At 34.4% G+C, this 288,358-nt stretch overlaps 6 protein-coding genes across 7 annotated transcripts; 4 read left to right on the plus strand and 2 right to left on the minus strand.

Moving 5' to 3' along the window:
* Positions 1 to 8,580: 8,580 nt before the first annotated feature.
* LOC125073557 lies at positions 8,581 to 11,890 on the plus strand. Its single transcript, XM_047684418.1, has 4 exons — positions 8,581 to 8,680; positions 8,841 to 10,713; positions 10,900 to 11,174; positions 11,733 to 11,890. The coding sequence occupies exons 1-4, from the start codon at positions 8,581 to 8,583 to the stop codon at positions 11,888 to 11,890; spliced, it is 2,406 nt and encodes an 801-aa protein (XP_047540374.1).
* An 893-nt stretch (positions 11,891 to 12,783) lies between these two features.
* On the minus strand, positions 12,784 to 21,987 carry LOC125073558. Its single transcript, XM_047684419.1, has 6 exons — positions 21,948 to 21,987; positions 20,955 to 21,170; positions 20,297 to 20,359; positions 19,668 to 19,811; positions 16,510 to 17,848; positions 12,784 to 12,802 (listed from the first exon to the last, which is right to left on the minus strand). Exons 1-6 carry the CDS (start codon positions 21,985 to 21,987, stop codon positions 12,784 to 12,786), a joined length of 1,821 nt encoding a protein of 606 aa, XP_047540375.1.
* Positions 21,988 to 23,045: 1,058 nt separating this feature from the next.
* On the plus strand, positions 23,046 to 31,464 carry LOC125073559. Its single transcript, XM_047684421.1, has 8 exons — positions 23,046 to 23,088; positions 23,809 to 24,013; positions 24,700 to 24,764; positions 27,060 to 27,128; positions 28,125 to 28,208; positions 28,479 to 29,471; positions 29,907 to 30,497; positions 30,572 to 31,464. Exons 1-8 carry the CDS (start codon positions 23,046 to 23,048, stop codon positions 31,462 to 31,464), a joined length of 2,943 nt encoding a protein of 980 aa, XP_047540377.1.
* A 4,595-nt stretch (positions 31,465 to 36,059) lies between these two features.
* Positions 36,060 to 68,258, plus strand: LOC125073405. Its single transcript, XM_047684223.1, has 6 exons — positions 36,060 to 36,218; positions 58,878 to 59,984; positions 60,910 to 61,116; positions 61,732 to 61,894; positions 66,955 to 67,107; positions 67,690 to 68,258. Exons 2-6 carry the CDS (start codon positions 58,916 to 58,918, stop codon positions 67,772 to 67,774), a joined length of 1,677 nt encoding a protein of 558 aa, XP_047540179.1. The 5' UTR covers positions 36,060 to 36,218; positions 58,878 to 58,915; the 3' UTR covers positions 67,775 to 68,258.
* Positions 68,259 to 72,693: 4,435 nt separating this feature from the next.
* On the minus strand, positions 72,694 to 197,535 carry LOC125073583. 2 transcript variants are annotated; one of them, XM_047684460.1, is made up of 12 exons: positions 197,478 to 197,535; positions 195,085 to 195,221; positions 102,565 to 103,246; positions 101,672 to 101,909; positions 93,737 to 93,903; positions 92,373 to 92,505; positions 91,415 to 91,539; positions 87,139 to 87,230; positions 85,751 to 85,928; positions 74,872 to 75,007; positions 73,928 to 74,060; positions 72,694 to 73,516 (listed from the first exon to the last, which is right to left on the minus strand). In XM_047684460.1, the coding sequence occupies exons 2-12, from the start codon at positions 195,205 to 195,207 to the stop codon at positions 73,442 to 73,444; spliced, it is 2,082 nt and encodes a 693-aa protein (XP_047540416.1). In that variant the 5' UTR covers positions 195,208 to 195,221; positions 197,478 to 197,535; the 3' UTR covers positions 72,694 to 73,441. The 2 variants fall into 2 exon arrangements, with proteins under 2 accessions (XP_047540416.1, XP_047540415.1); XM_047684459.1 differs by having other exon boundaries at positions 101,672 to 101,912.
* LOC125073584 (lipase 1-like) lies at positions 154,539 to 156,579 on the plus strand. Its single transcript, XM_047684461.1, has one exon. It carries the CDS (start codon positions 154,539 to 154,541, stop codon positions 155,802 to 155,804), a length of 1,266 nt encoding a protein of 421 aa, XP_047540417.1. The 3' UTR covers positions 155,805 to 156,579.
* Positions 197,536 to 288,358: the final 90,823 nt, after the last annotated feature.

Below are 288,358 nucleotides of genomic sequence, written 5' to 3' on the forward strand. Positions count from 1 at the left end.
TTTCTCGTTTTTAAAAAAAAGAAGTACGTAAATGTATTTGTGATAGTCTTTTTTTTTTTACATTAGCAGCACGTAAATTTCCCACTGCTGGGATAAGGGCCTTCTCTCCCTTTGAGGAGAAGGTTTGGAGCATATTCCACCACGCTGCTCCAATGCGGGTCGGCGGAATACACATGTGGCTGAATTTCGTTGAAATTAGACACATGCAGGTTTCCTCGCGATGTTTTCCTTCACCGCCGAGCACGAGATGAATTATAAACACAAATTAAGCACATGAAATTTCAGTGGTGCCTGCCTGGGTTTGAGCCCGAAATCATCGGTTAAGATGCACGCGTTCTAACCACGGGGCCATCTCGGCTCTCGATAGTCTTAAACAGTGTGTCAAATAAAAAGTTTAACAGATTATTAAAAAACTAATTACAGCAATAATTTTACAAGTACATAATAATGTAAAATAAATAGTTCCGATTATGATCATTATATATAATAATGTGATATAACTAATTATGACATCATATGACGTAACACCGTATTGGAGGCTAGGGCTAGTCGCTAACACTACTCAACTATTACGCTCAGCCGATGATCATGAAATTCCATACAATCTGCCAGCGAGTCATTAAAGATCATAGAGCACCCAACACCCGCCCACGCGGACGAAAACTATTACGTAATATTCGTAATTAAAATATTTTAAATTCTTGAAGTCAGGTTATGTCACAAATACCGTCCGGAAGAGATTGCTTCTCATAGTCTAATTATAAAACTTGAACTGTTATGGTTATAAATATGGGTCTTTCAGCATGCCTTTATTAAGGTAGGTATGTTTATTTGTTCCCTATTTGTATAATAGAAGTTAAACTGAACAACTTATCACAATTTTACAAATAAGTAATCGTTACAAGTGTTTTGTTTGTAAATTAGTTAGAGGTTAAATTAAAAAAAAAAAAAATGTTTACTGAATCAGTATATTTCAATTATATATCTATATGTAGATCGTGTTCGTTGATTTGCTTAAATTAAAAAGATAAATTCATAAATCGCAGTCACACTTCGGAACGCAATTTTTAAAACAGATCCCGCTAATAAATCTTGGCGCACGTAACTATTTGTTATTGTTTGTTCAGTTTTTTCGTTTTCTGCTATTTTAGCACATTACTTACAAATAAAAATACTGCTCCACGGACAAGAAAAACATTGTGAGGAAATGTTTAACTTCCAAGGCATGTGTTTAACTTCCAAGAAATACTGCCACACGTGTACCGACTGGCATTGGAGCAGCATGGTGAAATAAGGTCCAAAACTTCTACTGAAATGGAAACCCCTAGCCTGGCACTGAAATATTACTGTTACTTTTTTTAATAAATAAAGTTCTCTTCTTAATAACTAATAGTTTTAATAAAAATAACGCTACAATTAACCTTTGTAAATAATTTATCGGTTAGACTATACGATACACCGTGGGGCTGAGCTGTTGTATTTCATTTCGATTTGTAAAGCGCTTTTATAAACATATTGAATGTTCACACACATATCACATTTTTTAAAATACATTAAACTTTCTCACAATTATCAAGTTATGATATTGTTTTATGTTAAAATGAATTATTTAAAATTCTCTTTGGTGGCTTTGTGTGAGCCTGTTTGGGTAAGTACTACCCACTCGTCATATGGTCTACCGCCGAACAACAATACTTAGATTTTTTGTGTTTCAGTTTGAAGGATTAGTACAACAACAGGCCCAAGGATCATATCCAAGGTTGGTTTGCCAATGCCGATGTGAGGGTAATTAAAATTATTATATATGTCCATTACCGTTTTTACCATAATGGCACGTGCCCAGGGCCCTTATCCAGAGGCGGCCCCGAAGAATAAACAATTTCTCTCACACGTTGACTGTTAAGTATATATTTTTACCACGAATCAGATACCTGAGAATTTACGAAAATTACTGCACCGTTTATTTGAAACTAAACTTAATGCCTGGCTGTAACCAAATTATTTCTAAATGGTAGATGAAAAATTAAAAATAAATTGTTTCAATGTTATCTTGTTAAATATTTTTCTAGATATTTAATTTTAGTATATATTTAGCAAAGGGGCCTCGAATTCATCTGCGCCCAAGGGCCCCAGCGAAGCTTGAGATGGCTCCGTACATATCCATATATACAATACTTATTTGCCTCCATCCTAAACTCGTTTTCGGGGGCGGTGGTAGGGTTTAGGTATAAGGCCTATGGCCTTGGGGTTCAAATTTGCTTGCAAATTTCATCAAATTCGGTTCTGTGGTTTAACCGTGAAGGCGTAACAGACAGAGTTACTGTCGCATTTATAATATTAGTATTTCAAATCAAATAAAATATATTTTATGAAACTTTACAATAAAGCATTTTTGAATCGTCATTATTTCAACTTTACCACCGTTTCGAAAAAGCCTCCAGCGAAAAGAAGACCTCTAACGGAAAGCAGGTGTTAAAATTTTCATTTTTTGTATTAATAGTATGTATATCAGCTTTTATGGATTATTTTTATATTCTTCCATATAAACACATTATAGACCTATTTCTTTAAAATTTATCGTCATTATGTCCTAGAACGAATATTACTTTTTCCGAACCGGTGGTAGTGTTTAACTTGACAATCAATAAGAAAGTGTAATACTTCTATATTGAATAAAGGAATTTGAGTTTGAGTTTGAGTTTATAAATAGTTCGGAGAGTTATTTTTAAAGAATAAATATAATTTCAATATTTGCGGTACTACCCCATAACAAACATACGTTATGTAGTCACACTATCATGTGGCACTGTTGCCAGGCTAAATAACTATTTTAAATCAAAACATAAACTTATTTTCAACGGATTGTAATACATTTAACAAGATATCAAATTTGTCAAACGATCGTTTTTTATTGCTGATGGGTATATTTATAATGTAAACGCACTTAGCTTTTAGCTGAGTGCGAGATTGTCACATAAATACTGGTGCGTTTACTTGATGGCAGGGCTTTGTGCAAGCCCGTCTGGGTAGGTACCACCCTACTCATCAGATATTCTACCGCCAAATAACAATACTCGGTATTGTTGTGTTCCGGCTAGAAGGGTGAGTTAGCCAGTGTAATCATAGGCACAAAGGATAACATAACATCTTAGTTCCCGAGGTTGGTGGCGCATAGGTGATGTAAGGAATGGTTAATATTTCTTACAGCGCCTTTGTCTATGGGCGGTGGTGACCACTTACCATCAGGTGGCCCATATGCTCGTCCGCCAACCAATGCCATAAAAAAAACATTCTGTTAATCGATCCATTGGTTACGTATTAGATATTAGTATTAGGAAGTTTAAAAAACGACATCTTACAATCTAGACTCAGATGGACGAAGCAGGTGTTTGCGATAAACTTTATTGTTTGCTCGTTTTGTTGGAAATTCTCATTTTGATAAGACTCATTCATCAAGCGCAGGGGCGTATCGTTGAAAACTATTATACGAGTATTTTAATTTATTACTCTCTCAGGTCCAGTGTGTAAAGATTGGGGATCTTGATCGATGGTTCCAAGTCATATCTAGCAAGCATTACTGAATCTTCGTTTTTCATTTAAATATATTTGGGTAAAAGTAGGACCAGTGCCGTACCGTTGCCCTAAAGGGGGGCACTTTATATTTCTACAATAAATTTAAAAATTATATCTTTTTAATGGATGTTTGTTATTCAATTAACCGAAAACAGCTTAATCGGGTTTAATTATTGCCAGATTCAAAGAAGAAAGAGAGAAAAGTATATTCGAAGCAGACATTGCAGATGACATAAATAAATAATTGACATAAGCTTATACTTAAAAATATTAAATAAATTAATATACATCTTTTTAAAATAAATACAAATACATTCATAGATAGGTAGGAGACACATCATGGCCTGTAGGACAGGACGTGGAATCCTATTTTTACTTAGGTTAATTTATGAAAATAAAACAAAAAATTACTACAATTGTATTCACGTTTCGACGAGTAAGCCAGTTCCAAAATAATATCAGTCAACTTGAATACATATCTGTCCTAAAATTCATGAACAATGGCAGTCAAGCGAAAACTCATATAAAAGTCATTCGTACAACCATCTGATACAAGTGGTACCCAGACCTCACGATAGCCATGGAGGTGAAAATTGCGTTGCTGATCTTTGCATTCATCTCCCTTCAGATCGTGGATGCGGGTAAGTGGATGAAAGTTAGATAATTAAAACTTCTTTATTTTCAGATAAAATTCTGTGCCCAAGTTAGTAAGATCATGTTATACCAAAAGTATTAAGATTAAGTACACACAATCAAGTGCACATTATGTACCTACTAATATTTATGTAGATCAACTTAACCGATTGTCCAGAACAGATGCATCTTCAAAGTTCGCGGGTTCAAACCCACTAAGCACTGAATTTGCAACTGAATAATTTATGTAGATAATTTTGTGCTCATCGTCGAAGGAAAACATCGCGAGGAATGTATGCTGCGTATTTAACAACTCAAATTAGATCAGAGTGGTGGAAAAATCCCAACACCGTAGACCAAACAATGGCAGTAAAGTTAGCCAGGTAGTTAGCTGTAACCTCAGTACCATAAACGTTTTAGAACTATTTTACAATCCAATGCAAATGACGGACGCACAGCTTGAAGAGAGCGGCTTAAAATGCTATCCTGGTCATACTGTTATAAAAATCGAAGAGAAAAAAGTAATAGACAATGACGAGATCTCTGAAGAAGAAATACGAAGATCTCATATGAACTTCGAAGCGAAAGAAGAAAGCTGCAAGATTTGTGTGTGTTCTGTTGATGGAAAAGACGAATATTGTAGTCGAAGACCAGCTATGAATGTTAATGAATGCCTTAGGATGGGCATTTTGAAGAAGAATATGGAGAGGAATTTGCCTTTTGCGCACGAAAGGTCTTTGGCGTTTAGGATTAGGCGAGGTTGGTGGGTTTGGGCTTAATATGGGACGAATCAGTGCAGCTGAAATGTGGGACCGGAAAATTGATATATAAGTTATATTTGATCGACATAATTGTTTAAAGGTTTATATTATAGTCTTAAAAAGTTGTAAAGTTATCTGTAACAGTAGTAGGTACAAGTAGTATTAGTAGAAGAAGTTTGCTGGAAACAATTTCTATGGTTGTAATTATCACCCTTATGTAGCTTAATACATCATCCATCTACTATCCGGTCATAAAGTTAATTTACTTTTAATACAGATTATATTTGGCATAACGACGAGATACCCTATGAAGCTAAAGCTAGCTGCAAACGAGGTACTTCCTACTACAGCAACAATGTCAACGCTAACAACACTGACATCGATATCCCAAGTGACATTGACTCCCTCTTAGATTACTCCAACAAGGAAATATGTTACTATTGCGTCTGCGCAACTCATGGTAGACACGCTGGCTGTATTAGCAGAGATCCATGGTACTGTGAATATTACAGAATTATCAGAGAACCTGATGCGCCAAGAAACAGATACCGTAATTTATTCCAACAAGACAGACCAGCTTATTTCCGACAACTGTCCCATAGGTTGAGAAGGACGATGGATGAAGGGGTCGTAGCATTTATGGATGTTGGTACGGCATGTCTGAGTGTTTGTTCTTCTATGATTTATTTGAGCACGGCACACCCTTAGCTGTTAAGTTTATGAACAGATTTTTTTTTGTGTTGTGAAGTGTTTTAGGCTGTCGTTACGCCGTGTTGGTGTCAAATAGTTTGAATTTTGCAAAAAACCTGCAACCAATCTTTAGTTATTTAACCAAATTGTTATTTCGTTTTAAGATTAAGTTCTCATTGTGTTTTGAAATGATTGTAAATGAAAGGTTGGTTGCAGGTGGTGATACGTTGTGCTGCAACCATCCGGACGGTCACCGACGTCACTTACACGAGCAAGTCCGAAATAAAATAAGGCTGATGAGAAGGAAGGTTCCGAAGGAGAACATCTTGGCTGGCAGCCCACGAGAAGATTATGTGGACTTTATTGTCAATAATGATTAATATATTTCAAAAAGCAATAAAAGTGACTACAGCTGTAGTCAAACTAATGTTTCGAGAATGTTTAATGAAATTGAAATTAAGAAAAATATTACGTGTACAAGAAAGTTTTTAAAGGCGGCAATATTGTTTTGATTGTGATAAAATTTTGCTTCAAATAATTAATGCAGTGATCCTTGCCCTTTATCTCAACTGTAGTTAAACTAATCTCAATTAATATTTGATTTGATTCTTTTGTAAAAGCGTTGATTTCAGAAGTGTTTCTGCAGTGAAGTGGTTGTATTATTATTTTTTATTTTTATAAAAGTTTTGTATTGTGACTGTGATGATTAAAGTGTTTTCAAAGTGATTTCAACGTTATGTGTCATTTATTATTCGCACACGTTTGCTTGCAACATTTTTTTCTTTTGGCGCACCAATATTTCTTCGGCACCATTTACGTTTCAGCTGCACTGATTTTGATCTTCTTTTTTTTCATTTTTAATACATAAGTAATTTTTAATAATTATAAAAAAATTATTTGACTGAAGGCAGATATTTTGTATCCGATTCCTTTATTAACGAATTGTTATTAAGCTTCATTAACCGATTGTTTTTGAGCTACAAACCAACAAGCCCAAAACGTTTATGATTGGTTATAATTAGGCAATGTAGAAAATTCAACCAACCGATATATAACCAATAAATAATTAATAATGGAAAACAATCAAATATCCTGTTACTTTATATAGTTTCTTGAATATAACAAGACATTATTTTTTTACAAGTATAACTTGATTTTAACAAATATTTTTCTAAGAAGGTTTTTCTAAAACTTTATACTGTATGACGCTTAATATGTAATCATTTTAACAATAATTAATCCACAGTTGGAGATGATATCGATAATGCAAAGTGCATACCATTTGTATCCGAATATTCCGACTGTTCTGAAGGTAAGACTACTGTTTTATCATTACTTGTATTGTATACGAGTTACCGGCCTTCCCCTGGCTTTGAACATAAACAGTGTTATGACTATTAGTTGGGGTAAAGCACAATATTCTAATAAGGAAAAGGAAATCTCATCCTATCTTAAAATAGTATCCGTGACGGTGGTAATGGTAAGGGAATAAAAAAAATCAGAATATACAATTGGGCTTTAAAGGCATTCGCGTCGCCGTTATTTGAAAAGACCCCGGCTTGTATTGTACATTCTACCGAGGGAAACTGCAAGGAAAATTACACCAATTAAGTTACTTGTATATTATCAATGAGAGCCGAGATGGCAGTGGTTGGAACGCGTGCATCTTAATCGATGGTTTCGGGTTCAAAGCCAAGCAGGCACTGAATTTTCATGTGAGAGAGAGAGGAGGCCTTGGCCCAGCAGTGGGAATTTTACAGGCTGCTAATGCTAAAATGCTAATGCTAAATATTATCAACATTATTTTGTTAATTTCCATTTTAAAGTCCACATTCATATAAATAGATTTAGATAGAAATGTAAAATCAACTCAAATTTTCATGACATTTATCGTTCCACAGCTAATGAATGTTCGGGCTGCAATCGATGTTCTTGTTCAGCGGAGGGCGAGTGGCAATGTGAGGCTGTTTTCGACTGTTCAGTCGATGAAAACGACGTTTTAGCAGATAAGCAAAGGTTCAGCACTGCCGTTGATGTTATGTATACAGGTATATGTTCTTTATTCCTTTGAATATTGAATTCTGTTTGATTAAGTATATAATTCTGTTCCTACTTTACCCTATTCCGGGTTTTTACCGGGTTCAAAACAAAAAATCCATCAAGGAAATATCGGCAAAAATTCTGTCAAATATTCTCGCAGCGTTGCCTTTTTAGTGGTAAATACGTGAAACTGTTCGATTTCGTAAAACTTTCATTTGTTTCGTTCTGAAAACGTTCTGTCGATTGCCTTTCAATCAGATCAGAATAAAGTGAATAGAGAGTTAATCTTTACGTACTACAAATGTGCATTATGATTTCTAATTTGAGAATAGGCTAGTTATACGCTTGTATGATCACCGTAGTCCGCTGGTTAGATAGCCATCTTTTCAACGAAACACAGCCATTTCACACAAACGTGTGAAATGGCTGTGTTTCGTTTTAATTTATACGTATTACATTCGTAATCATAGATATTCTTGAATTAAATGCTAATATTGTATATTGTTGCAGGATTAAAAAAGAAGGCTAAGAAAAAACCTGAAAGCCTTGTGCCAGGTCCTCCAAAACCTGAAGACGAACTATTAGGTAACCAAATACAATAAATCTGTTAACTTTTAATTATTTTTCTCAACACTACTTCCTGACAAAATTTGTTGTATTAATCTGAATATTGTTTTCAGGTTATTTAATCGCTATACGTTGAAGAAAGCTCTTATTATTTTTTTCTAATAAACTTTAAACAAGCACCTTTCTTTTATTTCTGAGCACAATTCTAAATAGTTATGGTAAGTCTTAATAACTTTTCTACACGTAAAATTGTTGTTTATTTTTAAAAACTTTAGTTCCAGACTATAGTCGTTATGATGAAAGTTTTGCGACATACATGTCTCGACAAAAACGATCTGTTAAAGAGCAACAAGATGAAAACAAGAATAATAATCATACCATAACATTTTATCATACAGGAGATGATATAAATGAAGGTGAGTCAGAAACACAATTCATTATAACATTTAATTCTAGATAAAAAAATATAATATTTAATAACATTCACAGACACATTAAGAGGTACAAATCATACAGGAACAATTTCAGCTAATAAAGTAGATATGAAAACTGTACCCAAAATATCACGTCGTACAGACCTTATAGATAATTTCAATAAATCTGACATAAGTCCGCTGCAAATTGAATATAATCCACAGGACTATGATCATCACATTACTGAAAACAAGATTGAATCGACACCTCAAGCTCAAGATTTGGAACATTTAACTAATGGAGAACTTCATAAAATAATTGGTAATTATTCACAAAGTACAAAGAACAAGGACTTGTCAAAGCTTGTTGTAACTGAACTAAAACAAGGCACGGAAGTAATAGGTGATAAGAATGTCCCGCCAATGTCTAACATTACTTTTACACCTGAAAATGATACTTTAACTGCAATGACTTACATTGCTGGAAATCTTCTCACTAAACTATGGGACATCGAAAAAGAATCTTCTGATGCGTCGATCGAAGTGGAATCAATGAAACACAATAAAATAAACGATTTACTTGAACTATTTAAAGAACCACTTAGTATTCGACAGGAAAATTTTCTTAAAAATGCTCTTATAAAGTTATCAGATACCCTTAATAAAAATAAAAACGTCAAGAATGTTTCGCTTTGTGAAACAATTACAGAAACAGATATTTCTGACGATGAAAATTCAAATAAAAAAGGACAACACAACATCAATATGACAAATTGCAGGAAAGCAAAAATGGAAAAAATGCAAAAAGATAAAGTTAAGCAGAAAGACACTGCTACCGACGTTATATCTAAGTTGAATAACGTTATAAGTTTAATGAAGAAGTTTGAAAAAGTTCAAAATAGTATAAAAGACTTAAAGTATCATACCTTGAATGTACAACCGGGTGAAACAGATTTGCGGAGTGGTACCGTGAGTATTGAGATGAAGAATGATGAAAATTCATCCCTTAACTTGTTTGGTAATTTATTAGAGAAAATAACAAAGCTCCTCATTCCCAACAATGCGAGTAAAAAAGTCACAAGTAAACTCAGAAATCTTAATCAGTTTAACAGAAATGATCATGTGAAAAGAGTCGTTGAAGATAAATTTAAAATGGATTTGAAAAGTTCTAATCTAACTATCAAAGATAAATTAATTTTCGATTATTTAAATCACATCAAAAATAATCCTAACTGCCTTCTCAGCCAAGTACATGAAAAAAAGGATGAAAGGAATATTGAAGGAGATATTCTGTATAATTTATCAGATTTCTTTAAAATAAAATCTCTTATTGATTTAATTGAATTAACAAAACCTGAGACTAAAACCTCCCAGGCTGTATCCGCCACCGAAACATATAAAGAAGCACCCGCATTGAAAGATGTTTTGCGAGATACTCCAAGTAAAGCGACGAGCAACATTTCTCAAAAATTAAATATCACTAAAGAAAAACTCAAAGGTCATTTAAAAGCAATTATTGATGATCTCCTTGAATTGCAAAATGAAAACGACCCAAAAGCAAAAAGTAATATAAATATACTAGATGCGTTACCTTGTATTTATAATATATTAAATGCTGACAAACTAAATAATGATCAAAAATCAAAGAAACAAATAGATCTTGATCCTTTGAGTAAAATCAAGAAATTGATAGATTCATTAAAATTAGAATTTACATCAAATACACTTACGCGTAGAAATAACTTAGTTTCTATTGAAAGACCTCGTTCGGCGAAGGTCTTTGAGAGAATATTAAAAAATATAAATAAAAACTTAAAACTAACACGAAGAAGTTTCAGTTACAAGAAACCAAAAACCTATGAAGAGTTAAAAAATATTATGGAAAAGGTAGAGTTGGGCAGCAACAGTTACAAAAATTTCGCTTTACTCTCAGTCATACCGCCTCAAAAACGACTTATGTTACTAAAGACTTTAGAAGCAGATACTAAACAAAATATACTTGCATTGAAAAATATTCAAGATTCTTTTGATACTCTGTATAAACTACCCTTGGAGAAGCAAAATGAGTTCCAAGAGTTTATTGCTAATGCTGAAAACAATATAAATTTGAGTGTGAAAGTATTAAATAATTTATTCAAACCAAAACCAACAAATGCAAAAGATATGGTAGAGGTGTTTGCACCTGATAAATTTGATGCTATTAATAGACAAACATTTAAAAGGCCGGAATCAAACCTCGAACATGTTTCTAATTATAAAAGTGAAGACGTTAAACTGACTAGAGATCAAATCATAAGTCTACTAATAGAAAATCGCATTAAACTTTATTTAGCAACAAAGGAAGCAACAAATGCAGATCTTAGTGATGATATTAATTATAATATTGGTAAAAGAATTATAACTTTATTAAAACAGGGCAATGTGATCGTCGCCAAAGAGCTCTTTAAAGTTTTTATAGCTAACAAGCGTGGAGGATTCAAAAAGAATGACGACCCAGGTGAGAATGGTTTTCATGATTTAGAGTTTAATGCAGGCCCATATTTCTTCAGCTTTTATAGAGTCATAACTACTTCGAAATTAACATTGTGAAACTGAAATGGAATATTTAAACGTAACATTTCTATAGAATACTTTTGATCCAAAAATGCATTTGACATAAGTATCAACGCGTCGACTGAGAAACAGAATTAGTTTTTATAATTACATTAGCATTAGCAGCCTGTAAATTTTCCCACTGCTGGGCTAAAGGCCTCCTCTCCCTTTGAGGAGAAGGTTTGGAGCATATTCCACCACGCTGCTCCAATGCGGGTTGGCGGAATACACATGTGGCAGAATTTCGTTGAAATTAGACACATGCAGGTTTCCTCACGATGTTTTTCTTCACCGCCGAGCACGAGATGAATTATAAAGACAAATTAAGCACATGAAAATTCAGTGGTGCCTACCTGGGTTTGAACCCGAAATCATCGGTTAAGATGCACGCGTTCTAACCACTGGGCCATCTCGGCTCATAAAGTAGCACTAAATACATTATATAAAGAATTGTTATTTTCAGCTGCTACAATCACAGCGAATACTGCGAAAGAAAAGGGTCCTCTATTGCTGGCGCTCAAAGAACCACTCATAAGATTTGATAATGATGCCAAGAAAATGCAAATGAAAACGCCGGAGTTACTATTTACACAATTACTAAATCTTAAAAAGATAAAATAAAATCTCTTTTTTTTTTTGTAAATTATATTTCGTACTTTTGTAATATTTTTATAAATAAATATTTAATCAAACATCCATCTTTATTTTACCTATTACAATTTCAAATGTCGCACAGACATAACTTAAAGTTAAAATGGTTACATTTATGTTCCGGACCGGTTATAGCTTTATATTTAACATATATATGTAAAATGGCGGTTCAAACGTGATTATTGGTAATTACATCATCATAGAGCTCTCCTGTCACATGAGGAGGCAATGAGATGAATTGTTATAATTTTAATAAAGGTTTTTGTACTATTACTCTAAGGCCCAAGTGTTGTAACTAAACTTATTTTGTCTTCAAGTTTTACTTGATGGTAGGGCCATGAGCAAGCCCGTTTGGGTAGATAGTTAGGTACCACTAACTCATCAGATTTTCTACCCTCAAACGGCAATACTTGTACTTGTACATATTGTTGTGTTCTGGTTTGCCTGGTAAGAGACCCCTGTGTAATTACAGGCACTAGGGATATAACATCTTAGTTCCCAAGGTTGGTGGCGTATTGAAGATTATGGAATAATTAACATTTCTTACGCCGCCGATGTCTATGGGCGGTGGTGACCACTTACCAAAAGTTCAATTTCGTCCACCTTCCAATAACATAAAAAATGCTTTGTAGTAACTGTTAATTTAGACACATCGCTTATCGTAGGTCAACTTTTTATTATTTCTCCTGAAAAGTTCAGATTAAGACTTTAACAACATTCCCAATTGTAAAAAAATAAACGCTTTACAGTGCAATAATAATGTTAATAGCATACAATTGACCACAATAAAAGTAACTAATGTTTATCCTTAAATATGTTTTATTTTTTTAAACAAAACAGTTTTTGATGTCGTTGATACTTCTTTACTCTTCTTGCCACGACCTAAAACAAGACAATTTAAGAATATTTTTTTAGGCAGAGGATCAGGTATTTGATTACTGATTTTGTCACACTAAAAGTAAATGATAAAAAAATATGAACACGACGTTTAAGAAATAAAGTTATGGCTGTTAAGTGCTCAATTATTTATAAATAAGTTGCTTTTAAAAAGACTATTGTCTTACCTAACCAAATCTTCTATATATATAAAAATTAATTGCTGTTCGTTAGTCTCGCTAAAACTCGAGACCTGCTGGACCGATTTGGCTAATTTTGGTCTTGAATTATTTGTGGAAGTCCAGGGAAGGTTTAGAAGGTGAGTAAGTATGATAATAATGCTAGGAATTTAATAAAAACAGCTTTGTTCTTCCTTAGAAAGAGGGATGGTCGATTATCATTGATTTTCGATGATCCTCGATGTTAGACAATAAAACGTAGATGTTTTAAAATTGATTTTGGTTTATTTAAAACATCGTTACATCTATTTCTCAAATTTAATAATTTCTTCCCTTTAGGGCGACGTAAAGTTTACAAAAAAACACCGATGTCATCAATTAACATCGATGTTTAGTGCGTTTAGTTTATGTCATAACATAGTAGTTTAGTTTATGTCATTATCGACGCCGTAATCATATTTTTGCAACATGGTAACCAACAAACCAACCAACAAATAGATCGAACCTTTACTGTCGATTGATTCCTGTTATGACAAAGAGTGCATTCTGCATCCTTCTATCCCCCTATATATTATTATACTCTTTGCTTCTATCTTTGTGAGTGACGGTTACTACTACGTGCGCGAGAACTTTTTTTTACTTCGGTGATCCTTTGCGATGTGCTCTTTTTTAACTTTTGTGATAATGACACTTTACCGCAAAGTGTGCGAGAATTTTTCTTACTTTGTTTACGATGCTGAGGAGAACATGAGCTGACTTAGGTCGTCGCAGTCAATCAAATATGCGAAGAGCTACTTCACGTGTTAACCGTACTAATGACCAGAAAGAAACAGATCGAGAAAATAGTCGTATAAACTTAAATGTTAGTAACATAATTAAATTTAAAGATATCGCAGACTCAGTGCTTCTGTGATTTTAAAACGATCCTGCATTCCACTGTGATCCAGCAATAGATTATTGTGCCGAAAAATCGGTAAAAATTGGGGAACATTAATTGGTAAATATTGTAAGATGTTACAATACAATATAATTTATTATTATATTTTATTTTTGGACTACTGTATTTGTCTTTCATGGATCACAAATGAAAAGATACGCCAAATTGCTTCGTTGTTACTTACATAGCAACCCATCTGGTACTGTGATACTTCATAATTTGCATCGGTTATAGCGAAGACGGCCATATCGCTACCTTTGCTAACATATTTACATATGTACTTTAGACTTCACAGAGTTACAATGTTCTACGTTAATGTGAGTTTTAAAAGCTTTGGACAATATTGGCGAGTATGGCACAATCCAACGATTGTCTACATCAACATTTTGTCCTTTTACCCTCACAACTACCAATCGACCATTATCCGCAACTGATCGCCGACGACACAATGAGTATCCATCATTTTCCGTGATGGTTTCAGCAATCAGGTCTATTGGGAATCGCTTGGAACACTTGCCGTCGACCATACAGTTGAAAACTCTGCAAGGTATAGACCTTGCAGAGTTTAGATACAGATAGATACATGGGTATCATGTTTTTGGTAACTACTGCATGCAATTTTGGGTCAACTGTTTCATAGCATTTATAATTAATGTATTTTTCTGATCGAAACTGTCTTTTGTTCAAATGGATGTATGTCAATCGTTCAGTCTCAATTTTGACATGAATGTCAACTGCAAACTGATGGAAAAGCACCTCAGAATATGATAGTAATAAGATTTACTTCACCTTCACGGATCATGAGTCTTTATAGCATAATATTATAGCATAACTATTATAGCATAATAACTTGAAAGTGGGCATGATGTCATCTGGAAACTGCTGTTATATTTTTGAATGTTGGCCAAGAAGAGTTTAGAATCATTTCTCATTCCAGAAACTAAAGAGCGTAAGGGATCTGGTGGTGCGACCAATTGTGGCAATTTTACTTTGCCTCCAGCACAACATAACCCAGCAGATTCACCACTGTATTGTAACATCTTACAATATTTACCAATTAATGTTCCCCAATTTTTACCGATTTTTCGGCACAATAATCTATTGCTGGATCACAGTGGAATGCAGGATCGTTTTAAAATCACAGAAGCACTGAGTCTGCGATATCTTTAAATTTAATTATGTTACTAACATTTAAGTTTATACGACTATTTTCTCGATCTGTTTCTTTCTGGTCATTAGTACGGTTAACACGTGAAGTAGCTCTTCGCATATTTGATTGACTGCGACGACCTAAGTCAGCTCATGTTCTCCTCAGCATCGTAAACAAAGTAAGAAAAATTCTCGCACACTTTGCGGTAAAGTGTCATTATCACAAAAGTTAAAAAAGAGCACATCGCAAAGGATCACCGAAGTAAAAAAAAGTTCTCGCGCACGTAGTAGTAACCGTCACTCACAAAGATAGAAGCAAAGAGTATAATAATATATAGGGGGATAGAAGGATGCAGAATGCACTCTTTGTCATAACAGGAATCAATCGACAGTAAAGGTTCGATCTATTTGTTGGTTGGTTTGTTGGTTACCATGTTGCAAAAATATGATTACGGCGTCGATAATGACATAAACTAAACTACTATGTTATGACATAAACTAAACGCACTAAACATCGATGTTAATTGATGACATCGGTGTTTTTTTGTAAACTTTACGTCGCCCTAAAGGGAAGAAATTATTAAATTTGAGAAATAGATGTAACGATGTTTTAAATAAACCAAAATCAATTTTAAAACATCTACGTTTTATTGTCTAACATCGAGGATCATCGAAAATCAATGATAATCGACCATCCCTCTTTCTAAGGAAGAACAAAGCTGTTTTTATTAAATTCCTAGCATTATTATCATACTTACTCACCTTCTAAACCTTCCCTGGACTTCCACAAATAATTCAAGACCAAAATTAGCCAAATCGGTCCAGCAGGTCTCGAGTTTTAGCGAGACTAACGAACAGCAATTAATTTTTATATATATAGAAGATTATGGCAGTACGAAGTCTGCCGGGTCAGCTAGTAAATAATAAAATAATAATAAAGAAAGAAAAAATCTAAGAAGTAAAAAAGTGTCGGTACATTTATATGCACCATCAGTGATAGCATGTATATAAACCCCACTGCTGGGCTAAGGTTATTTTAGGGAAGTAGACTTAATTACTCGGTGCTCCAATGTAAATTAGCAGATACATGTAATAGATTTTCATCTACTATTTAGCGGTTTACTCAGCATATCTTTACTGACAAGCACGAGATGAGTACAAGTACAATTCATACGTCAAAAATCATGCACATAAAAATTCAGTGGCGTTTGTCCGGATTTCAACTCTTCAGTCAAGAATTACTTGTTATAAAGCCTGGGAGACCTTGACTCATTTCATGAATTGATTAATAACTATTAAGATACTCACCGTGATATTTTATGTTCTTGGTAGTTATTTTGGATCCGATTTTGTTGTTTTTAAGTTTGGTCGATTTGTAAGATCTTGAATGGCGTGGGGAAAAAAGGTGTTTAATTTTATACATAAAATTTTGAAATCCTCCAGGTGACCTTTTATTTCTTACGGACATTATGTTCAAATTGTTCTGCCATCTTTGCATAATTTCCTCGTATTCCGACATTTTTTTCTTATTTATTTCGTCCATTTTTTTCCTTGCCATCTGTCGTACTATTTCAGACTTGGTAACATTTTTGTGAAATAATTTTCGAAATTGCTTCTTGGAACTTTTCAACATTTTTTTAATTTTTTGAAAAAATGATTCCTTTTTTACAGCGTTATTGTTTTTATTTTTAAAACGTTGATAAGGTTTTAATTTTATTGTATGCTTTAATCGACTTTTCATTTGATACAAATCGTTAGCTAGTTTAAAAACTTTTTCTTCTAAAACTTCACTGTTCGGTGCCATTCTTCGATTATTTGCAAATTCCATTAACTTTAGAGCATTATTCATCTTTAGAATGTCTTTTGATAACGCGATATTTAAAGATTTAAGACTGTAAAGACGTTCATGTATCGAACATTTCTCAATTTCTCGTATGGAATTTTGCCATTTATTTCCTATAGTCGTTAGGTAAATCAGAATGTTATTAGGATTAAACGCTTCTGAATCAACGTCAAAAATATCTCGATAAAATGTTCTAATTATTCTTTTTAATATTTTCCTTAAGTCTGAAGAGACAGTGACTAATACATCACTAGCGGGTGCATCTTTATCTAGAACTTCTAGAATATTAATTATAACATCTACAAGCTGATTGTTGTTTTCTTTTGTATCATGTGAGTTCAAATGTTTCCGATAACTATCATCTGTATGCGGTTTTATTTTATTTAGCTTTTTTTTTTCTTTATTAACGTAGTATTTCATAGCTCGTATTAGAACGATTAGATCGCGAGGAATGGAAGTATTTGGCATTCTTTGTATTCCTGCGATGTCTCGTGTTACTTCATGTATATCGTTTTTTAATTTTTTCAAATGTTTCTCTAAAGTATTTGTATCATATTTTCTTAAATCCTCTTGTGGCTGTTTCGCTTCAAATTGATACAAATTTATGATGGAGTTTTCATCGTATTTCGAATCATTTGATACGTCATTCGGAATACTTATGTTTCCAATCGATTTGAGATACAAAATGAGCTTTTCTTTGATATTAGTCAATTTTTCAAGCTCCTTTTGTTTTTCATTTACAATTTTATTTAATGAAAGTACTACATTTTTCTGTAACTCTTCGATTGTATCAATAGTATTATTATAATTTGTTGGTAATAGAACATTTGTATCATTTGCATCTAAAGATAGTTCACGTTTCTTTATATTTAGAATATTTTCTTTCACATCATTTGAAGAAAATATAGCAATATCATTCTCTCCGGTATTCGTTTCTGTAAATGCTGAAAAAAATCGAAAGTGACTGTTATTCACGTTTTTATATATTACGGCTTACCTGGATATCATTTATAGAACTACCCATAGCGCTCGAACCATCACCTCAGTTTTACCCCCTTAAGAGGTGAAATAAATAAAGTAGCCTATGTCCTTCCCCGGGACCAAATTATTTTCTTACCAAATTGCATCCTAATTAGTTCAACGATTTAGAGTTACATCCACATTTACAATATTAGTAGTACAGAAAATATAAATGATATATAAAAAATATATAATTTTGACAGCTAATTTGTGCTTACCGGTATTCATAGAAATGGTTGTTTTATTTTCGTTTTTTTCAGCGGGTATATTTAATTGGTTTGCCCCAGTGTCATCATAAACACCAACTTCTTTGAGTAGATCAAAGGAGACGGAATCGTTATTTTTATAAAATATTGCTTCATGCTGATTAGTATTTGTATCATGACTGTCGTCTCTCATTACGCTTTTTAATAAATCATTAAAATCTAACAAATCTGATTCGGAATTGGTATCATTGGATTGATTTATAGGTACTGCTGTAAAAATAAAGGCATTATTTGTTTCACTATTTCATCTTTCAATAATTAAAAGTTTAAGTGAAAGACAGATATTTGTAATTATTAATTTACCAATTTTATTGTTTGTTTTATTAATAGCTATTTCTGTTTTATTCTTGACTTCGTTTTCAAAACCTTCAACTCCATAAATCCATTTCAATAAATCTTCGTAACTTATTTTATTACTGTCATTTATTTCATTGATTGATCTTTTAAATCTTTCATTTGAATGTTGATGTTTATCTACGACAAAAATACATATTGTGACAATAATACATATTGTGACAATAGATACAAGTTGTGGGGTTCGTATTGAAAAAAAAATCAAAACTCTTGATTGACATGTTATGGTTTTTAAGGCTAAGTGCATCAGTGTAATTACAGACTATGGAAAAAAATATCAGACTTCATGAGCTAGTAGCACAAAGCTAAGGACTATGGAAAAGGTTAACATTCACCATAAGAGGGCCAATATAATTCGCCTTTTTAAAATTTGAACCCAATGTAATGTTTCTTTATTTTTAAAAATGTAACTATTGATATATCTAAAGTTTATTCATTAAATAATATAAGTATTGTTATCATATTAGCAGTTATAGTAGATTTTATGATTAAATATTAAAAATAATAAGTAATTTGCAATCATCTATTTTAATATTTGGTTGCTATTTTATGGAGTCAAGTGAAGAAGTGCTTTTGACCGATTATTAGCCATGGTGACAACCCTAAATACTTTTAATCGACTCGACCCAGAGTTATTACCTGCAGTCCTATAAGTGGTGGATATACCATAAATATCCTCGCGTAAATCTAACAAAGGAGGTGCTCTGTAATGGTAGAAAATTGTCACAGATTCGTTACGCACAACCTCTTATCCCTCACTGATTTATAAGGTGAGAGACGGTAAGTATCGTGAGTTACACATATCAATTACGTAGAAAAATATTAAAAAAATATTCTGCAAAATTAGGCTCCCGGACTTGACCATTATCGGCGAGGGCTCCAACGCAAGGCGCTCGGATTTTTTGGCATCCTCAGCAAAGCGAATTAAGACGGACCTGTTTGTATTCGTATTCTATTAGTTCATCCATTGTTCATACGATCGATTTTTGACATAGTTTTTTACGTACAATAAGTACCACGTAAGTCATTTCGGATAAATGTTTACAAGCATATTTAAGGCATCACTGTACCGCATACGGGGCACTGGTAATATGCTATAAATTTTAATAATTCCAAAGCTTACATCTCCGGACTTTCTCCAACACCACAGCCAACGTTCTGTGGTCAGCAACCAGACGATCATCCGTCACACAATGCTGAACTGAGCTACAATTCCATCTTCCATATGTATCACAGTCACATATTTTGCACTCTACACAAATGTTCTCTGAAATATAAAGAAATAGTGAATGTCTCACTGTTGGGCAACCATGTCTTCTTATGGAGAGGGTTTGGAGTTTATTCTATCACGCGATTCTATTACACGTACCTTTTTATGGGTGGTAGGTTCATCTGACACAATTATACTCTCAATGTTTTCCTTCTCAAATTACGATATCAATGTTATTAATACCCAGTAGTTTTTTTCGGTTTAAAATCAACGGGTTTTATCACACTTAAATTTTTATTTTATTTATTTTAATAAACGGATGAAGGATTACAATACCCTTATATCTCTAAGGGTAGATAATACGTCAAATTAAATAAACACATAGTAAAGTAATAAAAGGCTCTTATTTTACAATGTTGTTTTTTTATATACACCGAGTAATGGATTGGAAATTTATAGCAAACGAGGCGTGGCTCGTATGATGTGCAAAAATTTCCATTAATATTTGATGTATTGAACATGAATGTTGGAGTTTTATTTACCTTTATTGCAGTTGGTGTACTGTGATACGAGGGGAAGACAATCTTCATGCGGACCCTGTGATGCTGTAACGTGAGATGTAGATGTTATCTATCATTACGAACTATTACGACTTTACTTACGATTTTTATCGAGAAATGTTCGATATTTTATGCATCGAATCAGTTTTATTGATAATGTTGTTGACGTTGAGCTAAATTTTATAAGACCAAAAAATTTTTTTAAGTAGCCGCGATTATTTGTCTTATTAATGAAGATGAAGAAGCGAGCCTGATCATAAGTGGTAAAATCACTAATGAGCAGATCTGCTCTCCTCTTAAAGAATTGACTTAGAGCTTATTAAACCACGCTTTACTTAAGCGGGTTATATTCATGTGGCAGAATTTTCTGAGACAAATGTAAGTTTCTTTACGATGTTTTCCTTACGGCTCATTGAAATGTAAACTCAAACCATAAGTATGTCGGCTCTTAGTTTCAACAGTTAAACTACTCTTGTTGTTTTGCGCTGAATGGTAAGTCCGTTTACACAGTTACACTGGCTCACTCACTTCTCAAACCGGAACACAACCATACTATTTCTAGCTGCTTGGCGGTAAAATTTATTACAGATAAACTTATTTTGATAATCGCCTTATTTGTAATTGCATTGATGAAGTATACCTTTTTCAACATATTGCAGAATCATGTTCCCAACTTCTTCGTTCAAATCATTATCTTCTGTTTCATAATCATCTGTATTCGCAAAATTGTTATAAACTTCACCATAATACGCGCATCTCGGTTCAATTAAAGCGGTGCAGTCAAATCCGTAGCAAATTTTACAGTCGTCTTCATTGCTATCTCTTACAATAGTAAACTCGTCTTCATCCAGCATCGCTGAAATAAAATGTCTATATTAATTTTATAAATGTGAAAGTCTCTATCTATCTGTTACGTTTTTATGGTTAGACCACTGAAGCGAATTTTATGGAATTTTGTACGAGGCAAGCTCCAATCTCAAGGAAGTACATAGGCGACTTTTTATATCTAAAGCCCTATACCCTAAAAACACAGGCGGATACTAGTATCAAATATTTGAAACCGCTATTTAGTAGTTTACCTTCTTTATAAGTTAAGACCTTATTTCTTTCATAAAAATTCACATGACTGATAATGATTTTCTTCAGCCTAAGTTCAGCCAGTACCGTCTTAACTTATCGTAACACTTATTAACACTTATCGCAGTCTAGCCGATTGCATAATAATTATTATTATCATTCTCATAATCGTTTTTTTATTTATACTTAGCAAGTCCTCGATATTAGGTGCCATAGCTGCGTGAAAATATAACTACGTGTAATAATTTGAATTTCGAATTAAACAATTTAGATTTTGAACATCGAATTTCATCGCGTGAAATTATTATGTACGTGTATTAGGTATGGGAGTGACGTTTGTGCTTACAAGGTGTCTTAGTGTGCGTGACACGACTAAGAGTAGAGATAGCATAAAAATTTAAATAAGGAATTAATTTTAAAGTTTATTTTATTATAACGTCGATAATTTAACGTGAAGAGCTTTCAGCTGAATAGATGTATATAATTATACTCGTATGTGTAATTAAGTCTGTCTGAAGAGCGTTATGTTACGTAATAAAAATATAAACATACTTACCGGAGATGACGGGAATGCTTAAAAATATCCACACGAACATCGTAAGAACAATGCAATAAATTTCGTAATATGAGTAAGTGTACTTTAAAGCCGGACAGGGTTGGATTTTGGAAATTTACTGTGGAGTTACATAAGTACTGCGACTTTAGCGCTTCAGCGAATAGATTTTGTTTTATGGCAGTGTTAGGCGGACCAAATTTGTCATACAAATGGGCCACCAGATGGCTCCATGGTCAATAATTTAAATCATTTCTGAATCGGTACCAAAACCAATACAACAACAATTTTGCGAACTACGATGTAATATCCCTTTAGCCCGTAGTTACACCGGCTCACTAACCATTCAAACTGGAAAACTAATTATTGCTGTTTGGAAGTACAAAATATGTTGATTGGGTGAAACCTACCCAATATATACATCACTTGTATCTTATTATCAGTTATATGAAAACTATATAGAACTAGCTCCCTGGCTCACAAGTGTAGGATAAAGATCTATACAGAACATGAATATTTAAAGACAAACATACAAAAAAAACCTTATTATTTTAGAATAGGTAGTCACCCGGACGTGCGCAGAACAACTCATCAAAGTTTCATCACAATCAAATTATTGAGGAATGCATAGCAGACAAACATTCAAATAGACATTTTTGTATATATAGATGACGAGCGATCCACCCCGTCTTCGCACGGGTACAATTTATACGGTAAAAAGCACTGTACGTTAGATAAGCACTCAAGAATAATGAAGCTTTCTACTAGAGAAAAAAAAAAAAATAGTTCCGGAGATTACCCCCTACACATTCTTGGCGAGGAGTTTTAGAAATGTTATTTATAAGGAACTAGTTTTCGCTCGCGGTCTCGTTCGCGTGTTTGACTGGTCGTTGGTTTTAAGTCTAAAGTAGCCCATGTCTTTTCTTGGAGCTCAAGCTAGCTCTTTTCTCATGTAAGTATAGTTTAAGGTCGTATTGATTAACAAATCAATTATTTTGTCGCGGATACAATCCATCTCTGTCTGTAAAATGCGTTAATTTACCATGTTTACAAATATGACGACCGTTTCTGAGCGCGAGGTACCACCGCCAGTTGACGAGTATGCTCGCTTTGTTCCTCTTGGCTCAACATGTTCTTGCTAAGGGTAAGTTTTGCAAATTTTTCATTGAATTATTTCTTTATTTAATTATCTTATTTCTTTTTCTGTATAATTTTTCTTGGTTAGGGATGTAAGGTTAGGAATATGTTACGTGATTAGTGATTACGTAATGTGCGTCGGTACAGCCCTTATTTGTTATTAAAATTTAATCAAAACAAAATAGGGTTTGTTCAAGTAGGCTTATTGTGTCAATTGGCGTCATCAGGATGCAATATAACCCATATCGTTGCTAGATGAAGATGCCACGGTAGTGTATCGCGTCGGACATTTTTGCTCAAGCCAGAGTATCGGACTTTTTGGGATCAGAGTATAGCGTAATTTTGGAGTTAATAATGTGTTTCCAGAAATGAGAGACATTGGCCAGTATATTCCATATTTAAACATAAGCACTTAGTGCATCAGGAAATTTAGTTTTAACGTTTTAACTAAACTTTTGAACAACTTTAATTGACTTTTTGATTCAGTTGGGATTAAATTTATTGGGTTGATGTTTGGCAACAATTTTGTTGCTAATAACACAACAATTATTTAGTTTTTCGTCAATAATTTGTTTACATAATATGTTCTACTTTTTTGGATTATACCATAAAACTTTTTATAGCACCGTGATGAACTTTAAACTTCACCCTATATTTTCAGTACTGAGGATATCTTTAGGAAGTCCTTTGTCTGCCATCTCTTTGAATATATTTCTTATGTTTGCAGATACATCAAACGATTCTTATATTGTCAAGAAAATCGAATCTTGTCCGGACGAGGGTTATTTCTTTAAACGGGACATAAACTTCAACATCATAGAACCGAACTGCTATCTTTGCTTCTGTCAGGATAACGGAACAGCTGTCTGCTGGCTCAGGCAGAATAATAGATGTGATACTAAGTATTATTACCATGCTGGGAGGAAAAAGAGGTATACTTAATGTTAGTTTTTAAATAATAGGTATTACTTGTTGATATATTTATTTATAGGATTTTTGGATTTATATATTGAAATTCCGTTAGGTGGACATAACTTTTCCCTACTATTCTAACAAAGAAATATGACATTGGGGTAATATATAGCATAAACATAGTCTCAGAACATTATAAATTCGAAAGTGAGTTTATTTATGTGTTTGTTTGTTACCCTTTCACTACTTATCTTCTAAAGCGATCATTAGTAACTTCAGCAAAGAAAAGAAAATTTAATACCACCTGATCTTGCACGGGTTCGAAGCCACTGGCTGAATCTAGTCTATACTAATATTATTACTGTGGAATTAGCTCTTTCGAAAGTAGCTGTCTGTCTGCCAGTCTGTTGCTCTTTCAAGCCCAAATAACTGTACCGTATTTGGTGAAATTTACTATAAGGCAGGTTTAAACTCCAAGGAAGGACATAGTTTTTAATGCCTTACACCTACCGACCAACTCTAAAACACGAGCAAAGCCGAGACCAACAACTAGTTTTTTTAATATTATGCTGAGTATGAGTAGAGACAGAAGAAGATAGAGATTAATATAAACATAAAGACATGACTTCACACACCAGTAGGTCGTCCGTTGTGTTTGTCACTTAGAATATAATGTATTAACTTTTATATTTGATTTTCGTTTTAGAGAAATCAGATCACGGCGTTCTCCTGGACTCAGCGACATATTCTTTCGTGATGCATCTCGGGATTGTATGTATCAGCTTTATCTCTATTTTAAGAATGATTTGTATGATAACTCCATCACTTTCCATTTGATCTTGAGAGAGAACGTTTTTGTGGACATATTTTGCACTATAAACTGGCTGGCCTGCACAGCTAGACAGATTCTTATTGTTATGAACGCCGTGGTCGAAAACCAGGATAACCAACAGTTTAGCGTGGTCTCAGAGGCACGCTTTCCAAGACTTATTTATTTGTCTTGGTTAGTTTTGAGTCATAGTACCACACCATACCATACCATAGATCACTTTGATCAGAGAATCAGAGATAATTATTGTATGTACACGAGACGTAAGGATAAGCTTATGACGCCAAGTTTCCGACTCCGCAATGTCAATAAATATTTTTTGGGGCAAGGTATCCGTTTCCATGATTACGCAGATGTTTTTAACTTTGCCGATTTATAAATTGTAATCATTTGTAAAAAATAAATTAGTGAAAAAAAGCATATTATTTAACACGTGTTTATATACATATAATAATAAAAAGCGTGGATCTAATACTTGTTGGGTTCCAAGCAGGATATCTTATATATGTACATATATAATTGTATTTAACTAACATAGATTTGTGTTTTAAATGTTTTAGTTCTTCTCAGTAGATTCCGTACCGGTGATAGCTTCACCTTATATAGTTCTGTAAAATGACTATCAAAAGTGCTTGTGCCTACTTGAATAAAGAATATTTTTTTTATTTTGATCTTGACCTGAGGAGTGTAGGCAGTAGACCAATGGCGCTGGTAGATTTATACAAAACACGTAACACGCACAGACAAGAAACTGCTACAGTTTTCTTACAGGATGTGGATAACGGACGCCCTAACGCCGGCGCGTCGCTTCGGTAACATCCTGTAATGAACGTAATTATTATTGTTTTAATAACGATGCAATGCGGAGAATGTTCGTGTTATGAATATTATTACGACTGTCGATTGCGATTTGACAGTTTTAATTGGAAATTATCGGAAAACTTTTACGAAATTTTGTATATATTTTACATAGAGTTTGTCCGTTTGGAATGTTTCTATCATCGATTGCGTTCGGTTATTTAAAAGCCGAATATGTATGTGTGCGAACCAGCTGCGTATACACATGTCTGGAGGAAGATGCGCTGGCGCAGAACCAACGGTTTTTGATGTTTTCCGATGAAGGGATGTGTAACTCTTTCAAGAGCTCAGAGCTTCTTCGAACGGGATGTTCTCTAGATCAACGAGTTAATATTGTCTATATTCACAGTTTGGAAGGTAGTGTCGATTATAATGTTAAGTCTCATTTTGATGGTGTATACATTTGTATACACCATCAAAATGACTTAACGAAGTCCTGGGTTTAAAAGCCAGGTTGTTTATAAAATGTTATTGGATATTTCTGTCGAAAAGTTCTCAGTGTGTACACTGTGCCTCGGAATGTACGTAGAACCATTCCTTCTGCTCCTGTACTTATTCCTGTAATAAAAAAAACCGAATTGAAAATTACAATTAAAAAACTGTACAGTTTAAAACTCATTTTTTTATCGTACACAATCATCTTTAAAAATGTCGTTTTTGTAAAATTGATACACATATTGGTCTTTCAAGTTTTCGAATTCAACTCTTCATGAGACACAATTCTTTTTAATTTTAAAAATAAACAACAAGATACTATATTAATATATATATATATATATATATATATATATATATATTTATTGGACAACATCACATACATTACTCTGAACCCAATGTAAGTAGCTAAAGCACTTGTGTTATGGAAAATCAGAAGTAACGACGGTACCACATACACCCAGACCCAAGACAACATAGAAATCTACTGAATTTTTTCTACATCGACTCGGCCAGGAATCGAACCCGGGACCTCGGAGTGGCGTACCCATGAAAACCGGGGTTACACACTACTCGACCACGGAGGCCGTCGGATTAATACATCTTATGTTGTCACATCCCATCCGATTATAAGAGCAAAGGAGAGTGCACCTGTGTTTGCGCACAGAATTTTGCACTGTTAATATGTTTTGCACAGTTTACTAGTCTCCTTTTGTCGTAGCCATTGGTTAGGACGACATTTTTATCATGATCTTAATGTCATTTGAGAAAAAGAATAATTATTGAGTTCCTCGCCAATTATTATCTTTGGAATCTACATTCCAAAGATAATAACTCGGTGGTAACTCTATATCCAATAAAAGCATCCATCCATCTCCCAGATGATATCATTTTAAAATATTTTTCTGTTAAATATTGACTTGATTTCTATTTCTTATATTCAGTTTTCAACAAACGAATGCCGGAACAATGTAAGCCACACGAATCGAGTTTCAGCAAGGGATGCCCGCCTGGTAAATTATTTAGATTATATTTCAAATTGACATATAATCATTACATAGTATAAATATAGATCTTTAAATTTACGCAACAGATATTGATGCGTTTTTTTTTAATAGATAGATTGATTCATGACGAAGGTTTATAAGTATGTGTTTTTCAAACATACATGCATGTATGTATCTAATGTTTGGAAAACTGTGAAAGTTATAAGACATTTTGTAGTATATGTAATATCAGCAAGGGCGCTACCCTTGCTAGCATTTTTTTAGCATTAGCAGCCCGTAAATGTCCCACTGCTGGGATAAAGGCCTCCTCTCCCTTTGAGGAGAAGGTTTGGAGCATATTCCACCACGCTGCTCCAATGCGGGTTGGCGGAATACACATGTGGCTGAATTTCGTTGAAATTAGACACATGCAGGTTTCCTCACGATGTTTTTCTTCACCGCCGAGCACGAGATGAATTATAAACACAAATTAAGCACATGAAATTTCAGTGGTGCCTGCCTGGTTTTGAACCCGAAATCATCGGTTAAGATGCACGCGTTCTAACCACTGGGCCATCTCGGCTCTTGCTAGGAATATATATATATTCTTATAATGTACGCACATAACAACAATAACAGTTTTTAATAACCAGTGATAAATATAGAGACAAAGGACTCTTCTGTAGAAATTAACTCCTCATTCCATGATTTCCATGTAATAAAAAGTTACTCACATATATTTTTTTCACAACGTGCCGATAAAATAGATCTTAAAACCGGTAGAATATTTTTTATGTGGCTCAAGTCAAATGTAATTTTTATAATTATTCATTTTGTGATTGACGGTAATGGAAAATATAGTGAGGTAGCTTATATGACTTGAAAGATTACTGAGACATGTATCATATCAATCATCAACACCACCTACTAGCTCTATCACAACTCAGCTCAAAGCGAAGAGACCTATGATCATTAAAAATACCTATTAACGGAAAAATAATTTAATCATTGTCGTTGTTTCAGCCGATTGGTGCATTGGTTGTACTGTGTGTGATTGTGACGCAAACGGGCGATGGGATTGTCATGTTCTAAGTTTTTGTCCTGATGGTAAATAAAATCGTAATTATAATTATGTGAAATAGTTTACGACTTCTGGTTGCCAGTAAGGCTGAAGAGGTAACCCTCCGGCCAAATCAATATAAATAATAGTTTAGTTTAGCAAAGGGGTATCCTCTGAACATGAGGACCTCTATTATTTGAAGGTTCTTCATAATGTGCAATGTCTTTATGTTTTTGTTTTTTATGTGCGATTGTGTTATTGCGGACAATAAAACGTTATTAATTATATGAGTAGTAAATATAATTTCAATTCAACAGGTACAGGTAAAAAGCAAATGAAAAAACGACGTGGTGCAGCTCGCAGTAAAATTATGAAAAGGCAACTAGCAACCAATAAAGAAATAGATAAAAAGAGAACAACTACAAAAATTATGAAAAAGCCAACAAGAAAAAGTGCTAGGAAAAATAATAGAGGGAGCAAACCACAAATAAAGCAAAACAAGGTAGAACGAATTAATGGAAAACAAAGAAAGCAACAAAAGAAGCCAATCAGACGTACGCAACCAAAGAAGCCGAAACCACCGTGCCTTATGCAAAATTCAAGTAAAGGAAAATCAAAGAAGCCAATACTTAAATCTAGCAAAAGCAAGGATCTCAAAATCAATAAAAATGATGTGACTGCTAAATTTGCTGAAAGTATTCTTAAGAAGGTTATGGCTTCAGTTGAAAAATTCATTAACGAAAGTCAAAAGAATTCGAGTAAGTCGAACCAATCTAAAAATATGAAGAAACGACCCATGTCTAAACATAAAAAAGGAAATCATAAAAACAGTGTGAATACAGATAGCAACAAAATTAAATCGAAAATTTTAAATGATAAAATATGGTCAAGTGTTTCTTCAAGGAAAGCAAATGAAAAAATAAGAGCTAATTGGAGGAGAAAGAGAGATGTAGCAACCCAGGAAATTAGTAACAAATTAGTATTGCCGCTAACAGTAACAAATTCAACAACGACGGCAGCATTTTATAATATTATGAAAGATGAAAACAAAACGACAGAGAATGACCATATAGCAACCGCAACAACTGATGTGTTATCAACCTTAGATCAAACGACGGGGTATGTCAGCGAAGGGATAACTAACCATATTAACGAAGAAATGATTACGCAAACAAATGAAATCATTTTAAATAAATCACAGAAACCTTCAAAAACATTTTTAAATACTCACAAAGAGAGAAATAGCAGTGAAATTAATCTTCGTTTTAATAAAACAAGTTACAATTTATCTGAATCGTGTGGAAAAATATGTGAACTAAAGAAAACTATTAGACAAGTTATCGTTAGTTTCAATAAAATAAATACGACAAGAAACAAAACTAACAAAGTAAAAGCCAATCATTATAATATTTTAACAAGTTTAAAAAAGGTGTTTAGAAAGATATTCTTGAAGAAAACAAATTTTAAAAATGTAACTATCGATAGAAGAGTGCCTTTTCGTAAGCGCAAAATAATTAAAGTATTATGTAAAAATATTGATTCTTGTAAAATAAATCATAATAATACAGAATTACAATTCAAACTTGATAAGTTAAGAGTCGAAAGTTTGAAAATTTTAAAATCTGTAAGAGTCATAAAAGGTCTTTTGAAATTACTTGATATTCATGAAAATAATGCAAATACTGTTTTGAATTACAAGCAATTTAATGATAATGATGTTAATAAATTAAACGTAATACTAAAAGACGAATATGCTACAAAATACGGAATAACAAATCTAACAGAAACACAACAAACGCAAATTAATTATATCAAGGAAAATACTTTAATTTTTATTGAGTCAATAGAAAAGTTTTCTAAAATTTTGATTGATGTTATAAATATTCTTAAAATTGGAGATAAACGAAACGAAACACATTTTTATCATAATTATGCAAGAGAGCAAGAATATATTAAAACAAATAATAGTAAGACGATTAATGACAAATTGAAAAAACTAATTACTTTATTAGTCAAAAATAATTTGGTCCAGAATAAATTTATGAAGAAAATGTACGACATACTAGTAACGTTAGAAGATAAGGCAAATACAACATTTAACGACAAATTAAAAGAGGTGAGTGTTGAGAATAAAAAGAGTGATTATACTAATACACTAGAAAATTATATCAAAAACATGTTTAAAAACCTTAGGAAATTAAAAGCTCTACCAGAAAGATTGAATTCTAAAATCAGAAAGAAAAGGGCAGCTATATACAACGATGATGCTGTAGAATATCTTTTAATGCTTATGGAATATTTATTTAAGCAAAACAAGCCATCGAATCTTTCTCCAGGTAAGCCAGTTTAATATTTCGTAGTCATTGTCATTTATTTAAGATCAGTAATTAACAAAGTAATTATATTTCAGTTCATGATGGTATTGATCTTTTAATCGAAGCCATTAAGAATGCACCAGATATTAAGCCAATTCAAAAGGAAGTGCTTTACAATGATAACTCACAAACAAAGCATAGCGATGATTCTATAAATTTCCATGGAAAAAATGTAATTGCGGAAGAATATAAAGATACAATAAATATATTCAACAACAAATTTAAACCTTATGAACCACCTGATAATGAACACGAATATTTTACTGATTATAAAGATTTTAATAAAGAGATACAAACGAGCACGCAACCTAACTCTACACCAGAAGAAGTTAAAATACAGGATATAGTCACCAAAAAAACAGTCAGAGTCCACGTTGATGAAAATGCCAAATTGGATAAATTTAATGAAGATATGTTGAATAAAGAAAAAGAAGTTAAGAGATATGAAGTATTCGTCGATGATACTGCTGAAGATGACACGCCTCTCGATACTACAACTATTGTAATAGACACTTCTACAGTTACAGTTCCTAATACAGAATCATTACATACACGACCTACAGATAATAAAACAATGAACAATTACGAAGCGAGCGATTCAGACAATAAAGTTAAGCTAGAATGGATTGAAGAAACCTACGATAATGGACCAGAACGTGAAAATACTACAAAAGTAAAAGAAACTACAACAGAAGCAAATGAAAAAGTAACAAAAAAGAAAATCAAGAAAATTTATGATAAATATGCAGATCCTGTGAGCAGTATGTCACATGAAGATGGGGAACGAAAATTATATACAGATAGTGAGTCGTATCACAAGCAGACAAGTCTTCTAAATACATTAGATTATGGACCTGATAGAGAATTGGACTCAGATTCGAGGGAAGAAAAGGATAACGTCGATTCATCTCCGCTGTATTTTGTTTAGCCATAAGTATATATATGTAATTGTATGATTAGAAATAAAACATTATCATAGTTGATAAATAAATTTTATTACAAGTATATGGCGTTTAGTAATCAGCTATCTGTTTCGACTTTATTCGGGTTGAATAAGGGTTAATATAGTTTTTATTTTAAAGAATATTAGCAATACCCCAAATTAATTAAGGAATTGTTAATTTAGGCTTATCACTTGTGTCAGGAATAGGGAGAACAATAGCCCAAAGGGTCAGCGATTCCGCGACTTTTGACATCGCGAGGCGGCACGTAAACTGTTATTGACGGTTCATAATACATGTAACTGTTAGTTTACGAGGCACATGTTAATCGACATGAATTTTTTTCCAACATCTTTTACAGTCATTGACAATTTTCACCGAATTTACAAAAAATCCTGATGAATTATAAACTCTTACCTTTCTCATGGACAATTCCGCCGTCAATAAAATCGTAAATCCGTTTGGTAGTTTAGGTTGATTTTTTTTTACGTAGGGGAACTTTGTTTTAATTGATATCGTTTTTTGTGTAAATTTTGTATTCCATTTGAAAGAATTGATTTAGTTATACGATAGTTTTTATAAATTAAAGTGTACAAAAAGGTAACACGTTAGAAAATTACAAATGATTATTAAATATAATAGGCGTGTTTATTCTTCATATCCTATACATAAAAAGGAAAAAAAATGTCAGATAATTAAGATATAGTACACGACCACGACACAACAATGCTAAGTTTTTACATTACATTAGCAGCCTGTAAATTTCCCACTGCTGGGCTAATGCCTTCTCTCACTTTGAGGAGAAGGTTTGGATCATATTCCACCTCGTTGCTCCAATACACATGTGGCAGAATTTCGTTGTGAAATTAGACGCAGGTTTCCTCACGATGTTTTCCTTCACCGCCGAGCACGAGATGAATTAAGCACATGAAAATTATATATATATAAGCTCAATGTATGCAATTATTATAACTAAGTATTGCTGTTTAACGGAAGAATATAAGACGTTTGAATGAAGTAAAGTAACTCTATTATAAAATAAATAAATCTCAGAAATCTAATTTGTTTAATCACATTTAATTCAAAGTGTTTAATGATTGTCAAAAATGTACGACAATTCCAGAAGACATTTATTCAATCAGGCCACGGCTGAACTGATCTAAATGAAAATTTGGCACAGAGATAATATTCAAGAATGGAACATAGGTTACTTTTCTTCCTAACTCACCCTCTCACACGTGGGCGTAACCGAGGGCGGGAACTAATTATTAATATTTTTGGATTTTTTTTGGAACCCTGTCCAAAAACAATGTCCTACAAAATGTATTAATCCCGTGTAATCAGGTCATTGTTGTTACAAAATTATGCATTTCCTAGTTTTAGCAATATTCGACACAAATTCTGGTTAAATCTTTATATTTTTGTACGTGCATTATCAAATATGTATTGACATTTAAATAAATTTATTTTTTTATAAATAAACTAATGCAAAAATGATTGCAAATAATCAATTTTGATCGATGTTTTATTGCGTGGATATTGGAATTTAATGAACGATATCCTTGCTATTTGCCGTTCAGTTAAGTTAGATTACTATCAACAAGGTAAGTTAATAATTAGCGATATTTTGTAACCTTTTAAGGAATGTAATGCTGCGCCCCCACAAGATGACAATTTTTAAGCACGCGGTCCAGATTTATACTGTAACTTTTTTAATTCATATTTCTAAATATCTAAGGACTTTATGTTAATAATTCTTATGTAAATAGATTATCACTTTCTATTTGAAACATATATATTTTATTTAATGTATGTATGTATGTATGTGTGTATGTGTGTGTGCGTGTGTGCGTGAGTGCGTGCGTGCGTGCGTGCGTGCGTGCGTGCGTGCGTGCGTATGTATGTATGTATGTATGGTTATGGTGACCACTTACCATCAGCACATTTGACCGTCCTAACTATTTCATTAAAAAAAAGACTGTTGAAATTGCATTGTATTTCTATATAATACTGATATTTGAACTCCTATAACACGTCTTGTCAATCGTTGTCTCTGGTAACATAAGAGTAATAATTATTGTGGTACAAGTTATAAGCTTCTGCATACATGTATATCTTTCTATGAAACTTTTTTTTTAATCTATTTCAGCCTTAAGATGTTATCTGCCTTAAATATTTAAGTTTAATTAGGGAAAAGACGGAAAGGGTTTCTTAGTGATGACTGCTGGTCTTTTAGTGGGTATTCCGGTGTGTTAGGGCGTAATAGTGTCGTTCTGGGCACCGGCGAGTCCCACATACCCCACTTCACATGGGGGAAACGAGTAATGAGATTTCCAGCGAGAAAAAAAAGGTATAACGGTCATATAACGATTCGAAAGTAGCTATTTAATCTGGACCTAACGATTTTTTGATTTTGACTTCCTTTATTCAATAGATAATTATTAGACTCATTCGGTAATGGTCAAAATAAAAACCACTATCGGTTAAGAAAAGAGAGTATCTCTGAGCAGAGGAGAACAGGTGTAATAATTATTGTGTATTTTACTAATAACGTTCATTACAATAAATAACTAGGACGCGATCGTTTTATTTCCAAAGTGATCTATTATTGATGGACTTACTATTTGCGTCATTAAATTTTGCACACAAACGTAACTTTACATCTATTCCTAAATCAACAGAGGTACGTTGATTTCTTTTGTCGTGTCCACTTTAAGCCGTAAGATATTCTAAAGAGAAAAATGGAAAGATTTGACTCTTATTTTACCACGTCGCGCCAATGAGGCAGATTTTTAGCCCACAGAAATAAGGTTTAATCATAATGATCAACTACAGAGTATTTACACAAGCAATCCTCGGTTACAAAAAACACGTTTTAAACAGGAGATCTATAGTGCGATTCTATAAGAAATCACTTAGATTTATTTTACTCGTTAAATGTTGACAACTGATTTTCAGTGATACGCCATTTTGTTACGTATATCCTATGAATTTTATAATTATTTTAGCTAATGACGTATGTCGCATTTTGACATTATATCAGATAGACCTGTAATAACAATAAGATTCCATTTTTATATAACGAAAATATTTGCTATCCATTAAAACGCTGTCGCCAATAGCTTGGTCGCGATAAGTGCATTTAATACCGGTGTGTCGCAAGCGGGCCCGCCGTTCCGCGCCGCCGCCGGTTCGCTTCCGCTAGCAATTGCACCACGCAATTAATGCGTATATTAAGAGGCGAAAAATTAAATTGCTAATTAATTCATCGTTCTAGAACCTTTCGTGACGCTATGAACATTGTTTATTACACCATCAAATAGTTTATACACGAATTTAGTATGGTAAATGTTTTATATAATTATTTGTCTGTTATACAGCAGGAAAACTATCCGTGAGGTGATAAGTAGCCACACCTTCCAAAGACATTGGCGCTGTATTCAAAACTAACTATTCTTTACATCGCCAATGCGTTACTAATATTGGGAACTAAAATGTTACGTCCTTCGTTCCTGAACATTGGGTTTACACACAGCCCTAGACAATGGCGCTGTAAGAAATATTAACCTTGCGGACTAAGATGTTACGTCCCTTGTGCCTGTAGTTACACTGGCTCACTTACCCTTCAGACCGGAACACAATGATATACATCTATGCTGTTTGGTAGAATATCGGATGATTGGGTAGTACCAAACAGGCCTGCAAACTTTAGTGATTAATAGTACTTCTTATTAATTCAAAAACACTGACCGTATAGAATTCGTAACGAAATATAATAAGGTTAGTTATTGACCAAGTGATATTATATCACAATCAGAAATTATATATTTGTTATTAAAACATAATTATAGTTGCTTACGTAATAAAATTATCATTTTAGATAGTAATGTCGGAGTTTAGGTAATATTATGCTGGTTTTTTAATAATTTAAGGTGGGTTGTTGTGATTTGAATAAAATATACAAATCTAGTTTATAATAAAAGTGTTCATTATTATATAATGTGAGCCGCGAATTTACTCGCGTCGTGTCAATGGAATACAGATATTTTTAAACGGAAAATGTTCTGTCTGTTCCAGTTACCCCAGTAGAGCTTGATAAGCAGTTCACACCCGATGTTATGTTGTTAAAAAATTTTCGATAGTTACTTGATGGAGACCATAAAAATGTGTTTATAGTTCATCTCGTGCTCGGCGGTGAAGGAAAACATCGTGAGGAAACCTGCATGTGTCTAATTTCAACGAAATTCTGCCACATGTGTATTCCGCCAACCCGCATTGGAGCAGCGTGGTGGAATATGCTCCAAACCTTCTCCTCAAAGGGAGAGGAGGCCTTTATCCCAGCAGTGGGACATTTACGGGCTGCTAATGCTTATGCTAATATACAAAGTTGTATAAGATTAAATAAGACACTATATATTTTTAAGCTTTTTTATCACATATATAATAATAAGCTTATTCTGTAGTGAATTTGAGTTAAACCTCATTGCTCGAATGTTATGTCAGCGACTACCTCCCCGCCAAACATTACTTGACCTTAGAGTTCCCGCTCGAATTTGACATTTCACTTGGTTCGCGCCAAACGCAGACGTCACCGCCATCTTGGATTACTTTTTTAAATCGCGCGATGTGCTTTTTATTGAAGGAGTTATTGTAAAAAGTTCGAATATCAAATAAGTGTTCGTGATAAAATTGTGGTTTATGATTTGTGATAAGTGAAGACGAACAACGGCTTTAAAGTTAGGTATGTCATATATGTATTGTAATATATTATAATTTATAAATTATTAATTTAAGTATATTGGAAATTTAACTTTAAATTTTATAATGTGCGCGCGCATTGAAGTTTTTTCTAAGGTTTAAAAAAATACCTGGGTTTATGAACTCCGTTAAATTCCTTTTCAAAGCCTATGTGTTCATAGAATATAATTACTATGGAAAAAATAAAGTTGATACTGCCATTCTTCTAATACAACAAGCTTTTAGATTTTCAAGCCATTTAAAATTTAAGAAAACCTTTAATTTAAAATTTCTCGTATAAAATAGTAATGTTAAATTAAATTCTTGTCAATCAAGTCTTGCATAAAACCCTTCAAGTACATGTCTCGTGTTAAAACATTTTAAGGATTATTTGCATAATGGACTAGTCTTGATAGATGTGACGCTCTTTAAAGATAAAAGCTATAACTCATCAAGAGTCTCCAGCTCTGCATCTCAATAAACGTACCTGAATTAACGCATTTTAAAAAACACTATTTAATATGAACTTTAATTGCGCTACCAATATGAATAATAAAAAATAAAAAACATTAAAAAAAATCACACTGCGTTTCTTTCGCCGGTTGTTCTCCGGTCCAAGGTGTTAATTTCCGAACCGGTGGTAGATCTTTGACTATATTTTGATTAGCAAATGTAATACTTCTATATTGAATAAATATTTTTTACTATGAATTTGAATCGGATAAAATAATAGCTATTTTGTTCCATTCGTTTCAATATTTTTATTATTAAAATATTCCGATAAATACAGATTAAAAAGCACGTTTTAAGTAAAATAAATTGTTCAATGTAAAATTCAATTTTTAAGGTAATTAACAAACAATTATTATAAGCGAGCCAAGATGGTCCAGTTGTTAGAACGCGTACACTTAACCGATGATTTCGAGATCAAACTCAGGCATCACTGAACATAACATAAATTAAGAACATGAAATGTTCTTAATTTATGTTTATAATTCATCTCGTGCTCGGCGGTGAAGGAAAACATCGTGAGGAAACCTGCATGTGTCTATTTTCAACGAAATGCCACACGTGTATTCTACCAACTCGCGGGAGAGGAGGCCTTAGCCCAGCAGTGGGAAATTAACAGGCTCCTAATATATTATAAAACCCGAATCAACCGGGTATGAACCCGCAAGTACTTAAGATTCACATATTCCAACTGTTAGGACACCTCGGTAAGTAAATATCTAGAATAATCTTGAACCGTATCAAAAGGTTTTGAAACAACGAGTTTGTTTCATCAATGTTTACAAAAGTCTGACCGTGGCATTATGATTATTCTCTTGATTACAAAATTGTATATTTAACGGATGATTTATTCATTCGGTATTGTATTATCGATTGTCTCGTTGGTCTAGTGGTAAGGTTGCGAATCTCTAGGTCCTGGGTTCAAATCTCTGATCGGGTTTTTATATGGCAAAATTCTTAACACGGAGTCTGGAAGTGGGAAATGTGTACACTCTCGCGCCTCGGAAATCACGGTTTCTGGTTGGTTCAATTTGCTGTCTTATCGGATTATGGGAGTAATATGGGAGGGAGGAATAGAGAGCACCTGTGTGTGCGCACATACTTGTGCCCTATAACATGACCTGCGTGGTTCGCTAGTCTCCATTGGGCACCGTGGCCAAATCGTTCAGGACAAAATCATCATTTTATTCTTAATTAAGTAATTCGTAATTCTTTGACTACTAACCGGCTTGTCCGATTTTGATGGAATATTTGTTGGTACTCATGAAATCACTTGAGTTATTTGGACGGTTCTTAGCTATTGCTATAGTTAGTGTGTTCGGTAGATGGCGCTGTTGTCGATATCCCCGACAATTTTTAATATTCTTTTTACTCATTTAAAAATACTAACACATCGATATCTAAATAATTTAAAAAATATATTCTTAAATCTCAAACGTCAATTTAACCAATCATACTCACGCAGAAAATACACACACATGCACACACAAAAACCATTGTATCTAATAGTAATATCATACACACCTAAAACAAAGGCTGCGATGCCATAATTATTATAGATTTTTTTTACATATATATGTACATAATTTTTTATAATTATAATTTACTTTTTGATTACAAATGATATATATTAAGATTATTTCCACGTTCTTTAACGTTAGTACTAAATAATTACTAGCGTTAAAGAACGTGGAAACAATATTTTTAGGATTTAGAGGGATGGAAAAGAGCGTGAACTGACAGGAAAAGTAAATGTATATCTTACATTCTTGCTTCTCTTTCTAAGAACTTATTTAAAAAAAAAAAACATTTATTTTTGCTTTCGGTAAGACGGTACTTTTCAAAGTGCGTTTCGACTTTACTACTCGTAACGATTGGTAACCGATGTACAATAACGATTCGTTAAATAAAGGAACTTGTTGTCAGTGTTCTGCAATGTTAAGAAACATCACACGTGAAATTCTCAAACAGAAATATTTACATAACGAATATAATACACGGGCCGGTTCAATACTTTACTAAAGATATATTCAAACGTTTCCTACTTCGTTAAGTGGCTTGTTTAAAACGCTTTAGATTTCGAGGTCTGTTTGGGATCTTGGATTTGTATGTATACATCATTTGTATGTAACAGCAGTAAATGTCCCATTAGTGGGTTAAGAAGAAGGCTTGGAGCTTATTCCACACGCGTCAATGTTGGTTGGGGCACCGCCAAGCACGAGAAGAACTCTTTACACAAATTAAGCACATGTAAATTCAGTGGTGCTAGCTTGGCATTAAACCCGCAATAATCGTTAAGATGCACGTTCTAATTCGTCCATTTGCTTCCTCTCATAATGGATGCTGGATGCTGAATACTTGGTAGTAGGATAGTAGGGTCTTTCCAAAGCCTAGGGCTGTAAGCACTACTAACTCACAGGCTGCGCTCTACTTATGAGTATTTAAATTAAAACTCCGGGGTATGATCTCAGGGCTTCAGGATCTGTGCCTGTGGCTTTATATAGTAGCTAGAACATCGGGACAGTCTGAGTATCAGTCTTATTTACTCATAACAAGGTGTGTTATAATTTCACAGTCCACACTTGAATTTACTCATAACAAGTTGGCCGAGATGGCCCAGTGGTTAGAACGCGTGCATCTTAACCGATGATTTCGGGTTCAAACCCAGGCAGACACCCCTGAATTTTCATGTGCTTAATTTGTGCTTATAATTCATCTCGTGCTCGGCGGTGAAGGAAAACTTCGTGAAGAAACCTGCATGTGTCTAATTTCAACGAAATTCTGCCACATGTGTATTCCGCCAACCCGCATTGGAGCAGCGTGGTGGAATAAAGGAATTTTAGCCTAGCAGTGGGAAAATTTACAGGCTGCTAAAGCTAAAAAAAATGCTAAAAAGTTGTGTTATAAATTCACAGTCCACACTTGAAACAATGAATTATGCTATCTCGAACGATCACACACACACACATGCTTACATATATTTGTTTAAATACATCTCGTTTATGACTGGTTTAATATTATTTATTAAACATAATTTCGTGGCATGAGAAACCGCACTTCGGGTAAAAAAAAAGTTGGCAATTTTTTGTCTGTATCTGTGACATCGTTTGTGGTATAAAGTTTTATTTCTCAGTAATAAAAAATACAAATACCGATGTTTAAATTTCATAATAAATGGTTCTTTATCAGCTTAAAGAAAAAGTTTTTAAAAATATTCCTAAAATATTACATTTAAGAGATTTTAAATATAAAATCAATCCGGGATAAAATAACACCACATATTAAGCAGTAGATATTTTTATTAAAAAAAAATGCATCTATATAATAAAAACTAAGAACATATAAAAACATAGAAATAATACTTTCAATCTTAGTTAATCTTATAATAGTATTACACAAAAGCGAAGATAATAAAGATTCGGTTAAACTTGTACCAAGCTGCTAACTAGCGGATCGGTACCAGTTCCTTCACGATGTTTGTCTAAACCGCAGAGCATAAACACCAGCAAAACAACTGACTAATAATACTCCAATCAAATCACTTAAAAATAAAATTCGAATCCCTACAAAATTGCACCTATTGCACGCTGAACCTCTAGTTTTTTTTTTAATCCTATTAACGACTTGAAAACTTATCGGTACGTGCCCTTGTTTGAACCCGCAAGCGTTGGCTATGTGTTCTAGGCACTAAGCCAGTTCTTAAATAATATATAACAAGATACAATATGAGATAACTTATTAACATCCATTTACTATACTTCCTCTACATTACTTATGTAAACTTCGTCACGCAAGAGGCTTTTTCACTTCTGAGCACTTTCACTGGTGACCTTGATCACTCATCACCGAAGTTACGTACGAACTTCAGTTAACACAGTACTGCTATCTTTTATGGTACAAATAACACGATAAAACGTCGACAACAATAATAAAACATACATATTTTATTATTGAATCGAATCGTATGCATCAATGTTGTCTCATGTCAAAAATACAATAAATAAGGCATATTACTAAATACAAAATGCTTTGTGCAAGGCCTTTGTGCAAGCCAGTCTGGGTAGGTACCACCCACTCATCAGATATTCTACCGCTAAACGGCAGTACTCAGTATTGTTGTGTTCCGGTTTGAAGGGTGAGTGAGCCAGTGTAACTACAGGCACAAGGGACATAACATCTTAGTTCCCGAGGTTGGTGGTGCATTGGTGATGTAAGGAATGGTTAATATTTTTTACAGCGCCATTGTCTTTATGGTAGTGACCACTTACCATCAGATGACCTATTTGCTTAGTATTTGTCATATTCTAGGCAGATTATATATGAATTTTATTGTACTTTATTGGCATACTCTGTGATTAAAATTGTAGAAAAGAGTTATCAAGTTCATCGTTGGTAAATTTACATTATAATAATGTAAATTTACCAACGAGAATAATGATCACCTAATCAATAGTTAGCCTCTTCCGACAATTAAGTTACACAGGTAAGTAAATACAATAGAATTATTATCTCAAGAAATTTTTAAGTTGACAACGAAGAGTTTAAGAGTTTAATCGATAAGTTAAATATTACTTTTTAGAATGAATCATATCGCACGATACACTTCAGAAACTTGGACATCATACATTTATATTCGTATATGCGATTTTCTTTAACAGGCTAACTTAATTTAACTTACTCCACTTCTCGTTATTTTTCTTTCCACGCAGAAGATATCTCTCGAATATACTTGACCACTAAAATCCCTGCAATATAACCTTCATTGATATTTATCTGCAATATATTCAGAATGTATGATGGTCGTTGTGTCTTTCATAATTAAAAAAAAAAAAAGAACAAAATTTCTCGAACATTCCTCAATAAAATTTCGCGTGTGATTGAACACGCTATTCTCATCTTAATGGTAGTTCCCTTTTTTTTTCCTTTGTTTATTTAGTTCCTTATAGTATTAGCAGCCTGTAAATTTTCCCACTGCTGGGCTAAAGGCCTCCTCTCCCTTTGAGGAGAAGGTTTGGAGCATATTCCACCACGCTGCTCCAATGCGGGTTGGCGGAATACACATGTGGCAGAATTTCGTTGAAATTAGATACATGCAGGTTTCCTCACGATGTTTTCCTTCACCGCCGAGCACGAGATGAATTATAAACACAAATTAAGCACATGATAATTCAGAGGTGCCTGCCTGGGTTTTAACCCGAAATCATCGGTTAAGATGCACGCGTTCTATCCACTGGGCCATCTCTGCATTTTAGTTCCTTATGTATATGTATAATTATGTGCTAAATAGTTTTTGAGAATAATTAAAATATGAGTTACAGTTTCCGCGCTTAAACAATCGCCATTAGCGTCAAACAATACGACAAATTTTATGAAACAAGTACTTGAACTCATCTGTATAATGTAATCAAATTGAAGGGGTTTGATTGTTTGTAAGTGCTAAACTCTGTAACTACCAGTTGCATTTGACAGCTCGATTCTCGAAGGTTATCACGACCCATAGGTACAGTAACGCTTAACGGTTAAAACCATATGGAGCAACTATTCAGTACATAAAATAACTAGGCAGAGTTTGCGTATTAGAGTTTAGAAAACTTAAAAATTCGCCACAAGCCATTAAAACAATTGTAATCTTAGTTATTGAAGTATTTTCTAACAGTTAAACATAAAAAGTAAAAGTGTATCAATCAGAAGGCTATCTTGTCACGCCAGTTAAGGAGACACGGACGTTCATCACGATAAAAATCGATGCGTTCTTAAAGCAAGGTTGAAATTTATTTAAATCCGACATTAATCGAAAAAACTGTTTTATGCTTCCTTTTTCCGTTATCGGTAACTTTCGAAATAATCGTTATTTAAAATTTAATTAATTCAATTTTATTCAAGTATCCTTCGTAAGAATGATATTAGGTTTTCGTTACCGTTTACAGAAATGAATACTTGGTGCAGATTAAGCACATAAGTTTGATTATATTAGTATCTTTCGCAATCGAACTCGCTAGTAAAGTTAAAATTTAATTGTTTCATCTACCCGGTCATGTTGGCTCTTGTAGTAATATGTGACGAAATATCAGCATATAAGCATTGTAATTACTTATTTAAGGTTAAAAAAAAATTAACAAGAAATATAGGTATGTCGGAGGAGCAGGATGCCGAACAGTTGGGTTCGGGGATTGATCCGACATTTGGAAGACTATTTGGGCGTGCAATGGAGACAGTCACAAAATAAAACGTATTCAATAACGTTTAATCACTGTATTAATTGATTCAATAATTGTACACCACAATAATATTAAAGGATTACAATAATTCATCTCGATTAAGAGCAAATGGATTGAGAGCATAACGACTCGCGTTGCCATGACACTTACAACTCCATTCGGGGTAACCCGCTATTAAAAGTAAATCAGCCATCAAACATTGTCAATTATTTATTAATTATCCAAATCAACAATCAAAGTAATCTCGTCCCGTTAGATATATATAAACATATAACAAAGAAATATTTTAGACTTTTGTGTTTTACAAAAAGAGTATATACATTATTACTATTATCATGTTTCGTCTTTAGAATGTAACGTTTTCAGTCGCAAAAAAATCCCGTATGTTTTCACGCGCCGCCAGCTGTGTCCAGTAACATTGCAATAAGTATTGATTGACAGTGTAATAGCTGCTGTTTCTATTATAATATTAACAATATAACGATGGAAATAATACCTTAGGTCTGTCGTTTAATAAAATTATATTAAGCACAGAATTATTTAATTCTTTAAACCTAGAATATTCTATGAATACTACAAGTACAGGGAACGTTGTCGTCGAGGCTAGGTCTCTGTACCTTGAGAACCCCCTAGGATTACGATTTAGGAGCCCCGCAGAGGTGGGCCTATCGTCGAGACGTCACAGTAGTAGCACGCGATCCCGTGACGTCCCCCAAAAGACGAAGTACCCACTCCGTCTTTTGGGGGACCGCTGGTTTTTAGTGGAAATTCCGAAAACATATAATGTATATTGATGATAAAAAAGCGTGGAGTTAATGCTTGTTGACTACCAGGCAGGAGACATAACATACATATATAATTGTATTTAACTAACATGACTGTATTTTTAGATGTTGAAAATGAGTAACTACTGATTTTCTTGCCGGTTCTTCGCGGTAGAATATACATTCCGAACCGGTGGTAGCTTCACTTAATATAGTTTGTTAAATGACAATTCAAAAGTGCTTGTAAAAGCCTACTTGAATAAAGTATATTTAGATTTGATTTAACAGGGGACGTAACATCTTCGTTCCTAAAATTGGTCGCATTCATAATTTAGGGTTGGTTGAAAATAACATTTAGCAGATATTAATCCGTCATTAAAATATTATATTAAAACACATCGAATCCGTGAATCTGTCCTCCATTAAAGTCCAAATATTTTGGAAGATTGTAATAAAACGCGATTATCACTAACGTATAGAATTACGTTTTAAACGTTGCGTTTCATTTCAAAACCCACTCATTATAGTAATAAGAATCGATACAAATGTCAAGGTTCCCGTTGTTACGGAATGGCTCCTCTGAATGCCCTGCACTCCGATCTCAGTTTCACCATACGAAGGTTACTAGTTTCTATAATAACTTATATCCTTGAAGTTTATTGATTTTGTAAGTGGATTTCATTACCACACATTTTTGGTTGGGTGACAGTTTTTTTTTTTACTGGATAAACGGTTATGTGAGACTCGCCGGTGCCCTACCGGAATACCTACTAAAAAAAGGTACCCCCTCCGTTTTTTCAGCTGGCGCTACAGGATTTCGCGTGCTACCGTGACATTTTGATATGGGTGACATAATCTATTGACAAAATATTTATCTATTTTAAAATTGATTTGAATGGATACATAAGAATAACTAACATTAGGCCTTAATTATATAAAAAAATAATTAAAAAATGTTAATCTATGCATCCGCAGTCGAACAAGACCTGTGCGTCAACTGACAACGCCTCACCCACTCGGTCTTTAATCAGACTTAATTACACGTTCATGTATAAAGGTTAAGTTTAATACAGAATAAAGAATTAAAAAAGAGTTACTAACCTAACTGTATACGTATTAGCCATATTGCACGTGTCACCCATTTGTGTGTTTTGTCGTGCGGTCATCCTCAACCATATTGAGCACTTCTGTAAAACTCAATTCTTCCCATATGTTTAATAAAAATACTTACCTATTAAACATTTCGAAAAAACTTTGTATAACAAATATATTGTGATGGAAGGCGTTATATCGGTGATCCTAAAATAAATAAATAAACAGTTTTGATTTCAATTTATTTACGGTTGCTTGTCTGCAAAATCTGACAACGAGGACGTGACCTACAGACAATTTATACATCCGTAACATGATACTAGTAATTACATTTGTGACCTTTAATAGATTCAATTTATTTGTATTTAATTTATATATTTTTTTATAAACAAGCTTTTGTTACACAGAGGTAAAACATAAACAGTCTAAAACATCAATTTTAAGATCATTTTATCGGCCATTCATAGAGAAAATTTATCTAGTGCGCACTGAGGCCGATTAACCTTAAGGGCGTTTACGATGATCACAATTATGCTTCTCTCATGAGAATCAAACTACTACGCAAGACGTATGTACAAATAAGTCCGTAAACTCAAGTGCGTTCTCATAGCCAGATGGGGCGATAAGTAACATCATCTACGTCCGAATTGAGATTAGGTGTAGAACGAACCTATCACCTTCGAACAAGGAGGTACTGATGAGAATATTTTGACGGACAAATCTGACTCATTCCGTTAGCTCTTCTTTAAACCTAAGGGCAAGCCGCTTTGAGTCGATATTTAACATCGTAGGAAAACCAAAATCGTCCTCACGCACGTATTCTTCAACCGAAGCGGATCCTTAAGAAGATTGGATTGGGACATGAGGGATAGATGATCTTACTCATAGTGAAACTTAAATTTACTTTATACAATAAACAGACTTTAGTGAAATCATGACCTTACATTTTATCACTAGAAATATTTCAGCTAATATTTATTCTAAATAAACTTTACTAAGAACTGCGAAGGCTTTCTGAAGCAATATTTGTTTCTTAATCTGTTCTTGAAGTTATATTTGATATTGAATAGAACGATGAATTATATTTGGGTTCTGTGTCATATTTAAATAATTTGTGGGCTTATAGCAGAATGTGGCTTGTGGCAAAATTTTTGTCAGGTTCCAAAGTTACGGGCTTTGGTTTTGAATTGAAGTGGGTTTAATTCTATATATTTAGGGGCTTGATGTTGCTAATTTTGAAGAATACATCGTTCTGTAGATTTTATCTACCAGATTGCAAGGTAACAGGAATAAAATTAAACTGTTTAAATAAATGGCTTTAGTTGAAAGTACCTTTGAAACCGTTTCCGGTTGAAATGAATACTGATATAGTCGTATTTGTTGCTGTAATTATATATATATAAACTCTTATACCTATAGCTTATTTTTAAATTAATCCATTAAAATAGTAAAAAATATATAACGATTTTATTTATAAGATTAAAAACAAGAGTTGTACAATTTGTTTTTATCTTATTTTTGACAATAATTTAACATCAAGTTTTCTGTTATTTTTATCGAATGTTCAGGAAATTGATATGTTTAACCAGATTTAACATTTGTATTTTTATATATAATCTTTATTTATAATTGACAGTTGGCATATCTGTTTGGGATTAAAAGACTTCGACATCATTTGACATGTTACCATGATGGGTGTCATATATATGATATAATTTTCCATCGATTGTCAAAAATTTTACAACGATACGCAAAAAGACATGTCAGATGTGAGAAGAATCGTTGAAAGGAAATTAGCGGGTGAAATATATATATTTGATAAAAATACCAGTACAAACCGGATTACGTTGCCAACAGTAACAGCAATGGTGCGATTTCAAGGTCTTTTCGCCCGTATAGCCACTCCATAGAATCAGCATATAGCATACCATCATAAGGGATTTAACCTTGGACCAAACTCTTATCTTAAATGCCAGCAACGCACCGGAAGCCTTCCAGTGTTGCAGATGTTAATGAGAGGTGTCATTCACTTCCCATCAGATGACGGTTCCCCATGGCATAAAAAATAGAAAAACGTCTATATCTCCATATTTAATCGAATTTATGTTATATTCACAAAGTATACATTTTTTATCGAGGCAGATTTCATAACCATTTCATTATAATCCTTTGATTGGTCATTCTATCATTGTACTTATAACATTTAAAATATAATCATACTTGGTAGTAGGGCTTTGTGCAAGCCCGCCTGGGTAGGTACCACACACTCATCAGATATTCTACCGCCATATAACTGTACTCTGTATTGTTGTGTTCCGGTTAGAATCCAGCCAGTGTAATCACAGGCACACGGGATATAACATCTTAGTTCCCAAGGTTGGTGGCGCATAGGTGATGTAAGGAATGGTTAATACTTCTTACACCGCCATTGTCTATGGGCGGTGGTGACCACTTACCATCAGGTGCCCCATATGCTCGTCCGCCATCCAACGCCATAAAAAAAAACATACATAAAAAAGCATAATTTGTATTTTCACGCCTTAAATACTTACCCGATCATTATAACATTTTGGCACAAAAGTTATTAGAGGTACAGAAGTTGACATTCAGCTTCCTACCTAACACCACACAACCTGCCATGTGTGCGAAGATACATATCATTCAATTTCAACTTACGAAAAGTGCACCTTCTTTTTTTGTTATGATTTTTTTTAATTATTAAATTAAGTAAACCTTACTCCATACATGCGAAACCGTGAGAACAGGTAGCCTCACACATGCGTTGTTAATTATAAGTAACACGACACACATGTTGATTTCAACTCTGCAATGTGGCCCGCTTACATAACACTTGCGTCACACGCCACGCCTGTGTCTGAATAGGGCTTTATAAGGCCCTTTTGCTTTAAATATCATTCGTTACTTAAGGTAATATATTAGTTAAGATTAGATGATTATAAAAAGGAATTCTGTACCATTTATAGCACATCACGGTACACTTCTGGCCTAATACCTCCTGTTCTTTTTTTAAGACCTATTTTACTCTGTGTGCAGCCGCTAGAGTATCTGCGTGTCCATTTCACGCCAGGTGTGCGCTCGCCTTTAAGTGACTTGGGTTAAATAAACAGTTCATAACTATGCATTCACAAGTGCATTACATTTTAACGAATCGTATTTTATTCAATAATTTAGTCAAAATATCGTTGAAAAATGATCTTTATGATATAAGATTCGATTTAAAGCAGTCGAGTTACTTGTTTTTAAAATGTCAAACAAATTACAGGTTGCTCACTGGAATACTCAGTTTTCACCTACTTACGTAATGCTCGAATCTAAACTGTTACAATACAGGCGAATTTTCTCGGTTAGGGACCGCCTTTACTATACAGAAAGTAAATAAACAAACTGTAGTTTTCCCACTGCTGTGAGTATTCAAGACTTCTTAAACTCAATTTCGCTAAAATATAAGATGCAATTATCAATCAAGCGAGTTATAAAAAGAGAAATTGCGATCTTAATTATACGTTAGTCACACCAACGATAATAATGACAGTTATACAAATGAAACAGTTTAAACCCTTCTCTTCCTTTGAGGAGAAGGTTTGGAGCCTATAATAATAATCTTTATTTGAAAAATATAAGCATTACAGTTATCACACCAAGTTGCTTATATCTACACTAATTACTTAACAATTATTTAAATATTCTTACTAATTTGACTAAAACGTAAGGACGAATGAAATAAAATTTAGTAAAAATAAAAAAGTAAACAAAATAAGCTTAAATCTATTTAGGAACTACAAAACATCTTTAAAATTCTGGAATATATAGAATTGTTTGAATATAATATAAAAGGGATCACAAAATATGTCTACATCTCGACAACAAAGTAGGAACTACACCACCACCAACAATATTCCACCACGATGCTCCAATGCGTGTTGGTTGGATACACATTTGGCAGAACTTCGTTGAAATTAGACATTTCAACGAAGATATATTTTTGTCAATCAATTTTTTTTTATTAATATGATTTATTTAATTTTCTAAATAAACACAAGCTTTATTTACATAAGAGTTATTAACATTAAAGCCTTAAGTAAGAAACTATTGTTATTGTCTTGTTTAACTAGTAATTACACTATATTACTTACAGAATAATTGTATTAATTTGGTAACATTTTATGAAATTTTAATTAATCAAACTCAATTGTTATTTTTTATTAATTGTAATAATAATATTTAATTTTAATTTTTTTATATAATTTTTATTAATATTTATATCAATCTGCTATGTAATGATTTTGATCTAGTTTATTGTGAAGACTTGATTGGTTTTTTTTTCTGTAATGTGATATTTTTGTGTGTATTTTATAACTGTTTGTCTTCCTTAAAATAAATAAATATATTTATATATATAATAAATATGCTAACGGTTATAACAGCCTCCACCAACCTCCATAGATACTCCGACATCTTTGCGGCTTACTGTCAAATACTTTATATACTAATCAAACATAACATGATTTAAACATAGATAATATTACTACTTTTTACTAATTTATATACAGGTAGGTGGACCAGCTGATGGTAAGTGGTCACCACAACCTATAGACAAAGGCATTGTTAAAAATATTACCCATTCCTCACCAAGTCGCCAAGGTTAGTGGCGTTGTTCCCAAGTTTAGTGGCGCATTGGCGACCACTGGGCGAACAGTACTAGTAAATATATAATTAACAAAACATTACAATAAATAGTTAAGTAAGAAATTACGTAATGCTCTATATAAATTTATTTACAAAATTTCAATAGCGCGTTTCAGGTTTCGATCTAATTTGAAGTGTCATTGAACTCGTATCTGGTTGCGGTGTACACTTTCGCTGCGGTCGTCTGTAACCACAACGCTTTAAACTGTTTCATTTGTATAACTGTCATTATTATCGTTGGTGTGACTAAAACGTATAATTAAGATCGCAATTTCTCTTTTTATAGCTCGCTTGATTGGTAATTGCATCTTATATTTTAGCGAAAATGAGTTCAATAAGTCTTGAATACGCAGGTACAGGAGTTTCAGTAAAAAAAATCTGTATATGAGAAACAGTTCTTATCGAGAAGACTAATTACTAAAAAAAATATCATCAAATTGGATCGAGCTCTTTAGAAGGAATGAGTACAATTGTGTGTTCGTAATTCTTGACACAAACATCGGCTTTCGTGCAGACGAGCAAATGTGAATCGCACTTTGACAAATATCAATAACTTCGTCGAATATTGAAGACGTTGTTTCCCTTAAATTGCACTGACTCCCCCTTAGAACCCGAACATAAAAATACAAAGAATTACTGTTTAGTGTTAGAAAAATCTGTGATTTGTAATGTTGAGAAAATATTTCGATAAGCTACTTTAATGCGTGTGTCCTTTGCACTTAAATGAATTAAAAAAAAAAAAAAAACAAAACAAACGTCAATTAATTTGCCACAAATTTAATGACACAAATACAATAATTGTAGTCAACTAACGTCTGAACGTCATAACTTTTTATGACACAATTACGAACTTAGATCGACGAAACTTTGAATACTATAATACCTTAAAAGCTATGGCAACGTTAAATATATCTAATTAACATACATATATCATTGTATTTAACTAACATGGCTGTATTTTTAGATGTTGAAAAAGAGTAACTACTGAGTTTCTTGTCGGCAGAATCTTCATTCTGAACCTGTGGTTTACTTTAAATAGTTTGTTAAATGACGATTCAAAAGTGCTTGTATAAGTCTACTTGAATAAAATAAATTTAGATATTTTTCGATTGAACATAAGGATTAATTATATTTTGATAAAATCTCACAATATTTGAGCGTGATAAGTCTACCTTAGAAATATAAAAGGTGCAATATAAAAGGCGCAAATCTTCTAGTGGTTATTTTGGAGGAAAATTAAAATTAATTTATGATTACTGAGATTACTGAAGTCAATGTTGTATCCCTTTTTGTGGATTGACATTTTAGTATTCATGAAATTTGGGTCAAGTCGTACTGTTCTTAACCTCAAAAAAGAAAACATTTTTCCTAATGATTAACAAATATTTGAATTGAATCATTTGACAACATCAGGTACAAATCAGGATCTGACTGATGGTTCTGTTTATGGTGAATAAAAGGTCTTATACATATAATATCATCAACCGAAGATTACGGATCCAAATCCCAGCACTAACTACAAAATTTCACGTACTTAATTTTTGTTTATAATTCATCACGTGCTCAGCGTGAGAAACGTGAATAAGTTGGATGAAAGTCAGCCACATGTGGAACCAAGTGTATTGGAGCACCGTGGTGGAATGTACCCCAAAAATTCTCCTCAAAAGGAGACCTCAACTGTGGCACATTTAAAGGTTGTTTCTTTAAACACCAATAACTTATTTGCATTTGTGTGAATCGTGTTATTTGTGCGTCTAACTTCGTTTAATTGAAAGTCGATTTAAAGCGTTTCACGTGTAGACTCGGCCGTTTATTAATGTTACAATCTATATGGGTTATATCATGGTTACTGGAATAGTACTTTGCCGTTCACTTCGCATTCCGAGCTTCGTGGTCAACTAGTTTTTGTAAACAAATAATTATTTCCAATAAATGCTGACAAAAATTTTATCTTTCCTTGTTTTGGATGCGTTAATTACTAATGTATATTAGTCGCAATAAAATGTGTGTTTAATTCAAATAATTAAAAACATTTTTACAAAAAATCAGTTGACAAGCCTGTCTTGCGGTGTTTAATTTGTGTTTACTTCTCATCGCTCACGTGTCGAATGGTATACTGCTGTGCGTACCGACCGGATTGGAGCAGCGTCAATTTTATTGCATAAAATCAAAATATACATCATTCAAGTAGGCTTAGAAGAACTTTTGAATAGTCATTTTGCAAGGTCGTAACGTAGATTCTAGCGAGAGGATTGAATGAGCTTGAATCTTTAGAAGATGTTTGTTCCGCAGTAAGCAAGCAAGAATGCAATTTGGAAAAAATCCATCATATCGAGGTTAACATTGTCACCATTTGTGATCAAGTAAAAGATTTAGACATATGTCACGATAGCCCTCAATTCAATCGAAAAATAAAGAATTTTATATGTGCTCATTTCTTATTATGGTATATTTTATTGGTTTTATTATTATTTATTATATAATAATTTAAAAAAAAAGTATTATAATTCTTATATATAATCATTGATTATTTGTTTAATTTATATTTTTATTACATATTGTAGCATATTACGTTTGCTAAACGTAAAAATAAATTAAAAGTAAATAGTGGAACATTTGCCGAGATAATTTTAAAGTGTATTTTTTTATTTTTATGTTTTTTTATTGTTATTGTATCTACTGTTGGTGGTCCTATTGAAAATAAAATATATTAGTTATAAATGGCCGCTTCTAATACCAATTTCATAATTATTTTAAAACTATGGTTGGTTGTCAGGTTTTAGGTATAAAAATAGCTTATGTCCTTCCTGAGAGTTCCACCTTGCTTCACACTAAATTGATACAGTGGTTAGAACGCGAACCGATAATTGCGGGTTCAAACCCAGGCAGGCACCACTGTATTTTCATGTGCTTTATTTGTGTTTATAATTCATCTCGTGCTCGGCGGCGAAGAAAAACATCTTGAGGAAACCTTAAAGAAAATTTAAAAGAAATTCTGTCACATGTGTGTTCACCACTTCTCCTCAAAGGGAGAGGAGGCTTTAGCCCAGCAGTGGGAAATTTATGGGCTTTTAATGTATGTATGTATCGCACTCAATTTCATCAAATTCGTTTGAGCCATTTAGCTATGGAAGAGTAACCGACAGACAGAGTTATTTTCGCATTTATAATATTAGTATCGATAACACTGCACTTACACTAAGTTCGTGTGCTTGCGTAATTTATTTGTTAGACTTGAATTTATCAATGTGTTTACTTAAAATAATTTCGGAACCATCTTATACCCGCGGTCATTTTTGTTAATGACAAAATGTTTGCTGTGAATTCTTGAGGCAGATTGTAAAACTTCTTATAAGTGATTGTAAATAGACGACTTTGTTTACCGAATAACACCGCTTGTAATTTAATATTTCTTTTAACTGGGGCTTACTAAAAGCTTCCTTATGCATTTTCTTGTTTAAAAAGAATTTAAAGAAAGACAAACCAAAAAGAAATCCGTATTTATAATATTAACTGGGATAAACAATATTTGAACTTGTATGATATTTATATAAAATAGCTCAGTGGTCGATATTCGATTGCGGATTCAAACCGAGGAAGCATCTCTGAACTTTCATGTGCTTATTTTGAGTGAATTATATTCATCACGCGATCGATTGGTGTAGGAAAACATCGTGATGGGTCATGAGAAGAGCACAGTTCTGGAGTATTAATTTGGTAACATTTTATGAAATTTTAATTAATCAAACTCAATTGTTATTTTTTATTAATTGTAATAATAATATTTAATTTTAATTTTTTTATATAATTTTTATTAATATTTATATCAATCTGCTATGTAATGATTTTGATCTAGTTTATTGTGAAGACTTGATTGGTTTTTTTTTCTGTAATGTGATATTTTTGTGTGTATTTTATAACTGTTTGTCTTCCTTAAAATAAATAAATATATTTATATATATAATAAATATGCTAACGGTTATAACAGCCTCCACCAACCTCCATAGATACTCCGACATCTTTGCGGCTTACTGTCAAATACTTTATATACTAATCAAACATAACATGATTTAAACATAGATAATATTACTACTTTTTACTAATTTATATACAGGTAGGTGGACCAGCTGATGGTAAGTGGTCACCACAACCTATAGACAAAGGCATTGTTAAAAATATTACCCATTCCTCACCAAGTCGCCAAGGTTAGTGGCGTTGTTCCCAAGTTTAGTGGCGCATTGGCGACCACTGGGCGAACAGTACTAGTAAATATATAATTAACAAAACATTACAATAAATAGTTAAGTAAGAAATTACGTAATGCTCTATATAAATTTATTTACAAAATTTCAATAGCGCGTTTCAGGTTTCGATCTAATTTGAAGTGTCATTGAACTCGTATCTGGTTGCGGTGTACACTTTCGCTGCGGTCGTCTGTAACCACAACGCTTTAAACTGTTTCATTTGTATAACTGTCATTATTATCGTTGGTGTGACTAAAACGTATAATTAAGATCGCAATTTCTCTTTTTATAACTCGCTTGATTGGTAATTGCATCTTATATTTTAGCGAAAATGAGTTCAATAAGTCTTGAATACGCAGGTACAAGAGTTTCAGTAAAAAAAATCTGTATATGAGAAACAGTTCTTATCGAGAAGATAAATTACTAAAAAAAATATCATCAAATTGGATCAAGCTCTTTAGGAGGAATGAGTACAATTGTGTGTTCGTAATTCTTGACACAAACATCGGCTTTCGTGCAGACGAGCAAATGTGAATCGCACTGTGACAAATATCAATAACTTCGTCGAATATTGAAGACGTTGTTTCCCTTAAATTGCACTGACTCCCCCTTAGAACCCGAACAAAAAAATACAAAGAATTACTGTTTAGTGTTAGAAAAATCTGTGATTTGTTATGTTGAGAAAATATTTCGATAAGCTACTTTAATGCGTGTGTCCTTTGAACTTAAATAAATTAAAAAAAAAAACAACACAAACGTCAATTAATTTACCACTAATTTAATGACACAAATACAATAATTGTAGTCAACTAACGTCTGAACGTCATAACTTTTTATGACACAATTACGAACTTAGATCGACGAAACTTTGAATACTATAATACCTTAAAAGCTATGGCAACGTTAAATATATCTAATTAACATACATATATCATTGTATTTAACTAACATGGCTGTATTTTTAGATGTTGAAAAAGAGTAACTACTGAGTTTCTTGTCGGCAGAATCTTCATTCTGAACCTGTGGTTTACTTTAAATAGTTTGTTAAATGACGATTCAAAAGTGCTTGTATAAGTCTACTTGAATAAAATAAATTTAGATATTTTTCGATTGAACATAAGGATTCATTATATTTTGATAAAATCTCACAATATTTGAGCGTGAGAAGTCTACCTTAGAAATATAAAAGGTGCAATATAAAAGGCGCAAATCTTCTAGTGGTTATTTTGGAGGAAAATTAAAATTAATTTATGATTACTGAGATTATTGAAGTCAATGTTGTATCCCTTTTTGTGGATTGTCATTTTAGTATTCATGAAATTTTGGTCAAGTCGTACTGTTCTTAACCTCAAAAAAGAAAACATTTTTGCTAATGATTAACAAATATTTGAATTGAATCATTTGACAACATCAGGTACAAATCAGGATCTGACTGATGGTTCTGTTTATGGTGAATAAAAGGTCTTATACATATAATATCATCAACCGAAGATTACGGATCCAAATCCCAGCACTAACTACAAAATTTCACGTACTTAATTTTTGTTTATAATTCATCACGTGCTCAGCGTGAGAAACGTGAATAAGTTGGATGAAAGTCAGCCACATGTGGAACTAAGTGTATTGGAGCACCGTGGTGGAATGTACCCCAAAAATTCTCCTCAAAAGGAGACCTCAACTGTGGCACATTTAAAGGTTGTTTCTTTAAACACCAATAACTTATTTGCATTTGTGTGAATCGTGTTATTTGTGCGTCTAACTTCGTTTAATTGAAAGTCGATTTAAAGCGTTTCACGTGTAGACTCGGCCGTTTATTAATGTTACAATCTATATGGGTTATATCATGGTTACTGGAATAGTACTTTGCCGTTCACTTCGCATTCCGAGCTTCGTGGTCAACTAGTTTTTGTAAACAAATAATTATTTCCAATAAATGTTGACAAAAATTTTATCTTTACTTGTTTTGGATGCGTTTATTACTAATGTATATTAGTCGCAATAAAATGTGTGTTTAATTCAAATAATAAAAAACATTTTTACAAAAATTCAGTAGACAAGCCTGTCTTACGGGTACCAACTACCGGTAACAATTTTGCACGTTTAAACAATAGCTCGGACGATATACAAACACAAAGAAATAAATAATAATATTTCTTTATAGAAAATACAGCCATAAATAGTATATATATGTATATATGAAAAATATAATCAATATAATTGATAAGAGATTGTTATATGTATGTGCTAATTGAGTGAGTAATTCAAAGTCAAAGTAAATTAAAATCAAAATGGCTCAGTGGCAAATCTACAAAGAGCACTTGACTTTTCACGTGTTTAATTTGTGTTTACTACTCATCATTAAGAGCCGAGATGGCCCAGTGGTTAGAGCGCGTGCATCTTAACCGATTATTTCGAGTTTAATCCCAGGCAGGCACCACTGAATTTTCATGTGCTTAATATGTGTTTATAATTCATCTCGTGCTCGGCGGTGAAGGAAAACATCGTGAGGAAACCTGCATGTGTCAAATTTCAACGAAATTCCGTCACATGTGTATTCCACCAACCCGCTTTGGAGAAGCGTGGTGGAATATGCTCCAAAACTTCTCTTCAAAGGGAGAGAAGGCCTTAGCCTAGCAGTGGGAAATTTACAGGCTGCTAATGTAATGTAAATAAAATTGCTATGCGTACCGGCCGGATTGGAGCAGCGTGATGCAATCAAAATATACTTCATTCAAGTAGGCCCAAGTGTTTACAAGAACTTTTGAATAGTCATTTTGCAAGGTCGTAACGTAGATTCTAGAGAGGATTGAATGAGCTTGAAACAATCTTTAGAAGATGTTGGTCAGCAGTAAGCAAGCAAGAATGCAATTAGGAAAAAATTCCATCATATCGAGGTTAACATTGTCACCATTTGTGATCAAGTAAAAGATTAAGACATATGTCACGATAGCCCTCAATTCAATCGAAAAATAAAGAATTTTATATGTGCTCATTTCTTATTATGGTATATTTTATTGGTTTTATTATTATTTATTATATAATAATTTAAAAAAAAAAGTATTAAATATATATATTTTTATTACATATTCTGCAATGTGATTGTGCACGGTGAGACTATAAAGTAACTAAAAGTAAAGTAAAAGTAAATAGTGGAACATTAGCCGAGATAATTTTGAAGTGTATATTATTTTGATGTGATATTGTATCTACTGTTGGTGGTCCTATTGAAAATAAAATATCGATTTATCGATGTGTTTACTTAAAATAATTTCGGAACCATCTTATACCCGCGGTCATTTTTGTTAATGACAAAATGTTTGCTGTGAATTCTTGAGGCAGATTGTAAAACTTCTTATAAGTGATTGTAAATAGACGACTTTGTTTACCGAATAACACCGCTCGTAATTTAATATTTCTTTTAACTGGGGCTTACTAAAAGCTTCCTTATGCATTTTCTGTCCGTATTATAAATCCGTAAATTTAATATTAATTGGGATAAACAATATAGGTATATTTGAACTTGTATGATATTTATATAAAATAGCTCAGTGGTCGATATCCGATTGCGGATTCAAACCGAGGAAGAATCTTTGAACTTTCATGTGCGTAATTTGAGTGAATTATATTCATCACGCGATCGATTGGTGTAGGAAAACATCGGGATGGGTCATGAGTAGAGCACAGTTCTGGAGGATGCATTTTTATATCGACACCATCCCTCTGATCTGGGCATTCGTTTTATAGGGTAGGAATCCCATATACTCCCTCTAAATCCCTAGAGGCTCGAGAACTTTTCTGAAGATTTCCACTGCATGAAAAACAGGAAATAATCGTGAACAAACCCGCATGTTACAAATAAAAATTGTAGAAAAAATAAGATTTAGAATGTAAGCATTAAAAACGGTTTATTAAAAACAAGTGCAAGTGACATAACATATTGACAGACACCAGAAAAAGTTAAGAGATGACAAAAAAGTATTTAAGCTATTAGGCGTTGTTTAACTTCTTCCAACAAAAATCATTAAAGTATCATAGTCGAATAAACTCCAAAACTTTTTGCCCGTAAAGGAAATTTTATGGGTTGTTACTAAACTTATTTTTTTTCTATGCGAACAAAGCCGAGGACAAAGTTTGTTCGAGACTAAATTTTGTAATTTATTCTCACGTTCCACTTCATATGGGAATATTATGAAACGTGCTTTTGTTAAAAACATATGTTTTGATATTCAACAATGGAATTAACATTATAATATATTCTCGTTATGAGTTCTAACTTTCCATGATTTATATAATGTAAGTCGGAAGTTTAAAAGACGGAACTTTGATTGTTCCGGTCGTAATTGTAAAGAGTCTAATAAGAATCTTTTACCACGCTGTTCATTACGCAGGCTTGTAGACAAATTGAGATGAGATATGTGATGGCAGTTGTTCATATATATAGTTATATATAGTTTTACACAGAATGTTTTCCCTGTGCTGGAGATGAATTATAGACATAACAAAACCTTATGATAATTTAATGGATGCTTGACGGAACATATAGTCTTCGGTTAAATCAATTCGTTTTCTTCGGTTAAATCAATTTTTTTACAAATAATTGTTTTCATAAATAAATTTAGATTTTTTAAATATATTGGCTTAATAATTTTTACTTTTTATTTTATTAAAGATTTATATATAATTAAACAAAGACATTATTAAAATTACAATTACAATAAAAATCTTTACTTAAAAATAGACATTACGTACAATTTTTATGTAATTATGTTAATATTAGATTACGGTAATTATTCATTTCTGTCGTATTTCTGGTACAAATGTTAACCAATTATTTAAATGAACTATATTTTCGGTACCTGACATTGAACAAATATTGCAACAATACAGTTTGTTTAACGATGCGTTATTAATGCGATAACAGATGAAAAAAAAACGTTAAGTGCTAATTAAAAAAAAATCAAAAAATTACGAGAATCATTTCGTTATTATCGCTGATAATTTGAAAATAATTGCAGATATTCAAGATTAAAGTGATGAAACACCACAGTCTACTACACATTTAGCTCAATGACATACCTTTTTCTTTTTTTTTTTTTTTTTCGTTCATCAGCTGATATTGTTGTTTCAGATGGGACAATTAAAATGTACCACAGCGCGCGGTGAAAAATGAAGCTTGAAATTAGTGCCATAATATTATTAAGTTATTTTACTGTTGTGTTGTCTAAGTCTTTTGATATTCGAAAATTTAATGATAAAAATGAAAACGATATTGATAATGACATAATAGACTTCGATGATGAATATTCTGTCAAATATGATAAGAAATATCAAGTGCTTCCGTGGGATTCGAGTGATTTCAACAAAGATTCATACAAATACACCATCGCGAGAGATGAAGACACACATACACAAAACAAAGATGAAGATGGAAAAGACAGAGAAACAAAAAAACAAACTACTAAAAGTCCATACAATGACACCACCGAAGTAACGACAGAACCCAGTGCAATACCTATAGAATTACTAAGTACAACTGAAAATTCTTTAATAACAATCGCAGAGAGTACATCGGAACCTGATTTAACTGTAATTCCTCTAGCATCTACAGAAAAAGTACCATTTGTTATTGTAATTAACCAAACAGTCACTTTACCAGTTTCAACAGAAACACCCGAAGATGTGAATTCAACTACAGTATTCTATGAAATGACAACAAGATCAACGAATTTCAATGAAACAACACCGGAAACTAATACAAATAAAATAATAACTAATGAATCACAATTGAATTATACATTTGAATCATTTACAGAAAATCCAGACATAAAATCTATAGACGAGGATTCAACAGAAGCTTTTATAGTTATTAAAAATTTAACAAATAAAGTACTAAATAAAACTGATAGTGTTCAAGATACAAAAGTAAATCGAAAAGGTAATAAAAGGGATAGTAATGAAGAAGTCCCGATATTTACAGAATTAGATGTTGAAGATTTAACAGAGGTGCCTGAAGATTACTACGACACTAAAGACATCGTTCCTACACCTGCTCCCAAGACAGATGCTCTCTCAGTAATATTCGGGTTCGCTGGCAGTGTTGTTGAAAGTGTTGTGGAAAGTGTAGCTGAAAGAGTCGTTCCCAAGGGTTTATACGATTTATTTAAACGAATGCAAAGACAAAGTGAGTTATTAGAAGCTGAGAAGTTGAGGAGTCGAGAAGAAAATGGAGGAATCGGTATGATGATTTAAACATGCTATTTATCGTTTTATTGCCACCGAGCAAATGGGCCATGTGATGGTAAGATGTCACCACTGTTCTTAAGAAACTAAACATATTAAGTATTGCTGCTTGGCGATACAATAAATTTTCATGGGGTTGTACCTAGAGTGTAGAGCTACGCATAGTTAGGATACGAGTATTAAATCTAAGTGCCATGATGATGACAGGGTCACCAGCTGAGAAATAAGGAATCCCGTGTCTTCCTGTTTTAAATTAAACGTACAACAAGTAAAAAAATATTATTGTACATCCATAAAGTCACATAGTATTCGACAATATTATATATTTTTCATAGCAGTTGAATAGGGTTTTATGATTAATTTTGTTCTTAAAAGCAAATTACAGCAGACCTTGGTTCGACAGTTCCTGGTTTGAGCTTTGCGTACATTTGAATATGTTATGAATATAAATTTTGAACAATTTTTTTATCTCAATTAAATTTTGATATTCCACACGGTCGTTTTGTTTTGAGGTTGTTTTTTTACAATAATGCATGCATATCCTTAATGTAGTTAATTTTTTTATCTAGTTTAATGGTGTTATTAGGTGATTCATGTTTTTTTTCTAAATGGAGAAAAGCCTTTTGGTTAAAAAGTATCGTCAATATAGACAATTTTCTGAAGATGAACATTTATTTGTTTCATTGCAATCATTTTCTTATCCGTTTGTATTAAATTATCTCTAAAGAAATGTAAAAGTAATTTAACATTTTGTAAAATCAGCGTATTTTATTACTGAAAAATTTTAGATTTAGGTTTTAATAAGGATTTAATTCGGGTAAAATGATAGATGTACTTTTATCAGATTCATAATGAACTTGCTATTATTTCATTTATTTTACTTATAGTTGTGAGATTTAAATTCTGATCTGTTTTTTCAGGTCAATTTACTCGTGGAGTAATCAAAACTATTTCCTCGGGCTTGAGTAGGCCCCTCAGCCAGCTAATGGCTGGCGCCAGGGACATTGGTTCTTTGGACAGCGATCATGGCTTCATCGGTAGCTTGGCTTCTGGCGTGACCAGTGTTGCAAATGTTGCAAATTCGATGGTCGATGTTTTTAAGGACAGAGTTCAAGCGATTTATCCTGGTAAGTAATTTTTTGTCTTGGTAGATACAACTAACTGATTAGTTCTTTAGTACCAGAAATAAATAAATCTCGTAGTTCCTAGATGTACAGATTAAAGAGAAAGTGAACCAGAACGATCACAGATACAAGACACGTAACATCTTAAATCAAATGATTAGAAATAAACTGTCAATTTTAACATTATACCTTCTAATACATAAAAATATACAAATTACCAATCGTTCAGTTCAGTTCAACGCTTGTTTAACATGTTGACACTATATTATATTATGAATAAGCCATGTATGTATCTTTTTTTTTCTGAATATATCCTTGTATTTTATTGTGAATTATTTCCGGGTTTTCAGTGAAGGTTAGAGAACGTAACATTTTATTTATTTAATTATATGACAGTAAATATATTTTCCTCTTTAATTTTAAAAACTTGTTGCAGATTAATATGCCATGTCCAAAATATATGAAATTTGGATTTCATAATATTGATTTATTTACACATAATCTATATTTATTTATAAATGGTGATTATGTAGAACTTCCATTAGTTTTATCTTCCTTGTCTTTCGTGTGTCTTGCAATTTTTTTGGAACTACTTCAACATTTTTTAACTTGTCACAGGCACGATCTGGTGTGGTGATGGCCATTCACCCCAAGCACGTTCTGGAGATCTAGGTCTCTTCTTCTTCACCGACACATGCTGTAGACAGCATGACGCCTGCAAGATGTACATCTCAGCTGGTGAAACAAAGTTCGGTCTCACTAACACCGGACTTTTCACACGGTAAGTTCCTTTATTTATGTTAGTTTGCAAATTCAGGAGAACTTCTCGAAATCATTTTTCAGTAAAGTCCACAGTCTGACCGGTGGAACTTTATTTCTATTATAGACTTTAAAAATTACGCTTCTTAAGTGTATTCATATTTAAGCAACCTTTTTTTTACGCCTAAAAGCCTGTTCTAATGAACAAATATTCTTATGAGGAGATTTATTAGAATAGAGATTATTTACTTACTATAATAGAGATTATTGCTGTGGCCAACAGTAACACGCTGTAATTATGAACTTCTAGAAGAACCTAGCGGACGTTTACCTCCTTATATATACTGATTGGCATGGCGATTGGTATGGTGGTTGTTCCAAAATTTAGCGAAATATCTTCTATCTTCAGAATATTTATTTACTACGAGAACTGATTCGTCTTAACGCATCTGAAATATTTTTTATAAAATTAACTTGTAGAATAACAAGTTTATTTGTAAGGTCATTGACACAGGTTTTAACGAATTCATAGTCAAGGTCATTAGGATTGTAGACTTATTAATTATTATACTCGAAAATGTTATATTTGAGTTTGGTGACGGGGACAGTGCCTGCTATAAAAACCACCATGATGTCATAAGTTGTATAAATGACCATTAAAGTATGGTGGCGGGAAATTACCAAAACATTCTCAAAGAGAGTTAGTTATCATGGCGTGATTGTGGGTCAAATATTTTAGTCACACAGAGGGCCACACAATTGGATAATCGAAATATGGTGATAAGATTTCATTCATTTCATTTCATACAGTCACAAACACTTACAAGCGGTTAAATATAGCTAAAAAAAAACAAATTTGTGGTTACTAGCAAAATTCTTTGCTGTAAGTAGTTCGACTCATGTCTATAGTATATGCTAATTTTGCACCAGCGAGGTATATTTCTATATGGTATTAAACAAAGTCGTCTGTACGCTTAGATCCTTTATTACTATTTACTACTAGATACTACCCAAGGGATTTTTAATGCGGTTTTTATAAACTGAAAGAGAAAAGCCGATAATTGAAATTTTTCTACCCATGTTATTTAACAAGAATTTTTATTTTTATATTTTAAACTAAATTTTATACATAGAACTTTATCGGACTTGTGGTTGAAATTACTGGACGTCAATTTTATCTTTCAATTTCGGAAAAATTCTTACTGAAATATTATTTTTGTCTGTTTTATTACTTTTAGAACTATTTTATTATTCTATATTTATGTAAAACATTTCGCAGGTCGTCAAAAACAGTTATTATATCTTTAAATAGTAATATTTCAAATATAAACGCTTGCGTAATCTCTATTATGTCATCGATAAAGATTGCCTTCAAATATTACCGGTATCAACGCCTTATTGCTTCTAAACGGGTCGAATAACACTTTCGTATTTGATAGACGACAAACAGCTTCATCAAATTTGAGTTAGTTCTTTGTTAAGATAAGAAAAATATGGGAAAAGGCACACATAGGCATTTTGATCCATGATTATGCCCAATTTGTCGTGAACGAGATGTTCATAAGGATAATATTAGTGAATTCACTTTCTCTTTGAACGAAACTTCAATTCGTATGAAATTATATGTCGAGGTGGACGAGAAAATTGGTCACTGATGGTAAGTGGTAAGTGGTGGCGACCCTTATAGACATTGCCGCTGCAAGAAATATTAACCATTCTTTACATACTAATTATTGCTGTTTGGGAAGAATATGTAATAATAATGTACCACCCACTCGTCAGATATTCTACCGCCAAATAACTGTACTCTGTATTGTTGTGTTCCGGTTAGAAGGGTGATTGAGCCAGTGTAATCACAGGCACAAGGACATAACATCTTAGTTCCCAAGGTTGGTGGCGCATAGATGATGCAAGGAATGATTAATAATTCTTACAGCGCCTTTGGCTATGGGTGGTGGTGACCACTTACCATCAGGTGGCCCATATGCTCCTCCGCCAACCAATGCCATAAAAAAAATGAGGCTACACAAAGTCCTACCACCAAGTAATACATTTTGCTTAAATAGTATATATGGTCATTAGTCAAGCTACCTGACAACCTGCTTATTCTGGTGACAAGTCTCTTGTTTATAACCATATATTATATTTAATGATTAACTCATTACCCTCTTTGTCAACGCGTATCAGTTAAGAATGTGATGCAAAAACATTTCTGTATATGAAAAATTTCGACATTTAAAATATGGGGTTATTTTGTAATAACAGTAAGTTCTTGCTAATTTTATGTTGGTTACGTTTTATTGTGATTTTATCGTTTACGATCTCCTATTAGAGTTCTGTGGGTAAACGAGAAAACCGTACGTAACAAAGCTCACGTACGCGAGGCCTAGTTAGAGAACTATAGAACACGTGACATACTAGTAGTGATCAACTACTTACTAGATATATTAAACTTACATACTCTGGAACGTTCTTTTATTGACATAAAAATGTCTGGTTGTCGTCGGTAGAAAAGCGAGAACTAAAAAATAGTTTAAATACGTTTATGTTACAGAAAATATTAACTGGGATGCTCGAGATTTTATGTGAGGAGTAAATTTATGAAGGTTTATTTTTATAACTTGACCATCACAGAACTAATTTTATTGCTTACACATAATTCATTGAAAAGAATATCGTGCACAATATTTTTTAAACCAAATGTTTAAGGAATCAGTTTTAGTTGCTCCCTAAAATAACAGAGAAAACAAAAATTAAACATTATTAGCTCATAGTCAGCTATCCCAGAAGCCCAGGTCAGTTGGCAGACGCCTTGTCAACGTCAGACCTTACCTTAAAAAACGATCTTAGTTTTTACAAAACTAATAACATGTTCAAAGAAAAAACAAATCTTAGTGACAATTTACTGAAAGGAAAAATCACACCATCTATTAAAATTAAATATATTGGACAGCGTTTCTACCAGGTGCGAAAGGGGGAAAACGGATTTAGTTTTTTAAAAATTACATAGGTATCTGCTTTGGAAAATTATCGTAAATATTTTATCTAAACCATTTCGTTTAACATTTCCACACATCTCCGGCAGTTTATGAAGATCACGTCAAAAAATCTTCATTTAAAGCGAACCCGTTAACAGAACTAACTTGTTAGGGTATGCAAGCCCTTCTGGATAGCACACCCAGCACATTTTCTACCGGCAAGTTTATGAACGTCTAGGCAGTACTTATTATATTTGAATTCCAGCCAGTGTAACCGCAGGCTATTCGTATACATGGTGGTTAATGTGCTCTCTGGGTAAATTTCTTGGCTTAAACGGAAAACTCAATAACTTTTTTTTGCCTTAACTGCCTTACCAGACGAACGATGCACTCTCAGACGGACATAATATATGAATTAAAATTGATTAAGAACATCTGGGGAAACAGAGAATCGTTTTATTTCAATCGCTTATGTAATAGTCTTATTCGCTTAAAATTTGAGGTGAAAGTTTAGTCGAAGCCCGTGAAAAATAATGAAATCGAATTACTTCGATAAAGAACCGGTGATTTGTTATAAGAGCCGAGATGGCCCAGTGGTTAGAACGCGTGCATATTAACCGATGATTTCGGGTTCAAACCCAGGCAAACACCACTGAATTTTCATGTGCTTAATTTGTGTTTAAAGTTTATCTCGTACTCGGTGGTGAAGGAAACTACGTGAGGAAACCTGCATGTGTCTAATTTCAATGAAATTCTGTCACATATGTACCACAAGTACTAAGTAGAATAAAGTACAAAGTCACAACTTAATCGTACGGACAATACAAACACAAGTAAACGTTATTTTTTATCTATACCATCAAAGTACGGCGGAAACAAACTTGTTATTTGACAAAGGGTTACACAACACTGTGAAAGTGACATTGCTCCGAAATTATCTCTCGTTTAAATAATACTTGGTTTATTATTTTAATTATATAATTACACGGGTCATTAGTGCCATAATGGCGTTGTATTGATTTAACCACTTACCTGATACAATGTTGTTTATAGAAGTATATTATTTAAAGGATCGTTAATATTATGAAAGAGAAGGAAAATTGTAAGATATTCGATCCTCAAGGACTTTTACATTTCAAATTTCAATTATAAAATATGAATTCTGAGAACCGAGATGGCCTAGTGGTTGGAACGCGTGCATCTTAACCGATGATTTCGGGTTCAAATAAAATAATCTAAACTTCACGATCCTAAAAATCAATTTGATATTATAATTCTTTTACAATGTAATTTAAACGACGGCATAGTATATGTATAAGATAGCAGGCTGTTCCTCGCGTTAACATAATCAGATCGTACAATAATAATATAGTCTACAAATATCCTAAATAAACAGCCTTTTGAACAAAGAGAATTGTAAATTGTTTTATTAATGCATTCAAATACAAATTCTTAAGCTTTAACTAGTATAAACAATAATAGCTCATTCAAAAATAAAAGCAATACGCACATCATATAATTGCTATTATAAAAGTAGTAGGCGCTTGAATATTACAATACGAATATTACCCGTGTAAACGGGTCAAATAAATAATAATGTCAAGACACACAAAACAACACTATCACATAAGGTCCTACGTATATTTTTTTTATTAAATATCAAAGTTTATTGATTTAATCAAATGATTGATTGATTTTGATTTGATTTTCTTTTGACCTTTTCGTGATGTAGAAATCTGCCTAGATTATAAAGAGAACATTATTTATATTTAATAGTTATAATGGCCTGTAAATATCCCACTGTTGGAAGTCTTCTGTTACGAAGGCTTGGAGCTAATTACAGCTCGCTTCTCCTAATCATATAGATGGGTACACATTTGGCAGTATTACATATCAGATTGTAAGGAACCCTGCCTGGGTTCCTCACAACATTTTGCCACCGAGACGAATTATATACACAAATTAAGCACATGAAAATTGAGATTCTTCTCGTCCTGATCTGAACCTGCAATCTTCAGCTGTGATATATACCTATTCTAACGACTAGGCCATCTTGTCATTGTAATTAACTTTTTCTTTAAAATTTCAATATATATTGTTATAGGTCTCACTGCAGTTGCGACGCAAAGTTCCGCGAGTGCCTCCGAAAGACTAACTCACTCGTGTCAGCGCAGATCGGTCTCACCTACTTCAATGTCTTGGGTCCGCAGTGCTTCAGGAAAACCCACCCTATCGTCCGCTGTGTGAGACGTACGAGGTTAGTACTTTAATATTAAGAAGTTAATAAGTCGTCTAGGATGACATTTGTAGAAAGAAGACCACTACAGCAAAATACATGCCAAAACTCCAAGTAAGAACTCATACTACATAGTATTGAGATTCTTCGATAGGTTATTTCTAAGAAAGAAAAAAAAAATATGAGACTTACAAAACAGGAAGATCGGTATAATGTTAAGTCAATGTCAAATGATATTCCGTTTAAATTGGAAATACTTTAGTTCAAATCTCATCCTTGCCAAAATATTACTATGAATGGCTGTGTTAAGGTTTTTTCTGAGCCTTATATGTTCTCAAACGTACAATATATGTTTACTCGGCCCATCTTACAAGCAAAAATTTCAAAACACTAAATGGTAGCGTCTAAAATACTAAGATTAAAATAATAATAAAATATTTATAAAGATTCGAGAAGACGAAAATCAATTTTATCATTATAATGATATAAAACAGAAATGATTCTGTATTGCATAATTTTTCAAACTAAAATTTCATGTTCGTAGACGATTGTGATATATATGTCTCAATTATAATTTAATTCGATATTTATTATTGTCTACAGAATAACAGGCCTCAAGTGTGAAGAATACGAATTGGATTACACGAAACCGAAAATGTGGCAATGGTTTGACAACGAAACTTATTAATAACAAAATCCCACGTGAAAAAGACGTAATTAATGATATTCAAAATGGCTTAACATGCGAAATTTGACCTTATTCTTTAAAGATTAAGAACCATTATAAGTTCAATCTTAAGCCTTTTTAACTTATGCATGTTGTGTAAGAAATAAGAATAATTTCGCATCGACTGTGTATAATTGACACAGCCATAATTGTTTGGGTATAATTGTGTTAAGTTGGTATGTTTCTCAAAAATGTGTTTTCGTGATAAAAAGTATGGCCTATGACCAATGATTGTAAATATAAAATATTCCAGATTTTCCTCTATTTCTTCTTCATTTTGTTACGAAAAATCCTGTTTTACCGACGTTTCATTTAATCGGTAAAACAGACTTCTTGATACGTAAATGTCGTAGCAATATTTAAACTATTAAGGGTACGTATAGGGCAATAAATCAAACACAACTTACGTTTATTTTTTTTTATATAAGAAACATCAGAATATATATAGAAACGTCACATTTAACAAATAAATAATACTATGTAATTCGAATATAAAGTAAAATATTTATATAAATTATATAAGTAACAAAAACATTCCAAAAATCGTTTGAAATTGGGACAGGATGATATTTGAAAATTCGTAATTTAAAAATGGAACGCTACCTTTTTAAAATGTAAAACAGAATCAATAATATTATTTATTATTAAAAAAAAACTATTTAGGGTTTTTCAATTTGTAGAATTAAAAACGAAACAAGTGAATTGGCAAAAATCATCCATTAACGTCCCGTTCTACGCTGAATCTACAAGTGTGATATCTATAATGTTGTGCGCAAAAATTTATCAGAAATCTGTGTATAATAGATATGTTTCCTTTATCATATTACATTATGGTATAATGTGCAGTCCAGTCGAATACTAAATTTAACATGAATATTAGAAATGGCAGAAAATACTATTTGTGGAATACCGCAAAGCTAACATGACAAATTTAAATGTACCGAGTCAATTTTATATAATATACAACCATTTTTAATTACATACTATAAGTTTGTGGTTATATTTTTGGTCTTAAAATTTTCTGACATAGTTATGTTAGCTATGCAAATGTTCCATGAATATTGAATTAATTAAATATGTTTTGATATTATGTAATACAATATTTACTAAGTGAATGTTCTATAAAATTGCAACAAAATATTGATAATGTTTGCCATCTAGAATTTTATTGTAGTTTATAATGTCGTTATACAAATTAATCTCACATGTAAATTTGTACAAATTGTAAATTTACAATATAAATAGATTATTTTTACAAAGTAATTCTTTGATTATTATTTGAATATATAATTTATATATAAATAAACGATAAGCTAAAAGTACTGAGTGTTCGAATTATACGTAACTATTACTGGTTATTTAAGTAAAAGCTGTATAAATCTTTCGTAATTCATCATTATTATTAAATATTAATGACATCTAATGAATAACACATACTAAGTTTCGAAAGATCAAAATACGGGTGAAATATTTATAAGGACACAACGATGATACAGGGGAGTCATTAAATTTATTTTATCATTATAATGATATAAAAATCTAAGGTAAGCTACGCCTACGAAAAACTATGAAAACTTTATTTAGATATATATTGCTTAATGTGGTCCAATGAATAATTAGGTTTGGACTTAGTATTAAGTTCAGACTTTGGGACCTGATGCCGAGAGGAGCGAAAGAGGGATAAAAGTGGTTGCAAGAGGCTTTTCTCATAGTTTATCATTTGAAAATATAAGAACTCCATATATTTGAATTGGATATAATACCCATTGGATACCCATTGGATTAAACATTTGTATCTTAATCGAATGTCACTGAGTCAACTTTAGACAATCTTCACTGGGTTTTCAGCTGCATAATTTGTGTTCGTGAAAAGAAAAACTTTGCGAGAAAATCTGAATGGGTACAGATAAATACTGTGTGTGGTTTTCCACTGAAGTAAAGCTGTGGAACAACCTCAAGCTCCCATTTAGGAGCGCTCTGACTGTTACTGCTTAGGCTGTTACTCTGATATTTTTGCATAAATTCAAATAATGATATGATGATTATTTGTAAACGGAAAGCATTGCGTACATTTAATGCCAGAAGTAGTTTAAGCTTGAAATATATCTAAGATACCCTTATTGTCAATTCCCTGGTTTTTTCTTTCTACCTTCATTTTTATAATTGATCATCCGATCATTGAATATCAATATAATATAATATCATTAATAAATATTCACTTTGTAATAAAATTCTAACTAAATCAAAAGTTTACATTTTGTCTTGACATCATATTTAAATTTGTTTACGTTAAAGTAATTAATTTAATTTAATTTTCGGTTACTATTTTTATATTTATATTTATAATAATATAAATAATAAAACGTCGAAATAAATTATATTATAATAATGAAAAAGTACGAAATAATGATTATTATATAATAATGATAATCAATGATCAAACTCGTCTACAATAGCTAAGCCTCTAATTTGACTAATGACTCCTGATGGACTAGATCACTTCTAGGATAGTCCAGGATTGTCCAAGGGTGAGGTGAAATTGGTGTTTTTATTTGGACCCTGGGATATAATAAAGCGTTATATTATACTGTCATAATTAAATGCTTTCAGGATTTAGCTTCCACGCTTTAATAACTACGATATATTTTAATCTACGTTAGGAGGCGTTTCATTTATTCCTCTTGTTTATATAATCATTTATAAATGAAACAACTCAGACACACTCGAATGACAGAAACATCGAAACATTTACAAATACGTATAATAAATGAACTACGATCTTATCATTATAATCAGTAATTCAGATATTTCTAAATACAATTAAAAATATTAGTATAATTGTATTTTATCCTAGCGTCTAAATACACGCGTCAGCTACGAAACAAATACTAATAAAATAAGGCAAATTGGGTACATATTACGGAGGGATTAAAATATTTACTCAATATCAGGCACTCAAATTGAAATTATGTCGTAAAGGATCGCTTATAGGTCTAGGGCATTAATCCTATGAAAAAACAGAACGCTATACTTGGTTACTAATAAATTAAACGTCTATTTGCTTTGAGGCATATAAAACGGACTGTACTTTGCAATTGTAAAATGAATGTTGAATCTTACATGATTTTAAGCAAACGTTATTATATCGAAATACATCTGTCTGTTGTAAATATATAAACAAGCAATATTTATAAAAAAAAATAAATAGCAAAAATGAGAAGGCGTTGAGTATAATATTGTAGAACGGAATTATTATAACATAAATGGTGCATGGTTTCAGTTGCACCATATTTGCACCGTGACGAATGGATGCATGTCAAATTATTAATTCGAAGATGTCAATTAATCTCCTGCAGGCGGTTCCTGTAGACAGTAGATTATTTGTGACTCCTGAGACAGACTGGCAAAATCTATCTAGCATACTCTTTATTAAATCAACTTTCAGTCTTGATATTATCAAATATATTGACGGATTAACGGTTTTGGATGTCTTAAGTGTTATGTTAAGTTATGTAATTACTAGTATTGGTTCATTTGTCTATTTGTCTTCGGTGGTGATCAACATGGCGAAGGTGGCGAAGTTTTGCTCGTTGTTATTTAATTTATTTAATACAGAGTTTATATAAAAAGTATTTCCGTTTGTTTTATTTTCAATAAACTAAAACTACATATAAATAAAATTACAATTTTGCATATTACACGATTTGCTTTTACATTGTAGAGTCCGGTTTATATGTCCAGCTAAAGTTTATATAAAACACAATACTATACGGGTCACTAAATCACTCTACGCTACGCAAACGTCAGAGATTTTAATTTTATTTTGGCAAATAAAATCATTTGGATGGATTCAATTTTGTTATTTAATTCATAAAATGTCCGCGCCGTTCCGCCGAAAACTTTTACCAATGATGATCTATTTTCTACATCTCACGTTACTTAAAATAGCTCTGTCTCTTTCAGATGCCCGATCGCTCTACGATGCTCTATAAACTTTACACTATAACATGGACTGGACAAATGTATCCACCAATTTCCAATAACTTGCTATTTCTATCATATTTCAATGAATTAACAGTCCATGTTACCGCGCAAAACGTGTACGCTGTTACAATCTCTTTCGTACGACTATACGTCAATAAGTCCTTATATTTCTACCTCTAATTCGTTAGCTTACATTTTGAAGCCGTGGACCCGTTTGGTTATTTTTTAACAGCTCAAGAAGGATTCGGAAGATCTATAAAATTAATTATAAAGTTAACAAAGAATAGAATCGAAATTTCTAGAAGAATCTCTCTAATAAATGAACTATTAAAGTATAAATTGGAAGAATAGATGATTTACTTCATTATAATATAATTATATATATAATCTAAATTTTTACAATACTGTATGCAATCACTAATATGTCTGACCTTTCAATCAATGTACAATGTTTCTTATATTAGTTAAATGTATTGATAATAATTCATTGATAATAAAATGCCATAATACGTAATAAATGCATATACAAAACTTTATAACCTGTAAGATAATTTATTTTCGAATACATTCTAATTTTAAATGTGCTGACATATTATAATGATACACGTTTCATTAATGTATAATTTTATATAATAATAATGATTTATTTTTTAATGTCATTAATAATAATAGTTTATAATGAACGTGTTATTTTTTATTATATAATCTAACATCTACTTGAAATATAAATTAAGGAGACACGATAGGATCACATATATTTATTATAATAACTACACTCTCGAATACTTCTATTAATACTTTTTTAATGACTTAAAACACTTTCAGAATAATTTTCTCAAAAAGCTAAGTAAATAATATTAAAACTTAAAAGACTAGTCGTCCAAAAGATGGCGTTGCTTGTAACATTTATAAAAATTGCGTTTATATTTAAATTCCAAAATATTTCTTACGGAACAAATACCGTAATATATGACATACAAGTTAATTTCTCTTAATATTTATTAATGTCAATATGACAATGTCGCCGGCCCGTCAATTTGCCGCAAGCGTTTTTTTTAGCGAAAAGCGTTTTTTGATCCTGACCGTACATCAAAATAATATAATTAATAGTACAAGTTTGATACGCCAATTATATAAAGAAAATACTTTTTTAAATGTAATTAATCTGTTTTTTTTTTATTTTAGTTTTAAATTAATTCAGTTTTTTTTCACAATATCAAATTACTTGGAATAACTATTTCTGATATCAATCTACGAACTTTTAAAACTCAATATTTCTGATACGCATTGAGAGGAACCAAATGATTTTCGTAGACAGGGAAAAGCTACGGCTAGAAAAACTGCCGGTACTGGGGTAGAGCGAAATGAGAAGTCGCCTAAGGCGGGTGGCACAGTATCAAACAGATGTTATGAACTTTGAATACACAGGAATTCAGAGCGAATGAGTTCTATTGAATATGACGTAGGTATATTTGTTTTTAAGGTATTTTGCTACGATTATGATGCCAATACCGAGTGACTGGAGACTCGCTCTACCCCAGAGTTGGGCTAACGCTAAATGATGTAGGGATCAAGGATACTCTAGGCGTAGTTTGCGGCACAGTCGAAGAATGGAAAGCAGGCGACGGGCTCGGCGACTGAGTGCTAGAGCACGTGGAGATTCTCACAAGACTTAGACTTGGAGTCACGTGCCCAGACTCGCCCGAGAAGACCACGGACCTGAGGAGAGAATTTTCATAATTACACATTAAAACGTTATGGTTGACATTCGCTTTCCGCTAAAACGTCATATGAGTACATTAATATTATATACTTATAACTTAATTTATAATAAATCAATTTAACTACTTATTAATACAGAAAATGCAACGGTTTAAATAATTACGAGATAGAGTCGCTCGTTAAATAATTAAAATATTAGCTCTGTCAATAATGCTGTTTGACACTTATTTTTAGTGGTCTCGAAATAGATCTTTCGTAGGTAACGTCGCTAACAGCATCACAGTGCACAGAAATAAAATGACTTACGAGTTACTTTACATCTAACTTTTAATCGTAATAAACAAGTTTTTAATCAATAATATAATCGTAATAAAAATTGTATTGTAAACAGTACTCCTATCAAGGTACCTTCACACTGGCTGACAGTCGCGTGCGTTTTCTGGGCGTGCTGGCCGCGGAGGCAGGTGCGGGCGCCGGCGTCACCTCCGCTTCCAAAGGCGAGCGCGCACGACTGCGGTTCTTACGAGACCCGCTACGTTTTCTGAAACATTTGACAATACATACATATTACCACTTCACAATTACTCACTCTTCAAGCATTAGCTAGAACACATGTATTTTAACTGAAGATTTATTTCTTTTTGTTATAAATTGACACAGTACAAATAAAAAAGATAAGTCACACCAAAGGCACGGACAACATGTCAGAGGAGATACATAAATAAAAAAACGAAGATTGTAGGTTCAAGTAGGTTCGAGCGAACACTGAGATTTCATGTGCTTAATTTATGTTTTTAATTCATCCCTTAATTAGAAAACTTGCCAAGAACGCATCAAAATCTGCCACATGTATGTCTAAGCGGTCCTTGGAGCAGAGTAATGACTGTTCGCAATGCTCTGAAATTTATTCTCAATAAGCCAGGACTTTTGACATGAGCAGTAAGACATCTGTTTTTTTATGCAATCAATAGGTGGACCGGCAAATGAGCCCCCTGATGTTAAGTGGTCACCACCGCCCAAAGACATTGGCGCTGTTAGAAATATTAACCATTCCTTACTTCGCCAATGCGCCACCAACCTTCGGAACTAAGATGTTATGTCCCTTGTGTCTGTAGTTACACTGACTCACTTACCCTTCAAACCGGACCACAACAATACCAAGTATTGCTGCTTAGCGGCAGAATATCTGATGAGTGGATTGTTCCTACCCAGACAAACGGGTTTGCACAAAGCCCTACCGCCAACTAAATTGTATTATAAAAAATTGTAACTGACGTTTTTTGGCTTTTTGTGGAATATTTAACTAGTCATGAAGTCGATTGTAAAAACATAACTGAGTTATATATTCGTACCTGACTCGCTCAGCGTGCTGCTGTTTCAGCCTGATTTGCGTGAGTAGTCCAACAAGCAGCTCGTCCACGTTGTGGTTGATGCCGACTGACGTTTCAATGAACTTGCATTCGTACGACGTCGCGAGCGCTTTTCCTTCTGTAACCAGGAAATGTTCCGTCTGTTAATACCTTAATATTTATTAAATTCATGTTTGTTTATTTAGATAAAATTTCGAGGATAAATTCAGTGCATCGTTTCAAAAATATACGTTTTAAGTTGTTTTCGCTTCGTAACATGACACACAAGACATAGACACTGATTGTGAATCCCAGGCTTATTTTTTGGTGTCGGATTTTAATGAAGTATATTTTATGTATGAGTAATATATAATAAAAATCATACTGTTAAAATCTATCTCAATTAAATAATAGTACATATTTTTTCATTCAAAGTTGGCAGACTGACAAAGGTACCACCGGCTAAACGCACTGACACCGATTAGGTTAGTTTACCTCGGAAACTAAGATGTTAACTCCCTTGTGCCTTTATTAAACTCTCACACCAGATCACCTCAAATCAAAACACAATGATATTATGTATTGCTGTTTGGTGGTAAAATATGTTGGGTGGTGCCTACCCAGGTGGGCTCGCACGAAGGCCTATATATCCATTCGGAACGTGAATTCCATAAAACGTTACGATACAATATCGCTAAAAGCAATGTTGTTTCCATCCAACGAAGCACTAAATTCGCTACAAAACGTATTAAAATATCTACAAAGCTGTGACCCGTATACATTAAATTGTATTCAAATTGTATTATAATTAAAATACATTCTCGTTAAGCCATAGTGATAAAAATGCTATCTGGAACATTAATATGAAAATAGCCTTTTCATTTATCAAATGTAAAAAGCGCTTTACAGCGCTAAAATAATATTCAATAACATTATTTCAGCTATTCTTTTCTGATGTCTATAAGTGTCAATGACCTTGAAAACTTACCATCAGACAACGCATTTTGTGGTTTCTACTTTTCGAAAGAAATACAATGTCTTGTTTTTTTTTTTAAACTAGTACCTGTCCAAAATTCTAAGCTTTAGTAAAACTTGAGCCAGGTTGGTTGTACGGTACGGTGCTTGTAAGTACGCGTGCATCTTAACCGAAACTTAGGTAAGCACCACTGAATTTTCATGAGCCTAATTCGTGTTTATAATAAATTCATCTCGTGCTTGGTGGTGACGGAAGACATCGTGAGCAAACATGAGTCTAGTTTCAAAGAAATTCTGCCACATGTGTATCCACCAACCAGCATGGGAGCCGCGTGGGGGAAATAAGCTCTAAACATTCTCCTTAAAGGGAGAGAAGACATTTGGCCAGTAGTAAACGTTTATAGGCTGTTATTTTTATTTAGATTAACAAACTTATGATATAAAACAATATCAACTTATTTAAAAGTCTACTTCAACCAAGCACCAAGTACCAAGTACCAATAAATATCCACTCAATACCAAACTCGTAGTTTAGCAATGGAGTGATGAAGCTCTTAGATCACGTTCCCATTATGTTACGAAAACATGTTAGGTTCCATGTGTGTGGTCGCAGGTTATCCGAATTTAAGATGGTAAGATTACAAAAATTGACAATATATCTAGCCATCCTTATCTAATTACGTGGACTAATCTGTTCTCTCTTTCTCTAGCATACTCGTTTTTTTTTATTTAATAGGTTGGCGGACCGGCAGACGGACAACCTGATGTTAAGAGGTTACCACCGCCCATAGACATTGGCGCTGTTAGAAATAATAACTATTCCCTACATTACACCAATCTTGAGAGCTATGATGTTATTTTCCTTGTGCCTGTAGTTACACCGGCTCACTCACGCTTCAAACCGGAACACAACAATACTAAGTACTGCTGTTTGGCGGTAGAATACCTGATGAGTGGGTTGTACTTACCCAGATGGGTTTGCAAAAGCCCTTCCACCAATTAAACATATCATTCGTCTTTGTCGAGTGACGGAAAATTTAGGGAGCTACGTACTCAAATCATAATATTTACAATGAAAGATTTTAAGTGTTCTTCAGCTCGGCATAGCAATGTATGTTCAATGAATATTTAGACTAAATTGGTTTCAAATGGACGTCCCGAACTTAGGCCCTTTCCGCACATTTACAATGTCCCTTGTGGAAAAAATTAGGACCGGCAATTATGGAGTTCATTCTTATTTGCTTAAGCTTTGGAACTGCGATGCAATCAGATATTCTAATACGAAAGATAGATGACTATAGAAGATAGATATTATTTATCAAGATATTTTTTATTAAGGGTCTTTCAAATTAACTTATCTTGGTTATTTCTTTTTATGATTCAAATCTTTTACTAAAACGATTATAATTACCGGTGGTTACATTAAGTCTCTAAATGTCCAACTACCAGGCAAAGAAAAAAGGTCTCTTCTTGACAAGCGGATTTGAAGTATTTCACCTCGCTGCTCCAATGTGTATCAGTACGCAAGTGGCAGAATTTCATCCAATACATGGTTAAGTAATAAACTAGCATTAGTGAACAAATATTACCAAACTCAATAATGGAGGCGACTAAATAACCAATTTAGTAGACGGTACGAGTTTGTAAGTATTGTATAGTCACATCAATACCAATCCAATGTGCGCTGGTCCCTTCTCTTATCTCGCTGTGATTGTTAGCTTAGATACTTGGAGATGCCCTTCACTAGCAATTCGTTCGATCAAATATTTATAAAGAAACAGATAAAAGATAAGACGGCCTTTCTATTTGAATAAATAAATGAAATCAGCATTACGTTTCAGAAATAAAAACTCACGGAAATCTACTTCGAGTAAAATCCATATTTGTAAGTAGAAATAGGTGACAGAACGTAGGTATTAGGTATTAGATATAAAAAAGACTGCTTCGTTAGCCTAGTGGCTTAAAATAAAACGACTGTTTTCGAGGTTCTGGGTTCTGACCCAGGTCGGGCAAGCCTTTGGTTCTATGCCTGAACTCTTTCGGGTCGTGTCGGACTTGTCATCTCATCGGATTATGGGAGTGCACCTGTGTTTGCGTAAACATTTGTGCACTATAATATGTCCTGCGTATTTGCTTGGTCTCACATGAGGTTGGCTGTCGTGATACAAATAGGCCGGGTGACATAATCAAATAAAAAAGTAGCTTATCCTTGGGAGTTCGAGCTTGATTCATACAAAATGTTATCGAATTCGGTACAGAGGTTTGGCCGTGTACGCGTAATAGACACACATACATATTTTCATATTGATAATACTGGTATAGATGATCTACTGAATGTAAACAAGAATAAAAAGCAGTTATATTTAACGATAAAATAACTTATAAGAGTGTGCCCCAATATGGACTTACACTAAAGCTTACTTTTTTATGGCATGGGTTGGCAGACGAGCATATGGGCCACCTGATGGTAAGTGGTCACCACCGCCCATAGACAAAGGCGCTGAAGAAGAATTAACCATTGCTTAAATCACCACCAACCTTGGGAACTAAGATGTTATGTCCCTTGTGCCCGTGATTACACTGGCTCACTCACCCTTCTAACCGGAACACAACAAAATTATCATTAGTGAAAATAGACGATTTGTCTAACGTCTGATACGAAACGATTTTGTTATAAAATTTAGCATTTTCTCAGTTTTCATTGTAGAGAGAAAACGTTATTGCCAAGTTAACAGTCCGAAGTTTGTAAGTTAGCGGTGAGCTTTGGAAGGTGAAGTTGGTCTTGCGCCTGATTTCGATGGGTGTCCCATTGCCCTCCTTCTGGATTCTGAGACTAAACGAATAGGGAGTGCTCCTGTGAGTTTTAAGTTTGACCGCTATAACGTCTTCTGAGCAGTTGGCTCAGTTCTCCTTTTTCAATTGTCACAATGACCGATTTTTTTAAATAATTTCATTCTTATGTAGATTCTGTTAAATATACAGCAATATTTTAATTACTTTAATATATATATAATTCAAGTAACTGGTAAGTAAAAGCTTGCAATAAAAACCATTTAATCGTAACCACTTTGTTTGCAACCGAAATGGCATTTTGTTCTATAAACGGTTTGAATTGTAAATTTTTGTAACAGCTGGCGAAAGTATTACATTAAAATTAAGATACCCAAGCCTCACGGAATAAATACATACAAATCAACTTAAAATACAGTTGCTCGGTTATATACCTACAATAATAAAGACATGAGACGTCTGCAAAGGAAATTATCTTAAAAAGATTTATCGTAACATAATATTATACTAATATTCGAGTATATTAAACTCTGTGGTAAAGCATTGTTAAGTTCAACAAGTTTGTTTAATAGAGTTTTATGAATCTGTGCTAATAAGGAGTGCCACATGGTTCAATTTTAGGTCCTCCTCTATTTTTAGTTTAAAGAAATGATCATCATTCCTATGTTAGAGGCATTTGTGGTACTGTATAGATTAGTGATGATCCATTTAATATTGACAGAAATTGTAACTAATTATAAAAGGAGTATATTATCACTGGTATACAATTGGAGATAGTAAATCTTTCCTTGACTAAGGTGTCAAAACGTCTAGGTCTCGTCTTGTTACCTAATAACGTCTCTGTGCCCCAGGCTCCCCTAGAAATGGATGCTCACATAGGCCGGTCCACCATTGGGGCGTAATGGCAGTATGCGTAAGCGATTCTGTGTTGTCCAACGAACAGACGGTGTAGAGACCGCTAGTCTTTAGTGGATATTCGAAAGAACGCTCTAGCGAGTTTAAAAAAGTCGGTCACTCAGTGTTTTTTATTTAAAATTACCTCCCATTAAATCGTCGTTTTAACGCTACTACCGTTTCGGAAAGCAGCCTCCAGCTAGAAGAAACCGCAAGGCAAGGCAATTATTACATGCGGTTGATTTAAAAGAGTAACCACTGAGTTTTTTGGCATTTCTTCTCAGTAGAATCTGCATTTTGAACTGGTGGTAGTTTAATATTAAATTTGTTCGTATAAAATAACGAAACGACATAAAACTCGCTCGAGTTGCTTGCAAAATTGAAAATAAATGAATATCAAATAAAAAAACTATAACTATAGCGGTAGTTGTGGCAAAATTTAATTTTACTAAACCGTTATTGATTTTACATGAATATAAAAAAGGTTCAAACCGATCAGATACAAATCGCTTTCCAATAAACAACAGATCGATTTAGACCTTTAATACGACATAATAATAAATAGTTTTTGATATATTTACTTACACTTCTACGTTTAATACCGCGAAAAAAACAATAACATTTCGTTATATAACCTTCAATCTAATGTAAATCTTATAACAATATCAATAGAGTCTAAATTGTTAGAACCAATTAAACCAATTAAGCCTTATAGTTACAGCATTAATCACTTTCAAAGCTTATAAATGAAAATCAATAAATTGCTTTCAGAACTGAATTTACGAATTTGCGTATGAAAATTGGGTCACGAGTTAACGATGTATCATGTAGCATGCGCAAATAACGTCAGTTTTCTCACCGCTGGGCAAAGTCTCCGCTATCGAGGAGATGACTCGGAGTTTAGGGGAACTACTGTGGCGGAGTTCCATCCAAAACGTGCGGATTTATTTTAAATAGATCGATAGATTGCCAAACTTGATGATAAGTGGAAACCACCTATATTTACAATGCTTTAGTGGGAACTAAGATATTACGTCCCCTGCGTCTGTAGTTACTGGGTCACTCACATTTAAATTAAATTTTTCGATCAGTGGATATTATTTATCCAGAGGTGTTTGCACAAAACCACCGACATAAGTTTCCGATGTTATTATTCACCACAATGACGACTTGCTTAGATATGAACTAGCGTCCTTTGGTTACGGTTCGGTATACAAAACCATTGGGCTACCTCGGACTCTTTCAAGAGAGACTAACTGCACAGGTTAGATTCGATTTAGACAAAAATTCACTATTTATTACTTGGCTCTTATAATCTGATTTGACGTCAAATCTAACACGACCAAGAAAAGTTCAAGAACTACAGGCTTTACGTGTTTTCCAAGGTATAAAAAGATGCGATCTTTCAAATTCTGGTGTGCTACTGAATTTTTACTGGCAGTAAAACAATATAACATTTCAATGCCCCGAGGAATTAGACTCTCGGAATCTGCAGCGCTATAATTTATCTAGGAGAATCTAGATCAACAAGTAATCTAAGATGATTTCATAAAAAAACTCTACAATCGAATCTGACTAATTTTTTTGCAAATAACGAAAGTCCCTGATGATTTCGTACCCAGTGACTTGCCTTAATATTTCAAAGGAAATCGTCGAAGCCTTGTGACAGTAGTAGAGTAAAATTTGGAAGTCATTTACACAGACTCACAAATGAGTATAATGTAAATTTTAATCCAATAGCAGTCAAACAATAATTATAAACAAGTTTTTAAGCCATAAAGACTGAAATACTTTCAGGATAAAGGAATAACGCGCGTTCTTACTTAGCAAGTTTTTAATTAGAAAGTTCTAATTTACGAGTTAACGCTTTGTTAAAGTTTAACACTCTGACAGTTGCTCGTTAATTGCTTAAAACTGTATTTAATGGCGCGGGGTGGCCGTCGTCAAAACTCATCATAGCAAGTGTATGAATCTAAGAAAACGAATATTTCTTCTTAAAACAAAATCAGGCTGCCTCACTACCATAGTTGCGATCCTCTATAATCTCAGTAAAAAGGCCCATTCTAAAGATGTCCATAAGGTTCAGTGGATAAATTCTAAAATGAACCATTGAGGTTTATATTTACTTAACTTTGCCGATTCATAATTTTAAAACATTAAAAAAAATACATTAATAAAAAAGGCATGTTATTCAATATAGGATTATAAAGTTGAGAGAAAGGAAAGGAGCGAATACTTGTTGACAATTATATATGTATGTACGTAATACGTCCTACCTGGAAGTCAACAAGTATTAGCTCAACGCTTTTTTTATCATCTATATAATCATGTATTGAATTATGCCTTCTTCGCCAATGATTTTTTTTACGAATAATTTGAATTTATGAATCGGCAAAGTTAAAAATATCTGCGGATTTTTATTATAGAAACAGATACCTTGCCCTAAAAGAATTTATTGACTTCGCGGAGTCGGAAACTTGACGTTATAAACTTATCCTTACGTCTCGTATACATACAATGATTATCACTGATTCTATCAGTACAATTAAATAAAGAGATGTATTTTTACAAATTAATATTAGATATTGTTCCATTTATAACGATATATTCCCGTTAAATTGAACTTATGATATTAAAAATTAATTGCCTTTTAATTAATCACACACAGTGAATGATACAATACAGTATAAAATTCAGATTTAATTATAACAACGCGTTGTCAGTTGTCACGACGTTTAGAGCTTCAAATTAAAATAAGTTAACAATTTAAAGCCATTACTGACAAGATAATTGAATTAAACAAGGTTAAAAAATGAGAAGTGTTAAATTTAATGGAATATTTATAATGATGATTTGCGACTATTTTTAAATCAATTATTTTTTAATAAAATAAACTTAACAAATGTAATCTTACTAGCTGAACCTGCGGCTTTGCCCGCGCCAAATTTATTAAACAAAAACTTTCAACACCGTGTTACTACCCCCTTAGGGTTGGAGTTTCGTAAATTGTTTTCTTAGTGTCTACATCCTATAAAGAACTTATCTGTAAAATTTCACGTTTGTAGGTATTGTAGTTTTTGAGTTTTCGTGATACTTGGTGATAGGGCTTTGTGCAAGCCCGTCTGGGTAGGTACCATCCACTCATCAGATATTCTACCGCCAAGCAGCAGTACTCAGTATTGGTGTGTTCTGGTTTGAAGGGTGAGTGAGCCAGTGTAACTACAGGTACAAGGGATATAACATCTTAGTTCCCGAGGTTGGTGACGCATTGGTGATGTAAGGAATGGTTAATATTTCTTACAGTGCCATTGTCTATGGGCGGTGGTGACCACTTACCATTAGGCCCATTTGCTCGTCCGCCTACCGATACCCAGGTATTCATTCTGTCCAAAACGGTCTACCAACGACGCAGTTACTGAGATTATAACTCTATAATGGAAAATATCTAAAACAGAAATTAACAATTATTTTGTTTGAAATGTTTAAAGTGTCTATTTACTGAATCTAGGCTGTCAATATTAAACGAAGCTTCAATGCCCTAACCTAGTTAATCATGGTTATAACAATATTATCAGCGTACACTGGCCACACGGTTCCAATATAATTTGATAACGCTAGCCGGACGTGTCACCCACTAACTCTGGTACATTATCATTACACTTTGTAACAGATTTTGATGGGATTTAATATAAACTGAATTTAAATTAGGATCCATGTGTAATGGGGGTTTAAATTGGTGTTGATGTCGTTCGGCCACGACGTCCGGACATATTAAAGTGTACAGTGAGAGTGCAAACACAGGTTCTCTATTCCGTCGCTCTAATAATCCGATGGGGCAAATCTGACCGGGAGGAGTTGAAGCGCAGGATCAATGGCTTTACGCGCTGTCCGAGGCACGCTAGTGTACAAACCTCCAACTTCCCGACTTCGGGCTTTAATTGAGAATTTTTTGATATTGAAACCCGGTCCGATTTGGAGTTTGAACCCAATTTCTGGATTTGCGGCCTTATGTGGAGTCATTACACCAATAAGGAGTTAGAAATACTTTCAAACGTTTGTCTCGCGTAAGATTAAAAATATGGATACACGCAGGATACGTAAGATATTTGTTATTGTTATCGGTTATTAGCTAGCCCACAGCTTTGCCTGCATGTTTGTTGCGTTGATAGATGTTAGATTAGCCTACGTATTAAGCCAGGCTATAGGAAAACGCTCAATCAAATCAAATCCAAATATACTTAAAGTAATTCTTAAAGTATTTTCAAGTAGGCAGTTTACAAGTAATTTTGAATCGTCATTTAACAAACTATATTAAGTGAAGCTACCACCTGTTCGGAATGTAGATTCTACCGAGAAGAACCGGCAAAAAACACAGTAGTTATATTTCAAAATTGATATAATTTGAGACATTTTATACCGAATATATAAGATAAGTTCTATGCATCTGGATTCCAATAATATAGTTGTATTAATGCATGGAGACAGCTTGTCTCTGAACAAAAATAATCTAATTAAGGATATAAAATTATTATGTGAAATTCAAAATCAAAAGAAATGCAAATTTATAATTAGTACATTTCCATATTCACATACCTTGACAGATGCACAGAATTTACATATTTATGACTTAAATGTGTCTTTATACAATTTGACCCGACATTGTAGCAATGATTTTATGTTATTTGACATTAATAAATTCATATATAGATTTAAGCTGACAGAGGGTACTATGTACCTACCAATAAAATCGAGAAGACAAATTGGTAACCTAATTGCTTACAATATCAATAATTATTTTATGCCTAATGTTACCAAGGATCATATGCATAATAAAAATAACAATTTAATTTATATTAACACTGATAAAAGTAATTTAAATTGAATTTTAAGACAAAAGAGGTAGTCTCTGGCTCAAGTATTATTAATACTAATATTAATTTACCCAATAGTAATTTAACCTTGGATAAATTCCTAAATTTTAAAATTAGAAATAATCAAAACAATAATAATAGTAAACTTGTAAACCTGGTGCAACAAAACATTCAACTAACTAAAATATAATTATCATTGTACATGGAAAATGGTTAAAAAATATATATATATATATATCCCGCTGAGTTTCTTTCGCCGGTTCTTCTTAGGTCCGAGGTGCTAAATTCCGAACCGGTGGTAGATTTTTGACAATCAATAAGCAAGTGTAAACACTTCTATATTGAATAAAGATTTTTGACTTTGACTTTGATTCAGTAACAAACATTCAAACTTTCACATTTATAGTCATAATCTTGTGACTAAATTTCTATACGACTTTTTTTTATGGCATTGGTTGGCGGACGAGCATATTGGCCACCTGATGGTAAGTGGTCACCACCGCCCATAGACAAAGGCGCTGTAAGAAGTATTAACCATTACTTACATCACCTATGCGCCACCAATTTTGGGTACTAAGATATTATGTACTTTGTGCCTGTGATTAGACCGGTTCATTTATCCGACTAATGAAGCTTGCTATTTAAATAAGCATGCTCTTTACTCACCAACAGTCACATTTACTAGTTGGATAAACTGTTTCGTTTATACGTTGTTAATTTACTTTAGAAAGGCAGACGAGCAAATGGTTCAACCGATGGCGTGAGGTCACATTTGCCTGAAGACATTTGTACTATAAGAAATTTAAATCATTGCGCCGCCAATCACGAGATTTTAGATGCTATGTCATTTGTACCTGTAAGTACAACGGTTCTTTCACCATTTAAGCCCCAGGTTTTGTTTAGTGGTAGAATAGTTGGTGATTAGTGATTGGTGATTGGTGAGTACTCCCCAGAATACTGACGACAAACAAAACAAAGTCGCAAAGTACGCAAAATTTTAACATAATATTAACAAAACACGTGAAGACATTAAATCAATGTTATATTTCTTCAAATTCTTATTTAGAAAAGGCAGTTTGTCCGAATATCATTCGGAACTAGCTAAGCAATTTAATTTTCACCAAAGATATATTTAATACAAAAAAATATCGCAAAAAAATTACACTGAACACTGCAGCCAAAATTGTAATCCTAAAGTTTCGATTGCAATACTGTCTGGATATGCCAAATGCACAAACAACACAGATCAGTGTTGAGTGTGAAGAAAAAAGTTGCGCATGCAGCACCTTACATAGAAGAAGGTTAAGCCTCCCAAGAAGTTCCCAGTATACTTAAATTAAAAGTATACTTACCATCTGTAGGTACCACCCTAGATCTTGCCAGGTCAGCCTTGTTTCCGACAAGGATGACAGCTCTTCTCGCCGTGTGTCCCGCTGCCCATAATATTTGTAATCGTCTTTCAGCTTCAGCAAAGCTTGTCCGGTCTGCTGTTGAGTAGACCACGCAATAGCCGTGTGCTGTTCCTTCCGACTGCAGGAATGGGACAATGTTATAAATTATTACAGACCCTGTTAAAGTACACACGATTGCAACCACAGTGACGTAGCAATAAGCACATCAAACTCAGTGGACAAGACATAACCTACAGCTGTATCATTTTATTTGATATCGTCAAACTGACTATTTTATGAGAATACTTCCTTTATTAAAAGTCTCTTCTAAATACCTTTCTCTAGATTGGAATTTTTGAAACCAGTTAGGGCTTGACAAAGTCGGAAACAATAATATTATTATTACATCAAATCTGCCTAAAAGACAAGTCAACATTGGAAGTTTGCTTTTATTTTAAAAAACTGTCAACGGCTTAAAAAGAAAATGTCGTGAACCTTGAGAATACCTAATCAAGCTCATCGGTTTAATGAGAATTTTTAAATTGAAAACGTGTAGATGTTTATTTTTCGAAGGCCTATTGTACAAATATATTTTTTTCGTTAAATTTTTCCAATGAATATTATATAATGCATTTTCGTCGAGTTGTTATAAAAATATATTTGTGTTGTCGCTCTGACGACGCTATAATATTTTATCAAAATTTCACGGTTAAAATCTTAGTGGTTGTTTGTAGTATTCATTAAAAATACAATAGTTTGTAGTAGGGTTTTGTATAAGCATGTCTGCATAGGTACCACCCAATCATCGTATATTTCTGTCAAACAGCAATAATAAGTAAATTTTAAATTAACATGGTTATTTTTATTACTAACAGTATTTAAAACGGGATATTTACCATGTTTTTTATTTTTATTTGTTGGAGCTCGATATTTCGACATTATCTACGAATGTCTTGTTCACGAGACTGACAAGACATTCGTAGATAATGTCGAAATCTACGAATCCCGTACGTATCCCGTTTTAAATACTGTTAGTAATAAGTAAATTGTTGTGTTATGATTTGAAGGGTGAGTGAACCAGTCTAACTACAGGCACAAAGGACATAACATCTTAGTTACCAAGGTTGACGGCGCTTTTTTACGAGAAATACTTAATCTTTCTTAAAGTACCAATGTCTTTGATGAGTCCGATTTGTCAGTCCATTTACCTATATGGCACGACAAAAAATATCATAGCTTCTGACTCTACGATGTTCAGTTTCTTTATAATTCAAACATATAATTTTCCGTATAATCGTTGTGTGAGATGGTGCCACTATAAGGACTTGGTTAAGTGAGAATTAGCTTACAATTGCATTATCAGGTGGTGAATCCAGGAATGTGATCTCTGATTCTTCTCCAGCGAGCAGCACGCATACAGACTTCTCTCCCGATTCGTCATCTGAGAATAATACTATTGTTAGAGCTCATAGTATATTTATTATTAAACATTAAGTATTTAGGCGAAATATGGAAATTGTTTTTCTTTTTGACGTTAGAGGGTTATTCTATGGTACCTACACATATCTGATGAAATGATCCCGACTACAGATGATAATGTCGTTTTGACCGATTTTGGCCATGCCTATCTCAAGGGAGGCTAATCAACTACTCAGGACATATTTGAACACCTTATTCCGTCTCTCTCATAATTCGATTGGACGGCAAATTCGACACGATCTGCGGCTTCAAGTGCCTTACGAGGCACGGGAGTGTACACATTTCCAGAGGCTGTTATTGAGAATTTTTCTGAAAACTCTTAATAAATTTTTCGATAGATAAATCTAATAACTTTTTCTCAGCCCGACTTGGGGTTTGAATCAAGGACCTCGGGATCTGCGGCCATATAACGAGCCACTAAACAGTGGCAGTAAACGACATTTTTTCTGCGATATATTATTGGGAATTCCCTAGTGCTTTTATTTACCCTTTTTTTTCGTCTCGTCTTTATAACTACATATACTTTACTAAACATCAACTTTTTAAAAAAAATATATTCAGTGATTTAACCCAGAACAGCTAGCAAATATACCAAGGGGTTAGCTACACAGGTGGTCCATACCATCTGAGATCGTACTAACTATAACTATTTCCTACCCTTTTTATGAAACTGTCAACGTTTATTCGTATAACATTAATAATATTCCACTAACCCCTTTAGTCAACAAAGTTGTGCGTATTGGGTACAATATTTCAAGGGGACTGGACTTGAAACTTTTAGATTACACGGCTTCTAAAACCGTATAAACCACAAGTTGGACCCTGGTTGCTATAATCATATAACTATCCAACAATATCAAAGCTTATAAAAAAACTTACGTGAACATATCCATTTTCTTCTTTGTCTTTCAAAACCAAATAATCTTTATTCAAGTAGGCTCATAAAAGCACTTTTGAATTAGTGTCTTTTATTATTTATATTAATAATAAATAAATAATTATTGGACAACATCAAATACATTACTCTGATCCCAATGTGAGTAGCTATAGGACTTGTGTTATTGAAAATCATAAGTAACGGCGGTACCACATACACCCAGACCCAAGACAACATAGAAAACTAATGACCTTTTTGTGAATTGGAGTGGCGTACCCATGAAAACCTGTGTACACACTACTCGACCACGGAGGTTACTTTTGAGATGACGTCCGACAGAGAAGTATGGAAGAGAAGACATGCTGCGCCCTCCCCAAATAAAATTGGGATAAGGGCAGGAGGATGATGATGAGAACTTAGCGCAAGCAACCAAACATCATTGCTCTTAAGTTGTGTTTGAATGAAAGTATTCAGTGTTGCTGTCCTTTTACAAAGTATAATTTCGCATGCACGAAGAATCGTTGTTCTAAATTGTCACCATTAACGTAATTGAGTTCGTAATCATTTCAAATTTAATCTGCTTTAAATTGAACTAAATAGATTTTTTGCACAGGGGATATATCTTAGTTCCCATGATTGGCTTGCTTGGCATTAATTGAAACGGTTAAATGTACTTATGCAAGGAAGGAGCTATAACAGGTTAATTTTAAGTACTTATGGAAGGAAGGAACTACAATTAGGTAACACATTTTCCCCTCTAATTACCTATAATAAATAAAATAAATTTTGAATGGAATAAATTTATCTTATATATTTCTTAATAGAAAGATTGTCATCATCGACCGAAGTCCACGAGGCCATTACACATTTAATCAAGTTTAATTAAACCAGACCACTCGTCCCCGATATACCGCATACCGCAATATGAAGAATAGTTTATTGGCGAAATAATTTGTAAACTAAACTAAACGAAACAAAACGATTTCAGTACATTTTTCAGAGGTGTATAGTTTTATTAATATATTTGCCGGTCAACTTCCAGTGGCATACATAGCTCGATTCCATAATTAATGTAACTAATTAACTCATTAACTATCGTGCTTTATTATTATATGATACATGAGTCTAGTGCTCAAATTAACAAATATCATCTATAAATCCTTAATGTCGGATAGTTAAGATAAATTTTTGGGTGATTCATTTACTCGCCCCCATTTCAGTGCAATCGGGTACGGCTAATGAACGGCCGAAAAATTTCGGTTAGTTTTTTAAACGTTACTAAGTGTCTAAGTTTTTAGAAAAATTCTTGATAATAATTTTGGTAATGAAACGCGTGCCTCCTAGCAATTTCTTTATCATATTGTAAATTAAAAAATTAGACGAAAAATCAGCGGAGTTTCTTTTGACAGTTTGAGTCATTTGGTAGTTGTATTTAGTTAAGTGTAATGCTTTTAAATTTTGAATAAATGATTTCGATTTTAAATCCGTCATGAATGTCTCAACGGATAAAAGGAAATTCAACCAAATTTATGACTCCAACGAAAAGATCCACCCAACAAATGAGTTTTCTTAAGATGCACTTTACTATTCAAAGTTTTTACGACACATCACCAGACGAAGCATTAAGACGTCTCGCTAACTTTCGTCAGACTAGTCAGTCGAAGTTGTTTAATTGCCATCCACCATGAACCAATTTCTATTCACGATGAGACATATTTGTGGATCCGTCGTCTTCAGCCTAATTGCCCGAATTCTTCGTATCTTTGATCTTTGGTGTGTAGACTAAATGTCTTCCACGACGCTTAATACGAAATTAAGTTAATGACGTTTGTTTGATAGAAGCTTGAACGAAAGCGAGTTTAATAATTTGCTTAATTGAACATCAGAAATAGACACATAAAGTTATTTAATATATTTTAAACTAGTTTCCGCGTGTGGTTTCGCTCGCATATGGCGGTGATAGGTTTTAAATAAAAAAGTACCCAATGTCCTTCCTTAGCTTGTTGCTTCATAATAAAATTCCTCAATTTGTTATGAAACGGGATTCAGTGTTCTAACGTGGATGTCAAACAGCCAGATATATTTTGAATATTAGTACCTATATTAATAATTTCGTGCCGGTCTACGATAGGTAGGCAGTTATAGATAGTTAAATAATAATGATTTTTAAATCGATAACATATATGCGCTAAATTCGTTTAATCGAGATATTTCGATATCAAATCCATATGACAGTTCAACGGACGGCCATGTTTGACGTTTACGGGTGCGTTCAGTAAATGTGTTCTAAATAATAAATTAGTGTGGGGCTACCGTAAACTCAATGGAATCTTATCCACAATAAATTATTGATAAATGATAAACCGTATTTGTTTAGTTTTATTTTTTTTACCGGAGCGCCGGGTTTTCATCTAGTTGTGTATAATTAAGTGATTTCTATCAAAGACATATTTTTAAATGGATGGAGATAAGAATTTTTAGACTGTCTTGTTCTAGTAAAACCTCTTCGAATATTTCGACTTAAATTACAGATATTTTCATTAAAAAATATATTGTTACTTTAGTTGTCGGAAAGTATTAACTACTGAGTTTCTTGCCGACTAACTGAATGTAATTTTAAACTAATCTTTTAAAATTATGAATCAATATTGCTCGTAGCGTACTTGTTTAAAATTATATTTAATTTGATTTCTGTATTTATAATGACATAAAATTGACACATGTCACGTCAATAGTCTTAGTTTAAAGCAAGTAAAATTGCGGAGGTATTTAGAAAAAGGAATAAAGATCTTTATTTATATTTTTTTTTTATAGTAATGGAATTGGTGTATGTCTTACATCTCACCTGATGGAAAGTGCAGATAAAGACGAAGGTGGTACATGCCCATCCCAAAGAAACCGGTTCACTCTACTCTTAAAGGCTCCACAGTTCAACTTATCAGGAAAAATAGACCTAGGCAGGCAGGCCAGGCTAATGTTGTTTATTTGGCTTTTGTCCTCTTGTAATTGGACTGTATGTGATTATATTATACACTAAAACCTTCGAAACGTACTCTATGGTCATCATCGTGAATTTAAGTTTTATGTAAATTTGGTTTTGTACTTAAATGGGACAAAAAAAGTCTCATCTAGATATTAACGTGCAATATTAATTATTTATTTTATTTAAAATATATTTAAAAAAAAAGACCTAAATAGATGTGAAAGGGGTCTTAAATTTATTTAATTACGTCACGACATCGTTTTAAGACTATGAAGTCAATTCTTACCAATACTAGTATCATAAGCATGAAGATATTCTGACGTCATGAACTGCCCAACTAGGCTCGACTTGCCCACACCTGGACCTCCGAGTACCAGTACTCGATATGTACTGAGACCAGCAGATGAATCCCTGTTAAACAAAATGTATTTTTAGATACATAGACTTACGGTAGTGGTTTAGTTAGATGGATGGTGGTGGATTTTGAGGGTTGAAGGTTTTTGGTTTAGTTAGGTGTGGCGGTTTACAGTTTTTTTTTTATTTACTAAACATCAGCAGATCTTCGATGGAGTTGGAGCTGGTCGTCCTTTATTTTTTATATTATAATTTTTCTTTTATCACGACTGTGACGTTAGAAACGAGGGAAAAATGAGAATATTATTCGCCGAAAAAGAGTGTTCTCTCTCTCTTCTAAAAGAGCCTTCGAAGTTATTGGGTATACATGAGTGGAAGAATTTTATTCGACATGTAGTTTTTTTTTATGGCATTGATTGGCGGCGAGCATATGGGCCACTTGATGGTAAGATGGTCACCACCGCCCATAGACAAAGGCGCTGTAAGAAATATTAACCATTTCTTACATCACCTATGCGCCAACCTCGGGAACTAAGATGTTATGTCCCTTGTGCCTGTGATTACACTGGCTCTCTCATCCTTCTAGCCGGAACACAACAATACCGACTACTGTTATTTGGCGGTAGAATATCTGATGAGTTGGTGGTACCTACCCAGACGGGCTTGCACAAAGCCCTACCACCAAGTACAAGTTTTCTTACGATATTGCCTTTCATCACAAAGTACGAGACTAATTATAAATACATATTAATCCCGTGTTTATTCGATAGCGGTGCTAACCGGATATGAAACTGCAACTTTTTACAGGATCTATAAGTATCACGATATCTAAGTATAGATAAGACAATTGGGAAATTGTCTTTCAGAAATACATTACTGGTTTTTTTTACCTAGAAGACGCTAAGGAGCATGGCGCAGACGCTCTTGTGACAGCCTCCGTGCTGGACGCGCTCGACGCCACTGACGTATTGGATCGTGATCTTCGTGAACGCAATGAATCTCCTCTGTTGACAACTCCTTTACCTAACGAAGTACAAAACTATATTAGATACGCTTAAAATAAATTATAACATTTAAAAATGCCCATTACGATTATGATACCAATTTAATAAATCACAGAGAACACTCCGAGCGAGGTTTATATTTCTATTTAAAAATTAATGTTACGAAAACAGCCAGGACATTTTTACCCAAGGTATGCTATTAAAATCAAAATCAAAATATACTTTATTCGAGTAGGCTTTTACAAGCACTTTTGAATCGTCATTTAAAAAACTATATTAAGTGAAGATACCACCGGTTCGGAATGTACATTCGACCGAGAACAACCGGCAAGTAACTCAGTAGTTACTCTTTATCAACATTTAAAAATACGTCTTTTGAACTCACTCATTGCATAATAACCTTTGACACACAAATACTCCTTTGCATATTTGCTTAAACGCAGCAGAGGTTGTTTGAACTCTTCAAGTAATTAAACAGTAATTAAAGTTCAGTTATGGCAGAGCATTCATTTTCCAGACACCTTCTTTTATAATGTACACATTTGCACGTTGATGACATTATAATTGCGTATGCTGCAACCCGGTAGCGATAGATGGCGCTGATTAAAATTGTCACTTTTCTGAATCGCGTTGTCTAGGTATACGTTTTGGGTATATACTCTAGACTGACATTTGTGAAATCCTACCCTCCCGTCGACGACGGCGTCCTCAGATGAGGTCCGGCCTCACAGGAGGCACCCTTAGGACGCGCGTATTCTGAGATTTCTGAGCCCTTAAGTGGGTTCACAACACTAAGGCTTGGGTAGTTCAGCTCGTCTACCCCGCCCGGTGACGCTGTAGAGGCCATTAGGACTAACAGCAATACACAGTTCGAAAAAAATATATAATTGTGAAATCCCACGCCCGGTGACGCTGTAAAGGCCAGTGGGGCCAACAGCAAAACACATAGACATAAAAAAAAAAATAATTGTGAAACCGATCAAATAAAATAATAGTTATAGATATTAGAAAGCACTTCCTTAGTTTCATCCACCAAACTCAAAAAACTCGAAACTCAAACCAAACGATAATACTTCGGCGTTAACATAAACAATGACAAAAAATAAATGGCGCTATAAGCCGATTCGTTCATAACCAAGTCAAGGTCCGTCTAGCGCACCCTTCGACCCTGGATCGCTAGCCCTGGCTGCTAATGATACCGTACATTCAAAGGTCTTCTGAGATAATATCAAATGATACGTTTTACTTACCGGTTATACTAAAATGCCTTAGTCTGTAATATTCTTCTTCGACGCCAGTGTTTGGCATGGATGCGACTCTGGCGCGCTGCTGAGGCAGGCCTAGCAGCTGTCTCTCTCCCGTACGGGATCTTTGCGCTTTGACAGACTGAGAACGAGAATGGTGTGGGCTTCCGTACCTATAAACAAAACATTTTATTCGTCAAAATACTAGCTCCTACAAACACTTTTGAATCGTTATTTTAAACGAAAAGGCTATTTGTAGATTCTACTAAAAAAACCGGTGAACAAATCGGAAGCATCGGAACATCAACGAATACTTAATCCAAGCTCTTCTATCATCTTAAAGTGTAATATGACTCGTTTATTAACAAAAATTTAAGTAAAAACTTTGAAATTATTTGTTGGTAAATTGTTTATCGAATTAATTAACGTCCTATCTTTCCAGAGGATTCGAATTGAACCACCCCATCTGAGCCAGGGGTAAGAGGCGATTAAGGGTATTTCGTTAAGCGCATCGATCAAGGCAATCGTGTATTTAAGCGCCTTAGTTGTACGGTGGCGGGGAAACAAATCCCTACGCAAAACAAGCTCCAAGAAGATTTACGTCAGACAGGACGCAAAATACAAAATGTACTGAGACCTAATCTATAATAATTAACAAATCGTTTGCTCTGACTGACTATCAACGTATAGCCTACTAATATTAAGTCCTACTACAAACGTAAGAAAGGATTTCTAGAAATTTCATCTTTTACTGTGCATTGAATTTTGTATGAATTTAACCCGTACGGAGCAGCTGATACCCATTTGACAAAACCTCATAGTAAGTGGTCACCACAAGCTACAGACGTTAGCGCTGTAAGAAACATCACCAATGCACCAACCTTGGGAATTAAAAAGTTATGTCCCTTGTGCCTGTAATTACGCTGGCTCACTCATCCTTTAAACCTTCAAACACAACTAATTAAGTATTCCTGTTTGGCGGTGGAATATCTAATGAGTGGTGTCTAACTAAAAGGGCATGCACAAAGCCCAATTTTGATTGGATTTGCTGAACTCAATTGTTCCAAAATGTTTAACTAAATAATATTATAATATTGTTTTTGATCAAAAATTTTCTGCTAAAATTCACCGACAAAGGGTGTGTAATAACCCTTCATCGTGGATAACGCCACGCTTACAATAATTATCGTGCATTTACAGAGTTAATACATAATTTGCACGGCTAAGGGTTCTTACACGCGTCGCGGTTTTTAATGATGTTGTGCTAAGCGTTTATTTTTCTTGACATTTGCAAAAGCGTAAACGAGAAATTCAATTTAATATGTTATTAGCTAAATGAAGATTAATTATGCGTCTAATATATGTTAGTTAATTGTTATATATTTGTATGTAGGGCTTTTTGTATATTACGTTATTCATAGTTTATGATTAACTGAAGTACTCCAATTGTTTTACAATTCGTGGTTGTTGCGTATTCCAGAATGTGCTTTCAATTTTATTTTTAAATTAATATATATATATTTAAACAGCATACGATGACTCATGTTATGCACAACATAATATATAATTTTAAATGAGAAACGCTTAAATTATTTTATATTAAAAAATATTTAATATAAAATATTTTAAGAGAGTTCTGTTACACCAACGAAATGAAATAATATTTATTTGTTACTTAAAAATGTATATGCTTAGATACAAACATACAAAAACTGTTATAAAATATATGAATACTATAAAGATTACTAACCAACCTCTTAACTTACCAATTTCTTAATTTTAACTTTTGTTAATGTTGTACTTACTAATTAATTATTATTAAGAAGTACCACAATCAAAAGAGCTAAGTTAAATAATAAGCAAGGATTATATTTAAGTACTATATAAAGTACTATCATAGCTATATTCAATAAAAAAAAAGACAGCTGAAAATAATTATTACAAAATTTCTGCTCATTCATAGATTGGTTCAATTTTTTTATAAACACAGCTGTAGATAACACGGAAATACGATATAGAAGATAATTCGAATAAGGGTTTGTGATAAGGAACCATTCCTTAAATAGTCGCCCTTCCTGACATTCCATTAACCACAAACATCGCTGGAATACCGAATATTACTTTTCATACTCGGTTTCTTGTTTACAGTGAGAGAAAGTAATATTGCTTTCTGTTTACCTTATAAAGAAATTAATAAAATTATATTATTTACATTATTTATTTATTCATAGTTGTGTTAGTGTGATGAATTTAATGAACTAAATTCAACACAAGTCTTTATCCTAGAAACTAAAGCAAATCCTTGCAGTTATATAAAAACCAAAAATAGATTTTTTATTTTAAGGCAACAAAGTTACGGTAACCAATGACTCCGTTACGTTTAAAACAAAATCAGTCAAAATCTAAATATACTTTATTCAAGTAGGCTTTTACAAGCACTTTTGAATGCTATGTCTGATATAGTACACTGGTTTAGCGTAAATAATCTTAGGCTGAATAATAAAAAAACTAAAATTGTAAAATTTAGCACACCAAACGTGCAAAATGTAAAACCCGATGTACTTATCAATGGGGAATCGATGGATCCAGTTGAAACAACTGAATTTCTTGGCCTTACTCTTGATGCCAAATTACAGTGGCTCCCCCATATAAACGGATTGGCGGGTAGACTGAGTTCTGCGGCATTTGCGGTCAAAAAAATTAGATTATTTACCGATGTTGATACGGCTCGCCTAGTTTATTTCAGTTACTTTCACAGTATAATGTCCTACGGTATGCTTTGGGGTAACGCAGCCGCTATCCATACTATATTTGTGCTGCAGAAGAGGGCTATTCGCGCAATCTATAACCTAGGAGCCAAGGAATCTTTGAGGTATAAATTTAAAGAAATTAAGATATTGACTGTTGCTTCTCAATATATATTCTGTAATGTTTTGTATGTACGGAAAAATATTAAAGTTTTTATGAGAAAATGTGATTCTCATAACGTTGGTACAAGGAACAAACACAATCTTGTTACTCCTGTTACTCGACTGCATAGAGTCAGTAACTCTTTTGTGGGGCAATGTATACGCTTCTACAACAGGATCCCAGAAAGCGTTCAAAATGCTTCTGTTGCGAAATTTTAAAAAATTGTTAAGGAACGCTTGTGTGCGAAAGGTTACTATACAATTAGTGAGTTTATGTTTGATAGCACACCTTGGGAATGAAACGATCGCCTCCTGGCTGTTTCTACTCATATACAATTATGTATATAATTAATTTGACGTAAAAAAAAAAAAGTCCCGCTGAGTTTCTTTCGCCGGTTCTTCTCAGGTCAGGGTGTTTTCTTTTTCCGAACCGGTGGTAGTGTTTAACTTGACAATCAATAAGAAAGTGTAATACTTCTATATTGAATAAAGGAATTTGAGTTTGAGTTTGAGTTTGAATCGTCATTTAACAAACTATATTAAGTGAAGCTACCACCGGTACACCGGTACTACACAACATTATATATCTTTATATTTAAAACGATAAAAGTTTTTGACAAAAATTTTGAATAGAGTTTAAACTGTTAAACTAACATTATTCAATATATGACTGCTTAATAAGAAACGATTCGTCTATGCTCATTTACTTTAATTTTAGTGTTGACTAATACTAACTTCAATATGAATAACACTAATATCAATCAATATATCAGCAGTTTGTAAAGGACAATATTTATTAACGTCACTTAAGTCAGACTTTGGATTGTTTTTTGTTTATAGTACTGTTGACTGACAAATGATGAATGGGCCACCTGATGACATTGGTTCTGTAAAAAATATTCACCATTCCTTAGGGCTTTTACACAGTATAATGTACCCAGTATTGGGCAAAGGCCTCCTCCATGTCTTTCCATTTTTTATTATTATTGTCTGTCGCTCGCTATCCGCTGCCATGTCATCCCTGCATATTTAATTATATCGTTTTCCCAACGTGCTACCTGTCTTCAACGTTTTCGTTTTCCGTCCCTAGGGTACCAGTTCATCTTTCGTCAGTGTTTTTAGTGGTGTATCATGCCCGTCTCCACTTTAGAATGAACCTAAATAGTTAGAAGTCGATATGCAATATTGACTTTAATCAGACGGAGCTTTCCTCGGCTGTAAAGAGATAGTTTTTTGTGACAAATTGCACTTTTGGGATATCGTTAGAGCCATATCCGAGATACATGAAATAATTGTACTTATAAGAATTACTCATTTTATATAATAAAACCTATCGCTGTATGTCCGTTCTGACGTAATGTCATAAAACGCAGAAAACGATTCCATCACCAACAGTACTAATAGCTGTGATGTCGTCCTGAGCGATTTCTGCCACGGGGGCCAAAGGCGATCAGCCAACTACGCAGGACATATCATAGTTTTCTATTGTGTGCGCAAATACAGGTGCACTCTCGTAATCCGAACAAATCCGAGACGACTGAAAAAACTACAAAACCCAATAACTTTTTATCGACCGACCTGGGTTTTGAATCAAAGACCTCGAGATCTCCGCCCATACATTTATATGGGCGGAGCATAAAGCTATTAGTCTGCGAGGCAGTCATTACTATTCTTTACTACGTTACAAATAAAATTAGATCGTTTTACCCGCCATCATAAAAGGCGATGTATGTAGACGGCCTTATCCAGCACAATTCGACGTTATCCCGTCAGTGTCGCGTGTCACGTGGTCTCACCGGGACAATGAAGATTGATAATACGTCACCATCAATTTACGCACGAGTTAATTGCTGATGTATTAACATTTAATTACCGTTTCTCTTGTAAACAAAGATCGAAACAGATCCTCTGTGAAGTAAGCCCTTTTGTTTGTGGTTAATTTATGGTATTATGTCCAGTCGAATAGCATGAGTTATGAGTGTTTATTTGATAAAGACACTTAGTTTACATAAAATATATAATTTAATTATATGTTGTATCGTAATATTGTACATTTATCTTCAACATTGTATTTTCATTATCCCTGTTACATATAACGTAAAACTATTAATCAAAAAGCAATAAGCGTTGGACTAGTGGCTGGATGTACGGTCGTTTATTGTTGTTGTTAATATGATATTACGATTTGATTTATTTTATCGTTTGAATTGGGGTCGAAAACGTTATAAGTTCTGTGGTTTGGCTGTATAAGAGCAACAGACAGACAGAGTTACTTTCGCATTCATAATATTGGTACAGATTAAATATTTAGTTGCAAGTTTTTGCCAAAAATTTCATCGAACCTGACGCGTCAGTGTGTGTGCTACATAAAAGTATTTTCCTTCGAATTACGTTTGAAACGCGGAAAATGTATTCACCATCAAGATAACTACCGTTAAAATGGTTTACCAGCCGACGGTTTTGTACATTGTTGACGGTCACGACACCTCGTTAACTAATACTAGTAAATGTTATTTAATTTTACGAGAACGTGAAATCCACGCCTGCCACGTCCGTTGTCAAATTTAAAGCGGTTGAAAGCGGTTTGCAGCTACTTACATAACATAAACTAATACTTTATCTGAAACGTGCAGCAACTTCTAGTGTAAGTTTTATATAAATTGGCTTAGTAGTTTTTTCATTTTTATCAGCAATGATAGATTTTCTCATACAATTACATACATATTAATTAATACGTCTTAACATTATTTACATTAAAGACTTAATACATTAGAAGTAGGTGTAGGCAGTGGTAGGGCTTTGTGCAAGCCAGTCTGTTTAGGTACCACCCACTTGTTATGTATGCTTCTGCCAAAAGTAATCCTACTATTAGTATTGTTGTGTTCCGGTTTGAAGGGTGTTCCAAGAAATGTAACTACGGGATCAATGGAGATAATATTGTAGTTCGCAATGTTGGTTGCGCTTTCTAAGGGATGATTTTTTCAGTGATTTCTTGGAGTTATATATTATTAGACATTTCTATCGGCGTGGTGGCCTATTTGCTAATCTGCTAACATACATGTAATAAAAAAAAAAGACAGCGTAATGGTATAAGTTCACTGCAACAGAAAAAATATCCTAGATTTGTGTACACAAATTATGGGCTACGCATAAACGGTAGTTTTAATAAAAAAATTACGTCAAAGTTATTCTCTAAGAAATCCATCATCAGTGCAGAAAGAAATAAAAAAGAAAGTCAAGAACCAGCGAAAGAAGCTGAGCGGCATTTATTAAAAATAACTATTAAATTTTTGAGAATGGTGAAGATTTTTTTGAAAATGCAGAAGCAATCGTATCATTCATAACCTAAGTCACTCCTTAAGATATTAACTGTCTATCATCGAAAATTTCATCAAAATTAATTCAGCCGTTTCGTGGATTACCCGGAACAGACGAACAGAAAGAACATGAGATTACAAACAGACAAATCAATTTTATTTATATAGATAAATAGTTTCCTGTTTTACGCAACAAATCTTATCGATATGGAACTCTCCAATGATGACTGTTTATAATTGCAGTGTGGATATTCTATATAGTATTTTAATATGTGGCATATGTTTTGAGATATAGTTTAAATTATCGGCCATTTTAAAAATAGCACGATATAAGACCCCTATTTTGCCTTGAGCTGCTAGTCAACTATAAAGTCGTTTACATTACATTAGCAGCCCGTAAATGTCCCACTGCTGGGATAAAGGCCTCCTCTCCCTTTGAGGAGAAGGTTGGAGCATATTCCACCACGCTGCTCCAATGCGGGTCGGCGGAATACACTTGTGGCAGAATTTCGTTGAAATTAGACACATACAGGTTTCCTCACGATGTTTTCCTTCACCGCCGAGCACGAGATGAATTATAAACACAAATTAAGCACATGAAATTTCAGTGGTGCCTGCCTGGGTTTGAACCCGAAATCATCGGTTAAGATGCACGCGTTCTAACCACTGGGCCATCTCGGCTCATATAAAGTCGTGGGCAAAACAAAATATTCTTATAAAAGTTTTCAACTTTATACCTTCATATATTAACGCTTCCTGGTCTCCTGCTGTAGAAGGTATACATTGTGCCAAAAACAAATTAGCCTGTAGGATAAATTGTTCAAAACAATGTATTTTATATCTTTCTGAAATATAAATTCTTGTAAACAACGTATCGATTTTCGTAAATAAAAACATTCCGAGTTTAATATATTTTCTTTTAATAATGTACAAAGCCTTTGTACGGTAATTTATTTCATCCCTTACTTATTCAATTTTATGAAAAAACGCTTTCTTTAACAACCGACGTGGATACAAATTAAATAGCTATTTTTCTTTTTCTAAAGAATTTTGGATGAATTACGCGGGAGGATTTTTTTGAACAAATATTAAAACACTTTGTATCACAGCTCCTGTTTTAATTTTAATCAAAATGTATAGAAATTGATTTTTTATTTTTTTTCGTACAATTGAAGCAAAGTCTAAGTATATTCTCCTTTTGAGAATGTTAAGAGCTTATACCACCACGCTCCAATGAGGGTTGATGTAAATATCAAAATAAGATCTAAATCTAAATATTCTTTCTAGTGAAGAAGATGAAGATGTTCCCCAGAGCGATTTCAATCATGGATACTTTTACAATTCTGCACGACATTCATGAGTCTCCAATAAAATATCTACATTAAATTAAATCTTAAAATTAATCAATGTACTCGTAATTTATACAAGTTGTTCTTAATTGGAGGAGACCACATCGTGCACTAAAAACAAAAAATATTGAAACACAGTTACGGTAAAAAGTTAAAGAAATCTAATTAAAATTAGAAACTTAAATACTAAAATTTTAGGAATAAGCTGACATCAAATTTTTAAGTTAGTTGAAAAATATGGGACACTGAATTTCGTAGTGTTATATTGTCCACAGAGCCTTGGAACAGAGGTTTTTCCTCAAGCCTTCTTTTTGAAATAAAATTGTATTAAAAATAAGTTCATTTAAAAAATACGAGCGAACTTGCCTCTTGTCAAATTCATGCAGATCCTCAGACGTGAATTGGCTGGTGACGTCCAGGAGCTGCTGGATGTGGTCACTGCAAACCCTGCTCGTTCGTCTGCCATCTTCGCCGTCCCTCACAAGAATAGTAGAACAGCCTCCGTAGTCCAAAGACAATGAAGGTTGCTGTACTACTATCGTAGTTCTTCCAGCTGGCATTGATGAAGCGGAGTCCAATGGGTTTGCAGTTACATGTACTTGGGCTGCTGTTGAATAAAAAAAATGTTTCTAAATTGAACTGCCTAGGTAACCTAGACGGGCTTGCACAAAGCCCGTACTCACTTATCAGATATTCTAAGATAAATAGAAATATCTAGAATTGATGTGTTCCAGTTTGAAGATAGGTGAGCCAGTGTAACAGTAGAACATTTATAACATCTTAGTTCCTAAGGTTGGTGGTGTATTTGCAATATAAACCATGGTTAGTATTTCGTACAACACCAATGTCTATGAAGAGTGATCACTTACCATCCAGTGACTCATTTGGCCTTCCGAGTAAATGTAATATTAAAAAAAAAATAATGACGCACATCACGTCTTGGTTCATGTTCGAAAACATCTTAAGAAAACATTAAGAAACAAACTGATATGTCACGAAGGAAACTATTCGAAGTAAAGCGCGACATTTACGTTGATGTCTTTTTAATATTTCTCTTGTCATACCATATGTAAAAGTTTCTTCTCTTTCATAAAAGTTTATATGAAAAATAATACGATATACCTACTTGAATATAGTAAGGGTTTCTTAAAATGGTGAAAGTGGTTGCACTTTCTTTGTAAAAAAGTTTTTTGTGGTTTAATTTAATAAAACTTATTATGTAATGAAATTTAATTTAAATAAGATTACTAGGATCCTACCCGTTGACTGCCTTCTCGAAGATGGCGGTGGAACAGAATGTTGGTGTGTAGACGAGCGTCTCCGACTCGCTGTAAATACCTCTGTTCCCTCCAACTGCCTCCGTAATTTAGCAACCTCGTCCTTATAATATTCCTGCTTATCCAATTTCTGCTTATTCTTCAACCTTGGCTCACTGCCTCGTCTCTTCACTGCTTCAGGTTCAAAATCGAAGTGCGTTTCGTATTTCACTTGAGTGCATTTTGGACTCTTTGGTGGGTCAACCTTTGGATCATAGGGTATTTGAATGGACGTGGACGGCCCGCCCTGGTTTGTTTGGCTCACTTGAATTTTATTTCGAGGTTTCTCATTTTTTTTTGGATCAGGTAGTGGAACGTCAAAGATAAATCTACCAGGGCCAGGTCTGGGAGAGTCGAGCGTGTCTGTCGCAGATTGGGGGATGGCATAAGCGGGGGCATCGAACTCGCAGCTGTTTTGCGCTCGGTGATAATGGGGAGGAGCTGTGCTTGGGGGGTTCTGTTGAGGTTCAGTTTGCGGTTGTTGAGGGGGATCTGCGTCGATGAGGTCGGGTTCTGCATCCATGGAATCATCAGTGCCGGTAACGGAGGTGAGGGCGGTGGCTGCTGAATCGGTGCTGGTGTTGATGGTCTTATCTGATGTGGTGCTGCTGCCCATGACAACGACCTGTTGACAATAATACATTTTCTTTATCAATATTATTTTCCTGTCATTTACGATTCACCATTTCGGAACGATAACAATGTTTTCATAAATCAATTGATATAAATGATTCAACAACAGTAGGTACATGAATTACTGAGTTAATTTAAAGTAAAAAAAAGTTATTGTTCAGTTCGCCGATTTTACTCTAACTTATTAATTCTGTATTGGGCAGCTTTTGTGATATTAAGTCGTTGGTGGGAGGCTCCCGACGTGACAGGGGTTTGGTGGCGAGGGCTGCGCGCGGTAGTGGAGAGTATTTGGACATTGCAGCGTGACTTTATTATTATTATATATGCCGGAGGGACATCAGATCTATTGTCACTATTATTTCATTCACTATTAGTTCATCGTGTGGGCATACAGTGGGTAATCGTGAAAATAATACAAAAAACACACGTTAGGTTAACACACAAAGTAATCAAAATAAGAATGATAACACTCAGCACTTCAGGAACGGTAGGACAGTTCCGTGACCTCACTCGGCTAATGCTTTGCAGTAAGTAATCTACCTTGACCCGAGCGATGCCTTCACGACTCTGTCGAAAGCGCGCTGAAGTTAGCACCGAACTACATCGAAGTCAAATTCACAACCGTAGGTGCGTTTTTCGTTCCGTTGAGTGTCTGTACGCTTGACCGGATGCGACATATATATAACTCTAAAAAAGCCTAATTTACTCCTTATTACATCAGCTATCTGCCAGTGAGATTCCCATAAAAATCGGTCCAACCGTTCCAGAGATTACCCAGAACAAACAGACAGACAGACAAAAATTGTAAAAAAATATATTTTGGTGTATGTACCAGGTATTGTATTGTTCCATGTTGTAGCATTCATATGCATTTCGTAAAAAGCGGTTATTTTAATATTACATACCGATACTCCAATTTTATTATATGTATAGATTTGGTACTGTTAACACGAACTAATTTTAGTCAGCATGCCAGCATGTTTTAATCGGTATTTCTGTTATAAATAATTTGGTTTTGAACTCTAGTAAAACAAAATGTTTAGTAATTACGCAGCCGAATGTAAAATAACAGCTTTCTATATTTAGGCATTGCTATAGATTCGAAGCTCTTGTGGAATTCTCATATACATCCCTTGCAGGTAGGCTCCACCATATACGCAGTAACGAAGGTTAGACATCAAACTGACATTGAAACTTCTCGATTATATATTTTGCATATTTTCATAGTTTTTGATGAAGTAGTGTGTACACCGCTTTTCATGGGTACGCCACTCCGAGGTCCCGGGTTTGATTTCCGGCCGAGTCGATATAGAATTTCATTAGTTTCCTATGTTGTCTTGGGTCTGGGTGTATGTGGTACCGTCGTTACTTCTGATTTTCCATAACAAAAGCGCTTTAGCTAATCACATTGCGATCAGAGTAACGTATGTGATGTTGTCCAATATTTATAAAAAAATAAATATATATAGTACAATAAAAATTATAACAAATTGGCGCAAAAAGAAGTTTATATAGAAGGTTACAAAAAAGTTTTTAATTAAATATTATTAGCTAAGTACATGTTTGGCTTTGCACTCTGCAAAGACTGTACAGAAAGTGCTTATCAGCAGATGTTATGGAGCTCCATATACGTAACTTAAACTTAACGTATACTTAAAGAAATTAGCTTATTGTATTTTAATATTATTTCTACTATGATAATAATAGCCTACAATTAAAGTTAAATTAATATCTTGCAAGTACTCCTTTTAAAATTTCTAAATAATCTTATATCCGTAAGCGAAACCATACGAAACAATTGGATAATCCGAAATAATTTCGAATCGGTCACCGTATCTGAAACTGGTAAATTATATCCATATATAGATACGAAATTACACATATGGATAACATCCCTGCTTATTATTATCACCCACCAAAAAAAGAACAGTTATCTCAGAGCTCAAGATTCCCCTCGGGATGATTTTATAGCTGGTATATTTACGGTGACATCATAGTATATTAACAAGAATAGTATACATTTTTTTTTTTAGCATTAGTATCTTGTAAATTTTCCCACTCTGGGCTAAAGGCCCCCTCTCCCTTTGAGGAGAAGGTTAGGAGCATATTCCACCACGCTGCTCCAATGCGGGTTGGCGGAATACACATGTGGCAGAATTTCGTTTAAATTAGACACATGCAGGTTTCTTCACGATGTTTTCCTTCACCGCCGAGCACGAGATGAATTAATAACACAAATTAAGCACATGAAAATTCAGTGGTGCCTGACTGGGTTTGAACCCGAAATCATCGGTTAAGATACACGCGTTCTAACCACTGGGCCATCTCGGCTCAATAGTATACATATATGTCCATAATAATATTGATTATTTTCACAGTGACAATAGTTGTAAAAAGACGAAAAGTAAAGAAATACTTGTAACACCTGTTTCCCGTCTCCGTAAAGCCTATTCATCCCTTATCCAACCATTTTTATATCGTATCGTGTAATATAAATCATTTCACGAAGATAATACAAAGATTTGACGCGTGAAGATCATTCGCAGGGACGCTCAGATGGCTTCAAAATATTCGTTTATTAAAAACGTTGTTAAGGATGGAAGGGTACATCTAAGGCGCGACATTACATACTCAGTATTAAGAAGAATCAGCAATCATTCTATTTGGAAAAAGCTTCGAGTTACCACCACGCCAGTTGTGACCATTCCAGTAAACGTTTCCGATTCTCTTTGTAATTCAACTCCGAGCACGAGATGTAAACACAAATGAAATACATTAAAATTGATTCGCCCGAATTTGAATTCGCGATCTTTTTTTTATGGCACTGGTTGGCGGACTAGCATGTGGTAAGTGGTCACCACCGCCCATAGACAAAGGCTCTGTAACAAATATTAACTATTCCTTACATCACCAACCTTGGGAACTAAGATGTTATAACCCTTGTGCCTGTGATTACACTGGCTCACTCACCCCTCTAACCGGAACACAACAATACAGAGTACTGTTATTTGGTTGTAGAATATCTGATGAGTAGGTGGTACTTACCCAGACGGGCTTGCACAAAGCCCTACTACCAAGTACAATTATTAATATCTCCGTGGTTAATAACTGGATTATAACATCTTAAATACATAAACGAGTAGATACATGTTTAAATTATTTTATGTTAATTTTCAAGAAAATAGAGCTGTAACTTATGTATTTATTCCAGGACTTAAGACATTATGTCACCAAAGATAAATATCTTCTCAGTTTGACCTTTTGTGACATTGAGTTCGACCCTAAAGAATCCATTGTTGAGAGTTGATGATCATTGTAGCAATTTGACATAGAAACGTCGAATAGGCCGATCATTCTTTGTCCTACGTGACATTGTCAAAATAAAAAGGCTTTTTTTCATGTACTTTTTTCAGGGCACCTGTAGGCGGACAGGAAAGTGGGTAACCTGATGGTAAGTGGTCAACACTTTACTTTACCTACTTTCCTCAACGGTAGCGAACAGCTACCGTGTCAGTGGGTTTCGACCCAGTGGGTCAGGGTTTTATTGACCCAGTCTAAAACTGGAACAAAACTATACTCGATGGTACCTATTAAATCGGATCTGCGCAAATCTTTATCACAATCCGTATCCGTTTTTATCTATGACTTTGTTTCTAACGAAGAACGAAAGCAATCGTCAAAATTACACGAAGCATGAAAATTTGAATTAGCATGTGATTCCGAGCGGGAATGAGCTGTGAATAATAATCAATCGTGTAAGCGGCGTTTGATTGCGGGCCTCCTCGGGGAACAGTGGAGTTTATAGCCGATATTATATTTATCGACATATTCGCTACAAATGCTTTTACCACGAGGAACTTTGGACAGGAAATTCTCGAATTGCATTTGACATTATCACCGTTGCAAAATAAAAAATGCGAAAAATTATAGTAAACCACAGCCTGTTGAAGTTGAACTGCTGGGCAAAGTCTCTTCCTTTTGACTCTTACAATGTAGGTTGGTGGATACGCATGACATAAACTCATCCACCTCATGCAGGTTTCCTCGCGATGTTTTCCTCAACCGCTGATTAAGAGATGAATTATAAATACAAATTAAGCATAAAAATTCACGTCTTGTCACCTCTAGGCGATCACGGCTCTTCTCTATTTTACTTACCAATTAAAAGATATATAATAATAAAAAAAAATGCGGATATATACATGACATATTATATTATTTAAAGGGGTGGTTACAGCGCCTAAACAAATAAAAAAAATACACGCCAACCAAAAGATTTGTCATTTATTTTCTCGTGGGAAATACCCTCCCATTATTACCCCCACATGAAGTGGGGGGATGTGTATGTGGGACTCGCTGGTGTCTAGAATGCACTAGAATACCCACTAAAAAAAACAGCTGTCCTCACTCCGTATGTTAGGGGCGTCACAAGATCGCTTGCGTGATGCCAAAAGATTATCCTGTGGCATTGCACACAGAACGCTGGCACTTTTACCTCAAGGTATTGCTAGTGGTCTAGCTCTTGGGTCACCAACTGGAAAAGTTTCTTAAGAGGGTCCTACATATTTCACCTAGCAACATCAGACTTGTTGGATAATTGTTGAATATTGTGGCACTTGAGTTAGAAATGACATATAAATGACTATAATTACGTGACTTATTGGTAATTTTTTACATGTCTCAACAAGACTCCGGATTCATAACCAAGAAGTAGACGCGACACGTTACGTGACCGATGGCGCAGGGTTAGGTAAGCAGACTGTCCAATGGGCCACCTGATGGTAGGTGGTTACCATTATGTTTGACTCAATAATCGATTTAATTAGTACGTATTTTAATTCAAGTTTTACAAATATTCGTATTATTTAAACTTATGTCATATTTATGTAACGAAAAATGTTGAACATTTTCCATTTTACGCGAGAACAAATAATTGTTCTTTAAAGTTCAATGGATTTAAAAACGGTTTATTCCGAGTATTTCAGGAATCCATAGATAACGTTATATGTTATGGTTGTTGACCACTACAAGCTATACGTCGATCGTAAACTTTTCAAAGTCTTCCAATTCATTTCTAGTATATTAGTAATATTTCGGTATTGTTTTCAGAGACTCGATAGATTACCGGAAGGCTGTAGAAATACTTGAAAGTAACAACGTACCCCGACTTCGCACGGGTGCAATTTACTACTAAAGACAATTATATTATATCAATATATTTTTTTCCTTGTAGTGCTCAGGTATAATGTAGTTTTCTACCAGTAAAATATCTTATGTATACTAATAATTGATGACTCTTTTTATAATGTAAAGCTGAAAAAACTACTAAATTAATATACATGATATTTAAAGTTTTGGTGAGATGGTTGAGTCGAGATGACCCACTGGTTAGAACGCGTGCATCTTAACCGATGATTGTGGGTTCAAGCTCAAGTAAGCACCACATAATTTATCTCGTGCTTGGAAGTGACGAAAAACAACGTGAAGAAACCTGCATGTGTCTAATTTCAAAGAAATTCTGTGGTACCGTCGTTACTTCTGATTTTCCATAACACAAGTGCTTTAGCTACTTACATTGGAATCAGAGTAATGTATGTTATGTTGTCCAATATTTAATTCTGCCACATGTGCATCCATCAACCGGCATCGGAGCAGCGTGGTGGAATATGCTCCAAACCTACTCTTTAAAAGGGAAGAAGGAGGAGGAGGGAAACGAGGCTTTAGCACCACACACCACACACACCACAGCCTTCCCACCAGTGGGAAATTGATATGCTGTTACTGTGTATAGTTTATTACCAACTAAACTGCGACGTTATCCGCGTTGAATTTAATAAGTCATACAAACTTCCAACCCACTTTTCACTAAGAGATGATTTGCATGACGAAAACCTAATCTAATCTATCTCCACACCAAGTTTAATTTAAAACGGTGCAGCGGTTTAACCGTGAAGAGGTAACAGTTACTTTCGCATTACATTAGCATTAAAAGGGCTTATAGAGGTTTGTAGTTTCTCTCGCTTGCATTTTGGGATAAAACAAATAAAAAAACCATCCAAGTGCAAATACTACTCGCGCACGACGGGTTCCATACAATTATATAAAAACGGCAAAAAAATCACGTCTGTTGTATGGAAGACCCCCTTAAATAGTTTTTATTATTTTTTAGTATTTAATATTATAGCGGCAACAGAAATACATCATCTGGGAATGTTTCAAGTGTCTTACTGTCACGGTTCAGGAGATATAGCCTGGTGACAGACGGACGGACGGACGGACCGTATTTTTCTTTAGGCATTTTTAGCAACTAGATTAATCAGATTAAAAACAGCTTCAAAATTGTTTTCATTTACCAGTACTTATAATATTTGATTACTCTAATTGTTAAAACATAATTGGTTCTCCATTAGCGTAGTTTAGCTTCATAAATTCGCTGGATGAATGTATTAAACCCAACGATATATTTTAATCCCCCAGAGCATCTCAGTTAATGGATGTGAATACAGCTCCAGTGATTGGTTTATTTAAAATTAGAATACTCTGCAGAGGTTATATTTGTCGTTGGCTTAATGGAATACATTGGTGATTTATTTTTAGTTACTAAAGCGGTTATCAACAATGCCCACTGTTGGACTTTATGACACCACGCCACGAGGGTCTGCCTCGTCTGTCTGGTAGTTATCGTTCTGGGTTCTAATAATGCGAATCGAGGCAATTAATTTCATTTTTCACTTAAGGAACTTTGAGCAGCTCGGAGTTTGGAAGTTGCCAGTGTCATAAATAAAAGCTTATCCTCTGCCAGAACTATTCTTTCGTGTCGGATTACAAGTAGCCGTCTCATCGGTCTAAGCAAGTGAAGAAAGTAAAGAGTATGAAGGAGTTGCCCGCACATTTAAATCAGTGCTGTTCAAGTACTGCTGGTCTTCGTTTAAAATGATTGTTTATGTCTAAGTATAATGGAGGGTTTAAATGGTGAAAGTAACTAGAGAACAGGAAGTAGTAATTTCATATATATATATATCCCATCAAAAACATAAATGTAAAAATGAGAGCCAAGTTAAATATTATGATATATACCTTGGTTGTTGACTTCAACGACAAAAGAAGTGAGATCTAAATTTGTGCCAAGTTAAATAGTCCTTTCTGAAATTTATTTATAACTACATAAATATCATTTCTTCTTATAACTTGGGATAATATATTGTTGCCTAAGGTCTGACTTGGCTAGTTCCCATATACGAATTATATTATAGCCTTCGTAAGTTCTAAGGCTTTACAAATGAATTATAAACACAAATTAAGCATGCAAATATTCAATGGTACTTGTCTAGATATGAACTCGCAATATCTGGTTAAGATTCATGTTTTCTAGTGACTGGACCATCGCAGCTCTTAATGTACGTTAATACTAACTAAGCAATACTGAGCTGTCCTCCATTCTATTAGATGTTCTGAATTATAATTTGTTATTCTAAACACAAACTACAAGTTGTGTTTATAAGCATATAAGAACTAGCCAAGTCAGACCTTAGGCAACAATATATTATCCCAAGTTATAAGAAGAAATGATATTTATGTAGTTATAAATAAATTTCAGAAAGGACTATTTAACTTGGCACAAATTTAGATCTCACTTCTTTTGTCGTTGAAGTCAACAACCAAGGTATATATCATAATATTTAACTTGGCTCTCATTTTTACATTTATGTTTTTGATGGGATATCACTACTTTTTGTATATAAATTATTAGTAGGTACTTATTAATAACAAAATTAATACCAAATGGTTTTTGTTAAGCTATTTTATTTTCCTACGTTTACGGGGTAAAATTGTCTTTTTTTTTATACGTTCTTATTTTTCTTGTAGGTACCTCTGAAATGTTCGAGTGAATTGCCCATTCAGTGTCCGGATTTTTTTTACGCGTTTTCTGTTTATACTTAATTTGGCCAAGTAGGGGTGGTAATACGTGCGCAGACGGTTGTACTCTACAATAGAGTTCTCTTGTGTTTTAATTTGACTTGGACCTAAATTGATAAGATGTACTCCATCTAAGGTTTTAACTCTGGAGAGGCCAACGTAAGCCTGCTCTTTACTTAATATAGAGGAGCCTATGTCGAAAAGAGCACCGTCAATGCGAAGGCCTTGTAATTTGTGTATAGTAGTAGAATATGCTAAGCAAATAGATAATTGTTTCCTTTGAACATATATGTACATTACTTAATATCTGTAACATGGTTTTGACTTCTAGTTTGCAAATTAAATTATGTTTAAATTGAATCGTTATTTTACCGACGCTATTGCTGTTGTCGACGTCCCCAATGTACCTTCTCTATTTTTCCATTGGACCCATACACCAGTCCTTTGCTGACATCAGCATGCTTGCTCGATACTGTTCTTCCAAGCAATAAGGATCCCCGTTTGTAGCGCTAGAGTACAAACTTAAATCATTCCAGTTACGATATACATAGTCTACTACAGTCACACGAAACCTATTTTATTGTTGTATACTAGTATACTCAAACAAAAAATATGCAGTCGAATAGACTAGGCAGCTTCCATCGGAAGGCATTGAAATAATTCTTATGAGCGCGGTTGCCACTCGCTCAGACACGTCCGCGTTAAGGTTTAATCGCAACGCTCCTTTCCCGCTGCTCCGGCGTCGCATCGCGCGCCGTGTACCGAAATGCCTATTATTATTATTTTTTTAAGTATAATGATTTTGCACCATTGATGTGCGCTAAATGCCAGTTAATAACGTAATAAATACGAAAGTCGGCTATACTCATAAGTACTAAAACGGAAATATTTGGATTTAAAAAACTTAAGGGTGGTATTCAACTTGTTATATATTCACGTGAAGACCTTAAAATCCACATTAAGACGGGCTGTCATAAGTTTTGATTGCTGGTTCTTACATCATTTTTTTTATTACAGTTATTATAGGATTATAGGAACTAAGTATATATTAAGTGTTCCTAAGAGACCCAATAAATGAAAAATTATAATAAAATGATAAAAAATTACCAGTTTCAGATTTTTTCCTTTATATTGGCCTAATTATCTACCTGCATGCCAAATTTGAACTTTCTAGGTCACCTGGAAGTAGGATATAGTTTTGATCTATAGGTCAGTCAGTGATAAAAATGACGATTTTTAGACGTTAATATCTAAATAACCATTTGAGATGTGTTTATGAAATTTGGAACACATATGTATCTCGCGAGTCTCAATATATGAGCCAAATTTGACACATTTATGTCAAATAGTTTTTGAGTTGTGAGGAGTTCAAAAGTGGCTCCAAATGGTTCGTGTAATATTACACACGGTGCTGCACGCCAGTTCTGCTATAATAGAACTTGGCTGACACGCTACCGCGTGTCTAGATATATTTGTATCTTGATTAAGTATTGCTGTTGGCCCTACTGGCCTTTACAGCGTCACCGAACGTTGGGGCGAGTGTTAAGACTCTGCCTTAGGGTGAACCTTTCTGGGCTCGAGAGTGACGTAAGTGACGTTCGTCCTGAGGGTGTCTCCTATGAGATCGCACCTCGGCTCAGAACGTAGTCGGTAGGGTGTGAATTTAAGCACTGATAGAGATCTCTGGTTTCCCTTCAAGATGAATAAATATTTACCCTGCTAAAATATAACTTTTAACGCTATATTATAAACCCAGTAGCGAATATATACAGCGCGATTCAGGAAAGTGTCATTTTCAATCAGCGCCATCTATCGCTACCTGGTTGTAACATCCAGCCGCTGTGGTCGAATCGGCCAGTACGATATTATCATGGATTATGTAGCAGAATTTGTGCGATTTTACGAGTTGTCATTTATAATGTTTACGGGTCATTGACTGCGCTAAGAGCTGTTAATATTGATTAATGTTAAACACAAATCATATCCAGTCGACTCGCTACTGCACCGTACGCTCTGAACGTGTCAATCCTTTACTTTTTGGGAGAAGGCATGGAACCATTAAATACTCCAAGCTGCTCCAATATGCGGTTAAACAAATATAACCAAACGCAATTTGAGGATCAAGATCACAGACGCACGCATCACAGGATCCTTCACCGCCGTTCATAAAAATGAATGATAAACACATGATACTTTGGATTTGAACCCGCAATCTAATCTAAGATATACTTTTCTTAACCATTTCAACTCACATGCACTTTGAATTTCATAAAATAAATTAAATTTGATTTAAATCCTCGGACCGTCACACCGTCTGAGACTAACCACATACCGACGCCATTAGTTCTCAAAATCCTCAAATATTCCATTTACGACATTTGTCAGTTTATCTGATGAGTGTATATAACTAAAATAAATATACATTCCGTTGTATCATCACAACAATTGCTGTTGAGCGACTAAAGAGAAAACAAAAAAATATATTAGATAATGGACGGATTTCATTGGAATTAATCAGCGCTTACGTTGTACTGAATTTCGATTAAGGGTTGATGTGAGGACGCCGATGACGGCGGCTAGCGACGCTCTGATTCAATCACTGATATTACAATCGTTTATATATATTTAACCCAATGACGTAGAGAAACGAAATATTATTATTACACTTAAAATCAAAGAGGAAAGAACAATTATATATTCATCTAATTTTGAATATTCAAGTAGGCTCTATGAACTTAAGTACTTCTATACATATAATAAAATTCGAGCGTCTGCTTGTAATATTAAAATAACCGCTTTTTACTAAATACATTGTATATGTATAGACGTTACATATATCAAAATAACATTTATTTCAATTTTTGTCTGTCCGTTTGTTACGGCTAATATCAGTCAATAACTCTTGTGGGGCAATGTATACGGTTCTACAACAGGATCACAGAAAGCGTTCAAAATGTTTCTGTTGCCAAATTAAAAAAAAAATTGTTAAGGAATAAAGTATATTTTGATATTTGATTTTCTGCCGAAGGACATGGGCCGAGCGGTACCGCGGGCCACAACAGGTAACAAACATATAGATATTAATTTGAAAACATTTAATAAATACTAACAGCCGCTATAAAATAGACTTATTTAGGTATATCTTATTCCGTATAAGATACTTCAATATACAAACATCTTAACATCTTAAATAAATTAAGAGTTTACGTACATAACTCGTAAAGAAAACTTTGTTAGTATTAACTTAGCTATGTTAAAATAATGCAGCGGCAAATAAGGGTAGGGGAAAGGGGGCACAATCCCGGACTAGGAAACTTTATACAATGTCGATATCGGTTTAGTGTAAGTTTTGAACTAAACCTTATTAAATAACGATTGAAACTAATGCTTTGTGTATTAAAGGTGTACGGGATGCAACAAGGTAATATTATCATATTTATTATCGTTATATAATCTATACATATAATAAAATTGGAGTGTCTGTTTGTAATATTAAAATAACCCATTTTTACTAAATGCATATGTAAAATAAAATTTTTTGTCTGTCTGTCTGTTTGTTCCGGCTAATCTCTGGAACGACTAGACCGATTTCGACGAGAGTTTCACTGGCAGATAGCGAATGTAATGAGGAGTAACTTAGGCTACTTTTATTTTAGAATTGTATATAGAATAAAAATTAAGTCAAGCTACAATATACAAATAACTTAAATTCAAACAAACGTACGAAGTCGCGGGTTCAGCTAGTATATAGTATACTGTTTATAATAATGATACAAGTTACCGATAGTATGTGTAGTAACAACATTTATTTAATACGTTAATAATAAAAACCTAAGATAAGTTAATTTTATGTTTTCACTCCCTGAAGGGGACTCCCTCAAATAATAAGTCCAAGTCCTTCCCCGGGACTCGACAATCTGCAAACCAAATTTCATCTTAATCGGTTCAGCAGTTCAAGCTTGAACTAACAGACAGAGTTACTATATAATATAAGTATAGATAGAATAATAAATATAAATAAATAAATATTAGACAACATCACATACGTTACTCTGATCCTAATGTGAGTAGCTAAAGCACTTGTGTTATGGAAATCAGAAGTAACGACGGTACCACAAACACCCAGACCCAAGACAACATAGAAAATTAATGAACTTTTTCTACATCGACTCGGCCGGGAATCGAACCTGGGACCTCCGAGTGGCGTACCCATGAAAACCGGTGTACACACTACTCGACCACGGAGGTCGCGTCGTTTCACACTACCGGGATTTACGTATTATTTTTTTGTATTAGCTTTGGTTGTTACAATAATGTTCCGAGCGCAGCCTTTATGTTTTATGATCTGAGTGTATATACAGGATCACGGTAAGATAGCGTCCAGACTATCTTGCTCTCTTTATTATGTCAAAGTCAAAAATCACCGGTTCGGAATTTAACACCTCATACCTAAGAAGAACCGGCAAAAGATACTCAGCTGGATATTTATATATATATATATATATATATATATATAAGGTCATTGGGTTTTCAAGCATTAAACAATTTGATTCATCTAAAAAATAGAGAATCGACAATTGCAATGTTCATGCTTTATTTCTTTCCTTAAAATACTAATTAATAAAAAAAACGTTTATCACTAAGTTTAAAATAAATATTTAAATTAATTGACACTTCTTATGTCATTAAAAAAATATTATATGATTTTTTACTGAGACGGCCTCCTTCGACTCAACTGCCAACACTCGAATGTAATCACAAAGCTTACATATATATATATTAATGTCACATGTACAATAATAAACATATTTTTGATTAGAAGCAAACTGGAGGGGTCATCTCATTTCCAAGGCGTGCAGTCAACTAAAAAGTCATTAGTATAATATCCTTTATGTAATAAGCCGACGTACAAATAGGTCACCTGATGGTAAGTTGTCTTCACCATCAATAAACATTGACGCATTAAGAAATATTGATAACTCCTCACGTCAACAATGAGCCACCAACCTTGGGATCTAAGATGTTCTGTCCGTAAGTGAGTTGTTACACTTATTTACCCATCAAACCAGAACACAACAATACTAAATATTGTTGTTTGGACCCGGACGGGCACAAAAGCCTTACCGCCGAGTAAAAAGTTCTCACGTCAGTTAATATGGCGCAGTGAGTTCATGGTCGTTCACTTCAATCATCTTTATCTTCCAACCGTTCCTTCCGTGGCAACCACGAAGTCATGACTTTGACAGCAAACTGTCAGTTACAATCAAATCGAGCACAGACCACACTCAAACAATATTTAAAGAACTAATCTAACTAGGTTCATTTATTAAGGACCCTACGATATAACGCTGCCTCGACGACAAGGTATGATTATTTAAATATATGTTAATGTTATAATTATTTTGATTATAGCTGAAAAGTCCCCTTAATTTCCTTTACATATATACATATTTCTTTATAGAAGTCGGTTATTGATTAAAATATATTTAAGGGTTATTTTTTAAAAAAAATATGAAAAATAGATGCACAAAACCACTCGACAAAATTTATAGATTACGAGGCTTCTAACGATTCCGTACATACAGGCATTTGAAAGGTAGCTCGAATAAAAACTCGCCCATGTATTCGAAAATATTACATTCCTTTTCGGGCACTCGCGTAAAAAATATATTAATGGCATCGAACAAACGAAGTCGGGAAATACTTTCAATAATAAAATATTAAGTATCGATACTGCGAGGGTTTACACGTTTATGGATAAATTCTGCCATTTACAGCATCGGAGATGGCTGCTTCGGCTAATGGATTGCTTTTTTAATGTTTCATTTGAAAGCTTGGAAGAGCGTCGTTTCAAAATACAATGTTTAATGTCTGTCCCTCTGTTTGTCACGTTTTATTTGTGAAGCTTGTAATGATGTCGTCGAGTGTATTTGGTTTTACGATTTGGAAAATTTTCATTGGTGACAATGTCTCGCTGTTTGGTAGGCTTTGTTCAAAGGATAGATTTAGAGTTTTGTGCACTTTGAAGACACATGCAGTCCCATGTTATTTGGTTCGCTTTCGAAATTCGAGATTTATAATGAACACAAACTCATAGTAAAAGGCCCGGCGAGGACATGTACGCCAACATGATCTTCGGTTGATTTTCGATATCTCTTAGTGCTGACTGGTGTGACTACCACCCGCTCATCTCATATTGTATTGGTATATCTATAATGGTAACGAATATCTATATGAAAATACCTACCATTAATTAACATCAAATCAAAGCCTCAAGCCTCAAGTCCTCAAGTCCTCAAGTAATTAATAATGATCATAATTACAAATTAAAAAAGGCAGCGTAGATTTGAACGCGATGATCTTCCGTTGATAATGTGTTTTCGCCGCTGCGCTGCCTCGGCTCTTAGTCTCATAAATGTTCATGTAAAATTCTATTACTCCAATACTTCGTAGTAATTCTATTCAGATTCTACAATGCGGCGCTGGCGTGTTGTAAGTGCTCGGCCAAGAGTACGCATCACACCGTCGGATTTTTGTTACAAAAATTTGGTACACATTAAATTTTTTACAAAGATATTTTAGGGTAACTTTTTTTTTATTATTCTATTCGCCTATCTTTAATTTGTAAAATTTTTTTAAAAGCCTTTTTTATATATTACAACATTCTTTTTTTTTATTCCAAGGATAAATATATTTATTTACACAAGATTTATTAACACTTAGTCCTTAAATATATACAAGTATTAATTAAAAATAGTTACTGTATAAATCTTGACCGCGAGGAATGGTGGCAATAATGCTAGCGACATTTCCCCGTTCGTTGAATCGCAAATAATAATAATTAATTCGTATCAATTAATTAATTATTTATTCTATATTTCATGAACAAGTATTTATATATAGTTCCTCACGGCTCGTTGCAGCAGACGTAGCAACGTGTTGTTATTTTAATTGTTTTATAAGTTCCTCCTGATATTTCCTTCTGTTTTAGTCATTTATTTTGTTTGCATAGATGTTTTGTGCATTATCTGTGTACTCAATAACTCTGTTTTTATTCTTATATAACGTAGAGCATCACGACTAATAGCGCAAGCCACAGATGATGCAAGTTGAGCACGTGAACTAAACTAAACTAAAGTTTTAAGCTGTTGTGAGTTTTGAGTGATATGACATTCGCGTGCCAGCACAACATTTGCATTTGTAAATCGCGGTGAGTATTCACACCGCGCTTCAAGCTCTCTTGCTTCTAGAATCCGTTTATTAATTAATGAAAAAGAAGGATAGTTTGAGATGTATTTATGGTGACTTCAATAACTTGCCCAGAGTTAGCTTGAAAGTAAATGTTTAAAATAACTTTATAATTACACTAGCTGTGCCCGCGACTTCGTGCGCGTTTGAATTTAACAAAAGAGTTATTGTTGTAAAAGTGTTGCCTAAATTACTCCTTATAACATCGGTTCTCTGCCAGTGAAAGTACCGTTAAATTCGGTCCAGTCGTTCCAGAGATTAGCCGAAACAAATAACAGACAAAAATTGAAAAAAATGTTTTTCTGGTATATGTACCATGTATTTATATACATACATTTGCATTTAGTAAAAAGCGGTTATTTTAATATTACAAACAGACATTCCAATTTTATTATATGTATAGAGTATATACATTATACATATATAATTAAACTTAGAAACAGTAATAGCAAAATGTCATAATTGTAATATTATTGGTGTAAAATTTATAAAAATATTTACATGATTATTTGCAATACTTAGTACTATTGTGTTCCAGTTTGGAGTACAACATCTCAGTTCATAAGATTGGTGGTGTATTAGCTGTTTAAGGGTCGTGGTGACCACTCACCATTGGCGCGCCGGCTTACCTGTATTTAAAAAAGTAGCTGTCGTACAAAACATGAATCGAGGCAAGACTGCTAGCCTCTCACTTTGAATCGCCGATCTTTTGAGCGAAAAATTTACCAGCCAGTACAGGAATAGAGTTCTTAATATTCCTCTAAAACCTCTTTTGATAAGAACTCGTACAGCTTATTCCATCACGGTCCTTAAAATGTTGATAGATACGCCTTAATTTATCCGACATGCTATTCAAGTCTCCTAACAACGTCGATCGAGCACGACTTTAATTACAAACACAAATTCATTGATACTTCCTTATTTGAATTCGTAATCTGTTTTTAAGATTCACATTTCTCAGTTTCTCATTTAAACTGAACATTAACGTAATGAAAACAATTCCAAGCGAACGAATTCGTCAACAAATAAAGCTTGCAATAAAGTTTAATCGCTACGGTGTGACAGAAACCCGGGCCTTTTCATTTTGATCCGCTTTATGTCGCAGTTTATGTGTCATAAACAGTTTATCTGCTTCGTTGCTCTTAACTACGAAACCGCGTTCATTGCTTTTATATCATGGAGATGGCTGGGACAAACTCGGAGCCAAATAAATTTTCATTCAATATAAATTTTACAAGTTTTTCATTAGTTTTGGTTACACTTCGTTGGTTATCATGGTTTTTAGTAAAAAAATGTAATGAGTTGGACTCACGCACTTAGGGTTCCGTACTACCAGACGGATAGACAAACCGACACTAATGTAAAAAAATAATTCGGTTTTAAATGTTTTTCGTATTCTTGTGCTTTAGGATATTATATATATTTTTTTAAGATCTTGCTGAATTACATAATTCTAGGTCAACGGGTTTTCAGGTTTAGATTCTCTTTGCGAATCAATGGTAATAGTGACATAAACGATCATTTATTTTTATTGCGTCTTTCTTTACAGCTCCAAAGAACCGCAGACCTTAGTATTTGGTAATAATTTCAATTTTGGACACCACAGGATGTCTTTATAAACAATTTATTCAATAAAATGCACGTGTTCTTTATGGGGTTCCGTACCTCTGAAGAAAAAGGGGAACCTTTATAAGATGAGATCACTTTGTTCTCCATCTGAGGTTCGTCAAGACCCTTAATGCACCCGCCCCGGCTTCGCACGGTTGCGGGTGCATTAATACACCACAGGCTACAATGTTTTTATACACAACGTTCACAGCTTTTTGTCATTAGACTGTACAAAACGTTGTATGTCCCTGTGTTTTAAATCTGTAATATCTCCAGAAATATCCATTTAAATTACAAACTCAATTGGATAAAGATTAATGCTGTATTGCATAAAATCACTTCGTAAATAATCTATTATTTCTCGTAAAAAGTAAAGGATTAAAAAGGGATATTGTGGGTTAACCCTAAGAGATAGATAGATACATGAATGATATAGTTTCACTACTATATTATGCATGTATTATACATATAAAGCTTCCTCTTGAATCACTCTATCTATTTAAAAAAATCTCATCAAAATCCGTTGCGTGGTTTCAAAGATCTAAGCATACACAGGGACACACAGACAGCGAGAAGCGACTTTGTTTTATACTATGTAGAGATACGATATGATAATAGGATATCATTTCGTCAGCTTCACATGACATGCCATAATTCCAAATATCGCTGGAGCATTGAGGACATAAGAATTTGTTGATATTTTTTTCATTTCTAATGTCTTTACTACCGTTCTCTAATCACCAGCGGGTGACCTATTTATCAGTCTGCCTATGCCTATAGAAAAGAGATAATTCATATGGAGCCCACCTCGCCGTCTAAATCCAATCCAATTCCCGTCACCGCGTCAAGTCTTTCGAACAATATACTTTCACACGATTACACTAATAACAATCGTCTCGCTCGACGGGATTATGCAAATCATTTTAATATTCATATCTGCGAAGAGGCTGCGATTTAATGTTATGATAATTTGCAATAACGCTGAAACGAAAATTGCATTTCGTTTAAATTTTACTGAGTTTCATTAACTGAGTTTAATATTCGGAACAGGTAAAGCATCTAACTTTGTACCTTTACACGACGCTAATTTAGATTACCCGGTCTAATTGCTTTTTTGGGTGTTCATATATAAATAGTCGTGTGATTGACAACGTTTTGTGTTAATTAATATTTTCATTGATATGCTCAATGTAAGGTGTTCTGTATAGAAGTGAAGCTGAGCAGAGTCTGGATAGAGTGGTCGGCGGACTTTCAGTACACCTTGTTATGAAACGTTTGCTGGTACAATACCTGCCTCGGAACTACTCAGTGTTTCAATGCTGAGTTTAGGGAATTAACTATTTTAAAATACAGTGAGTTTGTCGAAGTGCTGTCGAATTTATACAATACCATATTCTCATACGCCTACACTACGTCGTCCGAACGTAGACTTTCATTCCATCCATACATCCATTCATGACTGATCAAATATCTTGCATATATTTAAAATTTGTATATTAAATAAGTGTTAGTAGTTTCAGTTAGTTATAGTTGTTTATGATAAAGCTCTAAAATATTGAAATTTAAATCTATAAAGAATGGTAACTAAAAAACTAGCGGTAACATCTCCGTCTCTTCGGCGAGCATCACAGGATCGCTTTCGCATGGTACCGTGTCATTTTCTGCTACAGGGGTAGTTCCGATGTACTAAGGTACGCTAGCCGTCCTGGGCACCGGTGAGTCCCACCTTTCCCGCTCATGAAGTGTGGGGTACACTCCATGAAAGGCGTAACGTAATGTACCAGCAAGAAAAAAGGTAACATAACAAAACGCAAAACTCTACCACCAAGTAAGTGTAACCAGACACTATCTAATGTTGAACTAAGGTCTGCTGATGTTTGTTACGTTACTACACCACGCTACTCCAACGCGGAGTGGTGAATTTTCACCCGAAAAGTACAGGTTAACAAAGGAAAGCAGCAAGGAAACCTTCATTTTTCGTTTGGAAAAACCTGCCCCGTGTGTATAACCACATTTGGAACCGCTGTTCTAATGTCCAAGTCGTGGAATAAGCTCCGAACCTTCTCATCTCCTTGTTCCCCTGAGCCCTAGTTCAGAATTAGGACATGTACATTGTTCAGGCTGTTACTTCACATAACCTGGTGAGGTCTTTCAACGCCAATTTCTACACGAATATTTACTAATAGTGTTAATCTAATTTGATTTACGTCTGAGGCATTCGCTATCAAATTCATTTACTATAAGACATGAAGCCTTCGAAGTGGAGGGATTTGTTAGAACAGATTAATAGATTTAAATATATTAATGTTATTTCTTTGAAAGAACTTCAAAGAAAATTTAAACGAGTCTTGAGAGTCTGAGATTTATGTTTGAATTGTTATATGTTTTTTTTTTTTTAAATTAAGCAAATCTAATTTGACTTCAAGTTACCTCTTCTCGTGTAGTATATTTCATGATGCTTCTATCCATAATTTTGCCCTGGTAATTTTATCGTAAAGGAATCTCTTCTCTACGCGGCACACGGAAAATAAGGAAAGTGTGCCTAGTTTTGAATTATTAGGTTAAGGTTTCATTGTAATCACTGGGACAATGCGATTACTCTTTTTACAGATAGTTAAATGGGAAAAATGTCTACCTGATGGTAATTGGGCACCACCGCCTATAAACATTGGCGCTGTAAGAAATATCAACCAATCCTTACATCACCAATGCGCCACCAACCTTGGGAACTAAAATGTTACGCACCTTTTGTCCGTATTTAAACTCGTTCACTCGGCTTTTAAATCGGAACAGAACAATACAAATTATTGCTATATTGAATATCTGATGATTGAGTAGTACCTGCCTTAATAATAACTAGCTGGTCCCGCGACTTCGTGTGCGTTTGAATTTAAGAAAAAAGTTACTATAACTTATTAATTCTGTATTAAGCAGTTTTTGTGATATCAAGTCGTTGAGTAGTTGGACATTGAAGCGTGATTTTATTATTATTTTATATATTATTCTAAAATAAAAGTACTCTACGTTATTATCACTTCAGCTGCCAGCGAAAGTCCTGTCAAAATCGGTACAGCCGTTCCAGAGAATAGAAGGAACAAACAGTCAGAAAAAAATATATTTTAGTGTATGTACCGTGTATACATACATACGCATTCAGTAAAAAGCGGTTATTATAATATTACAAACAGACACTCCAATTTTATTATATGTATATAGATAAAAAAATATACATTTGGAAATATCATTTCTGTAAACAATTGCTGGTTAACCACAAAGTCACACAACAAGTTCAGCGACAGACAACAACACCCGATTTGGGTTGAGGTATTTTCTTGCAATTACTCAACACTTATGTTACCAAATTCCAATTAAGGGTTGATGCGAGGACGCGGGTGACAGCTGCTAGCGACAGTCGGATTTAATCCCTCATAAATCAATTATCGTTTATGTTTATCCACCGATGTTGACAAAGGAAAGTACACTTAAACATGATATGACATATTATAGAATAAAGTCCGGGTGGTTGGACTTTATTCTAGTAGTTCATAAGTTAATAATAAACTCATGAACTACTGAAAGGATTTTCATACGGATCTAGAGACGCGGTAGCGTGTCAAGCCAAGTTCAAGTAAAAGAGCAGCTAGCCAGCAGCAGCGTGTGTAATATTACACGAACAATTTGAAGCCACTTTTAAACCCCTCATAACTCAAAAACTATTTCACACAAACGTGTCAAATTTGTCTCATATATTAAAACTCTCGAGATACACATGTGCTTCAAATTTTATTAACACATCTCAATCGGTTATTTAGATATTAACGTCCAAAAATCGTCATTTTTATCACTGACTGACCTATAGATCAAATTCTAACCCAGTTCCATGCGACCTAGAAAGTTCAAATTTGGCATACAGATTACCTATCTGTCATATGTTATCAGACCTTAGGCTACAATATATTCTCCTAAGCTATAAGAAGAAATGATATTTTATGTATTTACAAATAAATTTCAAGACTGACCATTGAACTTGGCACCCATCTAGATCTCACTTCTTTTGTCGTTGAAGTCAACAACCAAGGTCTATATCATAATAATGAACTTGGCTCTCACTTCACATTTATGTTTTCATGGGATATTCTTTACATGACGGAAGAGTATACGATGAGTTGTACCTACTTATTGGCTCAAGGTTCAATCGGAACATTAAAAAAAGTCCAACTAAATAAATTACATAAGAAATAATAAGACTAAAAATATGAAAACAGGTAATCCATACACGAAAATGTTATCTCAATTGTCAATCTACTAAATATTCTACAAAATAGGAAATAACATACTCAATTACTTAATACAAAAAACAAATATCTATTTAAGCGTTGAATATATCCGGCATATATTAATTCACGCTTATTTATCATTTTTAAATTAAGTAGCAACATTATGTTTAACGTTCTACGCCCTGCGGTTTTGCTCCGTGTTTTAAAGAAAGTAACTTTGTCTGTCTGTACGTTGCTCTTTCAAGTCCCAAGTATTGAGTGGAATTTAATGATGGTTACATTTGGCAAACTTGGAATCAAAGGAAGGCTTTTTACGCCTTACATCTAGCAGCCAACTTCTAAACGAGGAAAGCTACGGACAACTAGTCGTTTATAATTTCCAATATACGCCTAACAAACCGAAAATGAAATTCTCAGTGCGCGAGGTTGAATCGCACTTGCTCGGTTTTTTTTTTTTTGCATTTAGCCATATTGATAAACGTCATTTATTTTTTAAGTCACAGAAGGACACCAGAATTTTATTCAGTTGTACCTATATATCTATATCTATTTATCTATCTATCTATCTATCTATCTATCTATCTATCTATACATATAATAAAATCGTAACTGGTCAAAATCTGTACATAAAAGATATTTGAGAAAATTGTGCTGTAATTTATTAACGCAATAGATCACACAAAATTGATTTTTAGATTTTTTGACTGTTTATCTGTTCGTTCGTTACCGCTAATCTCGGAATCGGCTTCACCGATTTGGATGCGGTTCACTAATATACTGTAGTTAACTTGCGGTAACATATAGGCTTATTAAAATCGGTCCACAAATAAAAAATATATGTCAATTTAAAAAAAAAACAAACTTATCGGGAACTACAATGCCACGACAGACTCAAAGATACACAGATATATTAACCATATAATATGCCCACTTTTGAGGCTTAAAATCACGCGAACGGAGTCGCGGGCAAATAGCTAGTATATAATATTTTAATGAATTAATTGGCAAAGTTGAAGTATATAATGTATATTCCCAATTAACAAGTATTTAAGCGATTCGATGTTGAATAAATGTATTAATTGGATTCGATAATTAATAAAACCTTAACCAGTTCAACCCCTAAAGGGATGAAACTGAAATGTCAACTTATAATGAAGACAAACGTTTATTCAATCTGAAACTTTTGTAAGTATTTTAAAAGCGAAATTTTTATCCCTACTAATATTATAAACGCGAAAGTCTGTCTGTTAACTCTTCACGCTTAACCGTCTTAGGTGAAATTTGGTATCTTGATACTCCAATAGAGATATAGATATAGGCTACATTTTTTTATACTACCTGTCGGAGGTAAAATGTGGGTACAGGGTGTGTGCTATAATTTTTTATAAATTTCGCGCGGGTTCAAGTTGTGCTAGTCGAGAATATTATTCACAAACGTACATCACAACATCAAGACAGCTGACAAACGCTTAAGAAGACAGGCATGACTTCCAATCTTATCTTCGACGAATTTACTTACTACTACTACTAATAATAAAATCAATAATAAATTGTCCTTATGACTGGTATCGGATACGGCTGTAATTTAAAAGACGCAGAACGTATTATATATATAAAAGTGAGTATCGCAAATACAGGACCTTTTTATTCCCAAACTTTCATTATGCAGGCGAAAGACCAATCATGAAAATAAACGTTATCTAAACCACACTCACCTGAATTTGAACGCTGTTTTGACAAAGCGCTTGATACAACATTTTTGATTTCCACTGCACTTAAAACACCACGAAAGAATGTAATTAAACGTATTCTATCTCTTATGGGTTGAGGTCTTGATTCAGATCTTATAATACCAATTTCAACAGATGTTCAAATTAATACCCAACCACATACGCGTGTACACAAATAGTTTTAATGCACTTTCATAAACTAGAACATCTTGAAATACACGTATAACATTCTGTTGTTAATTTATACACTTTCCTCTATAGATCAATCTTGAGTTTCAGTATGAAAACATAAGAAACAAGTTTATAACTTGAAATCTTGATTAACTTCCAGTTCCTGAAAAGCTAATCAAAGTCAAACTAACTAATTACTTTGCACTGAATTGTTATTTGTCGGTGGCAGCTGATGACGCAATCGGCGACCAATGGGCGTTTAGATTATATTGAAATTACTTCTACCAGAATTTCAGAAGCCGATGATAAATAAAATAGCTCATTTAATTCTATTTTTAAAAATATCTTTCTTAGGAAAGTACCACTAAGTAGTGCCTTCTTAAATATTAAATAATCAACCTTAGAAGAAAACCTTTTTCTTATCCGTGTCTTTTTTTTTATGGCATTGATTGGCGGACGAGCATATGGGCCACCTGATGGTAAGTGGTCACCACCGCCCATAGACAAAGGCGCTGTAAGAAATATTAACCATTCCTTACATCACCTATGCGCCACCAACCTTGGGAACTAAGATGTTATGTCCCTTGTGCTTGTGATTAAAGTCTCAATCAAACTTGGATTTGTCTGTGCAATCAATACCAGTTAATCGAACCATCATCATCAATAGAAATCAATAATAGTAATTTAAAAAAAACCACTGCAAACTACATAAAAATTGTGGGCACAGTCCCATAGATGTAGTATATGATCCTAATTTTGAAATAACTTCAAATATCTTATTACAACTTAACCAAGTGACATTTCGTCAGAACTGATATATCTCAGCCCACTTGACGTCGACGTATATGGCTACGTAGTTATTTACCGCTTTGAAATATGAAAACGCTTATAGGAATAATCAACGAAAAACTATTTCACGTGAATTAATATACAATCACAGGATATAGTGTCTTTCTCGACCAGTTCTAACGCACTGACGTCCACGACTGGCCCGGTCCACAATCCCTTGTATACATTGACACATCACTGGGAATTGATTTTTTCTAGCTCAACAAAACTGCAATTTCTCAGACCACTGGATATTTGCAATGTAAAAGATTTAATTGAAAACTTGATGTAATTCTAAAATAGCTTCAACTCATTCTAAATGGTTGATTGCAACCCGTTCGTGTTTAAAGTGACAAGAAACTATGAATAACTTTGTCTAGATTAGGCTATATAGCTAGGATATGGAATGTAAATCTGTAAGTCCCTTGGCTGAGCCTGCCTTCGTTTTAGGCAATGTTTTGTAGATTATTTCATCAATCAGCTCCAATATGTATCCGTCAGTCGTCGAGAACGCGTACATCTTAACCGATGATCTCGGGTTCAAACCCAGGCAGGCACCACCGAATTTTCATGTGCTTATTTTGTGTTTATATTTCATCTCGTGATCGGCGATGAAGGTGACAAAACCTGCATTTCAACGAAATTCTGCCACACGTGTATTCCACGAACCCGCATTGGAGCAGCGTGGTGGAATATGCTGCAAACCTTCTCCTTAAAGGGAGAGTGGGAAATTTACAGGCTGCTAATGTATGTAAAAAGCTCCAATTCGTACGGAAGGATGTCTAGTTGTGACTTTTTTATAACATTTGTACAAATCTAAAAAGAAACCATATTCAAGCGTGAACATCAGTGCTGCGATCAACCAAGCTTATATAAGCACTTCGAGTCTTCATTTCTGACATGTTTATTTTGTAATCCGATCAGGTAATCCAGTGGTAATTCAGTAAATAATTACGTAATCCAGTAGACGTAAGCCAGGCTCATTGATTGATATATCCTAAGATAATACCTACGTGGCATGCTGTAAGCTGATTTCAATCCAATAATCCACCAAACAAATCCCTAATTAATTATCATTGCATTTTAAATGGCCAGTGAGCCAGTGTGATTTCTGTATAATTTTGCGGATGAGATTTTCCATTGGGTGCACGGCTAGATTATAATATTACTACACATATGAAGGTTTTAATAATAGAAAAATCTTAATGGTTCTTAAGACTTAAGTTGTCATCCTTTGACAGTGGATCAGTGGACTGAGAACCAGTTAAGGGGTAATCGTCTGTGGTTGAGTCCGCTAGGCCGTTAGGATTTAGTCTGTCACACTAATAACAAATAAGTCGACTAAAATGATCGGTAGAATATATGCGTGTACAAAACCCTACCAAAAAAGCTCAATATCGATAAATATTTTTATAAATATTGGACAACATCACATACATTACTCTGATCCCAATGTAAGTAGCTAAAGCACTTGTGTTATAGAAAATCAGAAGTAACGACGGTACCATAATAACCAATCCTAGACAACATAGAAAACTAATGAACTTTTATTACATCGACTCGACCGGGAATCGAACCCGGGACCTCGGAGTGAACGGAGCCCATGAACACTACACACACACTACTCGACCACGGAGTCGGTCGTCAAACCTGCACATGAAAAATCAGGGCTTGCGTGGGTTTGAACCAGTAATCTACGTTCAAGTATCACGCCTTCTAACTAATGGACCATCTCGTTAATAAATAATTAATCATTAAAAATTAGCTCCAATATTTCACCATCAATGATAATTTATATAGAAAAATACGCTTTACAAATGATTTTTCTGTTATGTCAATACAATTTATTATTGTTATCAATCATTTTGAACTGCGATTAAGGCATCAATAATATCAGTTCTCCATTTTCACGCCCACGAAGGCATCTTATAAGAACTATGACCCCTCTTAGTGGAGTTCTAACGGTATTATCATTGTGTTCGTATTACTGGATAGTACAATAAAATCAACTAGTTTTCGAAGAGAACTGTGTTCGCTTAGTGTGTGATTAATTAATAATTATTGTTCGGAAATATTGAGGAATTTTAATCTTTCTAAAATTATACTTTTTAATCTTAATTCCAATGTTGATAACAAAGAAACGAGAGACAAACAGACAAGAAAAAGGTACTGAATTGTTTTTTATTTGCATTTTTTTTATACGAGAATAATGAATCGTCATACGTCAGTTTGTTTATAAATGTCATATTAGTCATGTCATTACTTTACCTCGTGGTCGTTAACACTTTCGGTGCCTTGAAAAGGATGTAAATCCATTGGTTATAAACTCTTACCGATCGGGTTATCCATCCTATTGGATTATAATAGTGTGTACTCGTGTTTACCCACACACACTATGGTACACTACTGTGGTACACTATGATACGTCCCGCGCAGATAGCTAGGCTCGAGATTGACAGCCGTGTACTGACAGCATCATTATACGGTAAATTAAAAAACCTAAATGTGCGTCTCGGAACGCTCGACAAAATTGATAACTTAAAGTAATCCCGTTGAACTATTTAATATCGAAATTGTTCAAATTGAGAAAAGCTTAGATTACTTAATTTATACATTAATATGATAATGTTTTACTGATTATAAAAAATATTTTATTCTTAGTTACAATTCTTGAATATGTACGTTAGAATTTTGTGAATGTCTATAAGTATCATTATTGCCTACCGCTGCGGCGCCGTATTCCCCCTTCCATAAGAAGTTATCACTTTAAAATAGGTCTAGACAAAGTGGGTTAATTCATACCAAAATATACGGTAATGGCGTTATCATAAATCTGTTATAAAGGAATATGTTAAATAATTTAAATTGCGTGAACACATCGCGTGTGACAAGTAAATATTTATTGAGCGCTTAAAACTTTAAACGCCAGCGCGTTTTTCAACCACATTAACCTCATTATTTAAACAATTATACGTTTGCTATGATTAAATATGTAAATAAAAAAAAAAACGGATTCAATTTATTATTTTCGACGCAAAAACTAACAAACATTTTCGGCTCTTAGTATATACATCATATAGTATTCAATTGTAGATAGAGGTCTACCACCGCTGGTTCGTAATGTATATCGGTTTACTTGATGCGTGGGACGTATATCCCAAACACTGATCACGTATTCCACACCCAAACAGTAACACTTAGTACTGTTTCGTTGCGGTTTGAAGGGTGAGTGAGCTAGTATGACTACAGACACAAGACATAAAGGAACATGGCGAATTGACGATGTAAGGGACGATTAACATTTCTTACAGTGACAATCCCTTTGGGTGGTGGCCACGTACCATCAAGTGGTCCATTTGCCGGCCAACCTACCTATATAGTGTAAAAAATCTACTAATAAGATCCTGCAAGAAAATAGGTGCTCTTTGTCATCACACCAATAAAATTTACATGACCTATATGATGGTGGATGAATGGATGATGAAAAACTATGACGTTGATTTTTTATAAGATTCAAGTTTAATTAAATAATTATGTTTTAATTATTTCAATCGAGACATCGACAAAGGACTTGCGCATCGAGGAATCTGTACTACTAAACGACCGAAAGATTTACCGGCTTACAGATTTTTTTTTGGAAGTACAATATAGTAGCAGTTGGTTTTGATTCCATTAGCGAATGGATTGGTAATGCGACTGAAACGATCATATCTTTTGATAGCGTAAAATAAGAGGTTTGATTATTTTGACGACCTCTGTGGTCGAGTTATGTGTACACCGGTGTTCATGGGTACGTCACTCCGAGGTCCCGGGTTCGATCGAGTCGATGTAGAAAAAGTTCATCAGTTTTCTATGTTGTCTTGGGTCTGGCTGTATGTGGTACCGTCGTTACTTCTGATTTTCCACAACACAAGTGCTTTAGCTACTTACATTGGGATCAGAGTAATGTATGTGATGTTGTCCAATATTTATTTATATATAAAAAAGAGATTATTTCACAGTTCAATGGGACCATAGACTACAGAACTAGATATTCGTTTCAAATTTAACCCCCAAGTGATCCTGTAAACAAGGGTCTTGACATACAGACAGAAGGATAGACGGACAACGAAGAGATCTCATAAGGGCTCCTCTTTACCTTTAGAGGTACGGAACCTTAAATTAATGTTTATTCGTGTGTCCTCTACACGTTAATAATTCATTCATCAGAATTTGATGAAGCGTTAGCGAGTTGTTCGTCCGACCGCGAACGATGTAGGCCCAAAATAAAGAATTTTTATTTTAATGTTTGTCCCTGAATAAACATTGTATAGACTCTATCATAACGAATGAGATCTATTATAAACCAAAAATAATTAAGCATTTTTTGTTACCGAATTCATACATCAACAATTCAAATAATTAATTTTTCAGTTATTATTACTAGAGTACTGCAACAAAGGCGTTCTGCGTTTATAACAAGAAAAATATTGACTTTGTCTGCATTCGAACCGACAGATTTCGATTTATGCTGTAAAAACAACTGCGAACTCGACTCGGACAGGCTTTCATAATTATTTATGATCTCGATGGAAATTTACAGCCATTAATTAAAAATACAAAAGCCACGCCACGTTTAGACTAATGAAGGAATATTTCCTACCGTTGTTTTTATAACGTGTATTTTGTACTCGGGATATTTTTATATATAACTAATTGTAGCTGCGATTTTTATTACGTCGAACGAATGATAATAAACAACCTGAACCTGCTTTACTTCATCACCCCAATTTTACTCAACGGGTGAATTCAAAATGGAGCCTATGTCCTTACCCGGGACTCAAACTATCTTCATAACAAATTTAATCTAAGAGACAGTCAGTTATTTTTTTTTTTACATTAGCAGCCAGTACATTTTCCATTGCTGGGCTAAGGCCTCCTCTCTCATTGAGGAGAAGGTTTGGAGCATATTCCATGAAATAATACACATGCAGGTTTCCTCACGATGTTTTCCTTCACCGCCGAGCACGAGATGAATTATAAACACGAATTAAGTACATGAAAATTCAGTGGTGCGTGTCTGGGTTTGAACCCGAAATCATCGGTTAAGATGCACGCGTTCTAACCACTGGGCCATCTCGGCTCAGTTTCTTTCTCGTTTATAATATCAGTCTAGATACTGTATTTAAGTAAGTCGTACAGTTATCACATATGACTTTGTTTTACTGTTTTGTCTGCTGTTGGGACAGGAAAGCTGTTAAGATGCCGCGTTCCTCTTTAAAGTTTAAGCCAGTGTTATCACGGGCACTAGGGATAACATCACAGTTTCGAGGTTGATGGCATTGCTAATCTAATTTTACTTGATTGTTAAATATAGTACAGGCTTTTTTGGGTTGGTACCACTAACATTACAATTTCAATCATCATATATTCGACCGCCATACACGAAAACTTTTACCAGTTTAACTACAGGCACAATTCCCAAGGTAGAATGTTACATTGGCGATGTTAAGAATGAATATTTTATTAAAAGAAATGTAAGTAACGCTTCATACCTGGCACCTATCTGCCAGTCTACCTGCCTATTTTAAATAACTAAATTGTATAGATGTACTTACTAGAACGTTTTGAAAAAGTATTTTTTATTCAGGCAGCCTGTCTTTTGAGGTTTTGAGATCAGAAGAACGGGAAGACAATACTACTAAGTATTTATTAGATTGATACGATCTTGAGATAATTACGTAAATAAAAACTTTTCTATTTTATACATTATTGAGAATCAAACAAGATTGTAATCTTTAAAATAAATTTATTAACGGCTTTGATTATTGCACAGTATTAGATGATTAACAGACTGATTTAAATTTACGTAAAAATCAGGTGCTCAAAGAGACTTCAACTTATTATACGTCAAGGCTTCGTTCTGTTCTTCGTTCTTCGTCAGCTTGTCAAGGCTTCGTTTGTTATGAAATAAAATATAGAGTTTGATATATTGTATTTGTTTAGATTAAGTTTTATCACAACAAAAATAGTCGTAATACAAATTATTCATAAATATATAAATAATCCTTGCTGTGGTTCAATCACACGGCTTATTGAAAACTCATGGGCAAATGGAGAAGTCAAAATATATGAGATAAAATTGGTAGAATTTTATACTGTTTCGTACATGCTATCATCTGATACACTTTGCCAGGGAAGAACATAGGGAACACTAACCACACACTCGTCAATTATAAACAGAAATGTTATAGATGTAAAGTGATTGCCCCAATTTGAACTATCTCCGACTTCAATCCCCGTGTCTTATCCAGTGGGCCATCAGATAAACAGCTGATAAAAAGTTCCGGTTATTTATCAGCACAATTCACTATTTTGCTATCGTTTGGAACCAAAGTTCGCGTGCCTCCTTCCCGTTACTCAATCCCTTAAGTTTGTTGTTCATTAGCGTTATACTTTCTTTGTTTTAATTCAATAGCTTTAAGTTTATTGAGGTTGGTGTTACAGATGTATATAATAAGTTTATTTTTAAATCTACTTGGTGGTAGGGCTTTTTGCAAGCCCGACTGGGCAAGTACTCATCAGATATTCTACCCCCAAACAGCAGTACTCAGTACCAGTGTAACTACAGGCACAAGGGACATAAAAACTTAGTTTCCAAGGTTGGTGGCATTGGTGATGTAATATGGGCGGTGGTGACCACTAAGTGATCAGGTGGTCTATTTGCACGTCCGATATATATAATAAATATATATGCTTGTAAAAGTCTACTTGAATAAAGTATATTTGATTTTGATATCCTGCCTGGAACTCAACAAGTATTAACTTCACGCTTTTTTATCATCGGTTTAATCTTGTTTTGAATAATAGGCCTTCTTTACTAATGTATTTTTACAAATGATTTCAATTTATGAAACGGCAAAGATACAAAAATATTATATGTAATTGTATTTAACTAACATAACTTTGTATTTTATATGTTGGAAAGGCAAGGAAAAGAGTCTCTTGCCGGTTCTTCTCGGTCGAATCTACATATATTCCGAATCGGTGGTAGCTTCACCTAATATAGTTTTGAAAAATGATGATTCAAAAATACTCGTAAAAGCCCACTTGGATAAAGTATATTTTGAATTTTTTTGAGTTTTAATAAATAACTTATTCTTAGAGAATTTGATAGGAAATGAGATATAGGCAGTATTTCCTACCCTCCAATCATTTGTCAACACTTGGCAAGTGTCGGGTAGGAGAAAGAAGCCACGTCAGAGCGATCCCGACTCCCTCAAGCTCACTTTGGTGCGGACCTTTGCGAGCGGCGGTCGTTTTACAGCTTTTGCAATATTAATTACCTAGTTCTAATCAATTAAACGATTGTGTTGATTAGATGGATCCATGATGGTTTTAGTAAGTGTAAGATTAATAATAGCATTAATTAAGGATTGATTGGGATAACATTTTAGTCATTAATGATTAAAGTGTTTAATATTTAAATAACGGTGATTATATTATTTAGTATTATAAGAAATCGGAGGATAAATCTGGATTTTAAAATTATACTTATCATGTATGATATACTAGCTGAAACTGCGGCTTCACTCGAAATTTATAATTCTTTACCTATAGCATATAAACCGTCAGTTACCATTTTACCCCCTTAAGGGATCACATGTAAAAGTAGCCTATTACCTTTTCCGGAACTCAAACAATCTCCATACCAAATTTAATCCAAATCGGTTAAGCGGTTTAAACGTGGAGATGTAGCAAACAGATATTAATACATTTAAACTTGCCACTGGCTCACACCATTAGTGGTATTAAATTGTAGTTAGTTTGAACTAAAATGATTAAAATATATGAATCTTAAACGAAGATTATAGGTTCGAAGCCCGACAAGCACCTTTGAATTTAAATGTGCTAAATATATATATGAAATTAAATTTCCGCGTATATTTCCACGAACCCGTATTGGTGCTGCGTGGTGAAATAAACTCAAATCGGACTTCCGAAAAGTATAGTCGGCCCAGAATGGGCAAATAGACAGGACGTCACTTTCTGTTATACATATATTAGTTATTTGTTTGTGTTGTCAGCCATCGTGCGGTCTCATAACGAAAATTTGGTGAAACTCAGTCCGTGTTATCGTACTGGCTGCGAACCACGAACTAAAGTGGTCAATAAAATATGTGCGAGGAATTGCTCTACTATTGCGGGACGCTATGACACTAAACTAAATTGAACTCTAGTTTAATATTAACAAATATATTGCGGACGGGCTGTTTCGTTTTACTTTCGTAAATAGATTTAGTTAGATGTTATTGTGGATTGGTTTCCTTCTGAGTACTCATATATTCTACCGTAAAACAGCAATGGATAGTTGTTATGCCGGTTTGAAGTGAGTTAGTGTAACAACTATCCAAGATACTTAATTTCGTAATGATTGATTCCATATTGACATTGTATGTTGATGAATATTTGTTTCAACGCGAATGTCTTACGGCAGTGGTGACCACTGTATTTGTTATATGTTAACGCCCCGGTTTCGCACGGGTGCAATGCTGACGCTAAATATACTATAGAATGTCTTACAACGTTCACAGTTTTTCAGTCGTTAGACAATGCAAACCGCTATGTTCCTGCGTTTTAAATCTGTAACATCTTCGAAAATATTCATTTAAATTACATACTGTAAAGAGCCGTATCAATTTATATTAAACGCATAATGTATTTAAGGTGCCTAGTTGGATAAGGATTAAGGCTGTATTACTTAAAATCGCTTCGAAAATAAACCATTATTTCTCGTAAAAAGTAAACGATAAAAAATGGTCATTGTGGCTTATCCCTTAGAGATAGACATATACCATCTTAGAATTTTTGAAGACCTTTATAAGGTGTACAATACTGTAGTACATTATTGTGATCTATCTCATAGGGTTCGGCGAGCGTTTGCAATATAAGCTCAAGAAAATGTGTTTATTTACGACATCACTTTAACAACCTCTAAAATTATCAGTGTTTCTCTATTATATTGTGCAAGTAATATACATATAAACCTTTCTCTGGAACCAATCTATCCAATAAAAAAACCGCATCAAAATCCGTTGTGTAAGTTTTAAAGATCTAAGCATACATAGGGACAGACAGCGGTTTTATACTATGTAAAGGTTTGCCAGTCTGCTTACCTATTAAGTAAGTAAATAAAAAAATAAACATTGTTAGAATACATGTTTAAAATCATGACGAGAACATGAATAAGCGGATTTAATTAATTTAGAACCAAAACAGCTTAACGGAATTGTTGATGTTTGCTTCGTCCCTAAGGGTCGTTCAAGTTTGGCTTTCACCTTCCGAAATAAACAGATTATTAAAAAATTTATGTAGCAATGAAATGCCCAAGTGATTCGAACGCGTGCATTCTAACCGATGATTGCGGGTTCAAACCCAGGCACCACTGAATTTTCATGTGGTTAATTTGTGTTTATAATTAGTCCCGCGCTCGGCGGTGAAGGAAAACGTCGTGTTTGGTTTTAATGAAATTCTACCACATCTGAATCCATTAGCCCTCATTGGAGCAGCGTGTTGGAATAAGCATTCAAGAAGATATGCTTTTAAAAGGGGAGATAAGCCTTAGCCCAGCTGTGTGCCATTTACAGGCATTTTGTTACTGTATTGGTTTTATTAACTATTATATATATAATATTAAAAAAATGTATTATAATTCTCGTCTCTTAATCATTAATTATGTTAAATTTATATTTTTAATACATTTTGTGCAATGTGATAGTGTGTGGTGAGACTACCCGTGAAGAGTAGATTTAGTGTTGCTATCTACTTGCGTCTACTGTTGGTTTTCCTACTGAAAATAAAATAAAAACATAAAATAAGTCGGATCGTAATAGGATCGGGGACGTAACATTATCGTTTTGAATATTGGCACCCAGGTGAGAACTACGTGATATCTTAATAAAAGGTGATATCGACACTCAAACGAGACAGGCAACAATTAAATCAAAAGAAAATATAAAGTTACGTAAGTTTTCTACGTTCAAACGAAAAAAATGTATAGTAGTAGGCTCCTAAATGCACTTTTGTAATCGGGTTATAAAACTTATCGAGGTATCCCTTATTCGTCACCTTCTGATCGACCCACTGACGTCTATCTTCAAGCATTTTCAATACTATGTCTGTTTTCATAATAAAAATCATAATATCCTTTATTTAAGTACGCTACTAAAAGTACTTTTGAGTCGTCATGTTGCAATTTTTAATTAAATGTAAACCTACCGGTTCGGAATGATTCTACCGAGAAGAACCGGCAAGAATCTCAGTAGATACTCTCGTCCACCATTTTAATTACAGATGTCAGTAATAACCATTAAATACTGTATTGATATTTATTTTTATTACATTGAATGATATCACCAACCCGTATTGGTGCAGTTGAATAAGTTCTAAGCCTTATCCTTAGTGTAACATATACTGGCTGTTACGCGTAGTTACTTAAAGCACACTAATCAATCGATATAAAAAGAAAATCGTTTCAATCTCAAACTCTCAACGTGCCCGGTGATGCGTATATTATTCAAGTAGGGTAACAATATCCTCTTTTGCTGCGCTGTTGGGTAAGACCACAGACATAGTTACATGCAATGAAAAACACGCAACACGACAATATGATTTATTAAGGTAAAATTCTCCCGTAATATACACCGTGTAATAATAAAATATTATTTTGCGTGAATTTGTTAAATGAAAATATTTCTTATCAATACTAAGTTTAAAATTGAAAAGGTTATTTGTTTAAACTCGCTTATCTCTAAATCTATCAGCATGATTTTAATATTTTTACGATAGATAGCATATTTATTTATAGTAGTAGAAGGCTAAAATTACCGCGACATTATTGGAGCAGTATCATATAATATGGTTTCTCGTTGGATTACGAATATGCAGTTATTATGTGATAAGTATACATCTACTTGATGGTAGGGGTTTGAATAGCCCAACTGTTTAGGTACTACCCATATAGATTTCAAGAATTTCCTACGATACACACACTTTCCTTAATCTATAAGCTAAACATAATTCGAGTTACTAAGAATCGTTGTGTTTTGGTTTAAAAAATGAGCGTGTCAGTGGAACTACAGGCATATTAAATAAATTATAAAAAAAAAACAACTAAATGAAGCCCAAAATAAAAATTAAATTTGAAGTCCCATTTGTTTGGAAACCTCTGAATGGACCTTTGTAATCTCAATTATAAGTAAAATACAAGGTGTAGTTAAACTGATTAGCACAGCTAGCCAAAGTTTAATTTTATTACATTCGCATTTTGATATAACAGAGGGGCTGCTCTTTCGAAAGTAATTTCGTTAAATTTACTTGAGAATTCTATGAAATTATTCCAAACCAAAATTATCTACTGCGAAAATATCTTTTGTACAAATGTTTTAACAAAAAAAAACCTGACCTCAGTGGCCATTTGTGAACTTCTTCATGAAATAAAGTATCGTTCATTATTGTAGAAGTTTAGGTCTAATTAGAAGGAACTCCTCATATAAATTATTTCTAATAAATCCAACTATCAGAACAGATTTTTGATAAAATAGAACCAATCTGGACTTATATTGTTTTAAATAAAGAAAGAATTTTCGAAATCGGCTTAAGGTGACGGCGTTTTGAGGTTCATGCATACGAGAGTTTAATATTTTATTTAAACAAAATAAACAGACTTTCAGAGGCGCGCCGGGAATTTGATAGTAGTAATAAAAAAGTTTTCCAGATGTTTTATTCCAAAGTTTTCGATATCGGCTGAGCAAAGTTTAATTAAAGTTGGGACATTCTGTAATTATTTGCTTTTGGCCTGAGAATTAATTGTTATCTAAGTTTGTCTTGATATTACATGCCGTTGATTGAGCTTTGATAAAATAAATTGATATTTTGTTGAAAATATATCAAGTTGATTCAACAGAGGCGGGCAGGCGAATGACTTAGATTTGAACACATCGTGGTCGATAGTCCCTGAATGTCTAACCGGTGAATGGTCTTTTATCTTCTTAAGCACAAGGCTTTAAGGGATGTGTAAAAGTAAATGTTGCAGAACTTCCCGAGATATACAGGTTTCCTCACGATGTGTTCCTTCACTGAGTACAAAGCCTATAAAGATGTTCTTGCCGAGGTTTCAACCCGCAATATTCTATTGAGATATACGTTATCAAAATGAAAATTTAATTTTTAAGCGGTTTCGTGTTATACTCCTACGTTGCCATAGAATGTTCTGCAGTTTAATCGACATGGTCATATCCGTATTAGCTTTCGTTTGTAAGAATCTCACATAATCCGGTTATCCAGGTTTATTTGAATAAAAACCACATTTACATTTTTAAATCGCTTTAACTCCCGCTTTCGCTTATGACACAGTCCAAACCACTATACGGAACACTATAGAAATCGTCTTACTGTATTGGAAATAACTGCATTGAACTCAATTCCTTTAAATTGATTATGACTACCCGCTGTCACTAACGATGTTAAATTTATTAGTAGACTAGTATTTGAAGTGCTGTCCACGAACCTACCTACTTGTTAGTAAGCGTCGTTTCCAACAAGCTTATACATGGAGCTTAATTTGTGTAGTGTTCCGCTTTGAAGATTGAGCCAGTCAGACATCTTAGATTCTAAGGCTGGTGATTCATTGACAATTTAAGAAATGTTTAATATATCATTTAGCGCCAATTTCTATGACCATCCAGCATCTGGTGACCCGTTTGCCTGCCTGCCTCCATATGTCAAAAAAATAAATTAAGAATATCGGCAGAAAGACTCGTTTCAACAAAATAAAAAAGGTTTTGAAATCTATCTTTGGCTACAAACGTAGGCTCGAATGAGCGAAAGTTTTCCACGTTTTTGTTTAGACGAACTTTTAACGAAGCGAGCTTTTAGCGGAATTGTTTGAACAAAAACAATTTCTAAATTTTCTTTTTAAAAGACGGCTCGTTCGAAATGAATATATTAGATAAATCATATTCGTTGAATCTTTTTTAAGTTTCTATTCTTAGTTTTGATGACGCATTTTTTAGAGATGGCGCTGTGGTTAGAGTGTATCTTAACCACATGTGTATTCATCGACCCACATTGGTGGAATAAGCTCCAAATCTTCTCCTCAAAAGGCACCTCCTCTCTTAGCCAATAAGAAATTTCGCATCGTTAAGTTTTCGGATTGAAATCTCAATTTTGTTCAACAAATTCTTGCTGCATATGTTATTTTAAATGTAACTCTATACTAATTGATGTTCGTTCATTGGTTGAAATTCGATATAATTATTAAAAAATGAAGGCAAACATATACAAACTAGCAGGTTTCGAATATTTTATTGACAATTCTAAAGCTGATCAATTGCTACAAAAAAAGGAAATCGTTGGACAAAGAGACGGGTCAACGATACTGAACGTTTTTGTCTTTGTTTATTTATATATAGATATCAGTTGTCCGTCCCAACTTCTTCTGGGTGGAAATGGATTTTTATTTCTCGATCAAAGTGCCACCTACGTCAAATATGACCATCCAGAGGCCCACTGAAATAAACATTAAAAAAATTGTCGAAATCGGCCCAGGCGTTTAGTTAAGAGGAATTCAGTTATATCAAAGTCAAAGTCAAAAATCTTTATTCAATCTTACTTATTGATAGTCAAATATCTACCACCGCTTCGGAAATTAACACCTCGGACCTGGGAAGAACCGGCGAAAGAAACCCAGCGGGATATTATTGTTTTTTTTTTTTTCATTTTTCATTATATTTTTATTTCATGTTTTTATATACAATATGTATATACCTACATACGTACAGAAAAATTAAATATAAAAAGAAAAAGTGTAAGACATTTTTTTTTGGTTCTTCTTTATTGAGACATATATATTATATATCACGTTACGTCACGCACCCTTTGAGGCCGCCACGGTTACTATACAATTATGGACAGTAGCGACGAATCTCGCGAGCGATCCGCTCCAGGAACTCCAGGCGGAGTTGGACACCAGAGTTGAGTTGAGTCAGAGCACATGACGTTTTCCCTCAGGGCGCGCACGAGATCAATTACATATATGTAAACACAGTTTAACCATATGAAAATACAAGGGGGTTTACCCGGGTTTAAACCCGCAATCATAGTCACTGGGCATAGGCACGTAGCTTAACACTTTGGTTTACCACCATAAACGAATAAATAAAACAAACAACGCAATCCCAGGAAAGGTCATCCAACTATAACTTTTTAAAACGAAACGGCTTTAAATGGCACGTGTAATTATAACTTTGACAGGCCGGCAAATTGAAAACAAGCGAGAAATCAGTTTTTATTGAGCGTTTTCACGCGCCGTAGTGCCGATCACGTATTGTTAAAACTTATATCATAACGAACTATGACAACTTAGTTTTGCATTGTTCCAGAGAGCCTGAATCGTATATTATGGGCAGATATTAATCGTGTCTATTTTCGAACGTTATTATTGTAAATGTAATTTAATTTCTGAACGCACTCTAAATTAAAGTGGAATTATCGCTTACGAATGTATTAAACAATACATTTTATATATAAAATATTCATTAATAGTATAACACCTCGCCTTATTGCCTCTACCAGTGACAGGAGCTGGTTCATGTTTTGCCCGGAGGATCGGAATTGCGATTCAAATTCAAAAGTTCTGGTCTGGTCTGGTATAAAGTACTAGTTCTTTTTTTAACTTTTTGTTTTTGTTTAAATTAATTATTTAGTGTGAAAAATATCGAAATCTGGATGATGCTAGCATGTGAGTTCTGGCTCAGTTAATTTCTTAATGATAACTAGACAAAGGCCCAATATTCCGACTAAAATACTGCATTATGGCAACATAGCATTGCTACCGTTCCACGTGTTCGTGATTTGTACAGGAAATATTGTTAACTTTGTTGTTTATTTTGTGTACAATTCATGTTAATAATTCTCATGTAAATGTTCATTCATGTGCCATTCTCTATTTTTTTTAACTTTTGGACAAAATCACGTACATTACTCTGATCCCAATGTAAGTAGCTAAAGCACTTGTGTTATGAAAAATCAGAAGCAACGACGGTACTAACTACTACTAACACCCAGACCCAAGATACCATAGAAAACTAATGAACTTTTTTTACATCGACTCGGCCGGGAATCGAACCCGGGACCTCGGAGTGGCGTACCCATGAAAACCGGTGTACACACTACTCGACCACGGAGGTCGTTATTTATCCATCAATTGCATTCATCACAAGTGTCTGTTCCTATTTATGTTGTCCAATATTAAGTACCCTATGACATTTGTACTGTACATGACATCTTGACGACAAAATATATAAAAAAAATCATGACTCGCAGTTGAGCAGTTAAGCTGTGAAAGCGTAACAAGCGAACTCACTAAAAAATATTACAATTATTAATTATTTAAAAAGCAAATATAATCTCACTGTTACGAGAAATCCCGATATCATGAGAAAAGCTTGCGTTTTAATAGGTGAACCTGTGGCTTTACCTGATTGAAATTTATAAAACTTCACCTCTATTGCACAAAGCACGAATTAACTCCTTCGAGGGGTTAACTTAATAAAGTACACTGTGTCCTTTTCCCGGGACTCAAACTATATCCATTTCAAATTTCATCTAAATCGGTTTAGGGGTTCAGGCGTGAAGAGAAAACAGTTTCTTTAGCATTTACTTAATTGAACGTTGATTGCTAGCGAGTCTTGTTGTTAATGCTAGACTAATTATCAAGTCAACTGCACTGAGTAAGTAGCACTCTACTACTCATTTGAATATTCATTCAAACATCGTCGGAGCGAACGGTTGACAAGGAACTGTAAAATGGTATCGTTAACTAATAATAATAATAAAGCCCATTTATTTCCAATAACCTTAAAATAAAGATTTTCTCTTATAACTAAATAACTATTACTACGCCATTATTGGAACCCCACGCTGGGTAAAGGCCTCCTCTAGCTTACTCCATAATTTTCTATTTTTTGCTTTTACTCTCCAATTTTTTCCTGCTACTAGTATTATTTCGTCGATCCACCTGTTCCTTGGATGACCTCTTTTTCTTTTTCCCGCAGGTCCTTCCCATGTTGTGGTTAACTACACCACATCTATACTAATATTGTAAATGGAAAAGTAATTCTATCTCTCTATCTGTTGGTCGTTAACGGCCAAATCATTATAACGAATTTGATAAAATAAGTTTGAACCCCTAAAACATGAGCAAAGCCGACGGCGACAACTAATCGTACTATAAGATATTACGCGTTATATACAAAAAATACCATTTTTTTTACCGCCAATGCCCCATTTACTTTGAGAATTGAAATGTTATGTCCCCTGCACCTATAATTACACTGGCTTACTCACTTTTCAAACCGGAACTTAATCATACAAGACTTGCTGCTTGGCGGTAGAAGATACGATTTCAAGTGGGCCTGAACAAAGATCTACCTCCAAGAAGTATTATAATATCTATTAAAGATTCCTTTTTCTTAAAAAATACCGAATTGTTTTCTCACTTGAAATGTTTAGCATCAAAACACATTTAATTTAAATACCCTACTTAAAGGTATTTTTGATTGGCCATATTTAATTGAACCTACAGTGACTCGGAATATATTGTGCCAAGAAAAAGTGGCAGGAAACTTAAAAAATATCATCGTATAATTCGAGAGTTGTTTTACATTTTAAACATTTATTTATTTCTTATTATATATTAATATATATCATAGTTCATTTTATTAGTTTTTCTGAATCACGATATCCTTTGTCAAAGGAAATTGTATACGACTAGAAATAAAAGTAATATTTTTTTATTGTCTGGACAACGAGTGGTGTTTTATTCAAGAGTATTAATTCAAATTTTAAGATTGAGGAGTAATTTGTTGTAAATCGGTTACATTGATAAGAATTGTGTGTATGTCTTGTAATTTGAAGAAAAGTTATCAGTAATTCGGCGAACATTATTGACAGTTATATTTACACCATTAAACTATATCATTAAAATCAACGTATCCCTTATTCGAGTCATTTCGTCATTCTACAGAACTATATTAGGTGAAGCTATTGCAGTACCGGCTAGAAACTCAGTAGTCACTCTTTTTCAACATTCAAAATACAAAGTTATGTTAGTTAAATATAATTGTATATGTAGGTACTCGGCAATTGGCAGGAGCGCCGTTATCATCTTTGTTACTTATTAGTATAGGATTTATTTCAGTCATCACGAGGGCGCGGGAATGTTGTAATTAATTCCGGAAATAAAAGTTGGTATCGTTAAGCTATAATGTTGTAATGTTTTACACGCGTTGGTACAATAATTTTTAATTGTTAAATCGAATCATAACTGGGATTCCAATTATAAACGTCGGCGATCCGTTCGCGTGGCATACCCCGCTATTACCGCTGTTATTCGTTGCCTTAGCAATATCAACCATCTAGCGGCGCTGCTCGTCAAACGTTCCACCAGAGCAAGCTCGACTCACCCTCGTCCAATAATCGAAACCTTACAATTTAATTCGGCTATAAATCAATTAAATGGCACCGCGCGCCGTCATATATAATATATCCTGCCTGGAAGTCAACAAGTATTGGCTCAACTTTTTTTTTCCGTTCAATAATTTTTATATTTAGTAATCCACGTATTAGACTGGGACGCAACCTTTTGGAACTAAGACTCGCGCGATACGCTACGATTGCAGCATGCTCGCGACACGTCCTTTATTTATTCGTATAGATTATTGTAACTCCATTACTTAAGAAATTTAGTACAAACTGATTATTTTTAGTGATCAGATCAGTAATAAGTGGAAACGAAGAGAAAAACTACTCTAATACACACATATCCGCTAAACCCGCTTCGCATCTTTTGGCTCCGACTGGGTTAGATAGTTATTGTTCCGAAATTCTTTGCTAACGCTTCTTTGCTCGAAAATTGTCACTGTCGATATACTTTGACAATGTTTTATCCCATTCGCATAGCGCCCGGTTTATAACAAAGAAAGTACAGGTAGGCTTGACATTTGATGACCGTCGAAGCCATTTTCAATTTCGCTTTCGTCCGATTTAATCATCTTTCAATCGGTCGAAAAACAACGTCAATGAGATTAATCTCTTAAAATTACGAGATTATCGATAACATTTTCCAATCTATAAAGTAGAATCTTCTAAGCCACCCGGTATTTGATGAGGTTTACGTAGAAGCCATAAATGAAAAAGTTTTGTATATGTATTTTGTAAATCTTTTGTACAAAATAACTGAACGATGTCAATGTATCCGAGATCTGTTTCGAACGCGTAAATTCTTTATTAATAAATTGCACGTGCGAAGGTGGGAGAGGTCTCTAGTAGAGACGTGACGTCATTTCCATATATTTCGGTCATTTCTATAAACGATATCTATTTCCAAACACAAAACCGATTTCGTCCAAATTCCTCTAAATATAAAATATTTATTCTGCTTCTGTTTATTTAGGATTTAGATTTTTTATAGAATAAAGTAAATCTAGCTTAGACATATAATACTATATTTATCATAATCATTTCAGCTGGAAAACGTCCACTGCTGGAGAAAGGCCTCCCCCAAAGATGTCTACAGCAGCCAGTCTTGCCCACATCCAGTATCTGCCTAGTACTGCCTACGCTGCATTTTCAGTAATGTGGACGCCACTCGAAAACTTTTGTGCTCCAACGGCCATCGTTTCTATGAGCTTTGTGTTCCGCCCACTGCCACTTCAGTTCGAATATTCTTCGATAGTACGATATTGTTTCAAATTATTGTCAACAGATTTTATAGGTTGTTTCTTTATGAGCTGGATCTGTACCGTGACCTTGCTTGTTTGGGCGTTACAGATAAAAATCCCGCTCAGATCACATACCTCTGTACCATTGCTTGCAATGGGCTGCTGGCGTAGAAACGTCTCATAGGTCTGTTAGGCATCACGATTTCCAGATTTCTTGCTGTCTGTCTATTTGTTCCTCTTTCACCGCTAAATCCCTAAACCGAATTTGATGAAATTTGATATTAAGCAAGCTTGCCTCCTGACGAACAATCTCTGAAAAGCGAGCGAAGTCGCGGGCGATCTGTTAAGTGTATTTTTCGAAAATAAACAAAGGGTTCACTTAGTGTTAATAAAAAAACTTGTGATAAATTGTTTAGAGCAAAAACATAATAATAATTATAAAAAAAAATGGGGCACTTTGTATTTCTAATCAAGTAATTATTTTTTTAAACTATCGAAGCGAATAATTAATGTTTAATACAATGTAATATATACTATATTACCGATAAAATAAGTTTCTTTACATATAGCCTTAAGTAGCGTTTCAAGTCAGATAACACTTACTATATCTTGAGGAATTAGAGATTAATGGACTTGGGATATTAAATGAATCGCAGATATTAGATAAGATTATGTCGGGTTGCTTATTGACGTTTGGTAGTTAATCAAATTATATACCTTGAGGTTATTAATAAATATGATTTTTTGGAACTGTACTTTATCATCAAAGTTTTTGGAAATATATGGCAGAAATCGTCCTCTCCAGGCAACCCTTCTCTCTCTTTCTATTTGTATACGGTTATTGTTTTCATTCAGACGAGATTTTTATGACAATATCATCCCCTAACCCCCTTATTCCCCTTAAAATTAAGGGGAAGATCTATAAGACCATGGTCAGACCTGCTGTTCTATATGGATCAGAGTGTTGGGCTACAAAAGGGTTGACTGAAAGACAATTGAATGTGGAGGAGATGAGAATGCTGGAATGTGTGGTGTTGTGGTGTGGAGGAATGAATGGTGGTGGAATGAATGGATAGAGTAAGGAATTAGTACATAAGAGGAAGTTTGACAGTGGCACCGGTAACCGAGAAGCTATCTGGAAACCGGCTGTCTTGGTATGGGCATGTTATGCGGAGGAATGAGGACCATGATGTGAGAAAGGTTTTGAGAATGGATGTGGATGAATATAAAGGTATGGAGACGACCAAAAAAACGATTGTGTGAAAGACGATATGGTAAGAAAGAATGTTACTTGTGAGATGACGTCTGACAGAGAAGTATGGAAGAAGAAGACATGCTGCGCCGACCCTAAGAAAAATTGGGATAAGGGCAGTACGATGAGAATGATATGATTTCATCATCATTTAATTATTCTCAAACGTTGTTAATTAATTTCATTGGGTCTATTATTTTATAAATATTATAATGCCTCATGCCTCGCACAACCACTCTGTGAAACCAGCTTTCGCCGCCGGTTTTCCGAACCGATACGACTTGGGAACCTTCAAAAAAAGAGTGTACTCCTGAGTGTACTTCCTTAAAGGCCGGCAACGCCTGCAAGACCCCCGGTGTTGCAGATATCCATGAGCGGTGATAGTCACTTTCTAGTAAGCTATAGCCTACCTGAATATATATTTTGTATAGCTAAAGCAACTATTCTGTAAGAAAAAACTCGAAACTCACTGACTACTATAATAATTATAAAATTTGTATGTCGATTGTGATTACTCAGTGGCGTATCACCGTATGTCGGTTTTGAACATTTCACGATTCAGATGCGAAGTGAATTCTTACAGAATCGCACTGCAAGTCACTTGGAAATTTGTATCGGTTAAGGTTCATGTGTCCTGCACTACTCCATCGCAGCTATTTCATTGCTGTTTGGTAAATTGGACCACGATAACACCCACCTCTCGCGTGGGTGTTATCGTGGTCTATCAAAGCTAACACCGGTTTATTAATGAGCCGCTATCATGTAAAGTCGAATTCATTGTAAATTGTATAAGTCCAACATCTTAAAACTTGGCTTATTAAAAAATTTAAAGCTAGCAAATAAACATTTAACAAATAAAGCATATACTCAATACAAGATTATATTAAATATAAAAAGGCGTGGACTTAGTATTTGTTGATTTATATAAATTAATATATACTTTATTGACATACTCCGTAATTAAAATGGTGGAAAAGAGTAACTGCTAAGTTTCTTGCCGGAGCCTCTCGGTGGAGTCTACTTTCCGAACCGGTGCTAGGTTTACACTAATTTAACACTGTAACATGTACTTTCAATAGCCTCGATTAAAAATATTATGGTTTTTAAAAGACAGACACAGTGAGACAGAAAATGTTTGAAGGCAGACGTAAGTGGGTCGATCAGAAGGTGATGAATAAGGGATACCGATATTCGTTTATTGACATTGTGGATATTTGATCAGCTTTGTAACCCGATTACAGAATTAAGTTTGAAATGTGTTAAACCAATTCTAAGGAATTATTACTAATTTATCTATTTTCCTTTCCATTTAAGGTACTTTTTTTTTTGGGAGGATCAGTTTCGAACTTGCGACATTAAAATCGCGAAGTACCCTTACGGCCATGTTGCACTCTGTCTATACATACAAATTGAGTTCTCTAATATAATTTAAAACAAGTATAGAGCATAATGTTGTCTTAGATTTTCGCGATTATTACACATTGAAATAAAACTAGTTTTTTAACGGATTTAATCGCGTATATTAATTATTTTTAACATCCCGACGTTTCGAGCACTTTGCATCCGAACATCCGAACTTCAATAGAGAAGATGGTTGGAGACTTTCTAACACTTGGGATCCACTTATTAAAAATTTAAAATCCCAAATCCAACAGACTGCAAGACCTAAGGATACAGTTAGTGCCTTCTGCGTGCAACCGGAACGCTACTCAAGATACCAATTAAGAAATCGTTGGCGGTAGTTGTAAATAATATTTTTCTTTTTAATTCGAACAGACAAATGTCACCTTAGTCTGCCCGTGACCACGAACACTGCAAAGTGCTCGAAACGTCGGGATGTTAAAAATTATTAATATACGCGATTAAATCCGTTAAAAAACTAGTTTTATTTCATGTATAGAGCACTTAATTTTTGATGGCCAAAAAATATACCACGATTTCGGAGCGAAATACCTCAGAGTTATGTTTTTTTTACCTTCGTGAGTATATTTTTTTCTCAAATATATTATATATAGTCCGAAAACCGAACCGAACCGAAAAAGGAACTTTGATAATTAAATTTTTTTAGCTTTATTAGGTTAAAAAAACGTATAGCAAGGTTGTTTATTTTAAAATGTATTTTTATCACAAACTATTGGCGATGTGAAAAGATGTTTCACACAAAGACGATTAAACGCAAACAAAGTCATTGGTTACAGGCTAGTATGTAGTTTTATGTGTTATAGCAGATCTCATTGCTCCCTGAGCATAATTGTCATGGCAATCAGTTGCACGGTAAAGTAGCTGTTGTGATAAAACAACATTTAAGAGCGACTTACAACCGGCGGTTAGTATAAAAAGCTGTTCATGAAAAAACATCTTAGAATACTAAAATCTTAACCGACTATTGTGAGTTCAAATCCAAGAACCACAAGAAACACTGAAGGAAAACGTCCTATGGGAATCTGCTCATTTGAGATGTAAATTCTGCATGTAAAACCTGCATTGGTTCAGCGTGGTGGGATAAGCTCCAAATCTTCTCCTCAAAAGGAAACAAGTTCTTAGCCCAGAACTGTGGTATATCCATTCTTCTACGTTACTTTATGAAACGACTAGTGACCCATTCCGGCTTCGCACGTGTGCAATACATTCGTAACTAAAGAGAATGAGAAGTACGCTTAGCTACAGAATATTAAGTAGGTTTATTTATTTATTAGCTTATACAAGGATTTCATACATGAGAAATCTGAATAATAATTGTATTGTCAACAAATGTGTCCACAGCTTTTGGAGTCAAAATCGGATAATTTTAACAGCTAAGGTCAAAATTTCAGGGAATGATTTTCGTTGCACATAGTTTGAAAACGATGAACTTCTAAAAGTATTAATTGGAATGTTATAATGTAAAGTAAATTAAAATCAGTATTAAATGTCCAAGATAACTGACAAGCAAACTAATAACGCAACAACAATGAATTGGAATAAAATGCTTCGGAAGTAACTTAGATTAAAAAACATACAAACCAACTGTCATGGCAATCGGTCAAACGGTTACGAAGTCCATTAATTTCAAACATATACTCACCTATCGTATATATAATAGTAGGTAAAGTCAACATCGTTAAAAATAAACCTAAGTAGTACTTTATTTGATATAAGAGAACTTTTAATCGAAACGAGTGAAATACGAAGAGGGAAGAGGGTTAGGGAGAAAGACCTATGTGCTAGACTATAGGTAATCTATCTCTGTACCAATATTCAACCAGATCCGTTGATCGGTTCCCGCTTGATTGATCAATCATCCATCCACCCAAACTTTCGCAATTATGACATTAGTTAAGAACAGATTTTTCTATCTTTTTATAGTATAGGTAAACAAATCAGCCAGTTGGTAGTCAGTGATCACCATCGCTCATAATCTATGTCGCTGTCACTTATTTATATACCTTGGGAGATAAGATGATGTCTATAATTGTGCTTGTAATTGCACTGATTCACTCACTCTTCCAACCGGAACAGAATAATACTAAGTATTGCTGTTTGCGGGAAACTCTGTGATAAGAGGACGAGACCCAGACGGGTTCGCACATAGCCATAGCACCAATGGCTGATGTCATTCAGGCCGTTGGTTGAAGGCCGTTTAGTAAAGTGGCTAGACGTTTCATGGCCACAACGAATGGCTAATTTACCTATTTGGCTACAACGTATACGTACTAAGACACACAGACAATTTAATATGTTCTACAGCTAAATATTGATACAAAGATTTCGTTTTTTGATTGTACATTTATTTAGTTTTTAATTTATGTATAAATATAAAAAAAGCAACGTCATTATCATAACCGGCTCGCCGGCTCCTCGGCTCCGATACTCGACTTTGAACTTGATACGCAATAAAAATTATTTACATTTTATGCTTAACCGATTTTGTTTAATGGATGTAATGTATTTTAAATATATCACAGATTATACTCAATCTTATTACTCTTGGAATAAGAGACGAAAGATAGAGTCTTTAAAAGAAGAAGAATTAAAATTCAAGAACAAGAATAATGATGTTTTTGTTGCATTTGCTGTTGAAACACCTTGAAGTAGTCCAAAAACTTTCATTAAAAGTGTAACACCTACCCTTATTGCCTCCACTGTTGATATGATTGCTGGTTCCTTATTGCCCAGAGGATCGGACTTGCAATTCTAATTCGGCCATAATTTACACAGAAGATTCTGAATTGGATAGTTTAAAAAATAAATATTGTGTTCAACAAAGAAATAATAAATCAACAAACATTATAGCAGTAAGTTCGTTTAAGTTTAAACTGTGAGTCATTATGATCCTTATTATGTCAATGGCGATGGTCCATCGGCCCAACATTTTTCATTAAACATTATAGTTTAACTTAAAAATCAATCAATTTAAGTAATGAAATTAAACTATAGCCCACAGTTCCACTTTGGGAATAAGGCAATACTCCTCTTGTTTAGACGGATTGGAATTTATTCCATCACGCTTCTCCAATACGGGTTAGTTATGATCTGGCAGAATTTTCCTCATAGCCATTGAACTACTAAGGTATTCTATTAGATTACATAATCAAGGAAAATAAACAAGCTGGTAAATAAAATGCTATAGTTTGTATCGTGAGTATGACTTTGACCTTTTGTTCAGAAGTTAATCTTGTGATAATTTTTTTTTACTTTGTCATTGTTATATATTAGGTTTTGCTTGCGGCTTGCTCGCATTTTAGAAGTTGGTTGTCATACTTTAGGCATAAAAAGTAGCTCATTATTCCGGGGATTCCAGCTTGCTTAGCCAATATTATCAAGTAACAGACTCACAGACAGAGTTACTTTCGCATTTATGATATTAGTAAAGATATAGATATATATGCATACATACATACATACATACATACATACATACATTTACTGTAAATTTCCCACTGCTGGGCTAAGAGCCTCTCCCTTTGAGCCGCTGCTCCAATGCGGGTTGGTGGATTCACATGTGGCACAATCGTTGAAATTAGACACATGCAGGTTTCCTCACGATGTTTTTCTTCACCACCGGGCACGAGATAAATTATAAACACAAATTAAGCACATGAAAATTCAGTGGTGCTTGCCTGGGCTTGAACCGGTAATCATCGGTTAAGACGCACGCGTTCTAACCACTGGACCATCTCGTTTTCGTTAACATAAACAAACAGAATATTAATTAATTACAGCAAATTGTAATTAATTTGTTAACCACAAATCTGCATAACAATCAGGTATAGCTCCACTAACAATAAGGATATCTCTAACGAAAGAAAACATTTCACACTAATACGATCGCTTCTTATATAAATCAACTCCAGACACTGATGACGTTCACCTCCCAAGTTGTGATCACGGCGTTCCGATTCAAGGAAGATGAGCCAACTGTGCAGGGCTGTGGCGGGTCCACGACTGTTATTTGTCATTCAAAACACAAAAACGCACACAATATTTTATTTTACCCTAGGTAGTGTAAGGTCATAATAGTTATTTTCAATTTAATCTTAAGATTTCTCACAAAATAGCTCATATGCTTGGGGTGGGAGGGAGCTAACTGGAGCTCCTTAGTCAAGGAACCCGGTGCAGAACCAGTAGCTTTATTAGGAGTGTTTTCACTGCCGAGCACAAACACCCCTGAGTTGTTGTGTGCTTCATTTATGTATATAATTCATCTCAAGATCGTGTAGGAGAATTTCGTGGGTTTTTCTGAGTAACTGATGGAGTTAGTAAATAAATAAAAGTATTTTTTTAAGTAGGTAAGCGAACTGGCGCATGGGAGACCTGGTGGTGAGTCACCACTGCCCTTAGACATTGGTGTTGTATGAAATTTTGATCATTTTTTTACATAATCAATGGACCACTGACCTCGGCAACTGAGACGTTATATCCCTTGTGCCTGTATCTATACCGCCCTACTCACGAGGAACACAAAAATACGAGAATACTAGGTATTATTCCTTGGCGATAGAATATATGACGAGTGGATGGTACCTGGTGGACGGGCATTCACCCAAAGATCTATCGCCAAGTATTCTTTAAGTATAATTGATAATGATTACCCCTTTTTTATTTTAATATTTAGAGTAATATATTTACTCGATAAAATTGAAAAGGTACGCAATTTTTTTTTATTCGATACAATTACTTTTTTTAATTGATTTCATTTAATTATCCTTAAATGTACCACGAATAGTTATGACGTCATAAAGTTAACGTGCATAGAATTAAAATTTATTTAAGTTGCCATCAGATGGTACACAGGGACAATGTCAGTGTACGCAATGACAAGAGGACATATATAAATGAGTTAGATATTACAAAATTACATACTATATTTGTGTCGATTTTACACCGAATTTAATGCTATTCGGAACTCATTTAAAGCAAATTAATTAATTATATTGTTTCTAGATTTTAGATCAACAGGAAGCAAATTTCTAGGTCACTTAGTTTTAAATGTTTTTGTATTCGAGTAAAATCGACATGAAATGTTTTTTTAATTAAAATACCAAATTACGTGTAAATAAACGAAAAAAAAAACCGGCCAAGTGCGAGTCGGTTTCGCCCATGAAGAGTTCCGTAGCAGCAAGTAACAAGGTTTATGTTTATGGAATTCAATTTTTTTATTTTTATATTCATGTTGATTGAATGGAAAGTAAATTGTAGTTTTCGATTTATGATGTATTAAAAAAAAAACTACTTTCTAGATCTCGTTCAAACTCATTTTGGGTGGAAGTTTGCATGGTATTATATACATGATATATTCTTTTTAGTTTAATCATTCTCTTGCTTTAGAAGTTACAGGGGGGGACACACATTTTACCACTTTGGTAGTGTCTCTCGCGCAAACTATTCAGCTTAGAAAAAAATGATATTAGAAATCTCTATAACATTTTTGAAAACCTATCCATAGATGGGAACCACACGTAACGGTTTGATGAAAAAAAAATTTTGAGGTTCAGTTCTAAGTATGGGGAAAATTTATCTACTTACCAAGTTTCAACAGTATAGTCCTTAAAGTTTCGGAAAAAAGTGGCTGTGATATACGGACGGAGAGACAGACAGACAGACATGACGAATCTATAAGGGTTCCGTTTTTACCATTTGGCAACGGAACCCTAAAAACGGTTTCTTTTAATTTTTTGAGCGATAACAACTTCGACCATATACTAATTTATGTAAATATACACACACACACATATACAGGTTGACTATATTAGAATTACATAGCAATGGCGACAGAACAAATATTTACATATTTAAAATGCATCATGCATTAGACTAAGTAAGACTGTCGCCAGAAAGTATCGTCGTAAAATTTTCTTTACGATTAACTCGTTAACCTTGAATCCGTTCATTTATTACAAGAATATATCGCGCCAACTTTATAATAATTAATGGCCATTCACACGAATGCTATCTTTAAAAAAAATACGAGTAATATTTCCTTCTTCGTAACAAGTCGCTCTCAGTTGGAAACATGGCGTCCAAAGGTAATGTCATGTTCAATTTCCTCCTGGTGTCTGTGACTATTATTTTTTGCAATAATTTGAAATTACGACTTATACCATTCAATAATGAAATTAAGAGATCGCTCGGATATCCAATTGATTCGTTGCTGAATTTTACGGAGTTGAGTGAACTGTATGGATACACTTCGGAAGAACACACTGTGCTCACTGAGGATGGGTATATTCTAACAATATTCAGAATAAACGGAAGGAACTGTGCCCACAAACTGAAAAGACCTCCAGTTTTATTAATGCATGGTCTTCTCCAGAGCTCCGATGCTTGGTTGGACGCTGGACCCAAAGCTGGTTTGGCGTATTTGTTATCGGACGCGTGTTATGATTTATGGGTTGGAAATCAACGAGGCAATTATTATTCCAGGCGGCATAATCGTTTGGACCCCGACAAAGATCCTGAATTTTGGCAATTTTCTGTGGATGAAATAGGTTTTTATGACATACCGGCTACGATTGAATATGTTTTGAAATACACGAGAGAAGATAAATTGAATTACATTGGATATTCACAAGGCGCTGGTACGTTCTTCATCATGTGTTCAGAGAGGCCGGGATACTGTGATAAAGCGAACGTTTTCATTGGCTTAGCGCCAGCAGCCAGACAGACTAACACAAAATCCGTGCCGTATAAAATATTACTGGAGGGAGTCAGATATCTAGAGGGGGCTTTGGCTACTACAGGTTTATATGAACTTTTCGCCAAGGGTTCTCTAAGTCAAGAATTACTCGCTTTCTTATGTAAATCCAGTGCAACATCTGAAGTTCTTTGTGGAACCGGTGAGTCTCTAGTTGACTCCTTCCATCCAGGATCTATAAATAATGAAACTCTAAGGGTATTATTCGGACACTTTCCAGCGGGTACTTCAGTGCACAATATTGCAAGATACGGTCAAAGTGTAAAGTCGTCCCATTTCCAAAAGTTCGATTACGGTAGTGCGCGAAATTTAGAAATATATGGAACAGAACAACCCCCTCATTACAATCTGAGTGCTGTGACGGTTCCCGCAGTTGTTCTGTACGGTAATAACGATCATTTAGTCGATACGAAAGATATTTTGTGGTTGATTAAACGGTTACCAAAAGTGTTGGAAAACAAAAGAGTCTCAGATCCGCTGTGGAATCATTTCGACAGCGCCTACAGTCAGTATACAAGAGAAATGATCTTTCCAACGATTAATAAATATTTACTAAAATACAGTCGAAAACTAAATAAAGTGTAATTAGTGACAAAATAAATGAACTGTTTTTTTTATACAGTGATGATAAAAAAGAAGATAGGTGTGATGAGATGATAGTTCTAGAAATATTGCTAGTCTAGGTCAACCACGGTCAATGAAAAGGTGATGTCATATTTATTGTATTTTTACTGTGTAGCTAACTTTTGAAATTTGTTTTAAAAATAGAATGCATTCCAATAAATGATTTGATTTAAAATTAGAACGAAACCCAAAAATTGGTGAAATTAAAGTTATGGATTGGCTATTTAATGGATACATTGGAAAAAAATCCGGAATAGAACAGTAGGGGGATATTTAAGAAAATTTTCAAAAAGCTTACTCTGGTTACCAAATCTGAATATATTTTGAAAATATGCGAGATCAATGGAAGGATAACTAGCATTGCGTATGTCCCACTGTTGGACAAACGCCTCCAGGACTTGGATCATATTTGAAGATGGTAACAAGAGCTCAGATTAGGTCGGACATTGTACTCAATACTGATTTGGTATAAATATTTTAAGTATATGTACATATATTTATATTGAGAAGTATAGTAATATTTATACAGTGAACTGCAGTGTTTGTGAAACTCGGTTGTAATGATACTAACTGATATTCTATTAAAATATATTCTATAATACACCGAGGAAAGAGATAGTTATATTTTGAATACTATTAAATCACTTGAGAGATTCCATTGAATAGAATCTCATAAAGATGTAAGTGATATGTTTATATTAAATTTAAATTTATTGTCGAGTCAAAATACAGATCAAAATAATGACGAGACAAAAGCCTTACTGTAGTTACATAATTTTACACTTCAAAATTTTTTATCACGAAAAAGTTTAGGTAGTTGTATAAAAATATTATTTTGATATTAGGTATATATTATATATGTATATAATACCAGTATCTTAAGTAAATATTTTTTAATTTTTTGTTACATTTATAAATTATTAAATAAAATATGAGTTATACTTCCTGGTGCATATAATACATAAATAAAAGAATCTAGTAAAAAATAAGATCTGTTTTTATTTTAAGTTTTAAATAATCACAAAATACTTTTTTGTACAGTCTGTCTGTTTGTAAAAAAAACTGGATTTTTTATATTATGAATAATTTTATCATAACTATGTTTCTTATATGGATAACTAATTATTACTTTCAGGAAAACTCGAATAAAATACACGTTTTTAAATAATTTTATATGCATATCATCGCCCACGTCAAACTCGATTTATGTCAAAATCCTTCAAAATATGACATTTTAAATTGTAGATATAAAATATTTAAATTATTAGGAAGCAGCGTGGACTACTTGATTCTCCATTGATTGCATCGCAAATGTACGTCGGACCAAATTCCACAGACGTTTAAAGTCATAGTAATTGTTCCACTGACTTTAAGGTTGAATATGTCTGAAAATTCTCTAATAAATTAGTTGTTACCTCAGAATTCCGTCATTTATGAACGATTTTGAGAGGTTAGCGTTTAGATAATAAAAACAGTCCTTTCTTTATAATTTTATATTTTTATTAACCTCCCAAGGGGTGAAACTAATTAAATGTACCTTTCTTGGGGTGCAAGCTTACGACTTCGTAAAGATTCATTAAAATCAGGGGTCATTTATAGTTGTATATACAACATGTAGTGACCGTGTCTTTGCCCGCTTGGAATTCAGTTTGTAAAGAAAATGCTTCAAGAACTTGTATACAACATTTTTATCCTCAGCATTGCCCCCTCAAAGGGTAGCAATTTTTGAAAATTTTATTTCCCTTTAAAATATATGTAGATTTTATTTAATTAACGTTATTTTAACTCGTTAAAATAACGTTAATTAATTCAATTTTTTTTATTTACACTTAATATATTTTATACGTAAATAATATATTATTAACATTGACAGTGAATTACTTTTTTTATTAAGGTCAATTCACTTCCCGTACGAAGCAAAGAGTCAATTATGCGACTTTAATACGATGAGGAAATGATTAAATAAACGATAATTATTACGTTTATTTATTATTTTTAACGTGTTTGTTTTATAACCTAGATGGCTTAATAGTGAGAACACGATGATAACATTTGTCGTGGGTTCAAATCCGAACGCATAGTTTCTTCATGTTTAATCTCTTTGTGTTTATAGTTCATCCCGTACTCTATAGAAACATTATGAGGAGATCTGCATGTGTAGGATGAGATTCTGTCCCATCCGACATTGGAGCAACCTGACGTTCTAAGCTTTCTCTGTAGTCTATTCCTTAGAGTCAACATTGGTGGCATCTTTCAAAGTCCCATCAAAAGACAAATACACGTGGTATTAATTATTAAGATAATAACTATTAAATTACTGCTGGTTCAATGGAAGTTATTAATATTTGTTCTACATAAATTGAAATAGTAACTCTACGCTATTTTAATGTCTATATAATCTTTTATCACAATTCAATCCTCGTGATTGCCAAACATCAAACGTAAGACATTTTTTGCAACCTCTCTGTGAAACCAGCTTGCAGGAGGTTTTTCTGGACCGATAGGACTTGGAAACCTTCGAGAGAGTACTACTCATTTCTCAAAACAACGCGCCTGCAAGCTATCTGGAGTTGCAGATGTCCATAGGTGTTGGTAGTAACTTTATATCAAGAGAGTATCCTGCCCGTTAGTTCGTTGGACATAAAAAAAGTAAACCTCCTCTTCCACCCATTTTATCTTCCTATTCAATAATAAAGCCAAGATAGCTCAGTGGATAGAACGCGTGCATTACAACTAATGATTGCAGGTTCAAACCCACCACCACTGAATTTTTATGTATTTAATTTGTGTTTATAATTGATCTCCTGCTCGGCGGTGATGAAAAACGTCGTGAGGAAATGCATACATGTGTACATACATGTGTCCAATTTCGACAAACGAATTAAATTCTCTGTTCCTGTTGATGTATGTAATGTATTCAATAATAATTAACAATTTTAACAGAAAACATCTCGCTTGCGGATGAATAAATTGATTATGTAGAGACAGAAATTCGGTGTTAGAAGTTTGTCTTGCCAATTGTCAAACTCGGCTAACCGCGTGTGTTGCGGATCTGAGTTTACCTGTAAGGGATGACTGAGAACTCCTCTACAGCTTTGAAATTATAGTAATGCCTAGAAACTGTATTTTCAGTTCCACTAAGATGCCAGATAAACAATTTTATTAACAATATCAAAAAATCAAAATTTATTTCTATATGTTTGCGAAAGCATAAATTTTCATAATTAAAATTCTCGGGTGCCCCATGTATACGAGTCCCAAGCTACGAGTCTACTCGTAGTTTTAGGGTTATAAGATATTTGAATAACGTTAAACATGTGTCATGATTTTTTAAATACACTTATATAATTTTAATTGAAATAATGATATTTAGTACTACTTTGACTTTTAAATAAGTTTTTTTTAATTGAAATAAGATGTTTAAAGTATGATTATTGATTGATTATTGACACGTGTTGTGGCAGTCCCGTCACTTCCGTCTCGTGGCGTGGTGAGGCGAGCCAGTACTGCTTGGCACGGAGAAGCGCGGGATTTTTTAACTGGAGAGAAAAACGGAGGACGAAGAACAGATTTGCTGTTAAAGTTATAAGTAATATATATGTATCGAATGGTTTTAATATAATGGAAGTTCAGGTAATGTGAGTTGCTTTATTATTGTTTGTTGCATGATGTGTTAGCACAATACAGAATGAGTGATCTCTTGGCTAGGTACTTTGTATCACAATACTTATTAAAATAATAGTATGTAAGATTTGCTTGTAATAGAGGGCCAAGTAATGAGAGTCAGTCGAAAAACTAAGAACTCTAGCGAAGACTTACTGTTCAGTGATATCGTCCTAAGAGTGTTTCATATGAGAATTAACTTTGCATAAGGATATTGTAGGGAGTAACGAACCGTGAATGTGGAGCGCTAAAAATAACGTAAAATAAATATTCTACCACTAAATACCAACATTTTTGTGTTTCACTTCAAAATCCTTCCTAATACACCGGCTTAGTAACCCACTAAGCCGGTGTATTAGGAACAAGAGATGTAACATCTTAGTTCCCAATGTTAGTGACGCATCCGTGGTGAATGGATAATATTCCTTACAGCGCCAACATATAGAGGCGATGACCTCTTACCATCAGATTGACCATTTGTCCGTCCGCATTCCTATATCATAAAAATTAATAAATATATAATAATATAATTTATCGCTACATTTTTAAGTGGAGGGAGTAATATTGTGATACGCCTCTAAGGTCATCGACCTGATTGTCTGCTAATTACTAAAGATGACTTACCACATTGCAAAATACACTGATATTACTATTTTTATGTGTGTGCATTTTATTGTCAAAACCTTCACGATCAAAGTTTGCATTGAATATTTAAGTATATAGGTAGATTCGTATTCTGCCTTTTAAACTTATTTCGATCAAGTTCATTTAAAGAGACAATACGGTAGCAACCTTAAGAATTGGTGGTATGTCTCTGCTGCTTCACGGTAGAATATGTGAGCAGCTGGTGTTTTTCTTTCGCTGGAGTAATGCTCTTACGCGTTTCTGCCACACGAATGGGTACGTGCGACAAGTCGGTGCGTAGAACGATTAATGCTCCCCATCATACCGGAATACTCATTAATAAACTATTATCTCGTAACAGCGCAAAATAGATTTAAGAATTATTTTTTTTCCTTATAGCGCAACATTATAATATTTAATGTCAGTAGATATATATATACCTAATTAAATATTTATTGTTAATAATATTTTTAGTCTGGTTAGTTTGTTAGATAAATACACGTTCACTTCAAAGCTAAAACGTCAATTCAATCAAGGAAATATTTTTATAGCGACCGAAAATTTTTTTTGAGTTTTCCTTTTTTGAATATTTTATTGACTTATCACTAGTTTCACGGCTTTGCTTTCGTTTAGGAGGTATTAGGGACGCTATGCCCAAAAATTATTAAGTAAAAATTAGTACCGCGTTGATCGTTTGGTATTCTTAACAAACTGATAAATAGCATAAGCTTTATGATATAAACACGCCCATTAAAAGCAAAAGTAAAAGTTTGTAAATAATAAAAGTTCTACCTGTAGTTGGCCTTCAGTTATACCTGTAGTTTTTATTTATAAATGAAGTACAATGACCTCTGCTTTAATGTCGATGACCATCACTTGAGATCACGGCGAGAAACATGGACTATACAATTTAATAAACATATATACATATAACCTTATATAGTAATTGTTTAATTACTAATGAGGCTAGTCTCTAAGACACTTTTTTTTCTATAATAATTGATAAAACTTATTCCAGAAAATACACGGCGTTTTGAAGAAAATTTTAGTATATCATATTTTTAATAAACTTATATCAGGCAATTTTTTTTTTGTTACTTTATGTTACTCGTCTAAATGCAAAATTTATATTTTTTAAAACTAATAATTATAATTATTATATCTTTTTAAACCAGAACGTAAAAATCTAATTGTTTGTCTGAACGTAAAGTGATAACTATAACTGCTGAAATATTTATTACAAGTCTGTCCTTGGCTTCGCTCTCACGTGTGGGGGTTGAGTATGTTAGATGTAAAAGCGTAACAAACATATTCACTTTTGTATTTATAATATTGGTATGATCTAGCAAAATTCGGCAGACACTGTCCTACCTGTCCAAGTACATGTTTAGGACTGCTTCGTTTGTCTAGTAGCTTTCGATGAGGACGGCAAGGATTGGTCTCGTGCTGCCGTACGCATTAGCGGGGATTGCGGGGGGCGAGATAACCGTCGTCTCCTGAGAAGAGAATGAGAAGAGGTTCACTGGACCACGAGAGGGGACGCGGATGCGTTATATCAACACGATCCCGCCTATACAGCCTCTTCGATCCGTGCCGAGGACGGTCATCAAACAACTCATCATCATCGTCGCAGCGGAGATCGTGAATAGGTATCCCACACAGTCCGATTTCAATCTTCAGGTTCCCGGGTACCTTTCTGAAGGACTTCAGAGACATCCACATAAAACAAATAGGGGCTAGAATGGCATAGACTTTGATATCCTTTTTTATTTTATACCTCTATGGAAAAACGTGTTACGCGTTTCTCTCACATGAACTTTATGAGGGACTCACAGGAGCCCAAGTCGCCTAGTACGCTCTAGTACGCCGGAATATCTACTAAAAAATCAGACGGTACTTTGTCTCTTCGGTGGACGACACGGAATCCTTTCGCATGCTGCCGTGACGAACAATGACTTGCTTAAATTTAGATTTTTTCGGCCTTATGATGATGAAAGCCTCCCATCGAATGTCAACCATCCCGATCTTGGACCGCATCCATCCCGTACTTGTTTTTTTTTTAAATCGACGGTTCACGTTACCACAGGGCGTCCTACACCACGTTTGCCTGAGCGTGGTCACTAGCAACGCACGTGTGGACTCCATGGGCAATCACGGCGCCTGGAGACACGCCCACTTTATCTGCAGTAAGATCGGTTATTAATTTTATTTATTAGATAAATCTCCGCATTTCGCATTATATCTGTTAGAGAAACCCGAAGCATTGCGGATTCCATTGCTTGCTGACCTTGAACTTGTGGACCTGTTCTACGCTGAGTAGTTAATTATACTTAATACAACATAAATTAAAACTTTTATTACTATAGCTTAGAAATATTTATGACTCGAGCAAGTAAGCAATGTTAACTTAAACATACGTACAACTTAAAAGAAACAAAACGAAAAGACCCACTTTATTAATTTCAGAGTTTACAAGAATTTCAATACCTTCCAAGTCGTCATTAAGGCTCTAACACCTTGTTTAGTCTGACATATAAATTTACACCTTAAAATTATATTTTACGCGATAACAATCTGTGTATCTTTCACGATAAGGTTGAAAATAAAAACCAATATCAAAGAAATCTTTGTCGCTTAATTTTAAAGGGTTACCCTACCGTTGTCGTATCGAGCTAAAATATACTTTAAGTTTATTACGATAAAGTTTAATTTTTATTGTACGTAATTTTAAAAAGATTTATTTCTTAAGGGTTGGTATGTTATTAGAAAATAAACTTTATCGCTTTGAAATACGGATTAAGTTTCAACGCGAATTGCGTTAGACTCAGAGAAAATTCAATGGGAAATTGTATTTGATAGTGGACGTGTTAAAAATATCATAACACAATTATATGGTATTTGTTTTGTTAAAACAACCTCTTTGGATAAAAATAATTACAAGGCGAAACTTTTAATTATATGGTTATTATAGAAATAATGGAGAGTTCGTCAGCCTTCGTTGATAAATAATAGTTCAATTGTATTTAATTACTATGGACTTTAATTTTTTAGAAAAAGTGACTTTTTTCCGGTTCTTTCCGGTTGAAACTGGATTACGAACCGGTACTAGCTTTAAATTCGAATTAATCTTGTCTGTTGTTCTTGTTAAAATAACTCGAAAGTCCTATATGTAAGAGTTATGCACTATTATTATTATATTATATATATATAGATACTATATGGATATGTATGTATATGTTTTTTTATGTAATTTATATAAGTATGTGCATATATTGTTATATATTATTAATTCATTTCTAATTACCGCCTTCATGGTTTTCTGTTTCACCTAAAGGTTGACTGGCAGAGAATGTCTTCAGGTATTAAGTCCGCCTTTTGTCCCAGTTACTTTGTGTTGGTCAATAAAGTATTTAAATAAAAAAAAAAGAAGAGGGTACTTGAATAAAATGTGTTTTTCGCCTCTGATGCAAAAAGACAAATATATAAACTTAAAGCAAAAAATGGTCGTAATTATAACTTGTTACCCGTCCCGGCTTCTCTCGGGAACAGTAAAGGTTTTTATACAACTGTTAGAAGAAAAAATTCAGGTTTTTATTCCGGTTAGGAAAGTTGAAATTCCTGGCTTTTCTCTACAATAATATGCATGTATTATACATATAAACCTTGACCTTGACTCACTTCTTATATATTGATAAAAATTGTATTAAAATACGTTGCGTAGCTTAAAAGATCTAAGGGTCCTGACGGCGAGAAGCGATTTTATTTCATACTATGTAGAGCATTAGCAGCCTGTAAATTTCCCACTGCTGGGCTAAAGGACTGAGCCCTTTGAGAAGAAGGTTTGGAGCATATTCCGGTTATGCGGTTTGGCGGAATACACATGTGGCAGAATTTCGTTGAAATTAGATACATGCAGGTTTTCTCACGATGTTTTCCTTCACCGCCGAGCATAGCAGAAAATGGCAGAAATAAACACAGAAACAGCACAGAAGGAACATGCGGACATATCGAAATGTCACTAATGACAATGTCAAACTTAAAGACTAAATTGCTATACTGAATGTATAAACATCTGCATTTATTAATAAGAGAAGATTATAATGTCAGTTGAACGGTAGAGTTTTTATTTTTATTACATATTTTTCAGATTGGATGTCGGTTAAATTAAGTATGTTTTTGAAATTTATACAATAATTACTCGATTCTTAAGCGCGTTCAATTGTTTCATTGTTTTGTATGACGTCATCACTAAACCAGCGGGAGTGTAGGGCCGATAATTTTATGGATTTTCAAATATTCTCGATTAAAGGCGTAAGAAGAAACGCGTCAGGCGTACGGTAAAATATTGGTAGAGATATAAATAGCGTAATCAGTGGCGTAGCTAGGTGGACAAGGGCCCCGGTGCATAGAAAAAGAAACGGGCCCTCATCCCCTCTTTAACTTATATTGCACTTCAAAATTATAGATAGGAATAAAAATAGGATACAGGATACATTGAGATGAACTTATCATTAGTAGGCTAAATCCATATGTCATCTCTATTCAAAGCTTAGGTTAGAGGGCCCCCTGAGCTCCAAGGGCCCTGGTGCACTGCACCACCTGGCCCTACGATAGCTACGCCACTGAGCGTAATACGAGTATAATCTTAAGATACTGATATTATGAATGCGGAAGTGAGAAGATTTGTTGGTGCAAGCCCATCTGGGTGGGTACCATCCACTCATCAAATATTCAATCGCCAAGCAGTTATACTTTGTATTGTTGTCTTGCGGTTTGAACGGTGAGTGACGCAGTGTAAATAAGGGTCATAATACCTTCGTTGCCAAGGCGAGTGGCGCGTTGGATGTGTAAGGAATGATGAATATTTCTCACAGTGCTAATTAAATAAACTTCCTTTATTCAACAGAAGCATTACACTTACATATTGATTGTCAAATTAAACACTACCATCAGCTCGCAAAATAAAATACACTTGGCAACCGGCGAAAAAAAATCACGAGTTTTTTTGGCAATTCGTAATTGTTGAATTTATTTCAAAATTTGTCTACGATACAATGTTTTTGTGAACGTTAACAGTGACTATGAGAAAAGCTCGTAGAAGTGTTAGTAACGCCATGGATTAATGGGCTATCGCGATTAAATACTATATTAAAGTAATTTGAATTCAATACAACCGAATATAAATTAGAACATTAGATATCAAGCTATATGTGTCTCGTAACTTCTCCTACTTCATTAAAGGGAGAGAATGCGCCCAGCTGACCTACTTGGGGGACGATCGATGCGGGTCAACGACCCCGGTCGTGTCATTTATAGGTTAAAGATTTTTTACGTGTTCGCTCCGTGATTCCTCTAAGGATGTCGTGGCTTTCTTGCAAAAATTTGCACGTTATTGTAACAATATTTCTCATGGGCTTTGATTTATTAATAATATTCGAATTTCCGGCGACGTTTTATGTATTATTCTCCATTCGACAGAAGCATTTTATTAGTTTGCATTTCCTGAATACCAAAATGAATAAAAATATGCTTTAATTAGTTGGAAAGTCGATCGATACAATCTTATCCGAATGCACCCATAGTTCTTTCTCTTACTGCGGACGCGAAAACCATTGTAGCTGTATATTTTTAAACGTTGAAATAGAGTACCTACTGAGTTTCTTGCCGGTTCTTCTCGGTAGAATCTACCTTCCGGACCGGTGGTAGCTTCACTTAATATAGTTTATTAAATGACAACTTTCAAAAAGAGGATGGGGCTTTAGTATAACAAGGAAGCATTTACAGGCTTAACTTTACCAGTATTATATGATAATACTAGTTGAACCTGCGGCTTTACCCGCGCGAAATTGATGTAAAATTGGAACGCCCGTTTTACGGTGTGAGGTGGAGTTTCGTAAAATCTATTATATGACTAGCTTAACCTGCGGCTTTACCCAAAATTAATAAAACACAAACTTTCAACCTCCTTAGGGACTGGGCTTCGTAAAATCCATTCTTAGCGAATGTCTATACCCTATAAATATTAATAATAATAAATATTGGACAACATCACATACATTACTCTGATCCCAATGTAAGTAGCTAAAGCACTTGTGTTATGGAAATCAGAAGTAACGACGGTACCACAAACACCCAGACCCGAGACAACATAGAAAACTAATGAACTTTTTCTACATTAACTCAGCCGGGAATCGAACCCGGGACCTCGGAGTGGCGTACCCATGAAAACCGGTGTACACACTACTCGACCACGGAGGTCGTCGTCGTAGACCCTATAAGGAACCAAATTTCAAGATTGTAGGTGTTGTAGTTTCTGAGATTACGTGATTTATCAGTGAGTGGTATTACTCTTATATATATATATACACATATATGTATATATACCACCACTACCCATATTGACACTGTAAGATATATTAACAATGCCTTACATCGGCGATGCGCCACCGACCTTGGGAACTAGGATATTATGACCGCTGTGTCCGTGTGTATGCATTTGCATGATGTAGATGGATGTAGATTCTCCCGTTAAGAAACGACAAAAAAGTCAATCGTTACCCACTAATTAAATAACTAAGTTATGTTAATTGAATAGTCAACGAGTACTCCACGAATTTAATCACTTCAGACACTCAGAACCCAGTGGTTAGAACGCATACATCTTAACCGATGAATTCGGGTTCAAACTCAGGCAAGCACCACTGAATTTTCATGTGCTTAATTTGTGTTTATAATTCATCTCGTGCTCGGCGGTGAAGGAAAACATCGTGAGGAAACCTGCATCTGTCTAATTTCAACGAAATTCTGCCCCATGTGTTTGCATTCCACCAGCCCCCATTGGAGCAGCGTGGTGGAATATGCTCCAAACCTTCTCCTCAAAGGGAGAGGAGGCCTTAGCCCAGAAGTGGGAAATTTACAGGCTGTTTATGTTACGTTAGACATGTTATAAATATGTATGTTTATAGCGTAAAAATTTAGTTTAAAGTAACAATACAAAAACAAATCGAAATACATTTTTTAGATCGACAGTTTACAAGTTCATGACAGCTGCTGCATCAAATTTAAAACGAATATCGTTTGTTGCGATACAATATAGCTGGGAGGAGTTTTAAAAGTATCGTCACGTGAAATATTGATATATTTTTTAAAAATGCTGACGATGTCGGCTCTCGAGGTTAGCGGTATTGGTGATGTAAGGAATGGTTACATTTTTTTAGTGTGCTAATGTCTGAGCGTTGGTGTCCACTTACCATCAGGTGACTCATAATAAATAATGAATAAAGGTTTTTTTTATTGGTAGGCGGCCGAGCAAATAGGCCACCTTATGGTAAGTTGTCACCACCGCCCATAGACAATGGCGTTGTAAGGAAAATTAACCATTCCTTACATCACCAATGCGCCGCCAACCTTGGGAACTATGCTACGTCCCTTGTGCCTGTAGTTACAATGGCTCGCTCACGCTTCAAACCTGAACACAACAATACTAAGTACTGCTATTTGGCGGTAGAATATCTGATGAGTGGGTGGTACCTACCCAGACGGGTAGGTACTTACGTACGTACGTACGTACAATTAATGCCTTTGATCACTGTGGTCATTATAAACGAAGACGAGCCAACGAGAGATATAACGGTACACTAGTATGTGCGCAAACGTAGCGTTCTCTCCGATACAACGGCAATCAGGCAGACAGACTCCATGCTGCTTTTGCAATTCCTTAACAGAGAAACCTAAAGATATTACGTCATTAGAAAAGGACGGAAAGCTATTCTTCCTTTAAACTGATGATCCTTTTCTTTAATCGAGATTTGCTCACAGGGCTCGGCCGCCTCGTGCGGAGTCAACTTCAGCATCTCATATCGGTATTCTTTTTATGGCTGCGTTATATGAACACTTCAGGAGTTTGTCATACTATCGAATGACAAGTAATTGATGTAATTTAACTGTATTTTTAACACTTCTAACTATAAATGCGAATGTGAGTTCGTCTGTAGCAGCAACGGAGCAACGATTCGATTTGATCTTCTGTATAGAGATAGTTTTGGCTGCGACTGAGGACTCGACGCGACGAATAGTTTGCCAGGAAATGTGCAAAATATTCACGAAGTTGATCGATGCAAAGATTTAACTTTGTCAATCGTTAATTGTTTTTATTATTTATATTGTAAAGATAATTGCATTCGGCACGTAAATATTGTAGTTGTTGCAACAGACAGGTTAAAAGAATATTTTAAAAAATCAACATGAAATTAAGGGAACATAATTTCACATTATTTATCCAAATATGCTCGAAGTGTTTTAGGAAAACTATTGTTCCTATCATGGAACGGACAGGTTCAAATCAAATAGCCCACGGAAAGTCATTATAGCTTTTTATTAAAAAGCAATTTTTAAATTACATATTAAAGCTTATAAGCTTATTCTACCATAGCCACTTAGATGCGAGTTCGTAGATACACAGGCAGAATTACATCCGGCAATTGAAGATGACCTAACAATGTTTACATTTAACGCTAAACACGAGATCAATTATAAACTAAAATGAAAACTCGGCAGTTCTTCTTCAACTCTAAAAATTTTGATAAAGAAATATTAATTGTTTTATTTAGAGTCTTAAAGTACGATAACTAAAACACTTAAAAAGTTAGACATTAAACGAATTATTTAATATTATTCTTATTCAAACTGAACTGAAATTTAATTCTTTACTGTATTATAATTACATAAATGTGTGAACATCTGTATAGTGTTATAAAGAGTTTTTGTATGTAGACCCCGCCCCCCCCTCTATATACAACAACAAATAAATTGAATCCATGAAACTAATAATCAAATTCTAAATTTTCTTAAAGTACCATATAGCTGAATAATGTACATTCCTGAGCGCTATATGATATCCTTTATATTCATATATATAAAATTTTCTAACAAGTCGAAAATAAATATCTCTTAAAACAAAATATCTCCAAAAGATACAATCGATTCCAAAATATGTACAACCAAATAATCACTGAAAAATCGGCGTTCGGATTTACTGTAACAATATTTAACCTTTCTTTTTTAATAAATTGTATCCATGTGAAGACGGGAAAACAGATACTGCATTTATTAAATAAATAAATAAATAAATATTGGACATCACATCCATTAATCTGATCCCAATGTAAGTAGCTAAAGCACTTGTGTTATGAAAAATCAGTAACGACGGTACCACAAACACCCAATCCAAGACAACATAGAAAACTAATGAAATTTTTCTACGTCGACTCGTCCGGGAATCGAACCCGGGACTTCAGAGTGGCGTACCCATGAAAACCGGTGTACACACTACTCGACCACGGAGGTCGGGTGGGTTGCTAGTTTATTATACATTTCAAATAAAGAAGTATTAGTCTCCATTTGACGTCTTGATATAACATCGGACGGCAAATAAAAGTCTCCATCTTTTAAATTCGAAGCTAAGGAAATTTTATTCACAATATATTCGCATATTTCATGACGGTCCGTCCGCCCGAGACTGTTTGTGCAACATGTCTAACTCCAAGAAGCCGTTACATTCAAAAGCCAAGACGACAATGTAGCAAGCGTATTTGTATACGCGAATGGAATTTCTAAAGGAAATAGAAATAGTCAGTAGTTGCATCAAACATGGGTTATGTTTACTAGTTTATACAATTTCCTCTAGTTAAACTACTCGTTCTATACGCGGTGTTGGTAATTTCAACGAACAACTAACTTTCAGTTGTTGCCGACGTGAAGCCACACGAGACTTCGTGACGTTGACGCGTTTTTGACTATACATTTAACAGCACTAATTCGCTTCCATGGGTCAAAGTGACATTATCAAAACAGTCTCATATTTATTAAATCAATTATTACGAAACAAAAGACTGGTAATCATTTGTCAAATATATTATTTAAACAATTTATCATTGATGAAAATATTATTCATTATTTTGCCCAAAGTTGTTTGTTGAACGCATATGTCTTACAGGACTAGTGACAAATAACTTTGGCTTCTTGTCGTTTCGTTATACGTAAAAATATATCAACCATTAAGGTTCGAATTTAGTCTGGTTCGATGAACAGAACTGCGCAAAGTTAAGTAGAAATCATTTACATTCCAAATAAACTTGTTCGTCTTCACAACTTCTATTATGTCATTGAAATGTTATATAATATAGGCAGTCAGATGGGCAAATGGGCCACCTGATGGTCAGTAGTCACCACCGCCCAAAGGCATTGGCATTGTAAGAAATATTAACCATTAATCATATCGACAACTCGCCACCAGCCTTTGGAACTAAAATATTATATCCCCTGTGCATGTAGTTACATTGGCTCACTCACCCGTCAAACCGGAAAACAAAAATAAGTATTGCTGTATGGTTGAATACATGACGAGTGGGTGGTATCTACCTAGACGGGGATGCACAAAGACCTGCCGCCAAGTAAATATCAAACACGACGCGATTTAAGGAAATAAATTTGTTCTAAATGGCAACATCTGTAACATCATTTTGATCGACTCGAAGAATTGTTATATTTAAAACACTCTTAAATGTCATATTTAAATGTTCTGTTTAATAACATGACTGATTATTTATTTTCAAAGAGTAATTTTCGTTTAACTTTCTTAAGTTGTACAAACGCGCGCCCACGGGTTACTGTCAACGGCAATAGCTTGCTAATATTATTAAAAAAAAAAAAAACTGAAACCAAATGAAACGTAGAAAAAGCAATTTTAAGTTATTACACGTTTTTTGAATATTTTCACTCTGTAGTTACTCGTTTATCAATCAAATGAAATCAAAACTTTATTCTAACGGGCTCTTACGAAATACTTTTAACTCGACATTTGAGATTTATTTAAATTCAAAGTTCATCCAGTCAAACAATCTGATTTCAAATTCCTTTATAAAAATCAACAAACTCTAATTCCTAAAATATACAATGAAAGGGTTTCATTGTATATTTTTACAATGATATACAATAAAAGGCCTCGTTATAAATGTTTCAATGGTTTTTCGAGTTGGCCGATGTTTGACAAAAACGTTTGTCATATGATAATTTTATAAAAAAATGTGTCAGGTACTATTCAATCTGATACATCTTATTCTGCAATCATGTAATCTTAAAAAAAAAACATTTGACAAACATGACAAAAAAATCCATGACCCGCCAAATAGACATAAATAGAAAATTTGTCAAAACATACTTAATGAATCAGTAAAGACAAGAGCAATTTGAATGATACTCTGTCATTAATCTTCTATCAAACGAAAGGACTCTGGTAGAGTTGGTTGATTGACATTAACATCCTACGTTTATATATTAAAACGCTCTACGTGCACGTTAATCCCGTCGGCAATCCATTTAACCAGATAACCGGTTCAATGAGGCAGAAATCCGAGTTATCTGTGATAGTATCCGAGGGTGTGAGCTTCTACGTCCGATATGAATGACGAGAAATGGCTGCATTATGTGTTTAATCACTGTTACTACTCATATTGAATTTATTATTTATATGACATCATGACGGACTAGCGTAGTAGTTATGCGGATACAGATTGAGGGTCCTGGGTTCACCGGGTCGGGAAAATAATCCGTATATTTTATCTTAAGTTAGGTGGAATCTTTTCTGTTGAGCTCTCTGTTTTTAACTTATATAAAAGTCACAAAAAATGCCTTTTGTGACTCTTATATAAGTTTTTATTCTCGCTGGAAAAACGAATTAAGCGTTTCACCCACGTGAAGTGGGGGGTATGTGGGACTCGCCGGTGCCCAGGACTGCGCCAAGTACACCGGAATACCTACTAAAAAACCAGCGGTACCCTTTCTGTCTTTTTAGCGGGCGCCACAGGATCGCTTTCGCATGCTACTGTGACACCCTGACGGGTAGCCCGTCTATGCGGCCCGTTAATTCCAAGGCGGGATTCCCGATGTACTGAGAACTCTCCTAGTCCCTGCGGCGCCTATTGAGGCGGGGTTACAAAAAATGCCTTTTTTTAAATAAATAATATAAAAAACGATTTTTATTAAGTAACTTAAAAAGGGTAATAAAATAAAAAAATAAGTCGTTTTTATTGTATTCTATCGGAATATGTCTAAATATTGGTCCTTCGAGCCGGATTTTAAAAATATTTTTAAATCTCACTTTATGTTATTATGACTTACGAAACAGTTGATCGCTTTGTTAATTTATTTTAATTGATCAATAATAAATGAAAAATAAGAATATTAAACATATTATGTTATGTTTATTAAAATAACATTATCTTATGATGATGATACTTCAAACACATGACGTATCAAATAATAATAAGAATAAAAGTTTGTATTGTGTTGTAAAAATATTTTTGATTTTTTGATTGTATTAGAATTAATTTTTGTTGAAAATTGTTACAAAATTACCAAATTCAAATATTGACTTTTAATGAATACTAAATAGATAATGATAATTATGACCTATAAACACTGATCTCACACATTAAATGGTAAATTCAAATGTCACCCATAATATAATGTCAGATACTACCAATCAATTATAAATTACGCCTTTCTAAATATTAGGAGCAAAATCACAAACAATATAAATTTCCAAGGACAGGCGAGAGAATTTTCGTTACAGTCGACGTTTAAATTTCACCGCAAAATTGCAAAAACAATTTTGAAACAGTTTCCGAAGTTGGATTTAAAAGCAATCGGTTCGTACCTGAGCCAAACCGCGGATTCAAATTACTTAATTGAAGGCTCAATCCAGTGAAACCAGCTGCTTAAATAGGTTCAACTTACTTTAACTTTATGGGCGTGTGTGGGTATAATATAAATGGATACCTAACTTTAATAACACAGGCTTAATAACTCTTTTATGAGACAATGTTTACTATCATACAACGGGATACAGGAAAAGTTTAAAAATTATCAATTGTTTTTAAAATAATCGTAAAGGAGCGTTTGTGTGGTAAAGGATATTACTAAACTGACGACATTTTAGGTGATTGCACAACAACAACTTCGCCGATTCTTCTTAAGTCCGAGGAGCTTATTTCCAGTGTTGGATTTTTGACAATCAATAAGCAAGCGTAACGCTTTTATTCGTCAGATTTGTCAATAATATATATTGTCGCGGTCTTGTGGACGCCCTAGGGCATATGCCCCGGTTTCCGAAACTTAAATCCGACCCTGCCTGTAAATGTCCCATTGTTGGGCAAAAGTCTCCTCTCTTTTCATGGAATGGGTTTTGTGCTTATCGGACCTCACTGAATACAAATGTGCCCCATTATCCGACACGCACAAGCACACGCACAAGCCGGATATCAAGAGAATAATTCCATCCCAAAATTCGGTGCAATAAAATATTTCCAGCCGCTGAGTCGTTTTGACTCCTAAGATTAATTATATTTAAAGTAGAAAACTTAATGTAATTATTAAAATTTTACAGCTTCTAACGAGGGAACAATTTTTCTTTCAGATTTAACTTTGTGAGTTTTATTCTGTAATTATTAGTACCGTCTACAAACGGCGGCGAAAAACTAGCTCACAAACGCGTTGAGAATATTTTATTCAAATAAAATATTGTATAAAAATAAAAACTCACTGGCACGTTAAATAACTAAAGACGTGAAGTATAATATTTCAAATAATAATCAACATAGTTTTTGTATTTAAAATGTTGGGAAAGTGAAGTGTAACGACTGAATTTTTTTGCTCGTTTTTCGGTAGAAACTATATTGCGAACCGATGGTAGCTTTACGTTTAATATAAAATAATAAAAATGCTTGTAAAGCCTACTCGAATAAGTTTTTGATAAAACGTACTCTGTCGGATGTAATTCTGCTTCATGTGAATTCAACAATTTTAGTTGTTTTAAGTCTTTGTACAAGCCGGTTTCGGTAGGCAGTCATAACTTATTCTACACCTAAACTTACTGAATCGTATTGTTGTTTTCCTGTTTAATGGGTGAGTGAACAAACGTAAATGCTGGCTGCAAGTTCCTAAGGTCAGTGATGCATTGGTCATCTTCTTACAAGGTCTTAATTTAACAATAATAAATATAAAAATTTTGCTCACAATCCCATGAATGCAATGTTCTTAAGCTAATTTGACTTAAACTGTGCTTAAAAGAGCAACGACTTATAGCAGGGAGCACAAGATAAATGATTAACATTGCTTTGTTATTTAATTATAAAATAATGATAAACTACTGAGTTCCTGTAGAATCTACATTCCAAACCGGCGGTGGATTTTCTTTCAACGATATTCCAAAGCGCTTGTAAGTGCTTGAATGAAGTAAATTTCATTATGATTGAGTTTTGTTTTTTATTTATTAATTTTAACTAATTAAAAATGTCGCTTTTTTTTTAATAGATACAAGAAAAATATCATAAGTACAGTTGAAAAACGTAACTTGACGACCTCCGTGGTTGAGTAGTGTGTACACATATTTCTTTCATGTTTACGCCACTCCGAGGTCTCGGCTTCGATTCCCAGGCGAGTCGATGTAGAAAAAGTTCATTAGTTTTCTATGTTGTCTTAGGTCTGGATGTTTGTGTTACCGTCGTTACTTGTGATTTTCCATAACACAAGTGCTTTAGTTACTTACATTGAGGTCAGAGTAATGTATGTGATGTTGTCCAATATTTATTTATTTATTTAAAAACGTAACTGTCAGTTTTTTAAAATATTATATGTTAATCAATCCAAGAGCCGAGATAGTTAAGTGGTATTTTAACTGATGATTGCGGGTACAAACCCTGCCTGGGCACCCCTGAATTTCATGTGCTTAATTTGTCTTTATAATTCATCTTGCGCTTGGCGATGAAGAAAAACATCGTGAAACCTGTATGTGTCTTAATTAACTGTGTCATTAAGTGTCAATAATTAAGTGTCAGTAATTAAGTGTCTTAATTAATGTGTCAGTAATTAAGTGTGTTAATTAAAAACTTAATTCTGTTATCCTATCCACCAACCCGCTTTGGAGCACCGTGTTGGAATATGCTCCAAACCTTCTCTTTAAAGGGAGAGGAAGCCTTAGCCCAGCATTGGGAAATTTACAGGCTGTTAATGTTAGGTGTGACGTTATGTTAAGCAATCCAAGTTCGACGTATATTGACCTCCGTACTGGATTATCTGTGCGACAGTAGGCGCTAACTGATGAATGAGTGATAATAACCATCCCATCAGCTCAAACTGCGTGTTGTTTAGATAGCAATAAGTAACGAAAAATTGGAATTTACAAGTACTTAACAATTACATAATTTTTAATCTGTGCGTCTCAACAATCAACACCGGCACTAAATCAAAGTCGAATTAGGAGCTAATTCGCCGCGCTTAATTATATTACGTGATGCTAATCTAAAAATATTACGAATTATATCCCTCTTGAGTTAATTATAAAAACTTGGAGAGGATTAACTTCGAGAGGTATTAGTGCGTTATCATTTTATTCTGACCTGATAATTACTTGCATAAATCTCGAGAAATTGCGCCATTCTCGGTAATGTGACTCGTTAAATAATTTAAAAAAAAAGTACACGTTTACACGTGATAGAATTTAATCTTTTTTTTAAGACATTATAAACCAAATTCTAATCGGTTTCTTAATGAAAATATGTATGAATAGCCATCATTTTTCTGTACTTTCAAGCATTATCTAGACGGATGAAGTAAACTATGATTGTTAAATTAATCAAAACTTGATAATTATTGACCACAAAAATATTGTACTATAAAAAATACAATCTTCTACTAAATAAGTCTTATGTACTCCCTCTGTAGGTTCCATTTATGAGATATTTGCAAACACGTGTAATTCAAAATGGCGGCTAACACTCCCGAGACGAAAACTTGAGTTTACACTTAAGGAACTATTCCAATATACTTAATAAAAAATAGACTGTTATATTATCCAGTAAATCTGTTACAAATATTTATAAAATAATTCAACTTCAAAAACATAGTTTAACAATCAATAAACATTTCAGTCATTAACTTACATTTTCATAGACGAAACTCTTGCTATATTCAAATATCTAGAACGTTCTAATAAATTCGGAGGCACGTAAAGCTTAGCCTTGCATAATTGGAGACTCTGTGATATCGTTAATCAGGTCACTGGATACAGCACTGCGCTTGTCAAGAACATTACTTACATCAGATTGTTTTTCTTCTAATGCAATCATGAAGTCGTTGTTGTGAAAACGATTTTAAGTACACTTATTAATAATAATGGGAGACAATTAAAGTAATTATATTATTCTTAATATGGTTATTCTATTGAAACCTACAACCGTCAGTTTATTAAAGTGTATAAATTTGTATGAACATTTAAGTATTTGCTATTTAAAATGTTTAGGGGCATTATTCTAATTCGTTTTATTAGAATAATTTCTATACGTAATAATATTAATTTCATGATGTCAATTTATTTACGATTTAAGATAAAAAATAATATGTAAAAAAACAGTGACTTTAATCCTCTGTTTGTTAAACGATTTTTAATTTTTTTTATGGCGGACGAGCAGATGCGCCGGCAACCTTGGGAACTAAGATTTTATGTCTCTTGTGTCTATAGTTACACTGGCTCACTCACCCTTCAAACCGGAACCAACAATACTGAGTACTGTTGTTTAGCGGTAGAATATCTGATGAGTGGGTAGTACCTACGCAGACGGGCTTGAAGATTGATTGTTTGGTCGATTTTGACAAGGTTTAATATGAGGTGTGTGTTGAGATATACCTATAACTAAAACATATACGGTGAAATATATATGTATGAGCCAGGGGGCATAATGTCCTAGTTCCAAGGTTGGTGGTGCGTATTGGCGATGTAAAGAAGGGTAAATATTTGTTACAGCGCCAATGTCTGTTTAGTGGTGACCACTGACCATCAGGTGGCTCACTAGCTCGTCCAATGTCATCTTGTAATGCTTTCCTCAAATAACGATAATGTTTTATCATATTAATATTAAATAAAAGTTTTTCCGTGACTAATAATTTATCTTATTTAAACAGTAATTAGTTTTTTAAGTTATTTTTTAATGTTAAGTTAATTTTACTTTTTATTTTTTTCCAAGAATCTTCTATATATATAAAAGCTAAACACAACTCATTGATTAATCACGAAATCTGAAAAAATATACCACCTACAAACTTGAAATTAGGCAGGTAGTTTCTTTATAGGGTGTAGACATCCGCTAAGAACTGATTTTACGAAACTCTACCACTGAGGGGTGTAAAACAGAAGTTTGTGCTTTATAAATTTCGCGCGATAAATCCGCAAGTTCAGCTAGTTATGATTTTCCATATACATTACATTAAGGACATAAATACGTACGGGTCTTATTAAAAAAATACTAGATATATTTTAAAATATGTTTATACATAAAAGTTAGAATTCTTAAAGTATATTCACAAAGTTCAGCCATATTTATGATTCAGTAACTACGAAAGTGTTTTAGATGAGTCAGGATTTAAAATACAAACTCCGCTACAACCGACGCGTCTAACTTTTAGAATTGGTCTCTGGATAAAATTGAATTGACGTGGACACTTTAAGCTACTTACAGAATACTGAGTTACTTAATTTTAGCTCCAAATACTCACTAATTTTAGAACTTAAAGTTTATTTGTAGTTCAAAACCAAAATATGCTTTATTTAAGTAGGCTTCTACAAGCACTTTTGAATATTAATTTAACAAACTATATTAAGTTCAGCTATCACCGGTTCGGAATGTCGATTTTACAGAGAAGAACCGGCAAGTAACTCAGTAGCTACTCTTCTTCAACATTTAAAATACAAATTCATGATAGCCAAATACAACAATATATGTATATAATATGTCCGGCCAGGAAGTCAACACGAATTATCTCCACGCCTTTCTATCATCTATATAAACAAAATTTAAAACCAAAATTGGCGATTCTGTCGGTAAGATTTAAGATTCCGTGGCAATGTTAGCTTGGATCCGAAAATTAGGGCGTTTTATTTCATTAATGGCAAAATTTATTTACTTAACTAAATTACTGATTGCTTATTTAAATTCAACTGTTTCATTTAAATTCATTGCTTCAAAAATACAAGATACGTTGATTTGATTTAGAAAGAATGAGGCTCAGCTGGACGAAATAGATCATTACTAGACTATTCATCCACGAAGGCGCGTCCATGTTAAATTATCGTTGAGCATCAACAAATATAATATCATTTGTGTCTCTGCTGTCTTTATTCTAACATATTACTCAAAATACAAGAAATTACATATAGATACGATTTGTCGTCTGTGACTTCACTTGCGTTTTAGGGATTGGTCGACAGGTTTCATTTATAAAAATATAGCCTATGTTATTCCCTGGGGAGCCACTTTCCTTCAAGCAGATTCATAACGCAGATTCATCGGGCGAGCGGCGGGTGCCTCAGAAAGGATCATCCTAGAGCACAGCCTCAAGACATCTATACTCAAACACGACGTCAGAGTCGCCGAGGCTGTACTGTCTCTGATCGAGCGCGGAGCAGGGCCCGCTAGATTGCAGTAAAGCTTTTTAATAGGACTAAAAAGCTCACTATAAAATGTAAGAAACTAAAATGTAAGACCAAATCTATGTATATATATATATATAAATAAAAGTATATAAGTCAGTATGGGCCACGTTTTCCAAGAAGATGACAAGATCGAAGTCCAGCGAGGATCTGCTGATATGTTCAGTAAAAATATAAAATGCCAAACATGTATCAGGCACGGAGAGCTGTGCGCCCGTAGATGTTGTTAAATTAAAAATGTCCTCCAAGTTCGCTTCCTAGCAATTTTCATCAAATTTAGTCCAGTATTTTGGACGGACTTTCCCATTTATAATATATAGGTTTAGATATGGAAGCTGATAATCAGAATTGCTATTCGACAATCCGATGGCACGTTGCGGCGAATGTGTTTTGTAAGCGCCAGTCCGTCAAACAATGTTGCCGCACTGCGGTGTACTAGCTTACAAAAATGTTCTATTATATTTAATGATAACATATTCGTCATCAAAAACGACGTCATTATCCATTGCGCGAAATAAAAAGTAGCACTTTAAATCTCTAGTTGTTATCTAGACCGAAATATTAGTATATTAACATCTTGACTAATGGAGGCGATTTCCGTATACAATCCTACGTTTTACCTTATTCCGACTTTTTTTTTTTTTATGTTATAACGAGCAAACGAGCAGGACGCTCACTTGATGGAAAGTGATTACTACCGCCTATAGACATCTGCAATACTAGGAGGGTTGCAGGTGCGTTGCCGGCTTTTTAGGGAGGAATTGAATTCAAATTTTATTTCAATAATTCTCTTACATAATTTAATAGTAAAACTTTAGCTAAATACAAAGTGACGTAACGTAGACGATAATAAATTCTTATAAAAATATTTTCATTAAATGAATAGTAAATTTAAACTTTACTCGATAAGCTGTGTAGGTCATTATTATATAAGTTCAATGAAAACTTACCGGACACAATATAGAGTATATAACAGGGCCGGCACGAAATTCAGTACGCATTTTCTTTACTACTGTTACTGTATTTTTTTTTAGCATTAGCAGCCCGTAAATGTCCCACTGCTGGGATAAAGGCCTCCTCTCCCTTTGAGGAGAAGGTTTGGAGCATATTCCACCACGCTGCTCCAATGTGGGTTGGTGGAATACACATGTGCCAGAATTTCGTTGAAATTAGTCGCATGCAGGTTTCCTCACGATGTTTTCCTTCACCGCCGAGCACGAGATGAATTATAAACACAAATTAAGCACATTAAATTTCAGTGGTGCCTGCCTGGGTTTGAACCCGAAATCATCGGTTAAGATGCACGTGTTATTTCAGTTCTAGCCACTGGGCCATCTCGGCTCAATGCTCATACTGTATTTTGGCAAATCCGATCAATTTATTATTTTATGGAGAATGTCTCATAAAAGCACTTTTGAGTCGTCATACAGTATTGAATGGAATGGAAAGTAGATTCCACCGAGAAGAATCAGCAAAGAAAGTCAGTAATTTCTGTGTTTCACCATTTAAACTAAATCAGTAAGGTACAATTAAATTTTTAATACCAGGTCCAAATTCATCTTTACTATAATCTTCATTGAGTAATATGCCTTATCAATGTTATTTAGATATGAGCTTTAATATTTTTAATAGGCCAAGTTAAATATCCATATCTGCGGAACCTTATTATAGAAACGAATACCGTGACCAAGACCCCTCCCCCCTCCTCCGGGATGGATGTATTAACTTTGCGAAGCCGGAAACTTGGTGTTATAAGTTTACCTTTCCTCCTCGTCTGTGTACAATGATTGATTGTTAGTAAGCCTCTGGTTTGAATTGCTTTACAATTATCATTATAATACAGTACCCAATTACTGGCCAACTGCTTCGTTGGTTTTCAATACAAACATACTTTTGTATAGTTTTACTTAATAGTCATCACTACCTCCCATATATGTTGGCGTTGTATGAAATATTAACTATTCTTAACATAGTCAACCTTGGGAACTAATGTTTAATGTCCTGGTGCCTATAGTTACACTGGCTCACTCACCCTTCAAACCGGAACGCAACAATACTAGAATATCTGATTAGTGGGTGGTACCTACTCAAACTGGCTTGCACAAAGCCCTACCACCATGTAAATATAATTAACTTGTTGCCGCCCAAAGCTTTGCCCTCGTGTGTTATACTAGTGCGTCATCCGACAAGCCTCCCACGGCAAAATATATAAGTAAAATATTACTGAAAAGACGAATAAAAATATTTACCTAATAACTAAATAATTAGTGTCTGGACGACCGACATTTTTATATAAAAAAACAAAACTATATAGACAAGCTTAAAAAGCAAATTCTTATCTAAATACATTAGCCGATTCGTTAGATCAGTTTCAGAGACACACGAAATATATTTATATAGAAATTAATATACAAGAACTGCTCATTTATTCTCACAAGATTAGTCTCATTTCAGCCAAATAGATTTTCTTTTAAGAATACTAATCTGGTCTAAGCCTACAACTTATTATTACTTCGGTAGTTCTAATACTTGAGTAGAGTGATGGAAAGATCTCTCTTAAAACGCTTTCCACCATGTTAGTTAAATTTCCATAAGATACGTAGAACGAATGTTAGTCAAATATTCAATAACAACATGCCATTATTTGTTGCACAAAAACGTATTTTTTTTCCAAAATGTTCAAGAAATCGTTCAATATTGATGAGAAATATTTAGAGTTCATAATTATTATCATTAGTATTGCGTATGTGCATTATGCACTTAGTATATGATAATATAAGAAGACACCACTCGTTACTGTACCGTAACTATCCCACCAAAAATCATCATCCTTATCATCCTCCATCATCATTATCTATCATGCCCTTATCCCAATTTTATTTGGGTCGCCTCAGCATGTCTTCTTCTTCCTTACGTCTCTGCCTGACGTCATCTCACGAGTATCCCACCAAAAATATAAAATGTAAAACAAATTTAGTCACAAATTGTTTCTTAATTTTTCCTTGTCTTGAAGGTTCGGAAAACCGCTGGCTTCTTAGCTGGCTCCACAGAGTGGCTGTGCGAGGCAAAATGCTTAAAAAATGTGTTGTTGTAGATTCCAGATATCGGGGTGGTGTGGATGAAATTTGGAATTATGACGTGATATCTGGAGGTGAAAATTCAAGGGTCCTGGCTCCAAATAATTTCTCAGAACATTCCTTGTCAAAAATGCCTTAAACGATACAGGGTGATACAACATATCTGCGCAATACAATTGGATATATCAGGGCAGAAAACTCTTTACCGGCAACCAACCGAGCCGCTCGGCGTTAAATACTGCTTAAATACGGCGTTAAATAATGGAAGATGTTGGTACTGGTATTAAACTAAAGATTGATAGAGAATGCCTTTTAGTATTGTCTACCTTAGCAGGATTTATTTGTTGTTTGGAAATATTTTTAACCGACCAATGATCAAGCATTACGTTCTTTGTGTTTGTAGTTCATCCCGAGCTCAGCGATGAATAAAAAAATCGTCAACTGGCGCGTGAAATCATGCCATAAATAGCTCATTGCTCTTATTGTATTTATTTATTTCAAAGGAAACGAACAATATATTAAACCCTAATAACTAACTGAATGTATAAATAGAATATTAACCAATAAATATAACGTTAATATGTGAAAACTAAAGAAATAAAGAAAGCAACACAAACATTGATTAGAGATTAAAATAACACGAAATAAACAATAACACGTTACTAGATATTTATATCTAGTAATGTAGATTAAGTTTACACAAGCGGTTGTATAATTCTTCAGCTGCTGGCATTACCTTTCCAAGAGTGGGTAGGTATTTTGTCGGTACAAGATAGAAAATTTTAGTGGCTCGCGCAGAATTTAGATGTTTTGTTAATAGTTGCCACGCGAGACTCTTCTGAATGGATGCTTTTTAATTTAAACGAGCTCGCTTAGACGCTGTTAAATGGTTTTCCTCTGGACGTGATATTTATCTTTTCATACACTAAGAAACGGTCAGCTATTCTCGTAAGGTTGAAAAAAATCGCTACATAAAACTTGTCTGTCTGAACGTGTTAAACTCAAAAACTGCCGAACCGTTTTCCAAATATTTTCACCGATGTACGGAGTGATTCGATGATTCGATGATTGCGGGTTCAAACCCTGGCGAGCACCACTGAATTTGCATGTGCTTAATTTGTGTTTAAAATTCATCTCGTGCTCGGCGCTGAAGGAAAACATTGTGAGGAAACCTGCATGTGTCTAATTTCAACGAAATTCTGCCACATGTGTATTTCACCAACCCGCATTGGAGCAGCATGTTGGAACATTCTCTAAACCTTCTCCTCAAAGGGAGAGGAGGCCTTAGCCCAGCAGTGGGAAATTTACAGGCTGTTTATGTTTATGTTATGTTACGGAGTGATTCATGAAAATCGTACATACAATTAATTAAAGCTTTATATTAATTGACTGAAATATACAATAACATATAAGCGTCAATAGCCCAGTGTAACCAATACGTTGACGACGGGCCGCCTGGCGATGTAAGAAGTCGCAGGATCGCTGACTCCTTGGGCTACTGTCGTCCCCGTCCTAACACAAGGGGTAAGCTTAAAAGGATGGGTAAATAGGAATGTTAGTAATTCCATAATTGATTCGGATGTTGCTATTATTGGTTAAAAATACATATTACAAATGGTTGCGTTTGTTAAATATGTCGAAAGAAAACATGTCAACGTTCTTTACTAGCATGCGCTGTGTAAATCAATAGTGTAGTCAATCAATAGTTATATATGCGTTTAATTTAAACTTTTCTCTACACGTGCGAAGCCGGGATGTAAAGCTTGTACTTAATAAAACTATTTTCATTATCATCAGTCTGTCAAATGTCACATTGCTGAGCAAGGCACATCACAATGTTCATCTACCAGGCATATTATGGCTCAATTTCAGTCGACACACGCCAATTAACGAAAATTCATCACCTAGCATGAGTTGGACTATAACAGAACATCGTTATATTCACGGCTTTGCGAGTAAAAACAATACGGGCGAATCTAGAATTTATTATCGCTGTTCTGATCGCGACCGCAAAGAATGGTCGCCAGAATGTTAGCAGTACGCTTCGTATCGCTATTTCGATTATCTTGGAGGAAAATGCGCCAGCCGGCTCTCTTATATGAGCAAGACATTCTCAGTATTTCCTAAGGTTTGTTTTTTATATACTGAGCAGCCTTTCATAAAACGTATTCGACAATATTGTTAAAACAATTCCTGCTTCCTCATGCACCCCTGAAATATTTAACTTAAGTCCAAATATGGCGACATGCGTATACAGTGAAATGTAATTACGATGATTCAGTGGCTAGAATACATGAATTTTAAACGAATATCGCAAGTTCAACCCGGTCGAGCACCAATAGGATTAAACGTGCTTGTAGTTGTAGAACGATACATTTCCGCATAAACGGATTCGTGTTACGTGGTTTGTACAACTTGAATAAATTTAATAAGATAGGATTACACGTAACCAAACTTTGGGAGTGATTATCGATTATTTAAAATTAGTGCCGATATTGTCACGAGTTACGAGCGATGCGCCCATAAATACGTTTTTGGAATGGATTACTTATACGCGGCACACTTTTGTGTGATCTAGTAAAAATCGTCACGTATGGAAAATGATATTTGAATATGATGATGAAAATGATAAATTGATATTAAATTAAAAGATCTTCTGATGCCATTTTTTTATTACAATTATTTTCAGAGACAGGATACTGTTCCCACGTTGACTTTAGCACATCTTAGAGTAAGTAAGAGTAAGAAGATTCAAATATATTACAGGAATTTGAAATACAATATGTAATATTTAGATCCTATAGTATTTTAAGTATGTCCTTCCCGGAAGTCAAACTATCTCCTTAACAAATTTCATCAATATATGCACACATATTTAGTACATACATATTTAGAACGCGTGCATCTTAACCGATGATTGCGGCTTCAAACCCAGGCAGGCACCACTGAATTTTCTTGTGCTTAATTTATGTTTATAATTCATCTCATGCTCGGCGGCGAAGGAAAACATTGTAAGGAAACTTGTATGTGTCTAATTTCAACGAAATTCTGCCACATTTGTATTCCACCAACCCGCATTGGAGCAGCGTGGTGGAATATGCTCCAAACCTACTCCTCAAAGGGAGAGGAGGCCTTAGCCCAACAATGGGAAATTTACAGCCTGTTAATGTAATATATATATATATATATATGTCTACATAGATTCATGAATTTATAATAAAATCTTCTTTTGATAACTAATGACGTGTAAGATAACCCCTTCCCGCAGTTTAAGTTATTTAATTATTAATTAAAAACTCAAACTTAGTCGTTATTTCATTTTAGGAATCAAGTTTCGTAATCAAATTAGCAGTCCGCCATTTCTTATTTGCTCGTTTATAACTTTACACAAAAGCCCGCCAAAAACACCAATCCCCTTTCCACAGATAATAAAATTCTACAATTCGTTCGTAAGTCGATTAAAAAAAATTTAATTCGAATCCATTGTTCTGTAATAATATATAGAAATTATTAAGTGTTATTTTAAAATATAAAATAACAGGTTATTATCATTTGCTTACACATTACAGTGTCAAAAAATAAACTAGGTTTAGGTCTGGGAAGACGTTACGTTTGACAAGTCTGCGCGCGCAGCGAGAGACGCGAATTTTTAAATGCAGTAAACTACGTCATCTATACGTTTTCGCATCGTATCTTGAACAACAATTGGTATTTGAAATTGAGATATATCTTGGATTTAAGGCATAAGCACTGCTTTCAATATCTCTATATTATTATTTAAGATACATATAATACTTTTATATCTATATTAAAATTATTATCAGTTAAAATTGGTTTGATTTCAGGGATTAATCTCCGGAACTGTTGATCCAGTTCTAAAAGTTTTTTCTGGTAAAATCCATTAGTCAACAATCTTCCTGAGTGCTTTAGGACCTTAAGAATATTTGTATTATATTATTTTCTTTATTTATGAACTGCACTCGTGAGAATCCGGGGTCGAAAGTTGGAACAAAACGATTGTGGTCGAATACGGACCCACTGAGCGCACGCTAGTTAAGTATAATTTATTCACTTACATTCTGGTCTGATGAATGATGAGTGGTCATTGCCGTATCAATGTTATCACGTTATTATGATAGTACTACACTATTTAGATTGTCATCAAATCACTTATATCGGAGACAGAGCGTGTATCAGTTTTCATCGCACGATGTCTTCCTGAGAACTGCTAGTTATTGCGGACATTGAAGAATTATTATATATTTTTTAATTTATGTTACGTTTCATCCGACACAATCGTACACGTCAATATCCGGCTCTCGCGAGCTCGTATCCGCTTCCACCGGTTATGACGTCAACTAATGAGTCGACGTCATCCGCCCACTCTATTTCCGAAAGGATTATTAGCTCAGGTCTTTATTAAGGGATGTTTTCAGAGTTATTTGGAAATGACAATGGCAGATTCTGTCCGAAGCCTTTCATTAATCTAGAATAAATGGATATTAATGAACCAAAGTTATTACAATTCATGTTTCGCCCACTGAAGGCTTATGCTGAGTAATAAGTTGTAATTCTGTAAAACTTGCGAAAGTTACCTTTAAAAACGTCTTTTGAATGCAATTTTGTACCTTTTGTTATTTGCATAGAACCGACAAGGCTCAGTGGTTAAAATATGTAAAGCATTAGATGTTTTAGAATCAACAGAGTTTCTTGGTATCACAATAGACACTAAGCTCCAATTTACCCAATATAAAAACATTGACAAATAGACTTAGCTTTCCAGATTTCGCGGTAAAAAAATTAGACTTTTGACTGACGTTGACACGGCTCGCCTAGTATATTTTAGTTATGTCGACAGTACAATGTCTTATGGCATTCTACTCTGGGGTAATGTAGCTGATATGAATACCATTGCATCGCAGAAAACAGCTATTCCTGTAATCTATAACCTGGGCCCAAAAGATTTGTTAGGATATTAATTTAAAGAAATTGAAATAATGACGGTCGCTTCGCAATTAGTTTCTGATAATGTTAGGTTATACACTATATGAGGTACGCAGAAATTTTCCAAAAATTGTGATGTACATACTATTAATACTAGGAACAAGCGTAAACTTGTTGCTCCGAGTACCCAATTACACAGGTTAAGTAACTCTTTTTTGGGGCAATGTATACGTTTTTACAACTGGATCCCAGAAATCGTTCAAAAATATTCAATTGTAAAATTAAAAAGAATCGTTAAAGAGCTCTTGTGTGCTCACGGACTAATGACTTCTTAGTTGATTGCACGCCTTGGAAATAACATGATCGTCTCCAGGCTGTTTCAAATAACGGAAATATATTTATTGTTATATAATAGTTATAAAAAACTAAATTTTAAAAAAAGAACTCGCTTTCGCCTGTTCCTCTCGGGTCCGAGGTTAATTTCCGAATCAGTGGTAGCTTTGACTATCAATAAGCAAGTGTAACACTAATATTGAATAAAGATTTTTGACTTTGGTGGTAGAATGAGTGAGTGGAACCTACCCTTAAATAGCTGTCACTTTTAGGATGCAATTTATTCATAACAACCGATAGTTTTAATCAATACTATTCAACGGGAACTTTTAATTCATGAACACGGACGCGTGCCGATTTGTTGTGTGTGTAAATCGTCTGCTAATATGATTGGTAGGCGAGCTCAACCATTCTAAACCAATGCGCCATTTATCAATCATCATGACAGCTCGACGTTGCGTTTCGTTACAACGTTCTAGGTCAAAGAACTCCCATTCGAGCCACCTTCGGAGGAATATATAAACTGCTTTATTTTTATCTAATAGCAATGTTTTGACGTATATAGTGAAGTTGTTATTTTTTTTTAATTAAGCATTTCGTAATTTAAAAAAGTCATCTATTTAAACATGAATATTTCGGACCAAATACAAGCAAATCCTTATACGATGAAAGAGCTATTAATGTAGCCCGTTTCTGCAGCACAAATATCGTTTACCGTGAAAGTAACTGAAATATATTTAAGCAAGCCGTATCTAGTTCGGAAAATTATTTTATTTTTTTAAAATCAAACACCACAGGACTAAGTCTACTCGCCTATTTGCAAATAATAAGGGAGGGGGTGGGGGTCACTGCTACTTGGTATCAACAATAAGGCCAAGAAACGTAGCTGATTCAATTTGATCCCATGATGATACAACGTACAAAGCACTGCTAATGTCTCCGAAGTAATGAGATAATTTTACACAATATACTGTTCCTGATTTTTTCCAAAAATAGCCTACACATTACTCAAGGTCGGCAACGCATCTGCGAGCCCCCTGGTGATACATATGTCCATGGGCGGCGGTCACTCTCCATCAAGTAAGCCTACTGATCGTTAGCCACCTACACCATAAATCTGCAGTATGGATATAAAATAAAGTGTGAAAACCAATAAAATATGACCAGAAACTTAATTAAAAACAATCTTTATTCAATATGGCAACAAGATTATTTCTGACATTCGAAAGTATACAAGACGCGGGCTAGTAATTGCGACTCTTCTACTCCTTTATCTGTGTTCTTAGTTGTTAAACATTTTATCTGAACATGGCTCCTTTAGTCAGCGCGAGTAATTACACCGCTCGAGCAAAACCTGTCCGCGCCACGCTACAGAGTATTAGATTTTTAACTAAACGTGAAAATTGAATATTTGTTACAGAGATGAAAGAAATTTTATGAAAAATTCGTTGATTATTCACAGGTATAAATTTGTAGGTATTTTTAACACGATTCTGTCCCAAAGAGGTTTTATTTATTCATTCAGGCACACGAGCAGAATACAATCAGACTATACATTAAAATTACGAACTTACATTATTTTCAGCTAGTTTACATTCCTAAGCTATGATGCTTGTTTGTCTTAGTCAAGGAAGCTGTTTCGGGTTTATTTCACACTGCTACTGGTGTAGAAGATGTTGACATTTGAATTGAATACGAAATATTGGTTGGCATTAGTTGGCTGACGTGCATATGGGTAACCTGGTAGTAAGTGGTCACCACCGCCCATAGACAATGGCGCTGTAAGAAATATTAACCATTCCTTACATCACCTATGCGCCACCAACCTTGGGAACTAAAATGTTATGTCCCATGTGCCTGTGATTACACTGGCTCACTCACCCTTCTAACTGGAACACAACAATATAGGGTACTGTTATTTGGCGGTAGAATATCTCATGAGTGGGTGGTACCTAAGGCACAAAGCCCTACCACCAAGTAAAGTTGTAAAGATTTTATTTATAGTATGAGTATTTCCGAACGGATTCACCCTTAAAACTCTAACGCTCGCGTTAGGAAAGTTGACTGCCGAAGTTTTTTGTCGTGTGACCTTTCAAGCGCATACAAAGTACCCTATTACTTATCCTCCGTGATATTAACGCATGTTGTGTTTTATTATTTTGTCTAGTATAAAGCATTATACAGCAGACTTAAGGACTTAAGAAACTGAGGGTTATGTTATGGACTGATTTTGTCGTGCTGCATTTTTTATTATATATAAATAGGGTTTACTAGACCCATTTTTCTTTGGAGCACTGTAATTCAAAAACAGCGATTGCCAACCAAATCAAAAACTCAATCAATAAGGGCCTATACCTAACAGTTGAATTTTAATAAAAGTAAATTTCTTGCAACGGTGGTACCAAGAATTTAAAAACTGGTACCAACACTATCTCCCACTGAGACGTTAAGTCATTAATTTAGTAATAATAACTGCTCTACGGTTAATTACCACATAAACCATTTTAAATGACAAAGTACTAATAACAGGCACTTTCTTTTATTAAAAAATGAAAATGGGAGTCATTATTATACTTGAGAATATAATTGATCCTCGTAACGAGTAAAATCAATAATCATATACGTATAAACACGACTTGCAGATTCAAAGTAGTGGTAGTAGGGTGGGGCAATTCAAATTATCCCGAGAGACCAAAGTTCAACTCCAGAACCAATGGCTTTGAACGTGAACGTGCTATCCGAGGCATGAATGTGTAAGCACTGACACATAAATGTTTTAAAAGTAAAAAAAAAAAACAATGTATACTTTATTCGAGTAGGCTTTTACAAGTACTTTTGAATCGTCATTTTACAAACTTTTGACGACCTCCGTGGTCGAGTTGTGTGTCCACCGGTTTTACGGTTACTCCGAGGTCCCGGGTTCGATTCCCGGCCGAGTCGATATAGATAAAGTTCATTAGTTTTCTACGTTGTCTTGGGTCTGGGTGTTTCTGGTACCGTCGTTACTTCTGATGTCCATCACACAAGTGTTTTAGCTACTTACATTGGGATCAGAGTAATGTATGTGAAGTTGTCCAATATTTATATATTTATTTACATTTATAAACTATATTAAGTGAAGCTACCACCGGTTTGGAATGTAGATTCTACCGAGAAGCAGACAACAATACCTCACTACTACTACCTTTACTAATCGTGTTTATAAAATGTCTGTCAGTGTTACATATATCTTGATATACATCCTGTTTATAACATATTGAGGCGTTACACATCACACAACACATCCCGCAAGGAGTCTCTAGTTCTAAGATTACAAATATCTTTTCGTTTTTGAATAGTGAATAAAGATCTGTTTACACATATCCAAGTTAAATTATATCGACATGCCTTAGTGTGAGTGTCGTGCTACAAACTGTACAGTTTGTACACATGTGTCCAAATAAACAAAAACATTCATTCGATTTCTGTTCAACAATTTATTTTTCTTTTAAAATTAAATCAAATACACATTACGTTATTCTTTTTTAATGATATGGTTTGGCGGACGGTCAATCGGGATCGGTGGCCTCGTGGTAAGTGATCACCACCGCCCATAGACTTTAGCACTGTAAGAAATATTAACCATTCCTTACATCGCCAATTCGCCAACTAAGATGCTATGTTCCTTGTGCCAGTAGTTACACTGGCTCACTCTTCAAACGGACCTACCCTACCTACCCAGACGGGCTTCCACAAAACCCTACTACCAAGTACATAACATAAATCTTATGAAAATATCATCTTATTTCCTATAGTTGGTGGGGCATTAAGTTAAGAAATGTTAACGGATGGTTCATATTACTTAAAACGCCAATATCTTTGGACGGCGTGTTAAGAAATTTCTTTACAAAAATACAACAAAGATATTCTGTGATAGATCGCTTCGCTCAAATTCTCCCAAATAATATCTCCAATCGTTTATATTTACAGAAACATTACGAGTAAGCCCAGATTGCGAAGTACCGTCTCAATAGACGAGTATTCACGTGGAATAGATGACAATAAAACCGTGACACAGCGCCGACAGTTCCGATACAAAATATCTGAATAACGGAAAACCATTTTCTTCGTCTTATAGTTCATCTTTCAAATCATAATAAAATATATGAAAGTAATACTGGGAACCTTTTCGGGTCGAGAAATTCACGAAATAAAATTTTCCGATGCGTCAGGTATCTGCGTTTTACGAGTTCCTCAGTAAATTCAAATTTGGGTACGCAGTCAAACCAAGATAAAAAAAATGGATAAAATTTTATAAATTTATTCAATGACGGTGATTTCTCGACGATGCTTATATATTTTGTTTTTCGATGTATAATTAAATTGGAGTATAATATTTTAATTAATTTTTTTTTTTTTTTTTTTTTTTTTATTGCCCGGGAGGGCAAATGACTCTGCTCCACCTGATGGTAAGTGGTAGCAGAGTCCAAACGCGACGACGGCTAGTGCAGTTGGGAAAGGTGATCTGCTCTAGCCGCCCCCGCCTTGCCGGCCCGCAAGATGCCTCTTCACGCCTCGCTTGAAGGAACCCAGGTCATAAGAGGAGGGGAATACGTGCGCTGGTAAAGAATTCCATGTTTTGGAAGTGCGACAAAGAAAAGAGTTGCCAAATTTCTTTGTACGCGATGGAATTGATGTCACAGTTAGGCGGTGACATCGAGAACCAGCACGCGTGGACTTGTGAAGGAAAGGGGAAGCAGGAATAAGGGAGAATAGTTCCTCTGAGCACTCGCCGTGACACATTCGATAGAAAGCGCTGAGTGCCGCTATCTCTCGACGCAATTGTAAAGGCTCGAGGGTGTTGGTGACCTTTACATCGCCAATAATGCGAACCGCACGTCGCTGCAACCGATCCAAGGCCTCCAGTAGGTACTTAGCGGAGCCATCCCAGAGGTGCGAGCAATATTCAACGCAGGACCGTACCTGTGTTTTATACAGCAGGAGCAGTTGAGCAGGCGTGAAAAAACGCCGCACCTTGTTCAGGACTCCGAGTTTACGTGAGGCTGTTTTTATAACAGCCTCGATGTGATCCCTTGGATTGAGGTCGCACCGAACGTCGATTCCCAGTATGGCGACTTTGCTATGTATCTCCAGCGTGGTGCCACAGAGGGAAGGAGGAGGGGAAAATGGTGACTTTTTCGCTGTGAGAGCGCACACCTGTGTTTTCTTGGCGTTAAACTCAACAAGATTGTCAGAGCCCCATTTAGCGATGAGTCCTAACGTCCTATCGAGCTCAACAACAAGATCCCTCCGTCTCTCCTCAGTTTCCGCCCGTCCAGCCGCTGCGCGTCCGTGGTATCCCCCGTGCACTGTACTGTCATCTGCATAGCAATGTATGTTCCCGAGAGAGAGCATATCATTGATATGCAGAAGAAAGAGCGTGGGGGATATCACAGACCCCTGGGGGACTCCAGCATTCACTACATGGGATTTTGAAGCGCAACCATCAACTAGAACGCGAAGGCTGCGCTTGTGTAGGAAGCTAGCAATCCAGGTGCAGAGCTGAACCGGCAGACCGTATGCCGGCAGCTTGGAGAGAAGACTTCTGTGCCAGACTCTGTCGAAAGCCTTGGAGATATCGAGGCTGACGGCCAACGACTCTCCACGCTTATCGATAGCTTCACCCCAGAGGTGTGTTACGTACGCTAGAAGATCACCTGTGGACCGTTTTGGTCGAAACCCGTACTGACGATCATTAATTAGACAGTGATCTTCTAGGTAATGGATCAGTTGGTTGTTTAAGATCCGTTCCATCACCTTACAAAGAACTGAGGTGATAGCTATTGGCCGATAATTTGCCGGGTCAGATCGATCCCCTTTTTTGGGAACCGCTTGCACATTAGCTTCTCTCCAAGAATCCGGCACACATCCTGTAGAAAGAGACAGCTGGAACAGGCGCGTTAACACAGGAGACAGCTCCGCTGCACACTTCATCAGCACTATGGCTGGTATTCCATCGGGACCGCTAGCTTTCCGCACATCAAGTGATTGTAGCTCTGCACGTACATCACGTTGCCTGATTTTGATGTCAGGCATCGTGTAGCCACATGAAGGAATTGTTGGTGGCAGCGCACTACAATCATTGATTACGGAATTATCCGCAAAGAGTTTTGCCAGAAGATCAGCTTTCTCCTGCGGACTGTGAGCTAGCGATCCGTCCGGATACCTGAGCGGTGGCAGCGAAGGTTGACAGAAATTGCTTTGCACAGATTTGGTCAGACGCCAGAAGCTACGGGAGCCTCTAGGTTGTGAAATAAGGTCATGGCCAAACCGCGCAATGCGCTGTGCATCCGCTCTTGTGTATGCCTTCCTACAAGACTTGGAAGTTTTATTGTAGGTTGCTTTCAGTGAGTCAATGTTAGATGCCCCACTAACGCAGCCATTGATCCACGCGCGATAAGCCGCCTGCTTAGAAGACACAGCATCGGCACATTCGCGAGTGAACCAACGGTTACGCGTACCCTTACTGGCGAGGTCTGAGTTAGGAATGTAGTATTCCATCCCCAACAGGATCTCACCAGCAATAGCAGCGGCGCTAGCTGTCGGGTCATTCTCACTGAAGCAACGCTCCTTCCAAGGGACTGACGCATAGTAATCGCGCAAACCGTCCCAATCTGCCGACTTATAGTGCCAAATGCGACGTTTGCTTACCGTTGGTGGCGGCAGCTTGGCCTGTGGCACTTTGGTAGATATCAGGCAGTGATCCGAAGAACCAAGTGGAGCCCGAACCTCAACCTGATATTCCACCGGGTGGCTAGTCAGCAGAAGGTCCAGTAGGGAAGGCGCTTGCCCGTCAATGTCTGGGATCCTGGTGGGCTGATCAACCAACTGGGTCAAGTCATGCGTGAGAGCGAAAGCATGGGCAGTCCTTCCTGCATGGTCAGTTTTGGAGGACTTCAACCATGATTCATGGTGAGCGTTAAAGTCCCCCAAAAACACCAGTTCCGCGTTAGGAAACTGCTCTTGCGCAGCATCTGCCACCCGACTAAGATGGTCAAATAGTCGGCTTGTCTCCAAGTCACCATTGTGGGATCTGTAGAGGCACACGTAGACCCGACTCTGACGAACCAAGTCCACACGTACCACTAACAGGGAGAAGGAAGGGTCCTCCAAGCAGCGCAGACGGTGACAACAAACATCCGTCCTGACGAACAAGCATACTCCGGCTTTCGCTTTGAAGGATTCTTCAAGCATGTAGCCGGGATAATTAAGGTAGCTGGTATCGACAGGACGGAGTATTTGAGTCTCCGTCAGAAACAACATTGCTGGCCGTGCTGTCTCGAGATGGTGGTGGACAGCATTGAGGTTAGCGTGGAGTCCACGGATGTTAACGAACTCAACCTCAAACAGCGTGGGAATGGTGGGGGTGTGCACCGCTGTACGACCGTCATTTCTTTTATGCACTGTCATGGATAGGGGGAAAAAAGAGGAAGAGACGTGAAGCGAGCGATGCGTTGCCACGATAAGGACGGTCAAAGTGTGGAGCTGTGTTTCCCCAATAAGTTGCCAGAAGAGAAAATAAACCGACCCGCCAGGCGGAAGGGCCCCCGAACCCTCCCGGTAGTGGCCGCCGGGACCCCACCGTCCGGTCACCAACCGGCACGACGGTCCACACCGGGATTATGCGTGGCCTGGTGGGGCAGCCTCGCGAGCTGGTTAGGAACGCTTGGGCCCCTGTACTCTGCCACGGGCGGCCAGCGGAACAACCGTTTCTACGGGTCTCCCTGACCGGCGGGTCAATATACTTTCCTCCAGCATTGGTTCAACAGCAACATCCACCGGACCAACACTTATCGCGACAATGCGCGCTCGGGCACTGGCTGTACGCCGGCTGATCTCGAAACGCGGCTGCAAGCAGCCACTTCACGAGTGTTTCACCATGCGTACGGTGGTAACAAGCCAGGCGGATGATTGACATCCTACCACCAGAAAATTATAATGAAAAACGCTTTTTTAATTATGAAAAACTGGAGGATAGTGTTACATATTTTTCGCCTCGTTATCGTCTTGGGTCACTGACCTTAGGGGTTGATGAATGATGTCTGGCTGCCGCGGAGTGAGCTCGTCGCGTGGCGCGGTAATGGAGCCGACGGAGCGCGCCGCCGAGCCGCTCCGGGGAGCCGTCACCGCGGGCCACTGTCATACCGCCTTCTGGACCTATCAGGAGGAAGTTCTTTATCAACATATCATATTTAAATGACCAGTTCATTCAGGACGTAACAGGTATTTACAGCTCAAATGGCCCAGTGGACGGAAAAGATTTCAACCCAACTTGATGACTTCTGCATCGTATCCGCCGAAGAACAACAGAGTTTTTATTTGCGTTTGACTGTTGATGGTGGAGTTAAATATCGCGAGGAAACCAGCATATGGCGTAAGAAATTCTGCGAATTGCGTATTTACCAACTCGTAATAGAACAGCCTAATGGAAAAATCGCCGAGCTGCCTCTTTAAGAACACAAAGCTTGTGTCTTGCGTAAGGTATAATCGGGGAGATTTAAGAGTCCGCAAAATGAAGAAGTTTTAAATAAAATAACAAATATTAATTTCGTATTTACAGTAGTGACATTCGAAATTGGTTTTCGTCGCGGCCCGTGGGAGTCCGCTCGTGTAAGGATATCGTCCTTCACAAATGCTAACACGGTAGGTGTTAGCATTTGTGATTGGTTCGTGTACAAGTGTTTGAACATGAAGATAACGCTTCAGTGGAGAATAGTGTCTTCACGGAAAGGAGCCCGTACTGCAAAATGACTATTTACCATTTTACAATAATTTACTTACGTTCATTTGTTATTTGAAGTCAAATCGCTTACGTGAATTTTAAGGACGTTCGTCCCAATTAATTGAGCTGATCTATCTTTCATACAGTATGTGAAGTTTTGTTGACAAAACAATTTAATATTCTAGATTCTTAGTTGAAGTGAGCGGATTAAGGAAATTATTATGTACTTTTTAATTCATAATAAAGTGTAACTATTACTAATAAGAATATTTAACTGATTTTGGTTTAATAAACAATCTAGATATTAGGAAAATAATTATGATTAATATTAATAAACTGAGTAGTTCGTTATAATGGTATCAATGCTTTAACAATTTAACAATATGATAGAAATTTTTAATTTTAAATATAAATATCTGATACGCAAAATATTACATTTCAATAATTGCTAAAGCATTATTTATAATTGATTTTATTTAATCTATACTAATGTGAGCCGACATGGCCCAGTTGTTAGAACGCGTGCATCTTAACCGATGATTTCGGGTTCAAACACAGGCAGGCACTCCTGAATTTTCATGTGTTTAATTTGTGTTTATAATTCATCTCGTGCTCGGCGGTGTAGGAAAACATCGTGAGGAAACCTGCATGTGTCTAATTACAACGAAATTCTTCCACATGTGTATTCCACCAACCCGTATTGGAGCAACGTGGTGGAATATGCTCCAAACCTTCTCCTCAAGGGAGAGGAGGCCTTAGCCCAGCAGTGGGAAATTTACAAGCTGCTAATGTAATGTTAAAAAAAATGTTATAAGAACAAAAGTAATCCTTTCTGTCTATCTCTTATGCTTTCAAGTTACGAGCGTCTAATGTATAGCATATATCTACTCGGGAGCTTTGTGCAAAGCGGGTCTCCCTCAGTATAACCTATTCTGCCGTTGAACAGGACTCCTTAGTATTTTTTTTCTTTTAGTTAGATGAGCCAGTAATCACAGACACGAGGGACATAACATCTTAGTTTTATAGCTTGGTGATGCATTGGCGATGTACGGAATAGAACATGTAAACAATTAAGGCTCATTTCAAAAAAACAATGATAAATAAAGGACATTACTATATTACCAGATTATATTAAATATAAAAAGCGAGGACTTACAATTACGAGTATACATATATTCTAGGCAAGATAAATATACATTTAATTATACTTTACTGACATACTCTGCAATTAAAATGGTGTCAAATAGTAACTGAGGTAACGGTTCTTCTTGGTAGAATATACTTTCCAATGTATATACATAATAGACCTTTCAGTCCAGGCGCGCTGCTTTAATTAATATCGGCGTGCATTCGCATGGCTGACGCTAGTGGTCACTATATGTAAATATACATATATAAATTAAAATATAGTTAAGTTCATTATACAATACAATTATATACAATTTTTAAATCAAAAAACAAAAAAAAAAAATGTTTTTTCAACTTCAAAAGTAGACCCCTAACATAATATGTACGTATAACACATACAAACTTTCCCCTTGAATTATTCTTTATACTGGTGAAAATTGCATTAAACGTACAGACGGCGGAAAGAGACTCTGTTTTATACTATGCAGAGATTTATATATTAGTCTTAAACAAGTTCTTGCTGAGCGATTTGATTACCAACTGTGTAAGTGTATTAACCAAACCTGCGGCGTGTTCAGGGGAGGGGCGAGATGATTGGATCTTGGAAGCCTGGTTACGCCCATCCGACTGAAACAAACAAAACATATCATGTATTTTATATATTTAAATATTCGTGGAGAAAAACAAATGAATTTCGATTTTTTATATACGTGGAAATTAATGTTTCAATCTAAACGATTGAATTCGTTTTTGTTTCTTCCAAGATATGAACGATGTAATGCACTGTGAAAACTCTTTAGAGAAAATGATATTTCCTGATTTGTTCGACTTAACGTCATTTATACGTAGATTATATTTAATTTGCAATAGATATATGAATTAATATTCCTTTGAAGTTTTGCAAGAGATAAAAGGTCATAATTAAGGTACGTCGCGATATTTGTATAAAAAGAACTTGCGAAATAATTTTTAATTAAGGGTTACATACAGAAACTATGTAAAAATTAACAAATTGATAAATTATTCGACACACTGTCGAATTACGCAAAAACGTTTCACTTCAGAAACGTCCGTTGCACTTGCTTACATTTTTTTAATAAAAATTGTAGGTAATCTTGTGTCTATGGGCGCTTATATACTCATTGGCGCTGTAAGATACATGAACCATTCCCTCCGACGTCAATGCACCACCGACCTTGGACACTAACATGTTATATCCCTCGTGCCTGTTACACTACTACTAGTTACGCTGGCTCACTTTCATATCAAAACACGACAATGTTGAATATTAAGGTTTGGCGGTAAAATATATGAGTGGGTGGTTCCTACCCAGGTGGGGTAAGACAGACACTTGTATGGGGTAATTTTATTACAGTTTACTGTTTATTGGATATTATGGAACGATGATTATATGGAAAATGGTCGGTTATTTTTTTTTACATATTAACATATTATGAAAATTTAAGTACCTAATATATCGAAGTCCTCTTTCTTACATATACATAAAAAGAGCAAAATCGAGCTGTCAGATAAAGGAGATACATAAGTCGTTATTTAATTAATAGAGCTTGTTGAAAGATCAGAATTCAGCCCCTATGTGATCTAATTGTACCTAAAGTATCTATATATAATATAGAAATCAGTGATAATCACTGTATCAATATTAAAAACGAGCAGTAAGGATAAGCTTACAACGCTAAATTTCTGACTCCGCAAAATCAAATAAATTCTTCGACTATATACAGGGTTATTGGTAATTCGACGTATTCCCGTTAAGGGGTAATAGAGGTGATGATTTGCGCATATTAGCCCTCCATATACATGATGCAAAAGTGAACCATTTTTGACTAATTAAATATGAATTTGAATTTTTGCTACAAAAATGACTTAAAACCAAAAAAAAAATCGTTAAGTTAAGTAAAGACTTGCATACGCAAAAGAGTTAGTCACTTCGAACAAGAACTTGAGCTAAGAAAACGGTCATGTTTTCAAAATAATCTACAAGACAAATTTGACAACGATTTTTTTTCGTTAATTATACCCTGTATATATATTTTAAATGACTCCGTAATTAAAATGATAGATAAGAGTTACACCAGAGTTACAAGCAAATTAAAGTAGATATTCTTGAACTGAGCCGAGATGGTCCAGTGGTTAGAACGCGTGCATCTTAACCGATGATTTCGGGTTCAAACCCAGGCAGGCACCACTGAATTTTCATGTGCTTAATTTGTGTTTATAATTCATCTCGTGCTCGGCGGTGAAGGAAAACATCGTCAGGAAAGCTGCATGTGTCTTATTTCAACGAAATTCTGCCACATGTGTATTCCGTCAACCCGCATTGGAGCAGCGTGGTGGAATATGCTCCAAACCTTCTCCTCAAAGGGAGAGGAGGCCTTTAGCCCAGCAGTGGGAAGATTTACAGGCTGCTAATGCTAAAAAAAAATATTGAACTAGTATCTAGGTTATATAAATAACATCATATTATCGTGTACGGTGACGATTCGAAAGTATTATAAAAGTTAAACTTGAATCAATAGTATTATTATAAAGAGCTTGAATTGTTTACTTGTATGTAGGGACTAATCTCCGGAACTAATGATCCAATTCCAAATATATTTTCACTGGTAAAAAGCTACATTATTCCAGAGTGCTACTGAGTATACAATACTAGCAACCCGGGGCGGGGCACTTCGCACGGGTGCAATGCTACTACTAAATATACTACAGTACGTTTTTATATACAACGTTCACAGTTTTATAGTAATTATACAATACAAACTGCTATGTCCCTGCGTTTTAAATCTGTAATATCTTCGAAAATATTCATTTAAATTACATGCTGAAAAGGGCCATATTGATCTATATTCAATGCACGATGTATTTGAGGTATTTAATTGGATAAGGATTAATGCTGTCTTGCTTAAAATCGCTTCTAAAACAAGCCATTATTCCTCGTAAAAAAGTAAACGATAAAAAATGGTTATTGTGGGTTATACCTAAGAGATAGACATATACCATCGAAGACTTTTTTGTAGACCTTTTTAGGGTGTACAATATTGTAGAACATTATTTTGTTCTATCTCGTAGGGTTCAGCCAGCGTTTGCAGTGTAAGCGCAAAAACATGTTTTTATTTACATCAAATTTGAAACTGTTTCTAGTAAAGTGTTTTTATTTTGATTTAGATTTGCGAACTTAAACACCTAAGTCTTAAGAACAAAAGCGAACGAAAGTCACTCGCATTATTTATACGTTGTATTAACGAAATTAATTGGTGTTTTACGTTATCTGTACCCGAGTAAGCCAGGGCGGCTCGCTAGTATACAACCGAGTGACCTCATTCTATCCAAGCCGGTATAAAAAGTTGTATTCGTGATATGATAACAATCATCCTTTCCACCACACCTTCAGTAATAAAGACGATACCCTAAAGAACCCTCGCATAGACGCCTCGAGTTATTTCTGAGGATTATTTATTCATTTAGGTCACCAGCTATGTAAATGTTGAACATTTTAAATTATAAAATATTATATAAATGCCATTTTCTAAGTATTCATCAATCATTTTACAAAAAAAAGAAAAAAACATTGAGTTCTACTTACTACTTAGGTCTGAGGCGTTTATTTTCGAAACGGTTATAAATTTTTTGATTGTTTTTTTATGGTATTGTTGGTATATGAGGTTCATCTGATAGAATGTGATTACCACCGCCCAGTGGTACAAAACCGGATGACTTGCAGATGCGTTGCCGGATTTTAAGAAATTAGAAACAATTTTTTTCTTGAAGTCGTATCGTTTAAGATAAACGATTTTTGACGATCAATACGCCCGTATAACGATTCTATATTGAATAAAGATTTAGCCTTTGATTTTTGATGTTATTACTTTGCAAAAGTGTTCATTATTAAAGTTTAATTTATAAAAAATATATGTTTTAAATTAACATTAAAATTATAAAAAATTAATAAACAACGCCTAATTTAAATGGGATTAAACGGGAAGAATTCCTTTCCAAAAAAGAAACAATTATCCAACCTTTTTATTTTAATTGTACAAATGTAGGTACATCGTATTTTCTTACAAAATTCTGTCCGAAAATTGTGATGCCATCTGCCAAGAAACAATCAAAGTATTAGTAAGAGACAGCAACGCACAGACAGCACGTCTGTGGGGAATCTAGAGAAACACTTAAAAAAATAAAATATACCAAATCGGTTGATAAATGACAGAGTTCTGATGTAAAGAACAAAAAAATACGATTAAATTAGACCTCCTTTTTTTGTTCGTTACGTCATATAATTTGAAATGAAATTTTGACAAATACCTCAAATGGAATCTATTTTATAGCAACAGTCTTTAAAGATAAAAATATTATTCATAATTCTCGAAAAAATGCTGGAAAAATAATTTACCATTTGTAAAAATTTTGTTTGTTTTTTATATATTCTTTATATATAAAAAATAAATATAAAAAAAAATACATAGCTTTTATAATAGTATCGTTTTTGGCTTCGCAGGGGTTAATTATTAAAAAACAAAAATATATAATATAAATATAATTTACGGACATGTATCACTCGGGTGTAAATTATCTTTCCACCAGTAAAAAAAGGTTAGAATAGGATCTTTCGTACCGGCACTTAGGGTAAAGGCAAACAAATATTGTTTGTTGGTAGGACACGTGTAGTAGATTAACACACCGACACATGCAAGACACGAGATGAATCAAATCACAATGAGGCATATGATTGTGATTCGTGGAATCGATTAAGATGTTATAACCACTGGGCCATCTCGGTTCTTTCGCTTTCTGAGATTCGGTAGTGTAAATACCAAGTTTCACAACCTTAGGCAACCTGAGAGCATATTACTCTACTGAAAAACTCAATAACTTTTTATCAGCTCGACCGGGGATTGCACACAGCACTCCGAATTCTGCAGTCATATCAGTTACCTAAAAGATCAAGGCACTTAAAGACAGATCTCTTGTTGCAAGCTATAACTTTAGGTAATTTGATTTTTTTAAAAACAATTTATTGGATCAAATTACAAAAACATATTAAACCAATTCTTTACCTTCAATTATTAATTAAAACTTAATACTTAAATACAATGAAAGTGCTTAAAATATCTTGGTAATTTTTTTTTCAGAAATAACACCATGTTTAAATGATATCAAGATTAAAGTATAGCCTAGCATAGCCTCATTAGTTCAATAGGCAGACAGGCAGGCTAGATAAAGTGCATCCAAATATTGTCAAAGCGATTTCGAATTTCGCTTTCGTTCAAATTAATCATCTGTCAGTTGGTTGAAACACAGTGTCGAAGAGGTTAAACGGTTAAAATGAGCGATTATCGAACGTTGGACACGTGATAAATCAAAAACATACATACGAGTTTCATTTCCATACATTTTAATAATCGCTTTAGGATCTTGTCTAAGCCGCACACACGGTGCCGCTGAGCGATGTGAAAATCAAATCGTCGATGAACAGCGATTCCCTGAACACTTTACACAAGCTTTAAGCTTAAAAGTAAAGAGATAATTGTGTCAATAAAAATAAGCAGCTGCTTGACATTTTTAATTGAAATGGTGTAAAAAGTTACTACTTTTTATTTACATAAGAACTATTAAAATGAAAAATATTAATTAAAAATAGTTACCCCTTTCTACGCTGCTCCAGTGCTGGTTGGTGGATACCCATGAAGCAGAATTTCATTGAAATTAGTCACATGTAGGTTTCCTTGCGATGTTTTCCCTTCACCATCGAGCACGAGATGAATTATAGACACAATGCATTTAAAACCACTGGGCCATCACGACATAAATGTATCTAAGAAATTTTCGTTCTTCAGAATGAAACAAAATGTAATAATCTGCTGGTTTAATGTTATAAGACAATTCAAGAGACTTGTTAAGTTACCTGAGTTGATATACGATCTTTTTATTCAAGATATAGACGAACTCTCAGGGGGGAGGGAAGTCACGAGCGAAATGGCTCGTAAGTTATATTACGACACAGAAACATAAAATGGCGAACAAGGCTTATTAAATCTACCTATTTGTATATCTTTGGTACAATTGGATGTATATATATTAATTTATTTTTAGATAAATAGTTGTACAAGATTATACAGATGATAAAAAAACGTCGAGTTAATACTTGTTGACTTCCAGGCGGGATGTATTACATACATATATAATTGTATTTAACTAACTTGAATGTATTATATACTTAAGTTACTACTGAGTTTCTTGCCGCTTCTATTCTGTAGAATCTACAATCCAAACCGGTGGTAGCTTCACGAAGCTTCACGGTTAAGCCTACTTGAATAAAGTATATTTTGATTTGATTTGTAGTAGACCTCCCATATGTGTTTGTAACTACAAAAATGACGCACTATCGATACCAAATAACATATCTACTATATTCAATGTATAAAAAGAAGCCTAATCGTGTAATTCAATTTTTATCACTACTATTTTAACTGATATGTCTTATTTAAATTGCTTCGAAAATTTGACAAAAATAACATTCTTAGTGTCTGACGTTTTAAAAATAATTCTAATGTAAAATTGTATGCTTCTAGATCTACCTTATTGTACAAGCTAGCGCTGTACACGTGCAAGCGATCCGGCTCGAAGGACCAAAATGAACGGGCTAGTTAGCACACGTTCACTCAATTTGTCAGATGTCAGATGTCAGGTAGATCGGAGAGCAATCGGAGTTGTCGTCAAGCAAAGAAGCCAACCGATACTACGGAGCGTCTTTATTACACTGAAAGTACATATAAAAATGTAATAACATAATGATCGTAACTGAGTCATACGAATTGTGTGACGTCAAGTGTCAAAGAACTTACAGGCACGTGTACAGCGCTAGCTTGTACACATATATTTATATCTTATAGAAAAACCCTTAACAGACCCACTATCGAGCAATGCCAATTTCTGTTGTAATGATTCTTATACCCAAAATTTGTTCAATCACGTGCAGATTTCCTTACGAAAATTTAGAATTAGAGTTTATCTGTGAACTGGAAACAAGTGAAATAATAATAAAATACATTACTCACTTACAAATTAGGTTTGTTATATACTTGTGTTATAATTTTTAATCTCGTTTTTGGTGTACAGGCGAACATTATGAAGAAGTATGCATCTATCGATGCATCGATTCTCGGATGAAAGATCTGGATGAACCTACCGATCTGGAGCTTAAATATAAAGGAGTTACGGGGCAGAAATTCCAAATCATTCTCTTTAACAGAAGACTGCTGAATTAGTTAGCAATTTATTTGAAATAAAATTTTCTGTACAGAAGAATGGCCCGACTAATTACTGTCACTTATTAACCCATCAACGTGTTTACAGCGTGAATTTGAAACTTAATACTATAGACTGTTGTGCGTAACCTTGGTCCCAATTTCCCAAATATCATCCTCGATCTATGTCACCTCACATGTCACCTTTGTCCCTCACAAGGGGACAATACGTTGCAATTTACTTAACATAATAGGCTTCCGTGGCTTTGTATTGTAACAACAAAACAAAAGGCTTTATATTAACTATATAAATGGGTCGCCTAACCTAATAAGCCGATATCGTTAAAAGCTATTTTCTTGTAAAATCGAACTACTTAAAAATAATGCGAACAAATGCAATAAGTGCTGAAAGGCGAAACCCGATTACCGACACTCGGAAGTATTGCTTCGCGAACGTATAATGTCGTCTAGCCCGGTTTCTTTTTATTTACGTTTATTTTAGTGACTTCTCCATTAAATAAAGGTATACCCGATGCTAACTGGTCAGCTCCGCCCATAGACATTGCCATTGGCCCCGAGTTTTGTATATTGGCGATTTAAGGTATGGTTACTATTTCCTACATTTTCAATGTCATTTGGACTTATCATGAAGTCTGCCTTCCTATATCGAGTAAGTGCATTCAAATAACACAAAGACTTTTGAAGTCATAGTTTCTTTCATGACTGTATAAAAGGCTACAAGATGCTATGCGTATATATTTTACTTCTGATTTTAATTTATTTATCTTATTAATTGTTAATACAAAATCTTTATACAGAGCCTTTCCTAGAATTGTGTTTGAATTGAATCTGTATTGGAAAATTCAGTTAAATTTACCAAAAAGTAATGATGGTCCAATCAAATAAATTAGAACTTGAAGTTTAAGCACCTGAGCTGATTAGTATAAATCTATACTAATATTATTGAAGAGTTTGTTTGTTTGGTTGAACGCGCTAATGGAACTACTGGTCCGATTTGAAAAAATATTTCATTGTTAGATAGCCCATCTATAGAGGAATCCTATAGGCTAAACACCAATAGGAGCAAAATCATGTATGACAGAATCTGTAATTTATCCGAGCAAAGTCGGGACGAGCGCTAGTGACAGATAAAAATGACAGTGAGTAAGGGGTCACATTGAACAGCGTTAATAACTGACATCCGTTTATATTTGTTTACCAGTGGGAAGCTATTGTAATGGGTCCAGTATCTATTCCTTAAGCTACCTAGAGGTGAATTGTATGGTCTATAGAAAATATCTTGTTGGTGTACCTTTTCGTAACGTACTCCATAATATTAAAATGATTAGCAATCGATTTAATTGCACGCATTATGTTACTTAAACCTAATTTAGATTTTATGAAAATCGATCTAACAAATTTTTGGAACATACTTTTCCAAGAAAAAAAAAATTATGTCATGTTTTCCCTTTCAACAATTGAGAAACACATTTCTATTGAAATCCAATATTTCTGTGAAATCATAGCCAACGCTATTCGATTTACAAATGTAATAAGTAAAAATCGTTGTCATGCGATATTGAACACGATAATTATGATAATCACAGTGTACGAGTGCCGATACTGCACAACGATATATGTCAGCGTTAGACGTTCCCATTAACACACCGACGAGCTCTGTGTTTGTTGAGAGGGCTCCAGATTTTTATATACGTTGTGGAAAGTGCGCGTTAAACTTGTTACCTCCTTTATGAAGCCCGTTACTGATCCTTAACCCAAATAGGGTTCCCTTAAGCGGTTAGGATTAGGTATGGCCTTCGGGCGACCCTGTCTCTTTATGGGCAATTTACATTTATTGTGACCACTGTTCCACATGTTTGCAATTTTATCGGATTGATTTAACTTTGAAATTGTTGTCTTCTGTTTTTCAAATATTCTTTGCGACGGTATGATCTAATTTATAGAAACAGTAAATAGGGTACTGTTTCGTAACGATCGTATACCCAATTGCACATTTTAATTGCACAGGAATTATTATGGTCTTCATAATGAATGCCTATTGTTGTCAATGGACCTGACAAGGGTCTTGTCCTTTTTATTTTCAAGAATTAATTAAAAGACGATCTTTTGTTTTTTATTATCATGCAGCTGTAGCATTGATAGAGTGATATTTATACTACAATATTAATTAAAACCGCCTCGTTAGTCTATTGGATAAATATAAGGCTGCAGAATTTGAAGTCTTGGGTTCAAACCCAGGTAGACTTAAACCTAGTTATTTGGTGTTTCCGTCGCAAAATTCTCAGTTGCAGCTCGGTGTCTAGAAATTGTAAGTGTGTACCTGTGCTTTGGAAAGGACGTTAAGCCGTTGATGTGGATCCTGAACTCTGCAGTCGTGGCAAATTAGTCGTTTCGTCGGATTACAAGTACGATAGCTCACACAAGACAAAAGCCATCTCTGATAAGTAGAAGAACCTCTTGCTTGAAGCTTTACATTCCTCGTTGATTAATTGCGGATTGGTGACAAAAATTGCATTTGTTTCACAAAGATTCCCTCGCAATATGTTCCTACACCTATGAGATTATTAATAACAATTAAGTTCGTGAAAATTTTGCGGTACTTGCTCGGATCTGACACGCGATCATCGGTCATCATCCACGCTTACTAACCACTGTGCCTCGTTGAGTAAAAGTAAAACTGTAGACATCAAGCTAAAATACAAAAATGACCCAAATTTTGTCTAAAACGTCCAGGTTCAAAGTAATCATAAAATAATAATTCGTTTAGCACCAAGTACTCTCACAAAATACGCATGAAACTATTGAAAGGAATCATGAAACTCTCGAAATATATGTCAAAGTAAACATTACTGTTCACACACGGGTCGCTTGAAAACCATAATTGAACTAGATTGAAGTTAAAAGCAGGCAGGTCCGTGTTACACGGCGAAATGCAATAAAAGCATTTCTCGACGAACAGGTACCTCATACGTATTAAAAATTGAATTTAGACCCGACGTTCACAGAGGCAATGCGATGCTATGAATATAACTCCCATAAATCATTCTTAGAATATATTACAGTTGATTTTGAATTTCCCACTGCTGCTAAGGCCTCCTCTCCATTTGATAAGAAGGTTTGGAGCATATTCCACCACGCTGCTCCGATACGGGTTGGTGGAATACACATGTAGCAGAATTTCTTTGAAATAAGACACATGTAGGTTTCCTCACGATGTTTCCCTTCACCGCCGAGAACGAGATAAATTATAAACACAAATTAAGCACATGTATATTCAGTGGTGCTTGCCTTGGTTAATGAGTGCCTTGAATAATTAGTTAATGAGCAAATACTAAGGGTTGCTGTTTGAATATTGTTTTAGAACATTTAAATTTAATAATGCGCAAAGTTAAATATATCCTCGCTGTCTGTGAACAGTGAACCTAAGTTGATGTTGGAATAAGTGCGCGAAAGAACAAATGTTCGTTCAAAGAGCGACAAAGGAATTGAATTAGATTAAGTTTCCATTCGTTGCCTTAGAATAGTTTTGCTCTTTCCTAGTTCAGCTGACGTCATAAAGTTACGGTGACACTATTACTTTGTCGGATTTATTGCCGAGTAGTATTTGAAGATCAACACTTTGGAGATCATAAAATAATTTCAACGAACGTAAAAATAACGCTCATTCTCTCAATAGTCAAAATTAAACTTATATAACGCTTCATCTTTTCGTATAAGTTTTTTTAAATTGGTTAGTAGATTATTCCAGTTGGGCATTAAAAAAAAACACAATTTTGTTAGTTCATATTTATTAACTTACGAATGTTGTTTAGGGGGTAATCACTAAAACAAAGTTGTCTCTTTCTTCTTCTTCCTTTTTCTTTCTAACGTCGAATCGACTCTGACGAAAAAACAACTGGTTTTAACAAAACACGCCGATCAACGTATTTACGTCAGGACAATAGTTGCTTTTATAGTAATAGCGTAAGCCGATTTTTATCCCAGTGTTTATGGGACGATAGCTGTCACATACAAAATCGGTTATGGTATCATTATAAGCAGTAGATGGACTGGAGCTAAAATTGAAAAGGATTCTTGATTTCAATTAACGAAATTGTTAGAATTTAACAAAGAATTAATTTCAGACAGCGGATAAAAGTTACTGGCCGGTTAGGTTAGGCTAGACAGTAAACAAAATCAAAGTAAATGGTCATCGACAAACTCCAATTCAAACTGAACTAATGTCTACTATTTGACATTAAAGATTTAATTTAAATAAAGTTTCATAATTTTGACGCCGAATGTAGATGAGTGACTTGCAGTTTACAATTAAATGAAATCAAAACAAACCTGTCTTAGGTTCTTCTTCATCCTTTCAATTAACGCGAAGTTTCGCGGGATACCCACTAGTGGTTATTAAGACGCATCAAGTCAACACTTGAATTAAAATAGGGGAATGGGAGGGAGCTTTTGTGAGTGTTAAGAAAAGGTTGCGAGTTCAAAACCCGGGCGAGTACCACTGAATATTCATGTGCTTATTTTGTGTTTATAATTATATTCGTGAGCTGAAATCTGTAACATGTATATCCAATAATTGTTTAAAAAGAAACCTCCTCCTCTTGAGCACAGGAGGACTTAACCCACCAATGTGATGTTTACAGGTTGTTAGGTTACTTTGCTGAATGTATTGTTTAATATTTGTATTCCTATCGACGGCACATATTGCACACAACACACCTCTGGGTACAATATTTCTTGCATATAAATAAAAATAGTAAATGATGACTTTATAGCATGTTATAAATTCACTAGACTAGAGTATTAGTGACTCAGCGATCTATAGTTTTCGCAATATGTTTCCCATCGAGATTCCACATCAAGAATTCTCGCAACACCTTACTGGAGCAATCTGGTGACAACACGAAGACCACCATGCGATCGCCGTGAATTCAATAATTCTTCTCAACCCACAACGTGGGAATCGTACGAGTTCCAAAATCAAGACCACCGATGTATCTTCACTGATGGAGACTTCACTTCTCACGCTTCAAGCAGCAGACACGAGGCTAATTAGTTAAGAGAATAAACATAATTTCTTTACTTATTTTTTCTTATTTAATAGTTTAAGTAATTGAATGTTTTAATTGCTCATCTCGGGCTCGCTCAATGTAACTAGCGCGCGCGTAACGATGTTACGTATTAAATACTGTTAAATCAAAACAATTTATTCAACAAAAAATTTTTTACACTTATTTTTTCTTAAATATATACCCCTAGTTATATCAATAAAATAACTCAATGTTTTATTTTTAAATATTTTGTGTTAAAAAAATTTTTTCATCGTATTTATTTTATTTATTTACTGAAATTGCCATCGACTTATCAATAAGCACTGAGTTTAAACTGATATGGGTAACACTCCAAATGGACCTCTCATTTCGAATGTGTATTAATTAAAGGTGTAAACAACATTGACCTTCAAAAATATATAACTAAACCAACCCATGTAAAATATAAAATCAAATTTTAATAATATATTATAATATATAATAATAATTGAAATAAAGACATAGATAATGAAGACATAGAAAATACATATAAATATATACAAAGATAAAAACTATACTGAAGAATTTAAGAATTATATATATTTTTTTATATTTTGTACCATTCTCAACATAAGTCACACACTTGTCAGTTATCATACAACTGTCATATCTGTTTTCAGTGACAATAAAAGTTAAGGAGCCTCCAAGTGTCAGAAACGTTACACTATGAAACGTTACGTACAAAACCGGTGTATACGTTTTGACCATGAAATGTTAATTTACATGAAAGTACTTCAAAAATAACGTAAATGAAAATTTATTGTTTTGAGATTATCACATTCGGGTAAACAATATCAGTTTTCAACATCTAATGACTATATCCCTCTCGTTCCCCCTCTATTTCCCTCTCATTAAGCCAAATTAAGGACGCCAGTGAATTACGCAATAAGAACTTATTGAAATGGCTCGAAAGTTCGACTAATGTTGTTTAGATTAAATGGGAGGTTTACATTTTTTAATTACAAACAGCGAATGAAGCAATTTAGTTATTTATTCTTTAATTATATTAAGAGATACGCAGATTGATGTATTGAATAGTTACAAATAAATTATGTTACAGAGATACTCTCTAGATACAATCACAATAAAGATTTATTAAGACTAGACATACCAAACACTAGATTTTTTTAAAAATATTGTACAACATCACGTACATTACTCTGATCCCAATGCAAGTAGCAAATAGAAAATCAGAAGTAACGACGGTACCACAAACATTCAGACCCAAGACAACATAGGAAACTAATGAACTTTTTCTACATCGACTCGGCCGGGAATCGACCCCGGAGTGGCGTACCCATAAAAACCGGTGTACACACTACTCGACCACGGAGGTCGTCAAATTGATTAGAAAAGTATATTTATATCGATAACTCATATTGAAAAATCCAATCAAATCAAGTGTACTTTACTAAAGTAAACTTCACAATGAAGCGTTTTTGAATCGTCAATATTTCAGCGCTAGCAGTTTCGAAAAGCCTCCAGCAAGAATAAACGACGATATGTTCTTAAAGAAAGCAATGTTGCGTGTAATGAATAATTCATACATGTGTATTGTTTATTATACTGGACAGGATTATATTAATGATAAAAGAACTTGGATTTAAACTTGGATTTACCATTTTTTATATTATATTTTTATTATATATGTTACTGAGAAAGCTCGAACTAAGGTAAATCTTAAGATTTTCTAGTAAAACCTAAGATTTACCGACTGAGTTGGTAAGTATTTATTATAAGGGGACGACTTTTTCGGATTTTTACCATTCCAACCTAACCTAACCTAACATGTAAATCCTTAGCTTTACTAGGTGAATGATGGTAAAAGTTCGAATCCCAAAGTTTTATGGACATTTACCATTCATAATCGAAAAATCTTAGGTTTTACTGGAAAATCTAAAGATTTACCGTAGTTCGAGCTTTTACAGTAACATATTATTAATGTCTATACAGAAGAATATACAAACATGTTCCATAAAAGCTGATATAAATAAGATTAAACTTGTAACCCCTACTTTCCGTTTGCATACGGCACGGAGAAGGTTTTTGGGCCATGGTATACGCGTATATAATAAGATACCGGGAAATATAATCAATTTACCATTTACTAAATTTAAAAAAGCTTATTAAGACTAAATTAATAAATAAATCTTTTTATTCATTAAATAAATAATTTAAAAAGAAAAACGCCTGGATTTAGGCTCGGGTTTCATAACAGGAAACAGCTATGCGAGTTTCTTGCCGTTTCTTCTCGTTGGAGGCTACTTTCCAAAACGGTGATAGTGTTTAAAAATTAACGATTCAAAAACGCTTCTTTCTGAAATTGAAAACTGATTGTACCTTGAATAAAGTGTTATATTTTGAATTTATGTTAATACCATAAATTATCTCGCCTAAACTATACGTTGAGGAATGTAATAAATTACTTAGGATTCGATAAAGTATACAAAGAGTGAATGAAACAAAATATCAAATAAAAAGAAACAAAGAAGGTCAAAAATTATCCATGACTGAGTAACGCTAGCGTATAAAAAGTGATGCCCGTACAATAGTGTGCCCACAAAAGCAATCCCACGAGAGTGTGCATTACACGGACGAATTGTCATAGTTATACCAATTTATTTTGAGGTGGCTTTCCGTCCTGGTTTTGTTCAGTAAACATTACTTGGTGGTAGGGCTTTGTGCAAGCCCGTCAGGGGAGGTAGAACCCACTCATCAGATATTCTACCGCCGGTTTGAAGTGCGAGTAAGCCAGTGTAACTACAGGCACAAGGGACAAGAGTTGGTGGCGCATCGGCAATGTAAAGAATGGTTAATTTTTCTTACAACGCCATTGTCTTTGGGCGGTGGTGACCATTACCGTCAAGTGGCCCATTTGCGCGCACGCCAACCCATACCATAAAAAAACAAAGGGTCTAAATAAAACGTTTATATAGTACATGTAACTGTATCGCTTTCACGCAACGCACGCCAGTGAAGCTTCCAGTCGGTACGACTTTTCCGTCATCTTCAACAATCGTAGTATTTCAGCTAATATTCGCAAAACCTTTATGATTTATAGCCTAACCTTCCTCATGAATCGCTCCGTCCAAAAGTGATAACGGTATAAAAATCCGTTCAGTAGTTTTTGAGTTTATCGCGTTCAGAAAGACAAACGTCGTGAAGGACTTTGTTTGAGATGTTAGATGATAATGAAAAATGTACAGTTTCAATGAATTTCTGTATCGTTATCTAAATCCATATTCAATTTGTATGCTTGGTCCAGTGGCTAGCATGTACAGCTGAGGATTTGAAGGGCCCAGATTCGAATTCGAAAAGAGAACTACTAAATTTTATTCGTTTTTTTCTGGTAGAAAATTGTCATTCTTGAAGTAAAGAAGTTCAGTGTGACTCAATTAACCCTCCGCCTCTCATCAATTGTGTCCAACCATTTTATTGGATAATATATAGAGCATCCGTGTTAGCACACACATTTGTGCACAACATCTCACAGATAGTCGTGAGGGTCTGCCGTGGCACAATTTGTGTGGGCGTTATTATTATAGATCTTTAAATTATCACTGTACGAAGAAAATCAGAGTCGAGATGGCCCAGTGGTTAGAACGCGTGCATCTTAACCGATGATTTCGGGCTCAAACCCAGGCAGGCACCACTGAAATTTCATGTGCTTAATTTGTGTTTATAATTCATCTCGTGCTCGGCGGTGAAGGAAAACATCGCGAGGAAACCTGCATGTGTCTAATTTCAACGAAATTCTGCCACATGTGTATTCCGCCAACCCGCATTGGAGCAGCGTGGTGGAATATGCTCCAAACCTTCTCCTCAAAGGAGAGGAGGCTTTTATCCCAGCAGTGGGACATTTACGGGCTGCTAATGCTAAAAAATAATGAAGAAAATCAAACTAAGTTATTAAATATCCAGTATTTGTGAAGCGCCAGTCAACGCGAAATGTTACGATTTCGGTCATATAGGAGACTAGTTGTCGGCCGCGGCTTGGCTCGCGTTTTAGTCGTCAAATTCGGTTCATTGTTTTGACAATGAAAAAGCGACAGATCTACAGACGAAAGACAACGCTACTTTCACTTCTCACTTTTCACAAATACTTTAGAATCGTCATATTACAATCTTATAAAAAAAATAGTTATTATAGAAGTATAGTTAGTTACTGAGAAAAACTGACTAGAATATCAGTACTTACTTTTTTCTTCTTTACATTACTAATATTATAAATGTAGGGGGTAATCTTATCTCCTCAAAAATCACTGGTAGAAAGCTACATTTTTCATGAAGGCTATGGAGTATAAATTATTGTTATATCATAACATTTCCTTTAGTAATCTTTTGCACCCAAAGCCGGTACAGGTCGCTAGCTAGCCATATACTATATGTAATAACCATTTATATAATTTATTTTATATATCATGTATGAATATCAACCAGTACCCACTCCAAGCTCTTTATAACCCGACTGTACAAAATAGGAAAAATGTGTTGGTTCGTACTGATGTTTGTGAGTTTTTGTATGCCACGATAAGATTTAAATACCTAAAAAGGTTTGGGTCTATCGATCCTCATTACATAATTCCGAGTGGCAGGCTGTAAATTCATTCACTTGATCATTCAGAGCAATCGTGTTTCATTGAATTTGAATTTTGAATGTAAAAAATTAAGACCTATTCATTGAATGTTTTATTATTTACATGAACTTAAAGTTTATTTATGATAAATTTTGTTATTTTAATGACAAATATAAATGATTTAATTACTAAATTGAATTGACGTCGTGAGTGAATTAACTCTATTATTTTTACAAAAATTTGTTTAAATTACAATTTTGGTTAGTTTGTTTAGGTCAAGCTGAATTGGTACCGTTTCCACTTTTCCTCCCACATTTTGTGGTAGGGCTTGTACGGTTTACGAATAACATTTATTTTGGTATATAATTTGACCTACGTATTAACTAGCGAACGAATCTGAATAGCATTCAAACCGTACCTTTCGTTAATCTATACATACGAAATCTCAGAAACTATAGTACTAACAAACTTGAAATTTGGCAGGTAGGTTTCTTATAGGGTGTAGACATCCGCTAAGAATGGATTTTACGAAACTCAATCCCTAAGGGGGTTGGAAGTTTGTGTTTTATAAATTTTAGGTAAAGCCGCAGGTTAAGCTATATATAGATTTAAACCACAATAATCCGCGTGGTGAATTCCAAAATACCTGGCACATCCCTGGATCATAGATTTAAAATGTAAGCCAAATTATGTATACTAAGAAAAATGTTGTACGTTAACCGTACAGGGCTTTGTGTATGCCCGTAAGTACAACCTACTTACCATATATACTGCCAAATGTGTTACAGTTTAAAGGGTGAGCCAGTGTAACAGACATAACTAGACACTAGCAACAAGCTAACAACAGCCCCACTGCTAGGGCTGTTATCTTTTAAATAGCTTCCTACTTTTTTGTCGAGATGTAGACATATTTTGTGATCCCTTTTATACTATATTCAAACAATTCTATATATTCCACAATTTTATAGATTGTAGTTCCTAAATAGATTTAAGTTTATTTTGTTTACTTTTTTTTTTTATAAATTTTATTTCATTTGTCCTTAGTAGTACGTTTTAGTCAAATTAGTAAGACTATTTAAAAAATCGTTAAGAAATTAGTGTAGATATAATTGACTTGGTGTAAATACTGTAATGCTTATATTTTTCAAATAAAGATTATTATTCTCCCAACGCTGGAGGCGCATTGGTGTCATGTATGTAAAATTTTTCATAGTTGTGACCATCTATGAGATAATTTATCGTTTCGTAATTTCGCTAAATTCCAATCAAATTAGTTGATGTAAACAAACCTTAGATTTACATTTTCATGCTAATAGTTTTGCTATGTTACGAATTACAAATAATTTTATCTGTCTATATTTATAAAATAACATGTTCCGGAATAATTGACTAATTTATCATCGCCGAGCGTACACTGTTACAGTTAAGGCCATGAAATTTGGTGAGTACGTTTTACTGACAAGACACCCAATAAGAATAACATTTTGGAATTTCTACCCCTAAGGGGTTGAAAATTAGTAAGGAAGTCCGTCAATTTTTTAAGTTAGATACATGTAACTTTAATGACATGACATGAAAATGAAATTGGGATACTGATTAAAAATAGGCGTTTAAAATAAGGGATGAAATACACGCCAATGTGGTATACAAAGAGGTCTTAATTTAACGTTAAATATTTAAATTAATCTGTAAATAAATTTAACTTCCACACGTGTAAAGCCACGGGCTCCAGCTAGTAATACTTATATACAATACTAATCTACTCAACTAGCTTTTATCCACATTAATTCTCCTACTAAAATAACGAACTAAACGAAGACCTCCGCGGTCAAGTAGTGTATACACCGGTTTTCATGGGTACGCCACTCCGAGGTTCGATTCCCGGCCGAGTCGATGTAGAAAAAATTCATTAATTTGCAATGTTGTCTCGGGACTGGGTGTTTGTGATACCGTCGTTACTTCTGATTATCCATTACACAAGTGCTTTAGCTACTTACATTGGGATCAGAGTAAAGTATAATAATAAGAAGAAAAAAAAAAAGAATTCTCCAACATTCAAAAAGCACTCGACTAATGATATCGCTTCAATTCAACGTCAAATGTTGTTTTTTTGTCTCTGTTCCTCCCGTGGTTGGAAGAGGCTGTAGGAACATGGAATTTGTTTTGTATTATGTACGTTTGAATTCAATTGAATTATTCAACAAGCAAGACTCTTTCGGCTACCTCAAGTTCATTTGCGTGGATGTTATTTGCAGAAATAATTAAACGACACTTAAAACATTTCTATTAGGCGTCTGAATAATTTGACCCTTAAATGTCTTCGTTTTACTAATTTATTAGATTGGAATGATTTAATACAATTTTGCTTCAATTGCTTCATTAAAATCTAGTACTTAAAGGTTGGGTATATGTAGGTCTAAAATCAAAAATCAATATCAAAATGTACTTTCTTCAAATAGGCTTTTACAAGCACTTTTGAATCGTCATTTAACAAACTATATTAAGTGAAGCTACCACCGGTTCCGAATGCAGATTCTACCCAGAAGAACCGGTAAGAAATTCAGTGTAACTCTTTTACAACATTTAAAAATACAAAGTCAATGGAAGTGAACAAGTATAAGTTCCACACTTTGTTATCATCTATATCATATTGTATTGAATAACGAGCCTTCTTTACCAATTTATTTTTACAAATGATTTGAATTTATGACACTGGGCCATCGGCTCCTCGGTCCTTATATGAATACTGAATGTTTAATTGAAATGTGTAAGTCGATATCTTTGCTTCTAAGAATATCAAATTTAAATTAATTACAAATACGTGAGTATAAAATATAGTTTGATGTTACGTGATGTGTGACGTAATTCAAAAACGATTACAACAATAAAAATCGTTACTCTAAAACCGAGGCAAATACATCTTCGATATTAAAAAACATTTATTTTCGGAACGCTTTGAAATTCTACCCCCCCAAGTAAAATAAATCGTATATATTATCCTAACATATGTCTTGAGAAGATTGAAACAAAACGGTTTATTGAATGAGCTCACTATTGAAGCTTAACGTCATACTCTTCTCTGGGATCGTGTAGTCATGAAGCCTCTCGGCCTCTCTCTCTATTTCTTTGCACTGTAAATTTTCCATTGCTGGGCTGAGGCCTCCTCTTCCTTTGAGAAGAAGGTTTGGAGCATATCCCACCAAGCTGCTCCAAGCTGGTTGGTGGAATACATATGTGGCGGAATTTCGTTGAAATTAGACACATGCAGGTGTCACGATATTTTCCTTCACCGCCGAGCACGAGATGAATTATAAACAAAAAATTAAGCACATGAAAATTCAGTGGTGCTTGCCTGGGTTTGAACCCGCAATCATCGGTTAAGATGCACGCGATCTAACCACTGGGTCATCTCTCTTTATAACCCGTGTCAATACCAGCTTGTCTTCATGGTAAATTGACATGAACCTTTCGTAATAAGCCAACCTAATCCAAGTTTTGAGGGGATAATGAAATCGAATCAAGTACCTACTTTGAATATTTCTAGGTCTATATACTTGAAAACAGCACCCAAAGGCTTGACGGCAACGTTTGCTAAATGTCAAGCGTAGGTGTCACACTAAGATAATAAAGTTTGTTTTACTTATAAATAACCTATTTTATTTCTGGCTACTGATACTTTTAAAGCTTCATTCCACTATTATGTCAAAAGTAACTTCTTTTTTGGTTTAGATATCCATTCTTTAGCGTCCCGGTTATTGAATAAAATTAATCGATTTTTCAGTCAATCGTTTTTCAGAGCAATTAACAAGTCGATGGTGTCTCTCTTTTTTAACCGACTTCAAAAAGGAGGAGGTCATCAATTCGTCTGTATTTTTTTTCTCAGAACTTTCCACTAGGTGATTCAATTTTGATGATTTTTTTTTATTTAAAAGCTAATGCTTCTTGTGTGGTCCCATTTTGGCCTTGTTCTGATGATTGCATCTATAAGACAACCATATAAGTCTTGAATTTTCATAAAGTATGTGCGCGACAAATGGACGATTATCTCTGATTTGATGATTCTTTTTGAATCCAAAACTAACAATAATTGTAACTACATTATGTTATCTTAAATCGACTTTTAAGTATTTTAATATTTTTCATTTAATTTTACTTATTAAACTCATAGATCGTACCTACATATTATTGAGTAGAAAAAATATTATAAAGCACTTGTGTTATGTGTAATAATAGATTATTCAGTTGTAAAAGAATACGCAATTATTATTTTTACATTTTAGTGCATATTGATTTGTTTTGGAATAGTGTTTGATTTGAAGTCGGTTTTTTTTTTTGTTAAAAATTTTTGTTTATTCTATTACAAAGTGAGTGGGGAGATGTTGACTTCTCTCTCTGTCTCTCATTTTTCTGCAATCGTTCGAGATTGTTCCCTCGGACTATAAGAGTGACAGAATTGAGTTAAACGTGTCTAGGCACACACTTGCTCTATAATTTAAATTAAAAATAATATTAATACAATGAGACATAATCTTAATAAGATATTGTCACAACTAATTCGAATTAATTTGTGATGGTGTGACTTGATGGTTGTTGGAAATTAGTTCAGTCGAATTATAATTGTTGAATAGATCTTGTTTGTCTATGATTAATTATCTTAAGGTTAAAATAAACATGGAGCTCATGATACGAACTCTTCGTACAAACATTCAATTTAATAACATAAATTCGAAACTTTGAATTTGTTTTTTTACGAGCGTACATCGACATTCCATTACACAAATATTGTGCCTTTCCGAGCGGTTCTGACCTGCAGCTATTTAAAATTTTAAAACGTCAACTTTGTGTGTAAATATGTGTACGATGTTGTCGACTGTATGCAACTGTATGTTTTTTTTTGTTATTTTGTTGTTATACCGTTAATTCTTAATTATTCTTTATATGACATGACAATACAAAAGTACTTTAATGAGCCTGCTCGAATAAAGAATATTTATTTTGATCCAGAATTATGAGATATTGTTACACATATACATTTATTTTTATATATGTGTGTGTATTTTTGTGTGTAGGTGGTTCTTCACGTGTATATGATTGGAGTGACGTATTTCATTTTCATTTCACGTATGCGACGCAAATTTTCGTATATTTTATAGAGTCAGGTTTAACCTTTTATTGTTCCCGCGTGAAAATAGAGCGTCGACTTTGTTTTATTCAAAATAATTAATACAAGGATATTGCTTTATTTTTTCACTAGGCACTAGCTTTTGTTCTCTTTATTAAATAAGTTTAATTACATACCTTAGTCTAGGCTGGGCCGCAGGTGTGGCTTTAGCTTAACAAAAGAATTCATGTTAGAGTCGCCTTTATCTTTGCTTGGTCACGCGAGTATGATTCTTAGGCAGCTGAATATTTCTCAAATATTAAAAAAGGGTATAATTTTGCTTATAATTATGGCGCACTATTCAAATAAATTATTTATCACCGATGGTTTCGCTCTTGTTGTAGGGTTTGGTCGCGAAAGAGAAACAGACAGACTTTCGCATTAATAATATTAGAATAGATGGTGACCCATAAAACTCATTTTTCATTCGGATTGTAACAGTTTTTTTTTTATGGTATTGGTTGGCGGACGAGCATATGGGCCACCTGATGGTAAGTGGTCACCACCGCCCATAGACAAAGGCACTGTAAGAAATATTAACCATTCCTTACATCACCTATGCGCCACCAACCTCGGGAACTAAGATGTTAAGTCCCTTGTGCCTGTGATTACACTGGCTCACTCACCCTTCTAACCGGAACACAACAATACAGTGTACTGTTATTTGGCGGTAGAATATCTGATGAGTGGGTGGTACCTACCCAGACGGGCTTGCACAAAGCCCTACCACCAAGTAGATAGTTCTGCCGATATATGATTATTTGCGCAGAAAAAAACTAATGTAACTGACTCACTCTCAAACAAATTTCAACTTAATCGTTACAATATATAATTTAAATTCAATTCAGTTTAAAATTCTCAGAAGAATTTCAGTCTTGTTTGTTTTTATGTTGAATTTCCCTCAAACTGAGATTTCAATAATTAAAACTCGGGTTTAGCGCCCGAGATCCACAAGTACAGTTTGCGAAACGAGTTCGTATCGAAAATAATTTAAGTTCGTAGAGCCTTCACGCATTCAAAGAGAAGGCAATCTTTGTTTAAAAAGTAATCATTTGGAAAAAAATACATTAGGAATTCAAAAACTTTCATCCATTCCATTACAGAAAGTAATTTTATTATATAAGTAGTTAGTTAAAAATATTTAATCTAACCAGGTTTTCAATTATACTTGGTGGTAGGGCTTTGTGCAATCCCCTCTGGTAATCCGGTTTGAAGGGTGAGTGAGCCAGTGTATATACAGGTGACGTAAGTCTTAGTTCCCGAGATGGTCACATTAACGTTGTAAGGGTTGGTTTATATATCTTGCAGTCTGTAGTATGTAGTGACCTCATACCACCAAGTGCCCCACAAAAGAAATAAAAATCGTCCTAAAATTGTTACCTAAAAGTAACTCCGCGACGTCAAATAAATTAAGCCTAAATAAATCTCGTCTCGTCGAAGGCTTCTAACGAAGTTACATCTGAGAATGCGTCGCGACGTATTCATGACCTATACGGGGCAATTTTAAGGCAATTTGCCGGCTTGTTTATGAAATGAGGGGTTTGATTTGAGCTTTTATGTTTATAATTTCGTTATTTGATCAAATTTCATTGACCTTTACATGACATTCCCGCGGTATGGAGATTGATTTTTGGTATCTCATTATCTATTAATAAGTGTACATATTGGACAGAGCTGTATATATATGATGGTGAGTGACAATCATCTACACCAAAACAAGACTAGCATTTTAATGATAACCACGACCTCCATGGTCGAGTAGTGTGTACACCGGTTTTCATGGTGCGTACACACGTACGTTTTCTATGTTGTCATTAGTTTTTTATGTTGTCCTGGGTCTGGGTGTTTGTGTTACTTCTGATTTCCATAACACAAGTGCTTTAGCTACTGAGATTGGGATCAGAGTAATGTATGTGATGTTGTCCAATATTTATTTGTTTAAGATATTTCTAAGCTCGCATGTGAGGAGGGGGCATGATATCATGCACCTGGCTCGATATCAAGCTTATCTACATAGCGTTTTTTGTACACCAAACAACGCAACAAACGTGGCAAATAACTTTAACATTTAAACATGTGTATATTATGAGTTAAAACTTATTACGGTTAATTGTAAGTAATCTCTTTGACCGACGCATTTGGTTAATAGAGGTTGTCTGGAATAAATCAATGTGACATTACATTACATACATTAGCAGCCTGTAAATTTCCCACTGCTGGGTTCAGGCCTCCTCTCCCTTTGAGGAGAAGGTATGGAGTTTATTCCACCACGCGGCTCCAATGCAGGTTGGTGGAATACACATGTGGCAGAATTTCATTGAAACATCGTGAGGAAACCTGCATATGTCTACATATGCAGGTTTCCTCACGATGTTTAGTTCACCGCCGAGCACGATATGAATTATAAACACAAATTAAGCACTTGAAAATACAGTGGTTCCTGCCTGGGTTAGAACCCGAAATCATCGGTTAAGATGCACGCTAACCTAACCAATCAACTTAAAATCAATATGAATGACAATATAGTATAAGGTTGCCTTTGCGAGTTGATATTTTAACGTAGAAATTATTGAAATTTGAGGAAAGTATATATGAATTAAAAGTTTAGATTCTATTCTATTAAATTATTTTTCTACTAAATGCTACATGTTGCTTATCTCATTTCAATTTTAGTATTGATAAAAAGGTACTTTACGTACTTTTTATTTAATAAGTTTTGCAATATCTCAAAATAATATATACAAATAATAATAATTTGTAATATTATAAATCAGATATTAACTATCAATTACTTTACATTTCAACACAATAATTATAATAATTAAATAAATATAACAATAATAATTTATGTCGATCGTATTTTTTAACGTAATTTTGTTAATCGACTTCTGAACGAACTTAAGATTTGTGTTATCTGTGGAAAAAATATAACTAGTTTTGGCGTGCCTTTAACAAAGATTGAAATGAGAAAATAAAAATGGCGTGTGTTCACCAATGGACCACGAGAATAAATATAATTTATAAATTAAAGAAATAACGGTTAGGTGTTACTTTTAAAATATGAACATATAGAAATTCAAGCTACAGGTAGGACGTCTAACTAAAACGACGAAATAAAATTGCAATCAAAATTCAAATTAGAACAGTAAACAGTAATATTTTTCACACGAATCGAAATATCTATTTCGAATATATTAATTATAACGAAACGAGAGATCACGTCCGCCATATTGAAAATGATTGAATGCCGAATTCGAGAGCCTCTGTCAAAGTACTCGTTACGTGCGCGAACCGACTAAAATAAAAAACGAGGCAGCAGTCACTATCACGGGGTCGAATTTTTTAATTGCCTATTGAATGTTTTACAGATACAAAATAATTCTAACTCGACGCCCTATGATTTGCATTTCTACGTATCTGTACAAGCTTTCATACGACATATTTACTTTCACTAGCAGAGTTATACGTTACTAGCCATAGTACGGTTTTTAATTAAAAATAAAAATCTATAATAATATTGTAAATGTGAAAGTAACTCTGTTCGTCTGTCTGTAGCTCTTTGACAGCAAGCTACTGAAACGAGTTTACTTGGTACAAGGCAAACTTGAAAACCAAGGTAGGACAAAGGTTTCTCGCCAGTAAAGTCGCGGATGACAACTATTGTAATTTATTTTTTTTTTACATTTGTGGCCTGTAAATTTCCCACTACTGGGCTAAGGCTCCTCTCCTATTGAGGAGAAGGTTTGGCGCATATTCCACCACGCTGCTCCAATGCGGGTTGGTGGAATAAACATGTGGCAGAATTTCGTTAAAATTAGACACACGCAGGTTTCCTCACGATGTTTTTCCTTCATCGCCGAGCACGAGATGAATTATAAACACAAATTAAGCACATGGAATTCAGTGGATTTGAACCCGAAATCATCGGTTAAGATGCAAGCGTTAACATTAACATTAACCACTGGGCCATCTCGGCTCTATTTGTAATATAATTATCAAAATAGAGTAACATCTGAGTCGAAATATATATTTAATTTAATAAATAAATTAATTATCTTGTGTGCTTAGTTTACATTGTGTTGTGTTCAGTAGACGCGTTGTTTGGTGTACAAACTATCTTGTGCAAAAAATATTTGTAAATTCCCAGTGCATTAAATTGCTTAACGCTGCTATCAGTAAGAATGGAACTTCAGAAGGTTAGGTAAAAGTACCGGGTCTTATAATCTTATTATGTAGGTAACTATAACTTAGTACACTTGATAATTATTTTGTTGCATGGGCAGAACGTGCAATAGAAGCTCTCAAAAGTAATGTTTTCCCATGTTTTTGTAACCTTTTTCATTGGTACTCCACTCCTATTGGTCGTAGCGTGATGTAGCGTGATATGTATTCAAACAAACAAACTCTTCAGTTTTATAAAATGAGTACAGATTCACGTCGTTATTTTAAAGTTGACTACATGATCTAACAGCTAACTTTATTAAGTCTTACTTTCCTATTTATTCACCAAATAGTAACTATTTAACTGATCAAAGACAATGAGACAAGGACGACTTCCGTGGTCGAGTGTGTACACCGGTTTTCATGGTTACGCCACTCCGAGGTCCCGGGTTCAGTTGTATGTTGTCTTGGGTCTGGGTGTTTGTGGTACCGTCGTTACTTCTGGTTTTCCATAACACAAGTGCTTTAGCTACTTACATTAAGATCAGAGTAATGTATGTGATGTTGTCCAATATTTATTTATTCATTATTTATTTATTTAATGAGATGTAGACGTAGAACAATTTTACTATTTTTTACTGATTTATACTTATATATTGTTATTTAAAACCAAAAGAAAGACATTTTAAAGAAAATAAACACTGAATTATTCTATACCAATTATTATAATACAAAATAATAAAATCACTTTTATTTACAGACGACCTCCGTGGTCGAGTAGTGTGTACACCGGTTTTCATGGGTACGCCACTCTGAGGTCCCGGGTTCGATTCCCGGCCGAGTCGATGTAGAAAAAGTTCATTAGTTTTCTATGTTGTCTTGGGTCTGGGTGTTTGTGGTACCGTCGTTACTTCTGATTTCCATAACACAAGTGCTTTAGCTACTTACATTGGGGTCAGAGTAATGTATGTGATGTCGTCCAATATTTATTTATTTATTTATTTATTTATTTATTTAAACGTTAACACTTTAATTATTTATAATTCAACAATAACGTACCAATTATTTCTAAATTAACGCTATTTCTAATCTTACACTAAAACCAACAAGGACACGTCTAATCAACACAACCGTTTAATTAATTGGAACAAGGCAATTATTACGAAACTAATATAATTTAACGGTAACATAAAAATACCATGAATATTATAAAAGCAACAACCCAGCGACCGCCGCTCGCAAAGGTCCGCACCAAAGTGAGCTTGAGGGAGTCGGGATCGCTCTGACGTAGCTTATTTCTCCTACCCAAGACTTAGTGTTGACAAATAATTGAAGGGTGGGGGACATGCTGGCTATATTCAATTTCCATATACACAGATTTACTCACGAAGACGAGCCTGCACATTATAGTATTATTATCGTGTATTTATATGTGACGCTGGTACTTATAAGATGAAAATACAAATTATTTTATATTTTTCATTTCACCGTTGTTAAAGCGCTTTCATTATAATTAGTAAAAAATTTACTGTTAAAATAAAAAGGTGATCATAGATGGCGTTAGTAGTAAGTTAAATCACGCTATTATGTGGTTCATTGAGTTATATAGAAGATTATTTTTTTGTAAATTTCTCAGCTTACATTAAAGTGGTCGTCGAGTATTGTTTTTAATTGTGAACGAGTGCACGAAGTCACGTCCGTGGAAGTTGGAGTTTGTTCAAGCTTTTCATAAATTCAAAACATTAGTAAAAGGGCGTGATAAAAATAAAATAAAAAAAGTGTTGAGCTAACACTTGTCCACTTTCAGGCAGGGTATGTTATATATGTATAATTGTATTTAACTAATCATCTAAAACTATAAATATTTCAAATGTCGGTAAAGAGTAACTACTGAGTTTCTTGCAAAAAGTTCTGTAAAATGACAAATTAAAAGTGCTACTTGAATGAAGTATATTTTTATTTCATTGATATTTCAAGTTTATTTTATTAAAAATTAATTAATTAAACCTGAAATATCGCTCCGTCGTGTGTGAATAGACAGAGATAGAGTTAGTTTAGCCCGGAATGCATTATCGCATTATGGCTTTTCATTATTCAAATCATGAATAAAACTGTTCGACGAGCGCGCCGTGACGCTAATAGACAACATAATGTACGGCCTAAATTAAATATATCAAAGCCATGCCTCGAACAGGTCGGATCGTTTGAGCCGAGCATCGAATACAGTGCGTGCGGTCGGCCGTGTGATCCGATTATCGACACGATACTGCTCCCAGGCGACGCTGTCCGTTTTTATGCACTATCGGCAATGCTTGGAAAAAGGTTTTATATTTGAAACTAAGTTTTGTCCGTTTAATGCGATAAATTTAAGTCAGTGGAAACTTGAGATATCAATTCATCGAAAGTGATTATGTAAATTAGCGAATCTCTAAATTAGGCAAGAGTTTTATATCTTAGACTGTATCATTGCTTATAATTGAGCTGTCACCGGTTCGAAAAATAGATTCTGCCGTAGAACCGGCAAGTAACTCAATAGTCTTAATTTTTTAATAGGCCACGTTAAAAATAAATGTGGAATACCGTGCCCAGGAAGGATGTAGGAAAGGTGTTATTAGTTTATCTTAACGCTTATCTTCACAATAATTGTCACCGTTTCTTTTGAAAAGATCTATATTGTTGTGTATACATAATTTTGTTGTAAATATATTTTGAAGCAACTGTAAGTATGGGTATACTTTGTTAAAAAATCCCGGAGGGAGTCTCGTACTCAACGATTATAAATAGAGTGATTCATCAGGTGGACCAGTCCACCAATAAAAAACCATCCGGACAAAATGAGCTCAGGCGCTGGTCCAATGACAACGTCTTACGAGATACGGAAGTGTAATGCTGACCACTGGTCCACAGAATTTAGAAAAAAATGTTCAAAAGATTCTCTTTCCTGGTTTTGATGAAAACTACAACTGCATTAATGGATTTTTGGAAATCCATCTAAAGATGATGGCGACGGTACCATAATTGTAGGTATTAACAATTGGAATGACTGTCTTTGTTCGTTTTCTATGCGTACTGATCATTAGATTGAGTTAGAACTTCGTACGATCGTTGTGTTGTTATTTTCGTGAATGTTTTTGACGTACCGCCATTAACCTACAATAGACGGCACACATTTGAATAGGATAATAGCTACAAAAACAAAACACAAAAAGGCGTCGAAATGCATACCATTACTGGCAATACAAATTAAAAAAAAACCAATGAATTTAAAATTCGAAAACTTTTTTTATAAATATTTGAAAAAATTCTACCAAGACTTTAGTACCTAAGAAGAAGTTCCAGTTTGAATAGGTGACATAGTATAATTACAGGGACGTGTATCGTATTAAGCTATGAGTCTGAAGGTTCTAACCAAGGGGACGTGAATGTTAATTGATAAATCCGAATTTAAAGTCGGGGAACCACCACTGAATTTCCATGAGCTTAATTCATGTTTGTAATTTATTTTGTGCTCGGTGGTAAAGAAAAACATTCTGAGGAAATGGATGAAGAGATCCTGCATATAGCGGATGAAAATCTGCCACGTGTACCAACCCGTATTGGAGCAGGACGATGGAGTAAGCTCCAATCCAAGCCTTAATACAAGATCATATTAATGATAAAGAAGCGTGTACTGAGTATTTGTCGATTGCCAGGCAGTATATATAAAAAAAAATATTGTACTTTACTGACATACTCTGTAATTAAAACGGTTTCTCGTCAGTTCTTCTCGATAGAATCTACTTTCCGGACCGGTATAACATCATGATTCAACAATGCTTTTAGGAGCATATTCGAATGAAATATATTTTGATTCTGATTTTATAATTTGAAGCAATGTCCTATTTGTTATGTTTTATTCGTAGCACAAGAGATTTTCTACTAAGTGTCATATTGGTTCATCTTACAAATTTATAAATAAAAAAAAATACAATAAAAAGCACAGGTAAGGTCCAACTTAGGATGTACGATTCTGAGTAAATATATCCATAAAATAACTACCGTGAAGGTTGGACGTTAACTTACGTTATCGCGGAAATTTTGATGGTTGAAGTCAGCCCGTCAAGGCCTCTCCATTACGCTGATTAAAAATTATTTCTAAGTGACTTCAACGAGTGTAGAAGTATCACACATAAATACCAAGACCTGCCCTGGATTCGCAGTTTCTAAAGGCTTCAAGCTGTAATTCAACTTATTTTAAAAATTATATTTAAAAAAAACTCTCGTGAACATAGCGAACTAAGATCTCATGTGTCCGTAGTATCTGCAGTCACACACAGTCACACTGGCTCACTCAGTCTGCCAATCAGGACACAACAATATTAAGCATTACTATTTGGTGGTAACATGTTTGATGAGTCTACCAAGACAATGATAAAAAACTTAAAGTAAAAAAAACAGAACCCAAAACTAATACAATTACAAAAAAAGCCAACAGCGCTCGTGACGCGCTGGAGGACGTGCTGTCGCATGTTACCAGTTTAAAAAATGTAATATGTTGCCACCGCGAATAGAAACATTTGGAGACCGCTGAAGTTTCGAAGCGCTTCAAGTGCTTTGACTTTTTACCAGCGCTTCTCCGTTTGTATATGTTTAAACTGCACTTTATTCCTGTAGAAGCCCTATTATCATTGTACTTATACTTTGAAAAACAGCTAACATAAGAGCCGCAGAAGAAAAGGGTGCGTGTATTCATGTACTCGCGTGAGGTGTTCTATTTCTTCGGCGTATTTAATAAAGTAATACTTAGTTACAATAAAGTTATATAGATAAGAATCCACAATTTAGTAGTAAATAAACATTGTGGTCACACACAACAATCACTCAAATTCTTTCGCCGGTTCTTCTCAGGTCGGGTATTTTCTTTTGCGAACTGATGAATTAATTTGACAATCAATATGGAAGTGTAATGCTTCTAAATTATGATGTTATATATTATGTTTTAATTATAAACACACATACAATTAATAAATGAATAAATATTAGACAACATCACATAAATTACTCTGATCCCAATGTAAATAGCTAAAGCAATTAAATAAAGGAATTTGATTTGATCTGTATAATGTACGGTGTGATGTTAGCTTCATACCACATACTTAATTATTAATAGGCAACTAAGTGAATAACTTCATTGTGTAGTTTTCATATCACCCTGTGCATCAATAATTCACTTTCATCATTTTTTCATAACTCGCCAAAAGTATAACCTTAAAACGTGCCAAAAACGCTCTCAGACTCGTTCCTTTGGCGAACGTTTTAAAAGATAACAGAAGGATTCACAGAGAGAATAAATAACTTAAATTCATTTGTATTCAAATATAAAAATAAACTAAATATATATATTATCATTAAAGAGTATTATTATCATTATAAACTTTCCATGTTTTTAGTTTTTGCTTATATGTCATAGGTTGGCGGACGAGCATATGGGCCACATGATGGTAAGTGGTCACCACCGCCCATATACAATGGCGCTGTAAGAAATATTAACTATTCCTTACATCGCCAATGCGCCGCCAACCTTGGGAATTAAGATGTTATGTCCCTTGTACCTGTAGTTACACTGGCTCACTCACACTCAAACCGAGTCACAACAGTAATGACTACTGTTTTTTTGGCGGTAGAATGTCTGATTAGTGGATGGTACCTACCCAGACGGGCTTGCACAAAGCCCTACCATCAAGCGATACGTTCAAACCACAAGGAACGCGTCATTACTATATTGTTACTCTTTCACAAACTGCTGAATGGATTTTAATTAAACTTGACAATAATATAGCTTATACATCAGAAAAACACACAGGATATAATTTATAAGGATATTTTCTGAATACCTGAAAACCAACCCCTTAAACGTGAGCGCAGCCGCAGGCGAAAAATATTAAACTATAAATAACAGCGTCAGAAATCTGATTGTATGTGTACACTCCGAATGATAACATAATGGATTTTTTATACAAATATAAACATGTGACCCACGACAATTAAAATCAGTTCCCAACAGGCGAGGATATCGAGCAATGTACACACAACAATAGACAAATCTACTAATTCCCTTATTTCAGAGCTCAGCGATGAAAAAAATCAACTAATAGAATCACTTCATTATCCAAGTGACGTTTAGTTTAGGTTTAGTGGAAAAAGACTAGGTAAGTGTGAGGTTCTTCCAGATACACAATAAGCGAGGAAGGACGCGAGTGAGGATGTGAGCGACGCCCTGTGCTGCATTAAGTAAATATAGTTTGTTAAAGATATGTGTAATATGTGCACATCATTTCATAGCTTCTCTACGAAGCCTCGCAACGCACGTTCTCGCACGTCTATTGATGTATTTCTTACACCATAACTTATAATACTACGAAGAAGGAGAAGAAGGGAGGAACACACACAAAATTAGGACGCAATAATTAACTTCAGTCAGTCCAGCGGTTAGAACGTGTGCATATAATTTCCAGTTGCTTAATATGCTCGGCGGTGAAGGAAAATATTCTGAGGAAACCTATACAATTTCAGTGTAGCTCTGCCACATGTGAACCCACAAACCCGCACTGGAACAGCGTGGTTACTTTTCTTACATATGTATGTATTCGTACGATGTATTACAATTGGAAATCAACGAATACTAACTCCCAGCTCCTTTATCGTTTACATTATCGTGAACAGTATAATATTCTTCTATTTGAAATCACTGAAATTAATTTCGAACAGTGCACACATTTATAACGGTCCCAGCTCTGCGAACACGAAACTCGAGTTCCAGCGTGTATTTGTATCGACTTTTTAGCAAATAAACTAAAAGTACGCTGTGGAACGCGATATGTTTGGAAATTCAAATTTTGCCGTTACAACCATTTTACAAACGTTTCGTTCAAACTTTTTGTATATGTGTTTGAAGAATTATCTTTTGAACAGTAGCGTTAAACATCTATATAAACTTCACTTGGTGGTAGAGCTTTGTGCTATCCCGTCTGGGTAGGTACCACTCACTCATCAGATATTCTACCGCCAAACTAGTAACCAGAGTTGTTGTGATCTGGTTTGAAGGATGAGTGAGCCAGTGCAACTCGACTGGTAAAAGGGAGATAGCATCATTGTTTCCAAGATTGGTAGCACATTGGCGATGTAAGGAATGGTTAATATTTCTTACAGCGCCATTATTGCTCGTACACCTATAGCATAAAAAAAGTTAGTTAGCTTGCAATTTTCGTTAGGCGCAGAGAGGAGACACGTTAATAAAACAGTGATGAGCGTAGAGGGTGGGAGGAGAAGAGAACGACCTAAGACATGGATGGATTACTCGCAAAACCCTGCTGTTTTTTAATATGAATGATTGTAATTGTAAACAAGTTATATATCTAGCATTAAAGGTGAAGCGAAATTCGTTGGAGTTTCATTCATATTCCGGTGTTTAATGAGCGCTCAACCCGCTCAAGATACCTAACTCACAAAGATCTTAATAGTTCATAATAACATTATCTTGAAATAATGTATTTATACCACAGCGTCAGGCGTTATAGACTACTTAACCCGGTCTCACACGAATAGAATTAGGATAAATAGAAAACATTTATATCATAATCTCGAACTCCAGTGAACAAAAACATAATGTTCTTTATCCGAGTACGCTCATAAGAGCACTTTCGTCGTGATGTTGCATTGTTGAATTAAATTTTAAACTAAAGGTTCGGAAATTAGATTCTACCGAGAAGTTAAGGCAAAAACTCATTAATTACTCTTTTCCATTTTTATTACAGAGTGTGTCAGCAAACTACAATTATTTTTTTATATATCCTGTCAGTTTATCTTTGCCACAATCTTGTATTGAGTAATATGCGAAAACGCTTTACGGGATTCTTAATACTATATGTATATTAACACTAATAACCTGTAAATTTCCCACTGCTGGGCTAAGGCCTCCTCTCCCTTTCAGGAGAAGGTTTGGAGTATATTCCACCACGCTGCTCCAATGCGGGTTGGTGGATACACATGTGGCAGTGAAATTAGACACATGCAGGTTTCCTCGCGATAATAATTCCTTCACCGCCGCGCACGAATTGAATTATAAACATAAATTAAGCACATGAAAATTCATTGGCTTTGCCTGAGCTTGAACCCGCAATCATCGATTAAGATGCCGCGTTCTAACCACTGGGCCATCGGCTCCTAAATACTATATCTAATTGTAAATCACTAAATCCAAATTATTGTAGGTAGCGAGCGCAGTAGGCTAACAAAATCGTTCCATCGAAGATCAGACGACGTGTCGTTACTTTAACAGCGAAAACTAAATCTCTGACTCCTATTCTGAAAATCAACATCAATACATGTAAACAAAGCTCTCTGATTGGCTACTGTTTACTCTACGCAGGCTTTGTTGTAGCTATGATACCAGCCAAACATTAAATAATGTATTTAACAAGGCTGTGACCTGAAACAAATACGCTTTATCAAAATTACACACTTAATTTTCATTGCGTAATTGATATTTTATAATAAGGACGTTCGTGGTTATCTAGTTCGATGGTTTAGGACTGATTTATAAAACCTCGTATCCGCTCTCTGGTCGAAATTCGACCGTATCTATTTATCACTATTGATTTGAGTATCATGTACTTCTTTTAAATTTAATTTTAATCTATTTGAATTGATAATTCTAAAGCTCATCTTATATATTAATAGCGCAAGCCGATTTTTGTCAAAGTGATTGTGGGACGATGGCTGCATATAAAAATTCAGTATATATAATAAAATTCCGCAGACATTTTTAACTTTGCCGTTTCATAGATATACATTGGTAAAGAAGGCATATTATTTGATACGAGATTATATTGATGATAAAAATGCGTGGAGTTAATGCTTGTTGACTTTCAGACAGGAGACATAACATACATATATAATTGTATTTAACTAACATGACTGTATTTTTAGATGTTGAAAAAGAGTAACTACCGAGTTTCTTGTCGGTTCTTCGCGGTAGAATCTACATTCCGAACGGGTGGTAGCTATACTTAAAATAGTTTGTTAAATGAGGATTCAAATGTACTTGTAAGAGCATACTTGAATAAAGTATATTTTCGTTTTGATTTTCAGTGGTAAAGTTAAAAATATTTGCAGATATATATAACATAAACAAAACCTTGCCTCGAGAATAATATATAGACTTCGCAAAGAAGATTTAAACCCAATCCGGAATTTAAACCCAAGACCTCGAGATGTACAGCCTCATAACCTAACTACTACCCCACCGATGCAGTTTTATCATGTTTATAAATAGATTTTATGCAAGTCGTATGCAATTTAATTCACATATTAATACTAGATAAACTTCGCTTATTATAACAGGCAACACTAATCGTAAATACTGGTTACGGAGATTACGCTCATCGAATATGCTAATATGGCACTGGTTACCGAGGGTTGCGAAGGTCAGGCAGCAATCTAACAGTGTAAATATAAATTGAAATGTTGAACGCGCTAAGTGCTGATAAAATACGGGATTATTGAATGTCAAGCAAGTGTTACGAAGTACAAACAAAACCAGATCCATTGTTACTTGGAATAGAATATTTGTCTAAAGCCCCGATAGGATAGTTATTTGTTAATCTCAGCTGAAGAATCCGGGTTCGAATACTACAGGTTGATGTAAGAAGTCACTTCGTATCTCATTTGTGAAATGTTGACAACCGACTTCAGTTGATACGCAATTTTGATACGTGTGTCCTATGAATGTTGTACTTATAACAGTCAATTTCGTATATCAAAATAACATATAAGGAATATATTTTAGTTTTGTTTCTCTTTTTTAGTTTTATAATTTGCTTTTATATTTCTCAGTAAAGTATTTTATCTTTGTTATGTGTGAAAGACGATATGGTAAGAAAGAATGTTACTTGTGAGATGACGTCCGACAGAGAAGTATGGAAAAAGAAGACATGCTGCGCCGACCCCAAGTAAAATTGGGATAAGGGCAGGAGGATGATGAGGATGATGATGTGTAAGTTTCAATTATTATTAGATAATTCAGTTGTTAATATTTGATTTTATATTTTATATTGGTTAGTTTGGTTTATATTTTTGAAGGTCAATGTTGTTTACACCTTTAATGACGTATCACTTTGAATGTTATCCGCATTTTTTTTTTTTTTTAGCATTAGCAGCCCGTAAATGTCCCACTGCTGGGATAAAGGCCTCCTCTCCCTTTGAGGAGAAGGTTTGGAGCATATTCCACCACGCTGCTCCAATGCGGGTTGGCGGAATGCACATGTGGCAGAATTTCGTTGAAATTAGACACATGCAGGTTTCCTCACGATGTTTTCCTTCACCGCCGAGCACGAGATGAATTATAAACACAAATTAAGCACATGAAATTTCAGTGGTGCCTGCCTGGGTTTGAACCCGAAATCATCGGTTAAGATGCACGCGTTCTAGCCACTGGGCCATCTCGGCTCCGTTATCCGCATCAGATATTAATTTTAAGTGCTTAGTGATAAGTTTATGAAGTAACTTTTTCAATAAACAAAAAAATTAAAAATAATAACGTTCTGACATTTATCGCTCGTGTTCTATCGTGAGTTTCGAGTTTGTTTTATAAAATAGCTAAACTGGTTATATTTTGGTAAACAATAAAGTATATTTATATTAAGATAAATAAAATATAAATAAATATAATATATAGAATTCAACGATATAAAGGTATATAAAATAGGCGGTCATCGCTTTCATATTCATTCGGCTATAGCTTACGTAACGACACCAACCCTCATTGGAGCAGCGTGGAGGAATATGCTCCAAACCTTCTCCTCAAAGAGAGAGAAGGCCTTAGTCCAGCAGTGGGAAATATACAGGCTGCTAATGCTAATTTTTACGTAACGATCGCTTCCAGACGGTAGAAGAGTTCAATCTGTTGTGGAAAACGGCTTAATTTACTGTAAATTATGTAATTTATTTAATAGTGGTTTTCAATAAAGGTATTCTGAGCATAATGCTGGATTGACAGAGTCCGCGGAGAATCACGGGCGCCGCTATCGTGAGAAACGCGTTTGAATCGAATTTATTTTTTTCTTGAGTCAAAATGTCCAAGTAATTTCGACCGAAACGCATTTATGAATACTTTTCTATTTTTCTGCTGCTTTCGCAACGAATTCAAACATCACCGCATCCAAAAGTTTGATGTTATGATCACTTATCGCGTAACTTTAAACAGTCTCGGCCTCCCGGATATTTTTTTTAGCAGTTTGTTAAAATCGTCTCAACGTTCAATTTGTTGACATACTATAACTACCTTAATAACAGTAAAACGAATATACAGAAATGTATGTTGATTTGTATATCTTTCACGACTGTATTGCATTTTTTGCCCGTAGAATGTGCATTTTAAAAAACTTTAATGTGGCTCTCACGCTTTATAATCCAATAAGATAACTGGAATAAAACATATTTTCATACAGATTTTGAAGTTTTATATAGATATTAGGTATATATGAAATTGGCCTTTTGTCGTACTGACCACTTTGATCTGAAATGTCTCCTCTTTGGTTTAGAATTCCAAATTCGAATTTATAAATTAATTTAGCTGGTACAATTGAGTTTTTAAAACAGTCACTCATTTGTTTTTTCCTCATTATTAAATTCTTTGGCGTCGCTTATTACTGCGCAATGGAAAACATGAAATATCGGTATATTTAGGAGTACGAATTCTGCCATGGCACCAGTGCTGCAGAAATAGCTCGAAGGACTCATGATTTGTACGGCGCTGGTATCTCAAAAGAAAGCACGGTACGTTATTGGTTCCGACGTTTTCGTTCTGGAAATTTCGATCTTCAGAACCAACCCCGTGGACAGCCGGAGACCAAAGTGGAAAATGAGAAGGATGCAACACAAAGCACTATAGAGATAATTATTATTAATTGCTATAATAAGATTAACTATAATTCAGGCTTTTCACATATATCAAAGATTATATAGGTTTTTATTGTTAAATATTTTGTTAGTTTGTAAGTTAAATATTAACTGAACACACATACACACACACAGACACACACACACACACACATATACACACATACTAGGCTAAGAGCGTAAGAGCCTACTTGAATAAAGTATATTTTTTATTTTGATTTGGAAATTTTATTCGGAAAACCCGTGAAACGAAATGAAATTAATGATTTCATCAAAAACGTTTTTTAATCGCATTAAAATTGCCTTTCCATCTGTTCAGCCGTGTCTATTAGTTCTCTTTATTTAAATTTATGCTGAATTTGAAAATACCCCCCGGGCCGGAGGAACCTTTAAACTTTAATATATACCCGGGAGTCTGCTATTTGTTCGGGCTGATCTCGAATATAACGTAAGCTGTGATTTAATATCATTGAAGGCTTTTTAACGGCAGTTTTATTGTACAGTGCAGCAATATCACCTGATTGACATTCAATTAAATTATTATAATAAAATAATATTCTTTATTAAAATTGATTCTTGCCTATTTATTTATTTTCGAATTGATGGTAGATTTTGTAAAGGTCAAATTTTATGTTGATGTATTTGTTTTAACTATAACAAATGGTTAGTGTTAACAATGACGAATTGAAAGTAACCTGTACCACGTACCATGTACCGCAGCTAACTTTCGAACTTAAACCAAACGTTCGTCTAACCTAACATTTTTCTTTTATTTCATGGAGATTGTCAGATTGGCTAATGCTACCTGATGGTGAGTGGTCTCTACTGCCCGTAGATATTGGCACTGTGGGTTAACATTTCTTATTAAACGGCTTACATCGCCAATGCGCCACCAACCTTGGGAACTAAGATATTACGCCTCTTGTGCCTGTAGTTACATTGGTTCACTCACCCTTCAGAGCGGAACGCAAAAATACTAAGTATTACTATTTGGCGGTCAAATGTGTGATGAGTAGGTGGTACCTACCCAGACTTACCATACTATAAAGTAACAATTTTGATTTATTTAAACACAAACCTTCTGTCTGCTATACCACCCTGGCTCAATTTCAATAACAACGAAGACCTAATAAAAATATTGTTAGCTACTTGAATGCCAAGTCCGCCTTCCATCGATCGTCCCCCGTTCACTTGGCACGCCAAGCCGGCAGTCTGCCAAACGGCTTAACACAGCAATATATAGAAATTGCAGTAATAGCTACTTGAACTGTACTAGCGATGCGATTAACATACAGTAGAATAGTTTAGGAGTTATTTGCGTTTGTCGATATTGGTCTCGGTAGATGTACAGTCAGCCTCAAAAATATTACTAATATTATTAATGCAAAAGTTTGGATCAATAAAAATCAATAATATTCGGCACAGAGGTACATAGGACTGTATACAGGAAAATCTACTATCATATACGCCTCTGTCCCAACACAAGCCGCGGGCAGAAACTAGTATACAAAGAAAACAATTACTAGCAATGTTGGACAATTGTTTTACGTCCGATTTACTTGAGAAGTTTTTGAACATTTATTACTAAACTATAATTAAAATTGTTTGATAAATACAATTGGATACCGGGATGAAAACGCTATTGTGCGTTTATCTTTTAGAAGTAAAAAATTATATAAGTCACTTAACTTTAAAAAAATAAGTAATTCCAAAACAGGTATGGACAAAAACACACCACTAAAAATAAGCGAAATGAATAAGACTTATACAGGCTCTTATTTAAATGATCTAAAAAGGAGAAAATAAACTTTGGTGTTATTCAGATACATCCCTTTGGTACCTATTATTGCTAGTAGCCCATTAGTCAGATTTAACTATATATTTCACAAATTACATAATGAATATAACACGTCAATTGACTACTCTTGCATATCCTTAGCTAATAAAAAGTTTTTAATGATTTCATATATCCTAACGGACACATTATTTGATTTTATAGCAAAACTAACGATCCACCCCGGTTTCGCAGGGGATAATTTAATAACAAAGAAAATGATATGGTTTTATGTATATCTTATATCACTCAGAAATATAGAACCTTTCTACCAGTGAAAACAGTTTTAGAAATGGATCATACATATAAACAATCAAATGAGTATATATATAGGTTAAAGCTAGACGTACTAACCGACAAACGAAACATTGTAAATTAAAAAGAGCGATGTCCACACGCCATTCTTTTATTAATATATTAGTCGGATATCAACCGCGGTCATACGTAGAAACGTCGTACAAAATAAGAGTTATGGTTACGGTCAGAATCCGTAACCCGACCTATATATAAACCCAAATATATTCCTGAAAACCCCAGTTTCAATTTCAAAGATTGCCCACGTGATGAGAAGATATTAAACATAACACGACAATACAAGACTAGGAGACGTCGCCCTCGTCGCTATGGAGCATGTATTGTTAAAGAAATTTCGTCAATACCGGCAACGCACCTAAAAGGCCTCCGGTGTTACAGATGTCTATGGTAAATCACTTTCCAGCTGGTGAGCCTCCTGCTCGTTTGCCCCCCTATATAACATAAAAAATGCCAGCAGTATGTACGAAGTTCTAACTTAAAACAATAACGAAATTTTTAATAATACTATATGAAAGTGTTTAGTTTATATATAGCCGAAATGGCCCAGTGGTTAGAACGCGTACATCATAACCGATGATTACGGTTTATAACCCAAGCATCACCACTGAATTTTATAATTCATCTCGTACTCAGCGATGAAGGAAATTATGCATGTGATTATTTGGAAAACCAGCATTGGAGCTGCTTGGTGAAATATCCTCGTAACCTTCTCCTCAAAGGAAGAGGATCCCAGCACTGGAGAATTTACAGGCTGTACGCGTTGAAAGTATATAATAAAAGAAAAGAACAGAGAGAAAGGGAAAGAGAGAAAAGAATGGTAGTTCACTCTACTGCTAGCTGCGTAAAAGAACTTTTTTCTAACATATATCTTCTTTGTATAACATAAGATACAAATTTAATTATTCTTATACTTTTGCAACTATGGTATATACGAAATATCCATGTAAATCTCATTCGAAAAGCACACCCGAATTTTGATAAATGTGCAAGCAATAGCGTGCTTTCGTACATACGTTTGATACTAATTTATGGTTATAATTCATTTCGTGGCAAAAGAAAACATCATTACAAACCCGACATGTTCCCACCAATACACTAGACCAGCATAATAAGCTACAAACTTCATTAAGATCTTTTGTTTTTATGATATCTGTGGTTTGACATCACCACCGTCCAGATACATTGGTACTGTAAGGAATTATAACCATTCCTTACATTACCAATGCACCATGAATCTAAGTAACAAAGGAATATTGCCCCTGTGCTGTTATTTGTTTTTTTTTTATGATATCGGTAGGCGCACGAGCAAATGGGCCACCTGATGGTAAGTGGTCACCACCGCCCACAGACAATGGTATTGTAAGAAATATTAACCATTCCTTACATCTCGAATGCTCCACCAACCTTGGGTACTAAGATATGATGTCCCTTGTACCTGTAGTTACACTGGCTCACTCACACTTCAAACCGGCACACAACAATACCGAGTACTGCTGTTTGGCGGTAGAATATCTGATGAGTGGGTGGTACCTACTGCGTGAAACCCTACCACCAAGTAATTTAAACTATCAGCGAGAAATACGGGTCGTTATTTTATATAAATCACTTTACACGACAGAAGTTTACAGATGAATGACTGGCAATACAATTAAACATCATTTTGCAAAACAATAAAATGTTTAGTTCCAACTGAACGGACGGCTAATCAAATGGAAATATGTTCTACGTATAATAAAGCTTCGCTGCGCAATCAACGCAGTCAGTGCCTTCGTTTTTAATTAATATAATTTTAGTACCTTATCAAACATACCGGAAAAAGTGTCCAAAGATAGTCCAGTATGCAATATACAAGATTATAAGAGATATCTTCTAACATTAAAGACGGAAAACAGATTTTAAATAAATAAATAACATACTAGTGGGTCTCCCGCGACACTTCGTGTTTATTCGAAAGATTTTTTAGGAATTTCGAAACCTTTACAGGTTTTATTTTGATTTAATTTCATTGTAAACTGCCAGTCACTCATCTACATTTGGTGCCAAAATAATGAAACCTCTTTTAAATGTTTTTTTTGATATCAAATATACAGATTATTTCTAATTGAATTGAAGTTTACGTTACTTTTTGAATTTTATTTTTCTTATACAACAGTAGTACCGTTCCCTAGCCGACCAGAAACTTTTCGGCTCTCTAAAATTAATTATTTACTAAATCGTAACAATTTATCAAATGCAATCAAGAATCCTCTTTACAGACAGACAAACGCCTTTTTATTTAAAAAAAAAGGTAGACAGACTGACAATTGGTAATTGGTCAAATGCCCGTAAACAATGATATTGTAAAAAACATTAATCATTCCTCTCATCAACAATGCGCCTCGTCATGATTACGTTCTTATAGTAAAAGTGTCTTCTGTCACTTCTAGACATCTCTTTCCGGAGACAATGTAGTCACAGGTTCTGTCGCTTTTCAGAAACTTTTCAACCGAGTCGCCGCGACCGGTGCACTTCGACTTTTCAACTTGTTTTATTATTTGTTCCGAGTTATTTAAGTTTCTTACAAATCGGCCGAATCTGCATGTTATGAACAGCACATCTACGCTGTATATACACTTATTTTTATCAAGTAGGTGGGCGGACCAAATTGGTTATGGAAGGGAGTACTGGGTTCTTTAGCACCTTGGAAGAGGGCAAGGGCTATTGGGTCACAATTAGCTGATTATGATAATGAGGCTGTCTGTCCGTACATTAGTTTCCAAGCGTATGAAAAACTTTAACAGAATTTAAAAAGTATACAGCCAATTTCTTGAATGATAAGCAATGGTAGATTTACGAATATAAAGAAAAACTGATCGCTCATTGGTCGCCTCTCCCGCCATCAGCCGCCATCCACCAATCACCGTCAATATCAAAGTCAAATGTGTTGCTAAAAATAAATGTAACTTACTAGTTTGTTAGAAGTCATCACCATTACACGGAAAAGGGATGTTTTTGTCAGTGAGCGAGAAAAGAGAGGGGAATTAAAGTAAAGATTAATTTAAATATGGCGGAAGACGGTGAAACGGCGCACGTGTTTTTTTTTCTACGTATTCGTCACCACACGTTTATGTATGTTAGTATGTATATCTACTATACTTAGTAGTATATGAAACCCTTGAAAGCCATCAACATAAAAGTAATATGGTTGTTTTTAACTCACGGGTCGTGGGGGGAGCGCGGGGTGCGGGAGGTGGGGGGGCGGCGGGCGGCGCAGGCGGGCCAGGGCGCTCAGCAGACCGTCCGTGGTCACGCGCCCGCGGCCCGCATCTGAAATCAAACGGATATCGTAAAGTTATCTCAAATGTTAGGATAATATTACCAGGTTATGACGCCCAAGTAACGTTTTCTTTCATTTCTTATTAAAGTATCTCTCCAGACATGCCGTCCATGAATTGTTTTATCTTATTTATAATTTTATTCGTGTTTTTTGAGTGTGCCAGACAGCTTCACAATCACAAGGAAAGAAATTAAATATACTTGTTTAAGATATTTCATCAAAAATCATTAATAGAGCCGAGATGGCCCAGTGGTTAGAACGCGTGCATCTTAACCGATGATTTCGGGTTCAAACCCAGGCAGGCACCACTGAATTTTCATGTGCTTAATTTGTGTTTATAATTCATCTCGTGCTCGGCGGTGAAGGAAAACATCGTGAGGAAACCTGCATGTGTCTAATTTCAACGAAATTCTGCCACATGTGTATTCCGCCAACCCGCATTGGAGCAGCGTGGTGGAATATGCTCCAAACCTTCTCCTCAAAGGGAGAGGAGGCCTTTATCCCAGCAGTGCGACATTTACGGGCTGCTAATGCTAATGCTAATGCATTAATGACCCAATAAATAAAATATTGACTTGCGTCTTGCGTTGATCTAAAATATTTCGAGTTCAAAGCACAAATACGGGCAAGGATCCCTTAGTTTTAGTTGATCTATTTTGATTGTTTTGTTGAATTTGCCTGTCAAAGTATAAGAAGCATTCCATATGTTAATACAGTTCTCATATCTATGTATATGTATTGTTTTATAGGTATTGTTTACCTACACATAACGATCAAAGAGAGAAGTTTGACTGTTTGCCTCTCCAGCTTCGAGGTTCTCGTCAAATATCGTAATCACTTTACACCACTTCGTCTTCTTTGCAGAAACTATAATTTCCATAATATGTGAGATGAATCACAAAAGTAAAGAATGTCGATATAGATCACACACTCAATAAATTGCAAAAATGCTAATAATATAACATATATAAGCTAGCTACTAGCTACTAGCTAGCTAATAAAAGTAGATCCTAGTCTTGAGTTCTTCTCTCAAACAATTCTTAGCAGCAGCGTCGTATTTAGAAATTTACAGCTCTACACTCAATTGACTCAGGAAATATGTTATATTTATATGTTAAATTTATTATATATCTATTAAACATTTTAAATTTATATTTTATTTAAGATTTCATCAGGTTTTATTTAACCAATAAATAAGTATAAAAACGCTGGGTTTTAGTATGTTTCCGTTGATTCGTATTCAATAAATTCTCCACAAACTTCAACACAACATTGTGTTACCAATTAAAATCAACTCGTTAAAATCCAATTACCAACAACGTAACTATAAACATAAAATACATATTGAAAAGATCTAAGAAATTTTATGATCAGTAAACAATATATATTTAATAGCTGTGTCATTACTTAGTATATAATAACGAGAAGCGATTCAATCTGATCGTCAGTGAGATTCTCAATCACTAGTCCTATAACTTATTCTGTACAAGTTGATCCATTTTTTTCTCGCTGGAAAAACGCGTTATGCGCTTCCCCCCCCATGTGGGACTCACCGGTGCCCTGGACGCCGAATGCGCGTAGGCACACCGGAATACCCACTAAAAAACCAGCGGTACCCTCTTCGTCTTTCGGCGGGCGCCACAGAATCGCTTACGCATGCTACCGTGTCGCCCTGTCGGTCGGTCCGCCTATGCGGGCCTCCAACACCTAGAGCGGGTTCTCGGGGTACTGAGACCCCCCCTAGTCCCTCCGACGCCTATTGAGGCGGGGGGAGAAGGTGCGCGTAGCGCGTACAAGTTGATCCTGCTTTAACCGCACGAAATTTATATATAATTGTACCTGTAGCACACAAACCGTCAACCCTAATTGTACCCCTAGCCGGGAAAGAACCGGGGCTAAAAATATCTCCATACCAAAATTAATCTAAATCAGTTCAGCGGTTGAAGGGTGAAGAGGTCACAGACAGAGTCACTTTCGCATTTATAACACGTACGAGTGCGAATTCATTCGTGAAAAATGAAAAGTCGACTTACACTGATACGTTAATTTAACACGTGTGTGCTTTCAATGTTATCGATATTATAATCACTGATATTACTGATATTAAGTTTGTTATTACATAATAACTCTACAGAGAGCTGACAATTTCTATACTTATGCCTGTCACAGAACAAGATCCAAAACTTTGTCGATTAATAAATTTATATTTCATGTTACAAAGAATGGTGAATAATGTATACTATTAGATATATTTTGTACAAGAATGAGCTGTCAGACGTAGCTGTGTTTACCAATATTTATAGCGATCATTTGAACGGTATAAAATGGATGTGCTGCAAGAGATTCAGTGCCATCAAGCAGCGAGTAACTTGAGGCTAAGGTTCTGTCAAAGCCTATGTGTATACCAAACGCTCATTACATGTCGGTACTGCCAAGTAGTCATACTTAATATTGTTGTATTCTAATTTGAAAGGTGAGCCAATGTAACAAGAGGCACAAGGGACATAACTTAATTCAAGATAACTTAGTTCCCAAAATTCGTGGTGTATTGACGTTTAATGATATGCTTAATATTTATTACTGAGCTAATATCCACGGTGGTGATCACTTACCATCAGGTAATTCAGGATAATATGAAAATATATTCCAAAATAGTACAAAATCCTCGCTGCATTTTTATATTTTACATTTACATTAGCAGCCTGTATTTCCCCACTGCTGGGCTAAGGACTCCTCTCCCATTGAGGAGAAGGTTTGGAGCATATTCCTCCACGCTGCTCCAATGCGAGTTGGTGGAATACACATGTGGCAGAATTTCGTTGAAATTACACACATGCAGGTTTCCTCACGATTTTTTCCTCACCGCAGAGCACGAGATGAATTACAAACACAAATTAAGCACATGAATATTCATTGGTGCCTGCCTGGTTTGAACCCGAAATCATCGGTTAAGATGCACGCGTTCTAAACACTTTTATATAATGACGCATTTTTATATAGTGTCAAGTATGATGTTTAAGTATTCGTTGATTATCGTGCAGGATAAATAATATTTTAGTTGTAATAAATTAACATACATACCTTTTGATATTAAGTGCTCATAATAAGTTATGTGCCGAGGAAAACCCAGAAACATTGGAAATATTGCGTAATCATAAGTGAAGCGCAGTTTGTAATAAAACTATTCAATAAACACGATTATAAAACTATTATTTCTATTTCAGTACTGCTATTTATAAAATAAATTGCGCAACGAAATTAATTTTTTTTTTTTTTTAAATGTGTGGAATAAAATAATTTACTCATTTTATATACTCAGAATAACCTCTAAATTTTTTATATGAGACTGACATAAACCTACAGGCGTCCCGTCTATGTATATGTCATAGCCAACTTATTTCATTAGCCTTTTGATTAATAGCCCAACCATTTCACTAAGCGGCGTCGGCGGTCCGAATAATATTGAACTAATACATCATCCGTTGGAAGAATAGAATGATTTTCCTATACATATATATCAATGCTGTTGGTGGGTAAATATGTATCAGGAATTTATCTGATAGGTTTTCTCGTCATGCTTTCTTTCACTCAGAACCTTTGAGAACTAACTTTTGTTGTTCGAATGTTACACAGTGGATGGGCAAATTGGTAAGCTGATGGTAAGTGGTCACCACCGCCTATAGCCACTGGCACTGTAAGAAATATTAACCACTCATTACATCGCCAATGCACCACCTTTGGGAATTAAGATGTTATATCCCATGTGGTTTTCCACTGGGTTACTAACTGTTCAAACCGAAATACAATAATTCTAAGTATTGCTGATTAACGGTAGAATATCTGATGAGTGGGTGGGGCCAGATTGGCTTGCACAAAGCCCTGCCACCAAGTGACATAAACAAAAACTTAATATGAAAACTCAGTAGTCCTTGCTCGGACACCAAAGCAGAATATTCGATACATCATATACTATCGACTGGATTTATGGAAGGCGGTCTTGCAAAACATTAAACATGACTCATATTGATATATATGATATATATGTGCATATTATATGTAATATTGATATATATGTACTATGTACAAGTAAGTGAAGATATTATCGCGTAAAAGTAAAATAAGAAAGAATTCAAGTACCAAAAATCAAATACGAAAAACACTACAAAAGCTAAGTTTTAAAGCACTTCCGAATCGTCATTTTACTGAATTGTGCTAAACGTAGGGCTAGCACCGGTGCGAAATGATGAAGCTCGGTAGTTACTCTTTTTTAACATTTGAACTGCCATACAATTGTCAAATAGGCTACAATGGAGTTGTCATTAATAAACATAATATAAAAATATTACGGTGTGTCTATGAAACAAATGTTTTGTTACTGACACTCTAGCGGAGCATCGCGTCTGTGGTTGCAAGCGGCCATTTTGATTACGAAGAAATCGGAATGTAACTATCGCATAATTTCAGCGGCAATCCTCTATCTATGGAAGATTGTAATACTTTCTTATGGAAAAGGATAAATTTAACAGTTTTATTAATCTCTCACATATGTATATGTATGTAAATTCTTGTGGCCAACTCTTGGCCAAGCAGAACTGCGTGTACTTATTGGCCAAGATTGGAAAAGAAGAATGACGTTTGGCGAGTCTCGAGCGCAGCCGTCACGCACACCAAGGTAATAAAGTTGTCTCGTTTGTCTTAGTTCCTTTGTAACGCGCTCTAACCTAACTAATCTAAAAAATAGCTTTAAAAATAAATAATAATGCTATATCTCTCTCTCTCTATGTATAAATGCAATTAATGTAAAGAATTTAATTAGATACTGTCAAGCGGAGCCGAGATGGCCCAGTGTTTAGAACGCGTGCATCTTAACCGATGATTTCGGGTTCAAACCCAGGCTAGCACCACTGAACATTCATGTGCTTAATTTGTGTTTATAATTCATCTCGTGCTTGGCGGTGAAGGAAAACATCATGAGGAAACCTGCATGTGTCTACTTTCAACGAAATTCTGCCACATGGGGAAATTTACAGGCTGCTAATGTATATGTAATGTAATGAATCGAGCTTTTAAAAGTGCACTTCATGTAGAGTTGTAAAGTTATATATAAATTATCAGCGATCAAAAATTACTCTTAAAAGCTCGCTAAAACATTGTTTATATTTCCGGAACCGTCCGAGCGTTTTAATGTCTTAAAATCAACTTTTAATAATTATTATTCTATATCTATTATAATAGATGTCAAAAAAGCGCGGAGCTGATACTTGTCGACTTCCAGGCAGGATGTATGTACAATAATATAATTGTATTTAACTAACATAACTTTGTATTACCAATGTTGAAAAACAGTAACTGCAGAGTTTCTTGCCGGTTCTTCTCAGTAGAATCTACATTTCGAACCGGTGGTTACTTAATATAGTTCTTTAATATGATGATTCAAAAGTGCTTGTAAAAGCCTACATGAATAAAATACATTTTGATTTTGATTTTGACTGAACACTGGAAATGTTTTGTACATCTGTCTGTCATTTAAATCACTTATGACACATTGATTATTCAATTAAATTTCAACAGTCCTCCCCAGTGGTTTTGAGTTTTGGGTAGGTGGATAAAAATGTGGTAGATTTTCATCTGACACGGTAGAGGTTTTCTCTCGATATTTTTTTACACCACTTTTTATACTTGGTGGTAGGGCTTTGTGTAAGCCTTGATACCACTCAGTCATCATATAAACTACCGCAAAATAGCCTTACTAAGTATATTGTGTTCAAGTTTGAAGGGTGAGTGAGTATAACTACAAAGACAAGGGATGCCCCTCAGATCTTAGTTCCCAACGTCGGAGGTGCATTGATGAGATCTATGATATGATGAATAATTAATATCTCTAACAGTACCAATGTCATCGGGCAGTGGTGACCACTGACCATCACTTGGCCTATCTCCCAAAAACGAACATAAAATGAATTACATACATATTAAGCACATGAAAATTCAGTGATGCTTACCCGGGTGTATACCCGCCATCTTCCGTTAGGGTTGACGTGTCCAACCACAGCGTCCTTTCAACATACGTATATTATACCGTCAAATTTAATAGTAATAGTAATTACTTTTTAAACGCGCCGAACAATAATTATCCGCTTGTTTTAGACAAAAATGAAGCCAACCTTGATACGGTTATACTTTAGGTACACACTAATCAATGTTTTATTCAAACTTTTTTGTCTGAGAACTTTTTGTTTACAGAAATACAAGCATGAGGTTATTCCAATTATTAATGGAAGTCAAAAACAACCAATTAGGAAATGTAAGTAGTTTATAAATATTAATTCATACGGGAAAAAAATTGCGTTCGGTTTGTATTGAATTTTATTTCACGTTTTTACTTTTAGGAGTAAATAAGAGCAATGGGATTAATTATTGATAAATGTTAAATGACCATTAAATAACATTTGATTTTCAGTATTGAACCGTTAGTAGATGTACATTAAATTCAATTTAGTTAAATGACGTTGTGAGAGTTAGCACGAATAAAGTATATTTTGATTATTGATTTGGACACAATAATGTTGTCGTAGACGATTCCAGCTTCGGCGGCCGATCTGAAAGGAGACAGGGCGTATTATAGTGCACAAGTCTGTGCGCAAACACAGAAGTACTCTCCAAACCCTCACTCCCATAATCAGATGCAAAACCGATACGATCAGAAATCAAAATCAAAATATACTGTATTCAAGTAGGCTTTTACAAGCACTTTTGAATCGTCATTTAACAAACTATATTAAGTGAAGCTACCACCGGTTCAGAATAAAAACTCTACCGATACTAAGCGGCGGGAAATTCAGTATTTACTCTTTTTCAACATTTAAAAATACAAAGTCATGTTAGTTAAATACAATTATAGTTATATTTTTGTAATATATCCTGTCTGGTAGTCAACAATTATTAGCTCCAGAAAGAGTTTATCCGCAGAACCAACAGTTTTACGTGTATTCCGAGGTACGGGAGAAGAATTAATTCTAGCTTCCGAATTCCGAGCTGTTACTTCGAATGTTGCGACTGAAAAACCCAATAACTTCTTATTGTGCAGACCTGGGATTCAAACCTAAAACAGAATCTGCGGCGAACAGAAAATCATTTAAATTTAGAACTGAACACGTCAACACAAAACGAGTTTAAACGATGTAAAAGTCTTTGGTAAACACGGATTTGATTGATACAAACTAATTATAACGTTATCGCATACACGGAAAAGGTTATCTCGTAGTTATATCATATTCGTTTCAAATACAAAACATTATATCAAACCATTCGCTTTTTAAGAATAATAATATAATTATAATGGAAACTTATAAACTTCGTCAATTGACGTACATATATCCAGTTACTAACCGACAAATTTTATTTTATACTATTTATAGATAACACGAAAATGTATGAAAAGGTATTTGTAATTAGTATATTTTAAACTCGTTTTGATTTGATAAGAATAAGTTCAATTGATAACCTGTGTCTGAACCTGCGAAGTAAATACACCCTTCCTGTTTATTGGTTTCTATAATAAGATTCCGCGGATGTTTTTAACTTGGCCTTTTAAAAAATTTAAAGCTTATGTCAACACACTGATACATAAGGCATATTTGTCAATACAAGATTATATTAAAGATCGAAAAGATCAATTAAAAGGGACTTTGTATGCATTGAGTTCTAGGCAGGATATATAAAAAATTAATTGTTCTTTACTGAAATGCTCTGTAATTAAAATAGTTGTACAACTGGGTTTCTTGCCGGTTCTTCTCGGTAGAATCTACTTTCGGAACCGGTGGTAGCTTTACATTTAATTCAACACTGTAACATGACGATTCAAAAGTGCTTTTATGAGCCATAGATAAAGAATATTTTGATTATAAAATTGCATTTAAAATCAAGCACGAGGACATAATTAGTTCCCAAAGTTGATTTTGCATTGGAGATAAAAGAAATAACTAAAAGTACCAGAGTGCGGTGGTGACCTTCCCATCTGGTGGCCCATTAGTCCATCTTTCATGTTTCACAAAAACAACTGCGTCTATTAATATTTTTTTAATCTTCTTTTAAAAACCATTAATTGCCTTATTTACAATACAATAATGTACATGACAAAAACGTGTAATTCGTATGCTTGGATTCCATACAAATTTAATTAATTAATTTGGTAACAAGGAACTGGAAAAGATGTACTTCTTAACATTCAAAATAGTGTCGATAATATTAATTAAAAATAATTACTTGTTAAATTAATTAATGTAATCACACATTGTACCACCAAACAGCAATATTTAGTATAGTCCACGATTTGAAGGGTGAGTGAGCACGTGTAAAACCACAAGAGACAAACATCTCAATCGCTTATTAGTTTTCACAGCGGCTATTTCTATTGGGTCCCATTTCCTGAAAAAATATTTAATAATTGTATGTACAAATATATGAGTTTCTCACTAGTTCTTCTCAGCAGAATCTCCATTTGGAATCGGTGACGCCTCTATGTCTCTATCTGTTGTTACGCTTTTCCGGTCAAACCATTGAACCGAAATTGATGAGGTTTGAAGCACTTTCGAACTTCAACATATTTTCATACCTACCACCTGACAATCAACTCGTAATACGCGAGCAAAGCCGCCGAAAACTATTATAACTTATATTCATTTAATTTGTGTGTAAACACAAGATTCGCGACATGTGTCAATTCCGGCCCATGTGTATCCATGTGGTGTATTAAGCTCCTAGCCTTCTCGAGAATACGTACGGCCTCTGTCCAGCCTTCGCAAATATTCAAATATATAGGAAGTGGTAGGTAAATGATTCCAAGCACGTACTCGTGAACAATACTCATTCATTAAAATATTTGTAGAGTACAATTTTAAAAACGTCGTAATCTTCATTGTTTGTTCATTATTTATAGATGTAGGCGCGGAGAACTCGTCGTGAGTGTATATATATATATATATATATATATATATATATACATATATATATATATATATATATATATATATATATATATATATATATATATATATATATATACATATACGACTACAATATATATGATACATGTTAATCATAGTTTATATATGATTAATACATATTGTTATTTGATGTAAAACAGTACGTGGTTAATGAGATTTTGTTTGTTTTACTCAGTAGAATTTACATTTGGACCCAGTGGTAGTATTACATGAATCTTGTATAATGACGATTTATAATAAATTAAAATATATCTTACAATGTTCGTTTTATATTTTTTTTCTTATTTGAAATTTGAATGAGCATTTTTAAAACGCAAAGAACCCAACACAGATCCCATGTGTCGTAGAGACGTTTTATTAATACATCAGCAGTCTGTAAATCTCTCACCCTATGAGGAGAAGATATGGAGCATAGTGCACCACGCTGCTCCAATGCGAGTTGGTGGAATACACATGTGGCAGGATTTTGTTGAAATTAGACACATGCAGTTTTCTTTCCTTCACTGGTGAGCACGAGATGAATTATAAACACTAATTAATGCACATGCTAATTCAGGGGTGCTTGCCTGGGTTTGAACCCGAAATCATCTGTTAAGATGCAAGCGCTCTATCCACTGAGCCATCTCGGTTCTCAATTTTATTTATATTAATAATTAATAATAATATTATATATTCTTAAAGTCCAAAGTCTTTAGATATTTGTTTATATATACACACTCCAATTATGTTTTTTTATCATTTTTTTGCATCTATTAGTTGTTTACGAGCACACGATGTTGACAGTTTTATTGTGGGTTAATAATTAATTAATTATTTACGCTGGTCGCCTCCTTAACTCAATCAATATACCGCCATAAGGCTATGTGAATAAAAACCTTCAATAAATTCATTTCTAATATGGTTTGTTTTTTTATTCTTTATATTAACATTTAATATATAAACTTATTTACTATCAACAATTAATTTCATTAAATTAAACAATGTATGATATTTACAATGGATTTAGACGAAACTTAATATTAGGGGTCAAATAAGTTATCAATAAATAACCTTCTCTAAGAAAAGATACTTAATTTTAAGTTATCACGAGCAAAACACGTTTCATATACACTTATCGTATACACATAGACAGTTCAATTAATTCTAAACCTAGAAATTATCCAACTTAGTTAATGCTTCTCCACACAAAGACCTTCAACTTTCACCTTCCCCGTGGGACAATGGTCTCCGCTGAACGCTGCCCTGTTCCCTAAGTCATCCTCTGTTGTTAACTCGTTATCCCCAGCTTCAGTTCCCCAGACCCAGCCGATCTCTTCTTCATCATCCTTTTCTATTGGGATACTGTCATTTTGTCCAATAGTTTTACCTTTCAAAACAACAGGACGAGTCTCGTTTTTGCGTAGATTTTTTACTGAATTAGCCCCTGGACGGTTTGTCCCTGGCCGCACAATTCGTCTAACGTTGTCTGGTTTATTTTTATTGTTGTTAACGAATAACGTTCCTTTATTAAGTGTTAAATTATTTTCATTTGAATTTCTTGGTAAATTATAGTTATTTGGTTCAACGTTTGTTTTGAGAGTATTATTATGATTCACAATAGTTTCATTACTTTTATGTGTTACCATAGATTTAATTTCATCTTGAGCGTCACCGTGTCGGTAGTATTGAGTGATATCCGGTCCTTGCGCACTCGAATTATCTCTGGGAGAATTATCTTGTGTTAGATCTACTCTTTCTCTATTATCACCTCTATTATCACTTTGTTTATGTGTTTCTGGTTTTATATTCGTGTACACATTTACTTCACTATGTTCTGGAGTTAAAGAGTGACGATCTCCTTTCCCTCTTGTATTGGCGTTAGTCCGTAATTTGTATTCGGTTTGAACGTTACCAATATTATTATTACTGTCAATATTTTCACTTATTTCTCTTTGAAGTTTATGACTTCTGTGGGAATGTCTCTCAGGAATGTTGTGGTTGTTTGAATCTGAATTGAATCGATACAGCGCTTCCACGTTTGGACCTTGCTGATTCAAATTTGCTTCGACTCTGTCATCAATACTCCGTCTCTCCGAAACAATATCCACATTGTGTCGACTCTCAATGGAATCGGAGCTAGGATTAAACGGTTGCACTAAATATCTGTTCACATCAACTAAATGTCTCGCCGAAGCCGCTACCGCGCAAAGAACAAGTATCACAACTCTGACGTCCATAGTAAATGTCAGTTGAACATGTTTTAAAAGTCGTTTTACTAAGGTCACTCGTAGGCATCCGTCCGCGTCGGCGCCGGCCAGCAAACTGTTTATATCCTCCAGCCGAGGTAGTAAATATGTACCCGTTACTTGGCTATCGTATAATTTGCAGACGCGACGTTTTTGCACACTGCTGAGTCAGTGCGTACGACGCGCGTCACCTCGCAAACATAGGTTCGCTAGTAAAAGCAAGGCGATTAAAATTCCTTTTTTTAAAAATCGCGTTTATATTTTTTGCCTTCATCTTATATAATTTAATTGTATTCCGTGTGTTTCCATTCATTTAAATTCTGACTCATCGTCTTCGAATCTTATGATAATGTTTTATATTATTTTTACCTTGAACTTCAACTAAGGTTATCGTGCTAGAAACAGCGCCGAACTCTCTGGATATTTGTATTTTAAGATGAACCGAAAATTATTTACTATATCGTGTAAAAATTTATGTTCGTATGTTTTAAAATTTCTATACCAAGCATTCCAATGATTTCTTCAATTTACACAATGTTTGTTGATATTTAGTGCCATCGATGTCTGCTCGTACTGTGTGGCGCATCCCTCTCCGTTAAATTATAGTGTTTGTATCATGGCTGGTGTGAGTAAAGCCATTTAAAAAATACAAATAAGATTATATTTATTAAGATTATATCATAGAAAATATATTTAATGCGCCTTTGTATGTGAATAGATTTAGGAAGTGTGATTACGTAAATATTTACAAAGGTATTGCCAGTGGGCATGAACTATTTAAATACAAATATGTATAATTAATTTTAAAATATATTTCCCTTGATTCAAATAAGCAATTACTGTGCCACTTGTGATCTGATTTGAATTAATGTATGTTGTCTCAACTACATGTATTATATTCAGCACAAATATACAAATAAAATTAATTCAGTATGCCACGATATATTTTTAAAAATGAACTGTTTTGAAGTTATTGACGTCATAGAATCAATAATGATCAATGTATTATTATATTCGATTTTTAAAAAATAAAAGTTTTATTAAATATGATAAAGATGTGTAACTTCCTTAATTATCAATTTAATTTTAATAATCCTTTTCATAAGTGAAGCGAATCATTTTTTATTAAAAAGTTTTTAGGCGCATTAATCTTTTCTTGTTACAGGAAAATCTTTTGTCAAATTTAAAGCATAAATCTTTATTCAAGTTTATAAAAATAAACTTACATATTAATTGTCCAAAAAATCTACCACCGGCTCGGAAAGAAACAACTCAGACCTGGGAAAATCCAAAAGTACAGCCTGTAAACGTCCCTTAGCTGCGCTGTCTCCCTTAGAGTAAAAGTTTCAGAGCTTATCCTCGACACAGCTCCTTTGCAAAGTCAAAGCTGAGAAAGCGTCGAAAATAAAAGTGGCCAACGGTTGCGCAGTGTGACGTTTTGTGAATGTCTAACGCACACACACACTAAGATAATAATGTTGGTTCGTTTGTGTTAGTTATTTTGCATTGCGACACTCTACATAGACAGATATGATATCTGAAGGAAAAAATGTTCGAATGAGGAGTCTGTTGTCCATCTAATCTTTGCCGGGGTCCATCGGCCTTGACGTCAGCACGTTGACGTTTATCACATAGCCTCCTTCCATAATGTGGTCCCTGTTCTCGAATAAATTAAAACGAGCCTTATTTCTCATACATTAACGTTTAAATTCGAACGTCGTGTGCTTATCCACTGACGTATGTACACCTGTTCCATTTGTTTTTATTAATATCACAAACCTCCAAACAAAATTTAGTGTAAAAATGGCCTTTAACAAAACGTGCGTCTTAAAAACTAATTAACTATAAAAAATTGTCTTCGTTCATTCGCACTTTAGACACAGGAAGTTGTTTTGCAGACAAATACTAAAACACATATATGATAATTTTACCAAACTAACATGGTGTTTATGTGTAATTAATCTTTTTTTCTGTAATTTAAAAATACAATCCTTGGTGGTAATTTGTGCAAACCCCGATAGGTACCACCCATTCAACCCAAAGTGTTTCACTAAACAGTAATACTTAACAATGTCGTATTACGGTTTGTATAATGTCCTTCGGGATGTTTTAAATAGAGTCAGTATACCTACAGGTGCTTCATAATATGTTTACAACAATACTATGTATATTTACAATAATATAGATCTTTTCAAGAGAGACAGTGACAATCACTTTATAGACAAGAGGAGGAAAGGTAGTTAGTTAGTTAGTAGTTTTCGACTTCGTAAAGTTAATACATGCTTCCCGGGGCACGGTATTCGGGTCTTTTTTAAATTGTTCTAATTAAAAATTTGAAGCTCATGTCAAAAAACATTGATAAATCAGGCATATTACTCAATACAAGACTGTATTAAGGATAAATTGCGTGGACTTAGTATTTATTGTTTTCTAGGCAGGATATAATATATATAAATATTTACTTTTACTATACTGACATAATCTGTAATTTAAATAGTGGAAAAGAGTAACTACTGAGTTTCTTGCCGGTTCTTCGCGGTAGAATCTACCTTCCAAACTGGTGGTAGCTTAAGATTTCATTCAATACTCGAACATGAATACTTGTACTAGAATAAAGAACGATTTGATTTTATTGGAGTGTAATTCCTGACACAGGATATAAACATCTTAGATCCGATGGTTGGCTCACGACTTGCACAAAGCCCTAACACCAAGCAGGATTTAGTGAAGTCGAAATACTGTCAATAATAAGACATTATATTAGTGACCATTTATATTACAAAATATGAGATTACATAAGATGATAAAAAAGCGTGAAGTTTACATTCGTTGGTTTTATAGAGGTAAATAATAATTTAATTGTATTCAATTAACATACCTATGTTATTTAATTGGTTGAAATCAGTATCTCACTACGGAGCTTTTTTGTTTGTCCTCCCCAATAAAATCTATAAAATATTCAGAAATCATAAAAATAAACTTGTAAGATTTGAATAAAGCATATTTTGATTACGAACAAATAAATATTTTCTAAGAAAAAACAATATAAAATAATAAATTCACTTTTATTACAAATGAATTTGTATTTGAAATTGAATGAAATCGACTAATAACAGTCGATACAAACACCGATCGTTTTAAAAACTACATCATACATGACAGAACTATATTTAAAACAAAATGAGGACGAGATTTATGTGCTTATAATAAGTCAATTTCAATCTTAAATCGCGGGTTCATGTCGGCATAAAGATGAGTACTTGATAAGTACACATGCTCAATTAGGATTTTGTACATCGTGCTAAAAGGTGACAGAAATTATCATTCAGTGGAATACGCCCCAAAATTTTCACATGCTTATCCCTTAAAGAGACTACTGGTAAGGGGTTTTTATACCATGTTGCTTTACTGTGTTAAAAAACTGGCTCCATAAAACACGTATTGTGATAAACAACAATAATTATAATAAAATTTGAATATAAGTATATAAAATGTCAAAGTAAAAATAAATTAAAACTGACTTACGCAAATAACTAAGAATATTTTAAAATAAATTAGAATGACGCAATATCACGCGTTAATAGTATAATGTACGCATGTCTAGTGTTTAAATTATTTATATCAGAAACAATATCAGGGTTCCTGTTTCAGACGTCAGGTCGACGACTCTTTAGGTATTTTAGAAAGCGCGACATTAGATTAAAATTCAATTAAGTATCATTTAAAGGAAAATAAATAACGTCACTGGACTTTAAATCAGTTGGCGGTTATTGCAGTGATTTTACATTAAAGTAAAACAATAATTAATTGCGGTGTTAAATAGCGAAAAACTGTGGCTCTTTCACGGTTAAACAACTACACCGAATTTGATGAAATTTCACATGAAACAATCTTGAACTGACTGACTAACACTTGAAAATCTCCAAGACGCGAGTCGCCTGGGGCGACAACTAGTATTATGTATGGCAACAAGAATAATATACGCGCCACGCATGACGGAGTACAGTCCGACAGTGGAGAGGGCGTGACGGCTCAAGAGAGCGTCATGCCTTTTGCCGACACGGCTTTTAAGTCGGTCTACCCCCGGGCGCGCAGAGATGATTCAAATTTAATGTTTGTTTTTTAAATAAACTGAAAATATTTAAATGATCTATTAACATTCAAGAATATGTTTAATATGTAAGATATGCAATGATAATATAAAGCGAAAAGGTAAATAAATTTATAAGATATCTATGTATAGTTTACTAGTAATCTTTACGTTTACGTTTTAGGGGTTGTGAGTCAGGTTTTAGGCAAAAAATGTATACGACCAAACAACAGAATCGAATTTAATGAAATTTAGTATGAACTAAACTAAACTTTTAAGTCTGTATGTTATATTCTACTGGCAAACAGCAGTACTCAATATTGTTGTGTTCCGGCTTGAAGGGTGAGTAAGCCAATGTAACTACAGGGACAAGGGACATAACATCTTAGTTTCCAAGGTTGGTGGCGCATTGGCGATGTATGGAATAGTTAATATTTCTTACAGCGCCAATGTCTATGGGCGGTGGTGACCACTTACCATCAGGTGGCCCATATACACGTCTGCCAACCTATGTCATAGAAAAAGTGTACTAAAAACCATTATATACCCATTTGTATTTGTCAATTATGTAATCATTACAATGTATTATTTCGTGTTTTTATTTATTTAATATTTACCTTTTAGTACATTATAAAAAAAATATTGACGATGTAAACAATGCTATCTCTGATATAGTACACTGGCTTAGCGTAAATAATCTTAGGGTGAATAATAAAATAAAAGAAAATTGTAAAATTTAGATCGATGGATCCAGTCGAATCAGCTGAATATTTAGGCCTTACTGTTGATACCAAGTTGAGAAGGGTCCAAACATAAATACTAACGGATTGGCGTAGACTGAATTCAGCAGCATTTGCGATAAAAAAAATTAGATTATTTACCGATGTTGGTACGGCTCGCTTATTATATTACAGTTACTATCACAGTATAATGTCTTACGGTAGTATGCTTTGGGGTAACGCAGCCGCTATCCATACTGTATTTGTGCTGCAGAAGAGGGCTATTTGCGCAATCTTTAAGCTAGGAGCTAAAGGATCGTTAAGGTATAAATTTAAAGGAATCAATACTTTAACTGTTGCTTCTCAATATATATTCTCTCTAATGTTATGTATGTACGGAAAAATATTAATGATTTTATGAGATAATGTGATACTCATAGCATTGGTACAAGGAATAAACACAGACTTGTTACTCCTGTTACTCAACTACATAGAGTCAGTAACTCTTTTGTGGGGCAATGTATACGCTTCTACAACAGGATCCCAGAAAGTTTATTAGTGAGTTTATGTTTGATAGCACACCTTGGGAATGAAATGCTCGCCTCCTGGCTGTTTCTATTCAAATTCAATATAATGTATTTAACAAATTTGACAAAAAGAAGACCCGCTGAGTTTCTTTCGCCGGTTCTTCTCAGGTCAGGGTATTTTCTTTCACGAACCGGTGGTAGCGTTTAATTTGATTATCAGTTAGTAATTGTAATGCTTCGATATTGAATAAAATAATTTGAGTTTGAAAAATAAAAACACGCACTACCCAGTTTCTTTAATTCTTGTTTTTAAGTTTCCGACAAAAAGGTTGCCTGAAAGAGATCGCTATAGTGATAACCGCGCCATTGCACGTTTCTAACCTACGGAATATCTTGTACTAATATCGTGTAATATAAAAAAAAATAAAAATGTTCATAATGAAGTCTTGTACAAAATTATGGAAGTTTGCGAATACATTTCTCAGTATTTTTCCGACAAACAGTAAAACATTATATATGATCAATTTAATGGTGCATCGAGTTTACATTCGGTTACTTTACTACAGGATAAATAATAAGTTCAGGGTAAGAAAATCTTTATGAATTTCATGTCAGTTATTTCGGTATCATCTATAGCTTTAAGCTTGACAATTCCAAAAAGCTTAAAAAATGCTGCTTTTGAAAAGAATATTTAAATTTCGCAGCGTTCGATAAAAGAAGTGTTTTAATTCTCTGACATAGCTAGAGTGAGGCCCTGGCGTGAGGCATTTGCACGATGGCCTTCTTAAAGTAAATTAAAGAAAAAAGAAATTCAAATGTTACTTAAAAACCTTGAACTAAAATTCAACCTTGGAGCACTCCTATTGCGCCTAAAGAAGTTTTACTTCTAAACCTTATTTATTTTCTTGATCTCCATGTCCTAAATCTTGGAAAACCCACACGTACTCGTTAGTCTGCCCAGAACGTGATGTGCGTATAAACCTTATTTTTTTATATTGACACGTATCGTTTAATCACGGATCTGTAGAAAATATATCGTGACACAACCTTTAGGTATTATTCCTGTATAGAGGCACTGACTTCACACAAAAACGAATAAGTCAAATAACATCCTATAATATCATAAGAATATTCCATTGAAAAAAGAGAATAATGAATCGAAGAATGACAACTCAGTGAACTGAGGACCTTTAATTCTGCCTCGTTGGTCTTGTGGTAAAATTGGCGTGAATTGTGATTGGGTGATTGTTTTCTTACTTATAAGATATTCTCAGTAGTAGCTAGCAGTTATGAAGTTGGCACTGTTACATGCCCGTGAACCGGAATACACGAAAATTTGTCAGTCTTGCGTCTCGTCCCATCAGATTGCCATCCCATTGATTGATTTACTAGATAGGGCTTTATAAAAGATCGTCTGGTTGGGTACGACCAACACCTCATATTCTACCGCCAACCCGGAATAGTTATTATAGTTGTGTTCCGGTTTAAAGGGTGGTTGAGTCAATTCAACTACAATAAGGATCAACTTCGTTCCCAAGGTTGGTGGCGCATTGGTGATGTTCAGTGATAAAAAATTCTTACAGCACCAATGTCTATGGGCGGGGTGGGTGGCCCAATGGCCTATCCATATTCAAATGTTATTAAAAAAGACTAAGCGACTGCACTTATGTATGTGCATATATTCGTGCCATATACACGCTATATATCTTCGTACTGCACTAGTTTCCGTTGAGAATGCCAGTCATAACAAGAGTCGGTCATTAGAACATCACAACCGTTTTTGCATGGATTAGTGATTGTCAACCTGAACGACTTGACTGATCGAGGTCGCATCACGTAATATATTATCACCATTATAACTCCTAATACTAATATCTAAGACTACGAGACTCTCGTAGTCTTAGATATTAGTATCTAAAAGACATTATTTACTAATATAATCGTGGTATTGTAATTATATATATACTCACGATAAAACCGTTCAGCTAGATACTTGGTATCATTACACGGTCATTTAAATGTAATATAATGTTCCAAAATGCCATTTCCATGTTTTCTTATTGTTTAACCTCGAGACCCTATATAATTTATATGTTGCGGCAAATCAAACGTAAGCGCGAGTCAGTAAATGTTTTTTCATTACAAATATTATAGAAATATAATTTTATAGTATTTCAATAAATTGTTATAAACACGACAACGTGAGGAGTGTTAGAAGTGGGATGTAAATATAAATAATATTTAAAGGTATATTGCGGGGTATAACAATGTTCTAACTAATACAATATTATACAAACATTCTAAACAAACTGACTGCGCGCAACTCTGTTCGTCGCCCCGTTAATTAAGGAATTAGAAATTAAATTAAACTTACCACATCGGAACTGCTTAATAAAATAATATCCTACATCCGCTTTATAGTTTTTATAACGTACATAAAGGACTTATTGATGTTAATCTGTGTATCAACTTCAATACCGTTCAACCGATCGCCACGACTATTTAACATGTATCTACAGGCAGAAATATCTGCCAGGTTTTGAAAACAAACCGACTTCAAGGAATACACTTATAAAATAAATTATAAATAAAATTTGAGCCCTTAAACAAATTAAATGGGGTGAAACGAAAAGTATATCCAATTCGAATTATAAATGAAGGCATTCTGAAGCAACAAACTTAAAAAAAAACGTGAAAAAATGGAGGACCTTATTCTGTTTTTTGAAGTCGGTTAAAAATATCATCTCATACTTTTACTGTCGAGCAAAACCATATTACTTCTCTGTTGAGTGGTGAATCTAATTACTATTAGAATTTCATCAGACACACGTAGATTTTTCGCGAAGTTCTCTGTCATCGTTGAATCCGAGATAAATTTTATGATAAGAATTAAATTGAGTCCTGGAAGCTGGTTGCGAATGTGAATTGAAACTGGGCTACCTGAGATTATTGGACGAAATATTAGTTGGACGCAAGGTTACCAATTGTTTAATCAATCCTGAAAATTCTATACCTGGAAGGCAATTTTATAGAACTTAAACTAAGTATTTAAATAATATTATTATGTTTATTTATATCATCACAATATGGTCAATCCAGTCAGTGTTCCTGACTATTTCTAAATCCGTTTTTCATAATATTTATGGGACACTTACAGAAAAATACACAAATAATATTTCCAAGGATTTTATTTCAAGACTCAACAAACTGGATCTCCCTCCATTATTGGCAATGGAAATAATTATATTGGACACCGAGTTCTATACCGACTGCCGATACCAAACTTCTTTGGATCGTTTCATTAACGTATTCATTTATCAGTTTTGTTTTTGGTTTAGACTTCGAGCAAAAGAGTGTTATGAAAGATGCAAACGCACGAAAATGGAACCGTCTGATTCCACCTTAAGAACTCGCCAGGGAATTTACGTTGGTGTATCCCAAGCCTGTAATAAAACAGTCATAGTTCCACAAAAATGTCACCTACGATATACTTATATTTCCCAAAAACATTGGACAGACAAACTCATCACTTGAACCGTTATTATATTTATAAATCTCATTGCAACGTTTCTGAGAAAAATCTCTCAATTAATGTCAAGGTCTTTATGATATAAGTAAACAGTTTAATGCAGATATTGTCGTTCGTTGAATCTGTTACAACTGCACGTCCGGCTCAACTCAGTCTATTAGTCAAGGCTGAGACTAGAATCTACTATGTTTTAGATGTGGTCACAGAAATTACCACACCGGAACCTTGCGGCTACGTACATACACACACATGCATGAAAGCCGAGATAGATTAGTAGTTGAACATGGCAAACTTTAACGAGGATTGTGGGTTCGAAGCCATTCAAATGTGCATAATTTTACAATTGTTAATATGGTGACGTAATCAATGTCCTTCAATTGAAACTGTGATGAAATAAGCCATGAAACTTCTTAAAAGAAAAGTTTTTTTTTTATTATTATTAAAAGGTCTACACTGTACATTACATTTTAAATTATAACAAATTATGTTGTGCGACATGTTTTATGATATAACGATTGTGGGCTTCTAAGATGCCAACTGGCTTAGTAGCGATTTGTTCAACAGATCAAGATTCTACGTTCAAAGTTATAAAGTCTTCCGACAAGCAATTCACAGTAGCCGGAGATAGGAAGTCGGCTCTATATTACGCTCCCGCGCCTCATCTACTTGTTGTAAGATATTCAAAGACACAGATGCTCGAGCTACATCGCCTCGATATAAGGTCTGAGACTTATCTCATATCTGGCTAATTCTTACTTAAATATATAGATATATCTTTATTTGAAAATATGGATATAATAAATATAGACTGACTCCCAGAATTTGTATTTTTAAATGTCGAAAAAGAGTAACTACTGAGTTTCTTGCCAGTTCTTCTCGGTAGAATCTGTATTCCGAACCGGTGGTAGCTTCACTTAATAAAGTTCCTTAATTCATTTCAAAAAGTGCTTGTAAAAGCGTACCCGAATAAAGTATATTTTGATTTTGATTTTTATATAAATAATATTTTTAAGATAACATGAATATTTGCATTAATTAAAACCTTTGAGAACTGCTTCACATCGACTCGAAGCGACATTTTTATCGTACCGATAAACGTATTGGATTGATGATTGGCGAATGTATTACAACAGCAATAATCATATTTACGGGATCCAATGAAGTTATTTCCCACGATACATTTACAGGAAGTTTTGCAACGATTTAACAACAATTTTACTGGCCCAGCATCACACGAAGCTTAAATAGATGCTTTATCTGACATCTTACTTATAACTGATGTATCATAACCCTAGTTTATATTAGAGGATGTAAATTACGCAATTCATACTCTATAATTAGCAAACGTAAAACTGACGTGTGCAGCACCCACGCATGCCCAGCCAGCACATTACATGTGCATAGAAGTGCATCACTAGTATTGACTTATAAATACAAAGTCACATGCTCTATTCGATCTAGAAACGTTAAAATTACCGCTTCGGAAAGAAATTCTTCAGAGCCAAAGAACGCGCAAGAAATTTAGAAAATTTTAAACGAGACAAACTATGTTTGAATTGTAGTAGATCATTGTCCGTGTAGACAACTAACAACTGCATTGTGATAAATCAATTAACACAAGTGTTTTTCAATTGAACACCAAGAGCTGACAGCATTCCAGTGAGCTCTCGATCCGACCTGATGCGAACTACCTGATACCCCTATAATTTCTGAAGTTCACTCGTCCGACCGACTGACCCTTAATTACCATTCGCTCAATCGTAAACCGAAGACCAATAGTGAAATGTCAATGCCTAACAACTATTCTCGGTATCGAGTCTAAATGATATTATATTTAAATAAGACTTTCTCGTAAACTTTGCGAACCATGAAAATGATATGTTACAGTCGAAACGGTTTACCGGTTAAAACTCTTCTTGACTGGATGGCTTTTGTGAGATTGGCTAAATTAAGTAGCTAGGCGTATTATTGGGCCATTGATGATATGTGGTCATCACCGCTAGACGGATCAAGTAAATGATAGGAAAATTATCTCCATGAGGTCTTGGCGGTCCTACTCCTAGAGTGTTTATTTATGAAACCGTAAGCGCGTAATACTTTGCAATGGGAGTTTATGTGAGATTTAAATATTGACGATTCAGAAACGCTTGATTGTGAAGTTTATTTGAATAAAATTTGTTTTGATTTAATTTCGTTGTATGCTCAAGAATCTAGTCCTGTCTAGATAGTCTAACGTCTTATTAAAAGGAGTCTAGAGTCTTATAAAAAGAGTGGTGTCAGGAGGAAGTCTTTCTGAATTACCTACCATCAACGCACAACACGAAAAACTCTAAAAGTTCCAGAATATTAGTATCTGTACACTAGAGTTGAAAAGCGCGCGGAACGGGAACATTCGGCGGAAGTTCGTAGTACGAGGTTATCCTATACCACCTCGCGTATTACGGAGATCACGTATAAACACAACTTAAGCAAACAACTTAGTACTGCTTGTCAGAATTTAAATCCAAATCATCGATTAAGATTCAAAAGCATAGATGTTTTAACCACTGGACCGTCTTGATTCAATTGTTATGTAATCAAAAACCTACGAGTATAATAAAAGACTAACTTATTAAAGAACAAAATAATTATTACCATAAAATAGTAAGTATATTTTATTAATTAGACTTAAATAATTATTTAGACGTTGATGAATAGGGCACAATACCTTTAAAGATTTTACAAATGATATCAGCACGTAGTTACTATTCGTTGATTTTCCTGCGAGATAAACAATATTTTAAGTGTATTTGATCGATACACCTACGTAATTTATTTGGTAGAAATCTGCAACGATCTATCTTATCTGTAGAAATATTCCGAACCTTTGGTAACTTAAAATTGAAATTTATAAAATTGCGATTCAGTGCTTGTAAGAGTTTCTTGAATAAAGTATTTTTTTTATTTCATTTGTATATTATATCACATCTATCATTAAAACAGATATTCAGGATAAACCCGAATTAAAAATTTAATTAAAAAACTATATACAGTGTATGTTACTTGCAACCCACCTCGGCTTCGCATGGGTGCAATTAATTAATAAAGAAAACGTTACGATTTCAAAATACTTTATACTTTATAGCACATTGGAATAAAGTAGCTTTCTACCAGTGAAAATTATGCTGTCATAATCCGCTGGGTCAACAATCAGAACTACGTCGGATAAACTCCAAGTTTTTTGTCAGGACGATAACCGCGATTCTTCTTTACTAAGCGAAATAATTCCGAGGCGGGGGGGGTTGAACCCAGAAATCCCCCGGCTATGGTTAATGGGTATGAGTCCCATTGTTTGTAAAGTGGCTACCAGCACCCATTGACATGGCTTGCAATTGCGTTATCGTTGATAGAATGAAAGGATATGGTAAAGAGATGGAAAGTATATGGTGTTTTTTTAAAGATTTCCATCAGTCGTATCGGTTCGCAAAACCGCTGACTAAAGCTGGTACCACAGAGCGGTTGTGGGACTGAATATATCTAAGAATATTGTGGTGTGCGAGACGTCGAGGTGTTATTCCTTTATTCGCGTCGGATATACAACTTTAATTGAAAACACTTCTAAGTTTAATTACTTAACATCTCAGTATGTAGTAAAATTACAATGTAACATATTCCCCTATGTTACTTTAATAATGAATCCCAAGTAACATCTGTTGCGAAGTTTCAATATACCTGTCACCTGCACCGGCTGCTTATCTTCGTAATGTACGAGTACGCCAGGATAGAGCGTGCATTATGAGTGTTATTTAGATACCTATATCTCGTTATACGATGCGGTTTTGTTTGCTCCGCTGCACACACACGTTCTGCGTATTTTAAATGCAAATAATTTCGTAGTAGCTATTCGTACCGATTCGCTCGGGTAAAATAATTAATCAATTAGATATAAAAAATCACCAACTGGTCTATTCGACCAGGCTACGCTGACGCGTCGTACAAATATCTCGTAATATTCCTAAAACTTCTGGATCGAGTTGATAAGTTGTTTATTCTGTGGAGGATTAATTCTTTGTTACATTTATTAAAATAAATTTGCCGTTATTTTTTTTCGTTCTTTTATCAAAAATCGTTACTGACATTTATCTATGAAAGATAAATATAGGATGACGCATTTTAGAAATTGATAAATATTTTATACATCGTTTTTATGTATTGGTAATAGTTTGGGTAGAGTTTGCTTCGATAACTCGTTGGTAGGGCCGTCTCGGTAGGTATCACATATTCTACCTCCAAGAAACATTACTTAGTACTGTTTCGTTCAGGTTTGAAGGGTGCGTGAACCAGTGTAACTACAGACATAAGGGACATCTTAGGTCGGTTGCGCATTGACGTAAGGAATGGTTAATTTATGTTTTTACGATGCCAATGTCTTTGGGCAATATACATTTGCCAGGCTGCCTATATAATATAATATACATACGCCATGAAAAAATACTATCAATTTTCGCTATGATTACATCGCGTTATATAGACTATCATATTCATGGGTTTGTCGTCAATATCAATTGGATTATTTGTTTTTGTATAAAGCTGGAATACGCTTAAAAATTAGATTGGTATAATCGAATATTAGATATTAAATTTTTCATACGATAATAGCTTTTACAGGTACTTTCAAAGTGGGTTTTCTCCATAATAAGGCGTTTTTGGCGTGTCTTTCCCAGACTGCTTCGTGCCAAATTTCATCAAAATTATATTATACTCAAGTAGATTCTCTCAAGATCTCTTGAGTCGTATATCGACAGATGGATACACGTGTCGCATAATTTTATTCGACACATGCAGGATTACTCACGATGTTTGCCTTAACCGCTGAGCACGAGATCAATTATAAACAATTACTACAAAGCACATCAAAACTGAGCGGTGCTTACCACTCGCTTTAAACTCATAATCTTCGGGCTTAGATTCCCTATTCTATTGGACCACATCTCCAGATGGCCCAGTGGTTAGAACGCGTGCATCTTAACCGTTGATTTTGGGTCAAACCCAGGCAACCACCACTAAATTTTCATGTGCCTAGTTTGTGTTTATAATTCATCTCGTGTTCAGCGATGAAGGAAAACATCATTAGGAAACCTGCATGTATCTAATTTCAACGAAATTCTGCCACATGTGTATTCCACCAACACGCATTGGAGCTGCGTGGTGGAATATGCTACTAATATACATATCTTCATTATACAAGCATCTTATCAAATATATTCGTAAAGTAATGGCTGTCAATCTGAAAATACTGAGAACCCAAACTAAATTCCCCGACGGACAGCAAATTTATAAGAACAAAATGACTGCTGAATAAAATATGAGCAACTCGCTATCTGATACGGAAAGAAAGTTCTCGATTGTTCTAAAACGTTACAGAAAAGGGAATTAAAGTTGTTTAACTCGAGACACATTTTTATAAAAATATTCCGCAGTGCATTACGTCATTCGTTGTAATTTGGAATATTTTGCAGCGACTGGATTGAAATACAAGTAGGGCCGGTTGACGATCATACTCCATTCCATTGACTCATAATACGTGAATAACTCAATGGAAACTTGTTTAACTTCATATCGTTACGTAAACATTTATTTTGGAAACAAACAATAATCCTATATATAATATTCAAATTCAAACAAAACTGTAACAAGTAACCTTCCAGTAACACAGAAGAAATAGCGGGCAAACGAGCCAATGGGATTCGTTAATAATAATAGCGGTAAGTGACCACCCTCGCTCATAAATATTAGCGCTGTTACCTACTCCTACTTGCATATAATTACACTCGGTCACTCACAAATGCTGTCACAAATGTATGTATGTTACAGATAATAAGCTACAAAGTGTTTCTTCAAAAGGAGAGAAAGACTTAACTCAAGGGCTTGAGATGCCAAAATCAAAATATTATTTATTTATTACGTCAAGTAGGCTCATAAAAGCAGTTTTGAATCGTCATGTTACAAATTCGAATAAAAAATTAAGCAACCACCGGTCCGGAAGGTAGATTCCAAGAAGAAAACCCAAGAAATTCAGTAATTACTCTTTCCCACCATTTCAATTACGTTTATAATGAAAATTAATATTTATATTGTATATTCATGTAAACATTATTGATCGGTCGTAAGTCTTGTAAGGTCGTAGACAAGTTTTTTTTTATTACATAATGGCAATTAACTAAGTGCCAGTTGTTGAATTTAAATAACGTTTAACAATATGGCAACAATTAATTCGATACCTTGCTATAAAAAAACCGTACAGTCATAGCTTGCAACCCCACGATCTGTATAAGTTGAGAACTGTTTTTTTCAAATTTATATCATTTTGTCAGTCTTTAGGTTTATGTTCATTATTATCTATGCGTCTGCATGTTTTTATCTAATCTGTAGGTTTATTCAAATTCAAATTTTAAAAACGTTCTACTTTATTCAACAAAGAAGTATTTCACTTTATTTTTACTGTCAAAATTCTACCAGAGAAGAACCGGAGAACGGAACTAAGTGGGGTAATCATTTATTTTTTTGATGACTATTAAGTTTGAATTAGATTTTACGACGTCGACTAACTTCGTTATTAGTCTTCAGGGGATAATAGATTCCTAAGCCAGTCTGAATAATTGCCCATTATATATCCATATATATTGTAATAACGCCATTGTAGTGAAGAATATTCTTGTTAGTCCCCATTTGCGCGCTCTTTATCATTTTCCACGATGCGACTTCGCTATCAACAGGGAGACGTTTAATTTTCTGTTATTTGAACGCATCACACGTGAAAGATATGATATGATACGTATAATTTTTGATGTCACGATGTATTACGTCTTCATGGAACTTCTTCGGATTAAACCTCTCACGAGGTTTTCTTATGAGTTTTCGAGAATTGTAGTACTCTTTTTATATATATACGCGAAAATACTAAAGATTTTTAAAAACAGCGAAATATTACTGCCATTATCGGATTACACGAGGTTAATAACCCTTTTATGGGACGATGTGCAATTTTTTACAAAATGATCCCAAAACATTCATAAATATTCCATTGTTAACCTTTAAATAATCATTGAGAAACATTTGTGTGCTTGAAAGATGTTATAAAACGAATTCATTTTAAACGGAATAAAATCGTATTCAGTCATTTAAAAATAAATAATATTGCTATTAAAAATTGTTAAATTAAAGATAGACAAAAACTACCCATTGAGTTTTTGTCGCCAGTTCGTCTCGGGTCCGAGGCGCTTATTACCAAGCCTATTGGAGATTTTTAAAAAACAATAAGTAAGTTTAACATTTCTACAGTAAATAAAGATTTCAAATTTGACTCGGTTTACCTTCTAGTCGTGGCGACGCGGTAATTATGTGTGCGTTAGTGTCAAAGAGACTGCATATACCGTGAAAAAAAAAAATATCAAAATATACTTTATTCAAGTAGTCATTAACAAACACCTTTTCAACATCATTTTACAAAACTGTATTAAACGAAAGTTAGAACCGGTTCGGAATGTAGATTCTACCGAGAATAATTGGAAAATACTCAGTAGTTACTCTTTTCCAACATTTGAAATACAGGTAAATACAATTATATATATTAGATCCTGTCTGTAAGTCAACAAATGTGAAGTCTACGCTTTTTTATCGTCTATGTATTCTTATGTTGAACGTAGACATTTTAATGTCCAAAATGATATTTTAGTCAAAAAAACAAATTTAAAATCTTTATTAAATAGATTCATTACACTTGCTCCATAATAATTATTAGTATGATTTGTTCGCTCTTAGGGGGCGCTTTTTCTGCACAAGCGTTCGAGTTCTAAAAACGTCGATGGAAATTTTTTTTAAAAAAAAAACAAGGTTGAAACGAAGTTTCATTCGCTATTATGTACGAAATAACAGACACAATTAAATAAATTAAAAAATATATAAAGGACACTGACAAATGTGTTAATAAAATCCTGTGTGATTTTATACAATAATAAGAGCGAGAGAGATATATATGTGAAAGAGAGGCAAAGGTCGGCTGGAGTCGGCCCAACGCCTTTTCATTACGTGACGATTTCTGCCAAATCACTCAACCGTAAATCGCGTAAAAGAACTTCGTTCCAAAAAAAGTTATTGCGTTAGTAGCAATAAGGTTCTGCTATTGATAATTCCTTGCACATTCTCCGCCTCGGTCCGGTAAAGCGTTTAATATACAAAAGCTCCAAGAAAAAAATATAATATAAAATTATATAATATAAATACCGTTGAAGGCTGATGTTTTAGAACTATTTTTATAAAATACAAAGGGATAGTGAATTTATATATACATAAAACTGTCTGACCTATTTCCATAAAAATACCTCTCTATATAAATCACTGTTCTGATGATGAATTCATATATTTTTTATTAGTAATGAACCTCCTTCCCACACGCAATATGGTGGCTAGTATAGATCGTCTGAATGTAATCATTATTAATATTTAATTAACCTTTTCCAATCGTTTAATATGATTAGTTATGAATAGTTTTGTTTCAGTACGCAATTTGATAGTTTTTTTTTTTTTAAGTGGATTTTGGAGTAGCTGCTCTACAGCTAGGTAGGCCGAAGATATAATGTTGGTGACGGGAACGGACCGGATACGAAAGGGATTACAGAAGTCAATCAGAATATCTTTGTACCAAACCATCGAGGGTTTGACCCCAGGACCTCAGGAGGTAGTGCCTGACTGATGATCCACTCGTTCTAACTATTGAACTATCTCGGCGCTCTTTTAATTGAGACTTTTGAATCTTGAAAAAATACTAAAGTATGTATTCAGTACACTAAGTTCTCTTTAATTCAGTTAGTTTTAAGAGCTGCCTAAAAAGTTAAGTTACCATAATTGAACTTTACATTTCTTACTTAAAGCTTTTTAATAGGTCTAACTTTTTTCCGAATTAGTCATTAAAAAAGCTACACTTTGAAGCTTAAAAGTAAAGTTTTTACCACAAACTTATTTTATCTTGAATGTGATGGCAGTGGTCTCTTCCAGGAATTAACTTGAATTTTATATTTAGTTTCCATACTGTATCTTATTTCCGGTACTTATTTAACAGTTAAAATTTAATAACATTTTTCGTTCATTTTTGAATTCATAAAAGTTCGGAACGTAGATTAGAATAAAATCTATATATTCGGAAGAACAGGCAAGAAACTCCATAGTTACTCTTTTCCAATATTTTAAATACAAAGACTAGATACAATCAAATCCTGCCTTAAAACCAAAAATTATTAGCTCCACGCTTCTTTACCATAATCTTGTGTTGAACAATTTGCCGTATTTATATATATGAATCGTAGAAAAAAAAATATCTGCGAATTTTCCCATATCAATAATTTCAATCAAGTTTGCTCAGGTTTGAACCCATATCACGGTAACATGCGATAGCGATCCCGTGGTGCCGACCGAAGTTACGGAGAGGGTACCGCTGGTTTATTAGTGGGTATTCCGGTGTATTAGTCGTCCTGGGCATCGACGAGTCCCACATACCCCTTCACGTGGGAAAACAAAACAAAAAAAAAGTTTGGAACCCGCAGTCATCAATTATCATTCTCGTGTTCTAACTACGAGTACTTCGGCTCTGCTCGTATCAGGTATAGTTGTAGTAAATTAACACTGAATTCACCCGTAAAAGGCACTAAAGCGCATTGTGTTTGTGTCCTTTGACTTCAAAGCACACTGAGGTTAACTTATAACATAGTCGTTACCGGTAATATCGTACACAACAAGTCGCAATCAATACACTATTATAAAGTAACCGCAGGTCTGCGTTGCATAACGTGTCCTTGCTAAGCTCAGGTGAAACATAACATGTCTGTCATGTTTCATAATATTCCGTTCTAATTCATAAATTTGAAATGTATGTTATTTAATCATAAGTCAATAAGTCATATAAGCGTTAAGCCATCCTGTCCCGCCCTCGTGAGTCGTAGGGTCATGTTAAATAACTACATCATGATCATCATCAGCCTACTACTGTCCAATGCTGGGCATAGGCCTCCTCCAGAGCGCGCCACGTTGCTCGGTCCTCTGCTTCCCTCATCCAGCTTCTACCGGTACAACATAGTACAAAATAATATAATAACTACATAGAATAAAACAAAGTCGCTTCACGAATAATTTTAGAGGTTTCTAATATGATGTCGTAAATAAACACATTTTTTGTACTTACATTGCAAACGCTGGATGAGCCCTACGAGATACATCACAATAATGTACAACAGAATTGTATACCTTAAAATAAAATAGTCCACGATGGTATATGGCTATCTCTTTTTACCTTTACTTTTTACGAAAAGTAATGGCTTATTTACGATGTGATTATATGTAATACAGCATTAATCCTTGTACAATTAAGTACCTTAAATATATGGTGCATTTAATATAGATCAATCTACTGATAGACATACACACTGACATAGACACACTCTCCTTAGTTGCGCGAAAGCTCCAGTTCCCACCATGTGGTCCCTCTTTAGGTCATCCGTCCATCAGGCTGCACTCCATTCTTGGAATGGTTTGTCCCAGTAGCCATCATGCATAAGTATTGTTCCAATTATGTGAGCAAATCACTGCCAGTTAAGTCACCAAATTTTGCAAGCTACGTAAACAGCCACGGTTTTTGTCTGGAAAATCTGTGTTTTAATTTTAACATTCAAAGAGATTTAGGGCAAACACCGCTCAAAATGTATCGACACGTACATCCAATTCTCGGTGTCATATGTCATACTGTCACACGGGGTATTCAAATTTAATTAGTAAATAAATAATAATATAATTAAAATATTAAATAGTACCAATTATTCTAAAATAATATACGTTGCGAAGCAATTTTAACTTCGCATTTAATTCGACTCTTATAGAATATTTTGAAAGACGAATTGCTGACTCCAGTGCTTCCCGATAAGGGTTTTAAATAATACATTCGGTAAAGGCATTCGTATTTTAGATAAAGCGCTTTTCGCATGTAATATATCAATAACGAGTAACGGACGACCGTGTAATTCGCATTTCGGAAGGAATTTAATTTGTATCAATGTGTGGGGTGAACTGCGCGTGACAGCGGCGGGACGTCATGTATGGTGTGATTTATCAAACGGTAATTACCTGAGGCCTGGTGGGTACCGCTTACCTGGTAATATTTTTCGTATCGATTTTTATAGAAGCCTTCCACAGAAGACAGTCTGATCTATGATCTGATGTTAAATATTTTACAAGCTTTTGTATGACGGCACTACTAGTTTGTGCGGGTCAGAGTTTGCGCCTAAAAAGACAGTTGAGGTGAACTTAACACACACTCGGTGCTTGTAGCAAAGAATTTGATTTAGTAATTTTTATTTCTTTTACAACATGGGTTAAATATTATATATTTATATTAAACTAAAAAATTAAACATTTAATATCTTTACCAAAAACCGTATTCGTCTACAATTATTATTGTCTGAGAAAAGAAAAGATACTCTGTGAGTTGATAGTCAGCAAATTGTCTGATAAAAATAAATATAAATAAGAACTCCCTGGGCGACGGAACTTCGCTCAATTTTACTGTTTGTGGAAAATTACCCTTCGTACCGGAACACAACAATGCTAAGTATTGCTGATTGGCGGTAGAATATCTGATGAGTGGGTGGTACCAAAGCAGACGGGCTTGCACAAAGCCCTACCACCAAGTAACTATATAGATATTCTAAATATATATAAGAACTGTTCATATAATGCTATAAGATATCGCACACACACACGCACACCACACTACCACATGAGAATACCGCTAACGTTTAAAATGTCCTACGTTTCCGTTTATTTAGTCGAGGCTCCTCGATCAGTTCCGCTTGATTACGCGAGCTACATGCCGCGTAAGGGCGCGTATCAGGGAACCAATGAAGCCCTAAATATCTTCGAGAAAATTACAAATCAATACCACGATTGCTCCATTTAAAGCGCTGAGCATGCGATCAATAATATCCTTTTGATTTTGTACAATACTGTCACAGCCGATATTTAAATTCGTGTTACGCAAACAATCTTGGTAGATTGGCTTACTTGGTAGATTTTTGTGGAAACCCGTCTGGTTCTACCATCTCTACCATCATATTCTACCGCCAAACAACAATTACTATTGTTGCTGTGTTCCGGTTTGAAGGTAAGAGTTGTACATTGATGATATAAGGTATGATTAATATTTCTTAGTGTCAATGTCTACCAGTGATGGTGACCAACTACCATCAGGTGGTATAAAATGGGCCGCTGTGGACGAACAAAGGTTAATGAGAGAAAAAGTATATAGAATTAAACATATTACTTATATATTATTTTAAAAATCGGTGTGGGTCACTTCCAAGAAGACGACAAGCTTGAAGTCCGGCTAAGATCTGCTGATGTTTAGTAAAAATATAAAATATAAAACGCCAAAATGTATAAAAGTAAAAAGTATAAAAAGGCACGCGCAACTGTGAGCCCGCGGACGTTGGAAATTAAATAAAACGAAAGTAAAATGAGCGAATAACGCTAAGGTATTCTTCTTCTCCACATTACTATGATTTTAATGAATTTCATAAGTTATATAACGAATGTAACGATAAATTATTTATTACTTTATATTAACGTTAATAAAGAGCCGAGATGGCCCAGTGGTTAGAACGTGTGCATCTCAACCGATGATTTCGGGTTCAAACCCAGGCAAGCAGCACTGAATTTTCATGTGCTTAATTTGTGTTTACAATTCATCTCGTGCTCGACGGTGAAGGAAAACATCGTAAGGAAACCTGCATGTGTCTAATTTCGTCGAAATTCTGCCACATGTGTATTCCACTAACCCGCATCACATCACATCACATCATTCCACTAACATTGGAGCAGCGTTGTGGAATATGCTCCAAACCTTCTCCTCAAAGGGAGAGGAGGCCTTAGCCCAGCAGTGGGAAATTAGAGGCTGCTAATGTTTGTAATGTAAACGTTAATATTGTTAATGGCCTTATAACCCAATTTATGATATTATTACCATTTGGAAAAACTATAGGTCGTTTTGGCGGGCTTTAAAAACATTACATCGGAGAAAAATAGTAAGATTTCTTAGAGAGAACAGGAACAATTCAAATTACCTAATTACGTGATCATACACGCCGATATATTACTAACGCCCTGCCATAGCAACCATAGAACGGAGAGTTGGAGAAACAAAAGAGGTCCCTAGTCTTTGGCTGGCCTCCTTGGACATCTTACTATATTATATTTTCAGAATTTACTATATTATATTTTCAGAATTGGTGATCAGTTTCAGTCGATACAAAAAATGATGATGTGACAAAAACAAAGATATATTGTGCAAAGAACCCTAAAAACAATTCAAGTGGCCGACTACGTCTCTGTCAACATGAGAACTTCTAATATTTAAGTTTCGCCCCGAGGACTGACCCGAGCGGCGGCAGAAGGCGCTGGAAACAATTACGCGTGTGACATGTTTTCTCAGCACTTACTTAAACGATAACATTGTCAAAGAAACGAACGTTTTCGCTTAAACACTTGTATAAAACAAGCGAACCCGGCTGCCATTGTCTCGCCTGTGTCGTGGCGATCCGTTAAACGATATAGATTTTCATTCGGTAGCGAGTTGTAACAAGAGTAAATGTTTTATCGGTGAAATAATACGTACATATATAAACTGAAAAATTACATTCTTAATTTGAATGATTACAAACGAAAATACAGCATAAATACACACATTTTGTTTAAAATGACAGCTTATCTTAAACTTTATTTTCATTTAATTTAATTATACGATACTATAAAAATTAGTGTGTTGTGGGCGGGCCCTGATTCTTAAAATATAGTAAAATTTAGCTTAGGAGTCAAAGTTTTATAATAATATCGTATCTATTGTGTTGCCATAAAGATTATTATTATATTACAAACTTTTCTGGATATTGGAGCGGTATCGAAGTGTACACATCGATTTTTGTATAAGCGTCAAGATGACCCAATGAAAAAACTCAGTTCATCTTAAGCAAAGTTCGTGCGTTTAATTCTTACCACCAACCCATATTATATTCTACCGCCAAATAGCAATTCACTTGGTGGTATGGCTTTGTCCAAACCATTATATATTCTACCGTCGAACAGTAATACTTAATATTGGTGTGTTCCGGTTTTAAGGGTGAGTGAGCCAGTGTAACTACAAGCACAAGGTATATAGTATCTTAGTGCATAATACCCGCATACGTTTTAAGGGATGTTTATTACATATCATTGTAGCCAGTTTTGTTTTGTTTACCAAACTACTTTAAATTAAAAATATATTGAAATATTTCATCACTTTTTATGTAAATATATATTTTTTTTTATGTCAAAAGGTGGCAAACAAGCAGGAGGCTCACCTGATGGAAAGTGACTACCACCGCCCATGGACATCTGCAACACCGGGGGGCTTGCAGGTGCGTTGCCGGCCTTTCAGGAAAGAGTACGCTATTTTCTTGAAGGTTCCCAATTCGTATCGGTTCGGAAAAACCGCCGGCGAAAGCTGGTTCCACAGAGTGGTTGTGCGAGGCAGAAAATAAATGTATGAAGTATGTTTCGTTTTAGTAGTACTTGCAATAGTAGTAGTAATAAGTAGTAATAGTATACGTGGCTCCAACCTGCCCCTCTACCCTAATTCGAAGCGCCAAACTTTGACGTTAATCTATAGTGACAGGAAAAACGTACTTCCGTTAGTCCGCGAGGCTATCGTGTGGAAATAATATTTTTAAGTCTCTGTAATCTGTCTCACCGTCGCGCTCCGTTAATTTTCTTTCCTTGACAAAGATCAAATGCTGTAGACATATTGTTGATGCAGAGGTCAAAGAAAAAGGATTCCATATGAAATCAAAATCAAATTCCAGCTGCAGCATTTTTTGAGACAAGCCAGCGACCCAGCTCTCCACTCTTTTTAAACCCATGGAATTTAATATTTCTCTTTATTTTCTTATGAGCCCATTCTTGAGACAAACTTATCAATAAAAAAGTAATGTTAAAATCTGTTCACAGGCTCCATATATATTGAGGTTAATGTACTTTTTTACAATAGAAACTCAAAAACTCATCTAGCGTGTCAATCGTTTTCTCAGAACACTTATCAGTAAGATCTAAAGTAAAAGTTATGTAAATATCCAACTCCTAATCCTCTTACCCCCTCTAATTTGGGAGGGACGTTTGGAGCTAATTCCATACGATCTTTTTTTTTAAGTATTAGTATTCACTGCCTATAAATTTTAGCGTCACCCAATTTCAATTCGCCACCGACCTTGGAAACTGACATGTTACGTCACTTGTACCTGTAGTTAAACTGGCTCACTCACCCTTCTAACCGGAACACAGCAATACTAAGTATAGCCGCTTGATGGAAAAATATATGAGTGTGTGGTACCTACCGAAAAGGGTTTGTACAAAACCCTACCACCAAGTGAATTGAAACATAGCGCCAAGCGATTATCACAACGATATCACTGACGATTGTGTAAATGTTAATAATCAACACGGAGTTCTCCAAACACTTGGAACATGTCGTGACGGAAGCAATTTATGCATGAATTGGAACTCGAACGCCCCACTTACGACAATCCAATACCTGTCATTACCACGTGTTGACATGTTCAGACTTCCGCGTGATAGACAATAACGTTTAACCTGGTCGAATATGTTCTTTGTAACAAATAATTTCGTAATTATTTATGGAAAAATAAATAAAATCCGACTTCACAAATTTGTCCCAATTTAAGCAATTGAAATTAAGTTGGCATCATGTTGGAGCAAGATGAACCCAACTTGGAATCAAAAATAATCATATTAATACTTATATCTAATTTTTTGATGTTATTTTTTAAATTCAGAACGTCTTACTTTTTTGATATCGTTGAAAACTAGAAAAAATCGTCGTCACTGAAAAATAAATAAATTTGAAGAACTAACTGATCAATATTTACTATTTAAACTGTTTGTATTTTTTTTAAGTACATATACATAAATCAGACATTTTTATTATCGCTGACATTATTTATTCCTATAAGTATAATGTACGAACCTAATAGTTTAGTTTAAATTTTTTTATAAAATTAGTTTTTTTGTTAAAGTATGGGTAGCGACTTGATGATAAGTGATCGCCACATCCCACAGACGCCACCAGCCTTGGAAGCGAAGATGTAACTGGATCACAACAATACTAAGTGTTGCTATTTGGTGGTGGACTATTTAATGAGTGAGTGGTTCCAACAACTCCAAGGGATATGGACACAACAATGGAACAACAATAATAAGAGAAGAAAAGATATTTATACAATTTTGATACACAATGTCGCTCAATCCAATCAAATATATCAATTCCCGGACAGTTTAAGGGTGTGCACGGACTTAACGATTAATATTTTGTTAAGTCAGTGATTCCCTTCGGACGATAAATATTTTGTAAGGCAGACATCATTACAAAACACACGTCATACTTTATTTTTATTTTTTTTAAATTCGAACATTCATTTCGCAATATTGCGCTTTCATTATTTTTCTTTAGTGATGCATGAAACGGACAAAGCCATCTCTTCCGCTGCACTAAACAAACAGACGCTCTACACATCCTTATATCTGCTATAGACGTTCATTCCTCTCCGAAACTGGAGCATCCTTCGAATTATTGTACGTTGAAATATCGCAAGGTTTTGTTTAGGATTTTTCCGTTTTATTCTTGCTTTAATGACTGTCAGACGTTTCACAAATACCTTCTGCTTCAGATTTGTCGTGTAAAACACAGGCTAATATTTTTTAAAATAAACTAACTATCTGTAAATTTGGGCTTTGACCTCCCAAACCTTTTCCTTACGAAAAATCTTCTTTTCGTATAGAAAACCCGTCTTTGCACAGCAGTTGGGCATTTTCGGACTTTATTATTCAAACAGGACTTTGAAATAATTTTAAATAGCCTCGTACAAATCCCACCAACCAATTGCTATACGTCACCTTCTCCCAGAAACATCGTCACTGAAAACGCAAGGAATGGGATCTGAAACGTTACGTGGGATGTAAGCTGTGATAACCTCTCCATGATCAAACTGGAACATCCCATTACAAAAATTGTTTATTTATTTATTCTAGAACTTATGCAAAGTAATAACTAGTGCCCGTGTAACAGTTTGGGATAACCGACTACGATTAATTGGCAACACTAACGACCTCCCCTGTAGAGACACTAACGTACACTCATACGTACATATTAAACTGACATTCCAAATTTAAATAAACTTAAATTTCTATATATTTATAGAAACGAGATGCGCTGAGGTTAAAACACGGGAACCCTAAGTTTGATTGCCGGTTCCAACCCGGGGAAGCACGTCAGATTTTTTATGTATTTCATTCATCTCTTTTTCATTCTAGCTCGACGATGGAAGAACGAGAGGAACTGGCTAATGTCAGATCAAAATCTGCCAAATGTATATCCATCAACTTGCATTGGAGCAGCGTCGTGGAATAAGCTCCAAACCTTCTCCTTGAACAACAAACAGAGAGATGGCCTTAGCCGAACATTTAAAAGCTGATACTTCTATTTATTAAAAAATCAATAATGAAATGTATTTCATTTTCAAACTGTGTGAAGTCACAGCACACACGTACGAACACATACAAATAAATATTTCTGTATACGTGTGAGTGTTCTATTTTACGAGTTACACGAAGTAAATGAATAAGCTTTCCAGTCTCATTATAACTTCAATTAAGAAACAAATTAGTATTTAAAATCAGTGTTGGGTTCAAACTCGACTTAGAAGCTGAACGGTACTTGTCGGCACATTGCGGTAGACATACGACATACAACATACATTTTGATCGTGAGGATTTATCTAAATAATATCTTTAAAAGAAATAACTTTTGTCGAGATATGGAGACTCGCGTATGAGGGATGAGTTGCTAGGTGACACGCACAATCAAAGTCAAAGTCAAGTCAAAAATCTTTATTCAATATAGAAGTGTTTGCACTTGCTTATTGATTGTCAAAAATCTACCACCGGTTCGGAATTTAGCACCTCGGACCTGAGAAGAACCGGCGAAAGAAACTCAGCGGGATATATTTTTTTTCATTTTTTTTTAACCATTTTCCATGTAGGTACAATGATAAGTATATATTAGTTGTTTGAAACAGCCTGGAGGCGATCATTTCATTCCCAAGGTGTGCAGTCAACTAAAAAGTCATTAGTGTTGTAATATCCTTTAGCACACAAACGCTCTTTAACGACTCTTTTGAATTTTATAATTGAATAATTTTGAACGTTTTCTGGGATCCTGTTGTAAAAACGTATACATTGCCCCAAAAAAGAGTTACTAACCCTGTGTAATCGGGTACTTGGAGTAACAAGTTTATTCTTGTTCCTAGTGTTAATAGAATGTACGTCACAATTTCTGGGAAAATCATTTATGTTTTTGCGTACATACATAACATTATCAAAAACAAATTGAGAAGCGACAGTCATTATTTTAATTTCTTTAAATTTACCTCTTAACGAATCTTTTGGGACCAGGTTATAAATTGCACGAATAGCCCTCTTCTGCAGTACAAAAATAGTATTAATGTCAGCTGCATTACCCCAGAGTAGGATGCCATACGACATTATATTATGGAAATAACTGAAGTACACAAGGCGTGCCGTATCCACATCAGTCAAAAGTCTAATTTTTTTTACCGCATAGGCTGCAGAGCTAAGTCTATTCGCCAATTTATTTATATGGGGGCCCCATTGGAGCTTAGAGTCTATTGTCATACCAAGGAACTCTGTTGATTCTAAAACATCTAATGCTTCCCCGTTTAAACGTACACTCGTTTTGACACATCTTACATTGGGAGTAGTGAATTTAATACATTTAGTCTTTTTACTATTTAACATTAAATTATTAACACTAAACCAATTTACTATTTCAGAGAGAGTATTGTTCACATCGTCATATATTGAAAGACGTCTTTTTATTTTAAAAATTAAAGAAGTATCATCAGCAAACAATACTATCTCGAGTTTATCACCTAGGAGATGTGGCAGGTCATTTATATAAACAAGGAAGAGAAATGGTCCAAGAATTGATCCTTGAGGGACCCCCACAGTAACTGGAGACCCGGGAGATCTCTTTCCATTTACATCAACCCTCTGAATGCGATTGCTCAGATACGAAATCAGAAGACTGAGTGCAGTGTCCCTAATTCCATAATGACGTAGCTTCCTGACCAAAGTTTCGTGTTGCACACAATCAAAGGCCTTAGATAAATCACAAAATATCCCTAAGGCATCCTGTGACTCCTCCCAGGCCCTGTAAATATTTTTAACGAGCTCAACACCAGCGTCAGTTGTCGAGCGACCCCTTGTAAATCCAAATTGTTTCTTGTGTAGCAACTTGTTATTGTTAAAATGTACTAGCATTTGATTTAGTAACAACTTTTCAAAGATCTTGCTAAGAGTTGGTAGTACAGAGATGGGCCTATAGTTGTTGGGGTCTGATGTACTACCTGATTTAAATATTGGTAATACTCTACTATGTTTCATGAGGTCAGGAAACACGCCACTAAGGACACATTTATTAAATATAGTGACAAGGTAGGGTGCGATTACATCAATTATTGAATTGACTACCTTGACAGAGATCCCCCACAGATCGGCCGTTTTCTTAATATCTAGTGATCTGAAGGAACTTATTACATCACTTACACTTACTGTATTAAATTTAAAGCTAATATTACATTCTTCCACATGGTTTTTTAATAATGATTCAGCAACGGTAGGAGAGGAAATTAATGAGTTAGTTGTCGAAAATGGAATGTCAGCAAAAAAATTTTCAAAAACAGTTGCAACATCCCGATCTGAGGAAAATAAATTGTTGTCAATAGATAAGCTAAAGTCGGAGATGTTATTTTTGACTCTTCCAGTTTCACAATTAATAATTTTCCATGTCATTTTAATTTTATCAGGTGCCTCAATAATTTTTTTTTTTATATGCAATGATTTAGCTGTATGACATACACGTTTGAATAGTTTAGAGTAGGCACTAACATAACTGATAAATGAAAAAGACCGGTTGTATGATCTTTCACTATAAAGTTCATACAACCTCTGCCTACTCTTGTGAATTCCGACAGTCGCCCAATCATTAAATTTAAGAAAATTCCTAGAATAGACTGTCTTGGAAGTAAATATGGCATTAAATTCTGTTTTAATTAATTTAAAAAAATTGTTATAAAGCTCATTAGAATTATCATTTAATTGTAAATATGAGAGCTTTGCCATGATATTACTTCTGAACTTCTCAATTCGATACAAATTGATTGGAACAAATGTCTGTTTTAAATCCTTAGCATTGTTATTTATTTGCGAATTAAATGAAGCCAACTGTCCACAATGATCAGAACTTAACATATTTATAATACATTTATGATTAGGTACACAGTTGGTAAATATGTTGTCAATACATGTTCCAGTGGATTCAGTGATTCTAGTTGGCTCTAAGAATAAGTTAATGAGGTTATATGAATATAATAATGATCTGAATCTAATACTTGTGCTACAGTTTTCTAATACATTTATGTTGAAGTCACCACAAATAAAAATATATTTACTTGATCCAGATAATTTCAATAATGCACTTTCCAATATTTTCTCAAATGCTTCATATAACCCGCTAGGAGGTCTGTATACGCATACAACAATGACATGCTCAAGCTCTGCACAGGCTATTTCAATAGTCTGCTCAATAGAAAGGCTCACAACATCCTTACGTTCTTTAAATTTTAGATTTTTGTTAATAAGTATTAATGAGCCACCACGTATAGCTTTTTTTCTATTGAACATACTAGCCATCTGGTGACCACTAAAGTTAAACATAAACTGATAATTTACAAGCCAATGTTCTGTTATACATAAAATATCAATGGCATTACTGTTTATGAATAACTCAATTTCTAAATCTTTTCCTGTCATTCCTTGAATGTTTTGGTGCACCAAATCTCTTTAAGTAACGCAAAATATTTTTAATAGTACAATAGCCGCGATTCTTCTGAGCAAAATATTTCAAGAAGGCGTTTTACCCCCACCTATCACCAACCTCCTTGCCTTCGGCTAAGACTCATCAAATCATTGTAAAATTTTGCAAAAACGGTGTCAAGGATACAAATATACAAAAAAGGACTTAATTCCTACCGACTCCACCCACGCGGGCGACATCTAATAGTGTATAATATGATTTCATATTTGTTTTTAGTAAAATGAAGTATTTATAATTTATATATTATATTATCAATATAAAAAAACTTAATCAAAAATATTCTGTATTCAAGTAGCATAACTTTGAATTAAATGTAAAGAATAACCGGCAAGAAACTCAGTAGTTACTCGTTTCTACAATTTTAATTACATTTACACATTATAAATCAACAAATACTAAGTCCACCATTATTATACTTTTATAAAATCTTGTTTTGAGTAATATTCCTTATCTATCAATGTTTTTATTAATATAATCTTTAAATATAATAAAGGCCAGGTTAAAAGTAAATATTCATTTCGTTTGTCTACGTGTTTTTCCCAAACAATTGTTTCCTTGTTCATCTTTAAATAATTATTATTCAAAATGAAATTTGAAAAGTGTAATTATTGTACACTATCGATAACAAACACTGTCTTGTACCGGCGATGCGTCATAACACAGTTCCGAAGGCCGAGAAAGTTTTGTAAATCGATACGATCAGAATTCCATTAAGTGTAATGGCTTCTTAAATACGATAACTTCGCAAACTTCAGCGTCTCCGAACAACGTTCTAACCGCTTTTCGCTTTCTTACACTGCACTACAAATGCTGCACAAACATATCTCATGACTAACTTTATCAATATAAACATAATTATCTGTAATGAAAACAACTGCGTTTGTCTGTTTATGACACAAACGGCTTATAAATGTCTCAATACACACTTTGTTATACTTTGAATCGAAGGGCAAGTGAAACGGTGTCATAAAAGGCATAAGGAATCTACATCTAAGATATTAGGGTTGGCAGCGCACCGTACTTTTAACATCAGCAGGGTTTTGTAAAAATATATTACACTTGTGAATCAATTAAATCAAATAATAATATTCTTTGTTCAATAAGGCTCATAAAATGACTGAATCGTCATGTTACAGTATTGATTTAATTGTAAAGTCACCATCGGTTCCTAAGTAGACTTACCGAAAGAAACTCAGTAGTTTCTCTGTTCCATCATTTTGATAACAAAATTTTTGACAATCAAAATAGCCAAATAATACGCATCGAGTAGTATCAGCATCCATTTATTGTCAAACTTTTCAAACTTCTTATACTGTGGAGCTGAATCTTAATGCTTCAAAGTACTGTAGTGTCAGATACTTTTAGATGACCATTGTTAATATTAGCTGTGTTAAATGTTTTCTTACATTAGGCAATGTGAGTAAGAATTTTGACTTTTTAGCACTTGGAACTAATTATTTTTTTGTAAGCAAACTTTTTATCAGTGATGATATATTATAGCTAATACTTTAATTTGCTTGTTTTCTATTAATTTCAAAATAAGAATTAATAAGCATCAGCAAACAATACAATATTACAAATACCTTTAACAAAAAAAAGAATTTTATTTAAATATAATAATATAAAAAGTGTCCAAAATTGATCCTTGTGAAATTCCTATTCTTAGTACAGGTCCAGAAAACCTTATTATATTAAAATAAATCTGTTGAAGTCTTTGATTTAAGTATGAAGCAATTAGATCAAGAGCTTTACCGTTAACACCGTAATGCCTTACCTTTTTCAAAATCGTTTCGTGCTCTACACAACCAAATGCTTTGGATAAATCATAAAACGCCAACATTCTTCTGTGATAGCACACATAACATATTTATTTATTTATTAAACAGCATCTAAAAGGGACTATAAAAACTAAAATATTTAAGTTCACTTGATGTGGTTGTCGATTTAGAAAAGTATTTTATAATCGCATAATGCTTGTGTTTCAGGTAAATGTTTCTTCTTTGTTGTAAAAATAACGTGATGCGTGACTATCGTAGCATTAAGAACAATGCTCACGGGTTTTATAATGGAGTTATAAATGTAAAAGAATATAAAACTGTAAATGTTAAATAAATGCAAAACGACGTACACACACATACCCTTAGTTTGCACAGATATAATTAAAGAATAATCCCGAATTAATATTATATATTGTTTCCGACAAAAAAAGAGGTTTTCTATTCGCTTGTATGCATATGTTTTTGATATATGCTGAATCAATTTTAGTTATCATTTTTTTGTATTGGCTTCCGTATCAATTTGACTGGGATTGCATATTCATAATTATTTATTTCAATATCATACAGATATTTTTTGTGTCGACTTATTTTTGTTTTGGAAAAATCATATTTTAAAAAGAGAAATAAACGAATATAGATAATATAGATGATAAAAAAGCGTGGAGTTAATACTTGTTGAATTCCAGGCAGGAGACATAACATACATATATAATTGTATTTAACTAACATGACTGTGTTTTTAGATGTTGAAAAAGAGTAACTACTGAGTTTATTGCCGGTTCTTCTCGGTAGAATCTACATTCCGAACCGATGGTAACTTTACTTTAAATAGTTTGTTAAATGACGATTCAAAAGTGCTTGTAAAAGCCTACTTGAATAAAGTATATGTTGATTTGATTTGATTATAATACAATCATAGTCGAGTCTATCTGAGAGGTAGTTGGCACTAAAGCCAGACGACCGCACCGTTCTACCGCACACCTCCACGCCTTTTTTCCTTAAGTGTTCTCTAGAACTTAAATTTTTGTAAAACTCTTTTTATTGACAAAAACCTTAAGCGAACGTGTTATTTTACCATGGATTGTTGTTCATTATTATGATTGTGTTATAAAAATATTTAGAAATCTTTAAGAATATTTTCATATATTTTCATAAAGTGTGTTGCTGTGACTGATCTATAATAAGTATAAATTTTTATATGCTATTAGCGATAGAATAATTGGTATACTAGTGGTACCCACGCACTTGGGCCTGCAAAGCTTTAATACCTATTCGTCCTAACATCGCCTATGCCCCAACCGTGGGAAGATGTTATTTAATATATTAAAATTGTATTGTAATTGTGATCATAATATTCTATTCAGGCAAGCCGTTTCCATGTCGGCTGATTCTTTGATCGAATCAAATATACGTCATTCAAGCAGGCTCTTGCGAACACTTTTGAAAGGTCGCTTTACAATACTAGTAAAACTAACATTATTATCTCATATAAATCCACGAGTACATTCATTATCCACGAAGTTCATACTAATTAACAAAAAAAAAACATAAACTCGTTTCTCTGAAACTCTAGAATGAAATAAACTTAAAATGAATTTAATGCGAAAATTCAAATTTTCAGTCAAAAAGCTTCAACTGTAGTGCTTGATTGCGAAACGAAAATGCTACATCGCAACCCGGCTCCGTGTCGGCAGCTGATTGCGAATATTGCCTCACAGAAGTGCACACTCGCTACACGAACCGTATTTATAAAGTTTTTACCTATTCGTCAAAGGCGACATCAAACGGTAGTCGAAAGTCTTTCTTTAATTTACGTCTGAAAAATATGGTTTGTAGTTGTTACAAACAGAGATCATGGAGTTTAAACAATGAGGAATAATATTGTCTTTGGGATGCTAAGAGAGTTACCGTAATAAATCCAACGGATGTAACAAAAGCCTATAATGTGCGATTGTATAATTAATGGCCACTAATGGACTTATCTCCAAAATGGCTCCTCGATCATTTAATGATAATTTACGCTGATTGTCCGTTAGTTAACCGCCACTTTAGGGCTCGCAATTCGGGATGCAGATCGAACATCGACCGAACGCGGACGCAGCGAGATTAACACTCACTTATGTCACGTTATTAATTACTCGCTTCTATAACATTTTAGGAAATTATGAAAGGTACAGAAAACAAACTTCAATGCCAAAGTCTCTCCTAAGTATTAAAGCCTCAGGGTTACCATTTAGCCACGATCATTTTATTCCGAAGTCTATAGATAAACTCTGGGAATTGTCATTATTACAAATCGAAGACTCCGTGCTCTTAACATCAATGTATATCGTGGTTGACGACCTAACTCTTTTAACATTTTGAAATAAAAGCGTATTTAGACTGTTTTCCTATTGCCTCTTTATTTTTATTAATTTTATAATGTTTTATTTTATCAATTAGCTTTTTACAATGTTGACTTATATTTCAATTTCCAAGTAATCTTAGAACACGTGTAAAAAAAGTAGGCAATTACCCATTTACTTATTATTACTTTTGGTTTACTGTGTATTTTTGTTGTACTACTTGTTGGTGTTGTCAAATAAATAAATAAACTCTGATTACACTGTGAATCTTTTATATATGTTAATATCATTAAAATTATTTTACTGTTTAAATATTTATTATTATTGTCTTGTATATTTGCAAGAGTCCATCTAACGCTAGAACCACAATAGATTCTCGTGAACGAAGAATGCTTAGAAAATATACGTAAGAAGAAAGAAGTACTGTTTTATAAAATATGCAGTATTTTAGTTATTTAGAACACAACTGCTATCGCCTAATGATATCCACCGTCTGCATCCATCGTTAAAACAAAGCAATAACTCACAATGCAGATAATTCGTATATCGAAGCTTCGGGGTTAAGACCGACTCGTACGGCAAACGGAAGGACACTCTCTAATACCGTCATGAGTCCTCTTTTTTTATATGTGTGTGGGTGTAAGTGTGTTGTATATTTGAAGAGTATATTATACTCCATTTTTTCTCTGTGTAAGTGTGAGAACTGCACGCGCAGAAAATCAATGTTCTTACTAATTTGACTCCATATTTATGTATTGGTATTATTCAATTACATATTATTTCAATAACCATTTTCAGTATTTCTCACCCACCCGTACCGACGGCCACGTTTTTCTACTTATAAAATCCCAGGAGAATGTCCAAAGAACTGTTTTGCTCCAAGAAAATAGGAGACGTCTGAAGTAATAAAAGATCAGAATTCGACACAGTCGGTTGGCAAAGTTGACACCAAACTATTGTTATAAAATATAGACGCACGGAATATACTTCCGCGGTAAGTCAGGAGCTGTTGGTGACGTGATTTGTGAACGAGACACTCGACACTAACGACAGTTTTGCAAATTGTTTACAAAGAGGAAGCACTCGAAATGGCACCGCCATTTCGTCTCACAGCGGAGTTGTAACAATACCTTATGTTCTTGTGGATTCGTTTACTGCGGCGCCTTGAGCATTCTGCGGGTGTTTTTGGGTAGACCAATTAACACTGCAACTGGCCTTTAGAAGTCCCGGACTTACTTGTATTGTTACTACTTTCATTTAAACGATAAATATCGCGTGTATTTTTTATTTTGCCACATAATATTAGTTTTATGTAGTAATTCAATAGACGACAATTGTTTTTATTTTATTGGTTATTTTTTTATCCATAAACATTGGCGTTGTAAGAAACCACCAATGCGCCACCAACATTCGATGGCGTTTTTTATCACAATTTCGGAGGAGTTGTCATGCTGAATGTCATCATCTCAACGGACGACAATCAAACGATACGAAAGTGCTACCACTATTACCTACACCACACCTACCGTCTTCAGGTATAACCCCCTAAAAATATCCCCAATACCGTTTGAATCGAGGTACTCACTCAGTAACAACGGCAATCGAATACCTACATAGCATAAAATCGAATTGTGAGAGAATTTTCGTATTGATACCGGACGTGCTCGGTAACCGCGGGCCCGATTGGTAGTGCTCACACTCCGGCGACGGGCCATCGCTGGCCCGCAGGCCGTATTTTAAAGACCACTAATGCAGAGGACAAATTGTCTGGAATAAATGCTCGTACCGTTGTGTATATTATTTAATTTATTTACAGTTGAAATATGTGAAATCATTTATTTTCATCAATTAATGCACAAAAGGATAGCATATACTACAAATATAAGTTCCTGTCCTGGTACTAAAAAGGCCTATATCAATAACCCTTACTCTGCTAATCAGAAAAGAAACAATTATCTTGGTTGTTTTATACAACAATAGCAACCCGGCCTGGCTTCACAAGTTTGCAGTTTATTAACGAAGCAAGTCATATGATATAAATATAATTTTGTACCCATAGCACTCAGAATAATGTAACTCTCCAGTAAAAACATTTATAGAATTGGGTCATTAGTTCCGGATATTACCCTTCCAAATAAACAAATTTAACCTTTCACAATATTAGTATAGATGTGCTTTCGGCATAATATTGTTAGCGATAGGAACTAAACTAATACATTTTTTATTATTTAAATGATTTGGCAAATGGCATTGTGTTTACATTTTTGTCAATAATGGACATTGGTTCTTTTAGAACCAAGTGAAAATACCTATATTAGCACACTACGCAGAATACCTACTTATTTGGATAATATGACGAAAGTGTGCGTGTGTGTGAACGGATCACTCTTGAGCTAAACTAAATAAGGGAAGGAACTGTATAAAAGACAATAAGACAGATAACAAAAGCCTTATAAGTCTCTCAACGATG

This window comes from Vanessa atalanta, chromosome 24 (genome assembly GCF_905147765.1).
Source record: "Vanessa atalanta chromosome 24, ilVanAtal1.2, whole genome shotgun sequence".
Taxonomy (NCBI): Eukaryota; Metazoa; Arthropoda; class Insecta; order Lepidoptera; family Nymphalidae; genus Vanessa; species Vanessa atalanta.

Bases quoted from the DNA above. Each gene is read 5' to 3' on its own strand.
- LOC125073559 (XM_047684421.1), top strand. From the start codon at position 23,046: ATGCTCGCTTTGTTCCTCTTGGCTCAACATGTTCTTGCTAAGG. The intron at 28,209-28,478 runs GTAAATAAAATC...TCAATTCAACAG, and splicing joins TCTAAGTTTTTGTCCTGATG to GTACAGGTAAAAAGCAAATG. The intron at 30,498-30,571 runs GTAAGCCAGTTT...ATTATATTTCAG, and splicing joins GCCATCGAATCTTTCTCCAG to TTCATGATGGTATTGATCTT.
- LOC125073584 (XM_047684461.1), top strand. From the start codon at position 154,539: ATGGCGTCCAAAGGTAATGTCATGTTCAATTTCCTCCTGGTGTCTGTG.
- LOC125073405 (XM_047684223.1), top strand. From the start codon at position 58,916: ATGAAGCTTGAAATTAGTGCCATAATATTATTAAGTTATTTTACTGTT. The intron at 59,985-60,909 runs GTATGATGATTT...CTGTTTTTTCAG, and splicing joins AGAAGAAAATGGAGGAATCG to GTCAATTTACTCGTGGAGTA. The intron at 61,895-66,954 runs GTAAGTTCCTTT...ATATTGTTATAG, and splicing joins AACACCGGACTTTTCACACG to GTCTCACTGCAGTTGCGACG.
- LOC125073583 (XM_047684459.1), bottom strand. From the start codon at position 195,207: ATGACAGTGGCCCGCGGTGACGGCTCCCCGGAGCGGCTCGGCGGCGCG. The intron at 85,929-87,138 runs GTAAGCTAATTC...CCATTCCTGCAG, and splicing joins CACCACCTGATAATGCAATT to TCGGAAGGAACAGCACACGG. The intron at 75,008-85,750 runs GTAAGTATACTT...TCCTGGTTACAG, and splicing joins TAGGGTGGTACCTACAGATG to AAGGAAAAGCGCTCGCGACG.
- LOC125073557 (XM_047684418.1), top strand. From the start codon at position 8,581: ATGTCTCGACAAAAACGATCTGTTAAAGAGCAACAAGATGAAAACAAG. The intron at 8,681-8,840 runs GTGAGTCAGAAA...CACGTCGTACAG, and splicing joins AGGAGATGATATAAATGAAG to ACCTTATAGATAATTTCAAT. The intron at 10,714-10,899 runs GTATAAACTACC...AACATTTAAAAG, and splicing joins CAAGATTCTTTTGATACTCT to GCCGGAATCAAACCTCGAAC.
- LOC125073558 (XM_047684419.1), bottom strand. From the start codon at position 21,987: ATGTTCGTGTGGATATTTTTAAGCATTCCCGTCATCTCCG. The intron at 19,812-20,296 runs GTAAATAAAACT...TTTATATTTCAG, and splicing joins GTACACCAACTGCAATAAAG to AGAACATTTGTGTAGAGTGC. The intron at 17,849-19,667 runs GTAAGCTTTGGA...GATTTTTTTCAG, and splicing joins GTTGGAGAAAGTCCGGAGAT to CATTTACAGAAACGAATACC.